The sequence below is a fragment of the Tenrec ecaudatus genome, chromosome 12 (assembly GCF_050624435.1).
Source record: "Tenrec ecaudatus isolate mTenEca1 chromosome 12, mTenEca1.hap1, whole genome shotgun sequence".
Taxonomy (NCBI): domain Eukaryota; kingdom Metazoa; phylum Chordata; class Mammalia; order Afrosoricida; family Tenrecidae; genus Tenrec; species Tenrec ecaudatus.
In genome coordinates, this window is record NC_134541.1 from 29,489,664 (window position 1) to 29,712,128 (window position 222,465).

General features: G+C 51.5%; 6 protein-coding genes and 1 pseudogene across 7 annotated transcripts; 1 reads left to right on the forward strand and 6 right to left on the reverse strand.

Moving 5' to 3' along the window:
* Positions 1 to 2,140: 2,140 nt before the first annotated feature.
* Positions 2,141 to 18,189, reverse strand: BPIFB3 (BPI fold containing family B member 3). Its single transcript, XM_075527801.1, has 15 exons — positions 18,078 to 18,189; positions 16,922 to 17,078; positions 15,373 to 15,477; positions 14,911 to 15,051; positions 13,609 to 13,672; positions 11,228 to 11,288; positions 10,496 to 10,587; positions 10,192 to 10,371; positions 8,765 to 8,818; positions 6,898 to 7,068; positions 5,895 to 5,962; positions 4,676 to 4,718; positions 3,949 to 4,012; positions 2,958 to 3,034; positions 2,141 to 2,170 (listed from the first exon to the last, which is right to left on the reverse strand). Exons 1-15 carry the CDS (start codon positions 18,187 to 18,189, stop codon positions 2,141 to 2,143), a joined length of 1,419 nt encoding a protein of 472 aa, XP_075383916.1.
* Positions 18,190 to 25,504: 7,315 nt separating this feature from the next.
* Positions 25,505 to 37,695, reverse strand: BPIFB6 (BPI fold containing family B member 6). The gene is made up of 15 exons (XM_075527795.1): positions 37,596 to 37,695; positions 35,666 to 35,750; positions 34,413 to 34,517; positions 33,832 to 33,981; positions 33,598 to 33,661; positions 33,073 to 33,133; positions 32,217 to 32,308; positions 31,362 to 31,538; positions 30,393 to 30,446; positions 29,827 to 30,000; positions 28,841 to 28,908; positions 27,435 to 27,480; positions 26,576 to 26,639; positions 26,059 to 26,135; positions 25,505 to 25,537 (listed from the first exon to the last, which is right to left on the reverse strand). Exons 1-15 carry the CDS (start codon positions 37,693 to 37,695, stop codon positions 25,505 to 25,507), a joined length of 1,350 nt encoding a protein of 449 aa, XP_075383910.1.
* Positions 37,696 to 46,856: 9,161 nt separating this feature from the next.
* Positions 46,857 to 64,597, reverse strand: BPIFB2 (BPI fold containing family B member 2). Its single transcript, XM_075527946.1, has 15 exons — positions 64,486 to 64,597; positions 61,336 to 61,429; positions 59,520 to 59,624; positions 56,527 to 56,679; positions 55,168 to 55,228; positions 53,754 to 53,814; positions 52,336 to 52,427; positions 51,943 to 52,128; positions 51,651 to 51,704; positions 50,944 to 51,114; positions 50,284 to 50,351; positions 50,040 to 50,085; positions 49,222 to 49,285; positions 48,883 to 48,959; positions 46,857 to 46,901 (listed from the first exon to the last, which is right to left on the reverse strand). The coding sequence occupies exons 1-15, from the start codon at positions 64,595 to 64,597 to the stop codon at positions 46,857 to 46,859; spliced, it is 1,389 nt and encodes a 462-aa protein (XP_075384061.1).
* A 9,306-nt stretch (positions 64,598 to 73,903) lies between these two features.
* SUN5 (Sad1 and UNC84 domain containing 5) lies at positions 73,904 to 91,272 on the forward strand. The gene is made up of 13 exons (XM_075528235.1): positions 73,904 to 73,989; positions 76,716 to 76,774; positions 76,981 to 77,052; positions 78,048 to 78,114; positions 79,578 to 79,639; positions 81,187 to 81,236; positions 82,443 to 82,477; positions 84,665 to 84,773; positions 86,938 to 87,013; positions 88,072 to 88,187; positions 89,645 to 89,812; positions 90,152 to 90,238; positions 91,141 to 91,272. The coding sequence occupies exons 1-13, from the start codon at positions 73,904 to 73,906 to the stop codon at positions 91,270 to 91,272; spliced, it is 1,119 nt and encodes a 372-aa protein (XP_075384350.1).
* A 9,181-nt stretch (positions 91,273 to 100,453) lies between these two features.
* EFCAB8 (EF-hand calcium binding domain 8) lies at positions 100,454 to 174,762 on the reverse strand. Its single transcript, XM_075527947.1, has 25 exons — positions 174,709 to 174,762; positions 159,065 to 159,230; positions 155,858 to 155,976; positions 154,083 to 154,186; positions 151,585 to 151,720; positions 148,330 to 148,426; positions 145,631 to 145,715; positions 145,029 to 145,153; positions 141,476 to 141,549; positions 137,054 to 137,184; positions 126,161 to 126,228; positions 125,425 to 125,576; positions 124,097 to 124,231; positions 122,545 to 122,655; positions 121,061 to 121,288; positions 120,017 to 120,087; positions 119,165 to 119,369; positions 117,578 to 117,766; positions 108,500 to 108,721; positions 107,763 to 107,921; positions 105,470 to 105,638; positions 103,716 to 103,836; positions 102,220 to 102,424; positions 102,026 to 102,124; positions 100,454 to 101,024 (listed from the first exon to the last, which is right to left on the reverse strand). Exons 1-25 carry the CDS (start codon positions 174,760 to 174,762, stop codon positions 100,581 to 100,583), a joined length of 3,669 nt encoding a protein of 1,222 aa, XP_075384062.1. The 3' UTR covers positions 100,454 to 100,580.
* Positions 174,763 to 177,421: 2,659 nt separating this feature from the next.
* On the reverse strand, positions 177,422 to 220,823 carry MAPRE1 (microtubule associated protein RP/EB family member 1). 2 transcript variants are annotated; one of them, XM_075563784.1, is made up of 7 exons: positions 220,684 to 220,823; positions 217,535 to 217,658; positions 194,434 to 194,579; positions 190,853 to 191,060; positions 185,270 to 185,391; positions 180,531 to 180,683; positions 177,422 to 179,168 (listed from the first exon to the last, which is right to left on the reverse strand). In XM_075563784.1, exons 2-7 carry the CDS (start codon positions 217,653 to 217,655, stop codon positions 179,112 to 179,114), a joined length of 807 nt encoding a protein of 268 aa, XP_075419899.1. In that variant the 5' UTR covers positions 217,656 to 217,658; positions 220,684 to 220,823; the 3' UTR covers positions 177,422 to 179,111. The 2 variants fall into 2 exon arrangements, with proteins under 2 accessions (XP_075419899.1, XP_075419900.1); XM_075563785.1 differs by lacking the exon at positions 220,684 to 220,823 and adding an exon at positions 220,381 to 220,489.
* On the reverse strand, positions 186,408 to 189,029 carry LOC142462166 (ubiquitin-like protein 5 pseudogene; annotated as a pseudogene).
* Positions 220,824 to 222,465: the final 1,642 nt, after the last annotated feature.

The window sequence follows — 222,465 nt, forward strand, 5'->3', positions numbered from 1 at the left end:
TTTGAAAACCCACAAAATGGGTATGATGGGGTTTCCCCAGCCAAGTTGCAAGCAACACTTGGGAAAGAGCTGAAATGTACCTGGGGCCCCTTTGTTCACTGCCACTCCCCACCTCCAGAAGGCCATTTCTGTATGGAGTAGACTCTGACCCCTCCGGATGTGAACTTGACCTGCGTGTTCCCTGGGGCTTCGTTTCCCCTCGGGAGACTAGAAGCGACATCTCAAAATGATGATGGTTTTTACCTGGGTCCAGTCAGCTGCTATATGAACACTTTTGTGCTCCCGTAAGCTAGCATTTATTAAGTGCTAACAATAAAAGCATTTCATTAAAAAACAACAGGAACCAAAGAACCCCCCGCCCCGTGGGTTTCCAAGACGGTAACTCTTCACAGGAGTCGAAAGTCCTACATTACTTGTCCACTGAAACAAAATGCAAGAAGGTGAGTCCAGACCTTGTCCTGCCCCACGCCCCACGCCCCACCCCCAGTGTGGGCCGTGGCGTGCTGTAGACTGTAGGGGGCAGTGCGTACGCTCGGAGGTGATTACATTGCCCAAGCTTTATCCTGGTCATCAGACTGGGGCCAGCACGGCCCTTGTGGCCATGACGCCACTATAAAAACAAACAAAACACCAAAGCCACTGCCACCTGCCCTGTGGCCTCCTAGCCGCCCAGGAGGATTAATGGAACCTGGCGCCGAGGTGATCACCTGAGCTTAGCGTCCAAAAAGCACCTTTGTCTGGAGCTGGCCAGGGGGTGAAGGGAGGCGAGGGACATCTGATTCCCTCAGAGGAGTCCAAAAGTGAGTCACCCACACAGGGGCCCATAATGTGTGTGTGGGGGGGGGGGTGCACTACAGAGATCAGGAAAGAATCCCAGCCCCACCACCCACCTTTCCACTCAGCCCTGTCGCCCTCTTGGACTGCCAGCCTGGTAAAGTCAGCAGGGGGCAACCAGAGGACTACCCACATACCACCGCTTCACAGCCCCCTTTATTCCCCCACCCTAGGTGTAGAGTCAGGAGTCAGGGATCTTGAGTCAGACAGGCCTGGGTTCAAATCCTGGCTTCTTAGCTGGTGGCCTCAGCAAGGAAGTCCCTTGGCCTCTTTGTGGTTCGGTTCGCTCCACTGTTCAATGAGGGAAGAGTCCCTGGAGGGCACAGACAGTTAGGCAGCTCGTGGCTCTTGTCCGCAAAGCTGCACATTCTCGTCCACCCAGAGTGTCTCGTAAGAAAGGCCAGGCAGCCTGCCTCCCAGCCTCAGTGACCCCTCTCTAATGAAGGCCTACTCAGAAGTGCCAACTTGGGGCCATTCCCCAGAACCAAGGAGACCCATCTGGGGAGCAGGGAGGTGTCCAGAGCCACAAGGTAGGATCCTCAGATTTCAATGCCAATTCTGCTGCTGACTCGAGTTTCCCATCTGCACAAAGAGCATTTGATGCAGTTTTGCTCCAAATTCTGTCCCGAGGTGTGTCCGCCCCGACACGCAGCCAATGGAGATCCTTCCAGAGCAGCTCACCGGCTTCATTCATCCTGCATCCGGGGACGCCAGGACCTTTTCTCGCTGGCAAACACTTATTCACCCTTTAAAATTCCGCTCAGACACCCCTTCTGAGAAGCCGCTCACAGACAGACATAGAAGGACACAGACTCAGGGAAACCAAGAGAGATGGAGAATGGAGACAGAGGTAGAGAGACGAAGATGGGGGAAGTGAGTGAGGGCAGGGCAAGACACAGAGGATGCCCAGGGCAACCAGGGAAGCGCAGAGCTCAAGGCTGCAAAGATGAGACCCAGACCCCTCACTTCCAGGGGCTTCTGCCTGAGGCAGGGCAGACCATGAGCCAAGAGAGCCAGGCAGCCCTCTGGGACCGGGAAGAAATCAGCCAGGAGGTACTGAGAGAGGGGAGTCGTTTATTGAAAACTCAAGACTTGCCGCTGAGGCCCCAGGGCCCTCTGGGAGGCGGGGCCCTAGGGCTAGGCCTGCTCCCCACCCGACTGGGACAGAGTTGCAGAGCCAGAGGGCCTGGGTGGACCTGGTGAAGAAGCAATGCTGATGCTGTTATCAATACAGACTAGAAGGGAAATGGGCGCAGACGCAGGATTCTAGAAGTTACGAGGGAGGAATGATGGCCACCTCTCAGACTCAGGATGTCACGGTCAACACAACAGCATTCTGCAAAGAGCAAGAGTTTTCTGTTAGACCCTCTGAGTCCTTGTGCCCAACACCTCTGCTACGCCACATCCCCTGTCATCTGCCCTGTCACCCCTACCTCCAGCCTGAGGTTAGCACTGCACGTGGAACCAAATGGCATTCATTAATTGTCTAAGGGGTGGATCGACACAGGAATAAACAGCACCCACTGCAGCTCAGGTTGCTCAATTTGAGACTTAAGAAGATCCAACTTCAAGGTCGATTTCGGACATGATTTTACTATGTGTCCTTAGCCCACAAATTCAGCCTCCCTCAGGCTTAGTCCTCATATGAAAAATGGCTTAAGAACACCTCAGTTTGCCTGCCTCCCGGGGTCATTCCAAGCTCAAAGTTGCACTGGGTTGGCAGGGTATGAGGTCATGTTTACATCGAGCAAGAAAAAGTAGCGTGATAGGTTAGCAATGTCTGCCACAGGTACAGGGTAGACAGTCCATGTATGTCACCTTTGGACCACGGTCATTGTGATCTTGTGAGAATTTGAGGTTTCCATCCTTGTAAGCCAGAGAATCCATCTCAATTCAAGAGCGAAGGACTCTGATTGATTGGCAATATCTGCCATGGGCAAGGAAGGTGTGAGAGCGCTCGTACCAGCAATTTACCACCCCCAAATTAAGTACTTCATAATTCTTTGAGCAATTTTTAAAATGCTGCAGTTCAGAGGATGAGGTATGAATTTCCTCTTGAATTTCAAGTAGGACCCTTTATAGATGAAAGGTCCATTTGGACCACGTCTGCCTGGACAACTCACCTCTATTATCTCTAGGACCGCATTGGCAAAATTGACATTGAGAACCTTAGGCAGGGGGATTCCAACATCCAAAGCCACTGTGAAATGGAATGGTTGAAAGCAAATAACTTTAGTGGCGGGGGGGGGGGATAAAGGTAGGACTTAGTGTCCTATTTCTACCACTTTCCTTAGGCTAATTATTTCTCTCCTTGGAAACTTAATTCCCTATGGAAAACACCTATCCATACCTCTAAACCCCCCCAAAAAATTCCCATTGTTTGTAATACCATCAATGACTCTCCTCAGCCAAATCTGGCTCATCTACAGTCTAACCCAGTGGTTCTCAAACTGTAGGTTGCGACCCCTTTGAAGGTCACATGACCCTTTCATATGGGTCACCTGATTCATAACAGTAGCAAAATGACAGTTATGAAGTAGCAACAAAAAATGTTATGGCTCAGGGGCCACCACCATATGAGGAACTGTATGAAAGGGTCGTGGCATGAGGAAGGTTAAGAATCACTGGTCTTATCATTGTTTGTATAACCACTTCACTGGGTTGTGAGTTTGAGAACAGGGCCTAGGTACAACCAATCTCAAAATCCAGAGCTAGCATGAGGTAGATATTAAATAATGCTTTTTGGATAGACACATGGTCACCTGTGTTTGTTTACACACCTTAGCAATGCGGGGGGGTGGGGTGTGGAGAGGTCAACTAATCTCCTGTCTCAGTGTCGCTATCAGAATAATAAAGAACCAAATCAAACTCACTTCCATCAAGTCAATTCTGACACATGGCGACTCTAAAGGGCAGGGTAGAACTGCCCCTGTGGGTTTCTGAGACTATAACTCTATGGGAGTAGAAAGCCTCATCTTTCTCCCAAGGAGCCGCTGGTGGTTTCTAACTGCTGACCTTGTGGTTAGCAGCCCAACTCTTAACCACCACGCCACCAACATGAAGGGACTAAATCAGATGATCCCCAATTCAGATCCCTGAGACGGTCACTCATACCGTTGAGCTTTGGCACATAGGCCGCCCGGACCACATCGCTGAGCCATTCTTCCAAACGAGACACCTGCAGCAAAGCACACGAGGATTTCCCAGGGAGCGGCTCACCCATTCCTCCCAAGGATGGGGAATCAGAGGTCCAATTGCCCCAGCCTCCCCCAAGCCTGAAGACACAGGGGTGGGCAGTTCACCCCATCACCCCACAGGGCCTCAGAAAAGGCTCCTCCCTAGAGGAAAGATCTCCAGGGCAGAGAGGGGTGCAGTGCCTGAAAAGAGGGGTGAGGACGTGCCCAGCTCAAGGAGAACTCCGTGACGTCAGACCTTAGAACTCTGTCCATGGAGGGACCCTTAGAATGTCTAGAACCCAGGACCATCGTGAGATTCCAGAACCTCAGAACTCTGAGAGGAACAGGGACCTCGGGGCTCTGAAACGTTAGAACTTTCATAATTTGGGAAGCATCAACTTGTGCAGAGTGTCAGGATTTTGGACCCCTGTGAGGTTCCGGATGTTTACAACTTGGTGAGGTTCTGAGACGTTCTGGGAAGATCATGTGCGTCCCTTTCCTTGACCGACACATGCTCCCCTGAACCTTACCTGCTCTAGCTTATTCAGGCAGAGCCACCGGGATGCCAACTCAAGTATTTGGACCCTAATTCATCCCAGCCCTCTTCCAACCCCCGTGTGAAGACCCCCACCCCCACCAAGCTGCTCCCCAGCACAGGAACTTACATCAAAGCTCCGGGAATAGGAGGAGGTCAACTTGGCACTGAGCCTGGTGGGGACAAGAGAGAGGTTGAGAGGCCTGGTTCCCACCACCACCTGCTAAGAGCCACCCTGCTCCCCCACCATTCCACCCCCAACCTGCCCAAACTTGAGCTCACAGGGATCAGGAAACAGACCCGTCTCAGAGACTAGCCGGTCTACTCAGAGTCTCTGTTTGTTTTCCTGCCTGTAATATGGACCCAGAGGGCTCTAACCTTCCTTCTGACACATCTTGACTATCCCCTGGCACTCCGCAGCCTGCTCCTGGCTGTTCTGACCCTAGGCAAGTGGCTGGACCTGTCTCTGAGCAGTCATCCTGCCCCAGTCTGAGCCAGGAGCCCTGGGCGCCTTGCAAACAGCAGGCACTCACTAAAAGTGACAGCTGACTGATGCCCCCTGGCTGGCCCAACTGCAAGTCCAGGGCTGGACCACTGCTAGACATGGCTCTGCGCTGCCTGCGGGGCCAAGGCAGGAGCTATCCACTGGAAGTGAGAGATTCCCCCAGGCAGTGGGTGAGCCCCTCAGTCTAGGGCAGAGATCGGGCAGCAACAGACCCAAGTGGGAAGCCATGACACACAGATCCCAGAGTCCCCTGAGAAATCCCTTGCATCCAGGCAGGAACTGACGGCCCCAGGTTCCGAGCCATGGTGAGAGAGAGCACTGGTCCTGGACCGTGGGGTCCCAGACTATAGGCATGGTTCCACAGACAACCCAGTGGGGGCGCCCGGAACTGCCAAGAGTAGCTCCACCAAGTGTAAAATGGCTGCACCCCATCACCTCTGTTACTACCACTGACACCTCTTTCCATGGCGATGGCAAGAGCGAGCAGAGAAATAGCAGATCCTACGAAACCACAGCACTGTCGAATATGCTGGCTCTGTGGGAGGTGCCTGGGGCTGAGAATTCAGGAGCTGTGACTCTTCGTGCCTGCCTGGGCTCTCTCCCAGGTTTAAGCAGCAATGGGATCCGGTAGAAGCAGGCCAGCTCTGGAATCTGTCTCCCTGAGCCTCAACTGCCTCATCTGTAAAATGGGCTAGCATAGTCCCCTCCCTGGCAGGTCCTGAAGTCCAGGATGAAGCTGGTAGAACATGTGGACCCCAGTGGTGTTCATTAAATAGGAGCTATTGCTGGGTCCTGCCGGTCCCTGATTCTCGTTCCTAAAGATGAGGCCCAGGAGGCACGTTACCGTTCCAGGGACAGGGCGAGGTGCAGCTTGGTAGCCGAGGGAGCCAGCTGGGCACTCAGAATCATGACCTGCATGGGGCAGAGGGGCCTGAGGTTACCCTCCACCTCAGCAGAATGAGCCACATAGACAGGTCTGCCTCACCAAGAGCTGGCCAGCTGGGAAGCTATCCGCAGTCCCCTCGGTCTGTCCCCCTTCCCGGAACGCTGCTGGGTGTTAAGCTCCACACTGGGCATGGGTGGGGGTGGGGTGCAATTTAAAGGGTCTAGTGATCAAGAAACAAGAGCATTGCCCAGGAGGGCAATGGGGAGGAGGAGGAAATCACGGGCCCTGGAGCTTGAGGGGATTCTCCGCCTGTCCTGCAGAGGGGCTGCACTGGGTGGGGAAAGCTTCCCCTTGAAAGAGGAGGAGTCAGCCAAGGGGAGGGGAGAACTGCAGGCCAGAGACGGAGTCTGAGCAGTGGGAAGGGCAACCTCAAGTTCTCTGCCATCAAGCCAATGCGACTCATAGCAAACCGTATAGAACAAGGTAGAATTGTTCCTGTGGCTTTCTGAGCCTGTCACTCTGCGGGAGCAGAAAGCCTCGTCTTTCTCCCAAGGAGTGGCTGGTACTTTGGAACATCTGATCATGAGGTTAGCGGCCCAACGAGCAGCCGCTAAGCCACCGGGGCTCCTTAGGGTGCCCTCAAGTAGCTGAGGCTGAGGGTGCCGGCTGGGATGGCTGAGCAGGAGGCAGGAAGGCCTGGCAATGGGGAAGCAAGGCAGAGGGAGGGCAGGAGAGGGACCCACCTCTACCTCCCCCTCTGCTTGGGTATGTTTGGGAAAGCCAGTGGAGGTCAGGGCGGGGGGTGGGGGGAATGGATGGGGGGCTAGAGGGCTGTCTTGGAGATAACTGAGCCCGAGGGGCTGGGGAGATGGGGAGCAAGTTCTGTGTCTGGGCGGGCGTGAGGATGATTCATAGAGGGAGTGACCCCCAGTCCCCAGGCCCCTGCTCCTTATCCACTGACCACTTTCAGCTCAAAGAGGGCTTCCGGAGTTCCTGTGGGGACATAGGACTGCACGTGGATGGCAGCGGGGATGGAGACGGTGGCCTTCTTGTTCTGGAGAGAGACGGAGGGCGCTTCCTTCACCCGCAGGGAGAGCAGGAGGTGCTGGCCAGCGGGCAACGTGCCCAGCGCCTGCAGAGAGACCGGGCAGAGCAGGGGCCTGAGGGCAGCTGGGAGGTCCAGGTCGCGGGACCTATGGGGCAGTCAGCACTGAGCCTGTCTGAGCACTGACTGATGTGATAGCCTGAACGGTGGGCCTGGCATTCAGGTGGGGACACTGCAATCCGCGGCAGCATGTATCCCAGGCTCCCCATCTCACTCAGAGTCCACCTCCGCCAGGACCTCCTCTCCACCCCACCTCCCTCCACCGGCCCTCTCTGTACCCTTGGGCCCCCAAATTCATGGCTCCAACAACCTGCTTGGTAACCCCATCTCGGGACCTTTTCACTTGCTGTTCTGCCCCAGATAAGCTAAGCCTTGCCCTGTTCACCTCCTTCAGGCCTGTGCTCCAAAGTGGGGGCCTCAGGTGGCCCTCAAGCCACCTCCGCATCCCTAATCCTCCTTCTCTGCTACCCACCACTCTTGATGTTGTTTTTGGTTGGGTGCCTGTCGCCCCTCTCAGCACAGGGGCCTTTGTCTCCCTTTCACCCTTTGCCTCTTCGGCATCCTCAGCACCTGGCACAAGCCTCGGTCTTCAGTAGCAGATGCTCAGTAAGTAGTAAGTGGCAAACAGAAGGAGTTCTAAGATTAGGAAAGTCTGAGACACAGCGTCGCTGCCCTGGTGGAATTTGGGGGCCAGACCTGGGCTCTTGGTGTGACAGGGTCATCACTGGATTCTACCTGGTGTGTCTGTAGACTCGGGAGCCACAGAACCAGGGGCAGAGAGGGGGCGTTGAGGTTCTGGGGCTCGAAAGCCAGCAAGAAAGGAAAGACTCAAGCCTCCAGGGGCGAGTTCAGCCTCCCCAAGCTGGAGGGAGCTCCCTGAGCTGCTGCACCTGTGTGGCCCTGCTCTCTCTCTCTCACACACACATCTGACAATCCCTCACCCCGTGTGGCCCTGCTCTCTCTCTCTCTCTCTCTCTCTCTCTCTCTCTCTCTCTCTCACACACACACACACACACACACACACACACATCCCTGAGCTGCTGGACCCGTGTGACCCTGCTCTCTCTCTCTCTTTCTCTCTCTCTCACACACACACACACACACACACACACACATCCGACAAACCCTCCCCCTCCCGTTGGAAACTTGGGCTTTCTGAGCCAATTTCCAACTATAGTAAACCAGCTGTCTCATAGGGACCTTGTGCAGTCATTTAAACGTCAGTATGAATTCAGTCTCATAGCTAAGAAGTGGCTAGTCCAGCTCCAGCTGAACGGATAGGAGAGCAGAGGCTGTCGGGTACCAGTGCCCACCAGCCAAATCTCCCTTGTTCTTCACCCTCTCTTCCCTCCCTAAGACTAATGCCCTGGGTCTTCTTCCCGAGGACAGACAAGAGCAGGGCCGAGGTGAAGAAGGCAGTTGAGGGAGAGAACTCAGTCATCTGCAAAGAACCTTCCTATCCTGCCCTCTGCCTGACAGAGAAGGAGCAGCCACAGGATGAATGCCCAGTTGGCTTCGGGGACAGCAAAACCCTGGTCTTTCCTCTCCAAGGGAAGTCTGCTATCAGGGAACAATAAAGCACCATTAGTCGTTCACACGTTAGTATGAATTTGGACTGAACGTTCGAACACAGGCCGACTGAGAGACTCCGGAGTTGCACTCGGACTCATTAGCTCTGCAGTGATCCGGGCCCGCGTCTCCCAAACATGAGAGAGTTGCTCACCTCAGGAAGCAACGCCGACAGGTCTGTGGTTGTCAGGGGCACGTTCCTGGGAACCTGGACCCAAGACCAAATGGGAGGAGGCGTGAGCACAGCAGGACTAGAATCCTCTGGCCCCACACAACACCCACGACCCACAGCCAGGAATCCCACTGTCCCCACACAACACCAGTCACCCTGACGGAGTGCTCCCTAGGTTCCTGGCACACGCCCGGGGCTTGTCATGGCTTGATCACGTCAGTTTTACCGCAGCTCAGAGAGGCGGGTGCTCTGGAGACCCCATGTGAGGAGTAGAGAAACTGAGGCATCTGCCCAGGGTCAGAGAGCAGCTCACCTTGAAGCCAGTCTGTCAGAGCTGCCAGCCTGAAGGCCCCAGAGCCCAACCCAATCCCAGACCTATCTCACCTTTGACTCCATATTTTGAAAAATTACCGTTTTACTTCTAAATATTTTCTATCCGGAAGGTGCACTGGCTCTGTCCTTCCTCCCCTAAAGGCACCTGGGTAGCAGTCACTAAAGAGATGGACTCCCCAGCTCCCCCCATTCTGCCAGCCCCCAGAGCCTCTGAACCACCCACATCCTCTTCTCAGACAGACCTGCTCTCACGGAATAAACCCACAGCCACACTCTCCTGGTACTCCGCTGTCATCCCTGGTGGGTGGGTGGAGCTTGGAGAGCCCCCTCCCACCACAGTACACACTCACGTCCACTCACACCCTGACACATGCAGCCATTAGCCGACCCTGAAGACACCCGCCTTCACTCAGGACCCTGTACCCAAATCCCAGAGGCCCTCCAAGTGCTCTCTGACCCCACATCCAGGGAGGGACCAACCCCTGATCCGCTGGGGTCTCAGGGGGTCAGAGTTCAGTGCCTCTGCAGAGATCTGGCACCAAGAAAATGCCTCTGGGAGGGGCTGAGTCGGCCAGATATCTGGGAGTGGGGAGAGGGGCCCCCGACTGATACAAAGTGGCCTCAGAGCAAGCACCCAGGGACCCTTGGCTCCGTCCCACCCTGTTTTTCTTCTCTCCAACTCAAATCTTCCCCCAGAAAGCAGTAGGAATGTTAACCAGGCACCCTTTAGTGTGAAGTGTGGCTCCACCCCCTTAGCCAGATTCCTGGGGGGGGGGGCGGGGGGGAGCCTGGGATGAAGAACTGGCTGCATGTCAAAGGGCAGTCTTGACAGAGACTTCCCAGAGTCCTGTGTGAAGGAATCAGTCAGGGTGAGCCACATGGAGGGCCTGGAACAGGAAGCCAAGGGTGCGCTGTCCACCCCCCACCCCCCACTCCCCGTCCCCATCCCACCCCTGCTAGAAACTTGTCTGGAGGGGAGGACCACACAAAGCTGAGCATGGGCAGAGCTGGTGTGGCGCCGGTACAAGGCAGGGAGCCCCGCCCCTCCTCCCAGCATCCCTGGCTGCCACCCTCACCAGCTCCGGGGTGATGTCGATGTCCAGAGCGCCGTTGGTCTGCAGGAGTCCGAAGACGGTGTTGAAGAGGTACAGCGGCACTGTCACCTGGGACGTGTGATCCTCCTTGGGGGGCACCTTGACAGGCTTCGGGGGCTTGGGAAAGTCGATGATGTCACCGGCCACACCCTTGACGATGGGCTGCAGGTGCAGGAGACGGGACGTGAGTCGGTCGCTGGACTGCTCGCCCACCCAGCCGTGATCCCCGCCATCCTCAACACGGCCCCCACACCCAGCTTCCACCAAGGCCTCCGCAGACACTCACGTTGATGTCCAGTTCTATGTACTGGTTGGAGATGAGAGGCAGTGTCGCCAGAGAGAATTCCACTGACCCAAGAGCCCCAAGGGGCACCAGGCCTGCAGGGGGGAGGGGGAGGGGGAGGGGAGACTCCATAAGCCCCAATAACAGCAGACTCAATTTTAATATTCACTTGAGTGCCACTATCATCCCATTTTGCGGAGAAAGAAACTGAGGCCTAAAGGAAGCCGCCAGCCAAGGCCACACAAGCCACGGAGGAACGAGGCCGGCATTCAAAGCCAGGCCTTCCTGTCCTTCAGAGCTGGTGCCGCTTACCACACTGCTTCCCTGCCTCTCACCTAGACCGCTACAGAGAGAGACGCCGGCACCGAGATACCTATGCCCACCCCGCTGGCCCTTCTTGGACTTGTTTGAGCCCTGTGTGACCACGAACCTCATCCGTGCCTCCACATGGCTGGGGGAGACCGTCATCCTGCCTGCCCAGGGAGGTCATTCAAATTACACTGGCCAGATAGTCTCCTGAAACCCCACCCCGCAAGAAGACAGAGAGTTGAAAGGTTCTGAGTCCCCCAGGCCAAGGCTCTGCCGCCATTGAGCCTTCTCAAAGTGGGCAGTGTAAGAGGAGGAAGTGAAAGTTCCAGAATCTACCCCATCTCACTCCTCCTGAGACACCCCACCCCCACCCCTTGGCAGTGGACGAGAGGAGGACACAGAGGAGGGGGCTGGACCCCAACTTACTCAGCACAGAGCCCAGGAGCTCATTCACCACACCCAGCACACTGTCCACCACGGGGCAGAGCTACGTGAGAAGAGACGGACATGGTAGAAAGAACACATGAACCCCAGCAGGGCACAGGGGGCAGGCAGCTGTGCTTCCCTTACGTGATGTGCTGCGTGACCCCAGGGACCAAGTCAAGATGGAATGTGGACGCTAGTTGGGGGCAAAAGGGGCGAGGAGGGGGCTGGTGCCTTGGTTGTGGCTTGAAGTCTCAGAAGACAGAGTAAGAAGGTGCAGAGGACCCTTCCCCAAGCCCCCAAGCATTGCTTCTCTTTGTTGCATGGGTCCCATCAGGAAACCCCAAAGGATGCTGGGGGCTGACACACTTCACTTCCAGGACCAGTTGGGGAGAGGGTAAGGCCCTCACAGGAGGCTGTGGCTCCCTTTGAGGTTTCAGGCCCCTTCAACCAACCCCAAGTAGTCACAGAGACCCTGAGACCCCTAGAATGAAGGTTCCCCCCAGCAGATAGGGAACCCTTGTCCTCCCTCAGAGAATCAGGCCTGGCCCTGGTGTCCACCCCCTATACCACGGCATTCTCCCTGAAAGCCCAGCATCGTGAGAGCCACAGGCAGGCGGGCCAGCTGTGAGAGCCCTGTCCCTGAGACCCACAGCCTACTGGAGTTCAACCCTTTTGTTTCACCAGGGCCCGAAGATGGGCACCTTGCCCAAGGTCGCACAGCGGTTTACGGAGAGGCAAGAGAAGGCTTTGGCATTTAAACCTGAAGCCCCAAACTCCAGGGCCTGGGGCGGGGTGGGTCAGACGTGTCACCGATTTGGCAGAGGGAGGCCAGAAGGGGCAGTGCTGGGTGAATGAGGTAAGGTGGGATAGGGCGGGGAGGCAGCCCCTCTTGGCGCCAGCTGGGCATGACCTACAGGTAGAAGGCTCCAGGGTGGCTGGGTTTGCTAATTGCATAAGAAAAGCCAGAAATCCGGATTGCTAAGAAAAACCTCCAATCTCTAAATGTTGGCAAGGGGCTCTGATTTTAAAAACAAGGGCATATAAAACCTGTCTTCCGGCCAATTTTCCCAGGGACCCAACTTCAGGGCTGTGGTTTCAAGAGGTATCCACACACCCTTTCATTGACATCCACCTGAGAATTTGTCATTCGACATCCCCAGCAATTAGACGACCCCAACTGGGAGTTCCCCCCTACCCCCTACAGCTCCCGCTGAGTTTCGCCAAGCCCTGGGCAGTTCTGCCAACCCTCTTCCCATCCCTGCCAGCCCCACCTGGACATTCTTCTCAAGGGCTCTCGAGGGTGAGCGGGGCCTGGGCGTCAGGAGGCAGAGATGACTGTGTGACATCTAAGTCCCTGCCCCTTCCAGCCTCAGCGAAAGCAGGGTTGGGCCAGCCCCGGCTTTCCTCGGGTGTGGCTGGTCCCCCCAAGGAAGCTGGAGATGGCCATGGACAACATCCTTGGACAGGTTCGTCATCACGTGTCTAGGTTCTGATACCTTGACACACATGTGTGAAGAGGTGAGCCGCTAACCGAAAGCTTGGACCCACCAGCCACCCGCGGTAGAAAGACGGGGCAGTCAGTCAGCTTCTGACAGTGGGTTTGGATTTGGGTTAATAGGAACATTATTTTACTTTCTGGATGTTGTTGCTACGCACCAAACCCGCTCCCACCAAGTCAGTGCCGGCTCACAGGGACCCTATAGGACAGGGCAGTGTGGTCTGGGGGTGTCTGGAATATAAGTCTTTGCAAGAGGAGAGAGCATAGTCTTTCTCCTGAGGAGGGGTTGGGAGTTTTCAAACTGCCGACCTTATGCCTAGCAGCCCAACCCATAACCACCACACCAAACAAATCCCTTTACAGGAAAATAATCTAAAGCTAACATAAAGGGGGGGGAAATCAAGTCAATAATAATATAAGTGGCAAAAATAGAGCCAACCCCATAGCCGTTGAGTAGATTCTAACTCGGAAGGACCCTAGAGGATACTGAGGTGACTGCCCCCGTAGAGTTCTCTAGGCTGTAAGGCTTTACAAAGAGCGGCTGCTACATCGTTCGCAGAGATGGAGCAGCTGGTGGGTTTGAACCGCAGACCTTGTGGTTAGCAGTAGAGCCCTTGAGCCACCAGCAGTTCCCAGGAGGTAAGAAAGGGACTTGAATTTGGAATTAGAGAATGTTGGCCTTCAGGAGCTGTAAATTCAGGACTCAGAGGATTGGGGTCCAGACCCACTAAAAGACAAGAGGTGGCAGCCCCGGAGGCTAGGATAGGATTACCCAAGGCTATGGGTGGGATGTGCAATCTGATCCAGCTGGCGCCCAGCTTTATATTAAACTGGGGCGCGGGGGGGGGCACTACCTGGGGGGAGGGGCAGGCCCCACACTCACCAATCCTGGAAGCACCTTGAAGAGTGTCTGCTCCACAACTCCAAAGAGCGGTGCGGGCAGCAGCCTGGACAGAGGGGGTTGGTGTCTGGGTGTGACCGCTGACCGGGGATGCACCCACCCGATGGCAGAGGACAGGGAAGGTGGATCCTGGGGTCCCTGGGTTTTTCCCATGTCCTCTCTGGGTGGGGTTGGTTGGGGCTTTGGGACCTGAACCCCTGGACCCCAGGCCCTGAGGAGTCTTTTCCACAACTTGCTTCAGTCCCCCGGGGCCTGTACCATGCCCACCTCACAGAGAGTGCATGAGAGCACAGGGAGGCTCAGTGAGCATTTTCTCTCCTTGTCTCCCCCCACAGCTATAAACAGATGGGCCTAGAACAGCATCCGGCTCACAGCTCAAGTGTTATTTGTTGAGGATGGATGGATGGATGGATGGATGGATGGATGGATGGATGGATGGATGGATGGATGGATGGATGGATGGATGGACGGACGGACGGTCTGAGGATGGATGGGAAGTACACGTGGATGGACCCAGCCCATTTAAAGGTCATGGGGGGCAGGGGTAAGTTGGTGACCACCCCCTGAAAAAGGTGCTTCTGATGACCCTTCACTGGCCAAGGTGACCCAGCAAAGTCTGGGGGCTGGTGGATATAGGATTCAGTCTGGAGTGTAGACAGAACAGGGAGACACCAGGCAAGGGTGGCCAGAGGTGGGTACAGGATGCTGGGGCGAGGTCCCAGATCAGCCTCATATCCAAGCGTGACTCAAACACAGTCGATGTGACCTTGACTTGACAAGCCCCTTGCCTCTGCTGTGTGGGGTGTGTAGGGAAGAGCAGGGGTCCTGAACGGTACTGGGGAGAGGGGGAGAGGCCAGGGTGGGCAGGGTGACTCAGAGCCCCCGCCCCTCACACACACCCTTCCTCCCGGGGGCCTCTCCTTATACAGATGGGAAGTCAAACCCAAGCACAACACAGGGCTCTCCTGGGGTCAGTGCTGGGTGCTGTGGGGCGGGGCGGGGGGGGGGGGGAGAACAACCGCAGATAGTGAGACCACAGACAGTCCGGACCTGCCCTGCCTGGTCCCAGGAGGCCGGAAAAGGGGTGGAGGGTTTAGGTGGGTGGCGGGGGCTGCAGGCTGGGAGGCCAAAGCCAAGCCGTCTGCACAGCGAGTGAAACCCGGCAGGGTGGGCGGGGACGGATGCCCTCAGGCCCCGCCCAGCCGGTCGCTGGGTCAGAACCTGGGGATCTCCCGGTACGCCCCAGACAAAACCAAGTCACGGGCGTAGGAACAGCGGACTCACCCCGAGAGCAGGCTGATGTGGCCCAGGAGCGTGCTGCAGCGCTTGAGGATGAGGATGGGGGTGCCTCGCGAGCTCACGCCCAGCGCCACCCGCGACGACACGTTCACCTCCACCGCCAGCTGCAGCAGGCCGCCCAGGGGGCTGGCGAGGGGGCTGGCTGCTGAGGGCGCGGCTGGGGCGTGCTCCTCCCTCCCCAACCCAGCCAAGACCCGCCCCAGCTGCACACACCCCCACCCCTTCACTGCCCCCTTCGAGCTGCTTCTGTGTGAGCTCCACCCCCCTTCTCCCACACCCTGCATTCTCGCCCCATTTGCAGACCCCTCTGCAAATGTGTAAGATGGAAGCCCTTTGAAAAGCAATAGGTGGAGAAAGAGTAGGGGTCGGAGGGGGGGACAGTGAGCAGGGGAGAGTGGGACAGTAAAGTGAGTGGAAAGGGGGAGGGAGGCCTTCCAGGCCACTCACCCAGAGCCGTGCAGGCCCACCTTGGTGTGCAGGTCCACCTGCACCCCAACGCCCGGCAGCAGCTTCAGCAACACCTTGGGCAGGGTTATCTCCTCTATCTTCAGCCTGCAGTGGACGTGGGGCCAGGGAGTCTTCACTCCAACACTCCAGCTACCCGCCTGCCTGCCCACCCCATAGCACCTGGATCAGGCCCGACCAGGTGGGGCCCAGGCTTGCCTTGAATGTGCCCCCCCCCCACACTCATCTTACCACCTCTAGCACATAGAAGTAAGAGTGGGCCTTGAGCCCGATACCATGCCTCTGTGGGTCCCAGCTTCCTCGTCTGTAAAGCGGGGCACTGCTAGTGCCCAGCACAGAGAGGTGTTGCAAAGACAATGTGAGATGATGCTGGTACAGAAGCTGGCAGAGCAGCCAGATGCCCCAAACTCATCTGTAGACAATGGGACATCCCCTCATGGAAGGGTCACAAGAAAGGGATGAGTCAGGCAGGCAGAGTGCAGTAAAGCACTGATGAAATACACACTATTCCTCTGGTTCCTTGAGGCTTCCTCACCCCCCACCCTCCCACCACCATGACCCCAGTCCTGCCTTTCACTGCGGGCTAGACCGGAGCAAGTGCACAAGTACAGATAAGAGGTAAGAGCTCATGACACACGGAATTCAGGAACAGGAATGGGAATAGCGACACCAGGAGGGTAGGGGGAAGGTGGGGAGGGTAGAGGAGGAAGAGGGAACTGATTATAATGATGGCTACATAATCACATACCCCACCACCACCCAGGAAGGCAAACAACAGAAACCACGGGGAAGGGAGACAGCGGTAGGTGTAAGATATGGAAATAATAATAATTCATCATTTATCAAGGGGCCATGGGGGGGTGAAGAGGAGCTGATACCAAGGGCTCAATAGAAAGCAAATGTTTAGAAAATAATGATGGCAACATATGTACAGATATGCTTGATACAATTGATGTACGGATTATCGTAAGAGCCCCCAATAAAATGATCTTTTAATAAAGACAAAGCACCAGACCAGAGGCTCCTTGGAAGAAAGATGAGGTTTTCTACTTCCATGAAGTGTGACATCCCTGGAAACCCATGGGTGCAGTTCTACCCTGTCCTCTAGGGGTCGCTGTGTGCCCAGAGTTTTGAGTTTGAGGCACGGAGACTCCTTTCATGGAAGTGTCCTCCCAGGGCCTCAGTCCAGTTTAGCTTCTGGGCTTGATCCTTTCTCCCCACCCATCCCCACCCCACAACCCAGAGCAAGCCAGAAAGAGCTGAGAGCAGAGAAGGGGCTCGTTTGAAGGTGATGCAGACAGAGCTGTGCAGATACCTTGGTTCGCACAGAGGGTCTAAGCATCTTTCCCCGGGCTCATGGAGTGGGTGATGGGAAGTGACCCCAAAGCCGGGGGTCTCACTCCCAATAGCACGCAATGAGCTTGCAAATCCAAGTCCCGGGACTCCCTGCCCAGTAACCCCAAATTAGAACAAAGTAAGTCCCAGCACAGGCCAGAGGGCTCCTCCTCTAGGCCCCCCTGTGGGCACTCACCCGGAGAGCTCCTCAACCACGCCAAACACCCCGCCGTAGCTCAGCAGGCCGCCGCCTCCCAGCAGACCTCCTGATCCCAGGAGGCCCTGGTTCAAGGATGTCACTGTGCCCAGCACATTTTGCAGAATGGGTCCCCCGACCAGCGAGTTCTGGATGGCTGCAGAGAGGATGGGGGGTAGGAAGGGGCTGGAAAGGCCTCCCACTCCCCCCACCAGGACCCAGGCAGCTGCCCTGTTCCTCTGAGCTCCTACCGGACACCATTTTTAAAGAACCAACCCCAGAAGTTACATGCAGGCAGTGGCACCCACTGAGCCTGCGCTGAGCCCACCCTGCCTGACACACGGAAGGTACTCAGGGAGTGTCTGAAGAAATAAATCCACCGACTGCACACTGATCGATCGCTTCATATCTCTTCCCCTCCAATAAGGAAACTCAGGCACAGAGAGGGCCCAGGACTTGCCCAAAGTTACACAGCAAATTGGGTCTGACGAGGAGGGCTCCCCCATCCAGCTGGTCTACAATACCAGAAGGAAGGACAAAGTCAGAGGAGAGCTGCGTACAGCCACTGGAGGCGTGGGTCAAAAGAAGGGTCCATCCCTACCCCCTGGGGCGCCCCAGCCTGGCCCTGCGAGGCTTTTGAGAAAGGCAGAATGGAAGAGACCAGATTGGAGAGAACTGTCCTAGCCAAGGTGGGTTCCCTGAAGTTCTTCCTGTTCAGGATGACCCTGTTCTTCCAAGACTATTGCCCTGAGCTGGGCAGAGTGACTGCCTGGAGTTTCCCCCAGCCCAGAAATGTGAGGTCGAGACACTGGCCCACCTGCCTCTTTCTCCTGGGCCTCAACCCTAATCCCATCCCCATCCCAGGGTCCCAGCTGAGGAGACAGTGAATTGATCACTTATCTCAGTCTCCAACGCTAACCTTTAACCACCTGGAGACGCTCAGCTGCCTGCAGTGGCCCTCTAAAAGATATCAACCTGATTCCAGCATACCCATAAAGCAAAGAGCTTCGAGAGGCTTGTGGGAAAATGGAATTAAAAGATGGTGAGTCCCGCACCTCTTCCCCCCGCGCCCCCCCACCCCCCGGTGAACTTTTGGAAGCCTTCTAGTCTCCGTTCCAGTCAGACCCCTCCCAGGCTGCGCACACCTGAGGCTCACCTTTGCCAAGCTCATCCTTGTCGATCCGAGCGAGCGTGCCCACTGTCTCGAGCAGTCCGTGGCAAGGAGTCACTAGACCCCAGAGGAAAAGCAGAGAGCACACGCCTAACATTGTCGGCCACACACCTGTAAGGAGGGGAAAGAGCTCTCACTGCAAGCCTTTCCCCTGTCCCCTCCCCATCACCAACCCCGGGGCCCTTCGTCCCACCTGGCACAGCCCATGTCGAGCTTCACTGCCAGGAAAGCCTCACCAGCCCAAGGCAAGCAGCTTCCAGAGCACTCTGCGGTCTACAGGGCACCTTCCCATTTTACAGATGGGAAAACTGAGGCAGGGAGAGCCCTGAGGATTTGACCAAGGCCGCAGAGCTAATGGGTAACATGGTGAGAATCTAAGCGGGAGTCCGTCTGACTTCCAAGTCTTCATCCTCTGTGGCCCCAGTGAGGGCAGACTCCATGGGGAGAGTGCCAAGGGGCCGCCCTCCCTCCCCCAGGACAGCAGGGCGGAGGCTTTATCTCCTGGGCTTGCTTCACTGTTGGCTCACAAGGCCATGTCAGAAGGCGTGGCTGACTGGGGACACCCAACACTTAGATTTAATGTGTCCTGTCTCTCTCTCTCCTCCCCCCCTCCACCCCCAGTGTTGGAGAAAGGAACAGGGTGGGAGGCCAGAGGGTGTTCAAACCAGGAAGCATGACTCACTTACTAGCTTCATGGAGAGGGGTCATTCCTTTGGCGTCTATGTCTGTCCACCCAATCACGTATCCATTTGTCCCTCTTGTCTCCCCGCTTAGACCTTTCCTTGACTCTCCACTGCTCATGTGCTAAAACCCAAGCCCTCGCAGTGAGCCCTAGGATAAAGCCCACCAGGCCCCTGCCTGACTCTTAGGCCTCCTCGGTTTTCCTTATACTGCAAAGCTCCCCACTCAGGACCTTGGAAGGTTCCTCTGGTTCTTTGCATGACTGATTCGTCATCCTTCATGTTCCTCAAATAAATGTCACCTCCTCAGCATGGTCCCCCTCTCCCTCCTTGTCTAAAGAAGCCCACCGGTCTCAAAACACCATCTGGAGTATTGCTTCCGAGGTACCCAGCACGGTTTGCAAGGGCCACGTGTTTGTTCTGTAAGCTCCCTGGGGGCAGGGGCTGTGCATTGTGTGTGCTGTGGGGAGGGGGCGCCTGCCAGGAGGGCGTGGCTGCCCCTGGTGCGTGGTTACTGTTGATGCTGCTGCCACCGCCATTGTTGCTAGTTGCCATCGGGTCCAGTGGACTCCTGGCGACCCCACGAGTGCAGAGGAAAGGCTGTGTGACCCTTTGGAAGCAGCTCACCACGGCTGTCTCCGGAGACTCCCTTGAAGTGTGGAGTGCTTAACCATGTGCGCCACCAGAAATGCTCCACGGAGGGGGGCAGTGAGGCCGGCGTCCAGATGCACTGTCACTCATCCTGTGCCCCCCCCCCCAGAGAGACTCCCTCTTCCTCACTGGTGCAAAGGTGCCCTGCATGCCTGCTGCAGCCGGTGCCAGTCTGGGCTGTACACACCCAGCCCTTAGTGTGTCCCTCCCAACCCCTCAAGCCTCCAGGTCTCTGGTGAAAGCAAATGTCTTCCCAACGGGAGACCAGTCGCCTTCCAAGGCGGAGGGAGAGATGAGGAGGGAGCATCCCAGGAGCCCTGTCACAGACCTGCAGAGCCCACTCCCCCCAGTCCTCTCCTGGCCTTGCTGGGCCTCCATTCTTCCCTCTGTAAAATGGGGCTTTCCCGCGCCTCCTAGGGATGATTCTTTCTGAACCTGTTATTCAGCTGAGGTGGTCAAGGGGTCAGGGCCTGGGAAGAGAGACCAGGCCTGGCTGCTTCACGTCGCCTTACCTGCTCCTGCAGCTCCAGAGGGGGTTGTGGGGACTCCCAGCCTCCTGTCAGCTCCTCCACTTACCTGAGCCCGGGGGCAGCCCTTATATGCTCACAGCAACTCTGGGGACACAAAGGGGGCACCGTTCGCCAGAAATCCATCAATGTGTCACATCAGAAGCAAATTGTGGTTTGCCCTGCAGGCCTGGCCTAAGCCTTCCTCCCACGGGAAGAGTGACTGGGGAGTGAGGGGGCTGTGGGGTCTGTGCCCAGAGCTGGGGGTGGGGCTCTGCCACTAACCCAGCCAGCTGCACCTGGGAGGTCTTCCTCCAGGTTGCCCCAAGAGCTACCCAAAGGGGCACAGAATCCAGCCTGCTCCTCCCCACCCCGCTGAGGCCCAGAGGCCCTGGGGCCTGGAGAAAGACCCTCTCAGCGGAGTGGGGCGGACACCAAGGCCACCCTCCTCCTAAGACCCGATGCCGCCAGGCACCAGAGCAGGTTGCCCTCATCTCCTTTCCAGAAGCTGGTGCAGACGGTGGTTAGAAAATCACTCGTTCACGCGTTCATTCCTTCAGGGACTTTCGGAGTGCCTTGGACATCGTGATGGGCAGGGGATGGCAAATCCCCTGCCTCGAGCAGCTGGCTGGGGAAATGCAAGCAATGGGAATGAGAGGCTTCCTAGTTGCCAAGCTCAGAAACCAGAGAAAGAAAACCGGCGAAAGGATTTGAAGAGTATATTTTGCGTAACCCAACAACAACAAAAACCTGCATGGCCATCGAGTTGATGCCGACTCATAGCAACCCTGTAGGACAGGGTAGAACTGCCCCGGAGGTGCTGAGACTGTGACTCACTGCCAGAGTAGAAAGCCTGCCTTTCTCCCGGTGTGCCTAAAATATTAACATTTAGCATGTCATCCATACAAATGTATGAACGAGCTGACGTTATTTTGTTTTTCTCATATTGAGTCTTCCAAGTCCACTCCCGTCACCCCTGCCGCACTCCGAGTGCTTAGCAGGCTCGCGTGCAATACATCATGAGAGAAGCTACAACCTGCTGCCGTTCTGTGGATTCCAGCTCACAGCCACCCTCTAAAACAAGGTAGACCTGCACCTGTGGGTGTCTGAGACTGGAAGGCAGGGGTTCTCAACCTTCCTAATGCCACGACTCTTTAATACACTTCCTCATGTTGTGGTGACCCCCAACCATCAAATTATTTTTGTTCCTACTTCATAACTATAATTTTTGCTGCTGTTATGAATCGTAATGCAAATGCAGGATGTGTTTTCGTTGTTACAAATTGAACATCATTAAACATAATTAAAGCATAGTGATTGATCACAAAATAATATGTAATTATATATTGTGAAATATTTATGTGTTTTCCAATGGTCTTAGACGACCCCTGTGAAAAGATCGCTCGACCCCCAAAGGGGTCACGGCCCACAGATTGAGAACCGCTGCTGTAAGGCCTCACGGGGGCAGACAGCTTCATCTGGCGGATTTGAACTTCCAACCTTGCAGTTAAATGCCCCAATGCTTAACCCAAAGCCCAAGAGAGAGCAAGTAGCACTGCCCGGTGAGTCCGCTGATGGTAAAGGCCAGTGGGGAGGGGTATGGTGACCAGAAGGTGCCAGAGGGAGGCCGAATATTTACAGCAAGTGTGCTGCTAGCCTAGAAAAGACAAGGCAGAGTGGGGGTGGGGTCCTGGAAAAGGGCTTTTCAGGCAAAAGGAACCCCAACTACCATGGCCCCAAAGTGGGGCATTCCAGGAGCAACAAGAAGGGCAGTAAGGCTAAATGGTGGTGCGGGCAATGAGGCCAAGGCCAGGTGCCCGTGGCTTTTAGTGACAACTCTTCTGCAAACACGGGCTTAGGCATCACCTCCTCCAGGAAGCCTTCCCTGACCCCCAAAGTGGCTGGGTGCCACCTTGGTCCCACAGCCTCCCGGGACGCCCTCTCTCGGGTCTGCTGTGCGCTGGCGGGTCACGGTGGGTCTGTGTGGTTTTATTTGTGGGTCTGCCCCCTGCACAGGATCTGGAAGGGAGCAGGGAGACGAAATGAATCGAACCATGGGTAGCAGTTTCCTCCTTTCCAAGAAGCTGGGCTGGACAGTGGTGAAGATAGTGGCAAGTCATCGGAGTGGGCGGGGCCAGGTTCCTCAATAAATCTCTGGACGCCATTCACTCTGAAGGTTACCCAGCCACCACCCAGACCACCCTCTGTACAGAAACGTTTTTGACTTTCTAAGTTGCGGCACACAGAACATGAGCAGAAAGGGGCCCGGCATAATTCATCTTTATAAACTGGGCCTCCCACCAGGTGTGGCCTCCAGGTCACTGCCTCCGAAGTAACCGCTGCCCAAGGACATGGATGAGACCAGGATGGTCTGCATCGCCTCGATGGGCATGCGCACTTTTGCAGGTGGGTCTCATCCACATCCTCGTTGGCGTTAGCCCCCGGCTTGTAGCAGCTGTGTACAACAGTGCCAGGCCTTCAGAAGAGATCACCAGGCCTTTCTGCTCGTTCGTCTCAGTCTGGCAGCTCTGCTTCACTGGCCCAGCATTACAGGCACGTGCTTGCCTCCCTCATGGGTGGTGGCCGTGCATTGGCTGGGAGGTGAACCAGGGTCTGTCTCTGCAAGGAAGTTGAGACATCTACCATGAACCGCCCCGCCCTGCTTTCATGTGTTGTTATCACTGGAAACCCATGTGACCCAAGAGAACTGCCCAGTTGGGCTCATCTTGAAAGAAGCCGATCCAGAGGGCTTTCTCCCACCCAGGGGCTGGGCGGGCTTGAACCTCCAGCCTTTGGACTTGTCATCAAGGGCTTAACCCCGTGTGCCACCAGGGCACTGATTCACCCATCGTGTGTAGGTGAAGCGATGCCCCGCTCCTTTTCTTTGTTGCGTACTACTCCGTTGTGTGAGGCGCCCCAGCTTCTTCTCCGTCCTCCCGTGTAGAGACAGATGCCTGGCCTCTTTCCAGTTGCTGGCCGATTTGAACGGAGCTGCTGTGAACCTTCTTGCAGGCAGTCTGTGTTTGCAAACGCTGTGTGTTTATTTTTTTTTAGCTCTCTCAGCCTGGAACTGGTGGGTCACAGGAGTGCACACAGGGGTCCAGTCCTGCTGGATACTGTCCCTGTTCCCCCAAGGCGGCTGGGCCGCTGGACAGTGCCCGCCACAGTGCACTCAGCGGCATCCTCACCAGCACCCGGCACTGCCAGTATTCCCTCTTCACACCAAGGATTTATTGAGCACTTATTGTGTCAGGGCCGCCTCGCATGGGATTGTCCATCTAGACGTCAGACAAGGAGGGATGGACACTGTTATGTCCCCATTTATATTCCAAGGCCCAGCCTCGGCAAGGGGGAGCGGCTGCCCCAAGGGCATAGAGGAGACCAGCCAGGCTGGCAGAGTCTTGCACTTGCCATCTTCACTAGCTGCCCCTCTCTGTGTGCCCTCGGGCCAGTTGCTCCACCTCTTGGAGCCTCCACTTCCTGGTCCAGGGTGATGGGCGTCTTCCAGATGAGCAGCACCCACGGGGACACAGTGGGCAGACTTTCCATTGCTGCTTCCAGTGCAGGGGATGGGGGCACAGCACAGGGCTCTGCATGCTAGCCCAACCCCTAGCTCCCATTGTACGCATGAGATTCCTGAGGGGCTGTGGCTTGCTTAAGGCCACACAGCAAGCCCCCAACCCAGCTGCTATAAGAGCCCAGGCCTTCTGATGTGAGCAGCCGTGCCTTGGTTTCCCCAGGTGCAGGCTGGACCTGACAAGAGTGCTGGGGAGGCTGTAGGTAGCCATAAGGGTGCTCTATGAGCCTCTGAGGCAGGGGCGGGAAGGGGCGTCTCTGGCATACCCAGAGTCGGGCGCCAGTCACCCAGGGATTACCCAGGCGCCAAGCCTGTGTCAAGGCTGCTATTGTCCCAGGGCCCAGGGAGGTGATGGATGACGCAATTAGGGCCAACCGTGAGGGATAAGGGGTGGCCCTGGCATCCGGACTAAGGCCAGGAAGGGTCCTCCCTCTTCTGAGGCATGGACTTGGGTCAAGTTAGCATGGCTGGCACCAAGCTACCAGGGCCCTCCAGCTTCCAGAATGCTGGTCTCTTGTCCACCATGCCACCCACAGAGACACAGATCCACCTACCTGAAGAGACCCCCTAGAAGTGCGCCCCCACCCACCCCAAACACACACACACACACACACACACACACACAAGGATTCATCCCCAGTGAGACACAGGCACATGACCATCACCCCCAATAGCTCAATAGCTTCCAGGGCTAGAGCACTAGCTGATCATAGGAGGTTCTCTCTCTCTCTCTCTCTCTCTCTCTCTCTCTCTCTCTCTCTCTCTCTCTCTCTCTCTCTCTCTCTCTCTCGCCCTAACGAATATTTATCCCAGTTCCAGCTAATCACATTGATTTTCGGGGCCCACTTGCAACACATTTATTTTTCAAGAGAGTCCATTTAAAAAACGAATCAGAGTAAGTCTCAGGAGAGGTGATGGGGAAGATGACATCAGGTCTCCCACATGCGTGGCCTCTCTGAGACAAAGGCCACCAGCAAGTGGACATAGACTCCCCGAGACCTCGCCCAGCCCCCACTCCAGCCTCCAGCCCTGGAGATGCAGGGCCCGTCCAAGCCGGCCCCTGACACCTTCACAGCCCACACTCTGGCACTCTGGCTCCCACACGCTTAACCCCTTCTCGCACCTGCACAGCCTCAAAGCCGCACCTGTGGCTGACAGTCATGGACAGGTGTGTACCAGTCAGCATATCCAGGATCTGACTCATGACTCATGATGGCCTTGCTGTGGTTGGTACCCCTAGCATTCCTTTCTGGGGCTTGGAGAGGTGAAGAGCCTGGCCCAGGGCACATGTAAGTCAGGAGGCCTTAAGGCCAGGCAGGTGGCTCTGGAGCCCAGACCTTGGCTTTCTTTGCTAGGGTATCCTGGGGCCAGGCACTCTGTTTCCTTTTCTGTGAAATGGGGATGGTTCCTAACGACCTCAGCTGTTGGGAAGGTTAAGCAAGGTGACATCCCAGGCACTCAGCAGGCGTCCTGGGAATTGGGCTGGCCTCAAGTCTCTCAGATTTGGGGATATGTAGGAGCCAGGTGAGGTGGGTGGGAGATCTTTGATACTTCCTAAACTGTATGACCTTAGGCAAGGGTGCTAGCCTCCCTGGACCTCCATTTCCTGACCTACAAAATAGGGGTGCTGCCCTCTGCCTGTGGAGTCCTGGGTGGATTGAATGTAATGGTGGTAGACTGTGGCATTCTACCGGTGCTCCGTGAGCTCCAACCTGCCCCCAACACCATGACCGGCTGCCCCCTCCCCGAGAAGCCAGAAAGAAAGAGGCTGGAACACCAGGTGTTCAAAGGGCCTTCCTCCTCTTTATTGCATGGCCCCTGCCCAGGCCAGTCCCACTCACTCTATAGGTGAAGGAAGCAGCTACTGGTGGTATGAGGTCAGGCCACCTCCCCCTCTCCCCCCCCCCGCCCCTTCTCCAGCTCCAATCGGGAGACCCCCTCCAGGGGGCACAGTCAGTTGGTGGGGCTCAGGCAACTGGCGGGTGAGTTCTTCCAAGGTCACTCCAACTTCAAATTCAGCATCAGGGCGTTCTGGCCGGAGATAAAGAGCCGGCATTAGGAGGGACAGTGACAAGCCCAGCCAGAGATGGGGGTGGGCTGGAGACCAGAGATGTGATGGGGAGCAGAGGTCGAGCTGGACACGCCTGGTGACCCCAGGGGAGGTGCTTCCATCTTCTCAAGTGGAGCAAACCAGCCCTACCTCCCGGAGTGGAGCAAAGTGGAGATGCTCACTGTGCCTGGCGGGCGAGGCAAAGCGAGCCTTTACTGAACCATGTGCCACAGTCTACCTGTAGGTAAGGGCATGAGCTCAGTGAGCCCTCAGGAAAGACCTGAGGGCGGTGCCCAAACTGCCATCGCTGTTGGATGCACATAAAAAATGGGGGTCTCAAAAGGTGAAGTCATTTCCCTGAGGTGGCAGAGGGCTCGGATCCACTGATTGTAGGATTGCACTCCCTGCCCCAGCCCTCCCTTCAAGTTTGTTTAGGGCTCTTTCTCCCCACCCATTGGCCCAAAGCATCGCTTGATTTGCCCTCCATAGCCTCTCCCCTCACCTCCACTATGTTCAATTCAGCCCGGTTGTAATTCATGCCCAGGAAGTCCGGGAGCGGGAACCCAACCTGGAGCACACCTGAGAAATACAGTAAGACTCAGCTTAATCTATTTGCTCTGCAATCGATGAAGGAGCAGTTGCCTGGCGCAGAGCGGTGAGAAATGGTGCATTGATTGATTATTGATGTCTGATAGCTACATAGAGAGAGCACCGCCTGATACTCTCACATATTAGTTGTTCTGGGTCTTCACCATCCCAGGTCTGGGTCAAAATCTAGCTCATGGTCTGGGGTCAAGGTCAGAGTGCCAACAGTGAAAGAGGCTTTTGTCTCCAGGCAGGAGGCAGTAAGATTTCCCCGGTCTCAAGTTCACATGACTGTATGAACAGTTAGCAACCCTCCCCACCCAGGGCCTCAGAACTCCTGGTGGGACTCGGAGACCACCCAAGAGGCACCCCCCCTGCTGGAAGTGCCTCTTGACACCAGCGCATTTAACAGGACAGCCTGTCGGAGCCTTCACCGTTGACAACTGGGACGTAGGCCTCTTGGAGATAATCGGTGAAGAAGCCAGTCAGGTCCTGCTCCTGAGGGATTAGAGAGAAAACATTTATGTCCGTGCAACAATGTTTCTCAGCCCCTTCCCAGGCTGGGCTCTGAAGCCCTGGAACGAGTCGTAGAGACATTAAATCTCGCATCGTCAACGCAGGGCCTCTGCCCTGGTTCTGCTGGACCAGGCTGGTGCTCTTCACCAAGTTCTAGGGCCCTGTTCAAGGGACACATGGGAGCTTGGGTCAAGGAGCAGGGAAGTGAAGACTCAGGAGCTAGCAGGGCTCTGTGGAAGCCATTTCAGTCCTGCCTTCACCGCCTCCCTGCACCTCGCTGTCCCCATCGGGGAAGGCGGCATGCAACAGCAGCCCCTCCCAGGGCTGCTCTGAGGATGCAGTGAGATCCTGTGAAGCAATAGCCAGGTGGACAGGCATCGAGTGGGAGAGAAGCTGGCTTGCTAAGGACAAGGCTAGCCAGTCAAACTCAGAAGCTGCTCTGTAGAGGTGATCTACCTCTACAGGGGGCTGTTTTACTCTGTCCAGGGCTGCTATGAATCAGAACTGACTCTAGGGAAGTGAGGGCTGGAGGGGGCAGGGGGCGCCTCGAGATCAGAGTCTGCTAGACCCTAAGGCCAAAGAAACTAATAAAAATAATAGCTTGACCAACAAGGGCCAACCTGACTTGCCACTGCCCAAGACAACATCTAACAAAGGGAACAGAGAGGCCAAGGGCTTTTCCTAAGGTCACACAGAAATCAGAGTCCCCAGGCCCGCCATGACCCTGCTGCAGTCTTGCCCTCAGGCCAGGTCAGGCGGAAGCACCGGGACACTCACATCGAATTTGCCAACTGATGAGGACTTCCGGGTCAGGGTCAGCAACCTGTGAAGGGGAGGGCAGTGGGGAGAGAGAAGAAAGGGCATGTCAGAGTTAGCATCCCTCGCCTTGGAGAACGGAATTCCCAAGCACCCAAACCCTCCCTGACGCAGGAGTCCCCACGACAACCTCCAGACAGGCGCTCATAAGCCTCTGCTTGCATGCTACCTTTGATGGAGCGCTCACCACCTCTCACTGCAGCCCGTTCTCTTGTGCCTCCTCTCATTACCCTGTCTCTTCCCTTCTCCTGCCTCGGGCCAGGTGTGCAAAGGTTTGCAGCCTAACAGGCGCAGAGCCTTGCAAGTGTTGGAGTTGGGAGCCCTCACCTGCCTCTGGTAGGTACTAGTCCATGTTGGCAACAGAACAGGCCATGTGGCGATGGTCAACGGGTGACTCTTCTGCCCCAACATCTGTTTTCCAGTGCAGCAACAAACCTCCCACTTTCTACTCTCATTCCAACAGATTCAGGTGGGGCTGAACCCAGAGGCCCCAGGATGAGTACTGACTCCCCTCTGACCAATCAGAACATTCCATTTCCTAGTGCCATTGATTGGTTTAGAGCTAACTATGTGACTTGGTAATTCTGTGGGAACTATTGACATGAAGCCCCTTGTTGCTAGGCTCGTTTTGCCACCAAATAGAGAGAAGGACACTAAGAATTCAGTGGACAAATTGGATAGCAGAGGAAAGGGAGCGGGGAGAGAGACTCTCGAGGTCTTTGCCTCTGTACCTCGATCCAGCCATGCCTGAAGGCAGAATTACCCTTAGAGGTTTCCATTATACGCGGCAATTTTTTCCTTTGGGGCTCAAGCAAATCAAAGTCATAATTCAGTTTTTTGCAAGTGATAGAATCATGGCCTAATACAAGTCAGATCAGTGGGTGGGGCAAATGCAGGACTGAATGAGCCACTGGATAGAAAGCTTGGATGTGAATAGGATCCCCACCCCCACCCCAGAGCATGAGAATGGAGTGGGATTAAGGACCACAGTAGCCAAGCCAGTAGACAGAAAGAAGCTCCATAAACACCAGCCGTTATTCGTCTACAAAACGTCTTCCTGGAGGAGGTGCCATTTGACAGGTGACATTTAGATGGCAAAGGTCTGTGGATGGAGGAGGTGACATAGGCCCGTGGGCAGACTTCATCTCGAAGGGCCAAGTGGGATGGTGAGACTGGAAGTTGGGGGATTTGAGAAGGGCTGGCAGCAGACCAAGCACTGGGCAAAGTTTGTCGAGGTGGCAGGAAGCTATTGAAGGTGTAGGGCAGGCATGGGGACTAGAGCAGCGGGCAGCGAGGGCTGCGCTGAGTGGGCCCGCAGGAAGCGGGATGGGGTGCAGGGATGGCAGCGTGAGGCAGCAGGCTCATACCTGTTGAGCGAGGTGGTCAGGTGCAGCTTGTCCTCGTGCACTGAGAACTGGATGTTCAGGTTGAAGTGCTGGGGGGAGGGCAGGGGGAAGACAGTGGAACCCTGGCCTTGCCACCTCTCCAGCACCACCACTGCCATGACAAAGCAGGACTCAGTGGAACCCTAGTGTGAGCCCGCCTCTTTGCCCAGTTTCCCCAGGCCCACAGCCCAGACTCCTTATGGCACCTGACCTGGTACAGGACTCAAAACCCAAGCTTACGGGCATCACATTGATTCTGACCCATAGTGACCTGATTAAGCAGAGTAGAACTACCCCCTGTGGGTTTCCATGGCTACAAAATCCTTATCAGAGCAGAAAGCCTCGTCTTTCCGGCAAAGAGCAGATGGTGGATTTGAACTGCTGACCTTATGGTTAGTGGTCCAACTCACAATCCACTAGGCCACCAAGGCTGCTACCCCTAAATGAAATAACTGGCTCAGGTTTTCAAATCCCTGCCTATATTGTGTTATAGCGTCTGGCCTTTGCACATGCCAGGATTTCTGCCTAAAGGGCTCTGCACCTCCCAGTAACAACCCCCCTTCCTGGGTCAGACTCTGTTCATCCTTCAAAACCTTAGACGTCACCTTCTCTCGGAAGTCCAAGACTGGATTTGAGACCTCACTGCATTCCCTCGATCCCCTAGATGAATCCTTCCCTGCCCATGGAGATGCTAATGGGTGTTCAAGGTGGGTGTGCGGGAGGGAGGGGAGAGAGAGACGAAGAGCTAAACCACGGGTCCTCAGCTTGTTGGTCTTGTGAGCTGCTCAAGTGTTCCAGAACGGAACTATGGGTCAGACGTCAGATGGCCGTGCCTGGAGGTTAAGACCATCTGCCTGGGATTAACCAAGAGCCCTCCAATCCATTGGTTGGCCATCCGCTGAAATCCCTCCCTCTAGCCTTGAATATCCACAATAGTGAGATGATGAGGAGTCTGCTTCCACACTCACCACTTCCAGGACGAACAGGGACACGGGCGCCTTGCCCTTCCGCCGAGCAGCTGACATCTCTAAGGTGCCGTGGAGGTGCAGCAGACTCTGGCCTGACTTCATGGTGACCTTTGGGGGCTTGTTTATCTTGATCTGAGTCACCAAGGGCTTTGACTTGTGATGGGCTTTAGCCACCTACAGACACCGAGGAAGACCCATCAAGGCCAGCCCTCAGACTGGGGGCTTCAGCTGACACCGGGGGTTTCTCCTGGCACAGGCTATTTCTACCTTGGGCACAGGAGGTGCCACCTGCAAAGGCTGGTGAGTGTCTATTGGGAAACAGAAAGAACAAAATTCACAAGGTGACCAGTTCTCTGATGGACATAGTGCAGTATACAAGGGCCAAGCTGTCTCTGTTGTTTTGGAGCTAAACCCAAAAAAAGTACTTTATGGAGAAGTCAGGATACTCTCATGTCAGACAGGGAGATGTGGCACTGAAAAGCTGCATCAGAAGTCCCTCGTCCCTTCCACGGGCGGAGAACAGGGCAGGACAGGTCATGCTGGTCATGTGTGGTTCGGACACTCACTGCAGGGATGAAGCCAGCCAGGGTCTTGGTGGTTAGGGGGGGCAGCGAACCAATCTACAAAGTGAAAGTCAAGGTTAGGGTAGCTGAAGTCTTCCCCGATCCATCAAATAAACAGCTCTCGCTCAGTAAGAGACCCTTGGAGGTTCCCTTCACCACAACACTGCTCACTCGTGCTTAGCTCTGTGCTCAACTAGATCATGTCCTCCTGGGTGACTGAACCTACACAGGGTCAGATGCTGGGAACATGTGCTTGGAGGGGAAAGTGAGCAGATGGGTTGGGAGAATGGTTGGCTGGGAAGATGGTGGCGTGTAATGATAAATGGATAGGAGAATGGATGGATGGAAGGATGGAGGGATGGAGGGATGGATGGATGGATGGTTGGATGGATGGCAGGTGGATAGATGGGAGAATGAATGGGTGGTACCATAGTGGGTGGTTGAGTAGCTAGAAAGGTGAGAGGATGGATGGATGGATGGTTGGATGGATGGATGACTATGACAATGAATATGGGGAGTTATGTGGGTAGATAGATAGGTAGATGTCTATCTAGACAGTCACCAGAAGATCCAGAGATTCACTCACTCAGTCGTAATAGGCCCTGTTCTGGGTGTTGGATGGACGGCCTACAGGCATGGGTGATGGATGATAGTTGGAAGGATCTGGCCTAAAGCATGACTATAAATAGACAAGTGGATAATAATTGGATAAAAAGAGCAGGATAAGGCATGAGAGGTGTGTGCTGATGAATGCAGAGCTGGTTGTTTGGACAGCTAGATGTTTCAGGGACAGACAGATCATAGATAATGGGAGGGACTTAAAACAGGAACCCCAGCCAAGCCTACCATCTTTGGTATAGCCTTGGTATAGCCCACAACTCCAGGATGATTCTGGGCAGAGACAACCCAGTAGGACCTGTCATGACAGAGGGCAGATGCAGATGAGGGAGACAACACTGCTGGGCCATTCACCTTTTTGTCCTTGATTTTCACACCAAAGGACTTCTGCAGGAGGGTGAGCTCGCCGGTGAGGAAGGCAGCAGAGAGCAGTAGCTGTGACGAGCCTTCAGTGTAGTCCCCGGGGGCTGCGAAGGCCTCTTCGCCATCAGGGAGCTTGATGGTGTTCCCCTCTGACTCTTGCACCACAGGCTGTGTGTGCGGCAGTAGAAAGACACTCAACCTAAGCTCAGACCAATCCCTAATCAAGTCACTGCCTGTTAGAACCAGAGCAGGCTGCAATGGCCCACCCCTCCCAGCAGACAGGTGGGCAGATTGAGACCTGGGAGGAGAGAGAGGAGTCCTCACGAGACTGTTGGCAGTCCTCCCTGCCATGAGTGCTCAGCCCGACTGACTATTTGGAGATCTCATTCATACAGAGTGTTTCCGGTTTTCATCTTAGAAGCCAGGCCAAGTCAGAATAGCACGGGAAGGCTCCTTAGATTTCTTACCATTCCCAGAGGGTGTGGCTTTCCCAATCAACTGGGGCTCTGGAGACCTGGCCCAGTGCCACCATCACCCCAATTGTGGACCCCCTAGGCAAGCCCTGTCTCTTCTCTGTACCCTAGTCTGTGCAGCAGCAGGGCACAAGTGGGCAAGGAGCGTTTGATAGGAACCAGCAGCCTCGGGAGAAAGTGTGAGTGAGAAGTTAGCAGCCCCTGGAATCTGCCTGGGGACTCAGGGCTCGTGTTTAAGGCAGAGAGAGGGAGGAGGCCCTGACGGCTGGCCAAATCCCCATGGTGGCCTGTTCACCCTCCAGCCCCGCTACAAGCAGCCCCCACCCAGGTCAGCAATGCTCAGATCTCCACCCGGCGGCTGCCCACGGCTTACAGTTAGGTCCACTTGAATGTAGTTGGCTGTGGTGGTCGGTATGGATGACAGGGCGTATCTGACGGTGCCAGCCTGGCCCACGGGCATGGGGGCTGTGGGAAGAGGAAGACTGGAAACACTTAGAAAGGTGCTGAGTCTGGGAGCTGTACTGAGAAGGCCACTGGAGCCTGGACCGAGCACCAGAAACCAGGCCTTCTGGGTCCCAAGACAAACCTGTTAGCATCTATGGGCCTCAGTAACTCCAAGATCTATATGAGGGAGGTGATGGTGCCTGGCCTGGAAAAGTGCCCTCCTCACACGCATGTCACTCTGCAGGCACAGAGCATGCGCTCTCTCCGAGGGCTACCACAGCACGGGCAGCTGTGGGTCGTGCCACTCGGCTCCGTGACACAGATGAGCAAACTGAGGATCGGGTCAGGGGTCGGGATGGGGTGTGTGAAGTGATTTATGCCAGACCGGACTACTGGGGAGATGACCACACTTCCTCCTCCCAGAGATTGTGTTTCTCTCTCCCCCAAACCAGGAGTTCTGCGGGCCCCCAAGATGATGGAGGTCCTCAAGGCATAAGAGAATCAGCCATCGCCCTGTCCGGATCATCCCTCGGGTTGTAAGGCTCATAAATGGACCCCAAATGGCTGCTGTGCTTGGCATCTAGGGGAGTGGGGTGCAATGCTGTGTGGAAGTGTGAGCAACAAGGACCCTAGAGTCTCCCTTGTGACCTCAGGCTCCCCATCAGACCTCCTCTAACCCCAAGGCTGATCTGAAAACAACTACTTAAATGGGGAGTGGGCCACCAAAGGCCAGCCATCCTGATGTCCCTGGTGGGGTGTGAGGACATGGCCAGGGCTACACTCACCATTCAGGTTGGCCCACTTCTTGTTCACATACACCAAGACGGCATCGATGGCCGGACACATCTGGAAGCAGAGAATGTGCTGCGCTATAGGGGCATCTGTGTGGAGGACCACACCCCTCACAGCTAAAAGTATTCAGTGGGGAGGTGTGGTGCCCCAAGACCCCAGGTAGGACAATGACTGGTGGGATCATTGAACCAAGAAGTGGCAGAGCTTGGATCAGAACCCAGATCTCCTGACTCCAGCCTTCAAAGCCAGGGCAACTCATTCCCCAGGAAATGGTCTCCTGAGCAAATGTGGAGAGATGTGATAGACTGGCCATCATTTCCACTTTCCCTGCTCGTGGCAGACATGACTAGGACAATCATGACACCTTCTCACAATGAGCTAGTCGCAGTATCAGAATGCTTCCTGGCAGCAGGCCATCCCATCACTCTCCACCAGAGTCAGCACCCAAGAGAAGAGTCATTTGCCAGGTCTGATCTATACCCCAGGGATGGAGGGCAGGCTCTCTTTGGGCCACTCACCATTGTAGGGAGAACTTTGTTTAGGGTGCTGTCCAGGAACTTATTGACCACCTTGGGCAGCATGCTAGACACAAGCACAGCAGGAGGTGAGCAGGTGCATAAATGTCAGGAATTTTAAAAACAAGGCATGAAGGAATGGGGTTGAGGAAGTACAGTGGCTGAGGAAGGGGGGTGGGGCGGGTGTTGTGTGCATGTGGAACCAGCCTTCTCTGCCCACAGCACAGAGCTGCTTACTTGCTAGGCAGGTTGGTCTTCACACTGACCAGGATGATCTCACAGCCCTCACTCTTGAACATGGGGAGGCCTGTCTCCTCATCCTGCAGCATCCGGTTGGTAGCTGTGATGTTCAGGACCACGATGATCTCCATGTTCCCACCCATGAAGCTAGAGAAAGAGCCGGGTGAGCACTGGGGGGCTGGGGGAGGTGTCTCCCTGTCACCTGAGCCACTAGTCCTGCCCCCTCTTTGTCCACAGTCTCAGCTGCTCTGGGAGGAAAAATGTGTGGGGGGTGGGGGGGCTATACCTGTAGGCCAAGGGGATAGGGCCTGGTCCTCACCTAGGCTTTCCCCTCCCTCTTGCCTTAGCGAACTCCTACACAGCCTTCAAAACTCAGCTCAGCTTTTGGTGCTTCCTAGATGCCTATCTTGATTCCCTGGCCCTTTTATTGTCTTATTATTGTCCCTGCAGAGAAGGAACTGCCTCTGTATCTTCTCAGACCAGCGTCCACAGGTGCACACCATAGGTACGCAGTAACTATGCGCCAAGGAGTGAGACAGAGAGGGCACCCCCCCTCGAGTCGCTGGCCCCATACTCGCCTTTTGCCATTGATGGTCATGCCAGTGGACACACACTGAAAGATGCCCACGTTGGGTATGAAGTTCAGTGTGATGACAGGCACCAGGACATCCGTCACCTTCAGACTGGGCGGCGACAGGCAGCCACAGGAATGAGAGCACGACAAGTGAGATCCGGACCCTCGACCCACTCCTCCGTCACCTGGATGGGTGGCCTCGGGGAAAGCCCCTCGTCTGGTGCCACCAGAAGATGCCTCTCGGGGTTATGGTGCAAACCAACCCAAGAACTGGGCATCCACCAATTGTACACAAAAAGCCCTCGCCGTGTGTGTGGTGGGACACTTGGCTGGTACGTCGTGTGCCCTTAGACTTCTCCTTTTCCCTCTATGAGCCTCAGTTTCCCCACTGGGAAGATGGGAACATTTGCCTAGGTTAAGGATTCCCAATAGTAGCCTTCTTGATATGTTGAGCTGGATCATTGTTGGTCACGGAGCTATTCTGGGCAGTGTAGAAGTTTGAGCAGCATCCTTGACCTCTACACTCTAGACACCGGTACCAGGAGCACCTGGTTCTGCCCTCCCAAGTTTGGGCCATCACCTATGTCTCCAGATACTGCAAATGACCCCCGGGGACAAAATTGTCCAGGGTGGTAAAGGTGTGGCACAGACACCCTCCACCTGCACACCCTGACCTCTTGTAAGCCATGGCTAGTGGATCACAGGCCTCCTTCCTGCTAAGCTGAGATAAAGGCCATGCCAGGCAGTTGATTCCAGCTCATAGCAACCCTGTACCGTGCTGCTTTGACTGCCAGTCTTTACGGGAGCAGGTAGCCGTGTCTTTCTCCTACAGAGCAGCCAGGGGAGGGGGGTTTGAACCATTGCCCTTGCTATTGGCAGTCCGATGCTTATCAGACATCACCACCAGGGCCCCCCAGAATTCTTCCCAGGACAACCTTCAGGTCGCCCCTACTAATCCGTCCTCGATGGCACATGCCCTAGGACCAACTTGCCCCTGGCGTTGAAACGATTCGTGGGGCTCTGTCACCAAGTGTCTTCACGCAATCCCTGGTACACTCCGGGAGCGCCCGCCACACGCCGCAGTCGGACGCTGACTTGTCCGTCTCACGACCTCCAAGCCACGGTCCGACGCACAGGCAGAGGAACTGAGGCCCAGGCTGACCCAGGGACTTGCCCACGTCCCACCACAACCCTCACCAGGCAGTCTCCACTCGACATCACCCTCTGCCCCCCTGTACTCTCCTCGGCCCTGCTTACTCGGTCATGCCCTTAATGGGTTTCTTGCCCGCATCGGCTGCCATCTTCTCCAGAATGTGGCTCTCCTTCATGGCACTCTGGACCTCTGCAGGGTGGACCCAGAGGGACACTCAGATGGACTCCTCACAGCACCCCTGCCCACCTGGACCAATCTCTCCATCTCCCAGGTCCACGTCACTTGCTGTGCTCCAGAGTCACCGTGTCCCACCCTGGGCCAGCCCAGCGCCCCTCCAGCCTGGTGGGGGAGACAGGGCCGCCTGCAGCAGCAGTGAAGAGGGACAAGCACCACCACAGGGTGGGCCCGGAAGCTGGAGGAACTACATGGGGTCCCAAGGCAGGGCAGGAAGAAACGGGGAAGGCTTCTAGGTGGAGGTGACATATCACTTGGCCCTTTAAGGGGAAAGGGGAATTTGGCAGGTGGAAAAGGGGCCAGTCCAGTATGGGTACAGTAAGTACATAGGCGGGGACAGAGAGGAGAGGCGGGAAGATGGCAGAGTGGACAATTCCCCAGGGCCGGAAGTATGCCAGAGGAACTAGGGCAGACAGCATGCGGTGCACCACGAGCCCTTGACCACCAAGCTAAAGGATCACCTTTGTCTCCAGGGTCCAGGGCCACTCTCGGACCTGGGTGATTCCGGGGGCACCAGGGGGTTTGTGAAAATGCAGATTCTGTGCCTGAAGCAGAGCATTTCCAAATCCCCAGGCCTGGAGGCCTTGGCCCCAAATGACACGAGGAACACTGTCAGTTTGGTCACAGGGTAATTCTCAGCGCGGCGGGGCAGACACTGAGCCGGTAGAACTGCCATTGGCCCACTGCATCGGAATGTGACTCCCTTTGCCGTGAGTTTTAGTAAGGGCTCCCCCCCCCGCACCCCCACCCTCCAGGACAACTTCCCACACTTATTCAGTCCAGGCAGAGGTGCAACTCAGAGCGTGTGAGTGACTGACCTGAAGTCACACCGCAAGTTGGGGTGAAACCTGTGCTATAGCCCCAACAGCCCCTGTGCCCACCAGCCCCCCCTACCAGGGTCAGCGAGAGGCTGCATAGGAAGGGAATCTCGGCAAGCCACCCCCTCCTTCTCTGGGCCTCAGTCTCCCTCCTCTGTGAAAGGAGAAACTTAAAGTAACACTGTTGGTGGGTTTATTCTAAAGTGGAGCCAGAGTGCTCCTTAGAAGCAAGGATGGTGTACTTTGGGCGTGGTGTCAGGGGGATCAGTCCCTGGAGAAAGGACAGCATGCTTGGAAAAGTAGAGGGTCAGCGAAAAAGTGGAAGGCCCTTTTTCCAGGAGCAAGAATGGGAGTAGCGATACCAGAAGGGTAGGGGAAAGGTGGGAAAAAGAGGGGAGGAAGGGGGAATCGATTATAATGATTGACACATAATCACGACCACCCCCCAGGGGGGTGATGAACAACAGAAACTGCGAGGGAAGGGAGACACTGATCAGTGTAAGATATGAAATAATAATTATTATTTATAATTTATCAAGGGTTCATGAGGGGGAGAGAGGGAAGGGGGAAAGAGGAGCTGATGCCAAGGGCTCAATTGAAAGCAAATGCTTAGAAAATGATGACGGCAACATAGGTACAAATGTGCTTGATAAAACTGTGTGGATTGTTATGAGTTGTAAGGGAAAAAAGAGTTATAAGAGCCCCCAATAAAATGATCTTTTAATAAAATTCATTAAAAAAATTTAAATCACACACACATACCCCCAAAAAAGAGGAGGTCCCTGCTGGACATGACCTGACACAGTGGCCGCAACAGTGGGCTCCCACGTAACAACAGCATTTGGGCGCGTGGCACAGTACCAGGCAGCGTTTCTCTCTATTGCTTGCGGAGTCCCTACTGTGCACCAGAGCCGGCTCCAGGGCACCTACCGCAAGGACGTTCCTCCCGCCCGCAGCCCCTCGTCTGGCTGGGCACACTCACCGTGGTTCATGAGGTCCATGCCCAGCCACAGCAGGGCCCCAGGGTCAGCCCGCATGCCTGTCAGCAGCCCGCAGAGGGCCAGGCACAGGATCCGCAGCATGGCTCTACCTGTGCCAGAAGGGAGCTGAACTCATCCCCCTGGGGGCCTCCTGCCCCCCAGAGAAGACCAGGCCCTAGGAAGACCTTGAGCCCAGGAGCCACTGGGACTCCATCCACTGCGATGACTGCCTTCTCAAGGGCTCGGAACGTTCAGAGTTGACTTTGGGCCCTTGGAGTCCCGAAGCCCCAGTTTCCCCCTCTGTGGAATGGATCTGACCAGCATGGGGCTGGTGGGAGGCTCCACTGGAGGTAGTTGTGGGTTTGAGTGGGACTCAGAGCCAGGTGATACTCGGGCCACAGAGAAGACTCTAGCCCCTCTGACTTGAAACACTCCAACTGCATGTGGGAGTGAGGGGACCCTCTATAGACCTGGCCCAGGTACCCCACAATTGGCATCCCCACCTCCTGCAGTCAAGCCCAGAAATCTCACCCCCCAGTCCAGTCCCACCAATAGTGAAATCTCACCCCCTAGTCGACATGGCCCCACCAATAGTGAAATCTCACCCCCTAGTCGACATGGCCCCACCAATAGTGAAACGGAGGCTCAGGCCCATGGTCGCATAGGCAGGGTGAGGTGCAGAACTAGATAGGGACTTCCCACCTCGAACTTTTCAGGGCTCCCAGAAAAACCCCCACTTCACCCTGCCCAGCTGCCCTCTCTCCTACTTACCAACGCCTGAGATTCTCTCAGCCAGACACCAAGCACTGGTTTTAGGAGTGATCTTTGGCTGAAAGCAACACAGCAAGAAGGAGCCATGGAGGGGGCTAGTCTGTGTTGGTCAGCGCCTCGGCCACTGAGCCCAAGGTACGCAGTCTGAGATGGGCGCCCGAGCTGGGTCTGCGTCCATCCATCCATGCATGCATGCATGCATGCATCCATGCATCCATCCACTCCTTCACCTCGAGTTTACTGAGGGCCTGCTACCTGCCAAAGGAGCCCTAGAGGCACGGTGGTTAAACACTCGGCTGTTAACCAGAAGGTAACTATGATGGCCAAGTGGGTGCCGAGTTGGTCAGTGAGCAGTGTGAATTCACCCCACGGCCCCCAAGGGGTGAAGGGTGTGGCAGTCTGCTCCCTGCAGGTCTGCAGGCTCAGAGACTCGAGGGACAGTTCCACTCTGTCCTGGAGGGTCGCTATGAGTCAGAATCGGCTCCATGGCCATGGGTCTTTGTTCTGCTTTGTTGGGGTACTGTGTGCCAGGCGAGGAGCTCTGGAGGCACTGTGGGTTAGGCACTGGGCTTCTAGCTGCCAGGTCCACCTTCCAAACCCACCAGCCAATCCACGGGAGAAAGATGAGGCTCTCTGCGCTCATACAGATGTACAGCCTCCGAAGCCCCGTCTAGGGTCACTATGAGTCGAAATGGACTCAATGGGGTGGGGCTTGGGGGTTTTATGTGCCAAGCAGACCAGGCTCCCGGGTGCACATGGCCGAGCTACCCTGCCCGACCCGAGGGGTGAGGTCTGGAGGAGGGGGCCTGTGAAGGGCGGCAGAGAGAAAGGGGTGAACTAAGCCATAGGGGTTAAAGTGAAGGCAGGTGTGCGCGCCGTCCATCAGGGAGACATCGAGGGGGGAGAGGATCTCTGGGCGGACACAGAAGGATGCAAAGGAGCCCCGTGTAACCAGTTGGGAAGAGCGTGGCCCCTCACCCAAGCTTGATCTATTTCTCTGGCACCCCATCCAACTTTCAAATAACCCACCCAGCCCTGAAAGCCTCTTGGAATACACACCCAGGGGCCACCCACACGCCCGTCTTTGAAAATCATCCTGAGGATCCATGAAGCTCTGTGGCCGGGCTGGTGCCAGGGCCCCTCCTGCCGCAGGCCCATCTCAAGACAGGCAGCCTCCCTGGAGGACCAGACCCGTGCTGGGAGTGAAGGAGGTTCCTGTCGGCAGCAGCAGGGGTTTCTGTCCCTCAGACCACAAAAGGCTCCTATTGGTTCAGGTGCTTCTTTTGGGGCACAAGGTTCACTTCGCCCCGGTTTTGCGCTATCTCCCTGATCCAAAACCCGCTCACTCGCCTCCTGCAAGCCTCAGTGGCCCCAGATCTTCCTTCACCTCCCAGTCCCTCATACCTCCCTAGTACCCATCTTAAAAATCTGTTTGAACACAGTTGGAATATGACCTCGCACCACAAATTCCACCCCACCAGGACGGGTCTTTCCTGCCTCCTCACCCCCAACCTCCATCCATCCTCCATCCTCGGCTCTCTCTCCCTTCTCCTCCCAGCTGGAGTCCCTTCCCTCGCTGCTCCTCTTTGCCTGGCAAAGACTGGGGGCCGAGGGGTGGGAGGGACAGGGAGTCTTGGCTCTGAGTTCCCGCAAGGCAGGGCCTGGAGCTTCTCTTCCTGGAGTCCCTTTGGCCTGGAGTGGACCCCGAGGAAGCCCCTGGAGTGTGCTGTTCTCCTCCACTGCACTGCCTGCCGAGGGGCTGCCTGTCGGTGGGAAACCCTGGGCTGGGTTCTGAGTCTGCACCCCACCACCTTTGGCTGTGTGGCTTAGCAAGCCCCCTCCCCTCTCTGGGCCTCAGCTGCCTCCTTTGTGGGAGGGCTGGACACGACACTGGGTCAGGGCACTGTCCTTACCTTGCAGAGTCTGACAAGTCCTGAAGCTGACTGACCCCTGCGTCCTGACCCTGAGACTGGGAAGCCCTTATATTCGGGAGCCTGATAAGCTGCTTGAGTAATTAAGGGTTTAATAAGGCCCAGATAATTATCTAGAGGCCTGGAGAACGGGAGCCCCGAGGCTCACGTGACCTGTTAGCCCGCTCCAAGGTAAACAGCACAGAGGACGAGGGTGGGAACCTGCGAGGGGATTCAGTGTCAGGACAGCCTGGTGCCCATACGACCCCCTCTCCCAGTGCCTCCCATGGGGCCAGGCATGAAGTACACAGTCAAGCCTTCCCTCAGCGAGCAATTAAGGTGCACCTACTGTATGCCAGGCCTGTACAGGACACTGGAGGAGAAACTGTGAACCAAAGTGCCTTCCTCAAGGGAAGTATCAAAGGAGGCGGTGGAGCGAAGTAAATCAACCACCTCCAACCTAGCTCTGAGGGGGACAGAGGCTGGGGAGGCCCACAACGTGTGGGGCGGGAGCACTGTAGGCAGGAAGGTCTCAGTCCTCAGCCCGAAAGTGGCTCTGAGAAAGCAATCCTGGAGCTGATGTCAGAGACCAGAGCAAAGAGGGCTCGGGGTAGGGTGGGGTAGGGGTGGGTACATCAATGGCGAAGGCTTAGGAGACTTTGTTGGCCTGATGAGGACCGATGCCCCTCTGGGACTCTCTGTAGGACTCAGGGAGTGAATGGCCCAGGAGGGGCGACCTCAGAGGGCCCTCTTCAGGGAGTTGCTGGGACGTGGAAAGGGCCAGCTTCAAGCCTGGGGGGTGGGTCACATGAGCCCAGGTCCCACGGAGAGCCAGCCCCAGAGCTGGCGCAGAACTCCATGAGCCCTCAGGAAGAGGGTGCCCCCACTCTGCATGGGCAGCCCTGGGGTGGGGGGTCAGGGTATGCTAGAAGCCTGGGTCTCCTCACTCATCCCACAGGGAGCCCACGGGGCTCCAAGATCAAGGCAGCCACTGTGCTCATAGTGCACCTGGGGTCATGGAGGCCAGGGAAGCACAGACCTGCCTGATACCGCACAGGGCCAGGGCCAGGGCAGGCCTGGGTGAGCCTAGTCTGTCTCCACCCTGACCCAGCTGGAGGAGACAGAGCCTGAGCAGCACTGCAGATAGCATCGTTTGATCCCTGCTGGCCCGCCCCCGACAGACAGACAGACAGGCAGGCCTCACATCCTCCTCACACCGCAGACCCGCCCCAGGGTGCCTCTGACTCCCAGTCCCTTGGCCCTCCCTACCACTCTCTCCCAAGGCCAACCTGGATACAGGGTAGGCTGGAGGGCGCTGAGCTTGTGGTTAGCCCCCAAGTGTCTAAGCACCGGCCTGCTTCACCACTGCACCACCAGGATGCCTTGTGAAAAGGTCATAGCCCAGAGGTCACTGTGACTCAGCAAAAGACTCAAGGCTGCCTAACCACCACCACCACCCTATAGGGGGAAAAAAAACTCAAGCCATCGAGTCGAAGCCCATTCATGGCAACCCTATAAAACAGGGTAGAACTGCCCCTGTGAGTTTCCAAGACTGTCACTCTTTACGGAAATAGAAAGCCTTGTCTTTCTCCCAGGGAGCAGCTGGTGGTTTTGAAGTGCTGACCTTGAAGTTAGTAGCCCAACCCTTAACTGCTACCCCTGGGGGCTCAACATCCTATGAGGTAGGTAGGTATTTTGTACGTTTCTTCATTTTGCAGATTGAGAAATTGGGGCTCAGATAGATCAAGCAACTTACTTGAGACCATGCAGAAATGTGTGGCGCGGGTGGACTTGAATATGGACCCAAGGGCATTCAGAATCCAGACCAGACCTTCTAAGGAGTACCTACTCAGACACCTGCCCCCTTCTCTGACCTCTGCTTCTCCTGGGCCCCAAAGCCACCCTGCTTTGGCCCTTACAATGCTCTCTGTGCTCCAGCTCCAAATCCAGCCATCCTTCCAGGCCCAGCTTAAGACTCCTTCCTTGGGAAGCTTCCTTAACTATCCCTTTTTTCTCCCCACCCTTCAGATGCTGAAGGGCCAGTTGTAAAGCTTGATGTCTCCTCTCCCCTCTGGGGACTCAACAAAGGTGACTCTGAATCCAGCAGTCCCCACCTACTTCTGTGGATTGGCCTCCCCATATGACTTAGATGGAGCTTCGGACTGGAACAAGCGTGGAACCAAGTGTTAGCACAAACACATGCACACAACTCACTCACCACCCACGTGTCGTGCACTCGTGTAGCCTGGGCTCACAGAGAACAACCAGAGGCTGCTCAGATGAGGTCTGGTGGGAAGGAAGCCACGACACATGCTTACTTGGTGTGAGATTGCAGGCCATCAGAGTCACAGGGAGGAAAGAAACTGGGGATTTGGGGAATTGAAAAAGCTAGTCTTAACTTATTGGTCAGGGAAGGTTGAACTGAGTTGCCTGATAAAGAGCAAAAGGTTCAGGTAAAGGTATCTCAGGGAGGGTAAACAGTGAGACCTAAAGAGGAAATGTGTAGCATATATGAGGGATCCTCCAAAAGCCCACGGAAAATACACAGTAGGGAACAAGTGTGCATACATTTCCATTTTTACCCCAAAATACATTCGCATTAACTTGTGATCACATCTCAGAACAGAATCTAGTTTGAGGCACTAAGAAGGCTAAAACACCAGTTTGAAACGAGCCCCTATTACAGAAACATGAATTCTGCTAAAAACTCAAGTATGAACAAGCATCACGTTCATGGCGAGGCTTGGGTGGAAGAACGATGAAATGGGTGCTGCTTTATGGAACATTTATGAAGATAGTACCCTCCCCCGACACACACACACACACACACACCAGAGATCAGCAGGTGGCAAATGGAGAACTCATTTAAAGAGGACCTGGAATGATGTTGAAGGTGAAGCCCACGGCAACAGATACTCCATGACCATTTTTGAGGAAGCAACCCTGTCCGTGTCCTACTTGAAGAAGATCCACGGTTAGGAACAGAAACAGTAGCCAATGCCATACACATCCCAACTGGTTCTGCACACACAATTCCGGCTGAAATATTAAAGTTGCGCAAACGTTCTGCTCGGTGGGTGCCAGGACTGTTGTGGCTAGATCAGGGGGCAGACGAGCAGAGCTTTCAATGGAAATATTTAACCAGTGGTGTCAAGATTCTGAGGCCTCTCTTGGACGGATTGTAATGGGAGCTGCAGCATGGCTTTACCAGGATAATCTTGAAGACAAACTCAGTCAGAACAATGGTATCCAGTGGTGAAATCAAGAGGACTGGTCGGGAGCATAGGGCCTGGCAATAGTTTTGGGGACACTCAAAGCATTATACTTGGTGGTTTGGGCGAAAGTGAAAGGATGGTAATATTTGCTTGTTATAAGAGAGTTCTGAGAATGTTATCCAAAGCTGTAAAAGACCAGAGAACCCTCCTCTATCACAACAATGGCGGCTTCTGCTCATTTCCTTTGCATCAAACAAGGGAATGTTACGCGTTTTGATGGAAACCCTTGGGCTATCCACCTTACCATCCTGACTTGGCTCCCTCTGACTTTTGTTTCCTAATCTTAAAAAAAAAATCATTAAAGGGAACTCATTTTTGTTCAGTTAATCAGGAAAAAGAAAATGACATCATGGATTTTCCAGGACCCTCAGTTCTGGCTTATATAGTTGCTTATGAAAGGGTCTTGACCTTTGTCTTTTAATTCCATTTCCGTGAACTTTCTGAAGACCCCTCATACGTTCAAGGTTCAAGTGAGAGGAGCCACACATGGGTGGAGATGGGCTTTGCATTCTTGTCCCACTGGTCCATTACCCATCTCTTGCCTCTCAGCTCCATGTGCTCCTTGACTGGATGCTCTAAGATAGCAGGCATGTTTTGTTTTAAAACATTTCTCATTTACAGTGAGCGCCATGTCCACCTCTCTCAGTAGAGGACCCTGGAGGGATGTGGCTTCCTGTGATTTCCAGCATGGAGCAGATATGTTGTATGGATGAGAGGACACCCCGTGAAGGCCTGGATACAGAATGCAATCTTGAAACCCTGGAGCCTCAGCTTGGAGCCAGCCTCTCCACAGCCTGCTGCAAAGCCAAACCGGCGCATCCTCCTTAACCCCAACCTGTCTACTCTGGTGCTCACGAGGGACCTTCAGAAAGTTCACGGAAAATGGAATTAAAAGACAAAGGTCAAGGCCTCCTGTTCATGCCAGCACCCTTGTGCAAATGCCGTGAGCACCCAGTACAAAGCCGTTGACCCTTGTATGGTTTGCCCACCGGGGGTTCTGAAGACCTTCTGCCCATGCTGTACCCTAACTCCAATTGCCTGGCTGCCAGTTTTGCAGGTCATCATCTCCCTGACCTGTATTCCAAAGTGGCCTATTGTTTGCTCAGCAGCCCCTATCCAGCTCTGGCCTGGCCTGACCAGACTGGGGAGCATCCTGGGTGGGCTGCCAATACCTTCTCCAAGAAGATCTGAGTCCCCTGGCATGTGTGTCCTTCCTTTGTGCTCTACCTCAGCCTTAAAGATATGGCACAGTTTTCTTTTCTCTTACAGTTCCACTTTGATCACAGTTAATAAAACTTCATCTGAAACGTCCCCTATTTAAGGTACTGTGTGGTTTTTATCTTCTGATAGGACCCAGACTGAATGAGCAACCACCTGTCCCTTTCAGCAGCCAGCACCTAGAACCCAGCAGGTATCTTAGTGAATTGCTGACCTGCACTCTTTAGGGATTGGACCGACTCTATTGGGGTAGATCAGGGCATATTTCTAGGCAGGGAGCTGGAGTCAGGTGATTCTGTACCTCCTCTTCAAAAGAGCTGGACTCAGCACTGGGCACATCATGTGTACCAACAAAGCCTGGCGTGTTGGGGGGGAAATGTTTGAGTAAATGCATGTATATATGAATGAAAGGATGGAGGATGGGTGGATGGATGTACAGGTAGATGAAGAGATGGATGAGTGGCTAGATGGGCATATAGACAGATTGATGAATAGACAAGCAAACAGATGGATGAATGGATGGGCAGGTGGGTGAGTGGATGGAAAGATGAGTGGTTGAGAGGGTGGGTGGATGGACCAAAGGCCTGACAGTTTGATGAATGTATACTACATATTGGGCTTGTGATCTTTTGCTAGATTATTATGAACTGGAGCTGTGTCTTAAACTTTTTGTCTTCCCCACACCCAGTCTTGAGCTAAGCTTATACTGTGCCCCAATAAAACTGGGATTGGTGAATTAATTAAGCAATTGAATGAAATAAATGTCATGCAGTCCTGAGAAAAAAACACGCATTTGGATCTTCTCATCTGCCCTTTTCCACTCCTCCAGCACCACCCTTACCCTCCCATCACCAGGTCCCTGTGCTCAGTCTGTTCCTCAGTCAGTCACTTTGACTTAGTGATGAGCCTGCAACGCTGGAACGGAGAGAAGCTAGTATCACACAGTATCACACTCTACCAAAGACTCTGCTCACAGACAGTGGAAAGGCAAGCACCTTCTAGTCCACAAGGAAACATAAACAGAACATGAATCCTGCATATCTCAACAGTGAAGAGTATAATCTCTGGCTAAGGGGTTAATTTATTGGAAGAGTCACACGTGGCTCGGGGTTGCCAGTGTTTGCATCCCTTGGTCTTCACAGAGTCACCTTCAATGTGTGAGAGCCATTGGGCTTGAAGAGCTTTCGTAAGGAAAAAGAACTGAACATGGTCACGGAACCCAAAGGACCTGCTTGTGATCAGAATAAACCAAAAATGGAACTACTGCCTGATAAGATGAGCTCCTGTCACCTGAGTTTGTGGCACAAGGACACAAATAGGTGGACAGAAGAGGGAACTGGATACTGTCTAATGCCTGGATTCTAGGATGGCTTCAGACAGCCCTTGGGATCTGCCGCCAATGAGTATGGAGGTACCTGGACACATTCCTCTCCTTGATGGACCTCAGTTTTAACATCTGTAAAATGGAATTCCAAGCCCAGCCTCTCTGGGCTCTTAGGAAGTTCTAGTAATAAAATGGGACACAACACCATAAAGAGGGACAAGTGTGAGACATACCACCAGGCAGGGGCATGGGTGCCTAAAGGGTCACCATGGTTTTCCTAATCTCGGTTCATTCAAGTTGCGCTCCAGGGTCCTCTTTCAAGATATGGGGCCTCTGGGCAAGGAAGTGGCAAAAATCAGCAGAGATACACACATGTCTTCTCCCTGTCCCAGGTAGCATTGGTGGTTGGAGGGCAGACAGGACCTGCATGAAGAAAACTGGCCTCGTGTACACAGATTTGGCCGGGCCTGGCTGGAAGATGCAGCTCAAGAGATGTTTAATGCAAGAGGGGCTGGCCTGTACAACCCAGAGGGGCAGCCTGCTCTCTGTGGAGAGTTAGGTGAAGGGAAGAGGGGAAAAAGATGGGGCAGAAAGTGCCAGAGAAGAGTAACCCAAGTGCTGAGTGAAGATTAAACAGTCCCAGTGGAGTCATTCTTGCTGGTGATGGCCGAGTGTGACTTTGCCTCAGTCCCCAGAGTGGCTTGAAGTGAGAGGGTCTCCTGAACAGCGAGTTGGCCCACCTTCAGCCTTTGCACTGGTCCTCCCTCAGCGCTGCTGGTACAAGAGTCCACTGGACACCACAGCATAGCCCTGAAGGTCAGAGAAAACCAGGGAAAACAGGTCAAAGGCCAACCTAAAACAGCACCAGCCCCAAGTTGTTCACGCTTGGCCCCTCTTGTTGTGTGTTCCAAGAAAAGCCCTTTGCCTCTCTGCGCCTCAGTTTCCTGCTCCGTCACTGGGGTGGGAACAGCTCTCTCCCTCCAAGATTACCATGAGGATGCAGAGGCCTCATGGGAAGAGCACTCAGCCTGGGCGTGGCACTGGACAAATGAGCTGCCACGCCCAGAAGTCGGGAACCATCCGTATCTCTCACCAAGGCTCCCCAGCAGGTTCTGCCATGCCCGTCAACACATCCCATTAGTGTCCCGTTCGCACACTATGGAAGCATTCTGGAGTCTGCCTCTTACTCATTTCTTCATGTACACATGCATTCATTCACTTAACCAATCTTCAATGAACTTCGAATACAAGTCAAACTCTCTGCCAGGTTTCTGGGGACTCTTTCCACATCTGGCTAAGGGGCTAGGGTCACGTCAGCCAACACAGTAGCCATTAGCCACATGCCACTAATTAGATTTTAATTGGTTAAAATTAAATAAATTTTAAAATTCATCTCCTCATGTACATGAGCCACATTTCAAGCTCTCAATTAGCTACAGGTGCCCGTCAGCTGATAGTAGCTACTGTTTTAGACAATGAGTATTTCCATCATGCAGAAAGTCCTACTGGGCAGCCCCAGTCTTTGAGCCTTGATCCAATTGAATGGATTTGTGATAGTCAACATGGGCCAGTCTCTGACCACGGCCACTAGGGGCAGTCTTTGAATCGTCCCATGGATAGGTCTGGCTCCTCACCTACTGACTTGCCTGTCTCATAGGGATGGACCAAACCAAGGCCTCTGGGTTGTAGCTCTTAGTCAAAGAGAGCATCCTCCCTGGATAGACCATGGAGGGTCACACTGAGGAGGGCTAAATAACACATGCAGTACTTGGTGCCATGTATGTCTTGTTAAATAAATTAGGAAGGATATTATCCTTAGAGGAGCCCTGGTGCGGTAGTGGTTACACATTGGGCTATAATTCTCAAAGTCAGCAGTTTGAAACCAGCAGTGGCCCTGAGGGAGAAAAACAGGGCTTTCTACTCCCATAAAGAGTGACAATCTTGGAAATTCACAGTCACAGTTCTAGCCTGTGAATCAGCATTGACTCAATGGCAGTGAGTTTGGTTTGGGGTTTATTATCCTTAGGCCTTGGTTGGCCATTCTAAACCACCAGCCACTTCATTGGAGAAAAACGGGACTTTCTACTCCTGTAAAGAGTTACAGCCTTGGAGATCCAGAGGTAATTCTACCCTGCCCTATAGGATCGCTGTGAGACGGAATTGACTTGATGGTCATGAACAAGTATCCTTCAGGTAAGAAGCCCGGATGGGGCAATGGTTAAAGCACTCAAATGCTAACCAATAAGTCAGTGGTTGGAACCCATCTTTTCTTCACAGGAGAAAAGGCTTGCTGAGCTGCTCCTGTCAAGGTGAAAGCTTTGGAAACCCTTTAGGGGCAATTCTATTCTGTCCTGCAGCATGAGCATGAGTCAAAATCCACTTAACTTCAAAAAGAGCAAGAGTCCAGGTGAGACAGAAACAAGCTGTAGGCTTGCACCCTGGACGTTGGTTGTGATTGAATTTCTGATCTGAGAGAAGAGATTTTAGGCCTGTAGAGGCTGGTCTACAAAATTTAAGGAAGCCCTCTGCTGTCTGGCACAACTGAAGGCCTCCGCCCCCTAACGAGGTGTGGTGTCATATCTGATGAGGATGAAAGGCAAGTGAGGTCCTCATCCTTGTGCCCCATGATGTCACAAGTGTTTCATCTCACTGCTAAGGATCTGAAGCTTCGTCATGGCAGGAGCTGGGCACCTGAGCCTGGCTGATCACAAGGCCCCACTGTGTGCATGAGCAGGGAGGGGGGTAAGGGCTCCTCACCACAGCGAGCCTGCCCTCCATCTGCAGTTCTTACCTCATAGATGAAGACCTTGGGGGAGGCGTAGCGGAGGTTGACCACATTGGGGAGGGGAACCCCTATGCCCAGGAGAGCTGCAGGAAGGAAAGGGGGGATCAAGTCACCTCCCACAGGTAAGAGAGCACCTCCCACAACCCCAGAGGAGGGAGTATGATTGTTAAACCCATTTTACAGCAGGGGAAACTGAGGCTTTGAGAAGAGATGTAACTTAGCCAAGGTCTCACCTGAGCATGAGCACCCCTTAACCACTGAGCCTCAGAAGTGGGAAGGGTTGTGGGGCTGGGCAGGGAGGGACTGAGTGGCAGGAGGAACCGAAAGATGGATGGCAAGGCTCACCATTGAAGTGGTCGAGCAGGGGTTTTTCAAACACAGTGCCCATGAGGATATGCACCTGATCCATCTGCAGCCACAAAGCCAGGGCGATGGAGACCGTGGGCCAAGCCCAGCCAAGCACCCAGGAGAAAGTAATAGTGAGACATGTATGTGAACATACAAACAGAAAGACAGATAGACAACATCTCTCAGGTTCAAGCAAGGTCCAGCCCTGGAGCTGAATCAGCCTCTGAGTGGCAGACACCCTGACATCCACTGACAGACATGAGACCTGACTCACTGATGAACACTCACTCACTCACTGTGTAGTGAACAGGTGGATGGTGGGCAGACACTGGTTGATGAGCACTTGTTCACTCTCAAAATCACTAACCACCAGCTAGACAGACAGGCCTCATGCCAGATGACTGACTGGTGGGTGGATGGACTGCCTGACAGGTGGACATTCTGACTGACACTGACCCTGACTGACACTGACCAAGGGGAGCTGGAACCCTACCTGACCCTGATATGTCTCACTGACGGGCAGACTCAGTGATTCTTGGGCACCGAGGACAGACAGAGTGGCAGGCAGCCTGCTGACTGAACCTACTGAAGGACTGAGCCAGTTCAAGAGTGACCAGATAACTAGCATCCATACAGCCTGTGAAAAGGCAGACTGCCCGAGGGATGGGCTAGCTGATTGACCACTGTCCCTAAGCACCCTGGGACAAAGCCTGGATTATGGGGTGCATACCGAGACATATGTACAAACTTCTTCCAGGCTCAAAGCCTGCCCCACCCAGTAGGGAAGTTTCTGAGGACCCTGGCCCCAGACTCACATCAATAGAGCCCACGTTGGAGGAGGCCACGGTGAGCTGGACATCCCTAGAAAAGAATCAGGAAGGTTTGAACTAAGTCTTGTGTCTCAACACCCTGAAACACACCCGTACACATGGACGCATGCACACACACTGCACCACAGGCTCTTCTGACTGTCCAGGCCTCCACTCAGTGACCTGGGCTGGTTATGGACCCATTGTACAGAATGCACTGAGGCTGCTGGGCCTGGGAGGTCTTACTTACCCCAATACTGATGTGGTCCCCTGAAGCCTCACCCCAGACACAAAGAGCTGGAGGCTCAGGTTCACTACCTGGGTGTATGGAAAGACAGGGTCAGAGTGTACACAGCCACCAGCTCCCCCAACCTCCCATTCATTCCTCCATCCAGCCTGCTGCCCATCCCTCCATCCAGCCTCCCACTCATCCCCTCGTCTAGCTTTCCACGCATTCATTCATTTATTCAAGCAATAGGTGTGTATTCAGCGTCTGCTAAGCTCTAGGTCCTGGGAACAAAGTGTGAGCCAGACAAACCCCCTTTAACCCCACAGATCCTATAACCAGAGTCACCAGACATGATCCTTTTGGAGCATGATGGATGTCAGAATGGCATGATGAGAGTGTGAATGGGGGCTCATTTTCCTCAGGGTGGTCTTGGATGCCAACCCTGAGGACGACGTAGCATTCAAACTGTGAGTTGAAAGTCGAAGAGGAACCAGCAAAGTCAAGAGTCAGAGAAGAAGTACTCTAGACAGAATGCAAGCACATTCTAAGGCCCTGAGATGGACAGGTGTGAAAGTGTTCAAGGAGCAGCAAGGGGACCCACGTGGCTGGAAGCAAGCAAGCAAGGAGTGCCCAGAAGGGTCTTCCTGCGAGTCAGCCAGCCTCCCAGCCCAGCTCACTCACCACATCCAGGGAGAAGAGGGACTGGCAGGCCGAGTTGGAGGCCATGGCCAGGACCTCAATGAAGGGCTGCAGCCGAAGCGTGGCATTGTTTGTACGGAGTGTGGCTATGGGTGTGGCACCCAGCTGTACCTTGAGGACCACAGGCATGGGCTCGGGGAACTGGCGGGCCACCTGGAGAACGGAGACAGAGAGCGGGAGGAGGACTTTCCTGTGACAAAGGCGGGCTGTCCATGAGGAGGAAGGGCAGCTAAGGGGCAGGAGGCACGCAGACCAAGCTTAGGCTTCCTAAGGAGGTGATCCCCAAGCTTGGTCTTGGAGATGGCTAAGGGTAGAGACATTCAGTAAAGGACACTGCTTGGGAAAAGGCATACTCACTCATGGCCATGAGTTCATTCTTACTCACAGTGACCCAACAGGACAGGGTAGAACTGCCCCCATGGGATCCCGAGTCTTTAAGTCTTTACAAGAGTAGAAAGCCTCATCTTGCAGTTAGCGGCCCAACCCATAACCACTACACCACCAGGACTTCTGAGCAAAGCCATAGTGAGGCAGGGAACCACATGATGCCTGGACAGAAAGAGGGGCTCTGATGGAGGAGGAGCAGATGTGAAGGGCTGCTACTGGCTCCCGTTTCAGACAGGTGTGAGCCAGCAAACCACAACATCCCCCCACCCCAGACTCCAGGCACAATCAGAAATGTCACCAACCTCAGGGATGAGCTGGCCCAGCGTGGATGTGTTCAGTGGGTTGTCATCTGAGTTCTGAAATCAGCCCCCCGGCCCATGACAGGTGTTAGGGTAGCCACACCACAAGCTAAACCACCCTTAGCCCCTTGCAGACAGGAACCCCTGTCTGTTGCCCCATTTAACCCATCCAATAGTTGCCCTGTGACCCCAACATTCCAGCTCTTCCACCCACCACCTGGCCCCTGTGGAACCTCCCAGACTTAAGCACAAACTCATCTGCCCACGCTCCCCAGACAGCTGGTCCAGCCCGCACCAGCTGCCCTGTGATGTCCAGGTTGAGGCTCCCAGCCTTATGCAGCAGCAGGAGGGCAGAGTCAAACATGTCCTGGGAGAGGCCCACGGTTGCCATGGCTCCCTTGGTGCCCACTTGGTGTGGCACCATGAAGTTGGTGGAGTCCATGGGCAGGATGATGGGCTTGGCCAGCAGGAAGAACAAAGCCTTTGGGAGGTGAGGGGGGAAAGCAGGCAGCCTCAGTTAGGGATGTGGCTCCAGGCCATATCCCCCCCATGACACCACCTTCTCCCGGGACTCTGAGCCCAGCTCCCACCTGGAATGCCCTTCCAGCTCCCCTCCCCTGATCTCTCTGGCACTGAGGACTCCTGAGACAACAGAGTCCCAGACCTGGAGGAAGCAGGATGCACTTACATTGACATCCAGGGAAATGTAGTCGTTCGTGATGGTGGGTACGTTGGCCATGGAATAACGGATCTGGGACTCAGGCCCCACGGGGTTGAGACCTAAATGAACGCAGGAAGAAGTGGTGGCATTATTTGGCATTAACTACCTTCCAAAAAACTCAATCATAGGGCTCACTCAATGAGTCAGAGCAAGGCTGGGATACAAGGGCTCACAATGACCTCCGAGGAAGCAAGCGGAAGCCACAAAGAGCATGCACCTGAGATCCAGGCCCTCCCTGCCTACAGACCCTTCGCTCACACGTCATGCTAACAGGTCCGGCTTCTGGGGCGTTGCCACGGAGTCAGAATAGGACTGGGCTCGTTCCATCGGACTTCCCGTGGCACAGTGTTCGGAGGGGGATCTTTAGACTTTACTGGGTGGACTTGAACCTCTAATCATTTGGGTTAGCAGCTGAGCAAGCGGGTTAACCAGGGACTCCAGGAGAAGACCCCGAACTGTATTCTGACTCGTGGCCATCCTATAAGACTAGGTAGAACTGCCCCTGTGGGTCTTCGAGGCTGTAGTTTTTTATGGGAATAGAAAGCCTTCGCTTTCTCCCACGGAGTAGCTGGTTTCAAACTGCTGACCTTTCAGTTAGCAGCCCATCCTGTAAGCCAGTACAGCGTTGTAGCAACAGGCTCAGAACAAAACCGGTCATCTCTCTCCTGTCTCTCCACAGTTCCACTCTCCCCTGGTGCCTTGCCAAAGAAACCCCTTTGCAGGAAAATTCTCATCTCAGGGTCTACTTGTGGGGTGGGTGCTTAGCCCACAACAGTCACCCGCTGCTGGCGTCAGTCACGCCTGGGAAGAGCAGCCCCCTGGAAAAGTCAGAGGTGGAACAAGCCCCTCAGGAAATGGGTCTGATAGAGAGGCCTTGACTCTAGGCCTGTCTGGACAGTGGGTGGGCCCTACGAAGGGCAACAAGAGGCGGGTGCTTTGGGGGAAACGACCTCCAGCTCAGAGATACTGTTTGGAGGGGCCTGTAGGGCTTCCAGGAAGATCTGTCCTTTCCAGGAGGAAACTGGACCTCAGTCCTGAGCCTCAGAGAGAGAACTCTACAGGGAGCGAGGTCGTGGCAAAATGACTTGTGAAGGTTCCCGATTAGACAGCTACGCAGGGTCCCTTCCAGTCTGTGAATCTGGTTCCTCAAATATGTGCCTGATGCTAGACTCTAAGATTCTCTCAACCTCATACCTGGAAGATTTTGCTTTATCTTTCAAATCATTCATTTGAGATAGTAGCTCTAAGAACCAGAGACTTCAAGGTGTCAGACTAGGGAGATCTCATGACCAGTTGTGCAGTGTGGGAGCCCACACAAGTCAGTCCAAGCCCAACTGACCACCCAGGAGCCTGGGCGCCCCTCCCCCTGGACTCCCAGATCTTACCAATCAAAGTACCCAAGTGGACATTCAGGTCTTGCACCAGGTTGGCGATGCTCAGGCACAGCTGTGGCAAGACAGAGAGAAGGAGGCTGAGGTTAGGGACTCAGGACTGGGAGGGCCAAGGTTTGTCAAGAAGCCTGCCACCCCACACACACCCCACACCATGGTCTGGACACCCTGCCTTCTCTTCCCACCCTGATGTATCTCCATGCGTGAGAGAGACAGAGAAGAAGCAGCCCAAAGGCTGGTGGGACAAGGCCAACATTGGCTGTGGAACCCAGCAGCAGTGAACAGACCTGAGGCCCAGAGACTGAGGCAGAAGCCTGTTGCTTCAGTATCCAGAGACCCAGCTGCTGGAATGGTAAGGGCAGGGAGTGGTCAGCAAAGTCAAACCAGGGCACCGTGGACAGCAGAAAGGAGCCTTAAGCTCAGAGGAAAGTGCACTCCACATGATAAGGCTGGGGAGTGGTCACAGCCTGGGACAGGCCAGCTGGGGAGGCTGGGCAAACTGCAGCCTAGAAATAGAGGAGAGGGCAGGCTTCCCCTTCCTGCAGAGCCACCTGTTGCCCCTGGCCCCGAAGAGGCTGGATGCTCAGGGTTGAGGTGCAGGGAGGAAGCAGAGGGAACCAAGAGGCAGGGCCAAGACAAGCTCCATCCACCTTCATCCCTCCCAGCCTCAGTTTTCTCATCTGCAAGATGGGGATGCTGAGCCCGCCCACTCCTTTTCCTGGTACCCTGGGATGGCACATGGTAGCTTGGATTGGCCTTTGTTACTTTCCTTACAGAGGGGGGGGGGCATGGTGAGGAGAGCCCAGGCAGAGGGACCCCAGATGATTACACGAGCAGGAGCAGCAGCATCCACTTTGCCAACCCCAGTTCGAAACTCCTGTAAGGATGCTTTCATGTAAGCCCTGAGCAGCCCCTGAAGGAGGTGCTCGTACAATGTGCCCTCAGAGGCACAGAGAGCTTCAGGACCATGTCCAAGGTGCACAGCGGGAAAGCAAGGGTACCCGGGATTCAAACCAGGTCACATCTGGCTCCAGTGCCAGAGCCCTGTTCGCTCTCATCTCGTCTCCTTTCCACAAGACACAGGGGCCCTGAAAGCACTCCCCGCACCTTCCCCTTGCCCTCTGACATAGAATTGAGACCTGGCCAGAGGAGGAACATTGCACCCCACCTCCTCTCCCCTCCAAAACCCCAGGTGTGGCCCCGGTTCTAATCCCTCCATCCCTCCTCTGGACCACTGCACAAGCTCCCGCCCTGCCCTCCTGGCGCACTGAGGGAGTCCCACAAAGGGCCTTCTCCCCTGGCTCCCTCCACCTCCCATCCCTGCCTCAAATGCCACCATTCATTCATCTTGCCTTTTGGGTTAAGCACGGTCCTCCCTCCGGAGATGATATGCCAAGAAGTCCCTTACCTTGGTGCTCAAAACAGCTTTTATATGCTTCTGCAAGCGGATCAGCAGCGCGGGGGAGGAGCTAAGGAAGAGACACGGAAGGGTCCTGAGTTCCCAGTCAGACAGATCAGCAGAACCACGTGTCTGGGAGAGAAGTCTCTCCCCTCTGCCAGGAGACCAGCAACCCCCAGTGAGACCCTGCCTTCGACCAGGGGCAGGCCATAGTCAGACCTGGTACCCCTTCAAGTCTCCAAGGAGGTGGACCATGGCCAAGCCGTCTGGAGGGAGACAGAGAAAAGGCTGCACAGGTGAACCTCAGCTGTGAGCTCAGCTGCTGGCTTCTCGGCCACTCAACCTGGAGAGATGGGGCAGTGGGAGATAAGAGCCAGGAGCCTGCTTCCTGCTGGGGCCCCACTTCTCTGTGATAATCTTCATGAAGCTGTCTCTTCTCTGTGCCTCAGTTTTTCCTCAGGACAATAAAGGCGGCTCCGAGCCAGTTTTTCTGAAGAGCGACCCATGGGAACACGCTGAAATGCTGCCCCAAACCACAGGTCAGCCCTGGTGGGAGGAAGGAGCTGACACCTGGCTGGAGGTCATGAGCACTCCCCCAGCCATCCACAGAGAGGGCCCTTGGGGCTTATGGGTGACCACTTGGATGGCCACCAGGCACAAGATGGACCGACACACCCAAACACACTTGGATGGGCAAGTTCCTTTTTGTACAAACACTGCAATTGCCGGTGCCTCCCTCTCCCCTCTGATGGAGAGATGAGACCTAATGTAGGGGTCCTGACCAGCACAGGGATTCAGCAGGGTCTGCATCGGGCTCTGCCATCAGGTGGCTGTGTGACCTTGTACGAATGACTTCACTGCTCTGTGCCTCAGTTTGCTCTCCCCTTCAGAGGGGGAGATGGTCGCAACTCACTGGCAGAACCTCTGTAAGGCTGGACTGAGAAGGTGCATATAAAGGGCTAGAAGCGTGTCCAGCACACAGTAGGTGCTTTGAAGTGGCAGTGGCTTTAAGCATTAAATGAGACTGTGAGCAGCCAGCTGCCTCCTTGTGAGAGCTTGGCCAGACTCCACTATCCAGGCCTCAGAGGTCCCTGACAGCCAGACCAATCCATCCCAGAATCCCTTGCTCTGAGCAGCAACATCAGTGGCTGGTGCACATTGTCACATGGTGCGGGGTGGTGGAGAGAACCCAGGCTCTGGCAGTTGATCCGCTGTGTGGCCTCAATCAAGTCTCTTTCCCTCTCGGAGCCTCAGTGTCTCCAACCACAAAACAGGCGTGATAATGGGGGTCTCCTAGGCCTGTGGTGGAGATCGGATGAATAGAAACCCTACCCAGGAGCCCACAGCCCTCCTTGGCCAGACGCTCACCTGGTGCTGCCTGGTGCTGCCATGCTGATGTTGCCAAAAAATGAGTAGCAAGCAGGGATGCTGACCACGGGGGTCTGGATGGTGCCCTGGGCCACCCGGACGTCCGCCAGCAATACCACGGGCATCGTCACCACCAGGGGCTGCTCGGGATTCCTGTGGGGAGGCCAGTCCTGAGTCCCAGAGGCACCACCCACCTGGTTGACATGGGAGCCTGGAAATCCCCCCAGACCTTCCCCACTCAGCATGAGACGGTCCCACCTGGGACAAGTCCAGGGTCCCCAACCGCCACTCAGGGTCCCACCCTGGGCCAGTCATCCCCTCACAGAGCCTCAGTCTCCTCTTCTGTAAAAATGGCACTGATACAGGTTGTGTCCATTTCTCAGGCCTGTGCTGAACGGTCTTTGAGATCATCATGTTTGGGGTTTTTGTTTTTAATGCAGCTCAGAGCCACAAACCCACAAAAACCGCCATTATTGAGTTGATTCCAATTTGTTGGGACCCCATAAGACAGGGTAGCACTGCTCTAGAGGGGTTTCTATGGCTGTAAATCTTCATAGAAGCAGACTGGATCTGCTTCTGCTAGAGCAGCTGAAGGGTTCTGCTAGAGCAGCTGAAGGGTTTGAACCATTGACCTTTTGGTCAGCAGTCCAGTACTGAACCAGCAGTACCACCAATGTTCCTTGTGATGGGGCAAGGAGGTAGAATAAGAGGCTCTTCTGCGTGGCCAGCTGAAGCAATGCCGTTGGGAGGGCGGTCCCATCTGAACGGCCTAAGTGGGAGCTTTGGGCTCAGAGTAGTCTGAGAGGGGGAGGATGGAAGCCGGGTCTTCCACAGAGAAGGCATTTATCCCCCCAGCCTCCCAGTTCTGGGCTCACAGGAGCTTCCTCTTCCTGACGACACACAGCTGTTTAAATGTGCAGGATTTATCTCGTCTCTACTGGGACCCACTGATCACAGGATGCTCATGCTGTTTGCTCTGGAACCAAAGGAAGCTTCCTGGAGACTCCCAGGAGGCGATGCAGCCCCTGCCTTCCTCTTGCTGCTTCCACAGTGCAACACGGACACCTTCTGCCTCTCTGGTTGAGCCCTGGGTCCCGGTGCCTCTTGGTCTCTCGCCCTGGCACAGTGAAGGCACCCAGGGAGGTAACGACCCATCTCACCCTCAGACCAGGGCCTTGTGGGAGACCTGGCCTTGTTTGTTACACTTCCCACTCTGTTTATCACTGTGAGTCAGGGCTGGAGAACATCCAAGCCACGGGCCACATAAGGCATGCAAAATCAATACCAGTTAAGGTCACAGGCCTCTCTAAAGAGAAGCTGTTTCACCCATCACATTCCAAAATCAAACTGACTGCCACTCAGTCTGTTCCGATTTATAACCTCCTGATAGCACAGGGTAGACTGGCTCCTGTGAGTTTCTGAGATGGTAACTCTTTTCTTTTTATTTATTTTTTTAATCATTTTATTGGGGGCTTGTAAAACTCTTATCACAATCCATACATGCCATCCATTGTGTCAAGCACATTTTTACATTTGTTGCCATCATCATTCTCAAAACATTTGCTTTCTACTTGAGCCCTTGGTATCAGCTCTTCATTTCCCCCCTCCCTCCCCGCTCCCTCCTCCCTCATGAACCCTTGATAATTTATGAATTATTATTGTATTGTCATATCTTAAATTGTCCGATATCTCCCTTCACCCACTTTCCTGTTGTCTGTCCCCCAGGGAGGGAGCTATATGTAGATCCTTGTGATTGGTTCCGCCTTTCTACCCCACCTTCCCCTTACCCTCCTGGTATCACTACTCTCATTACTGGTCCTGAGGGATTATCTGTCCTGGATTCCCTTTGTTCCCAGTTGCTATCTGTACCAGTGTACATCCTCTGGTCTAGCCGGATTTGTAAGGTAGAACTGAGATCATGATGGAGGGGGGAGCGGGCAAGGAGGAAGCATTAAAGAACTAGAAGAAAGTTATATGTTTCATTGGTGCTGCACTGCACCCTGACTGGCTCATCTCCTCCCCTCAACCCTTCTGTAAGGGGATGTCCAGTTGCCTACAGATGGGTTTTGGGTCTCCACTCCACACTCCCCTCATTCACAATGATATGATTATAACTCTTGGTGGAAGTAGAAAACCCCCTCCTTCTCCGAAGGAGTGCTTGGTAGTTTCAAACCGCTGACCTGTGGTTAGCAGCCCAGTGTGTAACCCACTGCCCCACCAGGAGTCCTCAGCGATCACATTAAAACCAAACTCACTGCGCCCTCGAGTCCATGCTGACTCATAGTGACCCTGCTGTGGGGCTCCGAGACTGTAACTGCTTACAGGAGTAGAAAGCCCAGTCCTTCTCAGAGGAGCTGCTGGTGGTTTCTAACTGCCAACCATGTAGATTGCAGCCCAACATGTAACCACTCCACCACCAGGCCTCTCAGCCATCCCACTAGGAATGGGTTAACGAAATGTGTGACCAGGACGGCCCTCTAATGATGTGACAAATATCCAAATGGCCTTTGGCAGGAAAAAGAGAACATTTCCCCACCCAAACCTTCAACCATACCAGGGAGTACCGTGAGAAGTTGTTCCAACCCCCAGAAGCTGATGTGCTTCACTCGGCACAGAGCAGCGCAGCCACCAGGGAAGTGTTGGATGCACAGGGTCTAGGCCCTTCCCGGGCTGTAACTATCATGGCAGCTGCAAATCCCTTCAGTGCAGCCCTCACAAGCCACCCCGCAAGGTTGTACCCTGTTTTCCTGATGAGGAAAGCGAGGCTGGGCGAAGGGAACGGACTCTACCCGGTTACACAGCTGCTGAGCCGGGTCTACATCCTCAGAATCCGCTCACCACCTCTCTTCCCCTCCAAGGATGGGGGCACTGAGCAGGGAATCAGAGACCTGGGTGGAGGCCTGAAGAGTTGAAGGGCAACTTCCCTTCACACCGGCCCCTCGGAGCATCCCTGAAAAGCCTCCCTCTCCCCACCCGCGTGAGGGCCCACTTACCGGAAGACCTCAAAACTAAAGGTGGCTGCTGCCAACAAATGTACCCCAAAATCAGGCATGAAGTTCAAGTGCAGGCGGGGCACATGGACCTTCAGCATCTGGACCCTGTGTGAGGCGGAAGAGGGGAAGGGAATCGAGGCTACCACAAGGCATCCACTAACCACGCAACAGCTCTGTACCCTATTCCCACTGAGGCTATAAAGGTTTTTTAAATTACTGGAACCATGGGGTAAGAGGGGATGAGTTCACTATCACAGGAGGTGTGCAAGCCAGTTAGCGACAACCAGCTGGTTGGGGGTGGGGATCAGAGGGGTCCCTGCAGTGGGCAGAACTTGGGCGAGATGATTTCTCAGAACTTAGAGTGGGGGCATTTGCATTTCTGATCCAGGGAGACACCACAGTGGGCATAACCGCTCCATATCATTTTGATCAATCACCTCGGCTTATAGTCCACCCCAAAACTCACTACCATCGAGTCAACGTCAACTCATAGCAACCCTCCAGGACAGGGTAGAACTGCCCCTGTGGGTTTCCAAGACTGTCACTCTTTTTCTTTTTTTTTTACATTAGGTGACTTTACTCAGACACATTTTTTTCCCCAAATATATTATGCTGGAAATTTCCGTAGGAAGTGTGACTTGAAAAAGCTAAGTATTTTTTAATCCATTGTAGTGATTTATTTTTGTGCCTTGAGTCAGACACTTGTTTACCCCTTTCAAAATTATCAAGCTAAAACTAACTCCTAAACTGTAATTTCTGTATTCTCAATTTGTTTTTTAAAAATGTCATTGCTTTTATTTTCCCTGAGACAATGCTTTTCAGACACTTTTTAAATTTTTAACTTGAATAAAAGTACAGTATCCTAATTCTAAACACTTGTCCTTTTTCATTTCCATAATTCTCTCATATCACACTTGTCTTCTATCTATGACATAAGAGTGAAATAAGTTTACTTCACAGCAAGAATTGTAAGAGTTATGATATTCTGATTCTGCCTCACCTGCTCTACCTTCTTTTTTTTAAATCATTTATTGGGGGCTTGTACAATTTTTATCACAATCCATCCATCCATCCATTGCATCAAGCACGTTTGTACATTTGTTTCCCTCATGATTTTTAAAACATTTGTTTCTACTTGAGCCCTTGGTATCAGCTCCTCGTTTTTCCCCTTGTTCCCCGCTCCTCCCTCCCCCATGAACCCTTAATAATTTATAAATTATTATTGTTTGGTCATATCTTACACTTTCCGATGTCTCCCTTCACCCACTTCTCCACTGCCAAGACTGTAACTCTTGATGGGAGTAGAAAGCCTCCTGTTTCTCCAGAGGAGCAGCTGGTGATTTCGAACCGCTAACCTCGAGGTTTGCAACCCAACATGTAACCCACTGCGCCACTAACAAAAGGGAACTCACTCCTTTCAAAGGTGTCTGTTCTGATTGTCAGCCTTCTCCAGCTAACCTGTGATTCCTTTTTTTTTTTTTTCCCTAAATGAAAGTTTGGGGTGTGTTTTTTTTTTAATTTTCCTCCTACCCTGTCGTTGGGTGGTGGGATTCAGATGCTACAATGGCAGTGAATCTAGTTGAGTGTTTGGAAGCACAACTTCTGCCAGCCCTGGGCCCAGGAGACCCAGTCTTGGCCCCCGGGATCAGAAATCCACACCTTGAGGAGCATCAGGCCCCATGCCTCCCCCTAGGTCACCAGCTCCGGGATCCTTTTGTGACTTCTCATCTGCTAGATGGAAGCAAGTGTCTGACCTGGCCGGTGGGTGGGTGGGTGGGGCGGGGGTGGGGGGCGGGTAGCGAGGTGGAACACTCACCTGGTGGGCTGGAGCACCTCTCCACTCTGGTCCAGGAAATACGGGAGAGTGACATGCAGGGCCCGTTGGAGAGGGGCTTTCCCGATTTCAGACACTGTGGGGCCAGGATAGGTTGAGGTCAGGGAGCCCCCAACCAGAGCAAACCTCCCACTGCTGCCCTGGCCCTTGGGGGCAGGAAGGGACTCCTCCCAGTTCTCACAGTCTGCAGGGAGGCTCCTGCCTCCCCAGTCTGTCTCTGGAAAACCTGTGTGCTTACCCGTCCCTCTACTTAGCAAAAGTAAGTCCTCTTGCCAGGCTCCGACCAGATGCCACCTCCTCCAGAACTGACCCCCAAGCTTCAAGACAAGGAGCATTTCCCAAGGGGTGTCCTCTGGGGTGTGGGGTGTAGAGGCTGCCTCCCTGAGAGTGTGATCCTTAACTCTGCCACTCACAGCTGAGGTGGCTGCTCTCTGCCTCCGTTTCCCCCATGGGGTCAGGTAGACCTGTCTTCCCAGGGCTCCAAGAATGTGGCCTTGTTTGGTATTAAGGATTTTTGTAGAAATCATTACTTAAGTCCAGATAAGGTCATACTGGATCAGGCAAGATCCCAAATCCCAGGACCAATGTCCGTCTAAGAAGGGGGAAAGTTGGGCAGAGACACACAGACACACATCAAGGGAGAACAGCCATCAAAAAACAGAGGCAGAAATCAGGATGCTGCAACAATCCCCGGAATGCTGGCAAACCACCAGAAGCTGTCTGGAGACCCAGAAGATTCTCTGGAAGCTTTAGAGGCTGCGTGAGCCCTGCCGACACCTTAGTTTCAGAGTTCGGGTCCCTACACGGGGAGAGAATAGGTCTCTGATGTTGTAAGCGCCTCAGATTGTGATATTTTGCTGTGGCGGCCCTAGAAAACGGAGGCAGTCATCCGCACATTTGCAGCAATGACAATGGCACGCATGACACAGGGCCATGATCAAGGCTCAGCGACAGTCAGTGCTCATGACACGTGTCACTGATGGGCTTTGTGAGACTGTGAATGGCTGTCGCTTATCCCCCTGCGCCAGACATTTACACGGAATGTTTTGCTTTGTCTCATAATTCAGACCCAATTAGACCAATAACCTCAAGGCCCAAAGTTTGGACCCCCCCCCCCCAGCTGCTCCTCGGGAGAAGGGAGGCTTTCTACTCCCGTAAAGACATACAGTCTTGGTAACTCACAGGGGCAGTTCTACCCTGTCCCATAGGGTTGCGATGAGTTAGAATCGACTCGATGGCAATGAGTTTGGTTTCCAAAGTATTATCATTCTGCCGAGTTGATGGGGAGGTGGAGAACGCTGGCAAGTCGGGCCTGGGCTGAGGGGCCTGGACTTTCTCCCATCTGGACGACGGCAGCCCACATGAAGAAGCCCGTGTCATCTAGTGCATTCCAGCTCACAGTGACCCTGGCGGACAGGGAAGAACTATCCTGGGTGTCCCCAGGGCTGTGATCTTTATGGAGGAAGACGGCCACATCCCTCTCCCACGGAGCGGTTGGTGGGTCCAAGGCACCGGCCTCTCAGTTGTCAGCCCAACACTTTAAGCACTGCGCCAGCCAGGTTCCTCGCAGCACCCCTGGGAGATGCTGACCAAACATCAAATGAAGGTAGAGGTGCTGGGAGGGAGCATTGAAGTGGGAGTCAGGAGGCCCGGGTGCTGCCCAGGCTCGCTGTGGGGTGTTGAGAAGTCTCTCGCGGGGCCTCAGTTTCCCCATCTCTGTGGTTTGATGATAGGGTTTCTGTCCTGACCATCGGGGGCTGTGCTAAAACTCACACTCAGGCCTCGAACTCCCGCGACAGTGCTCCTCTGACACCGAGCCTGAACTTGTGGGGCGGGAAGGGCAGCGTAAGAAGCCGCCTGACTCAGCCTTGGGAGTGGTATGTGTGGTGGGGCCTCTGCTGGACTTCCGTAGAGAGCAAATACAGGTGCCCCACGGGTGGGGACAAAGGAGGCTCACATGAGAGAGGCGGCTGGTGGCAGTTGGCAGGCAGTCTTGCCAGGGCATGACTGGGACAGGGAACCACGCACGGCTACCTGCAGGTGGAGACCTGGGTGCCTGGCACCCGGTACCCGGATATGTGGTCCGGAAAGGGGTGTGGGCCCAGGAGGGGATTCTGTTGCTTCCCTGAGTCACTGGGCCATCGGAAGTCCCTTCTACTGTCTAACTGGAATCGGAGCTTCTTCTGGCCTGGGCAGATTGGGGGCTGGCAAACAGCTGCTGGCCGCTTCAGCAGAAGCGTTGAACACTCCCAGGGGAAGTGGGGACTCTGTGGCAGGCTCGTAGCCCTCAGCAGCCCAGGCCCTTTCCTGGACCTCGATTTCTTCATGGTGTTTCCCCAGCGCATAAAACAGGGTTTGGACCGGTCTTGCAGAGCCTTACAACAGAGACTTCCCTGAAAAAGGCCCAGAGAGGGGCCGGTTGTTCCCACACTGCACCCTGCAGAAATCAACTCCGATTGCTCCCCAAGCACACGTGCACCCCATGCACCCCATCCCCCAAGCCCGGTGGCCTTCCTTGCTCTCAAACACACATGGGCATGGCTCCTTGAACTCGCAAGTCCAGAAGCAGACACGCACACATGCACGCCAGAATAGCTGCTCAGCTCGACCTGCGTCTACTCCACTAAGACACCGGAGCCCAACCATGCGAGGGGCTTCACTAAGCTCAAGTGAAAATAAAATCATAAGACAATGGAGTTTTCCCACAACTCATTGGGACCCCTCATATGTGTACATTGGATATATGGATATTCTCCATATATGGAGCATTGGATATACTCCATCCGTGCACCCATTCATTCACTCATCCATCCACTCATCCATCCATCCATCCACTCATTTATCCACCCATCCATCCATCCACTCACCCATCCATCTATCGAAGCACTCACCCATTCACCCATCCATCCATCCACCCATTCAATAAACATGTGTCAAGCAATACTGTGTGTCAGGCACTGCTTAGGTACCAGAGTTCTGATGGCAGATGAGGCAAAAATCCCAGTTATCAGGGTATATTAGTGTACAGACACACACAGTCTATACTCACATGTACACACATTCAGGTGCACACTGCGGGCACTCGCATGCACAGACTCATGTTGAGCAGAGGTCCGGGGGCACAATTCTTACCGTAGCTCAGAGCAGCCTGGTTGAGTCTGACCACAGTGTCTAACATGGAGGTGCCACCCATGGGCAGCAACAGCAGCACCAGCAGCTGGCCCAGTCTGCACGCAGTCCACATAGCTGCTCTGGCCACTGTCCCCCAAGACCTGCGGACTGTGGTGGGGACACATGTTAAGGAGCCTGCCTTTGGGTGCTTAAACCCCACCCAGCCAGGTAGTCCCAAGTCCTCCCTGATGGTGCCAACTCTGCCCCAAGTCCTCCAGAGATTCAATGGGACACCCTCCCCCCTCGCCCACCCCTTTGTTTCACCAGGAACCCGAGCCAGGTCTGAGCTGGGCTAGAAACGGCTAAGAGCACACAGCACACACAGGTGCAGGACCCAAGCCGTGTCAAAGGAGCATGGGGAGACACCCGTGGGGAGGTGAGGACAGCTGCCTGTGCCAAGGCAAAGGTCCCAGCCCACCACCCAAGACCCAGGCTGTGCTGTGTTGAGTTCAGAGAAAGGGATCCAGGTAGGTGTGAGGGGCCATGGCTCAGATGGGCTCATGAAGGACCAAGGCCAGTCAGTAGGGGTGGGCCCTTCTGCATAAAGCTGTTGGAGGCAGCCCCCAACCCCCACCCCCCGCCAATGGAGCAGATGGAGAAGTTGAGGCTCCTTTCTCAGAGGGGTGCCCATCCCACCCCCAGTCTTACCTCAAGCAATTCTGAGGCAGGTGGTCCTCTGCCCAGGAGGCTGTTTTATGAGGCTCCCTGGGGTGCAGGGCCACCTGGGAAAGAAGCTAGGGAGGGGCTGGTTTGCCTGTGGTCGGGAGTATTTTCTCTGCAAACACGTCTTTTGCCAAAGTGTCTCATCCCACATATGCGGTGGAACTGCCACGTACCCGGGCCAGCTGTCAGCTGCTGAAGGAGTCTGGGGTTGGGGAGCTTTGGGGGCTGAAGGGCCAGGAGATCCCCAGAAGGAAGATTGTGCCCACTGGGGCTCCCCATGGCCCCCAGAAGGTCCAGGAGTAGGAGAGAACCCAAAGGCAGGGAGGTGGCTACAATGACCTCTCAGACCCGGTGTCCTCCAGCTCTCCCAGAACATGACCTTGCTAAGAGGGACAGAGGGGTTCCGCAGTCCCAGCCCCAGTCTCTAATTGGGCCCTGATCTTGGTCACACAGTGAGCCCTAACCCTGACCAAGTCCTGATCCTGGACCCACATGGAGGCCTGACCCTTGTCATGGGCTAAGCCCTTCCTTTGGCCAGAAGTTGAGTCTTAGTGCTGGGTGAAGACAGATCTTATGAGCAGTGGTTCTCCACCTTCTTCATGCCGAGACCCTTTCACACAGTTCCTCATGTGGTGGTGACCCCCAACCATAACATTATTGTCGTTGTTACTTCATCACTGTCATTTTACTACTGTTATGAATCTTGTATAGATCTGACATGCAGGATGTATTTTCTTTTTTTTTTATGAATGAATTTTTATTTTATTTATTGCTTATTAACGAGTCTACAGACTTTATTTGGATTATACCTGTTTTTTTGAATGATGTCTTTATTTTTCTGCTTTAGGAGTCGATCTGTAATGCCACATTGCATTTAGAGTTCACTCTTCTTAGTTTCCTTTTATATATTTATTTATTTATTTATTTTAATTTTAACAATTTATTAGGGGCTCATACAGTTCTTATCACAGTTCATACATATACATACATCAATTGTATAAAGCACATCTGTACAGTCTTTGCCCTAATCATTTTTTTCTCCTCTTTTCTTTTTTTACATTTTATTAGGGACTCATACAACTCTTATCACCATCCATACATATACGTACATCAATTGTATAAAGCACATCCATACATTCCCTGCCCCAATCATTCTCAAGGCATTTGCTCTCCACTTAAGCCCCTTGCATCAGGTCCTCTTTTTTGTTTCCCCCTCCCTCCCCTTTCCCCCCTCCCTCATGTGCCCTTGGTAATTTATACCTCATTATTTTGTCATATCTTGCCCTATCCGGAGTCTCCCTTCCCCCCCTTCTCTGCTGTCCCTCTCCCAGGGAAGAGGTCACATGTGGATCCTTGTAATCAGTTCCCCCTTTCCAACCCACTCACCCTCCACTCTCCCAGCATCGTCCCTCACACCCTTGTTCCTGAAGGTATCATCCACCCTGGATTCCCTGTACCTCCAGCCCTCATATGCACCAGTGTACAGCCTCTGTCCTATCCAGGCCTGCAAGGTAGAATTCGGATCATGGTAGTTGGGGGGAGGAAGCATCCAGGATCTGGGGGAAAGCTGTGTTCTTCATCGGTACTACCTCGCACCCTAATTAACCCATCTCCTCTCCTAAACGCCTCTATGAGGGGATCTCCATTGGCCAACACTTGGGCCTTGGGTCTCCACTCTGCACTTCCCCCTTCATTTAATAGCAGGATGTATTTTCATTGTTCCAAATTGAACATCATTAAAGCATAGTGATGAATCACAAAAACAACATGTAATTATATACTGTGAAGTATTTATTTCTAATAACAAATAAATGAAAATTTGTCTTGAAGCCTGGTGTAGCATGGGTAACAATCTTCACACTGGGTACTTGTATGTGGGTGAATCTGCATGTGGGCAGACCCACCTACAGACAGATAGAGGATCAGTGTCTCAGTTCCTAAGACCATCGGAAATATGTGGTTTTCAATGGTCTCAGGTTGAGAACCGCTGTAAGGGAACAAACAAGAGAATGCCGATGACCCGAGACGTCCAGTCTCTGCTGCTGACCATCTGGTCTCTCTGATGGCACACCCCACTCACAGTGGGCTTAGTCCATCACCTCTCTTCACATTCCAGACTCCACCTCGTGATCTGAGGCCCAAGGAGCTCTGGGTGCACACGGAACACTCTGGCTACGCCGCCGGATATGCATAAGGGTTGTGCATGTGTTACTTATATGTGGGATTCTATGTGACTTCTCATGTTTATACGCACACCTGAACCGCACACCCACTGCCACGCTCAGCCCAGTGCTTTAACCCACTGTGCCCCCAGGCTCCTCGTGCCTGAGCACACACCCCAGGAAGCGGTGTGACTGTGCGTGTGCAGAGAAAGTGGGCACATTGGCCTCTTGGTGCCCGCAAACCAGCACGGGAGCTGGGAGCAGTTTTGCACAAGGAGCTTTGGTGGAGGGCTGGCCTGTCACCTGAAAGGCTGACGACACGAACGCACCCAGCAGCTCTGCAGCAGAAAGCCCTGGGGAGCCGCCCCTGTCAAGATGGCAGCCGAGAAACACCCTTGGGGCGGCTCTCCTCGGTCGCAGGGGTCTGTGCACTGGACTTGACATGATGGCGCCTGACGGCCATAACGAGACAGACAGAAAAAGAATGGGAATCACATTAGAGGAACATCGAGTTGTCGAATGGCGACGAACATCGACTATCACATGGGCTGCCAGAAGACGAAACACAGCGATTTTCGAAGAACCCTCAGCAGGATGTTCCTCAGCAGGGAGGGCAGTGACCCTGCGCTCCCTTTAGCTACATCTTGTGGAAAGTGCGATCGCTAGGGATGGGCGTCGTGTTTGGTGGCCAAGTCGCATTTGGCAAAATGAAAGACACCCTCAGTGAGCCGGATGGATACAACAGCTGTGCCAGTGGGCTCACCTGTCTCACTAGTCATGACATGGCACAGGAGAGGGCGCGTGTCACTCTGTTATACGTAAGGTCGCCGGGACTCAGAAAACACCAACAATGTGTTTGTGGGCTGAGAGCATCTGTGGGTCTACATCGATGTGATGTTCGGGGCGTCTACATATGGATATGTGAGTAGCGTGGATTGTTTTCTGGCTTTGGGTATTTGTGAATACCCAAGTTGGTGCATGTTTATATACGTATGTGCACAGGATGGAGGGGAAGGCTGCTCTGGCCCTCTGCATGACTGCCTATGCACAGGGGCAAGGAGCCTTCCTCTATTCCAGTGGCCGTTATGGCTCCCACTGACCCCGCACCAGCCCAAATTTCAGGTCTAGAGGCCTGATTCCCCTTCCAATGGGTCCCCATGAGTACCCACAGGGCTGACAGAGACCACCGATATCTCAAAAGGCCATACTGGCTAGCCCTGCCTCCCAGCCAGGCTTCTCCACCCTGAATCCTACAGGCCACAAAGAATGCTACCAGTCATGTCTCCCTCCCCATCCTACTCTCAGTCTTGGCTTGTCCATCTGTACATAAGGCCAGGCTCTCCTGCCTTCTTACTTGTAGCCGAGGCAAATAGCAGAGTCAATGGAGAGAGGGGCAAATATTGATCAAGCCGCTCGCAGTGTTGACCCTCGACATTGTCACTTCCTCCTCCTTGAAATTACCAGCACAGCCATACTCACTGACTAGAGAGAGTCTCACCAGTGGGTCCCCGGAGCCCAGACCCTTCCCTGCCCTGAGAGCTAGCATGTTTGCCTTTTTAAATGCACCATATAACGTACAGTAGATGCTGTATGCGAGCTGGCCATTGCCGTATGCAAGACACTCTTCCAGCCACGTTACCCCACCCCCGAGGGGGAGAACTGACTCCACGCTGCCTGTGTGCACTGCCGGGAACATGCTGTTGTTGTCAAGGGTTGCCAAGCGAGTTCCAACGCACAGCAACTCTATGTATGACAGAGTGAAACCCTGCCCAGCCTGTGCCAGCCTCACAATCATTGTTTGAACCTGATGTTGGCATCCACTGCCAAGTCATCTTACTGACAGTCTTCCTCTGGTTCTCTGGTCCTCTGCTTGACCAAGCGCAGTGTTCTCCTCCAGAGACTGGCCTCTCCGGCCACGTCCAAAGATTGTGAGTCTACAGAGTCTCACCATCCTCACTTCTGAGGAGCAGTCTGACTACGCATCTTCCAAGACAAATTCGTGTTTTCTTCTGGCAATCCATGGAATAGTCCATATTCTTCCCGACACCATAACTCAATGCTACTTCTTATTCCTTGGCCAGCTTTCCCATGAATATGCAGTGATCTAAACTACCAGGGTTTCACAGTGGTTTCTCCTAGTGTAGTCATGGTAGAGGAAGTAAAATTGGAATGGGCCTGAATTGGAAAACTGTGAGTGAATTGGGACAAACTGTGAGTGAATGGTCCTGAACCAACAAACTGTTATAACCAAAGTTGTAAACTGTTATAGCCAAAGTTGTAAAAATCACAGGCCCTGCTAGAAATTACTTCCCCTCTTAGAAGAAGAAAAGGGTATGTGTGTGGGGGGTGTGCATAACAAACCAAGCTTCACGATCAGTAAAGTCAAAAACCGCAGTGTCCTGCTCAAAGAGGGTGGTCGACCTTGTCTCTTTGAATGTGTGCCGCTCTCAACAGTCCTGAAAAGGACCCATTCTCCAGGGTCAGGATTCGGAGAGCACTCAGGACACCTCTTGTGAGTCTCTTATTCCAGAGTTTTGACTTATTCTGTTCCTGCAATTATTCCACTTCCCCCAAAATGGTTAGACTTGGGTCTGATGGAACCAATTAGAACTGGTTGTAAGCCTTGACTTGACTCACACTCACCTTAGTCTTCAAGGTAACATCTTTGCTTTTCTAACACGTTACGGACACTTGGTGTTTGCAGCAGATTTTCCCCGTGTAATATGACTGCTGCTTCCAGAAACATGGCTTACGGAGCCAAGTCAAAGGAAGTCTTTAACCACATCAATATTCTCTCTCTTTTATTATGCTGTTGCTTGTTGAGCTGGTTGGGAGAATTTTTGTTTTCTTTATGTGAGGGGTATTCCAAACTGTCGGTCAGAGTTTTTACCTCCACTAGTAAGTCCTTCAACTCTCCATTTCTTCTGCAAACATGGTTGTGTCGTCTGCATCACATAAGCTGTTAATGAGTCTTCCTCCACTCCTGATGCCGTGTTCTCCACGCAGACCAGCTGCTTGGACTGCAATCTTAGCATACTTTGGATTGAAGCCTGTGGTGGAAGGATGCAATCCTGATGCTCATGTTACAATGTATCCTTTTGTTCTGTTCAGATGACTGCCTCCTGGTGTATGCACAGGTTCTGGGAACCCACGATTAATTGTCCTGGATTCCCTTCCTGCACGATGTTACACATCATTTGATATGATCTGCAGAGTTGAATACCTTTGCACAGTCCATAAAACACAGGTAAACACCTTTCAGGTATTCTCTGCTTTCGGCCAAGATCCCTCCAACATCAGCAGCGCTAGCCGTCACTCCATGTCCTCTTCTGAATGCAGTGTAATTCTGTCAAGGTACTGCTGCCGCCATTTTTTAAAACTTCTGTTGTGCAAACGTCTACTTGCATGTGAATATTTATTTGTTTATTTATTTATAATTCCCTCATCCTGTTGGATCACCTTTCTTTGGAATGGCACTAATATGAATCTCTTCCAGTCAGGTGGCCCGGCAGATGTCTTTCAAAATTGGGAGCACTGCTGAGTGTTTCCAGCAATGTAGTCAGCTGTCAGAATGTCGCAAGGAGCCTTGTTTTTAATCACTGTCTTCAGTGCAGCTTGGACTTCTTCCGTCAGAATCCTTGGTCCTTCTCCATAAGCTACCGTTTGAAGTGGGCTGAACATCCACCAGGATCTTGCTATGATGACTGTGTGTGTTCATTGCATCTTTTCTTCTCCTTGATGCTTCCTACGTCAAACCTTTTCCCTGGGTTATTGTTAGGTGCCGTCGAGCCGGTGCCAAAGCAGAGCAACCCTTAGCACAACAGAACAACACACTGCTCGGTTCTCCGCCATCCTCACACATGTTCCTGTGCTTGAGCCTCTGGCCTTGGCCGTGCTGTCAATCAGTCCCTCTCCTGAGGGCCTCCCTCTCTTGCGCTGCCTCTCCACTCTACCAAACATGATGTCCTTCTCCAAGGACTGGTCTTTCCTGACAACATGTCCAAAGTCTGTAAGACAAAGTCACGCCACCCTTGCGTCTAAGGAGCAGTCTAGTCCTACTTCGTCCAGGACAGATCTGCTTGTCCTTTTAGCAGTCCGTGGTATTTTCAATATTCTTCTCCGGCACCACAATTCAAATGCCTGCAGGTATCAGAAATGCCAGCATCACAGTGTGGTAGTCACATAACCTGGTGTCAACCTGCGAAAGGGTGGAGTCTAGCCTGTCAATCGGGTCGCAGCTTGATAACCTCATTTGGAGGTGCCACAGAGTTAAATAACTCACTGGAGGCCAGATACATAGACTCTCTGCTTCATCTTCCTGCTGACAAGACACATGGAGCTACACCAGAACCCTGGAGCTGGGGGAGCCACATGGAGACCCCTGCCAGTGCTGAGATGCTTCCGCTGCCACTGGATCCACAAGACTTTCCACCTATTGGCCTGTGATCTTCCTGCATTCGGTGTCATTGCATGTGCTGTGTGAGTCTGAAGATGAATTTATAGATTGGTATCAGACATAAGGGCTAATATCAGACTTATGGATTTGATCTGGACTGGGATGGGATGTTTTCTCAATATACACTTGCTCTTTTATATAAAGCTCTTTCTTACAAATGAGTCTCCCTAGATTTGTTTCTCTAGTCTACCCAGACTAACCCCTACAGCAACAAATTAGCAACCACAGAACAACAGCCTGAACAGATGAGTGGTGGCCTGGAACTAGCAGGTGTTTAAATGGTTTTTGTTGTTGTTTTGTACTTGGAAGGCCCTTGTAACAATTACAGCAGCAGCATTTCAGGTACTGAGACTCTGTGTTATGTTCTTATTTTTGCTGTTAACATAAACTTAGTTCTTTACCACACCACTGTATTAGCTTACAATTTAGAGATCAGAAGTCTGAAATGGTTCTCAATGGACTGAAATCAAAGTGTCAGCGGGGCTGCATTCCTTCCTTCCTGGAGGCTCCAGGGGAGAATTCCAGTTCTTGCCTTTTCTGGCTTCTAGAGGCCACCTCCACCCCTCATCTCGAGGGCTCATGTCTCCATCGGCAAATCCAGCAGTCAGGCCAACTCTTCTTCATGTTGGCACCTCTTCCTGCTTCCTGCCTCCCTCTTCCACTTACACAGCCACGGGTAAGTCTATTGAGCCCACCCAATGTGTGCGCCCAAGAGGATCATCATGTTTCTTATTTTTTCCACCTCCTTTCTTTAGGGGAAACTAATGATCAACTTTATTCCATCTGCAACCCGTCTTTCCCTTTGTCATGTCGTCTAACATATTCACATGCCCCAAGGGTTAGTCTGTGGATCTCTTTGGGGGTCATCCGTAATGGATACATGTTATCAGGAGAGACCAGTCCCTGGAAAGGGGCATCATGCTTGGCAAAGGAGAAGGGGTGTGAGAAAGAGGAAGACACTTGATGAGATGGGTTGGCACGGGGGCTACAACAGCGAACCACTGTGAGGGTGGGCACCGATCCCTTGTGTGCGCGCAGGGTTGCTATGATTGCGTTCAGCCCGCCAGCGCCTAAGAACAGCACTCTGCCTCAAGTTGATTTTGATGAATGGTAATGCCATGAACAGACCACCAAAAGGATTTCTTGGCCCTATAGTGGCTCAGCCCTGAGCTGCTGCCCACAAGGTAAACAGTTCAAAACTACCAGCCGCTCCACAGGAGAAACGCCAGGCTTTCTACTCCCATAAAGAGTTACAATCTCGGAAACCCACAGGGGAAATTCTACTCCATCCAGGCAGGTTTCTACGAGTCAGAACTGACTCAATGACAGTGAGTTTGGTTGGTCCTGGGTCTTTTCATAAGAAGTTCTCCATACCTTTCTTCCAAAGAGCTGCTGGATGGGTTGGAACCACCAACTTTTAGGTTAGCAGCCAATCAATCGCAAACCACCTTCCCTGGTGGCGAAGGAAAGTCCTAGATGGTGCAAACACCTTCTCAGCTCCTAGAAAGGTTGGGGGTTCAAATCCACCCCACGGTGCCTCAGAAGAAAGGCCTGTTGACCTCCTTCTGAAAAATTGGCCATTACACACGTTACGGAGCCCAGCTGACTCTGACACCCTGGGTCCCCACAGTCAGATCCAGCTGGACAGCAGCTGGGTGGGGACTGAGGAGAGGGGCATGGAGAGTGACCGCTTCATGGCCACGGGGTCTCCTTTTGAAGCGATGAGGTTCTGGAGCTAGATCATCACGATGTCACCAAACCAGGCACTGCCCTAAAAGTCATCACTGGCGAAGTGTACGCAGTGTGTATTTGACGACCAAACAAAAAAGAACGAAGTTTGCTTTAACCCTTATTTTAAAGGAAGGTTGATTACAATGGCTCCCTCCAAGGGAAGGTTCTAGGGCCAACCTGCAGGCTGGACTGGGGTCCCCACCCACCTGTTCTGTGAGGTCACAGTGCTGGCAGCCCCACATACCCCAGGCAGACGCCACATGGCACCTTCCAGAGGAGCTTCAGAGGCAGCGGCAGCAGCTGCCACTTTCTCCTCACCAACTCCAGAGACCGCACCTCCATACCCCAGTGCGGGTAAAGAGAGCCAATGCCTCGGTCCCCGAGGAGCCCCGGGGACTATGGAGCCTTCATCCAAGACCAGGCCCAAGGCACCAGGGATGCCCGGCCCAGGAGGTGAGGATAGTAGCCCCTGCCTTTGTCCAGCCCTTTACAACCCACAAGATGCCACCTCACAGGTCTGTCTTTGGCTGGCACTATCACCTGCATTTTACCCCGGCAGCAACTGAGGTCACCAAGGGGTGGCAGTGAGGGTCCCAACGTTGTCATCCAGGTAAAAGGCAGCCGTCCTTCCAGCCTGTGTCGGCTGAGCACCTACTATGTTACCAGGCAGGGCCAGCAAGCCCCATATGGCACCACATGGGCATGGCCCCTGCTCTCGTGGAGCTCACAGTCTAGTGAGGGAGACAGACACTCAGTAGCCACCTCCATCTGGCCAACAAGCCTCTGGTTGCAAGTGACAGAAATTCTAACTTAAAACGATGCCTCGCTGAGCATGATAGTGGGACAAGAGGAAAGTAAACAGAAATAGAAGAAAGAACTAGGAGACAAAGGACATTTATAGAGGTCTAAATACAGGCATGTACATATGTAAACATATTTATAAACAAGGATAGGGAAATAGATCTTTGTACTTATATGTTAAGTATTAGGGTAGCAGACAGACATTGGGCCTCTATTCAAGTACTCCCTCAATGCAAGAACACGTTGTTCTAATAATCTGGCTTTCTGGGATGCTCGTTTTCCCAACATGATCATTGAAGACAAAATGAGTGCATAAGCAAATGTGGTGAAGAAAGCTGATGGTGCGGGCTATCAAAAGATATAGTGTGTGGGATCTTAAAAGCTTGTAGATAAACAAGAAGCCATCTAGCTGAGAAGCAACAAAGCCCACATGGAAGAAGCATACCAGCCTGTGACCACGAGGTGTTAATGGGATCAGGTATCAGGCATCAAAGACCCAGAACAAAAAATCATATCAATGTAATGGGGGGAGGAGTGCAGAATGGAGACCCAAAGCCCATCTGTAGACAATTTGACATTCCCTTACAGAAGGGTCGCAGGGAAGAGATGTCATTCAGGGTCCATTATGGCACCAACGAAACATACAACTTTCCCTCTAGTTATTTAATGCCCCCACCCTCCACACACATACACTATCATGACCTCAATTCTACCTTACAAATCCGGCTAGACCAGAGCATGTACACTGGTACAGATAAGAGCTCTAAACACAGGGAATCCAGGACAGAGAAACCCCTCAGGACCAATAATGAGAATAGAGATACCAGGAAGGTTAAGGGGAAGGTGGGGGGAGAAAAGGGAAGCAGCGATCACAATAATCTGTATAGAACCCCTTCCTAGGAGGACGGACAACAGAAAAGTGGGTGAAGGGAGACAGTAGTTGGTGTGAGACATGGAGGGGGGGATGATTTATAAATTATCAAGGGTCCATGAGGGAGAAAGAGTGGGAGAGGGGGGAAATGAGGAGCTGGTATCAAGGGCTCAAATAGAAAGAAATTGTTTTGAGGATAATGATGGCAATATATGTACAAATGTGCTTGACACAATGGATGGATTGTGATAAGAGATGTAAGAGCCCCCAATAAAATGATTTTAAATAAAGGTAGTATAGTATAGTGTCAGATATCTAAGTAATATACTATGTTTATTTTTGTATCTTGTGATATTTTACCATTTAAATAGTATTTGCCAATCATTAATAACTATAATTTGCTTTAATTTCCTTTCTCGTCTGCAGTAAATCTTCACTTTAATATTTTTTTAAATGCCTCCTTCTGGGCCCCCCAAAGAGTATGCCTCTCCCAAGGCATACGGGAAAACAGTACACTGGGGTGAGCAAAGACATTATTAGATCTTCAGTGTCCATCCTCCGTATGCGGATTCCTTGGGAGCCTACAAATACATTTATATATTTGGGAAGGGTAGATAATATACTATCACAGTAGGGCATATATGTAACTCTTAATAAATAAACAGAGACCCATTTAAAAAAAAAAACCCACACTGCCATTGAGTTGATTCCAACTCATAGCAAACCTGCTGGACAGAGAAGAACCGTCCCTGTGGGATTCTGAGACTGTAACTCTTTCCAGGACTAGAAAGCCTCTTCTTTCTCCCTCAGAGCCGCTGGTGGTTTTGAACTGCTGACCTTGCAGTTCGCGGGCTAATGCATAACCACTGTGCCACCAGGCTCTTCATAACCACATCAGGGGCACAATAAAATGTCTTTGGAAATGACTTACTGCACAGGTGTGGGTGGCTCTAGTGTACGCGGGTTCTATAATTTCTCAAGGGCATCCAGGACTCAGTTTCCTGATGCCTGCTCACTCTCTGTGTGGAGCCTCCTGTCACAGACACAGAGGGCTACTTTCGGTCCAGGGCTCATGCTGAAATGGACACAGGGTGGGTGGAGCGTGAACATCGCCTCTCAGGCCTGTCTTTTTAGCAATGAGAAAACCTTTCCCCCAAGTTTCATACTTAGGAGGACTGCCGTAAGCTCCCATCAATCGGGATCATCTAAGATTGTGTGGGGTAGGAGGGGACAAGGCAATCAAAGCAGCCATCTGGCAGCAAGAGGAGGTGGTGGGTTCTGAATGACCACCAGTGGTGACTGTCACAGTCAACAGGTCTCCTTTCTTCTAGAGACCTGGATGTGATGTCAGTCAGACTTGGTCTGTCTCTGGTTCTGATCAGTGCCCACAGACTACTGGTCATGGGCAGTCTCTCCCTCTGAAACCTGGGGATGCCAACCCACTTGCCCTGCCCCTTGACTTCCCTTGTAACGTATGACGCATGCTTGTGAATCTTGTCATCTCCAGGATCACACAACGGAACCGGAACACCTGCAGGCTGCCGGAGGAGCCTTTGCCAAACACAGGCGAGCATGGAGCAGGGAGGAAGCCCTGGCCATCTTCATAGGCAACTGAGGGGCCGGGGCTCAGAGACCTGGGGTCAACCAACAAAGCGGAATGGAGGGGAGGAAGGGGAGGCTTTTCCCAAGCTCTGAGCGGTTCCCCCAGATCCCTGCAAGCACCATGTTCCAGAGACTTGCAGTGACCTTGAATGTCCCTGTGATCTCCCCAGATCCTGACACATTCCTGCTGCCGGCCCATGTCATAGCTCCAGGCCTGACTCAATGCATGCTGGGATTTGTGTGTACGTACATACTGAAGAACCACCTTGGCCATCCATGTAGACCTGGGGAAGAGAGTCCAGCCTTCGATCATGCTGACCTGAGGAGGAAGGGTGGACCAGTCTATGCTGGGATTGTGTCGCTCCAGCCAGGAGTTCTTTGATGGTTGGAGAGGGAATAAGAGGGAGGCTGACTAATAAGAGGGGGTGTTAACTGCCAGATACCCTCCTACTTTGCCTCCATTCAGGCCACTGGGGCAGGAGACAAAGGTGAAACATGGGCATGGTTAGAAGCAACCCTGCCTCCCTGCAGAGACATATTCCGCTTCCATACTCATTCATTCACTCGCTCAACCACTTGCTCAGACATTGCATTTCCCCAACCATCTGTCCTGCTGCTGTAATATCCATGCAGCCCATTCATTCATCCATCCGTCCATGGGGTCATCCATCCATTCACTCATCCTTTTATTTGTTGCTGTGTCAATGTACCCAGTCATTAACCCATCTCGTTCACTCATCATCTCTCCTGCCAGCCCTCCTCCCAGTCATCCTGCCGTCTATCCATGCACCTTCCCATCTACCCACACCCCATACAGCCAACCTCCTTTCCATCATTCCATCTACCCCTTGTTTCAATAACTAACCTTGGGCCCTGACCTTGGCGTGGCCCCATGCTGGGCAATTCTGAGCACCCAAGGGAGAACCGAAGACCCTCTTCCTAGTATCATGAGGGGATGAGCACTAGCACAATTCATATTTCTATGCTCTTGAATCGTCCATGATTTAAGCACCTATGGTCCGCTCACCACAAATATTGCTTACGTTCAGGACCTGTGCTCAACCCACGCTGGCACGTACCCTTAAACCGAGCAGAAAGTAGTCCTCCGCTCAGTCACCACGCCAAGAGGGCCTACACACCTCCAGGATCTTCTCCCAGGCCCGGGACAGCTAGCGAGTTCTTGAGTGGGTATGGGAACAAGAGAGCCGCTGCTCACTGCTCTCCTGTCTCCCAGTAGCCTGGTTCACCTGCCTGGCCTGCTTCCTGAGGACAAGAGCCCACAGAGTGCTATTCAACTCCTGCAGGTAAGCAGAAGCGGGCCTGGGACCAGGCAGCTAGTGACCGTGGCAGGTCCCTCATTGATCCGCTCTCCCCTGGGCTTTCCTCGAGGAGCCCTGGGCTCTGTGTACTCGGTGTTGGGCTGCTGGCTGTGCAGGTTGGAGCCACACCAGCCGCCCTGCAGGAGGAAAATGAGATGACCTGCTCCCATAAAGATGCGCAGTGTTGGAAGCCTGTGAAGACCGCCGTTACAAGTTGACAGCATCGGCTCATAAGCAGTGGGGTTTTTCAAAGGGTGGTGTGGTTTGGGGGTTTGGCTTTGTGGTTTCGGGGGGGGTTTTTGTTTGTTTGTTTAGTTGATTAGTTTAATTGTTTGCGTTCTGGTTTCCCCATCCCAGAACTCACAGTTGCCCCCCCCCCGCCCCCATCCCTCTAGCTCTCTATGATCCTGCCTCACTCTTCTCCTGCCCTGTGTGGATCCACTCTCCTGGCTTGTGAGAACCCCTTGATACACCATCCCTGTCCCTCACCCCTTGGCACATGCTTCTCTTCCAGCTCCAATGCCCTCCTGCCCTTTCTCTTTACCCTTCCATGGCAACCACTCTGGATTCCTGCAGAGTTGTCTGCCTCTTCAGCCAATTCAGGTTTCCATCTCAGCTGCTTCCTGCAGACCTACCCAGGGTCCAGGCGTGGCCCCCGCCACTCACAGACTCTCAGCTGAGTTGGAAAGGCAGCTGCCCAAAGTGGTAGTGCCAAGCCTGTTAGGTTATGACCCCGTACTTGTGGTTACCACTTTCTGGGGTCCTGGGGTCCCTTTCCAGAACCCACTTCACACACACACCACCCCCACACCACCCCCTCCACCTCACCGCTTTGCTTTCTCAGGCATGGGAATCTCCTGCCACCTCCATTCACGTATACTGACCTGGGAGGGAGAGGTAGGCAGGTGGACAACTCTGCTTTCACCCAACACATCAATTTTTCATTACACTAACAGTTTTATTGAGACGTCATTTTACATATCCTAAGTTCACCTCTTTAAAGTGTCCAGTTCCGCGGCTTTTGTGTATTCGCAAGGTGGCCCTCCATCACCATGATCAGATCCCAGAATAGTGTCGCCATGCCAGAAAGAAACGCCTCCCCCAGCCCCTAGTGCTGGAGGAAGGGGCATTTGAAGTGAACCAGATAGACCTATTCTCTTAGTGAGTCCAGCAGAGAGAAGGGAAGGGAAGGGAAGGAAAGGGGAGGGGACAAACAGCACACTGATGGAGAAAAGGGGCTGACGAAGAAGAGAGTGGCCACTGAAGGCCTACGATTTTAGAGGATGGGCTTGCTTTCCTTCGGAGCACGTACGGTGGTCGGCCTCTTGGAGAGGTAGCACTGCCCGGAAATGAATCCCTCGGGCTGGGAGAGGGGCGAGGGCCTGGCAAAGACTGCCGGTCTGTGCACGGCCCTGTTTCCCCTTCACGGCTGCTTCTCTGCCTTCCAGATCCAGGCTGCTCTTCCAGAAGCTCATGGAGAAGATAGGCCTCCTGGCCCTCTGTGTGATAGGTGCGTCCCCGGGGTCTGCCCGGTCCCTGGTCAAGGATTGAGGGTGGCGTCCTTGGGTTTGAACTCAGTGCAGGGAGGGTGAGAGAAAGGTTCTAGTATAGGTAGGCCATGCTACACTGGGCAAGACACTTCCCTTCTCCAAGCCTCGGTTTCCCCATCTAGCTAATGGGTGTTGCTGGGTGGATTAAATGATGGTGTCCAGGAACATACACTCTCCCTAAAGCATACTATGATACCTAGCACTTGTTGCCACTTTCTGGGGTCCTATGGTCCCTTTCCAGACCCCACTTCATCCCCCACCTCACAGCTTTGCTTTCTCCAGTACAGGAATTTCCTGCCACCTCCGTTCTAGAATCCTGGCCTGGGAGGGGGGCGGAGGGAGAAAGCTCTGCTTTCACCCAACACGTACATTGTTTGATAAACTATCAGCTTTATTGAGACATAATTTGCATAACCTTTTCAAAGGGTACAGTTTGCTGGATTTTAGATGGGCCTCTATCACCTTTATCAGACTCCAGACCCCCCATGCTGGAAAGAAACAGCCTCCCTCAGCCCCCAGCAGCCTCATCCACTCACTTCCGACCAGGGCAAAAAAAAAGGAAAAACCCCAAGTCACGGCCATCAAGTCCATTCAAGTACATAGCAACCCTCTGCCATAAGGTTTCGCCGGCTGAAAACCTTTATGAGACCCTACGGCCTCATCTTTCTAGGCAACCACTAATCTAGCCCTGTCTTTCCCTGAGCCTGCTCCGAACATTACCAGGCATGGAATGAGGCAATGTGGGCTTGCTTTCTCCCAGGCGCATCCGTGCAGTACTCTGTTTCTTTTCCTTGCTGGGAGAAAACATTCCACCTTATGGATCGGCCCACTTTGTTGATCCGCTCAACTGTGGATAGAGACTATCTCCGTGTGGAGGCTATTATGGAAGACCTGTCTGTTTATGCCAGACTACCCAGTGCTTATTCTCTTGGCTACAGAACTAGGAGTAAAAATGCCGGGTCATAGTGAAGCGGTGGTTCCGCTTAACTCTCTGCGCCAGTCCCCAAGCCTTTTCGAGATGGGTTCCTGTTTCTCAGCATCCCGCCAATGCCTGTAATCATTGTTCTTGCGGCCAGACTAAAAACCGAAGGCAAACCGGGGGCATTAAGCCGATTCCGACTCAGTACCTGTGACCCACCCTAGCGGCATCTCCATGCGGTTTCCGTTTGCATTCCCCGGTGGCTGATGGTACTGAGCCTCGTTTGTGTGCTTGGTGGCCACGTGTGCATGTCTTTGACAGGGGGATGCTCGTAATTTGGTTCCAGGCAGACGCTTCACTTACCTGATCCTCTTCCATAATGAAATAATAGCTGGTGCTGTCGTCACCTTTTACCGAGGCGCTAATAGAGGTCTAGAGGGTTAACTAAATTCCTCATCATTGCACGATTCTGGTTAAGAGGAAAAACTGGGGTTTGAACTCAAAGACCCCTCAACTGCAAAGCCTACACTCTTGCCTTTCCACATCAAATAGCTCACTCTCATTTCCCCCCCGCCCCGCCCCCCACAGGATTCTGGGTGTTGTCTATTCACTTACCATCAAAGATGCAATTCTGTCAGGTGAGTTCACGTCCTGTTCAGGTCCACCCCTGACGACCCGTGAAATTGGGGGCCGAACTGGCCTCAGAGGAGGGTTGCTCTGACCCAAGTTCCTGGAGGTCACCAGTAGCGCTGAGATGTGAGTGGGCTCTTCGGGGCGTGGCCTGGAGTGGGCGTGATCTTCAAGGGCGTGGTCACGAGTGGACAGGCTCTTTGGGGTGTGGCCTGCAGCCGTCGAGCAGGGCTGCGCTTGCGCACTGGTGTCACCTCCTTGGCTCCGCTCACTCTCACCATATCCGAACCCTGCTCCAAGCCTTGCTTGAGCAAAAGAACGACCTTGGAGAGGGGGAAAGGTGTGTGTTCCCCGACCTCCACCTCCCCAGAGCTGACCCACTGGAGAGACAGGAGGAGAAACTCAATGGCCCGAGCTTCCTGCCGGAGGACAGCAAACAAATCTATGGGAAAGCTGATCTGAGTGGCTTGTCGTCCCTCCCAACTTTCCCCACCTGATCGATTTCTTAAACTTCCTTCAAGGACCAGTTAAAGTGTCTCCTCCTCCAGAAACACCTGGAAGACAGACGCGGTCACGTTCCTCTCTCTCCTCTCACTGTCCTTTAATTAGGAATGCAATGCAATACTGATAATCCCTGAGTAGACTGGTGACTCCCTGGAGGCAAGAGCCAGGTCTTATCTGTCCCAGGAACGTCCAGTACAGAGCCAAGCACAGGGCTTTCACTGATCAATGTCGGAAGATTATGACCAGATGAGAATGGGAATATTGGGAGGATGGATTGATGGTTGGATGGCTGGGTGAGAACATGGATGTGATGGATGGATAGATGGATGAGTAGAGAAAAAACAGGCGGGAGGATCGACGGATGGATGAGTGAAAACGTGGCTAGATGAGAGGTTGGATGAATGGGTAACAAAATGGATGGCTAGGAAAGGATGAACAGATGATATAATACGTGGGATGGAGAGGGGGTGGACACAGACGGTGAGAAATGAATGGGTAGATGAATGGTACATGGATGAGGGTGGATGGATGATAGGATAAATAGGTGGATATGAAAAAGTGGTAACTGCTTTGGGATGGGTAAGCGGATGGGTGAATGGATGGATGAATGCATAGATGGGTGGGTGGGTGGATGGTGGTGGAAGCATGTGATCTGAGTCGAGATTCGGCCATCTGAAGTTGATCCCTTGCTTTCCCAAACACCCTACTAGGATCCAGATGAAAGTAATCCACTGCAAAACTTGAGGTAAGAAGAATCTGCTGAGTGGTCCGTTACCACCCAAACCCTGGAGCTAGAGTAAGGATCGGAGATGTCTCGGCTAGCAATGTGGGCTCTAGAACCAGACCAACCTGACTCAAATAAATCAGCTCCACAACTTCTACCTGGCTAGCCGTATGCACGTCACTTCACCTTTTTGGGTCTTAAACTGCTCACTTGTGAAATAGAAAGCAGGGTATTCCATTGACCTTGCTTGGGGTAACTACGGTCTTTAAAGAAGATGTCAGTGTTTGAATAGTTCCTGACCCATCGACAATCCTCAGTAAATAATAGCTGAGAACTTTCAACCAATAAGACACCACCTGGTGGCAGCATCCTTAATTGCAGACAAAATGCTCAGGAATATTTTGAAGACCAGTAAAAGACCATGCATAATGCTTTCGAGATAAGAATTTGTTGGGTGGGTCCAGGAATGAGCCAAAGAGAGTGGCAGAACATAATGCTAGCTGTTTGAGATCTAGCTGGCAGAGAGAGGAACTAAGAGTGTCAGTGTATTAGTCTGGGTACTTTAGAGAAACAAATCCACAGAAATTCATGTATAAGTTTTATATAAAGGTTAAGTGAGCATCAAGAAAACATCCCAACTGAGTGCTGCCCAAGCCCACAAGTCCAACATTAACCCATATGTCCAACACCAATCCACAAAGTCCTCCTCCATCTCACAAAACAGACACAATGGTGCCAACTGAAGGAGGAAAGCCAAATCAGTGAATGTGTAAGCATCTCAGCACTAGCAGGGGTCTCCACACGGCTGCTCCAGCACCCAGGGCTGCATTGGGGTAGGTCCATGTGGCTTCTCCTCAGTGATGTCTTGCAGGAAGTGAGCCTTGCCAGCTGAAGCAGGGAACTGGCTAAGGCAGCTGCACCCTGGTCCAACCATCACAAAGCAAGAGACCCGAGAACTAGAAAGGCAAGGTTTACCGAGCCATTTATCCCTCTGCCCTTCAATTAACCCCACTGTGTTTATCGGCCAGGTTGGCACAATAAACTACCCAGCTCAATCCATCCCTTGCCAACCTAGCACCTGTACATAATTCTTTGGCTTCATGATTGCAATTAAGTAACACTTACACCTTATTCCTATAATCCTGTGAATGTTTCCCTACCTATGAAAGTTTGCAAGCCAACCACTTCATACATTTATCCCCCCAATTTTGAGTATCCAATTTATATGCTGCCCACTTACATCAACCCAGTTCTCTGAGAAGACAATCATATTTTCGACATGAAGAGTCTTCATTCCAGTTGGAACCTTGTGAAGTCTGCACCCATAAGCAAAGTCAAATCTGGACAGGCCATCCATAAAGTCAGCAACAATATGCACCACTTCACAGGCTCAAAAATCTCCATCTGGTCAGGTTCTGGTCAACTCAATGTGGGCTGCCTCACTCAGGGTACCCATTCATTGCCTTGCCTTTAGACCATGGGTTCTCACCAATACTCAACAAGCCTAGTCCTCTCGTGCTAGGTCATGAACCTTAGATCACTCAACCCGCTCTCATCTTTTTCCTGTAAACCAAGCCCACAGGTGTTAGTGGCCAAATTCAACCTGTCTCTCTATTGCTGCATTTCTGTGGATTCAGGTAGCGTATTGTGCCAACCTGGCCAATAAACAGATGTGGGGTTAATTGAAGGGCAGAGGGATAAATGGCTCGGTGAGCCTCACCTTTTGAGTTCTCTGGTCTCTTGCTTTGTGATGGTTGGACCAGGGTGCAGCTGCCTTAGCAGTTGCCTGCTTCAGCTGGCAAGGCTGACTACCTGCAAGACAGCCCTGAGGAGAAGCCACATGGACCTACCCCAATGCAGCCCTGGGTGCTGGACCAGCTGTGTGGAGACCCCTGCCAGTGCTGAGATGCTTACGCGTTCACTGATTTGGCTTTCCTCCTTCAGTCGGCATCATTGTGTCTGTTTTGTGCGATGGAGGAGAACTTCGTGGATTGGTATTGGACATATGGATTAATGCGTCAATGTTGGACTTGTGGGCTTGGGCAGCACTGGATTGGGATGTTTTCTTGATGTGCACTTAACCTTTATATAAAACTCTCTCTTATACACGAGTTTCTGTGGATTTGTTTCTCTAAAGTACCCAGACTAATACAATCAGTAAGAGCATCGCAATTCATTTAGTCTGTGTTCTTACTCCTCCTGGGGAAGGTTTTACCAGGAGAAGGTGCAGCACCACACGGGGGAGATCCAAGACCTTCGATGTAGCATGAACCAGCTGATTGCCAGACTCCAGGATATGGAAGCTCTGTCAGATGAGGTGAGAGGAAAGCTATGTGCCCTGATTCACAGCACCTAACTTCTTCCTTGTGTTTGATTCTGTTTCCAATGTCCGAAATCATCCCCTCCCCCCTGCCTTGGCTTCTTCCCTCATTTTGATGGAGCCTATCCTCCAATAACTTCCTGAGAAAGGGTTAAAGAAAAGATATATATTTCAGAAACCATATGTTTGAAAGCATCTTTATTCAACAATTGCACGGAGTCGATAGTTTGGCTGGGTATAGAATTCTAAGTAGAAAATTTGTTTTCTTACAAAATTTTTAAGGAAGACCACCAATGTGTTCAAGTTTCTAATGGTGCTGCTTATAATTCTAATATCACCCTTATTATTTTTTTAATGTCATCTGTGCTGTTTTGAGCTTGGGGACAAGATTTAAACCCTAGAACAGGGGTCCTCAAACTTTTTAAACAGGGGGCCAGTTCACTGTCCCTCAGACCACTGATGGGGCGGACTATAATTTTAAAAAAACCTAAGAACAAATTCCTATGCACACTGGATGAGTCGGCTGCTAAGCAAGACAGGCAGCGGTGGCAAAAACACCCAGCAGGCTGGATAAATGTCCTCAGCAGGCCACATGTGGCCCACGGGCTGTAGTTTGAGGACCCCTGCCCTAGAAGCTTATAGAAAATCCTTTTTTATCTTTAATCTTACTAAGCAGTTAATGTGTGAGTTGGTGTTTTTCAGTAGTTTGGGGGATTTCACAGCCATCGTTACTTAAAAGATTTCATCTTTCCCATGATCTCTGGCCTCTCTTTCTGCAACTCCAGTTCATGCCCATTAGAGCTGTAGCACATGTTCCACATTTTTGCCATGTTCTCTTCTTTTTTCCTCTGCTTGAGTTTCCCTGTCTTCTTTTGGCTTTCCTTCAGGTATGTGAATAAAATCTGCTCTGTCTGACTTATTATTAAGCTCATCTCTTTAGCTCTTCCCATCAGATATTACATTGTTTCATTCAAAATGCCTGCTTGATTACATTCTACAGATTTTGGTCAAAAACAATCATCCTCATTTCATTTGCTTTCCGCCTGTATTTCATTTAACACATTGATCATAGTTATTTTAAAGTCCTTGTCTGACAAATATGGTATCTGAATCTTTTTTTCCCACTTGGTTATAAATGATACCATCTTGCTTCTTTATGCCGAGTAATTTTTTAGTGTTGGCTTTTGAGGCAGATCAGTTAGGGCTGTTGGCCAAAGCACCTGGATGTGGCCTCTCCATGTGGCCTGGGTTTCCTCATGGCAGCTGCATGCCGACAGCGGTGTCCCGAGACAACCTTGGTGGTGCTGTGTCACCTTCTCAATGTTCGCTTCAGAAGTCACGTGACATCACTTCCACCATAGACACAGGCCTGACCGGAACATAGACCCCACTGCTCATTGGAGAGAGTATCAAAATCACATTAATGGAAGAGCATGAGGAATGGAAGGTCTTGTGGCCATTTTGAACAATTTCAGTCTTGTCAACAACTGTGAGAAGCCTAATCAAAACAATGGCTAGACTTTACTGTTCCGATAAAAATCACTGACTTGGAAACAAGATGGGGTAGTTCTGCTCTGTCCTATAGGGTCACTATGTGCTGGGATCAACTCAATGGCAATGCATCATGGATATAGTATTTATTGAGTGCTTACTGTGTGCAGACGCTATGCTGAAGACTTGTAGTCTTTTTCTGGGCATAGTGGTCCCTACCTCCCCGGGATTACGAGGGAATGCATGTGAATCTGATAACACTCCTGGCAGAGAGTACAGTCTGTAGACAGCTGTGTTATAATCTTTCGAACAGTCCAGAGGGTGCGGCACCATTATTATGCCCATTATACAGACAAGAAAAGCAAGACTCCGGGGGGTGGGGGTGGGGAATAACTTGCCCAAGACTCCACAGCAGTACACATCTGTGTGACTCCAGCACCTGGGACACCCTTTGCTGGTTGAGGTGGGTGGACAAGGAGTCAGTGGCTCTGAGCTGCCTGGGTTTCCCCACAGCACAGCGACTGGGTAGTCTCCCGTGTGGATTAGCCCGGGCAAGCAGGGAGAAGAGGCTGTCGCTGGTCATCTGTTACCTGGTGTGAACATACACACACAGGCTACGATTGGCATGAGCACATACGTGCACAGCTTGTATGTTCTACCTTCTCAACAGAGAATGGCCCAGAAAATCATGAAGATGATACACGGAGATTACATTGAAAAGCCGGACTTTGCGCTGAAGTCTATAGGTCAGTGACCTCTCTGCATCTACCTCAAGGTCTCGCAGGAGCTCTGTAGAGATCTCAGTGCTGGGCTGCTGCGTCTCAGGTACCCCCTCCGTTGTTGGGAAGTTCATCCTCAGAGCTCACCTGGTTTTCTTGCAAGTTTCTTGTTTTCCACGGGGGGGGTCTGGGGAGATGGTGGACAAGGATGCAGTGGTCATAAGGTCCGCAGCACTGTCTTTGCCTCTCTCCCACCCTTCACTCGCCCGCTGTGCTTCACTCAGCCCAGCTTTGCCATGTTGCCAGGCACCGGGTGCTAGGGGCAGGGAGCACCGCAGTGAGCAGGGCAGAGCCGCCTCTGCCCTCCGAGATAGAGGAGGCCTGCCACACAGGCCCAAATGGCGTTGGGACCAGTGCTGGGGAAATGGGAGATGGAAGCGGACGGGTGAGGTAGAGGGGTGCTGGGCAGAGCAGCACCTCCGGGTGGGGACATTGGGGATGAAACCTGGTGAGGAGGAAAAAGCTTCCCTGGAGGAAACAGGCCAGAGGAGGCCTCTGCAAGGCACTGCAGGAGCTCAGTGCAGGGGGGCTGGGAGGGGGTGAAGTGGGCTTCAGGGCTGGAGGGGTGGGCCAGGCCGGAGCAAGGGACACCCGGGCAGCTGGCACTGTTGCCCCCAGGCTCGCTGGTACATGGGGTCAAAGCCTGAGTAACCGTGGCCTCACTGAACCCTCAGGGCTGCCGGTCCTTCCTCGGTACCACGGGCATGAACATGTCAGTAGGGAGGCTGGCACCAGCTGTGTCAACATCACCAGGAGAGCACTTTGGTGCATTTTCTCTTTGGACATCACAGAAACCCAGGAGGCGGGTGCTATTGTTACTCCTGTTACTGTCAATTGGGTTAGGCCCATTTCCCAGAGGAGAACACTGAGGTTCAGCGATTGGGCCCAAGTACTTGCCTGACACACAGTGAGTGCTCCATCAATGGAGAGGTGGGGTGCTGCTCCATCAGGCGGAGGTCGGACGCAGGCTAACACTGGGGGTGGCTCACCCAAGGACACTCCTCCCCTCGACATCTCCCATGCAGGGGCCACCATCGACTTCGATCACACGTCAGCCACGTACAACCACGACAAGGCTCGCTCCTACTGGAACTGGATCCGACTGTGGAACTACGCACAGCCCCCAGACGTGATCCTTGAGGCAGGGGACAGGAAGAGAGGGGCAAGGGGGCGGGGACAGGAGCCGGGAGCAGAAGTTAGGGTGGAGACCAGGGACCTAGTGTGGGGCGGGTGGCATGAGATGGAGTGGGAGCAAGGAGGCACAGGGATGGGCCAAGGGCAGGTGGCAGAGAGTGGGGCTGACTGACAGGGAGAAGTCTGGGGCAAGGGCAGGGCTCGAGTAGGAGGTGGGAGCAGAGTACAGAGCTGTAGCAAGGAGAGGAAGTGGAGTAGGAACAGGGGACAGGGACTGCCGCATTGGCATAGAGGGTGTCCCTCCCAGCCCCGAAGGCTGAAGGGTTGGGAACCCCTGGGAACACGCTAGACAGTGGATCCTGATGTCCCCACTTTGCAGAGGAGGAGACTGGGTTGAAGCCTGCCCCACCCTCCCTGCACTTGCCTGCAGCCACTCGCAGGTCACCAGTGGTGAAAGAGACGGGATTCAGTCCCTTCATGATCCTGCCTCACAGACAGGGAGCGGGCGCCCCAAGAGGCCCAGGTGACAGTGAGGCCCTCCATCCACACACGCCTTGGCCTCTCCTCCTCGTACTCAGGGTCAGGGGCACCAGAAGGCTTGTTCAGGAGGGTCCAGAAGGCTTCCTGGTTGAAGCGGCCAACGACAGCAGGCAGAGAAGAGGAGGGACCAAGGGCCTGCTGGACAGAGGGACAGCAGCGTGAATAGCAGTGTGGTGGCGCTGTGGTTGGAGCCAGGCCTGGGGGCAGAGTGCTGGCTTGGGTCAGGTTTGGAGCCCATGGGAACCAGCCCCACAGAGCTCTGCCACTCATTCCATCCCGACCTGCGCAGCCTGGCCAAGCCCGCTTCAGTCCCCAGTCATCAGACTGACCCACCCTCGGCCTTCCTCACGTTCCCCTGCTTGGGGTCCCCTGCCCTGCCCTATCTTCCGAGGTGCTGCTATGCCTCCATCTCAGCTCCCCCAGGAGGTCTCCCCTGACGTCCTGTGGCCCTGGATACCCCGTGCCAACACACGCAGGACCCGTTCAAGGGACTCTGGCTGTGTGACTCAGCCCCATCTCTCTCTCTCACTGAGTCTCCGTATCCCTTTCAGGGGACAGGAGACTATGGTGGCTCAAGGTTAACTGTCCAGGTGGCTCTCCTACCTCCTAGTAGTGAGCCTGCTCTTTCTCAGTCTCCTCGTCTGTAAAATGGGGGGTGCAGTGCACCTACATTCCGGGAGTGTGGTGAGACCATATAAAGAAGGGGGTAGGGCTGAGGGAACCCTCCCTGCCATGACCTGTGGAGGGCTCATCCTTGCCACAGGCCAGCAGAGAGGCTTCCTGGAGGAGGTGGCCATGGATGCAAGCTTTGTAGACCAGAAGGGCCCCACTCAACCAGGAGAGCCAGGGTGGTCTAGGGGAGCCAGGGGGTGAGTGGCATGCTCTTCCACCCAGCGTGGCCTCCACCGTCCCCACTCCTTCCAGCCCAACGTGACTCCTGGCAACTGCTGGGCCTTCGAGGGTGACCGCGGCCAGGTGACCATTCGACTGCCCCAGAAGATCTACCTGTCCAACCTCACACTGCAGCACATCCCCAAGACCATCTCGCTGTCGGGCAGCCTGGACACCGCCCCCAAGGACTTTGTCGTCTATGTGAGCACGTCCCCGGGGGTGGTGGTGACTAGAGTCCCCCCTGAACACCCCCAAAAGCCATCAAGCCTCCCTTTTACTGACAAGGAAAGGCAGGCAGGGAGGCTCCCCAATCCCCAATCCCACAAATCAATGGCAGAGTTAGAAGCAGGTCCTCAGCCTTCCGACTCCCAGCCAGATGTTCTTTCCTAGCAGTTCCTGGGTGCCACAGTGGAACAGCACCCAGATAGGCAGGGAGTTCCCTGTCTTGAGAGGTACACAAGGGAGAAGGCCTGGAGAAGGGGGAGCGTTTCTGAATGCCCTGCCCTCATCCAACCCCTGGCCCCGGGTCTCCTTGCACAGGGCATGGAGGGCACTCCCAGGGAGGAGGTGTTCCTGGGCGCATTCCAGTTCCAGCCGGAAAACACCATCCAGATGTTCTCACTGCAGGTACCTGGGAGAAGGCCCCCGGGTCCACACGCTCCACCCGAACCCGTCTCACAGACGAAGCAATGGAGGCTCAGACAGATGGACTCGGGGTCCAGGGCTGAGAGTGGGCCCCAGGAAGAGCTGCCCTGCCTGTGGCAGTCCCCCACTTTCCCCGCTCTGCCCAGGACCACCTACCCCCTTCGCTAGCTGCCTCCCCCACCCCCAGGGATAGTAGGCGGGGCCCTGGGAGCCAGGGGTGGTAACTCCAAATTCAGAGTCTCCATATGGGAAGCTCTGTGGCCTGCACCCAAACCAGCCCCAAAGGCACATGGCGGGGAGGGGGAGATGCTTGGTAGGAGGAGAGTTGGGAACAATAATAGGATGGAAGAGGAGGTAGCCGGAATTGGGAAGGGGTGGTGCAGCTGATGCGGTGAGTGTCCGGACTTAGGAGTCAGGCCAACAAACTCCATTTGAACCTCAAAGTCTGGGAGCTCCTGTCTTGGGACCTTAGTTCCCCTTCTGTGATGCCCTCGGGGCCAGAGAGCTTCTGGGCCAAGGGGCTGCCTCCCACCAGCACGGGCAGAAAGGGGAAGGGGCTGTGCCAGTTGTGTGCCAGTAAGTTGCTTCAACCCAGATCTTGCTTCACACCCCAGAAACCCAGGAAGCAGGTGTTGTCATTCCCTCAGTCACAGAGGGGAAACTGAGGTCCAGAGATGGACAGTGATGTGCCCGGGGCCCCACAAGCATGGCAGGGCCCCGACCACAGGCTCTCTGTTCTCTCTGCCTTGGTACCTTCAATCCCAGTCCCTGCTGGGCCTGTGCCAACCCCAGCAGATCCCCATTGAAATGGGAGGCCTCCTTCCACCCCTAAGCGCCCTTGTGGCCGGGGAAGCAGCCCCCTTAGCCTTGGTTCTCTCTTTCAGAACCAGCCTGCCCGGCCCTTTGGTGCAGTCAAGGTAAAGATCTCCAGCAACTGGGGCAATCTACGTTTCACTTGCCTGTACCGAGTGCGTGTCCACGGCTCTGTGGCCCCGCCCGGCAACCAGCCTAGCTAGACCCCTACCCCAGAGAGATTAAAGTTTAATTTCATCCCTGAGTCTGTGTTTTCATCCTGTGGAGACCAAGACCAAGCTGGGCATTTGAGGTCCGAGGCCAATGTCGCCCATGACAGCCCATGCTGGGGGTCTGGGCACCAGCACCACTGCCCCCACAAGGGTCTGTCTCACAGGTGGGGACACTGACAGCTCTAAGTGGCCAGAGCTCATGGCTCAGGTGCAGAGGAGCAGCAGTCCTACCTCTGCCCACTGTAGTGTTTCAGCACCATTAGGACAATCTACTGTGTGCCATTAGGCAGGGCGTGTGCCCTCTCTGGGCCTCTGGCTTTATATGTGTACAACTTCGTTTCTTTCGTTCACCTGAATGTTCTTTGGCACAGCTGAGCCCCACCTGTCCCCACATTTCCTGGAGAGCTTGCAGAATGCTGAGGACAGACACAGTGCGCTGCGCTCCACAGGGACTCACTAGCCCCTGAGCATCCACCGAGGCAGACGATGGGAGGCCCAGCTCCATAGGAGGGAGTGTCCTACCCTGAGCTGTGCTTCAGCGGGCAGGCTGGCCAAGGTAGAGTAGGCACAGGGCCTAGAGCCTGAGGGAGGGGGGCGTGGAAAGGCTGGCGAGGGTCCAGCTGAGCATTAGAAGGGCAGATAACTCGGAAACATGCTTGCCTCCTGGGAGGGCTGGCCAGGAACACACTCCTGGACAGGCCCTTGTTCTGCTGCGGAACCCACCCCTTGGGCCATCTGCCAGGCCTCCATGCCAGCCCTGGGGACCTTCCATTATCCAGCCCCCAAGTCTGCCCTAACATGGTCTCCTTGGTCACCTCATTGCCACCCGTCGCCACCGTCGCCACCGGTCGGCCCGGCCCGGCATGATTTCCGTATTTCCATATAACCCTGTCATCATCAATGTCATCAGGGGCTGTCAGATGAGTGCCAAGTCACAGGAGCCTGGTCTGATAAAGCAGAGCTGAGTCACAGTGCTCTAGACAGCCAGGCCCTTTCTCCTGCAGAACCTTCGGTGGGACTGAACCGCCGACCTACTGGTTAGCAGTCGATCACTTAACCACTGTGCCACCAGGATTCTTCAGGGAAACCATACTTGTTATTAAAAACCCAGTCATGTGTAGGTATGTATTTGTGGAAAGGTCAACCCAAGGACACATTGCTGCCTCCTCCTCCTCCTCTTCCTCCAACCTGCACCCCCGCCACCACCACCCCAAAGCCTGGCCCTTCCAGCTGCTCTGTCTTGCTATGAGGATTTCCTCACTCACTCACACTACCCACACTGCAATGGGGCCCATGTCCACGCCTAGCAGTCCCTGTGAGTGTTACGACTGGAACTCTTTATGGAAGGTGAAACCCCTGTCTGCCTCCCAAGGAGCAGCTGGTGGTTTTGAACTGCTGACCTTCCGCAGCCCAATGGGTAACGACCATGCCACCAGGGTGCCTTGTCCTCCCACCCACTGGCCCTATCACTTGGCCAACCACATCACAATCTCGCAAAATCAAGTCCATCTTTGCCCTTAGAGCTTGGGTGGGGTGTTGGTTCACCCAAGGACATCCCCGGCCCCGTGCTGGTAGAGTGGATTCCGACACTTTCTTCTGCTACTGGTCTTGGAAGAAGTCTGGCCAGAGTGCTCCTTAGAGACAAGGATGGAGAGACTTGGTATACGTACTTGGGACACATTGTAGGAGAGACCCCTCCTGCAGGAGAGTATGCTTGGTAACGTGGAGAGGCAGTGGACAAGAGGACGACCCTCGGAACGATTGACCCATGGCTGCAACCACGGGCTCAGGCCGAGGACCCACCGTGAGGACGGCCCAGGACTGGGCACTGTTTCGTTCTGTTGTGCTGAGGGTCGCTACGGGTCGGAACCCACTCCAGGGCACCTGGCAACAACTCTTATCCGGTAGACCGATACACATGAAATGGTGTTCACTGGTCTCATGGAAAGGCCGCAGGTTCAAGTCCACCCTGCAGTGGCAGAGGCTGCCCCAGCCAAGGATGAACTCATTTCTGGGGCCACTTCTGGGGGAGAACAAAGCCTGGCCCTGAGCCTGGCTCCCACCCACCTCACACATCCCCACAACCCCCAGGACTGGCTGCCTGCCTACCTCTCAGCTCACCTGCTAGACTAAGCAGAGGAGTGGGCGACTGGCGGGGGCTAGGGTCAGCTCACTGAGACAACCAGGACCTAATCGGTGGTACCCTAAGCCAAACCACCCCACGGCCTCCACAGTGGCGCCTCTGATAAGCCCAAGCTCAAACCCCCGGATTTTACTAATCCTGCTAAATCTCTAGACGCCAGGCTGGGTGGGCTGGGTTGGGGCGGGTGGGGCCTCCACTGCTCCGGGCTCCAGGCCCAAAGATGCCTGGACAAAGAGCAGGACACAGCTTCCCAGTGGCCCCCACTGTGGGGCTTGAGGGGGCTCTAAGTCCTCACCTGCAGGAAGTGGCCTGAGGCCCCCAAGCCCCCGTGTGGAAGGGCTCAGTCAGCTATGGTCACGTCATAAATTCTTCTCTCGGGAGATGAAGCAAGCGTCATGGTCTTGACTTCTCCACATCAAACCCGACCCTGGGCCCCAGGCTCCCTCCCACACCTGCGGGCAGTCCCACAGCCAGCCCCTGCCCAGAGCTCTGGACAGGAGGGCTGAAGCTGCTGGCCACCTGTCCTGTCACAGCTGGGGGACTTGGGCTCCACACCATCTCTTAACCTTGGAGCCCAAGACTCACGGCAGCTCAGAGCAGCCTGGAAACCAGCACAGACCCCAGAACTTCTAGTACCAACCCCCGCGTGACCAGCAAGGACCCTCCTTCTGTGTTAAGCTCCCAGACAGAAGCTCCCTGGGGCTCTAGGAGGTGACTGACCAGGGGAAGGAGGGGCTGGCCTGTCCCTCTCCCCCCAGGGGTAAGCATCTGTGCCCCACACGCCCTCCGCTGGACAGGGAGAAGGCTGTGGCAAGAAGCAGGGGTTGGGGGGAGCAGGGGCTTCCACACTCCAAGACAGAAAGCTAAGCTCCTTAGCAGCCCCTCCCTTCTGGTCCCTTCTCAGCCACCCCTGACCCACCCAGCAGCACCCCAGTTCTCAAACCAGAACCAAGGGGGTGTGAGCAACTGAATGAACAACTGCAACCACCCTTCCCCCCTGCCCTAGGCGCCCCCAGGGAACGTGAGGCTCACACGCAGGGGCAGGGGAGACTGGACTGCAGGTGACCGTGCAGCGGGCAAAGCCAGGACTTCCAGCAGGGCCGCTTCATTCTAGAGCCGCTGCTGATCAGGGGCCCAGAGAAGGAGAGGCTGGTAGGGATGGGGGTCTGTAGCTCAGGGTCCCCAGGGAGGACAAAGGCAGAGAGCGGGGTACCCCAGTCACCCACATGCCCCCCTGAGCTGTATGAAGAGACACAGAGTTCTCAGGAGAACTCATTGGGGGTGGGAGGGAGCCCTTGGGCACAACTTCCAGCATGTCAGGTCTGGGGAAACTGAGGCCAGTGTCTCACAGGGAGTCAGTATGTGAGCGGATGGGGCTGGATCCAGCGTCCTGCCTCCTGGGGCCTGGATCCCGGCCACAACCTCTGCCTTCAGGCTTGCTCTGCCCGCTCCCCCGGGCCCGAGCCCTCCTTTCGGGCTGTCCTCAGCTCTTTGCACCCATGGCCTTAAAAAAAAAAAAATTACCTAGGTGTAGCTCTTTTCTGGTTCTAAAGGCACAGGCACCTGCTTCTTCTCTGATTTGGGTGGAAGTCTTTCCGTAGAGGACACGGCTCCCGCAGCTACTAGAAGGTGCCATCAGCTCCTTTGCCCACCAAGCTGCAGGCAGGCTGCGCAGCACTTGAGTGGTGTGACCCCAAGAAAGTTAGTCCCTGAAGGACTCCTCAATAAAAGCTTACAGCATCCCCAGCCAGGCCCGCAGCGATCTCACTGATTTGCACATCTCCTGAGGTCAAAGAACAGAGCACGCTCCTCTCCCCCGGGTCAGTTCCAACTCACAGGGTCCCGATAGGACGGAGCGGAACGGCCGAGTCTGCAGGTCTTTCTGCCACAGAACGGAGGGCAGGTTCCAACAGCCGATCTTCCCTTACTTAACCCAACACTTACTTCATGTCACCACCCACCGGGCATCTCTAACACCATTCTGACGACCCCACAGGACTGAGCAGACCTGCCCCTGGGAGATCACAAGGATGCCACTCTGCATGGGTGCAGAAGCCTCATCTCTGGCCGTGACCAGCCTAACTCACAATGCCCTCTGACACCAGGGCTCCCCGAAATTTTGTAGCTGGGTGAGTTTCTCACACAGGGGACACTCCCATGTCGCTGCCACCTGGAAGGACTTGACCAAGCACTGGCACTCACTGTCATCCTGCACAATCCCAATGCATAGCTGCCCCGAGGGCTCTCTGCCACTTTGAATCTTTACAGGAGGAGACAGCCCTCACCGTGTCTCCTGCAGAGCAGCTGGTGGGTTCAAACCACTGTCTGACTCTGTGGTTAACTGCTCAATGAGCAAACCCTGAGGTACACTCCCCGGGGGCTGGGGGACTCACACCTCCTGGGAGAAAAGCAAGGGAGAGAGGGGTTCCTGGGGTGCTGTCTGCCCCCAATCTGGAGCATGCCCTGTCTTTCCCGTTTTTAACAAATCATTTTATTGGGGGCTCTTACAGCTCTTATCACCATCCATCCATTGTGTCAAGCACAGCTGTACATAGGTTGCTATCATAAATTTCAAAACCTTGTCTTTCTACTGGAGCCCTTGGTATTAGCTCATTACCCCCCTCCCCTCCCCCATGAACTCTTGATAATTTATAAATTATTTTTTTCATGTCTTACACTTACCGCTGTCTCCTTTCACCCACTTTTCTGTTGTTCATCCCCCTGGGTGGGGGGGGAGGGTTATGTTGACCATTGTGATCGGTTCCCCTTTTCTCCCTACACCTTCCCCCTACCTTCCTGGCATCACTACTCCTATTATTGGTCCTGAGGGTCTTATCTGTCCTGGATTCCCTGTCTTGCAAGCTCTTATCTATACCTGTGTACAAGCTCTGGCCTAGCCAGATTTGTAAGGTAGAATTGGGGTCATGATAGTGGGGGAGGGAAGCATGAAAGAACTAGAGGAAAGTTGCATGTTTTGTCGGTGCTGTACTGCATGCACCCTGACTGGCTCATCTCTTGTGCCCCTTCTGTAAGGGGGTGTCCAGTTGTCTGCATATGGGCTTTGGGTCTCCACTCCACCCTCCCCCTCATTCACATCGATATGCTCGTTTGTTCTGGGTCTTTGATGCCTGATCCCATTGACACCTCATGAGCGTACAGACTGGTGTGCTGCTTCCATGAGCATGACCCCTCTTACAGAACCATTAGCAGAGCAAAGTTCCCGAAGGAGCCCACTGAGGTCCCAACACATGGGTCCGCACTTCCGGCTGCTTCCCTCAGTCCTTTCCTGCCCCACATCTCACTCTGCCTACCAAGCCTGCCGTTGCCACCATGTGGGGGAGTCAGCACCCCAGGAGCAGCTCAGCCAGTGGCGGACAGAAGCACCAGGTGCATCTTCAAGGCCATGCCCACTTCAATGTTTGTCCACAAGGGGGCGCTCCCCACAGCTGAGTCCCCCAAGGACCTGGTGACTGTCCTAGGATGGACCGCACCCCACACTGGTGTGCCTCGCCCAGTCTCCAAAACCCTGTCCCTTCTCACCAAGCCCACCGCCATCGAGGCGATGCCCACGCACACTGACTCCAGAGGGCAGAGTAGAACTGCCTCTGTGCGTTTCCGAGACTGTAATTCCTCCCAGAATAGAAAGCCTCATCGATCTCCCTCGGAGCGGCTGGTGGCTTCGAACTGCTGACCTGGCGGTCGGCAGACCAAGGAGTAACCCACCACGCTCCCAAGGCTCCTACATATATCTTAGACTTGGGGATATTTTGTATATGGATAGACTTCTCTTTTTAATAAAAAGAAGAAACAAGAAAACTTTTCTAAGGAAGAGATCCTGTGCTGCCCCCGAGCCCCGCTGCCCACCCTCAACCCCTACCGCCATATCCTGGCTATCAGGGATCTGCTGCCTTGACCCTGGTCGCCCAACACACTCCACCCAACCCCCCCACCCCAGGGTCACTGCTACCTCCTCAATCCCCCCCTTCTCAGCAGCCCAGGGGCAGCTTTCCAAGACACCGCTGAGAACACACTTCCCATTCAGGTATCCCGCCCCACTCCCCACCCCAGTCCCCCTGCTCTTAGAAAAGCTGCTTAGAGTGACAGCCCCACAGGGCCCCACCCCTCCAGACATCAGTCACCACCCTCCCGCCTCTTCACTGGTTTCCAAAGCCTCAGGGGCTCTGCCTCGGCTGTTCCAGCTAGGTTTCCTTGCTAGCATCCCCATGGTCTGGAATGCAGCTGTCACCCAGTCCAGGCACCCCTGCAGGGGAGACGGCGGCCGTGTGGGGGTGCATGTGTGCGCAGAGGGGTGCAGGAGGGCCCAAGAAGGGCCCTAGGAGAAGATGTGTTGGAAGGTTCTCTGGGGGGTGGCATTGGGTGAGCTTCATTGGTTTTCATGCCCGTCTGTGACAGCCAACGTGACAGCCATGGGTGTGTGTCTCCTAATTATCTGTACTCTGCCTGTGCCTTTATAACAGAAAAAAAGCTGAGTATGCACGATTGTTTTAAGGCCACTGGTGCAAACGGCAGAGGACAGCCGGAAAGGAGGGACAGAGCCCAGAAGAGGAGGGAATTGGAGCCTCGAGGCAGAGGCTGTGGCCAGGGAAGCCGGATCCAGCCCCACCCACTCACACACTGACTCCCTGTGAGACACTGACCTCGGTTTCCCCAGGCCTGACACACTGGAATTAGCTGGCCAACCTCACAGGTGGAAGCTGGGCCAGGAGGCACTGACCACGGGCAACGGGCAGCATAGAGGGGCCCTCCATTACCACTGTCCAGCCCCTTCCCAGCTTTGGGTGGGGGCAGGGATCGGCCACCTATAAAGGAGTTGTACCCCAAGTACCTGTTGTCCAGAGGGGCCAGAGCCTAATCTCTCTGGATCATTAAGGTGCCCACAGGGTGCCAAAAACCTAAAGTGTGGAGACAAAGGATGCCCCAGAGAAGCAGTCTTCTGCTTCAAACTTGTCTTCTGCCAGAATTCATGGTCACTTCACACACCTTTGCGGTTTGCCTTTAGACTTAGAGATTGCCCCACCTCGCTCTGAAGGATGGAGTTCACTACCAATACCGGCAGCCGGAAGTGTGGACAAGCCCCTCCCAGCAAAGGAAGCAATCTGAGGGCCAGATGTCCTGTCTCAAGTCTGACCCTGCAATGCTGGTGATGGTTCCAGAAGACCCCCTCCACTGAGAGGACCAGATTTTTCATGAACGTCCCTGAAGCCTCCCCACCTTTTTCCTTGCCCACAAAAGAGAACTCCCCTGTGGCTCCGGGACCAGGGGCTGGCCAACGGGACCCACTCTGCTGCTTGACAGTCAATGGCCAGGAAAGATGCTTGCTCTCCTGTCCACCCCCATCTCATGAACTGTGTCCCGTGAAGCCCCGTGTCTTGTGAACTGAGGATAGACGTCTCTCCAGAGGCTGCTTTGCTCCGCTCTGCACGCAGCCAGATGCCGCCGAGCGAGGATATTCAATCTCTAACACCAGAACCGACTCCCTGCCCTTAATTGGATTCTGGCTCCGAGGTCCTTTAGGCTTGAGAACAACTTCACAGAGTTTCCCTGTGGTTTGAACAGAAGCAGGCTGCCCTCGCTCTCCTGCAGGGGGGGGGGGGGGGGGCTGGTGGCCTCGAACCACCGACCTTTCTGTGAGCACCCAAGTGTAACTACAATATAGCTCGTGACTCTGCACCTCCCTCTTTCCCAGCAAACCCATTGTTGGGGGCCTGTTTGGATGGCTCTGCCGGAGATGGGCACCTCAGATGGCACTGCAACCCTCAGAAGCTGACATGTTCAGAGGGGTGCCTCCGTGGGAGCAGCCAGGCCGGGAGTGCAGGGCTGGCGGAGGGTTCTGTGCCTGGGCTGGCTGAGTCCTTCCCTCCACCTGCCTGCGTTGCTGCAAGGCTCAAACGCAGCTGGAACCGTGTGTGGCCCCTAAGCAGAAGCCAGAGGAGGCAAACCGGCCTGGGTGGGAAGGGGGCCGGAGGGGCTAGTGGACTCAGCTCCACAGCTTGGACCAGAACCAGCTCTGCCCAGCATGCCGGGGCGGGCGGTCCCACATCCTTGCCTTCAAGAGATGCAGAGATCCCGCCCCACCTCTTGCATGGGCAGCTCAATGGCCGTCCTGACCGTTTCCTTGAGTGGCTCTGCAGCTGGCGACAGGCGCAATGAAGCTGACGCTGAGCATGGCTTCCCCCACCCCCACCCCCACCCCCTCGGCGGTGTGGAGAGGACGGTGGCGAGGTGGGGGCACTCTCAGCTGTGAAGCGTGAAAGGGCGATGGAGCTGGGGTGGGAAGAGAGGAGAGAAGCCACACAGACACCCAGTAGGGCCGGTGGGGGACTGGAACACAGAGACCATCAGAGAATCAGCTCTCCACCCCTCACCCATGCCTCAGACGAGCCCACGTCTAGCGTGGCACCAGGGCCAAGTGCTGCTGAAGTGTGCCAGCTGCTCTGCCCCTCCAGGCTGCAGGGGGTGTATGCAGGATGGGGGGGGGGCGTGCTCAGAGGCCTGGACAAGGCCCCTCTGGGCCAGAGTGTCACAGGACAGATGGGGGGCCGTGAGCCCAGTGGGGATGAGCTCTTGGCCGTGTTGCCAACACTTGCATGGACAAGGGACAAGGGCCAGAGCAGTGTGTAGACACAGGCAACCGGACAGCGATAGGGCCCAGACACATAGAGCAAGAAGGAGAGAGACAGCAACTGCCACCACCGGGCGGCTGCCATGAGGCTTCCTTCTGGCCTGAGACCAAGCCGACTTCCCAGCCAGCCAGGTCACCCCAGCAGCCTGACCTGCCTCGCACACCAGTATGGGGCCTCCAAGCACCGGCCCTAGAGCAGCGAAAGGAGCTCCCAGGTCTCCCAGGGGAGAAACTGTCCTCTCCACCTCCTAGTCAGGGCCTTCGCATCGGGGTGTGAGCCGGTGTCCGGGACATGGGCTCCCAGGCTGGACAATCTTGTCACCTGTGGGTGGCCAGCACTTGGGAAATTTTATTTTCTCCTGATGAGGCGCAAGAATGGGGGCAGAGTAGCTTCACAGAGAGGCAGAGGGGGGTGCCCCAGGGAAGGCCCAGCCCCACCTGGGCCTGGTACAGTGTCCGGCAGCAGCCCATGGGCCTGGCCATCCTGCTGCAGGACTGGGGAGCAGGGGCACCTCAGAACCTCACGTGGAAGCTGGTCTTGGAGGGTTCAGAGTAATGCTTGAGAGTGGGAGTGAGGGCCATGGGGGTCGCTGTGCTCAGAGAGATGGGCAGGTGCTCCTGAGACAGGGTTGAGGCAATGGGCTGGGCCACAGAGGCTGACCAGGGCCTCTGGGAAACAGAGGACTGGAGCCTGAGGGATGAGGAGGAGGGGGAGGAAGAGGGGGAGGGGAGCGGGGAGAGCCAGCCGGAAGGGCTGGAGGTGGCTGCAGGCATGCTGGAGCTAGGGCTGGCCCTCATCTGCTGCCAGTCCTGCTCAGGGTCTTTGTCCAAGTGATAGTGTGTCGTGATGGCTCGAGGGCCAGGGGGGTCTCCCATCTTGAACACCCAGGAGAAGTCAGGCTGTTGGGTGGGCTTCAGTTCTTTAAAGTGCAGGCTCTGGTAGATCATAGGGGAGCTCTGTAGGGGATAGAGACCAGAGGCAGGGGGCAACCTGTCAGAGTCTGTCAGGACAGCCAAGGCCGGGAGCAGGCTTACAGTGGGGACAGGGTCAAGGCAAGATGTCTCCCTCCCACAGGACCCTGAGATCTCCCAAGGGATTGCAGTCTGCAGACACAGGGTTACTGCCTTGGAAGCACCTGAAGACACACTACCTGCTCACACCAGGCCCACCGCCAGCCCCTTCCCTCTGGCGCTTCTGAACCCATGAGGTCAGCCCAGCTCTGCCCTCCTCTCACAACAAAGCCTCCAGCGGGACCCCAATAGGAATTCAGGGGCACTGCGCTCTCCCTACCCCCATTCCCCTTGAGGATTATCCTCAAGCTAGCCTTGGGGCCCACTTCCAGGAAAGGGGGGGCTGCTAAGTGAGTAGGACTCTCAACCGTGCTCCCTCCCTCTCCCCCTCCCCATCCAGACCAGGAGGCTAGGAGAGAGGGGCGCTTGGCCTTATCTCCGGGGTGGGTTGTTTCTACCCATCCCTTGGGTGTGCAGGGAGCTCCTATCATGCTCAGAAGAAAACAAGGTTGGGAGAAGTTGGGGTCTTCCCAAAGCATCCCGTTCCCTCTTCACCACCCTGCGCCCATTCCTGCATCGCTTATTTGCTGTGTGTCTTGCTTGGTCCCTCCAAGAAGCCCCTGGCCATGAGGACATGGGCAGTTTGAATAAGCAAATGCATGGCACAAGCTTGGGGATGGGGAAGTGAGGGTCATTGAGAGGTGCTAGGCCCAAGGAGGACACCCCCCTAAAAGAGGTGCAGTGAAGTTTCTCCTCAAGAATGGAACCTGTCTATGGGACCTGATCCTGCGGCTTGTCAAACCCACCAGCCAGACCGACTACCCGCCAGACCTGCTTGTAGCCCAGAATCCCATTAAAGGATGGGTGTGCCTGCCACCCCCACCCAGAGACCATGTGGGGAGAGGCCAACAGCCCCAGCATCTCACAGCACCACTGACCCGCCTCACCTGATGCTTGAGGCAGGTATAGTGCTTATTGCTGGACAGAAACTCAGGCGTCCGAGCCCGCTCCTTGGGCTTATATGCTGCTCCCAAGACCTTGCTCACCTGCAGGAGTCCCAGGCCAGAGTGAAGGCTCGGGGTTGAGGCTTAGCACCCCACCGTACCCCACCCCCATGCACACACCTCCCACCCAACCTAACCTGCTTATCCTTGGCCTCCCAGTTCTGCCAGCTGCTCTCGATGTCTTCTGGGGAGCAGTCTTTAGACCAAGGTGATGTGGGGGTCATCTTCTGCAGTGTGGCCCAAGCCTCAGCCTCCGAGTTTTCCTTCCCACATAGGATCCTCATCAGCACCGCCTGCTCCCGCCGCTGATAGGCCAGCGCCTCGGCAAGGTCCCAGTCCTCCCTGCTCGGAGGGAATTGCCTTCACAAGATCTGTTCTCCCACCTGCCTGGGAGGCAGGGCCACCCTCAAAGGAGCCCCAGGAGGATCTCCTCCTGGGCCTGAAGCTCTCCCGCCTTCTCATCCCTTCCTCAAGGCCATCCTGCCCCAAAGGACATCACTGAACAGGTGCCAATGAATGGTGGCAGAGGTCACAGTCAGCTAGCCCCCAATGACCCCTTCAACCACGCTCATCGCCATGAGCTCTCCCACCCGGAGGCCCGACACCCCTCCCCCCTTCGCACCCCACTTGGGCCTTCCCTGCACTGCATCTTAAAGAATAGTCAAACGTCCTCTTCCTCCTAGGAAACCCTTCCTCCAACTTGTTCAATACAGTTCCCCTACACACACACACACACACACACAACTGTCAAAGACCACAGAAGGTTGTGGGTACATAATTATTCCTATTTCTATATCAAATGGGAGAAAGGTGGAGCTTTCTACTCCCATAGAGTCACAGTCTCAGAAACTCACAGGGGTGGCTCTACCCTGCCCTACAGGGTCGCTATGAGTCGGCATCGACTCGATGGAAGTGAGTCTGGTTTGGGTTGGTAGCTATTGAAACCCAACTCTCTTTCCCTATGTAGTCTTTCTTACTTAATTTACCCCGTCAAGTGGATCATCTTCTGAGCCACCCCTGTCCTCAATAGTCCCTTTACTTACTACATGAGAACTGCAGTTGTAAGTTTACACATGCATCTTTCAACGTGCGCTGTGAGCTCTCTGTGGTGGGATCAGTGTCAATGGTACGCACACTGTCTCTTTAGAATGAGCACAGGGTCTAGAAATCGACAGGACCTCAGGATGTATTTTTGAAAGGACCAAAGTTATTTGAGACTTGGTCAGGAAGGAGAGTGGGCATGGTAGGGGGAGGAGCAAGTAGCAAACGAGCTGATCTTCCAGGAAGAGTCCGAGTATCTAGTTGGGATCAGAAGCCTAGAAAGGGGCTTCTGGTTTCTTAGAAATGGCCTCAGCAGGGAAACCTTCTCTGGCTGTAAGACAGAACTCAATCTCAGGACTTGGCTTTCCTATCCTCCCCCTTTACCACTCAGTCTTTCAACTGAGTTGAGGTAAAACTGAGTCTCTGGACCTCATGCCCATCTGTGGAACAAAGTTGCCTGTAGACCCCAAGTCTCTGGTGTTCTCAGGCCCCTTACGCATCATGTTCAGGCCTGTCCAGCCCCTGTGGACGCTCTCGGCACCCCTCTCTGCAGACCAGAGGTCTCCTCGCCAAGTGGGCTGTGATAACTTACTGGTACTCTAGCTGAGAGGTCTTGACGGTGGTATCCTTGGAGACAGGCATCTCCTCTGGTTCACTACCATCGCCCAGAGGCACTTCCTTCAGTCTGTTCCACACACTGTAGCCGAATGTCCCTGCAATGTAACCAGAAGCTGCTCCGTAAAAAGGACTGGCATGCTCTCCTCCTCTGCCCCTGGGTCCCTCATCTACCACCCATAGGAGCCAACAGTGACCCTATGCAGTCACTCCCAGCCCGCATGGCCATCTAAATATTGGGTGTGCACCCTATACCAGGCATCACACTGGTATTCAGGAAATACCCAGAGGACACTAGGTAAAGGTCTGATGTGGGTAAGCATGGTCCCGCTGGCCCTGGGAGGACTGTTTGGATGCAAAGACTGAGCAGAGCATTTGCATGTTCCAGGAGCTTGGCACAAACGCTGAGGGATAAGGAGACAAAAAGAATGGGCAAACATGCTTGCATCCTCACTTGACAAAAGGATAGAGCCCAACAGTCAACAAACAAGCACACAAACCGTTGTCCAGTCTCAAAGTCACCAGGGAAATGCAAATTCACAATGGCTTGAATCAATAACGCTGGCAACGCCAAGTGTAGCAGAAGCATGGGGTGATGGGGTTCTTACACACTGCTAGTAAAAAGGTACCAAGCAGTAACCACGTAGAAATATGCTTGGGAAATACCTATTGAGACTGAACATACCAGACTCCGTGTCTCAGCCAATCCCTTCCTGGGCACACACCCATCAGAAATACATACATTCTTCTTGTCCCCTAAAGAGTAAATAGGTGTTTGTAGCACTATTTTTCATAGCCTCAGACCAGACGTAACCCCAATGCCCACCAACAAGAGTCACAAAGATAACCATGAAAGGCACATCAATCCTATAATAGGCTCCAATTCAGCAATGAACGTGAATGAGCTACCTCGCTCAACAAGTGGGTGACTCTCACAAGCACAATGGTGTGCAGTAATGTTACCAGAAAGAAGACAAGCTCAAACAAGAACCTATTGCATGATTCCATTTCCACAAAGTTAAGAATTAGGCAAAACCGATCTATGTACCTGGAAGTCAGGAGAGTGGTTATTTTGATAGAGAAACAGGTAGGGAACAGAGAGGGCAAGAGGGGCGCCTCTGAAGACTAGGAGTGTTTGTTTGTTTCTTGATATGGATAGTGGTTTTATGAACCTATGTATCCCCCAACACTTCTGATTTGTCAACTTTTCTTATCTAAGTCATACGGTAACAAGTTTATTTTTAAAACAAGAATGCAGTATACCTTCTCAGATTTATGGAGCCCTGGTGGTGTGGTGGGTTACAAGTTGGGCAACGAACCGCAAGGTCAGCAGTTCAAAACCACGAGATGCTCCCCGAGAGAAAGATGAGGCTCCCTGCTCCCATAAAGAGTCACAGTCTCAGAAATCCATGGGGGCATTTCTATTCTATTCCAAAGTCTCTGTGAGTTGGAATTAACATCATGGCAGTGAGTTTTGTATTTGGGGTAAAATCAGATTTATGGTTTGCAAAGATACATTAAGACCACATTGGACATATGGGTGAGTGGACGATGGACAGCTGAATGGAAGAATGGGCAGACGGCTCAACAGACAACAGACTCATGCCCTGTCATGGTTTTTGAGCAAAGGCAGCCGCTGTGGTCTGGATTCCCCTCCCCTCAGGGTATGTTCAATAGGACCAGGGCCAGGGATGGCCAAGAGGCCTGGTTGAGCTTCAGTGGGACCCATACCAACAGCTTCGCCGTAGATTTTCCAAGCCTTGACGTTCCGGTCCAGGCCAGCACTGATAACCAGCTGGAAGCTGTCCACATACAGGATGTCCACCACACTCTCGATATGGCCCTTCCAGGTAACCAGAAGCTTCGGGGGAATCAGGGAAATGGTCTGGCCATCCACGACCTACCGGGAGAGTCCAGGAGAACTACTTATATACCAGGATCATTGCCCAGTCTCCCCTGGAAGCATCCAGGATGAGAAGCAGCAAGGCCCAGGGGAAGGGGCTTCCGTCTGGACACATCCCCACATGAACATACTGGGGACCTTAAGTAGAACCTGACCTAGACTTTCTCGGTCTTTCTATATTGTTTACCAAGTGCCCTCTACATATGATTTCATTTGAACCTCACAACCCCGTGGGATGTAGATGACTCTCACCAGATTACAGAAGCGGGAATACGGACAAGCCTTTCTATATTGCTCGATTCTGTTTCCTGCTCTTGATGTGCAAAAACACATGCCAAAACGTGTACATATCCCAAATGTGCCATTGAACAAATTTCTACAAACTGAGCCTGACCATGTGATCGGCATACAGAGAGTAAAGCAGAGGCTGTCCGCCCCCGAGACCCCTCGAACGCCTCCTCGTCGCTCGGCTCCAGGGACACAATGACTTCTCAAGATGGAGGCCCGTCTGTCAAATTCTGAACTTTCTACTCGTATAACAGGAACCATAAAACATGTAATATGAAAAAATATAGTAATTTATCAATGATCGAGGGCTCGTGAGGAAGGGAGAATGAGGAGCCGATACCAAGGGCTCAAGTAGAAAGAAAATGTATTGAGCAGGATGATGGCAACACAAGTACAAATGTGCTTGACACATGGATGGATGGATGGATGGATGGATGGATGGATGGATGGATGGATGGATGGTGATAAGAGCTGTATGAGCCCCTAAAAAATAATTTAAACAAAAACATGTCCTATATACGCCCTTGCATTCTGGTTTCCCGCCTTTTGTTTTGTTTTCGTAAATTGCGTGGAGAAGTGGCCAGGGCATGCTGAGCTGCTGTAACTCCTCCATTTCCGTTGCTGGGTGCCACAGCCCCTTCCTTCTCCAGCCCCCTGCTGACCGGCATTCCAATGGGAGTTGTCAGGAATAGTGGTTCTCAGAAGGAAGAGTCTTATCCGTAGCTTTCAGTGCATGTATGTCCCTCGAGTAAAGACCGAGGAGCAGAGATCTCCAAAGGGGTCGGTACCAAGTGACATTCCCACCAGACAAGTGTGAGTTCAGCTGCTCTACATCCTCGCCAGCATCTGGTGTTGCCTGTCTTGTTGATGTCAGCCTGCCGGGCAGGGAATTATTTACAGCTCTTCTGGCCACAGTCTGTTTTTGTGGCTCCCACCCGACGCCTTTCCCTGGTGGGTCTGGGTAAAAAGGTAGGGGAAGATGCTGATCGGGTTCTATGACTCATTTATGAGTGATTGTTAGCAGGTCCACGTGACTGTCACCCTGCTGAGCCATCTCGAAGCATGAAGGGGAGAATGTATGACCAGTGAGAGAGAGGCAGAGTGGAGAGCTGGCCGTCAGAACTTTGGACTGAGGACTTACCAACACCCCCAAGGAGGTGGGCCCTGTCCCTTCCCGCTGTGAGTTCTGTGGCTGTGGCAATGAATTGCAGAAGGGAACCTACAAGGAGGAGGGGTGGCCCCTGATATTCCGGATTGTGGAATGGTACAGTAGTTTGGAAAAGGGTGCGGGGAGCTTTGAAGCATACAGAGCCTCCGCCTTCTTGGGAGTTGTCTCGTGTGACTCTTTCGAGAAGAAATTCTTTCTGTACAGCCAGCCCTTCCAGTGAGCGTGCGGTCCTAGTGCGTTTTGACTTTCACTTGCATTTTTACCGATGGCTCATAAAAAGGGGTTCAACCTCATCACAATCAGGGAACTATCCGGAGCTTTTCCAGCAAGAAAAATCTATTCTGATTTTAATTATCTTTATTAAAAAAAAATTCATGGCCAAGATCAAAGCCCAGGGAAGGGGTAGGTGTGTGGACATGTGGACGTGTGGGCGTAGAGGTACCTAAGGGTATGTTTCTCTCGAGGTTGTTTGAAGGGTATGCACACAAGGGCATGTTTGACCTTGGGGGTCACCGTGAGTGAAGGTTGCTGGTTAACAGACTTCTCCACCTCCGTCAGACAACCTTGAACTGGAAGCATGGGAGATGGGAGACACAGAATCTTGGTAAGAGACCCCACGGTGCCCAGCTATTAGCCAGGGAGCAAACCCTCAGTAATCTTCCTACCATCTTCTGCTCCAAGTACGTGAGTTCCGAGGTGCTGGCGCGGAACCTCTTGGGAATTAAGGACTGGAATTTGTTCTCTGTGCCCGGGACCGCCTTTCCCCCACCGACTGGTGGCTGCTTGTAGTCCTCGGACGTGCAGTAATCTTTGATGTCCCAGATCTAGGTACAAAGTACGATTAGTGGTCCAGACTCCCCATGCCAACTCCCACTGTCAGTTCCTCCCAAACCACTCCTCTCCGCCTGGCAAGGGTCCCTGTCCATCCCTCTGAAACCCCCAGACTCTTTCTCAGACATAGGGAGCGACTAGACCGCGGTCAGAAAGGGGGTAACCGGCATAAAGATGGGACACTCCTGGCCAGGACTCACCAGAAAGTACAAAACCAATTCCAGACACACATAGATGGGATGCAGAACTGGGGAAGGGGGAGGACGTGAAGGAATTGTAAGCAGGGAATGATGGAGCCTAGTACTCACTGGGGAAGGTTTTTCTGGGGAAGTCTTTTAAGCCCGCCTTCCCCTTACCAACACACACACACACACACACACACACACACACACACACAGTCTCATGCTCATTTCCTCGAGCACCTGGAGCTGGAGAGGCCTCTCTCAGGTGATCTGCCCTAGGCGCCATTGTTCCACAGATTAAACCAGTACCCAGAGGGCTTAGTAAAGCAGCAGCAACGGCGCCCCACGAAGGCACCAGCCCCTGGGCCTTGGTGCCAGGGCTTCCTCACCTTGATGCGTCCGTTGCAATCCCCTGTGACAAGGATGCAGTCGTTTTCATCCGTGGCCATGGCACCCACAACTGTGTTCCCTTGGTCTTGTATGTCCACAGGGAACTTCCCCAGCAGGCCGCCGCTGCCGTGAATGGACCAGGCGTAGATGTAGCCGTCGATGCAGCTGCTCAGCAGGGCGGCTGTGTTCGGCTGCCGAGGCCTGGTCTGCAGGAAGATGATCTGACAAGAGGCGCCCAAGTCAGTGGGGCTGAGGGCTGAGGCTCAGCCCGGCCGCAATCTTGCGCTGTAAGGAGCTGGGGCAAGTCCTCCGCCTCCTGGTACCCAGTGAGAACGGTGATGGCGATGGCCACCTTTCCTGCCTGCCTGGTAAGGAGCCACGTGTGGCGGGGATGCAAGCTCCCTGGGGGCAGAGATTAGTGTGACTCTTGGTCACTGCTGTATCGCCGGCCCCTAGAACAGTGCCTGGCATGTGCCAAACCAAGCACACCATTGTCAAGTGGGTTCCCACTCAGAGTGACCCTCAGGGACAGAGTAGAGCTGCCCCTGCAGGATTTCCAAGGCTGTATAGTCCTCACAGAAAGGAGCCCTGGTGGCGGACATTGGGCTGCTAACCTCAAGGTCAGCAGTTCAAAACCACCAGCTGCTCTGGGGGAGAAAGATGAGGCTTTCTACTCTTGTAAAGAGTTCCAGTCTTGGAAAGCCGCAGGGGCAGTTCTACCTGATAGGACCCTGGTAGCACTCTCAGGTAAGCACGAGCGAACCACAAGGGTGGCTATTCAAACCCACCGCTGCTCCTCAGGAGGAAGATGAGGCTGTCTGATCCTGAAAGCCCTTGTCTCCTCAGAAACCCTGTTTAGAGCTGCTAGAAGTTGGAACTGGCTTCGTGGCACTGGGTTTCTATCTGGGTGACTGTGCATCGGAATGGACTTGACCCCGTGAGTTTGGCTCTTATAGACGAAGCAAAAGGTTGTTGGTGTGAACCTACCAATCACTCTGCCGGAGAAAGACAGGAGGGTCTATTTCATCAAGACGACCACCAGGAAAACCTAGTCATCAGGCAGTTCTACTGGGTCACGTGAGGTCACGTGAGCCAGATCTGACATGACCGCACTCACCACCAATAGCATGCTCTCCAGAAGTCCCCGGCTGGTCCAATAAGGACAGTGCTCCACTCCTAACTAAAGGCTAGAGGTTCCAGTCTACCCAGAGGTGCCTTGGGAAAAAGGCCTGGTGACCTATTTGTGAAAAATTATCCCCCGAAAATCCTGTGGAGCCCAGTTCTACCCTGGCACTAACAGCGTCGCCACGGGTCAGGGACAACTGGATGGCAACTGGCTTTTAAAACCGCACTACTCCTATGCCCACAAGGAGCTCTGGTGGCACAGAGGCTCAGTGCTCGACTGCCAACTGACAGGTCGGTGGTTCAAACTCACCAGCCGTGCCGAGGGAGAACCAAACCGCCCTCTGGTTCAAGTCTTAGCCTAACAGTAGACAGACAAGCATGTCGTGTGGGCAGTAACCCAAGGGAGAGGCACATTCCTTAGAACAATCCTTAATACAAGGTCAAAGGGCAGCATTGGCTCAGGGACAAAGCCCAGAAGGCAGGAAAGGGCAGGACAGAAGGAAATAGAAGGAGGCAATAGGAAAGGCGGTTACACTGATTGTCGCAAAACAAAATGTGTATGCACTGGGCTGCGACGCACAAGGGCAGCAGTTCGAAACCACCAGTCGCTCCACTGGAGATTGAAAGGGTTTTCTACTACCGTGAAGAGTTTCAGTCTCGGAAATGCACAGAGCAGATGGGCCCTGGCCTGTAGGGTCACTATGAGGCGGCTTCGACCCGCGGGCAGTGAGTGTTGGATGGAAACCGAGTTTGCTCTGTAAACTTCCACTCAACTCACAATAAAAGGTTAAAAATAAATTTTTAAAAGTCTCCCTCAGCGGATGGTATAAAATATGAAAATAAAAATAATTTGTAAATTATCAAGGGTTGGGGGAGGGAAGGGGAAAAAGAGGAGCTGATACCAAGGGCTCAAGTAGAAAGAAAATGTTTTAGAAGTGATGATGGCAACACATGTACAAATGTGTTTGATACAACTGGTGTATGGATTGTTATAAGAGCTCTAAGTGCCCCCAACAAAATGATTTATTCTTGACTACTTGCTGTGCACAGGCGTGGTGCCAGAGAAGCGCCAGCAGCCTGATCATGGTGCCTCCTCCCCGAGGCTCTTTTTTTTTTAATCATTTTATTGGGGGCTCGTACAATTCTTATCACAATCCATACATACATCCATTGTGTCCAGAACATATGTACATTTGTTGCCATCATCATTCTCAAAACATTTGCCTTCTACTTGAGCCCTTAACAGCTGCTGCTCATTTTCCGCCTCCCTCCCCACTCTCCCCTACCTCATAAACCCTTCATCATTCATATATTATTATTATTTTGTGATGTATTACTCTGTCTGACGTCTCCCCCTGCCTTCTTCTCTGCTGTCCCTCCCCCAGGGAGGAGGCTATACGTAGATTCTTGTAATCAGTTCCCCATTTCTACCCCACATTCTCTCCACCCTCCAGGCATCGCCACTCTCATCACTGGTCCTGGAGGAGTCATCTGTCCTGGATTCCCTGTTTCCAGTTGCTCTCTGTGCCTATGTACATCCTCTGGTCTAGCCAGATTTGCAAGGTAGAATTGGGATCATGATAGTGGGGGGGGGGGGCTCTTGTTTTTCAATGTAAGCACTTATCGCTATCAATTGCCCCGAGTACTGCTTTTGCTGTGTCCTAAAGGTTTTGGTGTGCTGTTTTCAGTTCCACGGAATCCTAGGAATATTTCGGTTTTACTCTGGCCCTCTCTAAGGGCCAATAGTTTTTCACTAGGGTATTAGTTTGTTTCCATTGTTGATTTTTCACTTCATATCATCATAGTCCGAGGAGATGCTTTGTTCGGGGTTTTCCAAAAGTCTGTGGGGCAATTCCATTCTCTTTTCATTCCATTTTCCCACGAGCTTTCTGAACTCCCTTATATAAAGACTATTGAACAAAACAATGGCCAGCCAAAAGTCATCACTTGAAAATGAAGGCAAAATCAAGGCATTCCCAAATTAACAGAAGCTCTGGGATTTGCCACACCCAGACCAGCTCTGTCGCTATGACTCAAGGGAGTTCCCTAAATGGAAAGGTTAAAACATTAAACAACCACTCAAAATTATTCATGGGGTGGGGGCAGGAGTTTTCCAATGAGCTCATAAGGACCAGCCAAGTACATGATATTTCAGGGAATTGACTCGAGACCGTAATTCCACAAACAATGCAACATCAAGGGTATAAGAAATAAGTGGAGCGTGAACCTGTTGGATGTGCAGTGGTGTACGTGGAGACTCACCACAGAACTGAGGGAGGAGCAGTTAAGGATCGATTTTAGATGTTAAGGTTGTATGCTCTCTGTTGTACACACGTTAAACACTGACATAGTGTAAATTGTGTGATCGAGCATACAGGGAGGTCTCAAACAGTTTGTGGAAAATGAAAAAGATAATGGAATTTTTTTCTGTGAATTTCCTGAAGGCACCTTATATTTGGTAACCGCTCAGAAATCCCTGAGGGGAAGAAACAAACAAGAAAGAAAGAAATCCTGGAGGAAAAGAAAAAAACGCAAATAAGAGAGAAAGTTTTTTTAAAAAATTATCTTCACAAGTAAAACCAAATTAAAAAAGCAACAACAGAATTTCGTATTTAAAAAACATAAAACGCTCAAAACCAAATAGTAAAATGAATGAAGTGAGCGGTTTTCTTTTGAAATAATAAAATAATAGCACTGACTGTAAATGGGCTAACTTCACTCTGCAATAGGAGAGAACAGAATGACACAAAGGTATAAGCACGACCCAGTCTTGGACATATGGACCCAGATAGACTGGAAAGAATGGGAAATAGTCCATGCAAACAGAAAGGCAATACCGATAGCAGATCAAACCGAGTTTAAATTAAAATATATTAAAAGAGACAAAGGACCTTACATAATAATAAAAGAGTCGATTGACCAAGGAGACATAACAATTACAAGTGTGAGGTCCTTCAAACAGTTTACAGAAAAATTCCATTTTCCATGAACCTTTTGAAGCCCCCTCCTGTGTCCTCCACTGTCTCCTAGCTCTTAGAGTTTCGGGGGAGAGCCCCACACGGATTCTTTTGAATGAATGCTATGTTGTGTTTTAGCACCAGATTCTCTGCTAGTCCTTGGTTTTTAGGAATTGTATTAGGACATGGCATGGAGTGGATCTTTTTATATTTCGTCCAACTGGGGTTCCTGTTGCTTCTTCTATCTATAGGTTTGATTCTCGGGTCTGGGAAATTCTATTTATCGACGATGCTTTCTTATGCCTCTACTGTCACGGTGCTCTGGAATGCCAATCATTATGTTGGGCTTCTTCACGGAATCCCATGTCTTCGTTTGGTTTGGTTTCCTTTCCTCTGCCTCCTTGCTTTTGTGGAGAATGCTAAGTTCCGTTTACCCAGTGCTCACTTGTCAACATGGTTTTGTTCCAAAGACCGTCTCGCTATTCAAAAATTGGTATTACGCAAAAAATGGAGGATGACCGCATCATTATGTAACTGCCAGATTACATCATTCCGTAACTCCCAAACCACCGACGATCATGGCCCAATCAACTTGACACACAACCTGCTCCACCACAGCCAGTGTTAACTCTCGCCTCACACATCAGTGCTTATTACCGCCAGATGTACATGGGGTATGAGCAAAATAACTGGGTTGATTTTTGATTAAGGTCGTGAATAGGAAGGCTGGATCGGAGTGGGCAAGTGTTACCTTCTAGTTGACTCCCTCTCACTTGTCTGATCAGCTCCATCAGTGGATGTTGCTCCTGCTTTTTCCCAGGTGGCTGCGTTGCTCTTCCGGTCTAGTTCTCTTTTCTTTTTTGTCCGTTGCAACTTCCCTGCGGCGGCTTTCATTGTGTTCCTCCGTCGTTCCGGATCCCTGGCTTGTTTGCGGTGTGTATTCACTTGCTTCAAAAGCGTTTAGCGGGACTGTTAGCAATCTCTGCGGGTTTTGCCCTGGCCTCCATCGGGGAAACCTCTTCTTCTTCGGGTTTTCCATTTGACTGGTTCTTCCTCTCTTATCATTTTGTGTTTTACTATTTTTGGTTGAACTTGGACCATGTCTTTTTTCATGTATTTGAAATGACCTTGCATGTCACTGAAGACAACAAATCCACCTCAAATTTACTTTTCCTCCTTTGATAGCCACTCAGACCAATATTTAGATCTTGAGGGATCAGAAATCTGGAAGGGGTCTCCCCCCCACCCCAGGAATCAATTGCTTGGGGGTTGTTTATTTTTTTCATGTTAGACCCACCTCATTTATTTTTTTATAGTTTAAATTCTGTGTTCTGGTTTTCCTTAACAATTTTCGTACTGTGGTTGATTTAGCTCCACGATCTTCTCCAAGAACCACTAGAGGGCCGTGTGGTCCTCAGGTTTATTGCAGGGCTGATTCCGGAGTTCTGGTAGCTGGCCACAGCTTTCCTGCCGTGAAGGTGAGGAGTGTCCGGCGTCATTCATTCCCTTCCAGGTGCCCTTGCATAGGTGCCTAAGCATCCCACTGTGGCAGGAGTTAGCGGTTTCCTTTAACATGGACCCCTTCGCGATGGTGCCGTTTCCGTACCTCCAGCCCTAGTGCCGCATCTATTGCAGGTTCAACAGCACTCTTGGCCCCCCTTCCTCTCTCTCAAGTGGGCTCTCACAGCCTTCTTGTGCAGTCTGAAAATCTGGCTACCACTACCTCGGTTTGGCTCCTATTCTGTCTTCTTTGCTCAGGGCATTGAAGGGGGGCTCCCTCCCCAAATCCCTGAAATGAGTGAGCACTCCAGAGTCCAGCAGGTAGATTTTCCCAGCTTCTGGCTCACCCCCATGTGTTTTTCCTCTCCCCTGTTTCTAGAGTCCCCTCAACTTTCTGACACCACAGGTGCAGTTCTGGGATCTCGATCTGTGTTCGTTTTCATTCCAGGCTTGGTGGATTGATGGTTGGGGGATGCGTGGGGGCAACATTCGCTTCACCGTCTCACCCTGCCTCTCAGGAAATGTCGCTCAATGTCCTCTCTAAGCCCAAGAAGCCGCTCAGGAAGAAGGGTAGACATGAAAGCAGAACCACTAGGTCGTCCGGAGGAGTCACAGCTGGTCCAGCCAGCCGGTGAGCGCACTTACTTACTGCTAGTGGCCTGGAAGTGCAACCCGCCCCAGCTGCCTTTCTCGGCACCACGCCTGTGACATGTCAGGCAAGCACAGGAACACTCAGCGCCCTGCATGTCACGCTGCCCCCCAACTCCCTCCACACCCCGACCCGGTGGGATAACGTCAGACTCGTGGACTTGAAGGGCTGGGCCTGCTGGCAGTTCTGCTTCCCAGACGAGTCTTGCAATCCACTCAAGCAAGTGCACAAAAATATACGTACAAACATGTCCACTTGTTAGTAGAGCTCACCAACATGCCTGTCACGAGGAGATGGGCTTAATCGCTGGTCACATCCAGATTATGGGGGGCTGTGTAATCACCAGGAGCCCTGGTGGCACCGTGCTTAGGAGTTGGGCTGCAATCTGCGAGGTCAGTATTTCTAAACCCCCAGCCACTCTGTGGGCGAGAGACGGGACTTTCTACTCCCATCAGCAATCGGGGTCGGAACCCCACAGGGGCAGCTCTGCCCTGTCCTACAGGGTCCTTCGGAGTTAGCACTTACATCGTGGCAGTGAGTTTGGGGAAATGGAATCCCTGGAGTCCCCGGGTATCACAGATGGCACGCTGGGCTCCTAAGCAAAAGTTCGATTGTTCGATCCACCCAGAGCAGCGGTTCCCAACTTGGGGGTCGAACGACCCTTTCACAGGAGTGGTCAGATTCATAACAGTAGCAAAATGACAGTGATGAAGTAGCAACAAAATAATGTCATGGTTGGGGAGTCAGCACAACATGAGGACCTGTATGAACTAGGAAGGTTGAGAACCACTGACCCAGAGGGCACCGCCAAAGAAAGGCCTGGCAATCTATTTCTGGACCATCAGTCACTGAAAACCCTGTGGCACCCAGCTCTACGCGGCCAAAGGAGGGGTCGCCATGAGTCCGTGTGGCATTGCCAGCCCCGGGTGCTGGCTTGCGAGTGTGCACAAGCACATGCTCACTTGCTGAAAGAACAGATCACTGTCTCACGGAGGGGAGAGCACGCCCTAGGCATAGACGAGGGGGCTTCAAACAGTTGGTTGGAAAATGCAATGCAGAGATAATGAGGTTTTTTAATAAGCTTTTGAAGTCCCCTCATACTGTTAGGTTCAAAAAAAAATACCCAAATGCCACAATGTCCTTTTGTATCAGGGATCTTGAAGAAGAACAGAGGACTCCAGCCCGCCTGTCCATAGCAGCTCCCGTGGGAGTGTGGGGAGAGGTGGGGTTAGAGGAACCTATGTAAGCCTTGGTTTTCACCTTAAACATGTCTATTCTCTCTTTTTTTTTCTTAATCATGTAGCATGCATTGTTTTAACAATATGTAATTTTTTTAAGAGAGGAAAAAAACATTCAGAAAATAGAGCCGCAGATAGCTAGCCACTTCCGTTTTCCACCACCCCACTCCACCCCTATAGGACATAGTTCTGATGCCTGGAGCTAGGGTGAGTGGGCAACCCTCATAAAGTAGAAAGGTACAGGAGCAAGAGAGAGGAGAGGGGATGAACAATTTCTTAGCTGAACGTCATACAAAAAAAAACAACCACCTCCCAGCTAGCAGAAGGTACCATAACACCTCTCCAACTACCTCCTCTACCTCCCAGCCCAACCCGCCAAACAGGAAAGGATCCTGCTCACCATTCTGGACAGCGTCTGCCCTCCCAGCCACCAGGGAGCTGCCCCAGGCACAGCAGACCCAAGGTTCAGTCCTGAAGGCCACCATCATCGATGTCTGCCATTCCTCCAGGGAGGCTGGGGAATGTCAGACTGGGTCCCTAGCCTAGGGCCACCCCTCCCACCCCAGGATCACAGGCTGAGTTTTCCAAGACCCTGCCTGAGCCTGGCCAACCTTCTCCATGGATGCACTGAAAGATTTGGAAACTGGCTTCTTCCAGGACTCCAATTTCTTCTCATTCTGTTTGGCAGCCAATGGTTTCCCACGAGCCGATTTGGGCTTCTTGTACCTTCCAGAGCTGTCGCGTTTCTGGAAAACAGCCCCACTTCCAGGTCACCAGGAGGCGTCTCCCCATCCCTTGGGGAAACAGAGATCAGAAAGAGAGGAGCCGCCCCATAGGCTACTCAGTAGACACACTGCTCTGAGAAAAGAACAGCAGGTGTCTACTGGATGGAGGACCTGGAGACACCTGGATGCTGGAAAGCCTCCCTTTTTCAGTTGCCAGCACTTTCTGTGTCTGGGGCAGGGCCTGGGGTTTCCCTTTGAGGATGGCCCTTTCTTCGTCCTGCCTGCAGCCGCCCACAGTGGTTAAAGGCGGGGTGAAAGGGTACAGATGCCTGTGGCGTGGATGTGATCATTGCCCTTCGTGCCTGAGCCGTATTTCTGAGCGACTGAAGTGTGTTTTCTTGTTCAGACCACACCTGGCACGTCAAGTTCATGAGGTGACTCTTGGATGGGGACATCAGCCCAACTTCTGGGAAGGGGAAAGAAACTCGAGATGGAGTTCAAGACCGTGTGGGCAATGGCTCCATCATCACACCGACATATTGAGCCCTCAACAAAAACTCCTGAAGGAGACAGGAACTCCGCATTGGGGACCCTCCCGGTGTCTTAAGGGCAAGGATGGGGAAAGTAACCCAGGGTCTCACAGCCAATGGGGTTCTCCGATGGCCCTGCCCACGCTTCCAGAGTTGGTATTGACCATGCTCTTGGGAAGAACCTTGTCCAGGCTTGAGCAGCAAAGCAGGGTGAGTACAGAGACAGACACTGCTGCTTTCACTGTTGGGCCCCAAACCAGGAGGTGCCCTGCCAGGGCCCTGCTGGGAAAGGGGCCGCCAAATGAGAAAACAAGCTAAGGGAGGTGGGTGTTATGCCAGGCTCTCTCTCCCACCTGTGCGAAGCTCTGTCGGATGGACTCCCTTTCTCGCCAGCGTTTTATCATTGGAGGAGCGGATGTCAGGCTCTGCCTCAGGATGGCGTTGCCTAAAGTCCTAGTCTGCATGTGAATGAGCTCTGGGGTGGCCTTGTATGCCCACTTCTGCTCTCCCATGCAGGGCTTGCTGATCTCCGTTTCCTGTACCTGCACAGGGAGAAAGCAATCCTTGAGGGGCTTTGAGGGCCCGGAGGGGTGTGGGGGTGCTGGAATAAATGTGCCACAGGTCCTCCCAGCCCCCCAAGACCTGCCCCCCCCAGGGCCTGGCCTTGAACACGAGGAACCCCATCCCTGGGTGGACTGCTCCGCCTCAAGTACCCACAGGCAGGGCACTGCTCCTGAGAGGGGCGTTCATGGTTTCCAAATCTGTGTGAGGGGGTTTGCTGCCCCATGACAAGCTCCGCAGAGTCAAGCAGATGGACGCTGAACAGGGTGTACAGGGGAAGCCCTGCCCAGCAGACCCTCCTCTGACCCTTACGGGGGTCGCCAGGCATCTCTGCCCAACACAGTTGGAAAACCACTGGGCAAGGTGGCCCTGGAGCCCTCCCTGCCAGAATCTGCTTCCTCATGCGTGCCTCCACGCACTGAGGACCCGAGTCTGCAACTGTTGTGCTGTTGCTCTTAGCTGCCATCCAGGCACAGAGCCCTGATGGCACAGCGGGCTACCCACCAGACTGCTAGCTACAAGGTCAGCAGTTTGAACCCACCAGCTGCCCATTGGGGAAAAAGGCTGAGACTCTCTGCTCCTGGAAAGATATGATGTTCCAGAAACCCAACGGGGCAGTTCTGCTCTGTGAGTCAGCATCAACTCGGCAGCGGGGTCTGAGTGAGTGCGTGTTGCCTGGTTGGTCCTCCAACTGGTGGGGGGCCCATGCACAGGGCAAAGAAGTCCTGTCTGCTCCTGCCTCATCTCAGGGCCCACTGCAGAGGAGGCTGCTGTTGATTTCCATAGATTGTCAGGCCTTTCTTCTTAGTCTTTGTTGGCAGTTCTGCTGAAGCCTCTTCAATGTCATAGCAACACACAAGCCTCCGGTGGGAAAGCATTGACTGGGCTGCCAAGCGGGTGGCTCAAGCCCACGTGCTGCTTTCAGGGAGGAAGATGAGGCTGTGGGCTCCCAGGAAGATGCACAGTCCTAGAGACTGTACACCAGGTGGCTATGAGCCGGAACGATGCAGCGGCCCTAGTTTTGGTTGGGGACCAACCGCTGTGCTCACTCACAACCACACGCCAGGGAGTGTCTCCTGTGTGGGGCCCAATGACTTGAGGAGGGGGTCCCCTGCAGCCCCATCACTTGCCCAGGTTCGGTGTCCCTCTGACACCATGGCCCAAGGGCTCGATAGTTTTTGCCCCTTTCAGCTGAGGAGGAAACCTCACACAACTCCCAAGTTCAAGGTGGCGTCTGCCTCCCAGCCTCAGACATCATCCCCAACCCCGTCCAGAAAATGTCGTCACCGCCCCTTCTGATGTCTGGGGTTCCCCTCACCCACCCACCACTCACGTGACGCTGGCCCACCCCCAGGACGGCATGCACCTGGGGATCGTACCTTCTTGGGCTGTAAAGGCAAGGGGCTCTCCAAGGCATTGAGCTTCAAGATGGGCTTGAACCAGTTGACATTCCAGAAGAGGATGTCCCCGTTGTAGGAGGAGGTCCCGAGGAACTGGCCCTGGTACTTGGCCATGCTCAGAATATCCTCTGTGTGGTAGGTGTGCCAGTGGTTACACAGGAACACCGGTCTGGTCTTGTGCAATCTGTGGGCACAGAGCCGGGCAGGAGGCCGCCCAAAGCTCAGCCTCTGATGAGTTCAGGTGGGGGGGGGGGCGTGCTGGCGGGGAAGGGGCTGAAGCTTTAAGATTCTGGGACTGGACTCAGACGAGGATGCCCTCCAGTATCAGAGCAGAGACGGAGCCCTGCCCTGCTGAGCTCACTTCCGCAGCCCTGCTACGTGCCCGCTCAGCAGCGCTGTCCTCAGGGTTTGAGACAAGCCGATCTTACTTACCCTTTGGACACCTGGGGAAGGGCGCTTACAGGTGTTGCCCCTCAGCCTGGAAATGCTCATCCCACCCCCAGCCCGCTGAGATTCCTCCTGCCCCCCCCCCCTCACGCTCAGTAGAGGCTTTTCAGATCACCTCCAAGACATTCTAAGATGCTGCCTCTTTCTCTGTGGAAGCCTGGGCTTTCCTACCCACTGGTGCCCCTGACCTACCTCCTATTGCACCAGTGCCTGCCTCCCCGCCGAGCTGTGCACCCCTTAGACCCATTCCCAGCATCTAAGACAAACTTGAAGGCAGCAGCCTCCGGGATGGTGACTTGATGAAGGGGCAGAAGGACTCTTGGGCACTGCCCACTACTAATGTCCTGCCTGGTCCTGCGGCCGCCGGGGAGGCACTGGACTCACCTCAGATGAGTGATTCTTTTACTCCAACCTGTCACGTAGAACGCTTGGTTCATATGGACAATCCCACTAATCTGTTGAGGATGAAAGACAGTGGGATTTAGTCAGCACTGCAGGGGCTGGTGGGGGCTGACTCTGGGCCCCCAATGCCTTCCTGAAAGCACACAGCAAGGAGCCAAAGCACTTGCTCATTCCTCTTATTGATGCCCCTGGGTTCTCTTCCACGCGGTCTTCCACCCATTACCTCACGAACCACTTAGAGAAGGCAGTTCGAATAAGAGTTCAAAACCGTTGTCATTGAGTCAATGCTGACTCATAGCGATGCCTCCTATGGGTTTCTGAGACTGTAACTCTACAGAGCAGAAAGCCCAGCCTAGTCTCCGGAAGAGCTGCCGGTGGTTTCAGACTGCCAACGCTGCGGATCGCAGCCCAATGCGTAACTAAGTCCTGAGCCAGCAGGGGCTCCAGGAGAAAAGTGGGGATCAGGGCTGGATTCGCTCAACAGCTACAGGGTGTCAGGAGTGTGTATCAGTACTCAGACTGCTGGCTTCCTGGCCATGGCTCCCTTCGAAGTTGGGAAGAGGCCTGCGTCACAAATGTCACGGTCACGGCAGCGGGTTCTGTAAACATGGGTCTACTCACTGCCAGACCAGCCGCTCCGAGGGAGAAAGAGAGGGGCTTAGAAACCCAGTCCTGAAGGGCCACTATGAGTCAGTACTGACTTGATGGAAGGAAGTTCGGGTGGGGGTTGGCTTTGGGTTGGGCCACACCCATAACCCAAACAGGCCTTTCCCAACGAGGGCTGAATGCGGGTGCTGGCCCTGAGGCTGGACTTGCAGTCCAAAGCTCCCGCCTGTGGGTGGGGAGCACTGGGAAAGCGCAGGAGCAAGCAGAACTCTGTGGACAGCTCACTAAAGACAGGCCCGCTGCGATGTCCATCGTGTGCAGGACTGGGCTCGGGCAGGTCTGCAGCCAGGCAGTCTGACTCCAGAGCCTGCCCTCTTTGGGCGTGATGCCGTTGGCCTCCCTTGGGCATTTCAAACTGACCTCCATTTCGTCGGAGTTGGGGAAGGTCCGCAGGCACTCGCCGCTATTGTAGTTCCACATCTTCACTGTGCCGTCCAGCAGGCCCGTGAGCAGACACCGCTCAGACTCGTCCATGGCCATGGCCGTCAGCTCCACGTGACTGGCGTCCGTCACGCCGAAGTTTGTCAGATGCTTGCCCGTCGTGACCTCCCACACGTTCACCGTGCCTTTCTGGCTGCCACTCAACACCTGTAGGGAGTGCAGGGGCTGGATGCTTGGGGAGGGGAGCAGCTCCACTCCAATGGCCTCCAGCCTCGTCACCCCCCCCCACTCCCCCTGCCTCCATGCAGGACCCCCTGAAGACAGGTCTCTCTCTGAGTCACAGGCTGTCAGGAGGAGACGTTTGGAGTGGTGTCTCCTTTACCTGGGAAACGGCACGTATCAGACCTAGCCAGAGAATATGATGCCTCATTTGGAAAAGACTGCAGCATCACTCATTGGGGCCAGGGAGGTGGGGGGGAGGGGGGACAGGAAATGATTCCCTCTCAAAGCCATGCTTGCAGGGAAATCCTGAGATTCAAAAAAGGTTGCCCCTACCACCAACCACCCATACAATGATACATTTTGCTGTTGTTACAACTGTTACAATGTAGCAGGATACAATGATACATTTTGCTGTTGTTACAACTGTTACAATGTAGCAGGAACAGGGCAGGATTTCTGGCTAACCTCCCTGCTGAGGACAAGGAGAAAGGCTGGCTCTGGTGGAAAGGCATTGAAGAGGTCGGAGGCAGTGAGGGGCAGGGTGTCAAAGTCAGGATGGAGGGAGGCCGTGCATCCTGGGGCCAAAGGCACCGTGCAGTAACTGATGTAGACGCCCTGCCTAGCGTCCAGGCCACAGAAGGGGTCCTGATGGAAGCTGGCTGTAGACTAAAGTCAAGCAATGGCTTCTCTGGAAAATGATGCCCAAACCATGCCCAAACTTGGGCCACAGTACACCCCACCTCCCCCGTGTTCAGTCTCACAGACGGGGCTTGTGCAGCTAGGGGCCCAGCTGGCTTGGTGGTGACATGTTAGACCACACTCCTCAGGAGAAAGACAGGGCTCTCGGTAGAGAGTGACAGTCTCAGAAACCCACAGGCGCAGGCCAACCCTGTCTTCTAGGGTCACTATGAGTCGGCATTGGCTCTGTGACAGTGGTTTGTTCTAATGGCTGCCCGTGTAGAATTAGCCCGGGGTCATCGGCCAAGAGCACCGAGGAGGGCGAAGGAGTTGGGCGAACCAGTGACCGAGCAGGTCTGGCCAACAGGCTGGCCCTGATCTTTCCCACGGTCCACAGCACCACCGCCAATGCTGTGGACACCCTGGTCCCTCAGCGCACCCTCCCTGAGAGGACCCTTGCTGGGGCACAGATCCCGGGACCGACATGGGAGGGTCTAAGTCTTCCCGGTGTCCGCAGCCCTCGGCCAACCTCACAGTTGTCCTGGTCCCCCACTGCCACTCACCAGCCTGAAGATCTTGCTGTAGAGGACTGCACACAGTGGGGATCGGTGGGTGGTGGTCTTCTCCCCTTTCTTGGGCCCCTGGGACTCCAAGTACCCGCTGAGGATCCCAATCTGTGGGTGACGGAAGGTGGACAGGTGGGCCGTCAGCGGGCAGGTCCAGGGAGAAAACTCCCAACCCTGGAGACTTCATGAGAGCCTGACTGCACCCGTAGGTCTGCTGAGACCCTCACCCCCACTCCACAACCCCGCTGCCCCGGGTTGGGCCTCCCAGACCAAATCGTTCCTAGATTCCCAAATCCAAGCGTAGCCCAAGGTTGTCCTCGCTTCATGATGCCTGGAAAGCTGAATGTGCAGGCTGTCCTCCTCCGGGAAGCCTTCCTTGACCACCCCCTGCCCCAGGCTGGGCTAGTTGGCCATTATCCATGTTCCTTAAAGTGTCTAACCCACAAATGCAACATAACTCTTAGCACTTTATTCTCAAATTGTCTGTTCTTTTTCCCTTTTGTTTTTTTAACCTCACAAGTCCCTTGTAAGAGATATGGGACAGGGTTTAATCTATTCTTCTCACTAACTGCCACCAAGTCGATTCTGACTCATCATAGTGACCCTAGAGGGCAGGGTGGAACTCCTGCTGTGGGCTTCCAGGATGACGTCCTTACGGGAGTAGAAAGTCTCATCTTTCTCCCTCAGGGTGGCCATTGGTTTTGAACTCCTGACCTGGAGGTTAGTAGCCCAACTCGTAACCCACTATGCCACCAGGGTTTAGACTGACGGTCAGCACTGGTAGAAGTGACTAAGCATTTGAAGTTCATTTCAGGCCATCACAGTTTCCCAACCCCCTGGTGTCATCGTGGTTATACATTCGTTCACTAGCTGCAAGGTCAGTAGTTCGAAACCACCAACCAGTCCTAGGGAGAAAGTCAGGGCTTTCTGCTCTCCTTTATAGAGTTATCGTCTCAGGAGCTCACAGGGGCAGTTCTGCCCTCTATGAGGATCGTCATGGGTGGACAGTGACCAGAAGGCAATGAGTTTGTTGTGCTTGTCTTTGTTTGATTTTTGAAGGAATACATAGAGAGCCCTGGTGGTAGTGGTGGCACAGTGGGTTATGCTGACCACAAGGTGAAATAGTCAGCCTGCTGACCATAAGAATAGTAGTTCGAAACCACCAGCTGCTCCATGGGAGAAAGAGGAGGCTTTCTATTTGCATAAAGAGTGACAGTCTCAGAAGCTCACAGGGCCAGTTCAACCCTGTCCTGTAGGGTCGCTATGAGTCAGAATGACTCCACAGGAGTGAGAGTTTTGAGTGAGAATGCTGGCTGCCAGTCCTGCACTCCACAGAGACAGGGCCCCGGCCCCAGCCCCACTTCTGCAGGAGATGCAGTCAGGTGTCCCCTGTCAGGATGGCCTGGTGGCAGATACTACAAGGGTCAGTGTGGCCCCCGGGTGGGCCCCAGAGCAGGTTGGGACTGGGGCTGGGGCAGGGGTCACCACCCTATGAGACATGAGACGCCAGCCACTGGGGCCACCCCTCCCCTCGGCGGGTATCACTTACGGAGTAGGTGGTGCAGATGAAGGTATCTCCCTTGTGGAGGCAGGCGCTGGTGATGGGGCAGTTTCCCAGACCCAAGAGCTTCCCGCAGAAGGACTGGAGGCACACGTAGTCTTGCATGTCCCACACCCGGATATTCTAGAGGTGCCAGACAAGCAAAGAGGTGGAGGGTCCCCCTGGGGAGGAGTCTTTGTGAACACTCCCTGCACTTGGGCAGTGCCAGATGCACCCTGTCCAAGCCCCCCTCCCTTTGATGCCCTCTGCACCAAGTACCCGGCCACGGTCACTCCCAGCAACAGAGAGGTTGCTCTTACTGCTCAGATGAGGAAACTGAGGCATGGCAGCCCCTGAAGAGCGTTCACTTACCAGCTCAGCCCAGAGGCAGCGTCCCGCCCCCGCCCTGCTCCCCCTGCCCCCACTTTGGGCAGCCACAGCCCAGCCCAGCCTCTCTGAGGCCCGACCAGGGTGAGACACACACAAAGAGAGTGGTGACATCATTGCCAAAAAGGCCCGCTGGTCCCCAGAGTAGCCCCCCCAGATTCATTCTGGGTGGAGGGACCCTCCCCCAAGAACCCCGTGGAAGCCCGTTCCAGGACCCTCACAGCTCTAGGACATCTGCAGTGAGCTGCAGAGGACATGAACTTGGAGTTGGGCAGACTCAGGCCCACATGCTGGCTCTGCAAACACCCAGCGGGGCCCTGGCCACCAGGCAGCCGAAGAAGGGTCACTAGAAGCAGAGCTGAGTAGTGGGTGTTTGGGTCTGGGAAAGGCCGGGCAGGAAGCAGGCTCCAGGTACTGCACACCTGCAACGTGGCTGGCTGTGCCAGTACCTTACGCTTCTTTAAATCACTCAGCAACCTCTTCTGTGCATAAGGAGATGTGGTCTCAGGAAAGGGAGGGGCCATGGCCAGGGCCACAGAGTAAACAGCCAGGCTGATGACCAGCGCGGGCTGGGCCAGGGACCCACATAACCAAACCAAACACTACCACCAAGCCGATGAGGAGTCATAGAGACCCTATGGAACAGAGGAGAAACTGCCCCTGGGGAGTTTGAGACAAACTGTAACTGTAACTTTCTTCTAAAGAGTCGCTGATGTTTTCGAACTGCTGACCTTGGGGGTCACAGCCCAACCTGTGACCACTATGCCACCAGGGCTCTGTGGCTTCTCTCAAATGATCCCACCTGGAGCACTTAGCCAGGTGTGGGACCACAGCCCGGGAGGTCACAGCATGCCCTCTGGGCCTCCACTCCTTCCAGCTGTCTGGCCACCAGGCTGGTCCAACTGGGACATTAGGAACAGGAAGTGGTGGGGGAGCCGGGAGGGTCGCACCTTGTCCTTGGAGACGCTCATGAGGATGCTGCTGTTGATGCTGCTCACGAGGACGTGTGTCACCGAGGTCTGGTGGCCCTTCATCAGCCACACAGGCCTTGACGAGAACAAGGGGTTCCACAGGCGGATGAAGGGGTCGTAGCCACCTGTCACTGAGGCCAAGACATGGGCATCAGTCACCAAGGCCCTGTCCTAACCACTTTCTCCTGGGAACACACCTGGGAGCCCAAGCAGGCCTGGAAGCTGGGAGGCATCACCCTGATTAATCACCCTGCTCCTCTGCCCCCACCCAAAGCAACACCAGTGCCAGCATCCCAATCCTGGTGCCTGGGGCAGGAGGGAGACTGGCAGAGGGGCAGGAGGGAGACTGGCAGAGGGGCAGGAGGGAGACTGGCAGAGGGGCAGGAGGGAGACTGGCAGAGGGGCAGGAGGGGACCTGGTAGAGGGGCAGGAGCGGACTTGGTAGAGGGCAGGAGGGGGCCTGGCAGAGGGGCAGGAGGGGACCGGGTAGAGGGCAGGAGGGGGCCTGGCAGATGGGCAGGAGGGGACCTGGCAGAGGGGCAGGAGGGAGCCTGGCAGAGGGGCAGCAGGGGACATGGCAGAGGGCAGGAGGAAGCCTGGCTGAGGGGCAGGAGGGGGCCTGGCAGAGGTCTGCAGGACCTTCTACACTCAGAAGAGTCCCATGCCTCCAGCAGCCTCACCCAGCCCCGTCCTGGGTGACAGGAAGATTACTTACCCAGGAAGTTTCTGTCTGGAAAGTAATCGAAGCAAAGAATCCCTCTTCTTAAATTCAGCACAGAAGACCTGCAACATCAGAGCGGGAGGGCTGGGTGTGGGGGGCGCAGCAGAGACTTCAGGGAAGCTCTCCTGCGTGGGCAAGACCAGGAGCTTGGAGAGAAGGCACTGCAGGACACTGATGGAGAGGAACTAGCCAGAAAGGATGGTCAAGGCTTAGCCCAAGCCAGTCAGGGCCAGGGATGGTAGGCAACACAGCGGCTGTGCCCCAAAGCCCCTGGCCACAACCATGCAGAGAAGACACACATCTGGCCAGGAGGCAACAACAGGTCAAAGCAGGAGCACATCTTTATGTTTGCAAGGCCTTTGCCTCATGCCCAGGGCAAACTTAACTTGGCCTTCGCATCCGTTCTACTGGCCCCGTGACTTCGCACGATGCTGTGAAAAACAGGAAGACCCTGTCCGATAGGAATCTGATGATCAATATATCTGTAAAACTTCAACAACTCAAAAAGGCAGCCCACGCATTCAGTGGGCAAAGAACTTGAAAGGACAGTTCAAGAAGGAGGGCATTCAAATGGCCACCAAACACATGACCAGATGCTCAACGCCCTTCGCCATCAGAGAGGCAGATCAAAGGCACAGTGAGAGCCCACTTCCGAACATGGCCAACGCAAAACAAACGTTAATAAATAACAAAATGGGACATGCTGGCAAGGCCATGGGGAGACCTGCCCGCTGCTGGAATGCACAATGGGACCACCATTGTGGGACAGAAGGGGACCATTCTGCGAAGAGCCTAAAGGAAACACGGCCATCTGCCCCAGTAAGTCCTCTCCTCAAGAGATACTAAAAGACGTGGGAGCCGAAACTCACAAAGAAACTTGTGCACTGATATCCATCTTTGGCACAAAGATGCAAACAGCAGAGAGGCCGGTCGACTGCAGACGATGTGGAGGATACAATGTGATGCATACATACATGGAACATTGCTCCACCAGGAGGAGGAATGGAGTCTTGATACATGGGTGGAGCTTGAAGACATTATGCTGTTCCTTTGGCCAATGAATGGCACTGCCACTGCCAGGGGGTCTGAGCCAGTTACCTGGATACCATCTGGGTGGTCCCCTCTCCTACACTACCATCATCCAACTGGGCTCCACGTACTCTTTACCCACTTCCCACCCCAACTCTGGCCTCTGCTTGGTCCAAACTCCCTGCCATTCAAATGAATTTCAACTCACATCGACTCTATAGGACAGAGTAGAACTGCCCCTGTGAGCTTCCGAGATTGTAACTCTTTATGGAGTAGAAAGCCTCATCTTTCTCCCATGGAGCAGCTGGTGGTTTCAAACTGCTGGCTTTTGGGGTCAGAAGCCCAATGGGCTCCTCACTATGCTACCAGGGCTCCTGTCGTTTCCAGACGAGTCACCCCACTGGTCTCTTGACCTCTTGTCATCCTCCCCTTGAATCTGTTCTCCACTCCAGAACCTGAAGGATTTCTCTAAAACTCAAACCTTCAAATGTATGTGATTCGTTTATGGAAAACCAGGTAGACGTGCAGAGAATTGTTCCACAAAAATGATCAAAAAAAGAGATTAATCCAGTGTTTCAGGCTCATTCACTTGTTCATTTAATACATGCATAATTGAAGCTCCTACAGAAGTCAGGATGGCTTTGTTGGGTAAGCATTGGATGGATCACTTCAAGGTCAGTGGTTCGAACCTGCCAGCCACCCTGTAGAAGAAAATTGAGGCTATCTGCCCCCTGAAAGATTTACAGCCTCAGAAACCCATACAGAATCACTATTAGTTGAAATTGACTTGATGGCAGTAGATTGGGACTATGCACCAACGAGGCCTGGTGTCCTAGTGGATTAAACATTTGGCTGCACCCAAAGTTCAGTGGGTCAAATCCAGCAGCCGCTCCCTGGGACAAAGATGAGGCTGTCTGCTCCCATGAAGATGTCATCATCCCAGAAACCCTAAGAGCAGCTCTGTTCTGTCCTAGAGGGTGAGTCGGAATGGACTCTGGTGGTGGGTTCGATTTGTTGAGTTGATTCCGTGCCAGGGTTACTGGAGAAGTCAAATGAACAGCCCGGTCTTCATGGAGTTTTCGTTCCAGAGGGAAGCAGCGTGAGCACGTACGTGGACAGAGACACGGGAGATGGAGGTTGACAGAGTCCCAAAGGGAAGACGACAGGGGGGTAACTGGACGGGGTAACTGAGGAGGTACACTTTCAACAGCCTGTCTGGGGAGAAGCAGTCAGCTGAGGATGAGAAGGGGCCGCACGTGAATGGACAAGGAGGGCATAGCATGAGAAGGGGTGGGAGAGGTGAGGGGACAGACCATATAGCCCTGGCATGATGGGGGATGAGGGACCCCTGAGGACAGTCACACATGATCCTGATGCGATCCGGCCTGCAGATGGCCGCTATGCAGAGACAGGAATGGACGGCAGCCAGGGGGCGCACCACTGGACCACGGCCATGGGTTTGGTGGCTTCCACTAGATGGTGAAGAAGTGAGAGGGGCAGGAAGTAGAAACACTATCAGCACACACTCAACGCAGACCAACTGCCAGGCTCCAAGTGGCTGCTGGGAAGCCAGACCTCAGAACCCAAACTACCTCGAAGGAGTAGGCTGACCCAGAAGCTATGTGCCCATTGTTAAGGCTAGGCCCCACCTGCCAGAGGCCATACCCTAAAACTCACCGCCCCAATGGGACACCACCACAGTGGGTCATGCTGCCACCTGCCGGCATGTGTATTGTACTGCATCCACACCAAAAGGATGGGTGAGCTTCAATATACATGTACTCTCCAGCCTATGCCCAGAGGAGCCCTGGTGGCATAGTGGTGACACATTGGACTGCAAGGTCATCAGTTCAAGACCACCACCGACCGCATCACCAGCCACTCCAAGGGGCCCCCTACTCCCATCAATTAGTAAAGTCTCAAGCAGTTCCACCCATGTCTGTCTCCACACCCTCGCCTGCCCATGTGCATTCTGCTTTCAACACAGCAGCCAGAGGACGTTCTGACCCACGTGTCAGCTCACCGTCCCTCCGCACAACCACGTCCTGGACCCTGGTCTGAAACAGACGGAAAACACGGTGCAAGGAGGTGTTTTTGAGATTTGAGGAAATAGAGACTGCCCCTAGTGTTTAAGGCACTAAGTTCTCTGCTGGTGTGTGCGGTTGACATTTCCCCTACGAGTACCCAAGCCAAAGGCGGGACAATGAAAAGGCCATGGGGAGGACACCTGTCTGGAGCGGGGAGGAGGCTTGGAAGGCAGAGAGGCCAGACCAGAGAGGCTCGTGTGGCACTCGTGAGGAATCTTCCATCAAAACCTTAGGCATATCAGTGGACTCTTGCCAGATCCTGAAAATCTCACGAGCAGCAGTAGAACCCTGGCAGACATCGTGACTGATGTGTGTTAGGATGCAGGTATCCTGAGCGAAGCTGAGACCCGTCGCCCATAAACTATGGTTGGGCTCTGACAGCCCTGGGCGGGGCCATAGAGAGTGTGAGGAGCCCCCACCCCGCTGGTCATGGTCAGCTGTGAGGCTAATAACGCAAACTCCATGGAAGAGGCTCCCTGCCGTGGAGTCAGAAAGGGGGTCTTCAATATGGAGACTCTTCCACCAACCTCCTCCAAGGGGCCACAAACCCAATGCCGCAGAGGCGATCCGGACTGCTAGGAAGCCCGGAGGAGAGCGAGCTGCCCCTGCTATAACTCACAGGAGCAGAAAGCCTCATCTTCCTCCCACAGAGTGACTACAGATTCGAACTTCTGACCTTGAGTATCCCATGGCTCCACCAGGTCTCTGAAAATAAACTAAAAATCAAAGATTGCGGAGTGGAGTGGGGGATGGAGGGGGCATGGGAAGAAGAAAAAACTAACAAGCAAAAACCAAAAAAAATTAGGAGGCATATTAATTTCTGATATAATAGACTTTGGGGGGAGGCGGGGTCACATAATGATGATATGATATGGAATGGGAGAAAAAGGTAGAACAAAATTCAGAGTCACTAAAAAGGCCAGGTGTGCTGGTCTGATTCAGACTGGCGGAATCCCCAAGTCTGAGGGTCTTAGGCATGTCCCACCCCTGCCCGGGGGTCCGCTGGCAGTCAAGCAGCGGGTAGAACAGCAAGGACACAATAGTTTCTTTTCACTCCCACGCTGATCTGGGGGCACATGGGTGCTCAGTGAGACACCTGGTACAACTCAGTCTAGCCCTGGCTCCCAGTGCGCGGTCCCTGGTCATTATGCTCTGCCCTTCTCCATCGCGGGGCCCACACTCAGTGCCCCCCTTCAGGCTGGTGCTGTCCTCCAGTTTTGCCTGCGGTTTTCGCCTTCCCTCTGCGGGGGCTGCTCACGGCTGGGCACTCAGGGGAAACCACGCCCTGTCACTCCACGGGAGAAAGACGAGGCTTTCTGCTCCATAAAGACTGATCCCCTGGGAAACCCAGAAGCAGGCGCTACTCTTCCTTAGAACCAGCAACCCCGGCTAGACCAAAAGGGCAGCATTCACCACAAAGCGGGGAAGATGCTCAGAAGCAGGAAGTGGCCGGGAAGAAGGATGGACAGATACAGGTTGCTCGGGGAGGGAGCAGGAAGAGAGCTGCTCCCCTGAGGGAACGGCGAGTAATGTTAAGAAGCAAAAGGCAGGTCCCTTGTAGAGTTTTACCCAGCCCACAATAAGTAATGAGACAAAAATAATGGATCACCTCACAAATAATAAAATAATAATAAAACAAAAATAATGGATAACCTCACAGAAGCATAAGAGATGACGAAGCAAATGGGAACTCTTAACAGTGTGAAACTGAATTCGGGTCATGGTAGTTGGGGGGAGGAAGCATCCAGGATCTGGGGGAAAGCTGTGTTCTTCATCGGTACTACCTCGCACCCTAATTAACCCATCTCCTCTCCTAAACCCCTCTATGAGGGGATCTCCATTGGCCGACACTTGGGCCTTGGGTCTCCACTCTGCACTTCCCCCTTCATTTAATATGGTATATATATACATATACACATATATACACATACATACACACACTTATATCGTTGTTGTTTTTTTTTGCATGATGCCTTATACCTGGTCCCTTGGCACCTCGTGATCGCACTGGCCGGTGTGCTTCTTCCATGTGGGCTTTTTTGCTTCTGAGCTAGATGGCCGCTTGTTCACCTTCAAGCCTTTAAGACCCCAGACACTATCTCTTTTGATAGCCGGGCACCATCAGCTTTCTTCACCACATTTGCTTATGCACCCATTTGTCTTCAGCGATCCTATCATGGAGGTGTGCAGTCAATGATATGATTTTTTGTTCTTTGATGCCTGGTAACTGATCCCTTTGGGACCACTCGATCACACAGGTTGGTGTGTTCTTCCATGTGGACTTTGTTGCTTCTGAGCTACATGGCCGCTTGTTTATTTTCAAGCCTTTAAGACCCCAGTCACTATCTCTTTTGCTAGCCGGGCACCATCAGCTTTCTTCACCACATTTACTTGTTCACCCACTTTGGCTCCAGCCGTTGTGTCGGGAGAGTGAGCATCATAGAGTTCCAATTTAATAAAAGAAGGTATTCATGCATCGAGGGAGTGTTTGAGTAGAGGCCCAAGGTCCTTCCGCCACCTTAATACTTGACCTATAAATATAGACACATAGATCTATTTCCCCATCCTCCTATATATATTTGCATGTACATGTCTTTGTCTAGACCTCCATGAATGCCCTTTGACTCCTAGCTCTTTCCTCCATCTCCCTTGACTTTCCTCCTGCCCTACTACCATGCTTCATTGCCACCTGGGCTAGAGTATACCTCTTCTCTAAGCAACATTACCCTTGATCATTTCCCACCATGCCTGCCACTCCCCGTTCTCTACCATTTGGGGTCCCATGTTTTACCCTTGTCCCTGTGTTTGTTAACACCACTTCCTTACCCCCCCCTACCCCCCACCCCAAGTCCCCCCGGAACTGTTGGTCCCGTTGTTTTTCCTCCAGATAGTTCATCCAGCCTGTCCTATTCAGACAGACCTGTGGAGTCACTAACATGCACGAAAACAAGACAGAGGAAAACAAAGCAACAGTATACAACCAGACAACAAAAACAAACCACTGACAAAGAACAGAACAAAACAGTTCACAAGAGAAAAGCTTGTAGTTAGTTCAGGGATCTTTTGCTGGCCCTTAGGAGTGTTTTCCAGTCCAGTCTGTTGGGGCACCACGCCCTGGCCCCAAAGTACACTTTCAGCATTCCCTGGGGACCTTGCCACTCCATTCCCTTGCTGTTCCGCTGCACTCCCCCAGTGATTTGCCTCGGTGTGGTGGGATCAGGTCAGGTGCAATTCCCACACTGTGTCTCCGGTGCTGTCCCCTGTATCACCCTTAGTCCCTGAGGGGCATCATGTCTCATAGTATCATGCTCTACTCAGGAAAATCATCATCACGGCCTGGTGGGCCAGGCTGTGCTCCACTCTCTCCTCCTGCCCCTTCATCTGCTCCCGTGTGCTCTGATCAAATATGTCCATCTCCCGGAGCTGCAGAGTCAATGTCGTCCTTTGGAACAAATTCTTTTGGGGGGAGGGGCAGGAATCCACTTAATTTATGGTGCTGGGGCCAGCCTCCCAGACCTCTCCACTGGTTCCCTCCTCCACGTCGGGATATTGCATTCACACCTTGTGACACTGTGTTGAAGTCTGGTCCTTGCAGGCCTGGATAGGACAGAGGCTGTACACTGGTACATATGAGGGCTGGAGGTACAGGGAATCCAGGGTGGATGATACCTTCAGGACCAAGGGTGTGAGGGACGATGCTGGGAGAGTGGAGGGTGAGTGGGTTGGAAAGGGGGAACTGATTACAAGGATCCACATGTGACCTCTTCCCTGGGAGAGGGACAGCAGAGAAGGGGGGAAGTGAGACTCCGGATGGGGCAAGATATGACAAAATAACGAGGTATAAATTACCAAGGGCACATGAGGGAGGGGGAATGGGGAGGGAGGAGGGGAAAAAAATGAGGACCTGATGCAAGGGGCTTAAGTGGAGAGCAAATGCCTTGAGAATGATTGGGGCAGGGAATGTATGGATGTGCTTTATACAATTGATGTATGTATATGTATGGATGGTGATAAGAGTTGTATGAGTTCCTAATAAAATGTAAAAAAAGAGGAGAAAAAAATGATTAGGGCAAAGACTGTACAGATGTGCTTTGTTTGTACAATTGATGTATGTATATGTATGAACTGTGATAAGAATTGTATGAGCCCCTAATAAATTGTTAAAATTAAAAAAATAAATTTAAAAAAAAGTGTGAAATTGGCATCGAGTAGATTCTGACTCATGGAGACTGTAGGAGAGGGTGGCACTGCCCCTGTGGGTTTCTGTAGTCTGTAACTCTTCACAGGTGTAGGGAGCCTCACCTTTCCTTTAGAACTGCTGCCCTTGCAGGTAGCAACCCCGTGCATAAACCACCCACCGGGCTTCTAGCACAGGCCCCAGCAATTCCCCTCCTGGACATATGCACAAAAGACTTGAAAGCAGAGATTAAAAACAAATTTAAGGCTTGCTCATCAATGCATCAGTGTTCATTGCAGCGCTATGCACAATAGCCAAAAGGTACAAACAATATCAATGGAGGCATGGACAAACAAAATGTGGTCCCTACATACAACGCAACTCTACTCATTCAACAGGAGAAACGATGGCCTGGTCCATGCTACAGTACAGATGAGACTTACAGACATTGTGCTGAGTAAAACAAACCAGTTACAAAAGGGAAAATGTCATCTGACCTCACTTGTACAAAACATAAAGAAGCGGCAACTGTGTAGAGAGCAGAGAACCCAAATCCTCCCAATTGGACCAGAACATCATGATAAATGGAGAAAGGATTGAAGTTGTCAAAAACGTCATCTTGCTTAGATCCACAGTCAAGGCTCACGGAAACAGCAGTCAAGAGATCAAAGACTATATATATACACACACACACACCATAGTGAATGAAGGGGGAAGTGCCGAGTGGAGACCCAAGGCCCATTTGTCAGCCACTGGAGATCCCCTCACAGAGGGGTTTAGGAGAGGAGATAGGTCAGTCAGGGTGCAATGTAGTACCGATGAAGAACACAGCTTTCCCCCAGATCCTGGATGCTTCCTCCCCCAAATTACCATGATCTGAATTCTACCTTGCAGGACTAGATAGGGCAGAGGTTGTACACTGGTGCATATGGGAGCTGGAGGCACAGGGAATCCAGGGTGGACGATACCTTCAGGACCAGGGGTGTGAGGGGCGATGCTGGGAGAGTGGAGGGAGAGTGGATTGGAAAGGGGGAACTAATTACAAGGATCCACATGTGACCTCCTCCCTGGGAGATGGACGGCAGAGAAGAGGGGGAAGGGAGACTCCGGATAGGGCAAGATATGACAAAATAACAATCTGTGGATTATCAAGGGCTCATGATGGAGGGGGGAGCGGGGAGGGAGAGGAACTTAAGTGGAGAGCAAATGCTTTGAAAATGATTGTACGGATGAGCTTTATACACATTCTTTATGCAAAGAATGTACGGATGTGCTTTATACAATTGATGTATGTATATATATGGATTATGATAAGAGTTGTATAAGCCCCTAATAAATGTAAAATAAATAAATAAAAATAATTTTTTAAAGAACTAAAAAAAATTTAAAAGATAATGAAAATTTTTTCCAGAAAAAAAAAGAGATCAAAGACATACTCATTGGGTAAATCTGCTGCACAAGCCCCCCTGTAAGTGTTGAAAAGCAGCGAGAAGTCACTTTGTGGACTAAGGGTCTCCTGCTCCGAGCCAGGGTATTTTCAAGTGCCTCGTATGCATGTGAAAGTGGGCCACTGAGTAAGAAAGATCGGAGAAGAATCCATGCATTTGCCTCATGGTGCTGTCAAAGAATATGGAAAACACCCTGGACGGCCAGAAGAGCCAACAAGTTTATCTTGGCAGAAGTTCAGCCAGAATGCTCCTTGGAGGCAAGGATGGTGAGGCCCCGTCCCACATCCTTTGGACATGTTGTCAGGAGAGACCAGTCCCTGGAGAAGGACATCATGCTTAGAAAAGTAGGGGGCTGCGAACAAGAGGAAGGGCCCTGGACACGATGCATTGCCACGGTGGCTGCAGCGATGGGGTCCAACCTAAGAACAATTGTGAGGAGATGCAGATGGAGCAGTGTTTGGTTCTGTTGTGCTGGGACTCAGAACCGACTTAGTGACACCTGCCAACAGCAAACAGGACAGAGATAAATGCTCACTCGTTGTCGCCAAGGGAAGGAGGGAGGAGGAAAGGGGGGTTAATGACCATGGGAAAGCCTATGAACTCAGGGTAGGGCTTCACAGCGAATTCTTGTCATCACTGTGAATTGGCTTACACACACACACACACACACACACACACACACACACACACACACACACACAGAGTGGCTGCCGAGCCTGAACACCTCAGGAGATTTGGTTCTTTGGTTTGGAGGTTTAGGTCATGGTTTTAAGGGTCATCGCAGTTTAGTGGCCTCCTGAGCTGCTCTGCCCTAGTGTTCCACTAGTTCAATGTCTAGGGCCTGCCATCCAAGGCGCAGCGATTGGGTTTTAGTCGCCTGGAGGAACAGACTAGGAGGAGCGTCAGAAGGAGAAGGAGAAGACGAAATGCAACACAAATGGCCTTCATCACTAGCTACCTCCTTTGCCCCAGCAGTGCAAAGTTCCAAAGTTCCAAACCACCAGACGCGCCTCAAGAGAAAGAGGGGTCACAGTCTTGGAAACTCACAGAGGCAGTTCTACCCTGGCCTGTCTGGTCGCGAGTCAGCATTGACTTGATGGCAGTGGGTTGGGTTGGGTTTGCCCTGTAATCAAAAGAACTGGATGGTAGCAGGGCAGCATGGCTGCCATTGCTGGATATTTTGATCAAATAGCCATTAGAAGAATCTTGATCAAAAGGGATAAAATCCAGAACAGAATTTCAAATTCTCACAGAATCCAGACTTCCCAGAGCCATGAATGTTTAGATGGCCCCCTATGAAACTACTGCCTTAAGAGCACCTTACGGACGTCTGGGGATATTTTTGGCTTAAGGTTTAAAGATTATCTTAGGGCAATAGTTTCAGGACTTCTTTTTTTGGCTGGCAGTCAATTTCAACTCAGAGCAGGCCTGTGGGCAGAAGACGCCTACCATAAAAGGCACATTGAAAAGTCTACACGAAAATGACGGAAGATCAGTGAGGATGTCAAGTGGAATGCCAGCCTTATCTACAAGGTTCTCATTGTTCCCAGAGACTTCATTTACACAGTATGTGTATCACAAACCCCTGATTTTTAAGAAGAAACAAGGGGGAGGGGACCACCTTACTCTGGGGTAGAAGAATCCAGAATGAAGGAAGTAGGTAAGAACTATAATAAATGCAATCAATTCTTGAACACAGACCATAGAGAGCATCCTTTTAAGAATCCTTCCAACTTGGGGGGGTGGGTATGTGCTCCTTCTATCCTCCCTTTTCAGACAAAGAAACTGAGGCTCAGAGAAGTAAAGTAATTCACATCCATTCCTTCATTCCGAAAATAGTTTTTTGACTGTTTATAATTACGTGCCAACGTCTAGGCTGAGTACGAATTCGGACCAGAATGATGACTAAACCTAGCTTTGAGCCCCTGCACCAATGAGCACCTCCCACACTCTGTGGGTGGGACAGGGAGAGCTTTCTGGGACCCAACGTGATTCACGGACCATGCTGTTGCTGGTAGGAGACACTACTGACCCAGAAGGGGGCCCGCTCTTGGCAGGGTATCCAGCGGTGGCTCCCATGAAGCCAGAACCACCTACTACCCGCCTCCTTTACAGCCAGTCCCCGCCCCCATCCCCGGTTTCTTACTTGAGGCTGTCAGGCGTTTTGGAGGGCAACACGAATAGCACCAGAGAGGCCTTATCAATAGCGGAACAGGAGGCCACCACGTTCAGTTGGGGGATGAACTTGACCTGTTGGCACCAGTTGAGATGGACAGCCTGGGGAAGAGAGAGGCAATGATGGGAGACTCAACCACAGGCTAGCATCATCCGGGTGTCAGGGACTGGAGGGACCAGCAATTCCAAGTCTACTGCTCTTCTCCTGGTGCGCACAGCTGCGACAAAGTGATATTGCGTGCACAGTCCTAGCGACCACAGGCGGGCAACTATCACTGGTTAAGGTAAAAAGCTCAAAAGCCCGGAAGCTTACTAGATTTGATGTCTTGCTTTGTAAGTTAGAAGATAGGCCAGGTCCTCCCTCTCTCCGCCATCAAATTGATGCTGACCCCTAGTGACGGGGTAGAACTGGCCCCGTGAGTTCCCGAGGCTGTAACTGTTAAGGGCAGTGGTAACCCCATTTTTCTCCCCAGGGGCAGCTGGTGGCTTTGAACGGCTGACCTTGGGGACTGCAGCCCAGCATGTAACTATGCAATGGCCCGGGAAGTCCGTAGGCAAGGTCAGGGCCAGGCAAATAGTGTTCTCTGTCATCTGTATTCCAAGTGGGGTGGAATGAAGCACCTCCTACAGATAAACCTTGGCTTCCTGTTCCCCACCCCCAACTGCCACCCCCCATGTTCATCAGACTCAGTGTCACCTGTCGTTAGGACTATATTCTCTGCCGCAACCTGCCGTTGGAAGTTGAGGCCTGGCTGGAGGGGTTCTGCGTTCACCAGAACCAGCTCTGTGTCCTGAGCCAGAGTCTCAGCCTCCCAAGCAAGAGACATTCCTCACTGGGGCGGGAAGGGAGTTGGGAGGGCGAGAGTTTCCGTGGGGGAGGTCACCAGACATTGCTCAGCCTCTTCTCCATTCAAGGCCCTGAACTGGCCTTCACACACACCATCTCACCGAGCACCAGGCGCAGAGTTGGTCGCCAAAGGCATGGAATAAACCTGGGACACTTCAGCAGCTCCAAAGGAAAAGCAGCCCAGGGTGAGCTTCATGGGAGTAGGGTGTGACCTACTGAGAAGCTCACAGGGCTGGATCCACCTGGCCTGCTCATAAGGAAGCATTTGGGAGCCTTGGACCACCTAATTCAGGCAGCAGTTACCTGAGGCAGTAGGGTGGGGCACACAGGTACCTGAAGAAACGGCATGTGCCAAGGCCCTGTGGTAGGGAAGAGCCTGGTGGGTACGTGGAACAGCAAGGGAGCGGCATTCCTGGAGCAGAGTAACCAGGAGAAGGGAGAGAACAAGACGAAGCGCAAGGGACTGGGTCACTGCGGTAGTTACATCATCTGTTGTCAACTTGAGAGTGAAGGGGTGGAGTTTAGCCTGTCAATCAAGCCCGTTGTAGCTTGATAGTTTCATTTGGAGGTGCTAAGGAGATCAACAGCTCACCGGAGGCGGGACACACGCTCACTCCCTGCGAGACATTCCTGTTGACAAGCCACATGGAGCTATGCTGATGGCAGCCAGAACCTTGGAGCTGGAGGAGACACATGGAGACCCATGCCAACACTAAGATGCTTCCACCACCACTGGATCCACAAGACTTTCCACCCACTGGCCTGTGATCTTCCTGCACTCAGCATCGTTGTATGTGTTGCGTGAGTCTGAAGAGGAATGTACAGACTGGTACTGGAACTATGGGCTAATATCAGCCATATGGACTTGATCTGGACTGGGCTGGGCTGTTTTCTTAATGTGCAATTAGTCTTTCTATAAAGCTCTTTCCCACACACATCAGAGTGCCTCTGGATTTGCTTCTCTAGTCCACCCAGACTGACAGTCACCTTGTGTCCAAATGCTCATGTAAGGACTGGAGCTCTTGTTCCAAATGTGCTAAGAAACCATACTCAAAACTCACTACCATCGAGGCGATGCTGACTCATAGTGACCCTGTGGGTTTTCTAAAACTTTAACTTTTTTTTAATCATTTTAATGGGGGCTTATACAACTCTTATCACAAGTCATACATACATCCATTGTATGTCAAGCACATTTGTACATGTATTGCCATCATCAGTCTCAAAACATTTGCTTTCTACTTGAGCCCTCGGTATCAGCTCATTTTTCTCCTCCCTCCACACTAACCCCCCCTCATGAACCCTTGATAATTTATTAATTATTATTATTTTGTCATCTTACACTGTCTGCTGTCTCCCTTCACCCACTTTTCTATTGTTCATCCCTTATATGTAGATCCTTGTAATCAGTTCCCCCTTTCTACCCCACCTTCCCTCCACCCTCCCGGTATCACCACTCTCACTACTAGCCCTGAAGGGATCATCTGTCCTGGATTCCCTGTGTTTCCAGTTCCTATCTGTACCAGTGCACATCCTCTGGTCTAGTCAGATTTGTAAGGTAGAATTAGGATAATGATAGTTTGGGGCGGGGGGGGAGGAATTTAAGAACTAGAGGAAAGTTGTATGCTTTATTGGGTCCCCACTCTGCACTCCCACTCATTCACAATGATATGATTTTTGGGGGGTTTTGATGCCTAATACCTGATCCCTCATGGTCACACAATCTGGTGTGCTTCTTCCATGTGGGTGTTGTTGCTTCTGAGCTAGAAGGTCCCTTGTTTACCTTCAAGCCTTTAAGACCCCAGATGCTATATCTTTTGATAGCCGGGCACCATCAGCATTCTGCACCACATTTGCTTATGCACACATTTGTCTTCAGCAATCATGTTGGGAAGGTGAGCATCATGGAATGCCAATTTAACAGAACAAAGTGTTCATGTATTGAGGGAGTACTTGAGTGGTGGCCCGATGTCCATCTGCTACCTTAATATAAATCTATAAATATGTGAACATAGATCTATTTCTCCATCCTATATAAATATACTTACATATGTACATACCTGTATTTAGACCTCTACAAATGCCCTTTGCCTCCTAGTTCTTTCCTCTATTGCCTTTCACTCTCCTCTTGTCCCACTATCATGCTCTGCCTTCATTTGGGTTTCAGTAATTTCTCTCGGTTACATTGCCCTTGCTGAATCCCAACCAGGCCTCTCACACCCTCCTTGCCACTGATTTTGGATCACTTGTTGTTCCCTTGTCCCTAGGTTGGTCAACACCATCTCCTTTCCCCCCACCTCCCGCTCTCCCATGCTCTAGGAGTGTCCTCCGGTTGAGTCCAGTGGGGTGCCACATCTGGCCCCAAAGTCTATCCTTGACGCTCCCTCAGGACCTCCCTGCTCTGTTCTCTCTGCTTCTCTGCCGCACACCCATAGTGTTTTGCCTCGGTGTGGTAGGGAAGACTGTAACTTTTTTTTTTAGACTGTAACTTTTTATGGGAGTAGAAAGCTGTCTTTTTGTAGAGTGGAGAGCCAAAGCCCATCTGTAGACAGTGGAGATCCCCTTACAGAAGGGTCACAGTACCACTGAAACACATACAACTTTCCTCTGGTTTCTGAATGCTTTCTCCCCCACTATCATGATCCCAATTCTACCTTGCAAATCCGGCTAGGCCAGAGCATGCACACAGGTACAGATAAGAGCTGGAAACAGGGAATTCAGGACAGATAAACCCCTCAGAACCAATGGTGAAAGTAGTGATACCAGGATGTTAAGGGGAAAGTGGGATAGAAAGGGAGAACCCATCATAAGGATCTCCATATAACCCCCTCCCTGGGGATGGACAGCAGAAATGTGGGTGAAGGGAGACATCCGACAGTGTAAGACATGAAAAAATAATAATTTATAAATTATCAAATGTCCACGAGGGAGGGAGAGGGGGGAAATGAGCTGACACCAAGGGCTCAAGTAGAAAGAAAATGTTTTGAGAATGATGAGGGCAACAAATGTACAAATGTGCTGGACACAATGGATAGGTGTATGAATTGTGATGAGAGCTATATGAGCCCCCAATAAAATGATTTTTTTTTTAAAGAAAGAAAGCAGTCTTTCTCCCTTGGAGTGGCTGGTGGTTTGGAACCATTCACCTTACAGTAACCACTACAGACCACCAGGGCTCCTAAGAAGCTGAAAGAGAGGTAGGGGGTAGGCCTTAATCAAAGGAGTGACCGGGCTGTTTTTCTTACTTCAGAATGTCTCTGGAGGCTGAATAGAGGGCATACTGCATGTGGAAGAAAGGAGGAACCCCACAGAGGGCACCCCAACAGGCCAGGTGACAGGGGACATTGTCTGCACCAGCGCCTAGCAAGGAAGGGAGTGAGAGGGAAGGGGCCACACCTGGGATGTGTGGAGATTAGGTAGATGATCCAGCAACTGGCCTTGACCCCCTTCCCCAAAACGAAGCCCCAGGGTCTAAGATCACACCGAGGAGGCAGGGGGGAGGGGGGAATCTATATTGTGTTCCTTTTTGAGGAAGAGACCTCTCACCTTGAGCCGGTAACTTCTGTGCGATGTGGACTTCTCCCTTAGGAGCTTCTGCATGGACACTGCCATCCAGTGGTCTGTTTGGAGGAAACCCAAGGTCCAGATCTCGAGCGCTGCCCCTCGGCCCAAGCAACAGAAATGCCTCGAGATAGTTTGCCACGCCTGTTTCTCAGAAACCATTTCCTTCCAAACTCATAGGAGCCTCCCTGTGTCCTGGTGCCTCCCTCCCCGGAAAGAGACACCCCCACCCGACCCCCACCCCCGGCTGACTGACATACTACCCAGAATCCCCTGCATCCTCACTCTCCTGCCCTCATGCCGTTGCTAGAAGAGGCAACAAATTGAGGTCCTGAAGTGTGACCATGTGAGAGTTAGCCGTCGTGCCTCCAACTACAAACAGCCTCCTGGTGCAGAAAACACAAGTTCCAAGAAGCGTACACACCCACGCAGGCATCGAAACCCCAGTGGGCTTGCAACGACGGCAGCCAGCCCGGCGCAGTGCCCGGCCCAGCCCTGCCTTTGAGGGGCTTAGAGTCTCTTGACCAGGGAAACCACCCCATCTCCAGAGAAAACATCAGCAGGACCCCCCCACCCCAAGTTAGCTAGGCCTTTGGGCACCAAGGGGTGAAGCCAAGAGTGCCAAGGGACACTCCCCGGGAGCAGTGTAAGGAGATGACTCAGAGATGCCAAAGCAGGCTGCCTCCCGGGTCATGGAGGGGGGACGGGTTCCCAGAGAAGAAAAGAAGTGGTGGGGTTCTGGGGGCACATGACAAGTATTTCAGTGCACGAAGCCCCCAGCTCCCTCGGGCAGACAGACGCTTGCAAAGGAAATGTCGGAGAGGACGTGTGTTACGCCCGATGGAAAGCAGCACACAGTACCCGTGGCACAGGAGAAAAGCTGTTTATCTGCCTGTCGCTCTCCTGGGGTTCCGAGCCCCAGGAGAGTAGGGAACACAGAGTCATGAGCCTCACGAGGTGCCTGACACAGCAGCCTCTTCACGCAGCGCCAAGGCCATGCACCAGCTACCGTCGTGTCTGCCTAACCAGTAAGCAAACAGGGGCACAGAGAGAGGAAGCAACTGGCTCCAGGTCAGGCAGGTTGAGTCCGCCCATCTCGCCCCAGTTCAACAGGCTGGACGTCTTGTCTTCAGTCCTCTCGGCCCAGCCCTCGATCAGCAGGTGGTATAGAAAGACCCTGCCCAGCATTCCAGGTGCATCTGCCTCCCGGACATCCCATCCTCCCCCTGGCTCAAAGACCACCACGGTTCCCATCCTAATTCCCAGAGTGACGGGGAATGAGGGAGTTGAGCCACAGCAAGGCAGCCACCGGGGGACAGAGGCTCAGGCTGCTGCCGCGCCTGTTCTTATTCCACGCCACTGGGTTGACGGCAACTCAGAGTGACCCTGTGAACAACCGAATGGAATCCTGCCCGGGCCTGCACCACCCACCCCACAGTTGATGAGGAAGGCCAAATCAGGGTGTGCTGTTTCCTGACCTGCCAGCAGGGGGTGCTACACCAACACACAAAAGGGTGATACCACCACCAGGGAGGCCCTGGAAGGTGGCAGGCCAAGGGGCAGCCCTAATGTCCCGGCTGCAGAGAAGTTCAGTGTCCCCGCAGACTCCCTGTTGGCCTGGGTCTGCTCTTGATGGGTGGAGAGTGGCCTGGAGTCCCAGCACTGTGGGCACCCACCCAGGGCTCCCTCAGGACAGGGTCCACTTCAGATGAGTCACCTGAGTGTCCCTGGGGGTCTAGAGGCCCTCGGCAAAAAGCATTCTCCCAGCACTGAGACAACTTGGAATGATACGGCCCAAATCCAAACCTGACCCCACCGCAATCAAGAAGATTCCAACTCCGGACAAAGTTGGGTTTTGGAGGCTGTATATCTTTAAAGGAGCAGAGCCTCGTCTGACTCCTGGGGAGCCTCTGGAGGGCTTGAACCATCAACCTATGGTCAGCAACCTAATAGTGAACCCCCTCGACCACCAGGGTTCTCTGGACACAACATAGTGAGTGGTTAAAGGGGAGCCCTTTCGAGCAGACTGCTGAACTTTAGTACTTAGTTCCGGGGGGTCTGGGTTGGCCGCACCAGCCCCCAGCAGCAGGTGGAGGAAGCCAGGGGATGAGGCCTCTCCATGCTCACATAGAGCACGTCCCGTTTCTCTCCACCCAAAGCCAGCCAGGCGCTCCTCCAGACCTCAGGTCAGCCTCGGCTGTACCCCATCCCCCCGCCCCCGACCAGCACCACCTCAGAAGGTACTCTCCTGAGCCTTGGTGTCAGTGACTGCCCAGGGCCTTTCTTCCTGGGATGAGGAGGGTCCCTTCACACCTCTGCCATCACCCATCACCCCTTATCACTGTTCTAGAGGGGTGGGGAAAGCCCCTAAAAGCAGCAGTTCTCAACCTATGGGTCTCAAGCCTTTTGGGGGTCAAACAACCCTATAAATTGGGGTCGCCCAATTCATAACCATAGCAACATGCCAGTGATGAAGTAGCAATGAACATAAATTTATGGCTGGGGGGTCACCGCCACATGAGGAACTGTCTGAACAGGTGGTGGCGTTAGGAAGGTTGAGACCCGCTGCCCTAAAGTCAGCACCCACTGCAAGTACCTAAAGTCAAAGGCACTTTATAGTAAGCCCATAATGAAGCCTCACACAGGACCGGGACAAGTCACAGAAAAAACATCGTGATGTGGGAGACCAGGAGCATGAGGCCACAGTGGTGTCCCTCATGCAGATGGCTGGTTTGCTTCTGTCTCCTCTTTCTCCTAAGATGTTATAACAGGCACTGCATTGGGTCAATCTGCTGGGTCAAGTGTTGAAAAGCAAGCCGGTTCCTTTGAGAACTAAGGCGTGCCTGACCCACGCATGCATAGTGTCTGCCATCGCCTCACAGACCTGTGAAAGTTGGACACTGAATAAGGAAGGAAGAAGGAGAATCGGTGCAATGGAACTGGGGCGCTGATGACGTGTACTGAGTGTGTCCCGGTCGGCCCTAAGAGCAAGCCAATCAGTCCTGCAAGAAGTACAGCCGGGACGCTCCTGAGAGGGGAGGATGGTGAGACTGTGTCCCACGTCCTGTGGACGTGTTGTCAGGAGAGGCCTGTCCCTCAAGAAGGCCCTGGTGCTTGGTCAAGGACAAGGGCAGCCAAAAAGAGGAAGACCCTGGATGAGCTGGGTGGACGCAGTGGCTGCGGGACTGGGCTCAGGCATAAGAGCCATCGTGAGGATGGCACGGGACCAGGCAGTGTTTCGTCCTGTTGGGCACTCGGTCGTGATGAGTCAGGCAGACTCCACGGCAGCGAACAGCACGATGTGAAAGCTGCTTGAATGTCAAGTGTCCCCCCTCCTGCATTCTTACACGCCACAGCTCTGCCCTGGTTGGGTGTTCAGAGCCCAGGGAGCTTCTCAAAGAGTCCACCCACCCACCCACCCTGAGTCTCGGCTGCAGAGCAGAGAGGCACGGAATGAGAAGGAGGTGACCTCTGTACCCCCACCGCCCCTCCCAGCCCATCCCCAGGCTGCCACCCGGCTCCCACACCCCTTTGATACCCCATTTGGAGGTCTTGGGGAGGAGGCGGGGGTTAAAGAGCCCACTGGTCACATTGTCGGAGGTAAACACGAAGATGTTTCCCTTGGTATCCCCGCAGCAGAACACAGCTTTCTGGTAGTCAGACCTGGGGGAAAGATGCAGACAGACAGGCTGGGGTCCTGGCCGGGGCACCCCGCTCGCTGCCCTCTCCCCCGCTCCCCGACTTTCCTCCACCTCGGAGGAGCCGACAAACATGGGTAGGCTGCAGTGGCCCTGACCCTCGCCCAAGAGAAATCAACGTTTTCTTCTACGAACGCTGTGCTTTCTCCAGCTCCCTCCCCCTCCCTTCCCTTCCCCGTAGTGGACTTCTGGCCCCCAGACTCCTCAGCCACAGTGGGACAAGCCTCTCGGTGGGAGAGGTGGAGGGACGCATGGTGGATGGCCACGACTCCAAGAAGCAGGCCTGAGAGGACAGGAGATTTGGAAGCACAGGGTGCTGGCATGCACCTGCGTTCCAAGGGGGGGCCTTGAGTCCACCAGAGGGGGGCTTTTCCAGGGCCATTACCAGAGAGGCTTTCCAGGGGTCCCCTGTGACTGCACACTGCGCCCCGAGGAGACTCACCAGTAGTCCATGACCAGAATGCAGTTGTCCAGATCAATGAAAGTAAAGGCACGCTTACATTTGTGGTTACTGATGTCAAAAAACTCTGCGGAAGAGACAGAGAGGCCTCAGGGGGTTCTGGGTGGCAGTGGGGCAGCCCCCCGGCTTTTTCGCAGCTTCTCTGGCCCCCTTTGTCCTTGCCTCCCCACCGTCAGAGGAAGTCTTCCCCAAAGTCAACTCACTAGACAGCTCAACACTGCCCCCAGAATCAAATCCAGCTGCCAGCAGTAGCCAGAGAGAGCTGCCAAGGGCCGGGTCAGGCCCTGCAGACCCCTGCCATCCTCCTCAAACACATCAACCTCATTCTCTGCCTAGAATATTCTTGGCACTCTGCAGACCACGTCCACCTCTAAGAGCCAGCTCCACATCACCTTCCCACGTCCAGCCCAGGCCGCTGCTGCCCTGCTCTCTCAGCGCCTTTGTGTTTGGGTATTTCAGGTCTGTCTCTCCTTCTAAGATGCAAACACCATGAGGGCAAGGAGCATGTCTACAACCCCCCAAGGAAGTCTCAGCACGCCCCCTCCGAACATGAGCTGCATGGGAGGTTCGGACCCTGCGTCCCCGGCATCCCCAGCTAGTTCTCTGGGGCAGATGAAGCAGAGAAGTTCACCACTCCCACTGCAAAAGCCCAGGCAAGTCTGCCAGGAGGGGATCCAAGTGCAGAGACAAGCCCCGTGAGGGACGGAGGGACGGACCCTCGCTCCCCGTCCTGCCCTGCCCGTCCATTCCTCTCTGAGAACCATTCGTTCCATCAAATGTCTTTCAGGGTGACCTTGTGTATCAAAAACCCACTCCTTCCTGCAGATCCGGCCTCACTCCAGCTTCTGTCTAACAAACAACCTCGCAGCGGCCTCCCAAGCACGGCTGAGGGTCTCGTGGTGGGGGGTGCTGAGCCCGAGCCACATTGGCTGTGCCACCACCTCCCCGGGCTCTGGCCTTGACCAAGCGCCTCCTAGCCATGAGAGGTGCTCAGTCAGAACAGCCATGCCGCAACGGCGGCCGAGACAATGGGTTATGTCACCAACACCCGGGGTGTCTGCAGGGTCTATCTGGGATAGCACCTGGCCCTCAGGAACCGGGTATTACAACAGGTTCACATGCACACACACACACACACACACACACACACATACACACACCCCTGCTGGCTACTCACTCTGTCCGTGTCAAACCATCCATCCTCAGAATGATGTCAGTGCTAAACTCATGCTGCCCGCCGGGCACTACACCTGCCAGGGGCTGCGCCTCCCCAACCACCAAGTCACACTCGCCCTGGGCGACAGGGATGATTGAGTCCATCCGACAGCTGGGCAAACGGAGGCACTGAGAGGCAAACTCATGACCCCACCTCACACGTCTACCGAGCGGGAGGAGCAGCGTCTGCATCCAAGCCCGTCTGAGCTCAAAGCCCCTGCTCTTTCCAGAACAGCCTGCACGCTCTGCTCCCAGAGTCCTCCGTCATGGGCAAGAGCTTCACATGTTCATCCAGCTCCCTGACCGCCTTCCACGTTTGCCCAGTCCAAAGCAGCCATCATTTCACCCCTCCTTCCGCTCAACAGTCCTGGAGCATCTAGGACGAGCAAAGCAGGCGCGGTCCCTGCCCCCATGGCGCTGACAGTCTGGAGCAGCGGCTCTCCACCTTCCTCACGCTGCCACCCTTTCATGCAGTTCCTCATGTGGTGACCCCCCAACCATAACATTATTTTCGCTGCTACTTCATCACTGTCGTGTTGCTATGGTTATGAATCTGGCAGCCCCTGTAAAAGGGTCGCTTGACCCCAAAAGGGGTTGCGACCCACAAGTGGAGAACCACTGGTCCAACGGAGGCAGATACTGAAAGAAGAATCGCCCGTGTAAAAGGACGATCACACTGAGTTAAAAAAACAAAACCTTGAAGGAAAGACGGTTGATCTCAGGGTGTGTTGAACAGAAGAACCTGACGTGGCCTAGGGGGTCAGGGAAGGCTTCCAGGAGGAAGTGGGCACGGGAGCGAGAGCCTGGAGGACAATGAGAAGTGACAGAGACGGGGAAAGCGTGTGGAAGGGACAGCAGGACGCAGAAAGAGAGACCACGGTGCCCATAAAAGGAACGGCAAGGGAGAGGGTGCAGAGAACAGGAGCCTGCTGGGGCAGCAGGGGTCCGTCAGACCTGTGGGGACCTGGCACAGCACGTAAGGGATCTGATCTCCAGTCTAGAAGCAACGGGGTGGGAGGCTTTGGGCAGAGAGGCACTTTCCAAACTCACGCTGACTGCTCCAGTGCGGAGCAATGGGGAAGCCGTTCCTGCGGCTCATGGGAGAGGTGGTGCTGGCCCGAACTGCGTGTGGCAAGGACTAGGGCATGTGGCAGGTTGGTGAGGGCCTCTGGCTTATAAACCAGAAGCTCTCAAGCATCCTGAGGCATTCAAGCTCTCATTGGCACCCCTGCATGCTCACCATCAGGTGGCCATGTGGGCCAGCTGGACAGTCCACATTGAGTGGCCCGGTCCTCCCGGCTCTTCTTGTGGCACTGGGCGGTAAGTGGTCCTCACTCATCACCGGACGACTAAGGCCTCACACCGAGAAACGCTCCTCGAGGACCCTCACCCATGCTGACGGTTGACCCCGCCTATGGACGGTCCAACACCTGGTTCTGGTTGCAAGCGTGGGCCCAGGAACTCACCAATCTTCTGGTCAGCAGATGCAATGGCAATCAGATCCATGTTGTGGAGACACACCATGTCAATAACCCACATCTGCAGGTTGTGGGGTCGTAGGATCTGGGTAAGGGGGCCAGAGAAGAGCAGAGGGGAACCAGGTGTGGGCAGCTTGTCCAGGACAGCCCAGCCACGCAGACAAGCTCCCCGGGAATCACCTCCCACCCCACAAGGGGTGCTCCAGACCCAGGCACAACTGGATGTTGAAGAAATCCCCGAGCCTGAAGCTCGGCTGCGTCATCTGTGAAATGGGCTTGCAGCCCATCCTTCCTTTCGAGGTGCCGTGGTAGAGCTGTTTGACCAGGTCCCTGGAATTCTAAATGTCCATGGCTCTTGACCCAGGGCCTCCCTTTCCAAGACATGTTTGCAGGAACTCGCGGGAGAGCGTCTCTAGGGGCGGCATGGGGACTCCCTGGGACAACAGCAGGCTGCAGACAGCTCAGGAGCCGTCGGGGAGGACAAACCCACACCACGTAAAGTACGAAGGAGCTATGTACATGCCAACGAGAGACTGAGCTATTAGGTGAGAATGCAGCTTTCTGTGTGTCCATGTGTATGTGTTTTAAAGAGAGAGAGAGAAGGGACAGAGGTTCTTGCCCGAGGTGGGCAGGCCAGGGAAAAGAAGAATTTTTGGCTTGGGAGGGCACTGAGTTCGTATTGCAGAGAAGAGATGAGGCTTTCAGCTCCTGTAAAGAGTTACGGTCTGGGACGCCCACAGGAGCAGATCTACTTTGTCCCACAGGCTCACGATGAGTCAGGGTGGGTTTGGCTCTAATTTATCATTTATCAAGGGGTCACAAGGGCCGGGGAGGAGCTGATACCAAGGGCTCAATAGAAAGTAAATGTTTAGAAAATAATGATGACAACATAGGTACAAATATGCTTGATACAATTGATGTATGGATTGTTCTAAGAGCTGTAAGAGCCCCCAATAAAATGATCTTTTAATTTTAAAAAAAAGGATAGTGGAACATTTGGGGAAAGGATGGTTATCATGGTGGCCCACCATGAAAAAATGTAGCCAACATCACTGGACCGGGAATAGGGAAGTGGCGGTGCTGGTAAATGTCTTGCTTATAAAATCTCACCATTATTTTAAAGAGAGAGAGGCAGGGTAGATGTACAGCATATCCACACAAGAAGACCCCCAAACTGGTCCCGGTAGCTGCTCCTAGGGAGAGGACCTAGGGTCTAAGGGCAGGGAAGGAAACAGAGTCCGCCTTCTATCTACCCTCTCTCCTCTCCTCTGCATGTCTGACTCCGGCTTGTCATCTGCAGACGTCACCTAGTCAAAGCAGCCTCTCCGTCGTCTACACTCGTTCCACTAGCTGCAAGAAATGACCAGAATAACTCGAGCTAAAGCATCCAGACGAGTGCCCGGCTTTGGGTGGGGAAAGATAGGGGGTGCTTCAAAGAGTCCCTGGAAATATCCCATGATCTTGGAATGCTAGTTTTCCACGGGGAAAATGTTTTTGAAGCCCCCTCCTAGCAGTACCTTCCATGGCAGGGGCAGCCAGAGCTGCTGAGCCCAGGGGGCTGGAGGTTTGGGAGAAGGGCTAGGGCGGCCAGTGAGGGGATGTGTATTTTGATCACTGAGTAATGCCACAGATGCTGCACTGGGAAAGCAGAACAGAGTGAGATCTACACGGGGGGGGGGGGGGGGGACGACAAAAAAAGAGGAAGGGTTCTTGTTTTGTTTCATTTCCTCTGTATTCAGATGAGCGAGCGAGAGAGACAGAGAGAGAACCAGGAAGGAAGTGGGCTGTTTCGTCAGAATGCAGAGGGCACCAAGAACAGAGAGCCCCAAGATGAGATGGCTTGGACAGCAAGGACAGTGGGGCCAGCCCAGCCCGAGGCTCTGACCCATGGGACCCCTCGTTCAGCTGAGAGTCCCCAGAACATGAGTCTTTTCAGTGGCTTCTCTGAGATCACACCCTGATTCCCAACGGCTTCGGGGTTCACAGCTGGTACATGGAGACTCATGCTGACCAGAATCTACTTGCCGAAAGCACCCCACTGAGGAAGAACCCCCAGGTCACTTGGGGCTTTCCCAGAAGCCTCCCTCTGGCCACCTCCACCTTCCTGACCTGTGGCCCCTAAGGGGCGTGGGGTAGCCATCAGGCTGCAACACACCTGCACCACCACCACCACTATCCACCACCACCACCCTGTACACACAGTGAGAAAAGCAGGGCGGGTGACACCAGAAACTGCAGTCTCGGAAACTTGGACGTGAACTAGACCTCCCCAGCCTTGTTCCCTCTCCAAGCACGCGGGGCTGGGAAGATGCCACTAGATGCTCTCCTCCGCCGAGGGCTGGCACCCGGCACGGGTGAGCCCCCTGTGGTCACACATGGTTTCCAAGGCCCTTGGTGCTGTCGGTGGTAGTCTCGGCATGCTTGCTTCTCTGGGGAGCGGCGCCTGCCTCGTCAGCTGGCCCGGCAGCACCAAGTGTGCAGAGGGGTCCTCCGGTCTCCCACGGCTCACTGGGCGGGGCCAGGGACAAGGATGCTGTCGCCTACGTGTACTGGCTGTGAGCCTTGCTCTGACCGACAGACTCCAGGTGCCACCCAAGCACCACGTCATGAGACAGCCCCCGAGAGCCCTGTGAAGGAGGGAGGACGATGACTGACCCGAGGTGCAGGGACAGTCGTGACTTGTCCAGTCACGGAGCCGGTGCTGTGGCAAGACTGGCCTTGCTCATGGGGCTCTAGAGCCTACAGGCCACCCGCGTTGCCCTGCCTGGTCCAGCCCAAGGGTTTGAAAGGCACTGTAGAAATAAGAGTCAGCAGAACTTGGTGATGGTCTGGATGGGACAAGAGACAGGGAAGGAGTCTTCTTCCTAGGTGGGTGGGGATGCCACTCGCGAGAGGGAGACACAGGAGGAGGAGCCAGGTGGGGAGTACAGAAAAGTAGAACTGCCCCTGGGTGCTTGTGAGACTACAGGGACCCGGAGAGCAAGCAGCCGGTGGTTTTGAACTGCTGGCCTCACGATTAGCAGCCCAACGCGTAACCCATGACGCCATTAGGGCTGCAGGCCAGGTGGGTGGGGAGGGACTAAGTGGCATTCTGTTCGGACAGCCGGGGCTCCGGCAGCCTGCCGGCAAGAGAGAAATATGTCAGAGCTCAGGCCCAACCCTGTGACTCACAGCCATGAGCCGTGATCATGAGCCGGCCACCAGGCTCTGCCGCCACAGCCGCGTGCTCCCCGGGCCACTCACCTTGAAGGAGTTGAGCAGCGTGAAGGTCTCGGACCAGAACTGCAGGGTGCCCGTCTTGGTGACTGTCAGGAAGTAGCCCTTCTTCTGGAGCCGGTGCCTCACGTACTCCACCTTCACAACCTCACACCCTTGGTTCCTGCGCAGGGTGGTCAGAGAGACAAGAGGCCACGCAGACCCGGCTCAGGAAGGAAAGGGAGGCCTGATCCAAGACCCAGAGAGAGACCAACGCTAGCAAGACAGGCTTCACACATAAGGCCGCTGCAAGAGACACACGGGGCTCAGCCCCTTCCCCAAGCACCGTGCTGCGAGACAGGGGTTCGTCCGAAGGCGGCGCGTTTATCCTGTGAAAGGACACTCCGTCTCCCCGTGACAGAGGAGCCACGACAGAGAGCTGGCACAAACCTTCATTTATGAGAAAAGCAGCCCCCGGCGGGCCAGGGGAGTGGAACTTGTGATGGACGGACGGGAAATGACAGTTTCCAGGAACTGCCTGACTGCTCTGGGGTGGAGAGGGGACTAAACTCCAAAACCAAACTCACTGCCATTGAAGTTGATGCCGACTCATAGCGACCCTGTAGGACAGGGGAGAAGTGTCCCTGTGGGTTTCTGAGACTGTGACTCTTCAGGGGAGTAAAGAGCCCCGTCTTTCTCCCAGAGAGGGGAATAGTGAGCGAGAAAGAGATCAAAATAGACCAGTTACGACGTGGTGCATCCAGGGAAGGGCACTAGATGCTGCAAACCGTACCTGGGGCAGGCCTGGCCTCAGCCCTCAGGGGACGCCTCCCCCATGCCAGTCAGTGCTAGCTTCCAGTGGCTTCTCTCCTGCCCGACAGTTGGCCAAGCCAGCGATCTGGCTGGGAAGGCTCCCCACCCTTCTGACTTCTCAACATGGCCTCTTGATCTGCCCGCGTCTCTGGACCCAGACAGGGAAGGTATCGCTACCCCCAGTCTCCAGGCACACTAGAGGATAGCCACTTGCCTGCAGTTAGGTCCTGGGGTGCCAGGAGAGTCACAACAAACGAGAGCCAGAGCTTTCCAGATGGCACCACAGCATGGCCTGGCTGGTGGCCTAAGGATAACTCCCATTGTTGGGCGGTTCCACTACCACTGAATCTCTGCAGGAGAGAGAGCCAGCCTTGCTTCCGGGCCGAGGCTCCCAGGGTCCCCTTGTCCTTACACACACACACACACGCACGCACACACATACAAGCCGCACAGGTCATGGTGGATAGTTTCCGTCACATCCTCTAATCCTGCCACTTCCACTTCTGCCATATCTGCCTGGGCTAAAAGGCCTGATTTCTCTCTTGACAATGGAGGACATGAAAGTCATCCTTGTGCCTCACAGACCACTGTGAGTCAGCAGTGACTCCCTGGCAGTGGGAGAGAGATTAAATCCCTGGCTGCTTCGGGGCGAGACTCACGTCTAACTCCTTGTCCCCTGTTGCCCTGGTAGTGCTCTGGGCTAGGTGTTAGGCTGCCAACCACAAAGTCAGTGGTTCAAACCTGCTGGCCATACCGAGAGTCGCCTGTGAGAAATGCGAAGCTGCCTGCTCCTGTCAAGAGTTACAGTCTCGTCAACCCTGCATTGGGCCGCCGTCAGTCTGCGTCCACTCTTGGCAGTGGGTTTTTGAGGTTTGGTTGTCCAGGCTGTCCTACCCCAGACATGATCCTCTGAGACAGACAGACAGGCCTGAAGCCCCCTCCATGCGTGGAGGCCAGCAAACATTGTACCACAGACCTAGCATCCGGTCGCCAGTTTCCTGCCCAGTTTGCAGGAACAGTTGGTGCTTTCTCAAAGTGGGTTCCAGGCGTAGATCCCTGGCAGCAGAGTTCTGTTCTGGGACAGCTGCTCAGACCCCTTGGCGTGACTCCCTTTTCCCAGGGAGTTTGGGGGGTGTGGGGAATCGAGCTGGCATGGCAAGAGAAACAGACCACAGTTCACCAAGTACAACGATCCATGAGCAGTAGGAGCCATGAGGAGGCGCAAGCAGACAGGCCTTGGCAGACAGAGACAGGGAGTGCCACCAGGAGGAGTGGTAACAAAGGTGGGGAGGGCCCTCCAAACGGGCTGGGCTCCAGGTGCAGTCTCCGGCCAGGGCCAAGGCTCCCGGCCTGCCCTGGCCAAGAGCAGCGCAGCCATCTGTGGCCCTGTGGGTGAAGCCATGAGCTCACAGCAGTTCACAGACAGGTGGCCAGGGGACGCAGGGAGCACCGTGGTGCATCAGGGGTGGGACTGGCGGGGGGTGGGGGGCCCACAGACCGATGCCGCCGCATTCCAGCTGGATGGTCTGGCTAAGCCACCATGGACGAGTCTGTTTCCTCATCTGTAAACGGGACAGTCCCCTACCTTAGGTCTCCTGCAGACGTGTAGAGGATGAAAGGCACTAGCGTCTATCGAGCACCAGGCCCCGTGCCAGACACTCAGCACTCGCTGCCCCAGGAGAACTCACTATCCTCCCGCCCGCCCGCCCCCAGGCCCAGGGAAGTCTCCTTACAGGGGGATGATCTGCATGGGAAGGTAGAAGCGCAAGCGGTACTCTTTCTTCCTCATGACTTCCCTTTCCTGGAACTCACGCACCAAGTAGTCCATGTACTTCTGCTGCCTCCGGAAGAAAGGGCGAGGAGAGAGGACGCTGGCACAATGACTTCCGCAGGAGGCCTTGGCAGCCCAAGGCTAGTGTTTAATGCGCTCCCCATCTCCATCCAGCCCCTTCAAGGGGCTCTGGGAGATGATCCCCAAGTCCTGGGGCCAAGGAAGCCCTGACAGACCTCTGCCATGGCCTTGATATGCGAAGGACCCACTAATGACAATTCTGAAGACCACGTGGAAGCAGCCCCCTCCCATGATACCAGCCCCCTCTTCAGATACATCTTGGGTTCTCTTTCTTATCCAGCATCAATATAGTCACCCACTTAATAGATAAGACCGAGGCCTACATATACAAATTAGCAGCAGGGGCAAATCTATAACCCGGGACCAGCGGACAGCTCCAGATTACACTGACGAGCCTCAGAGAAGCATGGCCAAGGCCAAAAGCAGTAAACCCTGGATGAAGCCACATAACAAGAAGCAGGGGGCTTGGTGTAAAAAAGCCATCTTGTCAATGCAGCAAATGGTTGAACGATGTTTCCTATAGAACTTGGAGATAAATGAAGCTTGAATAAAGAGGCAGAGCAAAAAAGAGGAAAAGCAACACAAACCAGAAGTCATAGAATGAGGCCATGAATGCATGGCCTCTGGAGTCAGGCTCCCAGAGCGAGTTTGTTTACCTTCTCTGGGTCTCGGTTTCTCCATCTATCAAGTGGGGATGGAGGACCCAGCGCAATGCCCAGCGTCAACGCTAACTATCATGGCCACCGTCCCGACATCAATGTAACTGACTGAGGTTTCTGCTTTCCTGCATGTTTAACCGCTACCTGCTCGTTGTGGGACATTTACAATCAGAAACGGTAACAGCATCATTGGTAGTGAGCTATGCTAGCCAGGTATTGTGATCATGATTACTGCTTACTCAGCTGACCCATTTTGGCTTCAACAGTCACCTCTAAAAGAAGCAAAAATCAAACTCACTGCCCTCAAGCGGATGCCGACCCATAGGGACCCTTTAGGACATGGTCGGACTGCCCCGGTAGGTTCCCGAGACTGTCGCTCTTTATGGGAAAGCAGCTGCCGTCATCAAATGGGACCTGTCTTGTCACTCTGTGGCAGCTCGGTGTGTGTCTGCATAGAACAGGGCTCCTAGAGTTTCCGTCAGCCAATTTTTCAAAAGTCAAATCACCAGACCATTCCTCCGAGCCATCTCAAGGTAGACATTTGGGTTAGTAGCCAAGCCCGTTGGCTATCTGTACCATCCCCTCCTGGGACCCCTTAACAGTCATGGGCTTGCCTACTCCTGTGTGGCCTCAAAGGGCCATGAGATGGTCACTCATCTTCCTGCCAAGGCACCAGAGACTGGTATGGAGGAGAGCGGTGTGGCAGGGGAGAGGGCCCACGGTCCCCTTTGCACACTCAGGAGACCTAGTACAGGGCTCCCTGGCACTTGGCACCTATGTCCCCGCATCTCAGGAGGGGATGCAATGTTGACTCTAGTCCCTCAGGAGGGCCCCACAAGGGCACCAAGGGCTCCCTCCCCCAGCACACGCCACAGCTAATGCCAGAACCCACAGAAAGGCTCTCGGGTGTGACAATTGTCCCCCCTCTTCAACCCTCCATTTGCTCCAGAACGGCGCCCCACCAGCCACCCTCCAGCTGCCTCCTCGCCCTGCTCACCCAGGTGATGAAGCCGTTGCACTCTGTGTCCACCTTCAGAAATATAGCCTCCAGCACCTTGCCAGACACATTGCTCAGAACCTGCTCCGTGGCCTTCAGGAAAGCACTGAGCTTCAGGGCTTCGAGAGAGAGGAGAGGGGACGCTGTCCACTTGCTCATGGACTGCTCGCGATGGCGATGTTGGGGCTGGGGTGCTGAGGGGGACACTCAGAGAATCATGTTTACCTGGGATTCTCCGCCTCTTTGCAGCCGACCCCAAAGCCATGAGCTGGAGTCACTGCAGGGGGACACGGGAGATGGGCTCCAGCAGAAATATAAAAACCTTAGGGCTTCCTTATCCTCGACCCCTCAAAGGTAGTCACTCCAGTCTGTCAACCCTGCCTTCTTATCGCGGACACCCCCACATCCACACCTCGGCCTGACTCTGGTGGTTAGCAGGCAACACACCGTTGTCTTGGGCATCTCCTCAATTCAGCATTCAATTGACCCGCAAATCCTGACCTGACGTCTGTGTCCGATTCAGGGGTGTCCCATTCCCCCACCCAAATATGCCTCAACTTGGCCGAGCCATGATTCTCATGCGCATCCCCCACAATAGATCAATCCATGGTAAAGGGGAGTAGGGTGGAAGACAACACCCTTCCTCAGGTGACACCCCTAGTCTAAGGAAAAAGGGATTCCCTAGAGTGGGGCCTGCACTGCATTTTATCTGACAACAGAGAAAGAGGCAAGCCGAGCAGAAGGAACCTTTGTAGCCAGAGTCACTGCGGTGAGAGCCTTTTCCTAGGCCCCGGCTAAGACTGATGCCAAGACACGTGGAGACATCTGAGGAGCGCCAGGCCCACGGAGGTTGAAAGCAGACGAGGACCTTCCCCAGAGCCACAGAGAGCAAAGGCCTTCCCTTGAGTTAGTGTTTCTGTTGTTGCAGCAAGAAATGGCAGCCTACCGCAAGTGGGACGCTGTGTTGAACACACACACACTCACACACACACAGAGCAGTGGGGGATGGGCAGAGAGGATGTTCCAAAGGAGTTCAGATTCTATTTCTGAACAAATCAGATAGACCAGACACTGAGCCGATGAAAATTCTCCAAAGAAACGAAGGAAATGCAAAAATCAAAATTAAAAAAAAGGAAATGCCAGAGTAAACCATGGAAACAAAACAGCAGCCATCTATCTCTAACATCCAGAGGCCCAGGCCAAGAGATGCTTTCAGAGGCGACTCCCAGAAGGCGGCTTTGGCTGGAGGGGAGGCTGGGCGGGAAGGCCACTGCCAGGGGGAAATGTTCTTCTCGGGGGGGGGGGGGGGGGGGCTCTCTCTGCGAGTGGGCCAAGAGCCCCTCTCTAATGGGCTTCTCTCTAAGCACTATTCTCTTGTTTGTTTGCTCGCTTGTTTCTCAAGGACTTCTAAACGTTTTGGACCCTCACTGTGGCTTGAAGATCGAGCACCATCCGGCCCCTCTCAGCGCTCACCTGCCACCACCATCCAGCCAGCCAGATGCCCTCCATGTTTCGGAAACGCACACCTTGGCCTGTCTGGGTGACCCTCCCACAGACGTCAGGGCACCCCTGCCCCTCCCTCCTCGGGAGAACCTCCCCAGGAACCTGCCCGAAGGGGTCACCCCACCTACTACCTGTCCTCACTGCTCTTCCTGACACCTCAAGCTCACTGTCTGTCTGTCTCCCACCCCAGACCGGGAGCTCTGAGAGCGCAGGGCCCAGTGGGTTTTGTCCACCACTGGGTCCCCAGCCCTCAGCGAATGTGTGTCCCTGGAGTCTCTGGGCGCCAGGACATGACGGGGACGGGCGCTGCCAGCAGGGGCACAGTGCTCTGTGTCACACTCACGAATGCCTGCTGAACAAGGAACTCAGCCAGGAAATGATGACACAGAGAGACACGGCCACTTGGCCACCGTCACAGGGCTCATCAGCGGTGGGGCACCAGAGGCTGACCCAGGCAGCCCGGCCCCAGAGTCCCTGATTTTTCAACCTCTGTTATTCTCCTCTGGGGAAACACCCAGCCCAGCGCTGCAGCGGTCCTGCCAGTTATTTACCGGCCATGAAAAGGCTGAACCAAGCACGCCTTGCTTGAACAGGGGTTCATCGGAAGCTATAGCCAAAAGGCATCTGAGTTTTGAGTGGCGCTTAATGGTCCTTCTGTGCCATGAGAGGGCCCCAGGCCTTTACCAGGAGCCAAGTGACCATCCACGGCCTAGCACAGGGCTGCCCCCAGCCCCTACCCCCGGGCACGAGGGGGTGGGTGCATGGCCTGGGTGCAGTGCTTCAGGAACAAGCTCCCCTTGAGTGCCCCATGAATGGGACCTTTCACAGGCAGGCGGCTCCAGAACGCTCTGCCTTGCTCACGGCCGGCCAAGTGTATTTCTTCTTAGATTTAGAATCACTTTAACAGAATCTGCCTTTGGAAGAATGGAAAGTCGATGCCCAGGAATGCACATCCTTTGTCAGGGCTCAGCTAGGGCCTCTGCTCACCAGCTCCCAAGCCCGAGTTCATTCAACTCGACCTCCGAGATGAAGTCACAGTTCCCCACCGGGGTGGAAGGGAGCTACTGATTTGGGGGCTGGGAAGGAGGTAGTGTATGTGGCTGGGCCAGTGACTGACTTCTGGGAGGGAATAACCAGGAGGGGGGGGGAGGGGGCCCCACGGGAGCCACAAGACCCTGCGAGGGAGGAGTTCTGCCACCAACATGAGTGAGCCCGGTCACTCTGAGATAGCCATGCCCCAGGCCTGGCTGCCACCCTGATGGACGCCTGAGGAGACCCTGAGCAGAGGCCCAGGCAGAGCCATACCTGGCCTCCTGACCCCTCCAAACCATGAGAGGTAGTGTTTTGAGCCACAAAACCTGTGGCAATGCCATTACACAACAATAGGTAATAAACCAGAGCTAGAGGGAATTTGGAGGGGGGTCGGGGGGACTATGGTTACATTGGGATGTTTTGCTCTTTCAGATTCCAAATAGCCTCCAATATGGTTACAATCGTGCCATAAGGAGACACTTGGCTTGTCAAATGGAGAAAGACAGGGCTGTCTGTTCCTGTAAAGACTCGCCGTCTTGGAAACACCCCGGGGCAGTTCAACCCTGCCCCGTAGTTTGAATTGCCCGTCCCGTCTGCATTCTCTACCCACCGTCAGTGAGAGGGGCCCTCCCTGTGCAGAAGGCAGAGACCAGGGCTGCAGCCCAGCTGTACCTCCACTTGCATCCGCATCCTCAAAGACTTTCTTCATCTCGGAGAGCTGTAGCTCAGTGAAGAGCTCAGAGCCGAGTTGGAAGTCAGTTATCAAGACCTGGGGAGTGGGAGGCGCCAGGGAGCTGAGCAGCTCTTCCTTCTTCTGTAACGGCTCCTGGATCTTCCACTGAAGCAAAGGTAACAACAAGGACCGAGGCTGAGTTAATGTCCCGGGCTGAACGTCTTTTGAAGCAACGCTTATTTAAAGAGACTCTTCAGAGAAGGACAGAGTGTGTAGACTTTTCCCCCGCTTGCACCATTTTCCCAATCCACTGCTGTTTCCCTTGTTATTGTGAATGAGGTGACGGTTTCCCATCCGTTTCCTGATCCGTTTCCCATTTAACAAGCTGCACATCATTTGTTTCATGCCATAGATGGCAATCCCTACTGCAGCGTCTCTTCTCCCGCTGCCCCTCTGTGTGCCCCATTTGCATGGCTCCTCCTCTTCTACCCCTTCTGAACTCTGCCCTTGGGCCAGTGCTACCCTGGTGATCTCAGATGGGGGGTGATGGTACAGGGTGTGTGCTGCCCCCAGGTCACTGTTCCCCTTGTAGACCTCTCTTGTTTGGCTGAACACTAAGCCCGGGGATGAATTCATTTCTGGACCTAAGAGTGACTCAGGGCCATAGGCAGGGGTTCCACCAGTCACTAATGGATACTTTGATGACTTTGTGTTTTGTTACATGTCTGTCTCTCACTCTATCCTGGACTTCTCCCCCCTCCTTTCATTTTAACAGTTTTATTGTCATTTCATCCACATATAACGCAACTGAATCTCTCAATCCTATCAAGAAGAGTTGTACAATCATTGCCACAATCAACTTTAGAACAGTCTTTCCCGCAACCCCTACCCCCATGGGTAAATCCCTTTTTAAATGAGGTGTGTAATCGCTGTCCTTTGATGGTGCTCCCTCCCGCCTCCCACATACATTATTGGCTCCCCCAACCCCCCTCACCCTCCCTATCTTTGACCCCCCACCCCTACCTCCCCCTCTAAACCCTTGCATCTGTTCTTATCTCTATGCATGTACTCCTTCTGAGCTTCACAAACTGGTACACCCAACAGAAACAAAATAAAGTGGTAATGATAAAAATAATAATATAAAAATTCAAATACAAATAATGAGTAAAAAAGAAGACCGCCATCAATACTTAAAATACATTTTTTTTTTGGTCATGGAACAAGCAAGAAATACTTGCACCTAGAACAATTTCAGATTGGGTCAAGAGGGAGGTCACCCAACCAAGTCCCCAGTTTGATCCAGTATACTCATAATTACAATGATCTCTATCGAATAGTAAAGCCATTTGAGACCCTTGCCTGAGGCTAGAGGGGATCTATCTGCCTGCGGCTTAATCTGCCTAGATCCTCTGCAGATAGGTTTGGGCTCCCACTGTCCCCCACAGCCTTCCACATATTGGGTGTTTACAATTTGGGCTCTGACACTTTTCCCTTCATCATATTTGAATTTTGTTGTCGTCGTCGCTGGGTCACACGATCTGGGTTGCTTCCTCCATGTGACTTAGGTGACTCCTCAATGAGATGACTGCTTGTTGGAATACAAGCCTTTAAGACCCCAGACACTATTCTGATTGATAGCTGGGAACCGACTTTCTTCTCCACACCTTGCTGCAGCACACCCTTCTCTTCAGTGATCCTTTCATGACGGTGAATATTGAGCAGGGCCATGTGATCAGAACTAACTGCTCTTGGACTGGGTATCCTGGACCTCTTACTGTGATCCCTTTTAGAGCAATTGGTAGTGGTTTCCAGGCACCATGTACTTCTTCTGGTCTCAGGGCTGCAGGGGCTGATGTTCAAGACCATTGAACAAATTGTTTCCGTGCATCTCCAATTTTCTTCACTCTTCTTTCCTCCAGACAGGGAGAGATCAACAGCTGCACTTCACATGGCTACCCACAAGATTTTAAGACCCCAGTCACTACTCACCAATGTAACTTGTAAAACATTTTTGTAGTCTATGTTTATGACAATTGATTTTGGTGTCCCCAGAAACCATGGTCCTGAGTCCCCAGGCCCAGCGATTCATTCCCCCAAGGTGTTTAGTTACATCTAAGAAGTTTTTAGAACTTTGCACGCGCACACACATACACACACACACACACACACACACACACACACACACCGTATTCTCCACCATGTCCGTCAATATATTCACAGGCTAGGTAAATATACAGGTATAAATATTCTCTGTCAGACCTATATATACTCATGGGTACAATCCCCCACCCACATGCAGACACTCATGAGTCACCAATATTGCAGGATTGTATTTATCATGGATTTGCTTCAACTGCCTGTAACACTTACCCTTCTCCAAATGCCTTCCCTGACCTCCATTATTTTCTGCTCAAGTCCCTCTTGTATATTGTCTTCTTCCTCGGCCAAGTTACTACTTGCCTCCCCTCTAGTTAGTAATTTACAGGGTGTGTAGTCTCATCTGAGAGAAAGACAGGGCTTTCTACTTCTGTAAAGAGTTACAGCCTAGGAAACTCATCAGGGCAGTTCTACCAGCTTACAGGGTCTCTAATGAGTTGGCATCAACTTGATGGTAGTGATTTTTAGTTTGGGCAGTCTTACAGTGATAGACTGAAGCAAAGAAAGAACTCATGACCACTTTTAGACCTAGAAGGAACCATCAAAATCTAGATTGGTCCTTCTGACTTTAGGAAGTTAATCAGTGGTCCCCTTTTCCTGGGGCCATTATGGAGGGTCAGGGAGGTTAGGGGACACAGACAAGGTCTTACCTTAAACACAGCAGGACCTACAAGTGCTTCTATAACTACAGCTAGCAGGACTAAAAGGGTCCTTCCAGGAGCTAACAGAAGCTAAACGGTTCACCACAGCGTCAACAGTTCGAAACCACCATAGGAAAAGAGTGAAGCTTCTGTTCCCATAAAGACGAACAGCTTCAGAAACCTTTCTGGGTCAGTATGAATCTAAAACTAAATCAACTCCAATGGCAACGGAAAAGGTGAACATGTATTGCTTCTAATTTTTGATGGTCAGAATCCAAAAATCCAGCCTGGTCGTACCCAGCCAATTTGATCTGGTCCTGACCAATCAGACCGCCACCTGAGTTTGATTTCCTGCCCCACTACCAACACTAAACGCACTCACACACATGCTCATGCACTAAAACCCAATAGACCCCTCCAGCAACAGTTCTTGCCCCACATTCCCATTTCTCTCCATCCTTCCCAGTCCAGCTCATTTCCCAGCTCCCTCGAAAAGCCCCCAATTCACAACAATCTTTCTTCCTTTCCTCAAAAATGCTTCGGGCCAACTAGAGGCTCAGCTCGCCAAAGGTTGCCCCTACACAAGACCAAAGTGTAGCGTGGAAGATGACTGGGTAGTTCACTGACTGGCAAACAGGCGATGCTGCTCACTGCAATGAGCCGCTGTGGAACCTGAGTACGGAAGATGACTGCAGTTCCCTGTATGAGTCCAGGTAGACTCGAGAAACAAATTCATAGACACTCGTATGTGTAAGAAAGAGCTTTATATTAAGAAAACATCCCAACCCAGTCCAGATCTGGTCCATAAATCTGATATTAGCCCATATGTCCGATACCAGTCTGTAATTTCCCCTTCAGACTCATGTAGCACATACAATGATGTTGAATGCAGGAAGATCACAGAGTAGAAACTCTTGTGGATCCAGGGGTGGTGGAAGCATCTTAGTGCTGGCATGGGTTTCCACGTGGCTCCTCGAGCTCCTAGGTTCTGGCTGCCATCAGTATAGCTCCATGTGGCTTGTCAACAGGAATGTCTCTCAGGAAGAGTCTATGTGTCCTGCCTCCTGTGAGCTATTAGCACCTCCAGATGAGGCCATCAAGCTGCGGCCTGATTGACAGGCTAGTCTCCACCCCTTTCCTCTTAATAGTCTCAGGTTGACACCCGATTATGTAACTACCACATTTCCAAAGCCAGAAGACACCCTGTCCCTGGATGAGCACATTGTCTCATCCAGCTGTGAATCTTCATTCATTATCTAACCACACTTACAGAATGCCGAGCCCTATAAATAGAACCATGGATCAACGTGGTGTTTCTGCCCTTCATGGAGGCCGACAGATGAACTAGTTAACGCCTCACCGTTCAGCCAAAGGCCCACTTTAGAAATCTCAGCGATCGCTCAGCCTCGCTGCCTCCTTCCTTTCCAGGAGCCAGCTCTTGGTTAGGTCCCACCATAGCCCTGCATCTAAACCCTCGGTCCCACACCCAGCCCAACGCAAACCCTAGCATTTTCCATTTTAAGCGGGCATCTTGGCCTCACCGAGCTTTTGGCTCAAGCAGTGTCAAAAATATTGCTTGAAGATCAGCTAGCTCAAAGAGCTGATTTTCCTGCCCGTTTTTAAAGCAGGATGGAAACTACTAATGACAATTTTATGGTAAATTCGTTAAGTATGGTCTGGAGTTTACCGATATGATGCAGAGAACCAGTTCCAATCAGAAGAGTGGCTTCCCAGGGATTGTTTGGGGAATGAAAAGCTAGACTGCACCCTGACTGACTCGTCTCTTCCTTGTGACCCTTCTGGAAGGGGATGTCCAATTGCCTACAGATAGGCTTTGGTCTCCACTCCGTACTCCTCCCTCATTCGCAATGGTATGACTCTTTGTTCTGGATCTTTCATACCTGATAACTGATCCCATGGATACCTCATGATCTGGTGGTGTGCTTCTTCCATGTGGACTTTGTTGCTTCTCAGCTAGATGGCCACTTACTTATCCTCAAGCTTTTAAGACCCAAGACACTATATATATTGATAGCCGGGCACCATCAGCTTTCTTCACATTTGCTTATGCACCCATTTTGTCTTCAGGGATCGTGTCGGGGTTTTCCATGTCTTGTATCCATGTTTTCATCGGGCTATTTGTATTTTTCTTAAGATGCTGTAGTTTTCTATAGATTTTAGAAATTAGCCCTTTATTTGATGTATCATTACTAAATATTTTCTTTCCAATTTATGGGTTCTCTTAACTCTTTTGATAAAGTATTTTATGTGCATAAATGTCATTTTTTAATTTAACCATTTTATTGGGGCTTATACAACTCTTATCACAATCTACACATACATCCATTATGTCAAGCACATTTGTACATTTGTTGTCATCATCATTCTCAAAACATTTGCTTTCTACATGAGCCCTTGGTATCAGCTTTTTATTTTTAAAGTATTTTTAGAAGGTCTCAGGCATTCGTCTTATATACTATGGATATTTTTCATTATGTTCAGTTGTACATTTATGGCTTGTATTAGGGGCCATTAAGTTTGTCCCTATTTTTCCATTGATGGTAATGGTTATGGGGTTTATATTTAGATCTTCGATCCATATAGAATTCATTTCTGTACATAGTGTGAGGTAGAGGTCCTGTTTCATTTTTTGGCATTAGGTAAGCGTCCAGTTTTTCCAGCACCATTTATTGAAAAGGCTCTCTCTTCCTCACTTAATGTAGTTTAGTCCTTTGTCAAAACCTGGGAGTCCATAGGCTCTTGGTTGTGCTTGTGGGTTACCAATTCTAATCCATTGGTCTTCATAGCTGTCACTGTGCTGCAACCAAGTTGTCTTCATTATTGTGGCTATAAAATAGCATCTAAAATCTGGAAGTGAAAGGGCTCCTACTTTGTTTTCATTTTATAGTAGTGTTTTATTATCCTGGGTCCTGTTTTTCCTTTCCATATGAAGTTGATTAGTATTTGCTATTTCTTTAAAGACTTGTGGGATTGGAAGTGCCTTGAATTTATAAAGTGGTTTTGGTCGATTTTTTTTCTTTTTAAAACCATTTTATTGGGGGCTCTTACACCGCTTACAACATTCCATACATCAATTTTATCAAGCATATTTGTACATGTTGCCATCATTTCCATTTTCTGCTTGAGTCCTTAGTATAAGCTCTTTTCCCCTCCCTCTCTCACCCTCCCGAATCCTTGATCTATTCTATATTATTTCATATCTTACACTGTCCGCTGTCTCCCTTCACCCGCATTCCTATTATTTGTCCCCTTCAGCGGTGGGGGCGGTGGCGATATATCCAACCTTGTGATGGGTTCCCCTTTTCTCCCCCTTCCCTCTCCCCAACCATGCCCCTCCCCTCATATCACTATCCCACTACTGTTCCTGAGGGGTTTATCTGTCCTGAATTCCATGTGTCAGGAGCTCTTATCTGCACCAATGTGTGTTCTCTGGTGTAGCCAGATTGGTGAGGTAGAACTGTGGGTCAGGGTAGTGGACGGGGCAGGGCAAGGCGGGGGTGGGGTGGAAGCATTCAGTAACCAGAGGAATGATGTGTTTCATCGGTACTATACCTCACCTTGGTTGAATCATCTCTTCCTTATAACCCTGCTGTGGGGGGATATTCAATTGTTCATCCCTTCCTTATAACCCTTCTGTGGGGGGATATTCAATTGTTGACTGAGATTTTATTGAATATCTTGTCATTTCACGATCACTGAAGACAATGCGGGTGCATAAGCACATGTGATGAAGAAAGCTGATGGTGAATGGCTATCAAAAGATATAGTGTCTGGGATCTTGAAGGCTTGAAGGTAAACAAGCGGCCATCTAGCTGAGAAGCAACAAAGCCCCCATGGAAGAAGCACACCAGTCTGTGCGATCACAGGTGTCAAAGGGATCAGGGATCAGGCATCATCAGAACAAAAAATCTTATCATTGTAAATAAGGGGGAGTGTGGAGTGGAGACCCAAAGCCCATCTACAGGCAATTGGACATCCCCTTACGGAAGGGTAGCGAGGAGACAAGCCAGTCAGGGTGCATTCTAGCTCCATTGAAACATGCAACTTTCCTCTAGTTCTTCAATGCTTCCCCCCCGCCCCCACTATCATGATCCCAATTTTACCTTGCAAATCTCACTAGACCAGAGGATGTACACTGGTACAGATAGGAACTGGAAACACAGGGAATCCAGGGAAGATGATTCCTTCAGGACCAGTGCTGTGAGTAGCGCTTCTGGGAGGGTGGGATGGAAAGGGGTAACTGATTACAAGGATCTACATATAACCTTCTCCCTAGGGGATGGACAACAGAAAAGTGGGTAAAGGGAGATGTTGGACAGTGTAATATATGACAAAATAATAATTTATAAATTATCAAAGGCTCATGAGGGAGGGGGGAGTGGAGAGGGAGGGGGAAGAAAATGAGGAGCTGATGCCAGGGGCTTGGGTGGAGAGCAAATGTTTTGAGAATGATGAGGGCAATGAATGTAAAAATGTGTTTTACACAATTGATGTATGTATGGAATGTGATGAGAGTTGTATGAGTCCCTAAATTAAAGTGATTTAAAAAAAAAAGATCTTGTAATCTGTGTTTATCAAGATCTATAATTTTTAATTCTGGTGATGTCTTTACCTGGTTTAGCTACCAAAGTTATAATTGCTTTATAAAATGAGTTTGGCAGTATATTGTCCATTTGTATATTGTAAAATAGCTCATGTAGAATTGGTATTATCTCTAAATATTCAATAGAATTTGCCAATGAAACTATCTGGTTCCAGACTTTTCAGGTTGGGAGTGTTTTTGTGATCAGATCTATTTTTTTTCCTCATATTTTAGGCTTACTGAGATTTTCTGTATCCATCTGTGGTCATTTGGGTAAATAATTCATTTCTAAGAATGTATTCATTCCTTTTAGATTATTTTCAAACGTGCTGGATATTGTGCAGTTATTCTTTGTATCTCATTTGATTCTATTGTAGTATCACCCACTTCATTTCTTAGTTAGAAAATTTGCTTTTTCTCCCTCTGTCTTTGTTAGGTTTGTCAGTGGTTTATCAGTTTTTACAACTTGGTCTTTTTAGAGTTTAGTCTCAATAGATTTGTATTCGAGATTGCGGATTCTTGTTTCCATTTTTTTCAATCCTTCTGTAGTTTTGTTCTTTCACAATGTTAACCAGTTCCCATATTTTGATGTTTGCTCTGACTGCTTGGCCATATTTGATCTCCCATATTTTGGTGTTTTTTGTTTAATACAGTTTTCTATGACTTTGTAGAAATACTTTGTGACTTACTCTCATACAATCTACTAATCTAATCTCCCAATCCACTTCCCAACACATTCTAAAAGGTGTACCTGATGACGCCTTTACCCCGGGGCTGACACTCGCCTTGGCTACTTCCTCTAACCCCAAACCTTGAACATGGCTTTCCAGTCCCTGCAGTCCAACGACCAGCTACTGGTGAAGATGAGGGGCTTCACCACCCAGTCATGGAACATCTTGCACACATCATATTCCAGGCAGGCAAGTGTTAAGATCCTCATCCAAAAAGTTATTTCTGCGCTGTATTCCACTCGTGTTTCCCCTATACAGATGCAATCCATCTTCCCGGGGGAACTGCTAACCATTCTATGGCTCTGTCTGCCCAACTCAATTAGTATCTCCTCCTAGGGGCTTGCCCATAACATGCCACCTCCATCCTAGGCACCCAGTGAGTTGCTCAAATCTGCCACCCCCCAGCAAAGTAACTGTGCACACATCTTCCCGGGCGTGGTTAACCTGGTGTGAGGTCCCAGGGCTCTGGGTAATCATTCTACCCGGCGGCTCTCCCACAGTAAGGGTGGTGCCTCAGTAAACAGTAGTTACACAGTACGGTACAGCTCTTCTTAGGGCTTTCCCCATCCCGTAATGCGCTCTTTGAAAGCCACGCGTTCGCTTAATTTCATTTGTATCAATTATCTCCATGTCCTTGCCCCCACCCTCCCACCCACATGAGACGCTCAATCACATCTCAATAATAATTCATATAATCCATTCCACCATGATTACAACCCTGCGGGATAACACTTAGTCTGAGCTGAGGCTGCAAAATGGTAGCCTCGGCTTTGTTGCACTTGACCCATGCAGAACCCTAAGGAAAAAGCCAGCTGGCTGCAGTGCAAACTGTACTTACCTACCGGGCCCTGTCAACGGGGCAGAGACTAATTGACTCCAATGTTGACAAGTCATGCTCGGGTGGCCCTGGAATGCCCCTTCCCTTTAGTAACGGTGATGTTTTCTTACCTTCTGAAACTGAGAGCTTTCTTTTAACAAGGTGTCAGAAGACCTAGAAGAAGGAATCACAGCCACTTCAACTCTGATCATTAGGACCACAAGGGAAGCTGACCTAGCTGGAGTCACAGAGGGATGGAAGTCAGGGTCAAGGAGGGGGGGTGGCCCCTGGCCCACGGACACTCTGTGGATGCACATGATGAGCATCCCTCTTGCCATGCGCTTCTCCAGGGGGAGCTCTTCCCAAGCTGACCCCCACTGAAGCCCTGGCGTGTCTCAAGTTACCTTCCTCTTGCTCAGTGTTAAAGGTTTCTCAATAGAAGTCATACATTGACCGAATGAGAAGGGACAGAGTTCCTGCAATCCAATGACCAGCTACTGGTGAGGATGAGGAGGGCCCAAGGGTCAAAGACATGCATCAGAAGTAGGGCCCCCCTGCCTGTCCTCAAACGGCCTTGGGGACAGGATAGGATGTCTTGTTCAGAGCTGAGAGAACTCTCCTTCCAGCAGTGTGTGGGGGAGTAAGCATCCACGGAGGTCTGCTCTGAGAATAAGGGTACAAAGTTTCAAAAACTTGGTGGGAAAATTCCATTATCTTTAAACTCCCCATTTCCCACAAATTGTGTGCTTCTCCTGGGTCAGGGGCACCTCGAGACAAAAGAAAGCCTTTTGTTAAGTTTACTAAAACACCAATCCACGTCAACAGCAAGTCCTATCAGACAAGAGAGCACTCTAGGATGGCTGAAAAAGTCAAGGGAGGCCTCATCCAATGAGCCAGCTACACTTGACCAAAAGGTTCTGGAGTGGGGAAGAGAGAAGAGATGGAAAAGAAAAAAACAGAAACAGAACATAGTCTTAAGCCTGACCAGGAAGGCTGAGCAGGATGAAGCATATTTATAAAAACTCATCAGCATAAAAGGGAGGAGGAACAAGAGTGGAGCCTGGCCAACACAACCCAATGTCGTGTGGCAATAGCTTGGATCAGGCGTCCTCAAACTACGGCCGGCGGGCCACATGCGGCCCTCCGAGCACACTTACCCGGCCCGCTGGGTGTTTTTGCCATTTGTTTTTGTACTTCCAAGTAAAAGATGTGCAGTGTGTATAGGAATTTGTTCATAATTTTTAAACTATAGTCCGGCCCTGGCACAAGACACAGGAGAGAAGGGAAAGTGTTTTAATGCATGTGATACTGCGCTATCAAATTAGAAATTCATAAAATCCCTGGATATGCGGGGAACTGAAACTTCAGGAATGGCTCTACTGAGGGGCACAACATGAGACACACACACACAGAGAATGAGTCAGACAGTATGAGAATAGGATGTTTCATGGGGAACGGAGACGATGAGGGAAAGCAAAGGCCTCTGGATACGGCAATGAAAAGATAGCAGCAAATCTCCAAAGTTAGAGCGAAGCTTGGGGAAGTGAGGAGCCGATCTGAACGGCAAGAAGATGCCACGACCAACTGGAAGCATGTCCTCGGTGGCTCATTGTACGTGTAAAGTCTGAACTGCTGTGGTCGGCTGCGGACACCTTCAACAATGCGAACAACGAAAGACTCGCTAAGAGAAAAACAGCTGAAGTGTTCATGATGAGATAACGCCTTGTGCATGTTGACAGAGAGCAAGAATTCAGTGCCAGGATCTGGCAATGTGGGGAGAGCCCGCTTCCAGCCCTGTACCCATCCCAACGCCCTGCCCTCCGCCCTGGCTCAAGGGTTCATGGTATGTGTATAAATGCCCCACAAACACATCTGCGTGGCACCTCCATGCCCAATTCCAGACCTAGGAAGGGTGTCCGCAAAAGGGAGAGGCTGGGGGACAGGCCCACAGAAGCTGGAATCAGCGCAAGGTGGTACAGGCAATGAGTCCATCTCACGGGCCTTTGGACTCATGTTCCGGTGGGGAGGAGGGTGGCTGGCTGTGTGGCCATGGCTCCTTAGATCAGCGGCTCTCAACCTGTGGGTCGTGACCCCTTTGGGGGGCAAACGATCCTTTCACAGGGGTCGATTCCTGACAGTCACCAAGTGACAGTGATGACATAGCAACGAAAATAATGTTCTGGCTGGGGGTCACCACCACACGAGGAACTGTATGAAAGGGTGGCGGCATGAGGAAGGGGGAGAACCCCTGCCTGAGGCTCTTGGCCTCCTGCCCCATGGTGAGAGACACCCGGGAGGGACCACGCAATGCCGAGGGCGCGGGAGGTACTCTCCACACGCAAACTCATGGAAGGGCATCCACACTAGGGTACTGATTTGGGACGTGGGGACATGAGAACCGAACAATCTTCAGGCTCAGGAGCCCACTCTTTCAGAGGGCATCAACCCCAAGCCCCCACTCACTCTGGCTCCACTTGGTAAGCCCAGCTCATCTTTCTCGGTTTTGACACAAAACTCAACTCAGACATCTTGGCAGCTGTCCCGACGTGGAGGCAGCTTATCTGCGAGGTAGCTGTGGAACACTGGGAGCTTCCTTTGGAAGGCACACTTAGAACTGGGGGCAGAATTCCACGTTCAGAAGACAAAGGGAGCTTTGGGATCCATCCCACTTCACCTGACGACCACGGCCATTTTCATCAAAGCTGAACCTTTCTTTTTACTTTATTGAACGTTTACAGCACTGCTAAGAGCGACAGCCCCCAAGGGCTGACAAGTGTGAGAACAAAACAGCCCACTGGCCAAGAAGAGGCGCAGAAAACTCCCTGGTAAAAAAGCAAGGCCGGCCACGGCAGCACAGTACAGAGGGTGGCAGCACAAGGTACTCCCTCCCGGTCTCTTCAGGAGCTCCACATCTTGCACTTGAGGCGGGTTCTGCGCTGTTCACTCTTGTCGGTGAAACGCCCGTTTCTTGGGGAGACTTCCAACCACATGGATTACGAATTTAGAAAGCTACCCCACCAAGCACATCATGATGGTGCCACCAAAATGTTCACTGGTCACCAAACCCAGACCCCACCACACCACAGGCGGGAAAGCCGCTTCCCTCCCATCCTATTTCACCACCAACAGAGATCAGGGATTTGTTGCTTTGTGGAACAGAGGCAGGAGTGGCGAAAGAAAAAGTCAAAAAAGCTAAAAGGGGGGGAGGGGGACGCAGAAGTCTTTTAAATCAGATACCAGAGTTTCTTTAAAGAAAAAAATAATTAGATCGACAGACTGCTTTTCCATATTTGTTCAGTATTTTCATTTCCCAATTCAGCACTATTACTTCTACTTAAAGCAGGCCCTGTATTTTTCCAATGTCTAATCAGACCATATATTTTTTTTTCAATAGAGCCTATCTCCACTGATTATCAGTATGGCCTAGAACATGCTAAGTTCTATCAGAAGACAAGGGGACCTCAGAAAGTTCCTGAAAAAAATGAAAATTCAAAGATAATTGAATTTTTTCCACACACTTTACGAAACCCCCTCAATAGATTCTTCTCCTTGGGGGAAAAAAAAGGGAAATGTTGATGCATTCTATTTTTTTATTAAGGAAAAGCTCAGAAAATTCCCACCTAAAAAAAGTTAAATATAGAACCGATTCTACCTGAGAGGGCATTAGGAAAAGTCTCCTAGAGAAAGCTCATTAGCCATTACCCACAAGACAATGGTGGGGAGAAGTTAAAGTCCTGCTCCAGCTGAATCGAGGCATCACTTCCAATTCTAAAACAACAAAGCCTGATCCCTAATGAGAGAGGGTCTTGCCATGAACCCCTGCTACCTCCACCTCCCAGCAATGTTCATTTTAAGTATCCTTTGAAGCTTTAACACTGCACTTGGAAGATGTCATAACTTTAAAAAAATCATTTTATTGGGGCTCATACAACTCTTATCACAATCCATACATCCATTCATTATGTAAAGCACATTTGCACATTTGTTGCCATCATCATTCTCAAAACATTTGCTTTCTACTTGAGCCCTTGATATCAGCTCATTTCCCCCCTCCCTCCCAGCTCCACCCTCCCTCCTGAATCCTTGATAACTTACAAATTATTATTTTTGTCATAGAAGATGTCAAAACTTTGATCTTTCTCAGCTTTATTTAATCTGTCAACCATCAAGATGCCAGTTCATAGCCAAGAAGCTTCCTTCTCAAACAAGAAGGCAGTCACTGACTGCTAGAACTGGAAACAATGCTAGAGACGATCCTCTAAGGTCATACCTGTGGCTGGCAGTAGGTTGAGGTTGGAGGCGGCCCTGGTGGTGTGCACCGGTGTAACACTTGAGTCTTCATCCAAAGGCTGGAGGTTCAAACCCACCATGCAGCTCCTGCAGGGAAAAACTTGGCCATCTGTTCTTAGAGCCTAGACAACTCCCTGGGGGGTGTTCTCCCGTCACACGGGGTTGCTGTGGCCAGTGTCAACTCAGCAGCACCTAACAACAGGTTCAGGTTGAGGTCAACAGCCCAGCTCATATGACACTGAAAGCACTGCTGGCCCTTCCAACTGCACGCCTCTGCCAATGGGAAGGCCAGGCCTAGATGCCAGAGATTTCAAAGGCTTCATTTGGTTCAAAAAAAAAAAAAAAGGGGGAGATTACCCCCATGTGGGTGGGACAGGTCTCCTCCAAATTTTTTTAAAATCAAATTACATGTATATTCCCTTAAAGATCAGGGAAAATGAAAGTCAGAGTTCAAAATTCTTAGAAATTTAAAAATGTTTTATTTCATTCTGCGTTGGATTTTAGAATTATTCCTTTCTGCCTCCACCACAGAAAGGAGTTCACACAGAGGCAAGCTGAGATAGAGCATAAAAACCTATTAAGGAAAATTTTAAAAGCTTAGTCCATTCGCCCAAGTGGACCTTAACATTTCAAAGTAAAAACATCCATTGCATAGAACTGTGTATAGGTTTAACTCACATTATTTTATAGAAAAACAGAAAAGGAAAAAAATTTAAGGCAGTTATCCAATAAAAAAATTAGGTAAAATGTTAAAATTCAGATGACCTTGAGACTACACAAGATCTGACATCCTATAACTAAGACGTGTAGGTGGATCCCATGATGAGAAAAATAAATATGAACAGGATAAAACAAGCAAGATGAAAGAAACTAAGGGTCACTAGCTTAGAAAAGGATAAACCGTGTCCAGTCGTGGCAAAAACCTTAAAACACCAACAGAATCCTGCAACGAATGAGAATTTGGAGAAGTGTTATTAGCAAGCAGGCCCAGGTGGCATCATGGTTGTTAGGCTGCTAACTGCAAGGCCAGCAGTTCACATCCACCAGCGCACTCCTGAGTAAACAGGGCCTTCGACTCCCTGCCCCTAGAGAACCCTGTGCTATAGGATCACTATGAGTGGGCATCGACTTGATGACAGTGAGCTTAGTTTTACAAACAAGACATTCTTGCAGCTGTGGGAGAAAGTCACAAACCTCACGTGCTGACTGACTCCCTTGTCACTCTTGTCAAAGCTTCGCCCTACCCCCACCCCCTTTGAGAGTCCAGACCAAAAGTACTGCTCTTCAAGCACACTCTGTACAGTTTACAGAATGCCCAAATGACCTCGTGATAGGTGAGAACTTCCCAGACTTCACGCGATACGCAGTTGATGCGCCTTTTCATAGAACCCCAGTTGCCCAAGAAATTTCACCTCGAGCCAACATTTAATAGAGTGCTGCCCTCCCCTACTTTTTCTCAATCCATCCTATTGTCTTTTACTGAACTAAGGAACTTTTTCAGGAGCCACTCTGCCCATATGCTCACTGTGATGCAGGACCTGGTCCCAAGCCCAGGTTGACAGCTCCGCCCCCCACCTTGTTTCCCTCAAATCTGGTAAAGGTCAGAGATGGACGCAAGCCTTGTACCCCATGGACAGTCCACCCACTCACAGCCTTGGCTTTGGACTTTAATAGTCCACACTGCATTTTGTGAATCGTCCAGTAAGAAACTCAGTCCTGCCCCCACCGGGTATCAGTTGAGCCACAAAGCCAGCTCTGTTGAGATGGACTGGGCTCCCCCACCAATGTTTCCGTCTATCAGTCCACTGCCCACATAGAAAGTTAAACTAGAAGACATGAGAACCTATGCCCAGCTTCCTAGCCTCACCCATTCCCAGAGATCCAAAACAAGAAAAAGCACCGTCGGCCAGGAAGATGGGAGCATCATCTGGCGAGAGGTTTACAAAGCCTTCTCATGGGTGCCATGCTTTGGAATGGCCTCAAGACCTCTCCCAACACTCCCAACTGTGTCTGTGAAAGTTCATTCCATTTTACTGTCAAAGCCTCATCTGGTATAAAGAAAACCTGAATTATTTACACTTTCAATATCTATGTATCTCAATATTTTTTTGAAATATCAAAGTTTATTGGTGGTTAATAGCGTCAGTATGCAGAAAGTGGGGGGTGGAGGGTAGAGGTGTTGGAAAAACTACAAGGATCATGGAATGTTAGCTTTCAAACAGATTTTTATAATTGCTGTCAATAAGGCTTAAACCTGTAAGTAACTGAACAGGCAAAAGTCGTGAGATAGGTACATAGGGGCTTCAAAAAGTCTGTGGGAAACTTCCATTACTTTCAGATTTGTTTAGAGTCATCTCTGTGGCTTTTTCTTGCTTCTGGTTCCTTTGATGGTCTGCTTTTGCACCTGCATGACCAGGTCCAGGGCCTTCTTGAAAGCTTGCAGGTAATTGAGAAGCATGTCTACTGCAGGTTCTGCTTTGTTCTAAATTGTCTCCAGGTTGTGGTCTGGCTGCTTGGCCATCTCGGGAGAGCTTAAGTCAGGTTGGCCCTTGCTCCGGAAGAAGCCCTGACGTTTTGTGCTCCAGCTGCAGCCACTTGCGTCCTGAATAGCAGTCACTTCTTCGTGGGGAGAGACACCACAGACGCGGGGCTCACCTGTGAGCGGAAGACATTCTAGGAGTCTCAGGGAGGAGGCACCGCTGGGCACGCCGACTACACAGTGCTCAGGCTGCTGGCGCTTCTCTGGCACCAGACCCCAGGCACAGCAAGTAGGAACCGCGCTATGACCCTCACTTCCGGCTAGGACGTATCTCAATATTTTACAGGATTGAGGGGCCTGGAACTTTGACTGGAATGTTAGAATTGCTCATTAAGATAACTAATGACCTTGGACTATGCAACAGAAAGCTTCTAAGGGCTGACACTACGTTTCAATTTAGGTTACGTTAAAGGGAAGACACATCTTCAGAACCATCCGGCTGACGCCATCTAGATGGTCCTAACTATCCCCAGCTATCGAGTTGATGGTTCCAACTCCTGTGAGCCCTAAGACAGCCAAGTTCAAGGGTGCAGAATCCCTGCTGAGCTTTTCCCTTAGTGAACTACTCTCATTTTAAAGTTCTCCAAATCCCACTGGGAATTCAAGTGCACTACGTATTCCTCACTTAAGTCGGAGCAGAAGTGGCCGGTAAGTCACAGACAACTGACCACAGGTCTGGATTCAGCTTGACTCGAAGCACTTACTTCCACCTTCTCTGTTGACCACAGCGGTGGAGGTGGGTCACCACACACACCAGCAAGCTAATCGGGTTAGGCGGCTCAGGTAAAGTCCTCGTCTGGTTTGCTGATCAATCTATTTGAACTACGGCAAACATCTGTCACAGATAGGGCTCACCATGTTGAAATTTACCAGAAAATCTTTGCAGAACTCTCGAGTTACCATGGTTAAAGTAAAAGGCAGCTTTCTTTTTTTAAAATATCGTGTGGCATTTGAAAGAATGAACCTCCCAGAAATTACCAATGAAAAAAAAACACCAATAAATCTGAATCATATTTTTAAGTGTATTTAGAACCCCATTTCCCTTGAGGAAAACAGGACAAAAATCAAAGATTCATAAATACAGAGCTGGAAGCAACAATCCATCAAAACAAAATGGGAAGAACTTAGTATTACTGACTTTAAAAAATACCCAAAACCTATACTTGGGAGTGCCCTGCTGCTGCCTCAAGCTGCGAAAGGCCTGCAGTCAGTTTTCCCGAACCTAAATGGACTTTCAGACAGGAGCTGAAAATCCATGTCATAATCCTCCCTGCCGCCCCCCCTCCATCTGCCCACTGCTTTCCAACTATGTAGGGGGCTTGGGAGGTCGGTCTGCACCTTCTGATCCCAGCAAGCACTACATGAGGACTTCAGCCCAACATGCCCCCTTAAACCAGAAGACGTCAGTACCTGTCCCTGTCTCCTACCTTCACCAATCCCCAGACTACAAGGAAACCAAAGAGAAGGCGCTAAAAGTGAACCAGGAAAAATGGTTTCTCTCCGGTTGGTTTACAAAGCCCTTTCATGGGTGCCATGGTTTGCTTTCAAATGGGGCCAAGACCAAGAAATTATTTCCACCCGCAGGAATTTGTTGCCAAAAATCGAGGAGGGCTCAACATTCAATGCTCTGTCCCCCTGCCAGTCACGTGACTTGAAGCTGCATAGATGGCGAAGCACTCGTCAGTCTTTCTCGAGGTGGCCGGAGGGACAGAAAATGCAGCTGGTTCAATCTAGTAACTCAATTTCTGGAGACGGAATTCCGTTCACTACCTTCTTTCCGTGCAACACAGAACTTGCTAAGCAAACCAAGGAGCTTACCCAAGTCTACTGAGCCCATGATGACCCCACCCGCCTCCCTAAGCCATCACATCTAAAGGCTGGATGGACCCCAGGTCCATGGAGTGGGGGATCAAAGGTACAAGGATCGGCTTCACTGTTGACACTGAGGGGATGTCGCAGTTGACATCAACCAACAGCGTCTTCTCTCCAAGCCCTCCCAGAGATATCATCTGGTAGATTACACCAATGCACAAGGCACCAAATTCCTGTTAACCTTTCAAGGCAGGTATCACACCATTGGTGTCTAGTGGAAGGAAGTGGCTGTAACCTCAGTCAGAATCATCAGGGTGGATTTCCCGACCACCTGGGGCTAGGGGAGGTCCTCTGAAGACCTTACAAATGACTCTGTGCCCACTTAACTCTGCACCAACTCTGCTTCTGAAAGGGGGCCTAAAAACAGGGAGGAAAGCCTGCAGGGCAACAATCTTAGATTCTTTTCTGGGCAAAGGTAAGTGTCCGAGGGAGGCCTTTGAAGTGCACTGCGGAGAACAAAAGTACATCTCCACCAGGGTCTTCTGTCCAGCTGCATTTCTCAGGCCAGCCCCACCCCGGGAGCTCTGCAAAGGGCACGGGAGCCAGGAGCGGCCGGGCGAGCTAATGTGAGGACCACAGAAATAAACACATTTGGAAACCCGTGAAGGCATGGAAAAGCTAATCCCAGTTCAGGACAGGGCTGGTACCGTATTGCTTAGCCTAAAAGCACATACTCATGCTAAGACAAATTTCAGACATGACACTCTTGAAATACAGAACTTTATTTAGAAACTGTTTAAAGTAGAAAAAAACCCTGTCAAGAAAGACCAGGTGGAAAATGGGTTCCCGATAAACTGGAGTTTAGGGCAACGAAAGTCTAAAAGGCCACAAAAGAGAAATAGCACCACTGTCATCTGAACAATGGCTAATTACTTGTTTTCTTTCCTTTTCTTTTTTGTGTTTTTTTTTGGCATTGTTAATCACTGAATCTGTGTTTTTTCCTCTGAATTCCACACAGAGCATGCACTACACAACAACTTTATCATAAAATACCTGCTTTCTACACACATTACAGGACAAGCTACCACCAGAAACAAATCAATACAAACACATCAAGGGCGGAACCATCTCAGTAGTGGGCGACACACATTTTGCAGAATTCTGCCAAAGGAAGGGGACTGGAACAGGCCGTGGGCAAAAGCAAATGAGGGAGTTAAGGAGTGAAATAGTTTAAATATTAATCATTAAATCAGACATGGTACTGCATTCTCTGCAAAAGAAAACATACATTTAGTAACACGCTAACAAGCTTTATCTCCAAAGAGATAACGAGTGCTCTGGCCAAGCATTCCCATCCCAGGGGAGAGCTGTGGGCGGCGGGTACCGAGGACACAGCACCCTCACAGCTCCCTCCCTCGGCCAAAGGTCCAGGCAGAACTGGCAGCAGCATCACCTGCCTGCTAGACTTGGACTCGAAGCGGCAAATTTGAAGATGCCAACAAAGGAGTCCCGGGAAGGGGGGGGTGGGGGAACGGCAGGGGAGCAGAGAAGAGAAACAGGTTAAATGTAAACTTAAAAGACAGTAAAATAGGACCCAGCCCCCAGCTCAATCCCACAGACGTGGGCTGGCCCCCAAGGGTAGTTTATGAGGTTGAAAAACTGGACACACCTTACTTCCCCCAAAGAACACAGTACATAGAAATGTGGGGGGTCACCGGGGAGCTGAGGGGGAGAAATGCTCATGGAAAATCGAGCTCTCCGACTCCAGCGCTTCAGGCTGAGGCACACACTCTCTCTCTCTCTCTCTCTCCATCCGGGCATCAGTGCCTCTGGATTGTGTTTAGCAGGGAGGCATCTGGTCAGTGACTTTCAAAGGCTTCACAGAGCAACTCTCATCTCTGCTATCCTGGCCGGCCAGAGGCTCGGCCTCCAGGGATTCCAGCAGCCCCACAAGGTCGACCAACCGCCCATTCCAAACAAGGGTTCCAAGGTCTGGCCCCGCCTTCCCCAACAATGTCAAAACACACAGACTCTCCTGTCATGTTGCACTTTATATTTTGAAATATGGAAGCATATTTTAAATACTCTTAAGGCATTATTTATTTATTAAATGTTCTCTGCCAAGGTTTCACATTAGCTTAAAATTCAATTCAGTCTTTGTATTTCTCCACTGACACCGTCTCCAGCAAGCGCACAGTGAGCCCTAGGGTGAACCTCTTTGCTCTCTGGGTGAGCCAACTCGATGTTAATACTGCTCTGCTACAAGGTAGAAAGCTCCTAACTCAAACGAATGGAAAAAGGAGTGAGACTTCTGCAAAGTGCACTTTAAGAGGAGGTACTTTTTGCTTATGAAAAGAAACCAGTGAGTCCTCTAAGAATCATAAAAGGGAGTATTTTACAGTGAAGCACATGATTTGGAGTGAAGAACTCGGATGGTGCTCTGCTGGTCCAGGCTGTTAATACTCTTCTTGCTCCTCCTGCGGGCCCCCTTCATCTGGTATCACAAAGCCTTCCTAAAATGGGAAAAGCGCAGGGAAAGGCAGTCACTCAACACGGACCAGTTTCAATGGTGCCTTCCCGCCCTCCTTTTAAAAGCCCGACGAAGTCAAAGGCTCTGCTTCCGTCACGGCCACCGGAGTCACAGGGGAATGGAGCCCACTGAGTGAAATGTGGGTGGCCCAGGGAAAACTGCAGGTGGACGTCCTGCTGGAGACTCACCTCCGTCTAAGACAGCAAGGGAGCGTGCATGCTGCACAGCAGCGTCTCAAACCTCTACCTGGGCGGTTTCCAGGGAATTAAGTGCCTGGCTCACGGGGCCAGTGGACCACGCACGTTCCCCATTCCCGCTGTCACTCCAGTGCAGACACACTTGATAAATTCCAGTCTGTCCTGGTTTGACAGAATTGTTTCAAAGTAGGCTGACCCCCACGAGGCTTGGTGACCATGACTTTATATGTCTTGGCAGCAGAACCGCATCTCACCTCGGGCAAAAACTAACCCCACGCAAACCCATTCTCAAGCTTTTGGGGTGATGGGTAGTTTTGACTACAGGAATGGTTTCACACACATCAAATTATCAAAAAGTACATTTGAAATTCATGTCAATTAGAACTCCCTAAAGCTGTTTTCAAAACTGAAAATTTGTCTCATAAAGAACCACCTGTAAAATTTGGTAGTATCCTGTCTCCACTCCTCGTCCTCATCCCTGTTTTCATTATCTGACACAGAGAAAGCCTAGATACACAATGAATGAACGACCAACGTTCCCGTCGGTCATCTGTCTTATTCTCCCAGAATTCCCAAGATGTGTTTGAGGCCAGTGCTGACGACACTTATATGACCTTAGAGCTTCGTGGTGTGTGACTCAAGGAACAAAACCAAAGCATAAACGGTGGACACGTCCAAATGCCAGATTCTCAATCTTGGAAGAGTCAGCCTCCCCTGACTGGGAAACCAGACCACAGAGCACAGCAAGGGGAAGCACTCCAGGGGAGCTCCTGGGGGGGTGGAGCCAAGGAACCCACTGGCAGCTGTGGACCCCACTCCAGAGAAGGGGCCACGTGCCTCCTTCCCTCAGCCGGGCACCCCTGCTAATTCACCCGGGGCCCTGGGTATTGGGGGTGGGGTGAGGGAGACCAGGGGTGCGTGACCTAGGGCACCTATTAGTGGGCACCAATGACAGGAGCAGAGGAGGCTGGTCACCTCCTTGTCCTATTTCTGCCAAAGGCTCCAGCCTTCATAGGACACGCAGTAACTGGGCTGAGGTGCCAGCTGGCTGCCTCAAAGGGCCGAAGCTGCAGCCTTTTGATGAAGCCACTCTGGAGCCCGACTAAGGGCACCCCCTTGGAGAGGACCCTCCTCGACTCAACACGTACGTCTGTGGCGTACAGAATGTCCACAATCCTCTGCAGCACGGGGTCGTTTTCGCCCTCGTTCTCCTGGCAGATCAGCTCGATGTTCCTCAGCTTCCCAAAGTAGAAGTCTCTCTCCTTCTCCAGATCTTCAACGGTGAGCTTCAGCACGTTGACCTGCACACAGCAGAAGGGAGGCACACCAGACTATGGTAATGCATCGGTAAGGCGTTCTCAGGACCTGCAAAACCCACTTGTTTGTCAGTTTTCCTTGTCCCCAGGTAAAATGGACTTGTTCACGACCACCTTGACTCCAAGAATAACTTCAAGGAAAGGGTACCCCAGCCCCCCACCGACACACACACAAACAGGAACTTCTCAGGGCCTGAGAGCAAATTGGAGGGGGCGGGGGGCGGTACGCATGCCAGGGCCTGAGGCAAATACAGAAGCAGAACACACAGCCCAGCCCAGACTTAAGCCTGCAACAGGAACTCATCTATGCAGCTCACTGAAAAGGGACGACTTTCAACCACCTGGACATTTAAAAGTTCCCTGGTTCTTTCTCATCCCCATCCATGACTCTCAAAGGGCAGCAATCTGAGGAAGGTTCCTGGTACCGGTGTCTCTCCCAGAATCTTCAAAAGACAAGACAACAGGAGGCAGGCACACTCACTCTAGAGCACCTCACTGGCTCACTGTGCAGGCACCGGATTCTTTAGATGCCCACAATGGGGATGCGCAAAACTAAATCCCCCTGGATCCCTCCTCAGAAGTTCCTGGAAAGTTGCAGTCCATTTAGAAGTACAGTGCTGATTCCAGGATCACATACATCTAGCCAAGAGCAATGAGTGTTAATAACTCCCACAATCCTTTACGCACGTATTGTAAACGAGTACATCTCCATCTTCATGCTGATGCATTCAAAACTGCAACCCAGGGGGTTGCCGTAGTCTTAGTGACAGCAAATGACATGGCACACAGTAAAGCATAAACCCTCACAGTGCCGACCAGCCAAGGGCGCAGGCAGCCCGGATGGCCCAGCGAGGACACCGAAGGCCCAGCGCTTGAGGAGAGTTTGGGAAGCGGGGAATACCACCAACCAGAAGACATCACAGCCATCATCTGGCCCACCCTGCCAAGTGCAGAGCTGCCCAAACCCAAGCAGACAGCAGCAGAGCCCATGGAGAGGATGGAGTCCTGCCCGAGAGCAGAAGAAAGCTCCCCTTCTCATGTCTGCAGGGAAGCATCATCGAGTGACCGGAACCAGCAGGCCCATTCTGCCAAGCACCTCCTCACCAATTCATCACCAAAGTTCTCCTGGACCAGGTTCTGGACTAGCTCTTGCTATGCCTGTAGCAGCCCCAGCAATCAATTCAAAGTTTAAAAAGTATTGCCTCGCCTGGTGGCCAGTAAAGCGAAAGCACCCATTCCCCACTATTCTCTACTGCTTCATTGTATGTCTTGCTAGCTTTCCTTCAACTGTGAGCCCCACCGTGGGGTGTGAGCAGGATACAGAAGGGTAAGAGCTGAACCCCTCAGGATCAGTGGTGAGAATGGCAATACTGGGAGGGTGGAGGGAAGTGGGGTAGAAAGGGAGAACCGATCACAATGATCTACATATAACCCCTTCCCTGGGGGACAGACAACAGAAAAGTAGGTGAAGGGAGACGGACAGTGTAAGACATGAAAAACTATTAATAATTTATAAATTATCAAGGGTTCATGAGGGAGGGGGTTGGGAAGGGAAGGGGGAAAATGAGGAGCTGGTACCAGGGGCTCAAGTAAAAAGCAAATGTTTTGAGAATGATGATGGCAACAATGGATGGATGTATGGATTGTGATAAAGAGTTGTACAAACCCCTAATAAAATGATTAAAATACACATAATTTACACATTCAATGCATATCAATATATATTTCAATAAAGCTGTAAGTAAATCGAAATAAATTTGGATTAAAAAAAATTTTTTTTTAAAGAAAGAAGGGTAAGAGTTGACCAACAACCATCCAAGTGGCAGAGAAAGAGGTCAAGTAACCACACGGCTGGTAACCTTACTGTGACTGTGGCACAGTGGGAAGTCAAGGTAGTTTCACGTGGGGTGCTAACCTGGAGGCCCATGTCTCAGCAGTGCCATCCCCACACACCAAGGAAACCTCCTCTGGTCTACAAAGCATCAAGCGTCGCAAAGCAGCTGCCCAGCCTTCTGGTGGGAAGGGAGCCCCTTTCAGGTGTCTGTCACAAGGTCTACGTAGGTTCTGGGTTCTAGGTTCCCACCATGTAGAGGAAAACCCCTGTTACCAAGCGATCTGTTCTTTGGGCTAGCTGATTCTTTTAAAGTACCATGTCAAGAAATAAGATGTGGGAAAGACAGTAACTGGCTCACAACAGGTCACTCAAGAACCACTCCTAAATTTGAATCTTCCTCAACAAGGCCACACTCAACCAAAAGGAGAGCCTTTCACATGCCTATCGTCCTTCCCTGACCCAGTGAGCGGCCACACCCGCAGCAAACTACAAAGACCCAAGTCCCTGCCTCACACCTAGAACCATCTTGAATGCCAATTCATGAGGTTGTTAGAAATATGTCGCTAGTGGCCAATGTCCCTCTTAGCACCGTTTCTCGAGTAAAAAGGTGAGGTCTACTCAAGGAGGGTTGGGGTTCGCTCTCTTCACCACGGAACTATCGGCCAGCGTGGCTGCCACCAAGCACCGGAAAGCTAGCCCGTGTGCGCGGAGAGGAGTAACACGCACGGTTCTCACAGCTCTAGGACCCATCTCAAACAAAATCACCGAGAATTCCTTATCTGGATTACATGTTGAAATGCCCAAATTTTGGATACACTGGACTGTCTGCTTTTAAAAATCACGTTATCGGTTGGTTTCCTTTTACGTTTATTAAAGCAGCTTCTAAGAGATCATATACTGTGGCTCACGTCCCATTTCCCCAGGACAGCACTATTCTGGACTACAATCAATTCAAAGGAAATGTCTTCCGGATGACTTAAGAATGTAGATGGAGTCCTTGGCAGATTCACCAAGCAATCTGTAGAAGGAGCGAGCGCTTAGCTTAACACGCCCACCTGGCCCAAGTTTCTGCCCCAGATGCTTCTCTGAGACCTACACACCTTTACCAAAGCCTGAAAGGCAAACAACACTTTCGGGACCAAGAAATTATGAACATCAGCTAAGATGGTCAAGTTTAAGTAACAAGGGAAGGGCTTTAGCAACCCAAAAACCCCTTCATTACTAATAATGAAATCCCTCATTAGTAATTAAACCTCTCATGGTGGGACTGGACCCTCATATGGTTAGACTGGACCTGTTGATCTTGAGCACGTGGCCCATCTTCCAGGCTCAGTGAACCTCAGCCTCTGCCGGTCAATCGGAGGCCCTTGTCAAGAAAGCACTGCTCGGGACACCCAACCACACCATTCTGAGCCTTTTCCCTTCCCTTTAAGGCCAAGGATCCGCCAAGCCCAGCCAGCCAAGCTCCAGCTTGTTCCATTCACACCCTCAGGGAAGGAAGTTCTGAAAGACTCCGACCACAGCGGCTGCCAGGAAGGACATCTTCTCCAACGACGTCACATGCCCCTTCCAGGCCTAAAGCAGCTTCCACAACCCGGGTCTTCTCCCCAGGGCTTAGCAGGCAAGCCTGGAACAAGCCCCTTTAACAGATGGGTGGTAAAGGATTCCCATTTCTAACAGTGGGTGTGAAGAAAAGAACACTCTCTAAGACTCTAGACAAGTCACACAGCCTCCTCCATTCATTCCATTCCTGACTCGGCAGTGTCTGGCCTCGGCAGGCTCTGGAGCCTGGCCCGCTGGGTTTAGCTCCTACAGCACTGGTACCACCTCACAGGGCTGTGCCATAGTAACACGAAAGCACTTGATACAGGGCATAGCATAAGCACTCGAAAAGTGCTCTTTTTATTCATCTTTCATACACAAGGGGGAAAGTCTAGCATTTCTATGGAACACTCTGGACCATTTATGGTCCCTGCACACAGACGAGCCCACAATGATCACAACTGCCGCATTTTCGCCCACGGGTACCAAACATGCATCAGCTCACCTAAGACACACTCAATGGCCACCTTGAACAAGTGTTAGCCCCACTTCACATTCACCAGGTCAGGACTCCAACCCTAACCCCCCTGGGGGGAGGGCACCTGGCCTGTAGAGCCTGTGCACCTTCTCCCCAGTCACATTTCCAAGATCGGTGCTACAGTGAGTCAGCGTCCAGAGTACCTGAGTCACCCAAGGACAAGGATGGGGGCCTATTTCCCATGATACCCTCAAACCAGCCAGAACTGTGGGGCCCACACAAATGGGAGAAATGTCCAAGTGAATGTGATCGTTGGGCAGGCTCTCGAGTTCCCAATCTCCTCAATTCCCAGGTCTGGGTGCCAAGAGGTTCTGTGCTCAATGGAGGTTGCTCCTCCGAGAGCTTTTAGGAGAGTAAGGAGGTTTAGCCCCCTCCTCACTGTATGAAAGGGTCACAGCATGAGGAAGGTTGAGAACCACTGTTCTAGTCTATGGGCCTATATTCCCTATGGACACAGGTTTCTCCCATTTCACAAGCTACAGAAATGCCTGAAGCCTCCCCACCCACCCACTCTGCTGTCAGTGATCAGATGTTCACAGTGCACAGGGCCGCTGGGGCAAGGCACCGCCACAGGCCTGCAGGAACGCAGCCAGGCCCCGCAGCCAGTGGCCTTGTCCTTGTCAAGCAACTTAAGTTCAGGATGCCAAAGGAACCTACCTGCTGCATCAATTCGGCTGCCTCGTCATCCCCGTTGCCCACACCCGGGTTCTTCCTCACCACACCCGGGCCAGGTTTAGCAGGAGCAGCAGTTCTCTGGGTTGCAATGGGCCTCTGTGGGGCTGAGAGGGTGGCAGAGGGGTGTAATTTTAGTGAGAGATACAACATCTGCCACGGTCACCATTTTTAGGTATACCACTCAGTGACATTCATTACATCCACCGTGTCGGGCAACCGTCACCACTACCCATTTCCACAAGTTTTGCCTTACCCCCAACAGAAACTGGGCACACCTTCAGCAGTACCTCATTTTCCCACCCCGTGGGAACCACTAATGAACTTTGGTCTCTCCCTGCAGTTGCCTATTCCTTCTATCTCCGACAGGTAGGATCGTACAATTGTTTGTGCTTTGGTGCCTGATCCATTTCATCAGCGTTAATGTTTTCAAGGCCACCCAGGTCATCATAGCATGTATCAGGGCTTCGTTTCTCCTACAGCTGAAGCCTAAAGCATTGTGTGCATATATCGCATCTCTCATTTCTGCATCCATCTGTTGGTCACCCGGATGGTTTCCATCTTCCTGCTGCTGTGAATGATGTTACAATGGGAACTAGTGGCCCAAGTCCCTGCTTGCAAGCCTTTGGAGCCCATGCTGATGAGTAAAATTTCGAGGACAGAACTTGCTCTATCTAGGAAGGACCTAGACAGCCTGGATGGCACCTAGCAACAGAGTCATCTTAGGGTTCACTTTCTGACCAACCCCAAACTGCTTTCCACACAAGTAATGCACAAGGGTTCCAATTTCTCCATGTCCTCAAAGGTTTGTTAACTTCTCTTTTTCAAAGAGCTACTCTAGTGAGGACGAAGGGGTACCTCATCGTGGTTCTGGTTTGCATTCCCCTAATGAGAAACGCAGGAGCCTTGGTGGCACAGCGGTTAAGCACTCAACCCAAACTGAAAGGTTGGCTGTCTGAACCCACCAGCGGTTCCGTGAAATAAAGATCACAGCCTTGGAAACAGAGGGGCGGTTCTGCTTGCTCCCATAAGATCACTCACTGTGAGTCAGACTCAACCCGACAAAAGCAGATTATATACATTTATCTTCTTTGAAGAAATGTCTACTCAGGTCATTGGTCAATTCTTTTTTTTTTTTTTTTGAAGGAGCATCTTAATTTTTATTAATGTTGAGTTATTAAAAACAAGCATCCATACCAGTGTGGGTAGGGGGCAGCAGGGCAGGGGCAGGGCAGAGGAGGAGGAAGGAATTTTGCCTTATTGGTAATAAAGCTCCAAGTTCATCCCCTCATGGATTTCATAATCACCCAGACACACGTGGTCCTTAAAGATGGTGTACCACTTCTTAAGGACGATCTTGTTCCAACGGGTGCCAGTTTGGGCTGCGATCAGCTTCTTGAGATCCCCGATGGTGTCATCCGTGTTGCACTTGACACGGACCTTCTTTCCCAGACGGTCGTTGCAAACCACCTCGATCATCCTGGCTGGAGCTCGAATCCACTCGAAGTTACCAACGCCACAACCTTCCCCCATTGGTCCATTCTTAAAACCGGGTCACCTTTTTGTTATTGAGTTGGAAGAGTTCTTTATAGATTCTGCATTATTACTCTCTTCTCCGCTATAAGGTTCTGACAGTCACATTCTGTGTCCACTTGGCCGGGCCAGGATTCTCGGTGGTTTGGCGGCTGAGGCTCAATAACCCCACGTGATGTGACCTAACATAATGGAATCAACTCTGGGAGGAGAGCTGTCAGCAGCCACACAGCGTTAGGATGACAGGAGAGCAGAGCCACCCGCTACGCTCCCTTGGATCACAGCCCCGATGCACCAGGAAGGATTCTTGGGGGTGGGGAAAAGCTTGCTTGGTTTTGCTGAGTCTGGATCCTGCATCTGACTCATCAACTCCCAAAGTTCTTTGGCCCTTCTCACCCTTGGATTCATGTGCCTCTGCCCTCACCAGCCTGTCACCTTCCTGGGCTCATCAGCTGGAGGTAGAAGTCTCCACCCGCTGTCTGATTTAGACTTGGACTTCTACAGCTGTGGGATGAAGGGTTTTCTACATGCACATGTGGAGTGGCTCTGGTTTCGCTTCTCCAGAAAACCAGCCTAACACAATCGCTCCCTTAGGGCCTCCTTCATTTCTCGGGCACGTCTTCCGAGGCACAAATGCTTACTTTGAAAAAGTCCAATTTACATACTCTTTAGTTGTTCGTGTTTTTAGTGTTATGTACAGAAATCTGTGGTTCAAATACACTTCATGTCCCAAAGCATTACTCCTATGCTTTATTCTAAGTGTTTTGTGGATTTACGTAATTGATCAACTTAAAGAGTTGATTTCTGTAGTGTGTGAGGCCTAAGTCCAACTTCATTCTTCATCACATGGCAATCCAGCTGTGCCAGCATCATTTCTTGACGTGACTAACCTTTGCCCACTGGATGGGTTTGACACCTGTCACAAACCAGTTGGCTACAGATGCACATACAGGTCTACTTCCAGACTTCCTATTCTAACCGATTGTTCTACAGATACCGGTGTCGACTGCTCTGATCACTGCATGTTTTGGTATTAGAAATTTGAAGTGGCTCCGACTTGTTTTTTTCCAAGACTGTTTTACCATATATACTCGAGTATAAGCCGACCCGAATATCAACCGAGGTACCTAATTTTACCACAAAAACTGCATTAAAAATGTGCTGAAAAACTCGGCTTATATGAGTATATAGAGTAGCTACAATGACTAGAGAGAAATCGATGCATTTGAATTATGATGTTGGTGAAAAATACTGAAATTATCATGGACTAACAGAAGAACAGAGACAACCATAACGTCCCTTAGAGGAAAGGATGACAAGACTTTGTTCCACGTCCTTTGGGGATGTTATCAGAGGAAACCAGTCCCTGAGAAGGACCTCGTGCCTGGTAAGGTGGAGGGGCACTGACAAAGAGGCCCTGAGACCGGTGGACTACCACGGCAGCTGCCAGTGGGCTCGGGCATGGTGAGGGTGCCGCAAGGTGGGCGGGGTTTCATTCTGTGTTCATGGGAACCCACGAGATGGCACCTAACAACGGGCACCTGGGCACAGACACGGAGCGTGGAGCGTGAGCAGACGACTTGTCCACTGCAGCATCCGCAGCTGTTAGAACTTTCCGAGGGGCTGCACAGTCTGCATTTTATTAGTATTGCTATTTTATTTTATTGCACCAAAGTTTTAGATCGCTTTAGGAGAAGCAGGCCTTTTTTTAAGAGGAGAAAGTCGGGAATAAAAGGAATTGATAGGCAGCACGGGGAGACGCTAACCAACAAGTGCGCAGTGAAAGGGGAACGATGCTAGAGCATGCATGGCAGCAAGCCCCTAGTTGCCCAAAGAGGCTCTTCTATCCTACTCAAAGTCCCCATGGCAGTACTGGTCTTTTGTGCTGGGAGTCCTGTCGCTGAGAAGTTGTCGCCACTGGAGGGAAGAGGACCGTCGTCTGAAAGAGATACAGCAGGTCTGCACTTACCTCCAACCAAATCCACACACAGGCAAGTCACAGAGCTAAGGAGAGAGTGCCGGGTGCTCGTGGAGCCCCATCGGGAAACGCTACCCCACGCCTAGCTGCAGGCTCCGTGGTCAGGGGTGGGGGGTGGGGGGCAGGGGGTGCAAAACCTGCACGCAACCACTCATGCGAAACTTCACTCATCTTTCAGAAGGGTTTAGCAAGAGCAATATTAAACTAAGATGTAAAGACTTCTCAAAATAAAAATTGCCAAAACCAGGCAAAAATTAGCAAGGTATCTAACTTCTCTATAAAGTAGAATAATAAAAAAAAAAAAGATTACCTTCAAAGAAAACATATTATTCATGGCTTTAGTCATCCATCCAGCAACTATTTTAGATAAAGCGTGTACAATATACCAACCTTCAAAATAGATCTTCATGACACCCAAATTCAATAAGCACAAGGCCGTCCACCCACGGTCACAGCCATTTCCTCCAGGCTACCTGTTTATCCCAGGACTAAATGCTAAACACAACTGGACTCTCAGCAGCATCGGAACAAGGAATGCACACAGTTACCTACCTGGTTCCTGTTCTAAGTAGTCAAGGAACAAAAATACACAATGGCTAGAGAAATTAGAACCATCACAGACTGCTGATGGGAAACAGGCATTTCCACAAGACTTAAACGCAGTTACCATGCAAACTCCACTCCAAGAATATTTAATCTCGTATATATACTTAAGAAAAATGAAAGCGTATGGCCAGCAGCATATTTCCAATAGCCAAACAACAGATACCTGCCAAATGCCCACTAATGATTAGCACAATCCATACGAGAGAGTGTTATTTGGCAATAAAAGGAGTTGCTTGCTAATGTACGTATAATGTGTAGCTGAACCTCGAAAACCGTATGCTGCGTGTCGACAGCCAGCCACGAACCAATAACGAGTCTCTCACTCCTCTGACAGGAAACATCCGACTTACAGTCTGCGTGTCCACAAAGACACAGCCAGCACTAGAGGGTTGGAGGAATGGGCACTGATGGCTAAGGGACACAAGGTGAGGAAATGTTCTAGACTCAATTTGGCGGTGACTACACAACTCTGAATGTGCCAGCGCCCAGATAATTCTAGACTCAAAATGGGTGAATTGCACGGAATGTGAATAAAGCGACTAAAAATTACAAAGTACTTGACGTCCCTTGTCACCTACCAGATGGGCCGACCTCTCTCAAGGCACTGTGGAGGCCTTTAACTAATGCTCGTGGCCACGTTCTGGAAACGGAATGAGGCGCATTTGGGCGCGTGTTAGGAATACACTATTACAAACTCACTTTAGAACACCTACCCAGACGCAAACCTTATGAGGGAAGGTCTCTAAAAATTGTTTTTCCCTGCCTCTTGGATTCTGCAACCATCTTAGCAAGCCAAAGCCACTTGGCAGCTCACATTCCAGCAGGGACAAGGAAGCCACGCACAGGCGCTGCTCGGCACAGAAGAGGACAACCTAGACAAGCCTGTGTGCCCGGAGGTCAGCCTGGGCATCAGCTCTCATCCCAGAGTTTGTGAGACGGTCCTGTGGTCACACTCAAGCATTCCTTTATGGGAGCCTGGCGGGATTTCTACTCCATACCACTTAGCTCAGGCCTGGGCCAAGGACCTCATTCAGGCCTCAAAGCAACCCCCAGAGGTTAGGTTCCCAAATTTATTTAGCCTACCACCCTCTTTTCAGATTAAAAAATTACCCTCTGGCAATTAATAACTTTGCTACTACAGCCCATAATTCAGGATAAGGTATAGGTATCTGTTCTTGCTAGCCCAGCAAGCCCCAGGGAGTGTATCACACACAACGGGAGAATGTCCGAGGGACAGGATTCAGACTCCCATGCATCAGAGGAAGGAGCTCTGGAGCAGAAGCGCAGTGGCTTACACTGGGGCAGAGAACAAACAGAGGTGGGGACCTGCTGTTGGAATCCACGTCCTTGCCACATGGTCCCAACAGTAGTCTGGCTGCTCAGGAAGCTCTGGGTGAGTGCTGCCGGCCGGCCTGGGTTACCACTACCTGACAGCGGGAGCTTCTTCTCACCTGCACTGCTAGTGCTCAGAGGTTTCTTCGGTTTATTCAGAGCCGGAGCAACAAGCGACGGGGCCACCGCCGTTTCCTGGCCTTGTCTGGCAGCTACAGGGTCATAGTCTTTGCCATCGTAGTTTGCATCAAAAAACTTCTTGAACCACTGAACAAATTCAAAGTTGTCCTGAAACTTCCCTTTTACTAATTTGTCCACGGGAATGATCTGCAGAGAAAAATGAAGACTGTTAAGCCCAAAGCTAAAATGTTTTACAGGCTTCAAATCAGTATAAAGCTTTACGGGCAGAAGAAAAAAAATGTCTTTTAAGAAGCAGGAACTGCTAAGCCCCTAGATGTTTATAATGCAAGCCCCATTCCGTTGGCCTTTCAGAGAGCTTCACACATAACTATCCATCTGGGGTCCACCTAATCTATAACCAGGAAAGTCCAACACCAAAGTAAGAGATAAATCACATTCTCCATACATGTGTCTCACACACGCGCACGCTGAGAGCTGATGCAGATGTTATTCCTTGTAAAGAGTAATTCGCTACCTCGCCACATGTAACTTGCCTGGCCAGTGTCTGCAGCAGAGCGTGAAACCAGCACAGGCCGCTGCAATGCATGGAGTTAAAAGAAACTTCTCTTCAACAGAGTGCAAGAAATCAGTGCCAGGATAGAGTTCTACAAGATGTTTTCATTGACAAATTTTGTGAAAGCATACTTTTAAGTATATATGAAACTTTTTGTTAAATAGTGGTGAACATTGGGTAAGCATGATAGTAGGGCATGAGAAAAAAGAAAAAGGAAAGAAAAGGCAAAAAATTATACATATAGGTATGAATATAGATATAGAAGTATTTTGACCTCTAATTATATAAACACAGGTGTATTTGTCTATACATGTACATATCTGTAAATAATATAAGGAAGCAGATGGACTTTGAGCCTCTACTAAAATCTCACCTAAGTACAAGAATGGTTTGTTCTAACAATGTAGCACTTTATGATACTCATCTTCCCAATGTGATCGCTAAAGACAAAATGGGTGCACAGGCAAATGTGAAGAAAGCTGATGGTGCCTGGCTATTAAAAAATATAATGTCTGGAGTCTTAAAGGCTTATAGTCTAACAAGTGGTCATCAAGCAGGAAAGCAAGAAAGCCTACATGGGTGTCAACGGGAAAAGGTATCAGAAGTTCAAAAGCAAGCAATCAAATTGATGTGAAGGAGTGAGGACAAAGTAGAGACCCAAGACCATCTGCCATTGGGGGGTTGGGGGGGATTCAGGGTGTGTTATAGCCCTGATGAAACACAGAATTAGTTCTTATATTTCCTCCTCTTACTATTAATAAGCTTAGGTGTCACCTCATTCATACTGTTAGACCTACATATATTTTAAGTATAATTAAGATTATTAGATGCGGGAATGCCTGAATGGATGACCTTTCTGGAACAGCAATGGGAGTAATGATTCCCTGAGGATGCAGGTGGAGGGGGTGAGAGGTGAGGTGGCTGATAGCAATGATGACTGTATAACCCACTCTAGGGGAGCAAACAACAGAATTGTAGGTGAACAGACATATAGGACGGGGTAAGATATGGCCACATATATAATAGAACAATAATATTTAACCACAAGGGTTCCTGGGGGGAAGGGTAAAACTGGAAGCTGATATCAAAAAAAGTTCAAGAAGAAATGTTTTGGAACCGATTGTAGGAGTAATTGTACAAGCACACATGATCTATTTGAATTATGGAATGTTATGACATCTGTTAAGAGCTCCCAATAAAATAATGAACAACAGCAAGCAGAATGTTATATAGGCATCCCTATATACACACATATGTAAAACATCTAGGTGGCACAGTTTGATACTTCTTAGAAACAGCCAAACACCCCGAGACTAGTTGTCTGGATCTGAAGGCTTAGAACATCGTCTCACAGTTCACAAGGTATACGTCCTGCATCCTGACATTGTGAGTTGTGCCAAGAGTCTTAAAAACGCAAGCGGTCATCTAAGATATAGCTATTAGTATCAAAAAAGATTTTTCAAAATTAGCAAATACCGGTAACAAATTAAACATTGAAATATATAATATTAGTTAGCTCTAACCCTGTGAACAAATAAATGCAATTTCTTGAAAATTATTTTGTATGAAACATTTTCAAGTAAAATATGACATCCTGAACTTGCTTCGAAATGATTCCAGTTGACGGGGCTGGAACAGCGAGCGCAGCAGCTGAAACAAAAGTAGCTGTTCTTCCTAGGAACACAACCTCCAGAAACTCCATATTTGAAACATAAAATATCATTTCATTTTTAAAATGGCTGCAAGCTATATACCTAGTTTAAACTATGTCTGGCAACTAACTGGTATTCTTACGTACAAATGCCTATCTTATATATTATACAAAGTGAATGAACTGAATTTTAAAGTACATAAAAGTCAAATACACAGCAGCAAGTTAATTAGAGTGATTGAAAGCTTTAGTAAAAATGTTATCCCCAAAGAATGGCTTAAAAGGATGGCCACTAAGGGGAAATCTGCCTAATTTTCAGTATTATCTCCCCAAACAGATGTGACATCTGTCCTAATGAGGTTGGCCTCCTGGAGACTATGGAGACAAGGAGGAATAAAGTTCCCAGTACCCACCAGAGATCCTCCTCAAACCCAAAATAGGCTTTTCTAGAATCTTCTCTACTGAAACTATCTATTCTACATCTAAAGAGCCCTGGTGGCACAGTGGGTTAGAACTGGGCTGCTGACTTCAAGGTCGGCAGTCTGAAACTACCAGCCACTCCATGAGTCTAAGATAAGGCTTTCTGCTTGCTCCCACAAAGACTTACTGCCTTGGAACCCCAAAGGGGTGGTGAGTTTGCTTTTTTATTCGACATAAAGGAGCCCTGGTGGCACTAGGAGCAGCTCTGGTGGCATGGTGGTTACTTGTTAGGCTATGATTCGCAAGGTCCACAGTTCAAAACCACCAAACACTCTGGGGGAGAAAGGCAGGGCATTCTACTCCCGTTACAGTCTCAGAAACTCACAGGAGCAGTCCTACCCTGTCCCATAGGGTCACTGAGTTGGCATCAACCGGATGGCAGTGGATTTTTTCCTTTGGGGGCTGGCGGGAGAGCACTACAGGATAAGCACAATATGCTAACCGCACAGTGGGTGGTTCAAACCCACCAGTTGTTCTGCAGGAGAAAGATGAAGAAGCTGGCTGCTCCCCTAAAACCTTAGTATTGGGAAGCCTACATAGGGTCACTCAAGTCCAAAGGGACTTGATGGCAGTGTTCTCGTTTGGTGCCATGTTTCACAGGAACAAATGCAGAGATTAAAATAAGAGACTAGATCTCAGACCACTGAAAGAAAACCATAAATAAATAAATCGCTTCCCAAAGCGCACCAACTTCACAGACAATGAAGAAAGAAGAGGGTGAACATGTTCTCAGTAAATCCTGTACCAGCCAGGGAAAAGATACCTACATCAACTAGAAAGAGGAAAACCCCTGGTCATGGCTAGCATCTGTAGCCTTAATAACAACCAATTAGCTAAGAAACATTCACCTAAACGAAAGGATAAAATTTACTTACTTTGTCAACACCCATCCTCTTAAAACCTGCCTGTAGTATTTTGAAGTTCTGAATGTATTCGTGTTCTAGCTTAGCCTGGAATTTCACTTTCTTCAAGGCAATGGAGCCAGGAAACAGCATGTCCATAAATTGGCAATAAGCAGCCCCTGAATGAACGAAAGAAGTCGATTAAAACTTGGTTAGTGCATGCTACTTATTAAAGAAGCAAGATGAACTCTTCCCACACCCTTAGTCCAAGTACGTTTTTAAAAGCTGTAAAATGAACTTACAAAACCCTTAAATTTCATTACTACCTGACATCAAGTTAAATATGTGCTGAGATTATCAAATATGTGCGATGAGGATCATCAAAACAGGGGCCAATTGTCCAAAGCAAAGACCCACAGATGCCAAGCAGACAAGACGCAGGAAAAGGAAAAGAGTGCCACAGTGGAAGGGCACTGGCGGGGCACTCAGTGAAAAGGGTAGCAGTTCCATGTGAGGATGTGTGGCCAGCAATAAAGTGCATGCAGGGCCATGAGGGCTCCTATGCACAAGGCTGTTTCTGCTACAGGGTCCCTACCACGTCAACCCCGCCATGATAGCTAAAGTTTCATCGGCTACTCCCACCTGCTGTGTAACTCAAACAAGAGGTGGGAGTGGGCTGTAGAAGCTAACTCTTGCTATAAGCCACCCAACATGCAACTGGATGCAGCAGCAGCAGGTCACCAGTCCTTGATCCACTGTGAGGTAACTGTCTTGTACATCTACATCTGCTGACCCACAACTCCTGTGTGGTAGTCACCTAATCTGGTGTCAATTTAAGGTTTAAGAGTGTAGGGGTGGAGATAATCTGGAGATAGCCAATGAGACTTCTGTGTGGGCATGGCCTTCTGGGATTTCTGGGAAATCTGGTACTTCCTCCTCGGAGGTGAAAGACACCTTTTTCTCTCCGCTACTCCCTGGGAGACACTGCAGAAGACAAGCCACATGGAAGCCAGAGAAGCTACAGAGAGACACCTGCTGGCGCTGAGATGCTTACAACGCCACTGGACCCAAAGACTTGTGATCATCCTGCACTTGGCTTTATTGCATGCTTTTCGTGAGTCTGAAGAGGACTTTATAGATTGATATTGGACATATGGGCTAATATTAGACTTATGGACTTGATCTGGACTGAGCTGGGATGTTTTCTCAATGTTCAATTGCTCTTTTATTTAAACTTCTCCCTTATATACATATGCGTGTTTATGAATTTCTCTAGTCTACCCAGACTAACACATCCTGCCAAGAGTCAGCAACGCTCCTTGCGGTTGGTACGGCTCTTGGGTAGGTCCTGGTACATAACCAATGGGGCGCCCAGTCCCTCGGAGCCACAAAAGCAATGTAGGAGTAAGGGGACCGTTGCATCATGAATTCATATAAATGACTTATTAACTGTCTAGCCCTTAAACACATTGTGTCCTAATTTTGCAAACTACTTTATAACCTTAATTTTAAAATGTGTTTGGCATACACACAGACGCAGTCTAGCACACATCTAGTATGATTCTTAATGTGGATAATTATTTAACATACTAACATAGCAAACCTCCAAAATTACTGAAAATATCTAGCAAAAAAGTTTTACAACTCAAGTCAGTTTCTTTAAGTATCGTTGCATAGGACACAGTACTTGAGTATTATTGCACAGTAAAAAACACGAGAGATCTGCAAAGGCCCCACCAACAAACACCATACCAGAAATGAATGCAATGATTCCAACTGTCTTTGCACTCAGACCTGAACAAAAGAATGTGTTTCAAGTAAATATTCTTACTTCTTTTTTTTTCTTACTTCTTTTAAAATAAATTCTTTCCTTCCAGTTATTCAAATTTATTTGCTACAGTAGAGCCAAATTTTAAGTGTTTATATCCAAGTAAAAATGAAAGAGCAACAATTAAAAGGCGCACAAAACATGAATCTAATGACAACTGCAAACTTAACCTCCTTCCTAAGTGATAATGAGTCAGAGGAGACTTCTGTTGAACACCTGGAGTTAATAGGGACAAACAGTGGTTCAAAGACCCCTCCCTCATGTTGCGGTCACTGCCTGCCATTACTGGGTGTCACTGAGGCGGGCCTAACTCTCAGTGCACCATCCTCATCCTCACTGTTAGGTGTCAGCCCACTATTACACCCACTGTGCCCATTCCATTTCCTCGTTTTCTCTGCCCCTCTACCAAGCATGACATGCTTTGTGAGGGACTGGTCTCTCCTGATAACACACCCGAAGCTTACAGTTCAGCTCTAGTAGACTTGTTTCAATTTTCTCAAGTTTCAACCTAAATGTGCATGTGTACAATTGATTGTCTCTTCCAGTCGGCCTCTGTGGGAGAGGTATCAGCTGATGATGTTGAGCTTCTCCCTTGTCTCTTCCCACAGATACAGTCAGTTTGGTTCCATAGTCGCAGTTTATGTTGCTAAATAAAGGTACTTCATAGAGGTCCAAGTTGCTGGTCTTCCAAAATTCAATCTCCAGTTTCGTTTCTATCCCCTAAGCTAGATTTTCCAACTGTTCCTTTCTGTTTCCAATTTTATTTCATTTGTCAAAAATAATCAATGCATCTTGATTATATGCTTGATCGATTTCAGATTAAAGAAGTTGGTAGAATTCTTCAATTTCTTCATCATTAGCTTTAGTGGTTAGTGTGTAAATCTGAGTAATAGCTTAATAACTAGTCTGGTCTCCTTGTAGGCATACAGATGATATTCTATCACAGACAGCAATGCATTTGTCTTTAAATGTTCTTTTGGACAATGAATATGATTCCATTCCTCTTGAATTTTATCATTTCAAACATAGTGAACCATTTGATTTTCTGATTGAAAATGGCCAACACCAGTCCATTCAGCTCACTAAGGCCTAGCACACGGGTCTTTATGGGTTCCATTTTATTGGATGATCTCCAATTTTCCTAGAGTCATACTTTGTACCTTCCACAGTCTGCGTATTAATGCTATTTGCAATTGTTTCTTCTCATTTTGAGTCATGCTCCAACAGCAAGTGAAGGTCCCCAAAGCTCTACTGCATCCACGTCACTGCGGCAAGCTCCACTCTGAGGACGCAGCTCTTCCCCCAGTTGTATGTTCAGTGCATCCAACCTGAGGGGGCTCCTCTTTGCAGTTTGCCGATGCTGTGCTGCTATCGTGTTTCCAGTGGCTAATCCTTCAGAAGTGGACGCCGTTCTTAGTAGTCTGTTTAGTCTGGAAATTCAACTGGAATCTATTCACCATGGGTAACCCTACTCTATCTGAAATATTGCTGACAGAGCTGGCAGCAACACAGCTACGGGCAAGCCACCACCATAGTCAACATCACAGTGGACTGTCTGAAAACTGACTTCAAAAATCTGTTTGGTAGACAAACACGGTCTGTGGCCAAGATTATGTCTAGGATGTAAAGATGATGAAAAGTTATTCAAGGAAGTGGCTACCGCATTCTCCCTCATCAGGCTCTAAACAAACTATTTAACCCTATATCAATTAATTCTCAATTTGCTATAGATAGATCTAGCAACTAGCATAACTTGAATATGACTGAACAACCTGAGGATGGCTTCATTCACAGAGACTGCAGTCAGATTTAAAGTGATGATACAGATTTAACCCAATTGAAAACGCAATGAAGAATGCCAGTATTCTTAAGTCTTTCTGCAATGTTGTTGCTGCCATTATAACAATAATTGAACTTGGACTATCCTTTCAAGTTAGAAATAAGAACATTTGGATCCCATAAAATGGCTTTTTTTTTTTTAATTCTTGAACTTGTTGCTCAATGTAACCCATTTTATAGCAGGTCACATCTCAAGATCCTGAAAGGGCAACTCACTGTGTGGGTCCACATCAACAAGGTATAATCAACAAGTGGCAAATCCGATCAATCACTTTCAGTGTAAGTATACAGCTCGATGACTTCAGTCTATAGATTGTACTCCTGACTTTTCTCATACAGACCATTAAGTATTGCTTTAAGACACGTCTCCAACAATGGAATACCTATGGAGTGATTTATCATAATCAGTTAGTTTTAAGTCCTGTACCAGTAAAAAACTGCAAATAAATACTTCACTGTTTATCTGAAGTTTGCAAAATTTTTTTAAGGGCAGAGGTCAGTCTCATGTCAATGTTGCCATTATGTCAAGGTGTTATAAAGACAATCAACCAAAAAGTTCAGAATATAATGACTATGCTATTTTCATTCCATGTGCTACACGCTTCACCTCACAGGATGTGGTACACTCGATAGCTGTACCCAAGTGTTCAGTTACTCTATACAGTGTTTGCCAACTGATGGACAGTTCTTAAAACACATTTGGGCAATGATTGCATATTAAAATGTCTAATACTTAATACTCGTTGGGAAAGGCATGCTATAGCAAAGAGTGTAATCCTGGAATAGGATAATCAGATTCCAGGTGCCTTAGAAAAACATTGTTGAAGACCAGACACCAAAAGGATACCAAAAGAGAAGCTGAAAACATGAGCAATGAAATGAAATATGTGAATTAGAGTACATATTTATGTTGGTTATGTGGAATAATGCATCACAACATTTTCCTCAGGCGAGCTCTCCAAGATCCAGAAGTAAACATATAGACGTGCACAGAGACCCAGCAGTCGTTTTACAGAACATCTATAAACTTTAAGAGAAAATGGTGAAAGCACAAGAAAGGCTGTCAAATACTGATTATTCAGCAGGTCACCACTGCAGACACAGAAGAAGAAAGAATTAATAGTACAAGTACTGAGTGCCAAAGGTCAATTAGATCAATTCCACATAACCACATACTACACCATCATTGAGACAGGAGACCTGCAGGAAAAGAAGGGGGAAAGTGTATGAAGTTCTTCCAGAACAGGTTTTCCTTCTTAAGCAATGAAGTATGCATGAAGGATCCAATAAATGAGTGCAGGTTTGTCCTGATGATTTACAGGCAAATTATGGAGAAGTGACCATTTTATTCTTACATGAGAATGAAGTTTACAGACTCAGGAAAGAAAATTTACTCATGCAGGTGTGTCTCACTACCATCAAGTCCATTCCAACTCATAGTGACCCTCCGGAACAGAGCGGAACTGTCCCTTTGGGTTTCTGAGACTTTAAAATTTTATAGGAGTAGGCAGCCTCATCTTTCACCCCCAGAGAGGCTGGTGGGTTTGAACCAATAACCTTGTGGTTAACAGGCTCAATGTGCAATCCACTATGTATCTATCGAAGAGCTCTTATAATTCCAATGTTGATATATTTATTTATCAACTTTGAAACTGCTTTAGGTATAATCCTAACTCTAATGTTCACAACCTGAACCACAAACTGCTCATTTTCATTCTTTAGCAGAGTCAAAAGCCCTCAGCACACTAACTTGATACACCAGCCTTATGGAAATAGCTACTGTTCGGCAGCCTAAAAGCTGATAAAAATCAGATCTCATAAAAATCAGTGAAGATTTTTTAAGAGTAATGTTTTGGGTTTTTTTAATCATTTTATTAGGGGATCATACAACTCTTATCATTATTCATACATATATCCATTATGTCAAGCACATTTATAAATTTGTTGCCATCATCATTCTCAAAACATTTGCTTTCTGCTTGAGCCCTTGGTATCAGCTCCTCATGTTTTCCCTACCTCCCCGCTCCCCCCTCCCTCCTGGACCCTTGATAATTTATAAATTATTGTTTTATCATATCTTACACTGTCCGACATCTCCCTTCACCCATTTTCTGTTGTCCATCCCCCCCAGGGAGGAGGTTATATGTAGATCCTTGTAATCGGTTCCCCCTTTCTACCCCACCTTCCCAGTATCGCCACTCTCACCACTGGTCCTGAAGGGATCATGTGGCCTGGATTCCGTGTTTCCAGCTCTGATATGTACCAGTCTACATCCTCTGGTCTAGCCAGATTTGTAAGGTAGAATTGGGATCATGATAGTGGGGAGGGGGGGAGAAGGAAGCACCCAGGAACTAGAGGAAAATTGTATGTTTCATCATTGCTACACTGCACCGACTGGCTCGTCTCCTCCCCACGACTCTTCTATAAGGGGATGTCCTGTTGCCTACAGATGGGCCTTTGGTCCCCAATCTGTACTCCCCGTCATTCACAATGATTTGATTTTTTGGTTCTTTAAGGCCTGACACCTGATCCCTTCAATGCCTCGTGATCACACAGACTGGTGTGCTTCTTCCATGTGGAATATGTTGTTTCTGAGCCAGATGGCCGCTTGTTCAAGCCTTTAAGACCCCAGATGCTGTATCTTTTGATAACCGGGCACCATCAGCTTTCTTCACCACATTTGCTTATGCACCCACTTTGTCTTCAGCGATTATGTCGGGAAGGTGAGCATCATGGAATGCCAGTTTAATAGGACAAAGTGTTCTTGCATTGAGGGAGTACTTGAGTGAAGACCCAATGTCCATCTGCTACCTTAATACTAAACCTATAAATATATGCACATAGATCTATTTCCCCATCCTCATCTATATTTACATATGTACATGGCTTTATTTAGACCTCTATAAGTGCCCTTTGCCTCCTAGTTCTTTCCTCTATTTCCTTTTAGTTTCCTCTTGTCCCACTATCACGCTCAGCCTTCATTTGGGTTTCAATAATTCTTCTCGGTTACATTACCCTTGATCACGCCCTACCAGGCCTCCTACACCCTCCTCCTCACCAATGGATCACTTGTTCCTGAACATCACTTCCTTCCCCTCCACCTCCCCCTCTCCCATGTTCCCCCGGAACCATCGGTCCTGTTGTTTTCTCCTCTAGATTGCTCATCCAGCCTATCTTATTTAGACAGACCTGCGGAGATAATAATGTACACAAAAACAAGAGAGAGCAAAACAAGAAACAAAAAGCCAATGACAAACACAAAAAAGAAGAAAAACCTGCAATTAGTTTAAAGGACTGTGTGTTAGCCTTTAGGAGTGTTCTCGGTAGAGTCTGATGGGGTGCTAAGCCCTGGCCCCAAAGTCTATTTTTGGTATCCCCTGGGTAATTTGTTGCTCTGTTCCCCTTGCTGTTCTGTTACACACCCTTAGTGTTTTGCCTCGGTGTGGTGGGATCAGATCAGGTGCAATTCCTGCACTGTGTCTCCAGTGTTGTCCCCTGTAGGGTTATGGGTAAGAGTAATGTTTTTAATGATATTAAGGAAAACAGACCTATCGAAAAAATAAATTACAATCTGCTTTAGTATTTGTTTTCTGATCAATAAATTTTCTTTAGGACACCTGTTCGTATTCCTTCATAATCAAAGCATTTATCATAAAAACAAGAGACACAATTTAAGTCACAGCCATTTAAAACAAAGTTGGTGAAAGCCAATTTTTCGTGGTAAATCAGAAAACTTTATAAACTAAATTCACGGTCTCTTTTTTTTTCATGATCTCCTCTTTATGGCAGAACATAAGGGGTAGTCTTTTTGCAAAAATTTGCATCCGCTAAAAACTGGATAATCCAATTCTCATGCTATTCCATCAGCATCTGCCACTTTTGCTACCTAATATATTTACATTTAAAAAGTACTGACAACACAGCTAAGACAGACACACACAGAAAGACTTCAGGGAGCTCATTGGAAAATGGAATTAAGAGACCATGCAATTTTCCCACCAAGTGTTTTGAAGTCCCCTCGTACATACATGTGCATGTAACTCACACATCCCATTCACATGTGTGTCAGCAGATGGGGCAACTGCAGGATACCCATGTTGAGGGCCCTCGCTAGCCTTAATCTGGCCATGTTTGACAGAGAAGTCAGTTATTTGAAAATTCCAACAAGACTGTGCCACCTCGTAAATTCTACAATATACGGAATTTGCCATCTGGAAGCCTCCACTGAGGTAGGGGATGCTCCAACGTCTCATTCCCATTGGGAAGCAGCACGGCAATAAAAGGAGGGAGGGAGGGCCTACACTAGAAAGGCGGAACCCAGCTGGCCTCGCTGGGTTTTCACAAGGACAAGCCCTTCGTGAGTACTGGGGCAAGACAAATGCCCCAAGTACTTCCACGACCATCCTTTGCCTAAAAAATAACGTTTTAAGATGTTTGTGTCCCTCGATTTTTTATATCTGTAAACCAACCTGTCATTTTATCCACCAAACTGGATTGAAAACCTCTTCATATTCCTACAATAAAAATATCTTCATGATTCAGTAAGAAATCCTTGCAGATCTCATCTTGTTTGCTCCCCAACGTTTATTCCTTCTTCTTCTTGCCTGTTCTCCTCCACCACCATCCCCACCCTTTAACAAGTGGCTTTTTCGGTCCTAAGATTTCTAGAAATGGTCTTTCTCCAAGGCCGGTCCACCTGAACTTTCCTGAACCTTGTGTACCTACTGGCCTTCCAGGGCGAATAAAAGACAAAAGAACAAGCTAGAAGAGGCAGAGAGAAATCAAGTCACCTCACTCAAGACCAACATAAAAAATACATTTCTAAACCCAGTGAAGCTGGCTCACCGCCAGGTTCAGCATACAAACTATTTTTAGATGGCAGATTCCAAGGCAGCAGATGCACCGCGATGGGCCGGCAGGGTGGCATGGAAGGGAGCCTGGTTCCTGAGGGGCTCATTTATGTACCCAGACAACAAAGACACCCTGAGACCTCCCTAACTCACCCACTGGGTGGGCAATACTCATTTTTAAAACCAGGCACCCTTCCTAAATGCTAGAGGACAAGGACCCCGATGCTACTTGCAAACTCACCGCGGTTATGTTTCAAAAGGGATTCCCGTCCCCGACCCTAGGGGAAGGACAGACAGAAACCATGAGGGAAGAGGAGAGTGATCAGTGTATGATAAACAATAATGTATCATTTATCAAGGGGTCACAAAGGGTGGGCGAGGGGGAGAGGAGCTGATACTAACGGCTCAAATAGAAAGTAAATGTTTAGAAAATAATGATGACAACAAATGTACAAATGTGCTTCATACAATTGATGTAAAAGCAGTTAAAGCCCCCAATCAAATGATCTTTAAATAAAAAATTTTTTGAATTAGAGATAATGGAATTTTAAAGTCATAAGCAAATGCATACAAGCCAAATTTTAAAAAAACAAGATAGAGCATCCACCATTAATCATCGAAACCCATGGCACTGTTAACCCCAAAGACATGCCATCTCCTAAATCATCAAACCAAACCCCACTCATTGCCACCAAGTTACTTCCGACTCATACTGACCCTAGAGGACAGGGCAGAAGTGCCCCGAGGAGTTTCTAAGACCGTTCCTCTTTACAGGAGACCGCCTCCCCCTCCCCTGTCCCCTGGAGCCCCTGGAGCTTGTGGACACCGCTCTGCAGTTAGCAGCCCGACTCGGAACCCACAACGCTACCCGGGCTCGTGGGCAAAAGCACAGCACATTCAAAACATCTCAGGGAAGCCTAGCTAGAAGCCATTAAACCACTTAAAAGCAAGAGTCACCTGCTTCTTGGGGAAAGTCTATCTGAAGAATCATCAGTTTTCATTTCCGAATGAGAAGAATCCTTAATCATTAAAATTTAAAATCTGAGGACGAGATAAAGTGACTTGCCGGGGACCACAGACACCTCAGTGGGTGAGACTCTAAGCAATGCTGACTCCCAGACCACAGCTCGCTAACCCAGCATCATCACACCTGCTCCCTCTCTGAGGATGGCCTATCTCAGGGCTGTCAAAGTGGCGGCCCCCGAGGTAATTTTCTGTGGTCCACGATGCTTTGAAATAAAATCTAACGGGGGAACTGTGTGTACGGTATTTCCTCCATCTCCCTTAAGCGCTATTTTCTTCCTAACAATTTTTTTCTATTTTCATTTTATTTCAGAGCACTGCGGGCCACAAAAAAATTTCCCCGAGGGCCACATGAGGCTCCGGGCTGCCAGTTTGACACCCCTGTCCTATCTAATTTTATAGATGCCTTTACTGGACCAAGATTAAATAAGTAATGCCACGTGCTGTACTTTGAAATGGCTGAAATATGAGTTAAAAGAAAAACATTAAGATTCCAATTTGAATGGGCTGAGCAATCAGAAACTATGCATACAAGTGGCTCACAACACACGCGGGCCCAGAGTAAGGAAGTCAAAGTGGTTGTCATAACCTCATTCACAGATATACAAACTGGCAACCAATCTCCAGTGGTGAGAAAGCAATTAAGGACGTCTATCTTAGCATACCCATCCTCAGGACTAGGAAGCCTGGAGGTGCCTGATCATGCACTGGGCTGCGCACGGCAAAACCACCAGCTGCCCCGCAGGAGAAAGACAAGGCTGTCTGGTCCACTATACCGTCAAGTGATGTTGTTGTCAGCAGCAACCCTAGGACAGCAGGAGAGCTGCCCAGCCCTGCACCACCCCTCACAACGGAGCGCGGTGCTTAGGCTTGAGCCCACTGGTGCCACTGCATCAGTCCAGCTCCCTGAGGACAGCTCGGTACTTCACCAAGCATGGAGATGTCCTTCCCCGGAGCTGCTCTCTCCTCACACCATTTCCAAAGTCTCATCACCCTTGCCTCTAAGGTGTACTCCGGCCATACTTCTCCAGGGACGGATCTGTTCGTCCTTTGAGCAGGGTGATCCATGGTACCGCTACTTTATTGTGGAAAAGTACCCTAGAAGCATAGTCTCGAAAACCTACATAGACAGCTCTACCCTGTCCTAGAGAGCCAAGTGGCACAGTCATTATGTGCTCAACTGATCACCACGGTGTCAGCAGTTCAAAACCACGAGCCACTCCCCCCTGAGACAAAGAGCTTTCTACTACCATAAAGAGCTATGGTCTCAGAAACCAACATGAGTAATTCTACCCTGTCCTACAGGGTCACTATGAATAGAAATTGACTCAATAGCAGTGAGTTTGGTTTGGTTTATCCTCATGATAGACTAATGTGCAAGAATTCAAAGTATATTTTTACCAATTTTGGATAAAACTCAAGATTTCATGGTTAAAAAAAACAAGCAATCGTTCTTTAAAAATCTTTTCAAATACCGTATATACTCAAGTATAAGCTGACCCAAATATCAGCCGAGACACCTAATTTTACCACAAAAACTGTATTTAAAATGTGCTGAAGAACTCGGCTTATACATGAGTACAAATGGTATGTAAAAAATCATTCTATGTGTAGAATATAGGTTAAAAGTATATTTGGTTAAATTATATGAAATCTGGTTTTAGGATATCAAGACTGATCAAATAGCATCTGTCTTAATGATCTTGTGGCGCTGTTAACAGAAATACCAGTGGGTGGCTCAAACACACAGAAATGTATTCTCACACAGCTTAGGAGGCTTGCAGAGTACCAGTTCTATTGGTTCTGAAGAATGGTCCATGCCGCCTTTCAACATCGGCAGAGATCTTCATGTATTTTGGTATCAATCTTCCCTTAGATCTAGGAGTTTCTCAGTTCAAGGACCCCAGGACTAAAGGGTGCTGAGGTAGTTAGTTTATTGTGCCAACCTAGCCTACAAACACATGTGGGGTTAATTGAAGGGCGGAGGGATAAATGGCTCGGTGAGCCTCGTCTTTCTCGGGTCTCTTGCTTTATGATGGTCACACCAGGTTGCAGCTACCTTAGCCAGTTCCCTGCTTTAGCTGGCAAGGCTCACTTCCTGCAAGACATCCCTAAGGAGAAGCCATGTGGACCTACCCTGATGCAGCCCTGGGTGCTGGAGCAGCCGTGTGGAGACCCCAGCCAGCACTGTGAAGTTTACACATTCACTGACTCAGCTTTCCCTCTGTTGTCAGCATCCTTGCGTCTGTTTTGTGAGATGGAGGAGGACTTTGTGGATTGGTGTCGGACATATGGGTTAATGTTGGACTTGTGGGCTTGGGCAGCACTGGGTTGGGATGTTTACTTGATGCACACTTAACCTTTATATAAAACTCTCTCATACATGAGTTGCTTTGCTGTGGATTTGTTTCTATAACGTACCCAGACTAACACAGATGTGCTCTAACTCTAGCTTTCCTGGCATCAATAGGTCCTTCTTTCTTTTATCTCTTGTAAGATACAAGGTGATGTAGGCCACACCACAGAAAACCTCCTCTTAGATCAGATCAGTGGTGACCTGAGGGAAGCTACTGCACTCCATCCCTAACCCCTTTATATACAGCTGATGAGCTGGTCACACCATGAGAGATGGTTTCATCATTACACAACTGTCAAACCACTGAGAATCAGAGTCCAGCCAAGCTGACACATATTTTAAGGGGGCACAGTTTTATCTAGCAATTGTGTACGGAAGAGAGTACTGACACCTTATTTTCTAATCACATAATTATGCACTTCTATATGACTTTGTCTGGGGAAGCCAGTCCCTAACACATCATTACGGGCCTGGCAGGCGCAATTGTACAGCAGTAATAAGTAAAGATCAAAGTAAAATTACAAAGAGCATGAGAGAAGTGAAATATTGAAATAAATGGAGTCAGACACAATTCATGGTAGTATGCTCATCTCAGCCGGGCTTGGTGGTCCTCGTGGAGGGAGAGAGCCCTCTTTAATGCTAGCCCAGGCTTTTTATCTTCTCTGGGGACATGCAAGCCCCCTAATTACAGGTTAAGACATACGTCACAGGAAGGGGTTGAGCCATAGGTAATACAGTAATGAGAGGGGGTGGTCTAGGGACATATGTGCAATAGTAAGAGGAGGGATTGGGGGTATACATGTGATAAGATGGGCGGATAACTTAACTTCGGATGTCACAGAGCCAGTTTTGCCCATTATCTGGCTCAACTGATAGAGACCATTATTGCTAGGGTGTGAACATTTTGTCACAGGCCTCAGGGAGAAATAGTTTATTGTCCCACACAGCAAGAATCAAGGCCTACCCTGTAGTCTGGTGACTAACTGCCGCCAGGGAGGATGTCTGTAAGGTCTGACCTCCCTCCACATGACTTTTATAAGGAGCCCTAGAGGCACAGTGGTTAAGTGTCCAGCTGCCAACACACACTCATCAGCTGCTGGGGGGGGGGGGGGAGAGAAAGGCCAGGTGGCTACTTCCAAAGTGGACTGTTGACTTAGAAACCCTGTAGGAGAAGCTCTCTTCTGTCCCACAGGATTGCAGTTGGAATCAACTTGGCAGCGATGGATTTTTAAAATAAATTACTTTTATAATCAGAGCAGTACTGTTATCATCAGAAAATGAAAAAGGGGGAGGGCTAATATTTTAAAAGAAATGATAGCGTATCAATTATTTTTTTTACAGGAAAAGGCCGAAAATTCAGGTCAATAGTTTTCAATGATTCAAATAGGTGAAGAATAGGCTCAAGGGGGCTTGCCTTCTAAAAACTACTTTAATAACTAGTAAAGCCATGATAGAATCAAGTTTGGTGACCTAAGCCTGGTCAGAAGCTGCAGACAGAATTAGGGTTGGACCAGGGGTCACTGCACCAATCACCAAGGCCGCTGACCACCACAGCTCCCCTCTACTACCCTCTGCATTGGCTCCCAACCCTTTGGGGTGAAGTGACTCTGAGAGCAGGATACGCAGGAAGGTGCAGTCAGCATCCTGCAGGGACACCTCAGAAGACCCTAGCCAAGAACTCCCAGGGTTTCACATATTGACTGATACCGGCAGGCCTTCAAGCTCCAAGGGGTAGCTGAGACGAGAATTGAGTGTTAAAGGATGAAACATGTGGAAACAGAGGACTGTGAGGCGTCGTTAACACAGACATTGTATGAATGGATGTTTGGATTGTGATAAGAGTTGTCAGAGGCAATAAAATGATTTTAAAAAATACAGACATTGTCTATCAGGTTAAAAGATTTTAACATGGGAAAAATACTATTTTCATTCAGAAAGCAGGAAATAACATATGTGTATATATATGCTATTTATCACTACTTGTGTGTGACAGCAATGAGTTGGTATCAACCACCAAGGCCACTGACCATCACTGCTCCCCTCTACTACCCTCTGCATTGGCTCCCAACCCTAACAGGAGACTGATCTAAAAAAAATTAGAGAATCACAGCCCTCAGACAGTGACGCGGCAGCACCTGAGATACAAATGGAGCATGATGTCCAGACAGAATGCACATGTATATACCCACACGAACCAAAACCAAACTCGCTGTCATCGAGCTGATGCCAACTCTTACCAGCCCTATAGAACAGGATAGAACTCCCCCGCCCCCTTTGAGTTTCTGAGACTATAACTCTTTTGGGGAGTAAAAAAGCCCATCTTTCTCCCAAGGATGGCTGGTGGTTTTGAACTGCTCATCTTGTAGTTAGCAGTCCAACATAGATCTGGTATTCATACATGATGGCACGTCAAAGTCTGTGGATTGCTTGTTTCAGCAGTACGTATTCTAAAATTGGTACAATACTGAAAGGGGGGATGTTCGTGGAAAAACTATTACCTTTCAATTTCATTTTCCTCACTTGTACACTCTGGAAGATGCTGTTGCAGGTGTCTCTGAGTCAGTTCTGACCCACAGTGACCCTATGTACAACAGAACAAAACACTGCCTGGTCCGGGGCCACGCTCACAATAGTTGCTTGTGTGAACGCAATGTGGCAGCCACTGTGTCGATCTCTCTTATTGAGGGGCATGCTCTTTTTCAGGGACCCTCTGTTTCTCCAAGCATGATGTCCTTCTTCAGGGATTGGTCGCCCCGATGACATATCCAGAGTAAAGGAGAGGAAGTCGCACTAGTCTTGCTCCTCTGAAGCATTCAGGCTGTACTTCTCCAAAGACAGAATTGTTCCTTCTTCTCAGCAGTTCATGAAATAAATTCAATATTCCTTGCCAACACCATAATTCAAGAACCTCGATTCTGTCTTCTTCATCTGTTGGCCTGCTTTTGCATACACGTCAGAAGCCGGGAGAAACCCAGCTAGTCACACTGATTACCTCTAGGAAGAAGTCAGGGGTGAGAGGAAGACGTCCACTAGGCATGTTTCTCTTGAATCGTAACCCATTCTGGGAGTTATTCAATAAATAAAAACTATACATCAGACTGGCTACCAACAAGTCAATTTCGGCTCATAGCAATCCTATGTAACAGGGAAGGGCGCCCTGTGGGTTTCCAAGGCTGTAATCTTTATGGGACAGAAATCCTCATCTTTCTCCCAGTTCAAACTGATGACTTTGTGGTGAGTAGCCCAATACACAGCCCATGACACCGCCAGATATACTAACAACTGGATCTCGAACAAGGATCTCACTAGACAGAACTACCGTATATACTCAGGTAGAAGCCGAGTTTTTCAGCACAAAAAATGGGCTGAAAAACTCGGTTTATACATGGATCAGTGGTACCCCAGCAAGGTGTAACAGCTCGGTGCCCCCCCCACCCCAGGTAACAGGAGGAGTGCTCGTTATCTTGCGGGTGATTGCTGCTTCTCCATTGTTCATTCAAAGCCCTGCTGACACTGCAGGGCTTTGAATGTTTATTTACTCACATCTAACCAATCAGAGCCGTCCTAAGACGTGTATCTTTGAATAAACCTTTTAAAGACCGTGTTCAAAGGATGTGGCATGAATGGATGTCATCTGGTCAAGCCCGACTAACAAAAGGAGAAAATCTCATGAAGCCTGACATAGAGTTAATAGCAAAGTGGGTTCGAGATTCATGGGAAGACATTCCAGAAGAAAATGTGCGACGTGCCTTCCAGAAATGTAGTATTAGTAATGCTATGGATGGCAGTGAAGACTGCACTTTGTATGAAAATGACAGCAGTGATGGTGATGACGGCGACCTCAGTGAGGACAGCGTCTATGATGACCTCACACCAGCTGAAGCTCTGCATTGGGATACGGATGATGATGAGGAATCCAGTTTTGAAGGATTTTAACTCTTTCCATTTTAGCTTGGTTGCTGATTGAGCTCAGGGAATAGTACTCTTAAGGTATCATTGTTGACACCTTATTGTTTTTGTTGAACCTATTTTCCACTTACTGTGATTTACTAATGTTAAATGACTTGCCCTTTTATTTGTTTTTTATTTAAAATAAATATTTAAATACATTACCCCACTGATATCTCAATTTTCAGTAATTTATTTTCCTTTGTTTTGATTATTGAAATTCACCGATAGCTTCTACATTTCCCACCCTAAGCTTAGACATGAGTCAATCAGTTTTTCTGGTTTCCCAGGTAATAACTAGGTACCTCGGCTTATACTCGGGTCAGCTTATATTCGAGTATATACGGTAGGTCAAGAGCAACTGGTTTTATTAACACACACACGCAAGGAAATAAAGTTAAAATGAGTGACCTTGGTCAAATTAACCTCTCTGTGCCAGTTTCCTTACCTATAGAATGGGAGTAATGGTCCCTATCTTCCCCCCTTATGTAGCCAAAGCCCTTTGGAAATTGTGTGACCTGTCACAAGCACTCAGTTTAGGTTTAAAAAACAACAGCTAAAAGACAACGATGGCTATTGCTAACTTGTAGCATGTGCTTTCTGGAAGGAGGACCCAACTATTCATAATCAGAACAAACTAAGTTCCCCCTTTTTGTGTTTTGCTTTCCGTTAAGGGAGAGAATGAGGGGGACTTGAAGAGTTAGGCCACAAGTTCGGGGAAGTAGAGAAGACCCGTGGGCAGAGGAGTGAGTTAGTAAGAGCCATCTCTCAGCAAGGCTGTAGGTTGGTGGTATGCTGTTAGGAGAAAAGGTGGGAGCAGGGGGACCCTAGAATCAGGTGCCCAGTTAGGAGACCACTGTGATAGTTGTGGTCAAACTGAAAAGGGGCTGGATCCAAAAGACCCTTTCGAACGCACAGGGAACTTGTGGGGACTCAGCCTCAAAAGGTACTTCTTGTAGAGGTAGGTGACAAGCGTCCTATGGCAGAGACACCAGAGACCTGACAAGGAGTTAACGTGACCCCTCTCACAGCAGAGACTGAACCAGTCAGTACAACACACGCCAAGACTGTCAAGCTGTTTCCTATCAGCACTAGGGCTCTAGGGCCCAATCTCTCTAATTTGTCACAAGTAGGCTCAGTAATGGACTCATCTTTCACGTGGGAGACCCAGGGCTGACTCTCAGCATGCCCAACCACAACCTGTCTGCCAATGGGGGGACTGAACAGGTTTCAGCAGAACTCCCAGATGGAGAAAGGGCGAGGAAGAAAGGCCCGGCACTGGCCATCTGGATCACGGTGCGGTGGAGCAGCACCAGGCAGCACTCCTTCCCCTGGCTGGCTCAACATGAGTTGAGGGCTGGCCCACTGCCAGTGAACCACAGATTTTTTTCCTGCGGATGGTCATTTTCCCGGGGAGCTGGCTCCCTGGGGAGGCCTGTGTGAAGGATGTGCACAGGATTGCTCTAAGTCAGATACCAACTCGCTAACCGCACATGACACAGAGCCCTCCATCAAAGGGAACCAGGTGCGACAATAACCGGTGAGCCAGCCTGCCAACTCCAACGGCAAAAGTTACCCCTCCCTCACCAAACTCCCAAGCAAAAGCTCTTTTCAGTGGTGCGGCAGGACCCGCCTACCATGCTACAAAACCGAGCCATTTCAAGTCAGCCAGTGGTCCCTGGGGTCACCACTCTGCCCTCTCAAGGGAAAGACCTATTGGTGTAGTGGATTATGCATTGGGCTGCTCACCACAAAGCCAGCCGTTCAAAACCACGAGCCACTCTGCAGGAGAAAGATGAGGCTTTCTACTCCCATAGAGAAGTATCGTCTCAGAGTCCCACAGGAGCTGTAGGGTCGCTGTGCACCAAAATGGACTCACAGGCAGGGAGTTTGGCATGTGGGAGAGAAATGCTCCCCAGAGAAGACCAGGAAGGCCTAGGCCCGGCACAAAAGGCTAGGGAGACTGCCCCTCAGTGAAAAACCTCCCACTCCCCAGGACCCTGCCCACGAGAGCAGGCCCTCCTCAGGAACACAAAGTCTGGGTTCATCCGGTTTGCTCTCCTACCGGAAGTCGAGACCTGCTTTTTGCTAAACACTCTTGTGACAAACAATGAAATCACTCACATATTCCAAGAGAGAAGTTTAAGAAGAAAAGATAGAGGTTATGAATGAAGCAAATGTAGTTTACAAATCACAGTTAAGTATCCTGCCCTTGACACTTTCTACAGGGAAAAGCATTTTTCTCTGGGACAAGAACAGCAGCTGGCACCAGGTGAAACTGAAACCCTTCACAGGTTTCCTACCCAACTATAGCATTGGGACTGATTACACATAATTTACACGTGCTTACTTAGCACCCTTCTCAGAAAGCAATACATCAGAAACAGCACAATAGCAGAAACAGTGGTCTGTGGGTCAGACTGACTGGTGTCCAAAATCAGACATTTCAGACTACCTAAGCTCTGGCCCATGAGCATGAAGCACTGCCTGCAGGCTCTGGCTCTGAAGCATGCCAGGGGCACCTCACGCTTGCCCACACCTGGGCACACCCAACAGTGCAGCACAGACGAGGACGCCACCACGAAGGCATCCCCTAGAGCAGTGGCTCTCCACCTTCCTCAGGCCGCGACCCTTTCATACCGTCCTCATGGGGTGCTGACCCCAACCTTGACATTGTCGTTGCTACTTCATCACTGTCATTTTGCTACAGTTAGGAATCCTCATGGAAATAGCTGATTGGCAGGATGCATTTTCATTGTTACAAAGTGAACATCATTAAAGCATAGTGATTAATCACAAAAACAATATGTAATTATATACTGTGAAACATCTATGTGTTTCCCGGTTATCTTAGGCGACCCTGTGAAAAGGTCATTCGACCTCCAAAGGGGTCTCGACCCCCAGGTTGAGGACCGCTGCTCGAAAGTCACGTGGCTCAGAGCCAATGAAAGCCTCCTGCTCTCCCGGCCTGACAGCCCACACCAGCACCCTGCCTCCTGCAGGTGCCACCTGCCCACCCATGCAGAGACAGCGTTCACAGGTAACCCAGTGAATGACACCTTGAAGCATCCCTGTAGAAAGACCTAAAAGGGAGGGAGAGCTTGCCGGTGTGGGGAAGGAGCAGGTGGAGATGACCTCATGCCCCCATCCCCGGGCACACAGAGCCGTGAAAGTCTCGGGCAAATGAGGCTGTGAAGATAAAAATAAGCCACCAGCAAGTGGCAGGAAATAGCCCAGACCCGAGGCTAACAATCAGTGTCCACTGTTTAAAAGGAAATGCATGGGGAAACAACACTCTCACTGCCATCAAGTTGTTTCTGGCTCACTGCAACCCTGTATGTCTTTTTTTTGTAATCATTTTGTTGGGAGCTCATACATCTTATTCATCCATCTTGTCAAGCACATTTGTACATTTGTTGTCCTCATCATTTTCCAAACATTCTCTCTCTACTTGAGCCCTTGGTATCAGCTTCTCATTTTTCCCCTCCCTATCTCATGAACCCTTGACAATTTATAATTATGATTTATATAAAACTCTGCCTTATACAGAAAAAAAGACAATTATTTTTTTCATGTCCTATACTGACCGATGTCTCCCTTCACCCACTTTTCTATTGTCCATCCCCCTGGGAGGGGAGAATTATAGGTAGATCATTGTCATCAGTTTCCCCTTTCTCCCCCCACCCTGCCCTTACTCTCCTGGTATCGCTACTCTCAACATTGGTCCTGAGGGTTCATCTGTCCTGGATTCCCTGTTGTTTCCAGTTCTTATCTGTACCTGTATACATGCTCTGGTCTAGCCAGATTTGTAAAGTAGAATTGGGGGGAGTCATGATAGTGAGGGGAAGAAGCATTAAAGAACTAGGGAAAGTTGTATGCTTCATCGGTGCTATACTTCACCCTGACTGGCTTATCTCTTCCCCACAACCCTTCTGTAAGGGGATGTCCAATTGCCTACAGATGGGCTTTGGGTGTCCACTCATACTCACAATGACATTATTTTTTTTGTTCTGGGTCTTTGATGTCTGATACCTGACCCTATCGACACTTCGTGATCACACAGGCTGGTGTGCTTCTTCCATGTGGGCTTTGTTGCTTCTCAGCTAGATAGCTGCTTGTTTATCATCAAGCCTCTAAGACCCAAGACACTGTATTTTTTGATAACTGGGCACCATCAGCTTTCTTCACCACATTTGCTTATGCACCCACTTTATCTTCAGCGATTGTGTTGGGAAAGTGAGCATTATGAAATGCCAGGTTGCAACTCTGTATGTCTTTGTGGGAAGAAAAAGCCTCACCTTTTCCCCACAGAGCAGCTGGAGGGTTTGAACCGCCAACTTATAATTAGCAGTCTAACTCAAAACCCCCTACTGGATCCTGAGTTCCGTGATCATTAAGCACCACTGTTTCACTATTACAACTTCATCTATAAAACTGAGATGAACCTTCACAGAGGAAACAAGACAAGCAAATGAAACAAAGACCCGGCAGAAAGAAGGTACAAGTTCAACAGAGATGGGGGTAAATCATGAATGACAGCATCAATATTAAATCAACCTGAAAGGAAAACCTGAAGAAGCAACAGAGTACTGTATAAACAGCATGTGTTCTTGAGGTGTAAGAAGGTTCCCACTCTTATTCTACTGGAAGCACTTGCTCATGAAGATTAAGGACCGCACCCTTCGTAAAGTATTGCAACTCAAAGTCCTCACAAGTGGACCCGTAGGTGACATCATGATAAATGGAGAAAAACACTGAAGTTGTGGAGGATCTCCCCTTGTTTAAAATCCACAATCAATGCCATGGAATCAAGCATGCTGCACTGGGTAAGTGTGCTGCGCGAGTCCTCTTGCAGGTGCTGAAGAGCGAGGACAGCATCGTTTTGAAGACTGAGGGCGCTGAACCCAAGACACGGAGTAAGTGAGACCACAGAAGAGTGCATGCCTGGAGTCAAGGTGCTGGTGAGAACAGCGACAGTACCGTGGGCTGCCGGAAGAACAAACAAATCCGCCTTAGCCAGGACGCTCCTTGGCAGCGAGGATAGTGAGACCTGAAGCCATGTTACCAGGAGGCACTGGGCGCTGGAAAAAGAACCTCGTGCTTGGTACAGCAGCAGGACGGGGAAAAGAGGAAGACTGGAGGAGCTGGACTGACACAGCGGCCACATCAGTGGGTTCCAACCAAGTGACTGCGAGGATGACACGGGACCGGGCGGGTTGCATTCTGCTATGCATACGGCTGCTGTGAGTCAGAACTGCTTCGACAGCACCCAATTAAGCACGGGGCTTGTTACTAAGCCCAGCTTTAAAATGTGGTTGATAATCGTACCTCAGAGAGGTATAAGAAGAATTAAATGGAGATGCTTGAAACACTTTTACCCGAGACTGGGTACTTAACTGGTTCAATGAAGTGACTATTGTTCTCATTATTAAGGACAGCCTGAGGACTCATTCTCTCCCTCAGACAAGAATTTCAACTGGTTCCATACCTATCCCATTAGCTCCCTGGTACAGTCCAGACCTGACTCCTATCTGCCACAGATCCAGTTCTGATGATCCCAACACTTTCCTTAGCATGTCAAAGAGGAGCAGTGACCACTCAGAAGGTAGGACCAAAGTTTTCACAGGGCGTGTAAAGTGGTAGCAAGGAGCCAGGCTGCACAGTGGTCAGAGCGTTAGTGCCTAAGTCCTCTGCTCGAAACCACTAAGCGCTCCCTGGGAGAAAGAGGCAGCGGTCAGCTCCCACATTAAGACGTATCACCTTGGAAGCCTGTGGGGTAATTTCGCTGTTACAGTGTCGCTTTGAGTCAGACTCGACTCAACAGCGATGTGTGGAAATGGCTAACATCTTGAAAACACAATGACCAAACCCTTTGACCCAATAGCTGTGCTGAGGACATCCAAAGATGATTTCCATTCAGGGTACTAAATCATCCCTCTCCGCCAGTCATATGGCAGGACACAGTTGATGCTATCTGCTCTCGTACAGGCTCGACAGCCTCAGAAGCCCTCCACGGGAGCACTGTGGATCAGACCCTGAATGAGCAAACCAAAGACGATGCACACACGTGACGAGCCTCCACGAAAAGGCCTGTCACAGCAGATGAACCACGAGCTCAAACCCAACAATGGTGAGGACCAGCCACTGCTGCGTCCTGTTGTACACAGGCTGCTGTGAGCAGAACCAACAACAGGCACAACTGATTGTGTGGCAGACGGTTAGCTGTGTTTTAGTAAGTCATACATTGGAAAAATTAGAAATCAACTGACCGAAACCTGGAAGCCATTAAACCAGTATATCCCTAACACACAGTTCAGACAAACGAAGTTAAAGCCCTTTGGTCTGGCTGCCAACGACTTAAGCAAAAGGCTGGTTACCCAGCGCCATCTCAGAAGAAAGGCATTCAGCCCCTGAAAGCCTCAGAGCACAGCTCTCCTCTGGCCCACCCAGGGTGGCCAGGAGTCGAAGCTGACTGGACAGCAACTGGCTTTTAATTCCAAAATGTCGCATGACCCCTGTGACTACCCAGAATACAATGTTAGGTGAAAGCAGCTAGGGTACACACAACTATACACTTGCACAGAAAAGGGACAGAAAGACAAGCATCCAGACGGTGGCTTTCTCTGAAAAATACGAGTTTTTAATGTTCTTTCTAGTTTTCTAAATGTCCTAGGGTTAGCACATATTCTTTTTATCAGAAACAAAACATGAATGGTTTGTTTTTTAATGATTTAAGTCCAATTCTTGCCGTGACACAGTAATTTAATAAAATCAAGGTTGAAATGGCACCTGGCTGACTGGTCTCAGGCTTGCTGAGAACATGCCACGGGTGAACTGTCATATCTTGACACAAGTATCACGCAGCCCCCTCGCACTTTGATTTGCGATGTGCGCTATCGTGTGGACACCCCATCTGCGTAGGCGCTTTACTTGCTTCAGCACCTTATATGAGAGGGCAGTGACTATTAAGAGTAGAGCAGCAGAACACAATTCCAGTCCCCATGGGAAACTTTTAACATCTGGAGAACCCAAGAGTGTAGACCGGTAAGTTGGAGCCTCGCGATACGGTCTCTCCAGCAGGAATGGTGAGTACACAGGCCAGAAGCCAGATCTTTTAAACTGAGTTCCGGTAAGAAGGGGAAGCAGGGCAGAGAGGAAGAAACGGAGTGGCCCCTAACTCTGACCCTGACCCTCTCTGTGTAGCTTCTGCACCTGATGGGATAGGGGACTGGGCAGGCCTAAGGGCCCAGCAAGCGTTCCTGAGAAGGGGTGGAGAGGATGTTCTCTTACCTGAGCACAACTGTTCGATCTTTGTCAGATTCAACTGCAGGGACTCATTGATCCAGGCCAGCATGTCATGTCGACTCAGGTTATCACTGGTGACTGACGTCGAGTATACATTCACTGCCATCTTCTAGAACATGCCAGGAAGAGAGAAGGGAGCTCACGTTATATCAGGCATGCAAGTGAGGGCAGGCATTTCCTGGACAGTCACCCAGAGCAGACTTGTGAAAACATTCACTTTCTAAGCCTCATTTTTTTTTTAAATCATTTTATTGGGGGCTCATACAATCCTTATCACAATCCACACATCCATCCATTTTGTCAAGCACATTTGTACATAACCTCACATTCTTTTCAGTCAGGTCAAACCAGCACCACTAGGATTCCTGCCACAGGCCTGGCTGGAAGCGATTTGCCCAATGCCAGGCAGTCTCAAGCTGAGACCACGTTTTCATGTGATTGAGAGAAAAGTCTAAATGAACAGAGATACTCAGGGGTGATTAGGAGTTTTAGGAAGGGAGGTTTCTGCCAAGGCAAATTCTAAACAATTTCTCTGTTTAGAAAATGTCGGTCTAAACTATTAACAGACCAAAATATCTATACCCTATAACAAGAATTACTAATTACTACAGAGGTACTAATGGTAGTGACTGACCTCACAGTCACAATTCTCTGCTGAGCCACCTACATCTGTGCAGGGCTACTGAGCACCTGGCTCAGCCATCCAGCCCTCACTTTTGACTAGCAGGAGGGATAACAGGCCCAGACAGATAAAATCCCTCATGGCATTTGGCACACAGCACCCTGCACTCAGGGGACACTTTCTCCAGGTTGGCAGGGTAGTGTCAAACTAAAGAATGTATCGACATAAACTGTTCTTCAGAAAAGCAAACCATCAATATTCTACCACTCCCAAACTCAAGTCGATAAAAAGCCAAGCTATATAGGAGGCCAAGAGGATTTGGTTCCTGGCACTACTGAGGAAGTAATCCCTCCTTGTGTTCAAAGGAGCAGGAGCCCTGATGACATACTGGGTGGTGCACTGGGCTGCTAACCACTGCGTCAGCAGTTTGAAACCAACAAGGGCTCCTTGGGTACAAGATGAGGCTTTCTACTCCCAGAGTTACAGTCTGAGAAAGCCAGAGGGCAGATCTAGCCTGTCCTATAGGGTAGCATGAGTTGGCAACGACGCGTTATCAGTGAGCTTTTTGGTTGCCGAGGCTCTTCAATCAACCCTCTTTATTGGTATTATTCATTCTATGTGTCACTACCTGCTCATCTCTTGAAATGCCCTGGAACCAGTTCTGAGCCAGGAGGCCACCAGCTTGATACAAAGAACTAAGGATTTCAGTCCTGAACCACCGGGTTTTAATGCGAGGCCTAAATGAGGTCCTATCTATCATACATGGCCTAGTATCTCTCACAGATGAGGCATTCACCACGCGTCCTGGCGGGAGCCCTATCTCACTCATCTTCACATTCCTGAGCCAAACAGAATGCTGAAACCTGCCATCTCTCCTTGAGACTGCCTACAGCAGCCTTTAAACAAATGTGTCTCAATTTGTTCTTCGTACAGCAGCTGGAAAGAGAATTTTCTGAATCCTAAGTCAGAACAAGTTGTCTCCTTAAAAAAAAATTCCTTGAATGAATGAGTCAATGAATGAAAGGCAAACTGTTTGCCAAAACGCCGTTTTTATCAGGTGTCACTGGAACCAAAAAGACACAGTGCCAGGCTAAGTGCTGGTTAATATATTTTGGAGATAGTCATGCATCCTTCACTGCCATAAAATGTAAGCAGCTGGTAAAGCCACGTGTCTCCTGACCACACCCCAGCTCAGAAAAAAACGTTAATGGCCCTCCTTCACCATATAATACAAAACTCTCTCATTAGCAGTACTTTAATACTCTGCAGCCACTAAACACATGGAGTTAGGCACCCTGCGGATGTGCAACAAGAGTCCGCTGACTCAGCCTATTAATTGGCTCTTCCTGGCAGTCAAAAGAGAGCCTGGTTCTCAGTGCTACAGCTCACCCTGATCCCCTAACAATTCCACCAGCATGGCAACAAGGGAAGACCCCATGCCTACCACACTAGCCTCACCCTCACAAAGCAGCCTGATCCAGGTCTTAACCATCTTGTAAAAGCTCCCTCTTGCCAATACCTGCATCTCCCTTCCTTCACTACTGCAATGCTGCAAGCAATCTCCCTGTTGCTTTCAAGGTCGTCTTTGGAGAGGGGGACCAAAGTGTGTGCACCAGAAAGGTAGGATGGTTGTCAGGCATACAGCTGGGGTCCAGGGGCGCTTTCTGGTGCCACTTCCCTCCTTTGGATGGGGGCAGTGGTGCCAGTCTGCCCTGAAGCAGGGATCAGGAGGGCATTTTCCATATAACCTTGCTTTACTGCCTTAGTCATACTTATATGGAATCACCTGGGCCCATGTACTCATTTTCTTACTCTGTCTCCCCACCAAGAGTCGACTCAGGGCAAGCCAGTGCCTTCCTGTTCCAAGTGCCTAGGATTCAGACGGCACTCAACAAAGGATGGAGGACGACCTGACTTACTTTTTGTCAAACATCTTACTCGAGAGTTTGGGGCACACAGGATGACCATTGTCCCATTTCATAGATGAGGAAGCTGAGGCCACGAGGGGCTAAAGCCCAAGGTCACAGGCAGAAAATCGACCCCGGGGCCTGCATCCAAAACCTGAAAACTCGTTATCAGGCAGTACTGCCTCCTACAGTGTGCGGGGGGGTGGGGGAGTGGGGGGGGAGCAGATTTTCCCGACACCGCCCGCCTACAATACACACACACACCACACAACCTCCACCCTCGCCAACCGGGCTTGGCTAACCTGGACCTCGGGCCGGAGAGCGCCGCCGATGCCCAGAAGCCCTCACGCCGCCAAGGGGGAGCCCCCACTTCCGGCCCGAGGCCCCGCCCCCACGGGGCGACGGAGCGCGCTTTTTCCCCCCGACCCAGTTCGCACGCGCTGGGTCACGGCCCCGCCCTTCCCCCCACACACACACACCGCACCCCACACCCGAAACCGCACCGCCCGGTGCAACGGCCCCGACACCACGGTCCGTCGGGGCCGAGTCCCAGACCCCGCCGGCCGCCCGCACGGCGCTGAGCTCGCGCCTCCGCCACAGCTCACCGGCTCTCAACTGAACCTCGTCCAGTGCCCGTACCCGGCTCCGGTTCCGTCTTCGTCTCGTTCAAACCGCCCTGCCCCGCCCTCCCGCCCGCGCGATGACCTCACACGCACGCCCTGTTACGCATCTACGTAAAGGCTCGTCACCGCCCGCCGGCTCCTTTTATAGAGAAGGGATCCGTCGCGCTCTGGCGGGCGGGGCCGGCCTTGACTGACGGCTGGAGCGTCTAGGGGGCGGGGCGCCGGCTGCCGGCAGCGTGGTCACGTGATCGGCTGCTGCCAATGAAAGCCCTCCCGGCGCGAGTGGGCCTCCCCCTAGTGGTCCGCTTAGAAATTCTTCTGAGACGTAGCCAGAGACAAATACATTGGTTTTACCAACAGGATTATTGTTAATAAAAGTATTGACAGGATGTGTGGGGAAAGGCTTGAAGTCACCTCTGATACGTTCCGTGTCCACCCTGCCTACCCATAACCCAGTTGCGATGGAGTGGCCCTCTAAGCCAGGGGTTCTCAACCTTCCTAAGGCTTTCACAGTTCCTCACGTTGTGATGAGCCCCAAGCACGAAAATAATTTCGTTGCTACTTCATAACAGTAATCTTGCTACTGTTATGACGATCCAGGATGTATTTTCATTGTTGCAAATTGAGCATAATTAAAGCATAGTGATTAATCACAAAACATGCAATTATATATTGTTAAATATTTGTGTTTTCCGATGGTCTTAGGCGACCCCTGTGGAAGGGGTCGGCACCCACAGGTTGAGAACCACTGCTCTAAGCTCATCAGCTGGTTTGTTTTCTTATTAGGTGCTCTAGTGGTGCAGAGCTTACAGTGCTGGCTTCTAAGTAAAAAGGTCCCTTGAACCACCAGATTCGCTGAGGGCAGTGTCCTGTCAACCCTATGGGGCAGTTCTGTTCTGTCTTCTAGGGTCTCTAGGAGTCCGGATGACTCCACGAGGTTTGAACTTGTTTGGTTCAGTACCCTATTGCGGGCAATTAACTAATTTATTCATTAACTTTACGGTCTGTCTTTCCAGTAAATCCCATGGAAGCTAAGATCTTATGGTTACTGTTGCCAGGTTTAAATTCTCCACAGAGTAAATCACACCAATTTTATGACGATTCCAATGGCTGATACAGTGGTTAAAGCCCTGACCATTAACCCAAAGGGTTCAGAAACTCCACCCCCCACCCTGGGGAAAGATGTGGCAATCTACTTTCCATAAAGATTTATGGCCTAGGAAGTCCCCCCTGGGTTACTTTATGGAAGTGGATTGATACATTGATACAGCCTACAGTCACAAGGCCTCAGACTGACCTGGGCCATGGGCTTGGTATTTTAAATAAGAGCTCAGAGAGGTCAATCTACTTGCCCAGGATGACAGAAATGTATCTAGCTTTCCAAACTGATGTCTTCCTCTACATGTGTGTGTTCAACAAATATTTCCAGATCTGGTCCTGGGGATTTGATGGTGAGCAAAAGCTAGGCACAACCTCTAACCTCTTAGATGTTTCCAGTTTTGCAGAGGAGACAGAAAATAATTAATGACACAAATAACTAGTTAATGACAAGTCAAACTTAGTGCTAGACAGGACCAGTCTGATGGTACCTGTACTTCCTGGAGCAGGACCCTGGAGTGTTCTTCTGAGTTAAACCTCACCCAATTAGTTGGTGAAGCCCTGGGAGGTGTTCAAGGATGAATTGGGATACTGGCTGGGACGGGCCAGTAGAGAGGCATTTCAATTATCAATTCTGCTGGTTATCACTCCAGTGTATGGCATTCC

Excerpts from the sequence above, each read along its gene's own strand:
- SUN5 (XM_075528235.1), top strand. The coding sequence starts at position 73,904 with ATGCCTCGGTCCCCGAGGAGCCCCGGGGACTATGGAGCCTTCATCCAA. Across the intron at positions 76,775-76,980 it reads GGAGCCTTTGCCAAACACAG|ATCCTGACACATTCCTGCTG; the intron begins GCGAGCATGGAG and ends TGATCTCCCCAG. Across the intron at positions 78,115-79,577 it reads GTGCTATTCAACTCCTGCAG|ATCCAGGCTGCTCTTCCAGA; the intron begins GTAAGCAGAAGC and ends TCTGCCTTCCAG.
- BPIFB2 (XM_075527946.1), bottom strand. The coding sequence starts at position 64,597 with ATGTGGACTGCGTGCAGACTGGGCCAGCTGCTGGTGCTGCTGTTGCTG. Across the intron at positions 61,430-64,485 it reads CCAGGCTGCTCTGAGCTACG|TGTCTGAAATCGGGAAAGCC; the intron begins GTAAGAATTGTG and ends CTGGCCCCACAG. Across the intron at positions 48,960-49,221 it reads CCTGCTCGACCACTTCAATG|CTCTCCTGGGCATAGGGGTT; the intron begins GTGAGCCTTGCC and ends TCCTTCCTGCAG.
- BPIFB6 (XM_075527795.1), bottom strand. The coding sequence starts at position 37,695 with ATGCTGCGGATCCTGTGCCTGGCCCTCTGCGGGCTGCTGACAGGCATG. Across the intron at positions 31,539-32,216 it reads ACATTCAAGTGGACCTAACT|CCTGTGGTGCAAGAGTCAGA; the intron begins GTAAGCCGTGGG and ends CCGCACACACAG. Across the intron at positions 26,136-26,575 it reads CTACGTCCCAGTTGTCAACG|GTGTGCTCCAGGTTGGGTTC; the intron begins GTGAAGGCTCCG and ends TGTATTTCTCAG.
- EFCAB8 (XM_075527947.1), bottom strand. The coding sequence starts at position 174,762 with ATGCTTCTCAATTACCTGCAAGCTTTCAAGAAGGCCCTGGACCTGGTC. Across the intron at positions 124,232-125,424 it reads TGAGCGTCTCCAAGGACAAG|AATATCCGGGTGTGGGACAT; the intron begins GTGCGACCCTCC and ends TGGCACCTCTAG. Across the intron at positions 117,767-119,164 it reads TGCCTTTACAGCCCAAGAAG|GTACAGGAAACGGAGATCAG; the intron begins GTACGATCCCCA and ends CTCCCTGTGCAG.
- MAPRE1 (XM_075563784.1), bottom strand. The coding sequence starts at position 217,655 with ATGGCAGTGAATGTATACTCGACGTCAGTCACCAGTGATAACCTGAGT. Across the intron at positions 194,580-217,534 it reads GATCGAACAGTTGTGCTCAG|GGGCTGCTTATTGCCAATTT; the intron begins GTAAGAGAACAT and ends TCGTTCATTCAG. Across the intron at positions 179,169-180,530 it reads ACATTCTGTACGCCACAGAC|GAAGGCTTTGTGATACCAGA; the intron begins GTACGTGTTGAG and ends TTCCCATTTTAG.
- BPIFB3 (XM_075527801.1), bottom strand. The coding sequence starts at position 18,189 with ATGTTAGGCGTGTGCTCTCTGCTTTTCCTCTGGGGTCTAGTGACTCCT. Across the intron at positions 13,673-14,910 it reads CACATCAGCCTGCTCTCGGG|GCTGCTGCCCGCACCGCTCT; the intron begins GTGAGTCCGCTG and ends CCCTCTGTCCAG. Across the intron at positions 10,372-10,495 it reads ACATAGAACTGGACATCAAC|CCCATCGTCAAGGGTGTGGC; the intron begins GTGAGTGTCTGC and ends CTGCACCTGCAG.